This window comes from Oncorhynchus nerka, linkage group LG12 (assembly GCF_034236695.1).
Source record: "Oncorhynchus nerka isolate Pitt River linkage group LG12, Oner_Uvic_2.0, whole genome shotgun sequence".
In the NCBI taxonomy this organism is placed as follows: Eukaryota; Metazoa; Chordata; class Actinopteri; order Salmoniformes; family Salmonidae; genus Oncorhynchus; species Oncorhynchus nerka.
Genome location: NC_088407.1, coordinates 32,283,198 through 32,571,555, shown reverse-complemented (window position 1 = coordinate 32,571,555; position 288,358 = coordinate 32,283,198). Strand labels below are relative to the sequence as shown.

The 288,358-nt window shown below is 43.5% G+C and overlaps 10 protein-coding genes, 2 long non-coding RNA genes, 1 other non-coding gene and 2 pseudogenes across 16 annotated transcripts in view; 3 read left to right on the top strand and 12 right to left on the bottom strand.

Annotated features, from left to right (window-relative positions):
- The window catches only part of LOC115138902 (uncharacterized), a 21,941-nt gene extending 19,124 nt beyond the window's left edge, over nucleotides 1-2,817 (bottom strand). The window contains exon 1 of the long non-coding RNA XR_003865021.2: nucleotides 2,730-2,817. This is a non-coding gene — a long non-coding RNA (uncharacterized LOC115138902). The remainder of the gene's footprint in view (nucleotides 1-2,729) is intronic.
- Nucleotides 2,818-58,234: 55,417 nt separating this feature from the next.
- Nucleotides 58,235-86,595, bottom strand: LOC135574320 (uncharacterized). Of its 2 annotated transcripts, none has more exons than XM_065025505.1 (7): nucleotides 86,411-86,595; nucleotides 83,480-83,528; nucleotides 82,521-83,201; nucleotides 81,516-81,613; nucleotides 80,607-80,676; nucleotides 61,765-61,941; nucleotides 58,235-59,964 (listed from the first exon to the last, which is right to left on the bottom strand). In XM_065025505.1, exons 1-7 carry the CDS (start codon nucleotides 86,567-86,569, stop codon nucleotides 59,828-59,830), a joined length of 1,371 nt encoding a protein of 456 aa, XP_064881577.1. In that variant the 5' UTR covers nucleotides 86,570-86,595; the 3' UTR covers nucleotides 58,235-59,827. The 2 variants fall into 2 exon arrangements, with proteins under 2 accessions (XP_064881577.1, XP_064881578.1); XM_065025506.1 differs by having other exon boundaries at nucleotides 81,531-81,613.
- dok7b (docking protein 7b) lies at nucleotides 86,579-108,151 on the bottom strand (the record flags this gene model as incomplete). The annotated part of the gene is made up of 7 exons (XM_029674647.2): nucleotides 107,798-108,151; nucleotides 107,654-107,699; nucleotides 105,173-105,403; nucleotides 103,240-103,440; nucleotides 92,186-92,305; nucleotides 87,766-87,870; nucleotides 86,579-87,207 (listed from the first exon to the last, which is right to left on the bottom strand). Coding segments are annotated over exons 1-7 (1,386 nt in total), but the record flags the coding sequence as incomplete, so codon positions are not given.
- An 86-nt stretch (nucleotides 108,152-108,237) lies between these two features.
- Nucleotides 108,238-126,097, bottom strand: LOC115138134 (hepatocyte growth factor activator-like). The gene is given in 16 exon segments (XM_029674646.2): nucleotides 108,238-108,531; nucleotides 109,311-109,453; nucleotides 109,767-109,907; nucleotides 110,528-110,667; nucleotides 112,906-113,191; nucleotides 117,625-117,722; nucleotides 118,545-118,578; nucleotides 118,581-118,638; nucleotides 118,640-118,677; nucleotides 118,968-119,078; nucleotides 119,985-120,116; nucleotides 120,446-120,589; nucleotides 120,869-120,942; nucleotides 124,695-124,788; nucleotides 125,457-125,520; nucleotides 125,676-126,097. Coding segments are annotated over 16 exon segments (1,785 nt in total). The 5' UTR covers nucleotides 125,730-126,097; the 3' UTR covers nucleotides 108,238-108,357.
- LOC135574391 (uncharacterized protein DDB_G0271670-like) lies at nucleotides 114,684-116,109 on the bottom strand (the record flags this gene model as incomplete). The annotated part of the gene is made up of 2 exons (XM_065025984.1): nucleotides 116,102-116,109; nucleotides 114,684-115,686 (listed from the first exon to the last, which is right to left on the bottom strand). Coding segments are annotated over exons 1-2 (1,011 nt in total), but the record flags the coding sequence as incomplete, so codon positions are not given.
- A 766-nt stretch (nucleotides 126,098-126,863) lies between the features above and the next one.
- Nucleotides 126,864-196,710, bottom strand: LOC115138133 (regulator of G-protein signaling 12-like). The gene is given in 19 exon segments (XM_029674644.2): nucleotides 126,864-128,073; nucleotides 143,491-143,727; nucleotides 143,730-144,065; nucleotides 144,781-144,877; nucleotides 145,390-145,460; nucleotides 145,904-146,003; nucleotides 148,959-149,085; nucleotides 149,285-149,358; nucleotides 151,290-151,490; nucleotides 151,896-151,993; nucleotides 152,485-152,638; nucleotides 152,998-153,171; nucleotides 153,696-153,839; nucleotides 154,059-154,151; nucleotides 154,566-154,738; nucleotides 158,281-158,302; nucleotides 191,626-191,742; nucleotides 194,133-196,081; nucleotides 196,516-196,710. Coding segments are annotated over 18 exon segments (4,398 nt in total). The 5' UTR covers nucleotides 195,990-196,081; nucleotides 196,516-196,710; the 3' UTR covers nucleotides 126,864-127,750.
- Nucleotides 196,711-198,638: 1,928 nt separating this feature from the next.
- LOC115138901 (myb/SANT-like DNA-binding domain-containing protein 1) lies at nucleotides 198,639-201,339 on the bottom strand. 2 transcript variants are annotated; one of them, XM_029676088.2, is made up of 3 exons: nucleotides 200,694-201,339; nucleotides 199,961-200,248; nucleotides 198,639-199,550 (listed from the first exon to the last, which is right to left on the bottom strand). In XM_029676088.2, exons 1-3 carry the CDS (start codon nucleotides 200,951-200,953, stop codon nucleotides 199,250-199,252), a joined length of 849 nt encoding a protein of 282 aa, XP_029531948.1. In that variant the 5' UTR covers nucleotides 200,954-201,339; the 3' UTR covers nucleotides 198,639-199,249. The 2 variants fall into 2 exon arrangements, with proteins under 2 accessions (XP_029531948.1, XP_029531949.1); XM_029676089.2 differs by having other exon boundaries at nucleotides 200,700-201,339.
- A 3,423-nt stretch (nucleotides 201,340-204,762) lies between these two features.
- Nucleotides 204,763-220,234, bottom strand: LOC115138131 (E3 ubiquitin-protein ligase DTX1-like; annotated as a pseudogene).
- Nucleotides 220,235-220,943: 709 nt separating this feature from the next.
- trnaa-cgc (transfer RNA alanine (anticodon CGC)) lies at nucleotides 220,944-221,015 on the bottom strand. The gene has a single exon. It is a non-coding gene; the product is annotated as a tRNA-Ala (tRNA).
- Nucleotides 221,016-221,169: 154 nt separating this feature from the next.
- si:ch211-119e14.1 (uncharacterized) lies at nucleotides 221,170-225,249 on the bottom strand. 2 transcript variants are annotated; one of them, XM_029674638.2, is made up of 3 exons: nucleotides 225,071-225,244; nucleotides 222,817-222,952; nucleotides 221,170-222,444 (listed from the first exon to the last, which is right to left on the bottom strand). In XM_029674638.2, the coding sequence occupies exon 3, from the start codon at nucleotides 222,440-222,442 to the stop codon at nucleotides 221,798-221,800; it is 645 nt and encodes a 214-aa protein (XP_029530498.1). In that variant the 5' UTR covers nucleotides 222,443-222,444; nucleotides 222,817-222,952; nucleotides 225,071-225,244; the 3' UTR covers nucleotides 221,170-221,797. The 2 variants fall into 2 exon arrangements, with proteins under 2 accessions (XP_029530498.1, XP_029530499.1); XM_029674639.2 differs by lacking the exon at nucleotides 222,817-222,952 and having other exon boundaries at nucleotides 225,071-225,249.
- Nucleotides 225,250-226,929: 1,680 nt separating this feature from the next.
- Nucleotides 226,930-240,722, bottom strand: LOC115138130 (coronin-1B-like). The gene is made up of 11 exons (XM_029674634.2): nucleotides 240,259-240,722; nucleotides 238,300-238,505; nucleotides 236,572-236,694; nucleotides 235,802-235,931; nucleotides 234,585-234,766; nucleotides 232,613-232,732; nucleotides 232,267-232,371; nucleotides 232,005-232,150; nucleotides 231,724-231,781; nucleotides 231,180-231,506; nucleotides 226,930-229,354 (listed from the first exon to the last, which is right to left on the bottom strand). The coding sequence occupies exons 2-11, from the start codon at nucleotides 238,501-238,503 to the stop codon at nucleotides 229,232-229,234; spliced, it is 1,518 nt and encodes a 505-aa protein (XP_029530494.1). The 5' UTR covers nucleotides 238,504-238,505; nucleotides 240,259-240,722; the 3' UTR covers nucleotides 226,930-229,231.
- A 12,331-nt stretch (nucleotides 240,723-253,053) lies between these two features.
- On the top strand, nucleotides 253,054-261,569 carry LOC115138129 (uncharacterized). Its single transcript, XR_010465330.1, has 5 exons — nucleotides 253,054-253,425; nucleotides 253,866-253,917; nucleotides 254,056-254,600; nucleotides 260,914-261,050; nucleotides 261,198-261,569. It is a non-coding gene; the product is annotated as an uncharacterized LOC115138129 (long non-coding RNA).
- Nucleotides 261,570-274,623: 13,054 nt separating this feature from the next.
- On the top strand, nucleotides 274,624-280,999 carry LOC115139079 (la-related protein 7-like; annotated as a pseudogene).
- Nucleotides 281,000-281,209: 210 nt separating this feature from the next.
- LOC115138128 (stabilizer of axonemal microtubules 2-like) lies at nucleotides 281,210-284,720 on the bottom strand. The gene is made up of 4 exons (XM_029674630.2): nucleotides 283,798-284,720; nucleotides 282,958-283,140; nucleotides 282,623-282,822; nucleotides 281,210-282,396 (listed from the first exon to the last, which is right to left on the bottom strand). The coding sequence occupies exons 1-4, from the start codon at nucleotides 283,845-283,847 to the stop codon at nucleotides 281,357-281,359; spliced, it is 1,473 nt and encodes a 490-aa protein (XP_029530490.1). The 5' UTR covers nucleotides 283,848-284,720; the 3' UTR covers nucleotides 281,210-281,356.
- Nucleotides 284,721-286,350: 1,630 nt separating this feature from the next.
- Nucleotides 286,351-288,358, top strand: part of LOC115138127 (perilipin-2-like) — a 7,814-nt gene continuing 5,806 nt past the window's right edge. Inside the window, exon 1 of the mRNA XM_029674629.2 lies at nucleotides 286,351-286,795. The gene's annotated coding sequence lies outside the window, so the exon portion shown is untranslated. The remainder of the gene's footprint in view (nucleotides 286,796-288,358) is intronic.

Genomic DNA, 288,358 nt, shown 5'->3' with positions numbered 1-288,358 from the left:
AGGGCTCAGAACGCACCCTTGTGGGGCCCCGTGTTGAGGATCAGCGGGAGGATATGTTGTTGCCTACCCTCACCACCTGGGGGCGGCCCGTCAGGAAGTCCAGTACCCAGTTGCACAGGGCGGGGTCGAGACCCAGGGTCTCGAGCTTGATGACGAGCTTGGAGGGTACTATGGTGTTGAATGCCGAGCTGTAGTCGATGAACAGCATTCTCACATAGGTATTCCTCTTGTCCAGGTGGGTTAGGGCAGTGTGCAGTGTGGTTGAGATTGCATCGTCTGTGGACCTATTTGGGCGGTAAGCAAATTGGAGTGGGTCTAGGGTGTCAGGTAGGGTGGAGGTGATATGGTCCTTGACTAGTCTCTCAAAGCACTTCATGATGACGGAAGTGAGTGCTACGGGCGGTAGTCGTTTAGCTCAGTTACCTTAGCTTTCTTGGGAACAGGAACAATGGTGGCCCTCTTGAAGCATGTGGAAACAGCAGACTGGTATAGGGATTGATTGAATATGTCCGTAAACACACCGGCCAGCTGGTCTGCGCATGCTCTGAGGGCGCGGCTGGGGATGCCGTCTGGGCCTGCAGCCTTGCGAGGGTTAACACGTTTAAATGTCTTACTCACCTCGGCTGCAGTGAAGGAGAGACCGCATGTTTTCGTTGCAGGCCGTGTCAGTGGCACTGTATTGTCCTCAAAGCGGGCAAAAAGTTATTTAGTCTGCCTGGGAGCAAGACATCCTGGTCCGTGACTGGGCTGGGTTTCTTCTTGTAGTCCGTGATTGACTGTAGACCCTGCCACATGCCTCTTGTGTCTGAGCCGTTGAATTGAGATTCTACTTTGTCTCTGTACTGACGCTTAGCTTGTTTAATAGCCTTGCGGAGGGAATAGCTGCACTGTTTGTATTCGGTCATGTTGCCAGACACCTTGCCCTGATTAAAAGCAGTGGTTCGCGCTTTCAGTTTCACGCGAATGCTGCCATCAATCCACGGTTTCTGGTTAGGGAATGTTTTTATCGTTGCTATGGGAACGACATCTTCAACACACGTTCTAATGAACTCGCACACCGAATCAGCGTATTCGTCAATATTTTTATCTGACGCAATACGAAACATGTCCCAGTCCACGTGATGGAAGCAGTCTTGGAGTGTGGAGTCAGCTTGGTCTGACCAGCGTTGGACAGACCTCAGCGTGGGAGCCTCTTGTTTAAGTTTCTGCCTGTAGGCAGGGATCAACAAAATGGAGTCGTGGTCAGCTTTTCCGAAAGGGGCGGGGCAGGGCCTTATATGCGTCGCGGAAGTTAGAGTAACAATGATCCAAGGTTTTACCACCCCTGGTTGCGCAATCGATATGCTGATAAAATTTAGGGAGTCTTGTTTTCAGATTAGCTTTGTTAAAATCCCCAGCTACAATGAATGCAGCCTCCGGATAAATGGTTTCCAGTTTGCAAAGAGTTAAATAAAGTTCGTTCAGAGCCATCGATGTGTCTGCTTGGGGGGGGATATATACGGCTGTGATTATAATCGAAGAGAATTCTCTTGGAAGATAATGCGGTCTACATTTGATTGTGAGGAATTCTAAATCAGGTGAACAGAAGGATTTGAGTTCCTGTATGTTTCCTTCATCACACCATGTCTCGTTAGTCATGAGGCATACGCCCCCGCCGCTCTTCTTACCAGAAAGATGTTTGTTTCTGTCGGCGCGATGCGTGGAGAAACCCGTTGGCTGCACCGCATCGGATAGCGTCTTCCCAGTAAGCCATGTTTCCGTGAAGCAGAGAACATTGCAGTCTCTGATGTCCCTCTGGAATGCTACCCTTGCTCGGATTTCATCAGGTCTCTTGCCTGCTGTTCTATGCGAGCTAACGGAAGAGCCGTAATTACGCTGTACCAGATATCTTCACTCTGAATAAACTGTCGCTTGTCATACAATTTACCACTTTGTCTGAATCGATCCTTGACCGGCTCACCCTTCTACATATCTAATTATTAACACAGTCCATTTAAAAATCATTCCTTCCTTCCATCTTCGCCCTGCAAGTGTATACTCGTCAGATGTTATACATCATCGGAAGTGTCCACTTCATTTGAGGGCTGAGGAGTATACACTTGCAGGGCAAGTGGCGAGGAAGGAAGGAGTTTTAAATGGACCGCCCTTGCCTGGAAATTCATGTTTGGAATGCAGTCCAGTACTGACAGTTCTGCTCTTAGAGCAGCAAAATCTGGGGCTAGTTGAGCGGCAGTGCTGATAGTTTACTTGAGCTGCTTCTAGAGAAGCAACATCAAGATAACACAGTACAGTTCTGCTCTTAGAGCAGCAGAAGATCCAGTTGACTAAAACTACTCTTAGAGCAGCAATACCTACTGTGATTGACACAGTTATGCTCCAAGAGCAGCAGAACTCTCTGTGCATTCATGCTGTTACTACTAGAACAGCAAAATATTTAGCTGGCTAGTTAGCCTGCAGGTTTAAATAGTTTACTATCAAGCTAGCTTGATAGTAAGACTAAAACTGTTGAGCTAGCAAGCTATATTTAGCTTGCTAGTTAGCTAAATTCAATTGTTTTCTAAATTGGTATCTAAGGCTAAACTGTTGGCTAGCTAACATTAGCTAGAAAAACATTTTAGCAAACTAACTTTAGCTTGCATCACATTTAGTATTTAATCAATTATTTAGACTAGCTGGAAACAGGACATTAATGTGCAAAATGAATAACTTTCTAGTTATATTCAACTTACCTTGGTTTGCTTTCTTGCTACTTGCTCCTGCATAATTTATTTTCTTAATCTTTACTTTTCACCCTCAAATGCTTTCGAAACCCATCAAGTGACACATCTCCTCCTCCTCCACCTACTCTTAGTTTGGTATTCTTCTTCTTCCTCTATGATATAATAGTGGTCCGCAAATCAACGTTAAAGGTGCATGCCGCCACCTACCTTGCTGGAGTGTGTTGCCAATCATGGCTTACAACATTTCTAAACCCTCCTACCTAACTCAGTACTTCTGAGAAAATAAAAAAAGAGCACTACTAACTTCTAATTAACCTTAGACCTTCCACCATTCCCAAAATTTCTTCCAACCCCATCCAACATCAATGACCCTACACTTCAATCTGTCCCTCACTTCAACATACTTACAACAACAATATAACAACACATGCTCCATCATTTCATCTACCATACACTCCAGACACAAACCATTCACATGCTTGCCAACCAGATATAATGACGAGTTCAATGTACAGTGTTCTAAGCGCAATCGAGCCAACACCACCTCTTCCTTCCTAATCTCACCTTTGAATCTTGGTCATCAACCTTTCTTTGGAGGGCATATAAATGCCGGCCCTTGTGCTCAGTGTCCCATCTCTTTTGCCACACATCTATAAACATGGCTCTGATCTCTACCCAATGGAACATTAATATAAATTGTATCTCCAATCATAATCCTTTTGTTTAAGTAAGTAACATGTTTAAGTAAGTAAAACTCCCATGAGCAATATTGAAGCGGCTTACTCTCATGCTTACCCCGTAAAACCACACTAAATCACAGATTTGGCAAATCACCGTGCATGTTAGGCTACACATCTTGAAATATATTGAGACAAATTACAGACCTTCAAGTAGCAAAATAGAACTCAATTTATTGAACTATAACGACACAAGGCGAGACCCAGATGCAGACACGGGAGGCAGATAGTTTGAGCTCTGATATTTATTATAGTCCAAGGGGTAGGTAAAAGGCAGGTCAGGGACAAGCAAATGTCAGAACCAGGAGGTCGAGAAAAACAAGAGACTGGGGTAAAACAGGAACTAGGAGAAAAACGCTGGTTGACTTGGCAAACAAGACGAACTGGCACAGACAGACAGAAAACACAGATATAAATACACAGGGGATAATGAGGAAGATGGGTGACACCTTGATGGAGGTGGAGACAAGCAAAAGGACAGGTGAAACAGATCAGGGTGTGACAGTACCCCCCTTCTATGGGCGCCACCTGGCGTTCTACCTGGACGCATACTTGGTTGACCAGGGTGCCGGCGGTGGAAGTCAGCAATGAGGGCTGGGTCCAGGATGTCTCTAGCGGGGAGCCAGCACCTCTCCTCCTGGCCATAACCCTCCCAGTCATCCAGGTACTGGAAACTCCTGCCCCGTGGTCGAACACCGTGTACGCCGGATGGACATCGATGACATAGTCCGGTGGTGGTCCGCTTGTCGACGATACCTGGAATTGGTCATGAGAAGCGCCGCCCAAGCTCTCCTCCAGGTACGCTGACAGCGGCGGATGAACATCTGGGTCGAGGGTATGTTGACTTCTTGCTCTTGTTCTGGGAACAACCCCATGGAGCACTCGAAAGGGGAGAGTCCCATGGCCGGACAGGGAAGAGTATTCTGGGCATACTCCACCCAGACCAGTTGTCGGCTCTAGGTAGTGGGGTTGGTCGAGACAAGGCATCTTCTTGATGCACCCATCCCGTTAGCGGGATAATTTTCGTCAACCACCGCTGAATTGCAGAGCGCCAAATTCAAATTAAATCACTAAAAATATTTAATTTTCATGAAATCACAAGTGCAATATAGAAAATCACAGTTTACCTTGTTGTTAATCCACCTGGCGTGTCAGATTTCAATAAAGCTTTTCGGCGAAAGCATAACAAGTGTTTATGTAGGTACATCTCTCTCAGTAGGAAAAATATTACAAACAGCTAGCAGCCAAGTAGATTGGTCACGAAAATCAGAAAATCAGAAAAGCAATAAATTAAATCGCTTACCTTTGATGATCTTCGGATGTTTGCACTCACGAGACTCCCAGTTACACAATAAATGTTCCTTTTGTTCCATAAAGATTATTTTTATATCCAAAATACCTCCATTTGGTTAGTGAGTTATGTTCAGAAATCCACAGGCTCAAGCGTTCACGACATCGCAGACGAAAATTCCAAATAGTATCCACAATGTTTGTAGAAACATGTCAAACGTTTTTTATAATCAATCCTCAGGTTGTTTTTACAATATATAATCAATAATATATCAACCGGGAATGTAGCTTCTTCAGAGAGGGAGAGAGAGAGAAAATGGATGCTCCAAGCTTTTGCGCATACAAAACGCTGCGGTCACCCAGCCATACAATGACGCGATGTGATCTTTCTCGCTCATTTAAAAAAAATAAAAGCCTGAAACTATGTCTAAAGACTGTTCACACCTTGAGGAAGCCATAGGAAAAGGAATCTGGTTGATATCCCTTTAAATGGAGGCAAGGCATCCAATGGAACAGAGAGCTTTCAGGAAAAACAGCACTTTCTTGTTGGATTTTCCTCAGGTTTTCGCCTGCAATATCAGTTCTGTTATACTCACAGACAATATTTTGGCAGTTTTGGAAACTTTAGAGTGGTTTCTATCCTAATCTATTCTAATTTCTGGACCTGAGAAATAGGCCGTTTCAATTGGGTACGTTTTTCAGCCAAACACGAAAATACTGCCCCATACACTCAAGAGGTTTTAAGTTTGTTTCCAGGTCTTGGTTCGCTCGCTCCGACTGGCCGTTGGATTGGGGGGGATCCGGAGGACAGGCTGGCCGACGACACAATAATGGTGCAGAACGCCAGAACCAAGACAAGAACTGAGGACCCCGGTCAGAGACCATGTCCATCGGGAGTCCATGGATCCGGAAGACATGAAGGAGCTGGGTCGTCTCTTTGGCAGAGGGTAGTTTGGGGAGAGCAATGAAATGGACGGCCTTTGAAAACCGATCCACTACCGTCAGAATGATGCTGTTGCCACTGGAGGGAGCCCAGTGACAAAGTCCAGGGAAACATCGGACCAAGGACGATGAGGGACAGGTAGTGGCTGAAGGACTCCAGACGGAGCTTGCCGCAGAGTTTTATTGTGAGCACAAACAGTGCATGCGGCAACAAAGACAGAGGCATCAGGAACCATTGTAGGCCATCAGAAACGTTGTCGGAGGAAGGCCAGGGTTCGACAGGAACCCGGGTGGCAGGTAAGCCTGGAGGAATGAGCCCATTCCAGGACCCGGAACTGGACTGAATTAGGGACGAACAACCTGTTAGCCGGGCCCCCTCCAGGGGCAGGCTGGGAACTTGCGGACCAGGGTGTCAATAACCCAGCCCACTGAATCCACAAGGCATGAGGTAGGGAGGATGGTCTCGGGGTCAGAGGGAGTGGCAGCGGAACTGTATAGGCGAGAGAGGGCACCATGTTTCACATTCTTGGACCCTGGGCGGTAGGAAATGATGAAGTTGAATCTGGCGAATAACAGAGCCCACCGGGCCTGCCTGGAGTTAAGTTGCTTGGCTGTGCGGAGATATTACAAATTCTTATGGGGTGTCCGAACCAAAAATGGATGTTCTGCTCCTTCAAGCCAGTGCCTCCACTCCTCCAGTGCCATCTTGACCGCCAGAAATTCTTGGTTACCTACATTGTAGTTTCTTGCTGCAGAATAGAGATGATGGGACAAGAAGGCACAGGGATGGAGCTTTTGGTCCTGGGCAGACCGCTGGGACAGGATAGCCCCCACTCTAACGTCAGAAACGTCAACCTCAACCACAAACTGACGGGACGGTCCGGATGGACGAGGATGGGGGCTTCAGGTCCACAAAGGCTCTGTCAACAGCTGGGGACCATGTGAACGGTACCTTGGGAGAGGTGAGTGCAGAGAGGGGGGCTTCCAGGGTGCTGTAGCCTCAAATGGAACGGCGGTAGAAATGGGCAAATCCAAACATTGTAGCTGCACCCTGGACGTAGGTTGCGACCAATCCTCTACTGCTTACAACTTTTCAGGGCCCATCTGGACATTTCCCTCAGCATTGACATATCCCAGAAAGGAGATTGTAGAACATTGGAACTCGCACTCCTCCTCTTTCATAAATAGCTGGTTCTCCAGGAGGCGCTGAAGGAATTGTCGAACATGGAGGATGTGTTCTTGGGCAAACTGGATATCGTCGAGGTAGACGAACACAAAACGATTTACCATGTCCGGGAGCACATCGTTTACCAGGGCCTCGAAGACAACGGGGGCGTTGGCGAGACCAAACGGCATGACTAGGTACTCATAATGTCCACTGGCAGTGTTGAAGGCTGTCTGTCTTCCACTCATCTTCTTTGCGTATCCGAACCAGGTGTTAGGCATTCCGAAGGTCCAGCTTGGAAGAAATGGTAGCCCACTGGTGAGGTTTGAAAGCCGATGAGAGGAGTGGTAGAGTGTAACGATTCTTCATCTTTATGTCATTAAGACCCCAGTAGTCAATGCACGGATGCAGGGTCTTGTCCTTCTTTTCCACAAAGAAAAACCCTGCGCCGGCAGGGGATGCAGAAGAACGGATGCTTCCAGCAGCCAGAGAGTCCTCAATATACTCCCCCATGGCCTCCATGGCCGGATAAAAAATATAGCCAACCACAAGGTGGTGTGGTGCCTGGGAGAAGGTCAATGGCACAATCGTAGGGACGATGCAGGGGAAGAGAAGTAGCCGTGCCTTGCTGAAGACCTCCAGGAGGTCATGGCACTCTGCTGTGTTTTCTTGGAGACAAGAAAATCCCAAAACAACAGGAACATGGGGGGAATCAATGAGGAGAAGCTGTATTGACTCACTGTGATTGAAATAGGCCTATAGGCTACTGTTTATATTTTAATGCAGTCATCTCGGTTTTCATTTGAATCGTCTTTTTACATGTCACTTGTTGGTTTCAATTGCAAAGACATTGACAACTTTGTAGTTGTAGTCAACTGTGTTCTGCAGTTATCGGTGATCACAGAGAGATGGACAAACTATCTGATTCCATGTTTAGTGGAGATCTTCTGTGTATAAACAGACGTGGGAGGGCAAAAAAAAGCATCTAATGACGCACTTAGCTGTTCTATGAGTGGTGTGAGGCAGGCGTTACATGACAAGCATTGTCAAGTGCAACATTAATAACAATGGTGTTGTTAAACAGCTCTGAGATTTAACGATCCTCCTACGAAGGTTCTGACAATGAACTTAGCCAGATACTTTTGGGAAACCGGGCCCTGGATGTTTCAAGTCTTGGTGTCAACCTGTGTGTTCCACAGTTCAGCTGAGTTTGGACATAATGTTGTCCACATTCAGCTTCAATGTACTGCTCTGTCAGGGCCATATCAACACGGGTCAGCACATCAGCTTGTATCCTGGATGCTGATTGGACAAGCAGCGTTCCGAGCCAGGCTGTATTGGTTGTCACAGGCACACTATGCCTGTTAACAGTTCCATCTGAAAATAATAACTGTGCCTCCATAAGAATATCATGTTCATGTTGCCGTCCGAATCATCTCTTGTATTTATCTCAACTCGCACATTATTTCACCTTGCTTCCAGCCAAGCATTTTGTTTGGTACAGCGCTTAATATAAGCCTTGCTGTCTGCCTGTTCAACCTAGGAAACAGTTTCACTTTTGCTAGCTAGCCCAGACAACTTTTTCCAGGAGAAATCAGGCGAAATCAGGCATCAACGTCATTATCATGGATATATCCAAGTAAATGCCAATAGAAAAAAAAGCTACAATAAATTAAAATGCAGCTAGTGTACTGTCATTCCAGGTGCAATGTTTGATGTGTCTGAGTTAGCTAAGGTGACAAGAACATTACCCAGCCTGCATAGCAACCATTTTGGTTTGAACAGAAGATTTGCCTACGGAGCTGTGAGGGGAACGGCACCTCAGTACCTCCAGGCTCTGATCAGGCCCTACACCCAAACAAGGGCACTGCGTTCATCCACCTCTGGCCTGCTCGCCTCCCTACCACTGAGGAAGTACAGTTCCCGCGCAGCCCAGTCAAAACTGTTCGCTGCTCTGGCCCCCCAATGGTGGAACAAACTCCCTCACGACGCCAGGTCAGCGGAGTCAATCACCACCTTCCGGAGACACCTGAAACCCCACCTCTTTCAGGAATACCTAGGATAGGATAAAGTAATCCTTCTCACCCCCCTTAAAAGATTTAGATGCACTATTGTAAAGTGGCTGTTCCACTGGATGTCTTAAGGTGAACGCACCAATTTGTAAGTCGCTCTGGATAAGAGCGTCTGCTAAATTACTTAAATGTAATGTAAATGTGATGCGAGTGTGTGTTCTGTCATCAGTCTGTTATATATATCCTAGCCTATTCATTGATGATAGGCCCTGCTAGAGGGAAAACACCCTATTCATTAGCAATGTTGGGGAAGCTACTCTGAAAATATAGTTTACGAAGCTACTAATTACTTCAAACTGGAAGAAGTTAAGCTACACCCCCCTTAAAAGATTTAGATGCACTATTGTAAAGTGGCTGCTCCACTGGATGTCATAAGGTGAATGCACCAATTTGTAAGTCGCTCTGGATAAGAGCGTCTGCTAAATGACTTAAATGTAATGTAAATGTAAGATTATTTTTATTTAGCAAAAAATAGTTAATGACTGGGTCAGTCTGTAGCAACACGACCAAAATAACAAACAACCAGATTTTTGTCTGGACTATATCTTCTGGTGGTGAAAGAATGACATTTTATAAATGTACTTATCAAAATAATGTTTTAATGAAAATGTGTAATTCATTGTCATTTTAATATGTTAGTAACCGTTTTATAAAAGCAATAAGGCATGCAAGGCAATATCGCATCGGCCCGAAAAGCGGCGTTTTCCTGTGACTGTATTCATGATACAGCACTGCCTCTTGTGCCTTATTGCCTAGATACAGCTTATACCAAGTGATTTTTTTCTCTCTTGAGCTTTGGTATGTCTCTCTGATGCATTTCAGAGACTTCAAAACATACTTCCTTTTGTTTTGTTTTTGGCCTATATTATTTGCCATGTATGATCTGCAACCCTGATCTCCTCCGGCAGACAATTCCAAAGTCTAGGAGCCCTAATGTCAAATCCACAAGGATTTCCTGAGTGGTGATGTGGTGAACGCTGTTGGAGTTCAGGACCATGTGGAGATGTAATGGAGAGATGAAATGCCCTATGGTGACGAGTTCTTTGAGTTAACATGGAACAGACACACGCAGTGCTCTACCCCAGGGTGTGTGTGCGTGCGTGCGTGCGTGCGCATGTGTGTGTATTCATGTGTGCATATGTGTAGAGAGGGGATTACTTTGGGTTGGAGGTTAAGGACATTTTGTCAGCATGAGTGCTTTGTGCCATGTGAAAGCTCTGGGGCTATTGTTCATTTTTTAACCAATGGGGTTCACCCCTTAAAATAGACAGGGTATTTGCTGAGTGACTGTACGAATGTGCCAGCCTCATCTCTGGGAGCCATTCTTTTAATTTTTGTTTGGTTTTGTGACAAATTAACTGACCTCAGGTCATAATATTCAGTAGTCAGTGGACTCCACTGTGACTGCTGCTACTAGGTTTTACTACTGCCTATTTCGACCAAATCCAGGAGTATGGCACACTAATACCATTACAGTCCATTACAATGCAGGAATGACCAAACTAAATGCTGGCTCCACTGTTCCTCCAATTTATGTCAACCTAACCAGGAAGATCTGATAGGAAATGGCTAATTGTGAGCTAAAAAAAAGTAACAGACTAAAATCCAGACTAAGACGTCACTTTTTAAAAGTCTGTGGATATACAGTATTTACTACAGAGGTCGTTTTTTCTTTGGAGCGCTCCACTAAGGTGGGCTTGTCAAGATGTCAACACATGCTATGAATAATGCAATAGATGACTTGTGTTAATGTTTCTTTCTTAATTATTAATTGGACCTTCTTCTGAATACATCAATATTCTTTCTCTTTATGATATGCCTATCTTGAAAGAAAGTAACACTAAAGTAACACTATATTGTGAAGCCACCTGGCGTTTTTAAGACCTCAGTGACCTATACTGTCAAGGACATTTACATGTACTGTAGGATAAAGTATTCACTCTACAGGGGTCAAAACACACACGGTTGCATCAAACAGTAAAAGCACGTCTTGTATCGTTCCTATTTTACATGCATACAGCTGGGTAGTGGCTAATTCTATTCAGACTGGCTTAGAAACAACAAACTCTATGCTATTGGAATGATTGGTTATCCATAATAACTAAACACCCTGATACCTGTCATAGCTAGGGGTTTGCAATAGTTACCCTTTTATATGGAACATGTACTAGAAGCTAGGGAGTTAATATATGATGAGTTGTTCTTGACTGTTACGGTGTATGACAGTGATGCACATTATGCATTACAATGCTGTCTCTGGTAACTCACTGTAGAAAGTGTCACGGCCGTTGAATGAAGAGGACCAAAGCACAGCGTGGTGAGCGTACATATTCCCTTTATTTAGAAATGACGCCGACAAAAACAAAAAACAACTGTGAAGCTTAAGGGCTATGTGCCACACACAAAGTTAACTTCCCACAGAGAAAGGAGGGAAAGGGGCTACCTAAGTATGGTTCCCAATCAGAGACAACGATAGACAGCTGTCCCTGATTGAGAACCATACCCGGCCAAAACATAGAAATACAAAATCATAGAAAAACAAAACATAGAATGCCCACCCCACATCACACCCTGACCTAACCAAATAGAGAAATAAAACGTCTCTCTAAGGTCAGGGTGTGACAGAAAGAAATTACCCAACTGTTAAATATGAAAGTAAAGTCTTGATGAAAGTTTTATTTGACACAAATAGGTATCATTTAATGTTGTTGATAACACAGGCTGCCATGTACGACAATATGAATGCCTTGTCTTTGAACGGTATTTTGAGTTCGTTTTGGATGTTCTTGGCAGCAATAATTTCATTCTGAGATTCAAAAGTCATTGTTTTATATCAATCACCTAGTCTCCGACAGGTCTTCAAGTTAGCAAAGGTCTTATTTTCAATTTCCTCAAGAATCTCCTAGTGGGGTACATGTGGATATCAATGTGTGTGTAAAAAATATTGTGATTAAAGTACTTTAGTCCATGCCTAAATAAGCTCACTTCACTCTTAGAAAAATGGGTTCCATAACAGTTATTGTGTAGAACCCTGTATGTAACCAAAAGGGTTCTACCTGCAACCAAAAAGGGTTCTTCATAGGGTTCTCCTATGGGGACAGCCAAGAAAACAGTTTAGGTTCTAGATAGCACCTTTTATTCTAAGTGTATAAAAACAAGGAATCCAGGGAGACAAATGAAGTTAGCAATTTACCTGGAACATTTCATCATTCATTTTGACACTTTGAGCCCGACAGTGGCCTGTTTAAGCTTGATTAAGTAGCCAGTGTCTTCTCCCTCTCCATCTGATTATGTATCATGTTCACCTTCACACATTCTGAAAAGAGAGAGACAGATCGTGTTCTGCCGTTATTAGCATGCAGGGCATATGGCAACTCACATGCTGGGTGTGAGAATGGACTTTTCCCGGCAGGCCCAAAGCAGGGGGGAAAGAGATTTGACTTCAAACGCAGAAGCAGTTGCTTCCTGTGCCGAGACCAAATGTGTGAGCGGGCTGCAACAGTAGCGTCATTACAACAGGGTAGGATTCGCCAGACATAAACCCTTCTCTAGCAGCCAGTCAAGGGAACCGAAAGAACAAATGGTCTCCCAAGGCTACCATGTGAGAAGCATACTGTTAAATGTGTGTAGAAATCCAATTGTGAGGCATGAGGACGAATACAAAACAACCAAATGGGACTTACAGGGATTGCTTTGTCTGCTGATTGTTATGCATGGGGCTTATTTATAATCAGCATGGAAAATCTAATTAAGCTGTTTTCAAGTAATTAACTGATTAAGGGGCTTATGAATGATTATTACCTTGTCATTTCATGGTTATTATATCAATGTAATAACAAGGAAATTGATGACAAGACATTCACAAGTTAAAGGAGAGACATGACACGCTCTACGTCTTTGTTATGAATCTCAGATGGACTTGTCATTGAGTAAGCCACTTTAGAATGGTCAATGGGCCTGGCCGGTGCAGAATTCATGGAGAGCACTGATCCACACATTAGTCTACCAGTCACAGTCAGCTACAGCATCTCAATCGAGGTGAACCATCGTCGAGGTGATGAAATGTGTTTGGAATGACGAAACACCCTGAGAGTGTTGGTGGTTTTGCCGGCGTGAGCGTCGTTAACAGGCGATAACATTTCATTCGAGCTGAGCGGGCCAGTCATTGGATCTAGACTTCTAACTCGCTCTCCTAAGATGGCCCCTTTTAATGGCGTCGTTCGTCAGAGGTTCCCCCTTAGTCATGCAAACAATGGCAACCTGTCTGGATAATGATCATTATGTAGGTAATGCTTTTTCACTGATGAGACACACATACTTACAGTATATGGATGTATATTTCATGTCATTAGCATCCCCACAGCTGTCCGTGGGAACCGGAAGTCCCTGGTGTTGTGTCTGTGGTTGCTGTCAGCACATTGCAATTCTCACTGACAATAGACACACCTGGAAACATTTTGTGCCAAGTCAAATAAATCTAAGTATTATTGGGAAGTTGGTAGGATGGCTTTCATCACTTCCACCCATTCGGAACGGACATCTTCATACACCTGACGCTGAGTACCATATGGGAGGCATTTAATCAAGGCAGTCATTGTCAACCTAACTGAACCTGTGGCACCCCCATTGCTCGAGAACCTGTGGCACCCCAAAACCCATTGCATGCAAGCCCATAGGAACAGCCAAAGAGAGAGAGTGACATTTTATTTAAAGTGTGTTGGTCTGATAGTTGCTGGAATATTTATGCATACAGATTTGGAGTAAGTGTAATTATTGTAAAATGTTGACGGTTTGTGTTAGAAAGCATATCTAAACCGATTGTTTTCCGAAGCCAACCATTTTAGTCATATTTTTTTAATGAAGTGTTTATCTACATTGAGTGAGTGATGCAGGGAAGGGTTTTGTTTTGTCTTTCCTACTTGCCCACTTTAGTGGCAATTACAGACTAATTAAGAGGAAGACACCAGGAGGTATAGACATCAAAAACGCCTGGGTGCTGATTGGTTGATAGCAGGGAGTTATTCACAATAATCCCTGGGTAATCCCCAGATAATGCCTGCATTTATCAATGCGCATCCACTGTCCAACAGCCCAGCCAGGCAATTCATAAACTTAATCTCCCCTGGAAAATGGATCTATACATTTCTTACACATGCTTATAGCCAAGCATTTGGTTTGCAAATGTTGGGGTTTGTCTTAACCTTGCTGCCATAGAGAAGGAACGTGTGTGGACGAGACTGACAGCTTCTCTGAGCCACCCAAATAAATGACAATAGAAACAAAGGTAAAAACAAATGAAATGTACATAGTTTGCTGTCATTTCAACTGCTTGATGATTGTGTGTTTGCTTTGGTTGTCTAGCTAGCAAAGGAGAAGTAGCTAACCTCCATAGCAAACTTTTTTGCTTAGAATGGAAGAATGGACCACCAGCCTGTTTGGCTAGCAAAGTCAGAATATCAGAACTAGCGACTAGCTTTTGCCCAGACTATATTATATGGTGGAAGGATGAAATAAAAATAATTTATTTGTGAAATTAACTTTTTTAATGTAAAACATTTTCACACAATCATGTTGGCAACCGTTTTATTAAAGCAATAGGGACCCTTGAACCTTGGAGTTATCATGATTAACACCCTCCTAAGGGTTTCCCCGGGCCTTCGCTTCACGTTGAGTCTAAGAACAGCCCTAGTCAGAAGTTATTCACACAATAATCCCTGGAGTTTTGCCGGCAAAGCTAAAGCCTAGCTAATTTAGCTAGCTAGCTGGTCCCTGGACCAATGTAGCTATCTACAGTAGGTGGATAATTGGTTCCAAAGTTGTTTCAAGCATAAGAGTACCTTTATTCCAAAGTCAACCTCATGTGACTTGAGTATTTTTCTCCCTTGAGCCAACATGGACAAGGGTGACATTAAAGGGTGACATTAAATGCCCACAAGAGAGGAAATTCCCTTTTTAAGCTGAAATACAATTCCCATGATGTTGCACAACGATTGCACAACTATTTAAGTCAATAAGACACCGTTTTAGTTCAAGTATGATATATTTATTTGAATGTTACCACCCACCAGCATGTGTATTAATCAGAAGCACCTGTAAAGTTCTTCCTCTTCGCGAGTCGAACCTGAGCTGAGCCAAACAACTTTTCGCCATAGCTTACACTTGGCTGCCATGTAGACAAATAAAATAGGAAATCCAAACTTGTGTTTTTACTTTTTTACTAACAAATTATCATAATCAATTGGACATTTGTCAAATTTCACTTATGTTTTAGCTAGTCTGTATAAAAAAATGTATATGAACATTTCATAAATGGTAAAATTGCGTGTGATATGATTGCATTTTGGAACCCCGCTCCCCTTTTGATTGGTGCAGCTAGATACCACAAGTGTCTCTATCCTATTCTCGTGGTGGCTGCCTATTATAGGATCTGGAGGTGTAGCATGTTGGAGGCATGGCCTTGGGCTAGCTCTGTTGGACAAACTGTGGGTGAAAGTGTCATGCCAGTCCATGTATTATGTTATACTTTAATGAAAAGACGCCTACGAAACAAATTCCACAAACTTGTTTGTCTATTATGTTGTGCTGTTACATTTGTATTGGTGTTTTATTTCGTGTCCGATGCGCTTAGGGTGTTGTTACATATCATTAGCGGCGTACATACTGAGCAAAGTCATTGTAGCCTATCATTTCACTTCTCCTATCTGTACGATCCATGGCATGACCACGGGCTGACTTGGCATTGCTGTAGCGCAGCCGAATAGCCTGCCAGCAGCTTATCAAATGTCGCACCGTGTCCATTACAAAGTAGAAAAACGTGTGTCTAGACCAACCGTTCAATTGCCAGGCTATCCATATTACCGGAGCTTTATCTTATTCTTTATATTTCTATGGCGATTCAGGGCCGCAATTTATGGAAGATGCCAAAACTTTGGAGATAACAAGAGATGGCAAAGTCAAAGATATTGATTTCCCCTATCCAGTTTTTTTCCAGCTCCAGAACCAGCCATAGCATTGCCAACCAGGTAATATTTTGAATTATTTATTTAACCTTTATTGAACTAGGCAAGTCAGTTAAGAACAAATTATTTACAATGATTGCCTACCAAAAGGCAAAAGGCCTCCTGTGGGGATGTGGGCCTGGGATTAGTTTTATTTATTTTTATAAATACAATATAAAAAACACACATCACAACAAGAGAGACACAACACTACTACGACCTAAAACAACAACATAACAAGACAGCAAAACATGACAACACAGCATGGTAGCAACACAACATGACAACAACATGGTAGCAAAACAACATGGTAGCAGCACAAAAACATGGTACAAACATTATTGGGCAAAGTCAACAGCACAAAGGACAAGAAGGTAGAGACAACAATACATCATACAAAGCAGCCACAACTGTCAGTAAGAGTGTCCATGATTGAGTCTTTAAATGAAGAGATTGAGATACAATTGTCCAGTTTGCGTGTTTGTTGCAGCTCGTTCCAGTCGCCAGCTGCAGCGAACTGAAAAGAGGAGCGACCCAGGGATGTGTGTGCTTTGGGGACCTTTAACAGAATGTGACTGGCATAGCGGGTGTTGTATGTGGAGAGTGAGGGCTGCATTAGATATCTCAGATAGGGGGGAGTGAGGCCTGAGAGGGTTTTATAAATAAGCATCAACCAGTAGGTCTTGCGACGGGTATACAGAGATGACCAGTTTACAGAGGATTATAGAGTGCAGTGATGTGTCCTATAAGTAGCATTGGTGGCAAATCTGATGGCCAAATGGTAAAGAACATCTAGCCGCTCGAGAACACCCAATCTATAAATTATGGCTCCGTGATCTAGCATGGGTAGGATGGTCATCTGAATCATGGTTAGTTTGGCAGCTGGGGTGAAAGAGGAGCGATTACGATTGAGGAAACCAAGTCTAGATTTAACTTTAGCCTGCAGCTTTGATATGTGCTGAGAGAAGGACAGTGCACCCAAGTACTTGTATGAGGTGACTACCTCAAGCTCTAAACCCTCAGAGGTAGTAATAACACCTGTGGGAAGCATGGTGGGGGCAGCATCACCCTGTGGGGATGGTTTTCAGTGGCAGGGAGACTAGTCAGGATCGAGGGAAAGATGAACGGAGCAATGTACAGAGAGATCCTTGATGGAAACCTGCTCCAGAGTGCTCGGGACCTCAGACTAGGGGGAAGGTTCACCTTCCAACAGGACAACAACCCTGAGCACACAGCCAAGACAATGCAGGAGTGGCTTTGAGACTTGTCCCAAAGCCTCTCCTGCATTGTCCTTGAGTGGCCCAGCCAGAGCCCGGACTTGAACCCAATCGGACATCTCTGGAGAGACCTGAAAATAGCTGTGCAGCGACGCTCCCAATCCAAAATGACAGAGCTTGAGAGGATCTGCAGAGAAGAATGGGAGAAACTCCCCAAATACAGGTGTGCCAAGCTTCTAGCATCATACCCAAGAAGACTTTAGGCTGTAATCGCTGCCAAAGGTGCTTCAATAAAGTACTGCATAAAGGGTCAGAATATTTATGTAAATGTCTTGTTTTTGGGGGTTTTGGCTAAAGTTTCTAAAAACCTGTTTTTTCCTTTGTCGTTATGGGGTATTGTGTATAGATAGATGAGCAAAAACAGATATTTAATCAATTTTAGAATAAGGCTGTAACATAACAAAATGTAGAAAAAGTCAAATTACAGATTAATGGCTCAGGCCCATCAGATGGTAAGAGTCAGGGAAAATCCAATAGCTATAGTGAGGAAAATCCAAAATAGATAGAGTACAGATGAGGTACTTACGTTACACAATTACAACAAGCAGGTATGAAAGTGGCCTCCAGAGCCTGCAGTGCTAATGGGTTCCCACTAGACAACACAGCCACAAAGTCCATGAAGAGCATGAGGTGTGGCTAACGTCAGTCAGCTTGAGCTATCTACCGAGCTAGCATGCGAGCTACCGAGCTAGCATCGGTAGCACAGAGTAGATCCTCCGTTGAGAAATAGTGCATTATGGGTAGATTAGAAGATATCCAAAATAACTTAATAAATATGTAATAACCCAACATCATAACCATGTTTGTACTTATAGGTAACCAGATAGTGACTACAACTAAGCCTTTGAACACAATGAGTTGCTACATTGGTGACTAAAAACTCATGATTTCTACCCTATAAGGTGACTTTAGCTGTTTATTTAAACTCCTGAAGTATTACGACACCTCTCCAATTCACAATTGTCTTCGGGGGAGAAGTTATAAACAAAACGCCATGATGAATAATTGATCAGACACGCTTTTTTCAGATGGACATGAACCATATGCTGCATCTGCCATGCTGTCATGAACTTCTGAAACATTCAAGTCAGTCGTCTTTAGCCAAGCTCAGCAGGGAACCGCAATGACAAAGAAGATGGCGAAGAAGTGGAAAAGAAAACGTGTTAAGAACAGACCTAACAGCTATCACTTTGAAGCAATAAGCAATTCAAATCAAAGAGAATAATGATGCATGCACTCAACCTGAGGACAAGCGAGGGAATAAGGAGGAAGGAAACAGCACAGACAGCAAAGGAGACGACAACAAACACCTTTGAAAGGTTGCTGGCTGAAGTTGAGAGGCAGGAGGTTGCTTTTAAGGGAGGCAGCATGTGGAAGGTGGTGTCAAAGCCTGGAAGTCGGTCAGCATTTGAGGAGCTTTTTGTTTTAGCTGCTCGCTCGTGGTCTGGAGAGGTTTTTGCTCATTCGAAAAAGACCCCTTTACAAGGGACAACTCTCCTCCTCTAATATCCTTCATTAAACAAGGGTCACTTCTTATCGTCTTATCACCGATCTTTCAGATAAATAGCATCAGGAGTGGTCCTAACCTCCACCCAAGCACCGGAAGTAAATAATCAAGTGAATGAATGGATAACAACATGAAAGAGACATGTCATCATAGATAACAGATCTTTAGCACGAAAGAAGGAATGCATGAATGACTGAAAAAACAAATGGCCGAAAGTAATTAAACATATGATGAACTGAATGACTGCATGTCAGATTGCTCCATGAGGCACTTCTAAGAAGGTTAATAATTAGCGTCGGCTCAGTTTTTCTAGAAAACACAGAAGGTTATGTTTCCCAGAATGCCACCTGTTTCCACCAGCAAGGACAGTGACATCCTGCAAAGTCAGGTGTGGGTCAGACGAAATCCCGGGGGTAAAAACTTGATGTCTAAAAATAAAATGCTTTGATGAATTAATCTCAAACTGTTGAGTTAAAAAAGCAAATGTGTCTATTCTGGTCTTGGCACGTACGCTCTAGCCAACAGCTCACAGATACAGTGGGTAGGCTCTGCCGGTAGGTCAGGGATGGGCAATTTTGATGGGGGTGGGGGCCACAAAAAACCTGTCTGCGTACCCACATCCATACACCCATTTTTGCAGCACCCCTCATGACAGAGAAGAGAAATGTTTCCCTGCAATTCTAAAGCAAGTTTGCTGCTATTCTACAAATTTTGCCATGGGGCAGAGAGATGAATTTGCAATTTTACAACTAAATTCATGCAATTGTACTTTTTGGGGGGAGGGTTCTAAGGTGCCAGTTGCCTATCCCTGGTCTACATGATGAGATTATTATGGATAAGAGCGAGAATATGTTTATTTGTCAAACGGCTGTTAAGCATTGATCATTAAGTCACCAGAATAAGACCCTCTACATCTATTGGAAAGGAGTATCAAAATCACTGTGCACTTTCACAACCCTGCGAAGTTCATCATAAGTTATTTAATCTGTAGTCTAATAAACTCCAAGGTTTCCGGAGTCGTTGTCACGCCCTGACCTTAGAGAGCCTTTTTATTTCTCTTTTGGTTAGGTCGGGGTGTGATTTGGGTGGGCATTCTAGTTTTTCTATTTCTTTGTTGGCCGTGTATGGCTCCCAATCAGAGGCAGCTGTCTATCGTTGTCTCTGATTGGGGATCATACTTAGGCAGCCTTTTTTCCCACCTTAGGTTGTGGGATCTTGTTTTTGTGTAGTGCCTGTGAGCACTCCAGTCGTTACGTCTCGTTTGCTGTTCATTGTTTTTGTTTGTGAATAAACATGTGGAACTCTATTCATGCTACGCCTTGGTCCGCTCATTTCAACGAACGTGACAGTCGTAGTGGGAGGACCACACTCCATGTCGTCGCGAGACTGCAAGTTTACTTCGATATGATGGTTGCTATATCAATATTTGTGCATAATTATTTTTTACTTATCTATCTAGGCAAGTCAGTTAAGAACAAATTCTTATTTACAATGACAGACTAGGAGCAGTGGGTTAACTGCCTTGTTCAGGGACAGAACAGATTTTTACCTTGTCAGTTCATGGATTCGATCTAGCAACCTTTCGGTTAATGGCCCAACGCTCTAACCAATAGGCTACCTGCCGCTCCGGTTCCACTGCCATTTCTCTGAAAATTAATTCCCAACATGTCGAACTAACAAATGATCTGTTGGCATTTATAAAATTGTACAGAAACTTCCTGTTTCCATCACAGCTGTCATGATTCTTTTTTTTAAATATGGTATGACTTTACTCTCATAACAACTGTGGATGGAAATGTGGTTACAGACTGAGAGTTAGATTCTAGAAGTCAACCCACATTGACTGTCTTGTGTTTTAGGAACATACTGTTCCAGACAGATTCCATTCCAGACATCAAGACCTAAACCGAAGACGTCTGTACCGAGAGGCTTCGGCCTAACTAACCCAGCAGAGCTGACCTATAGGACCAGCATAGGCATGGCTTCTACACCACTGCACTTATCCCCGATGTCAGTGGGCATGAAATTACTTGAATGATAATTAGAGACTGATGCGATGACTTGTGATCATCTTTGGAAATGAAGCTAAATAAAGAGAGAACATGAAGATGGTGGCATGTGTGCCATATAGTTTTTGGCCAGAAAGCTCACGATTGCCTGAGTTGATCTCATCATGGAGATCACAGTGACTTTAATATTCTAAATGTGTGGATGTTGGAGGTGGCTGGTGGAGATGATCATGATGATGACGACGATTATGACAATGATGCAATGACAATGTTAACAATTATTCCAGTTTAAGGTACAGATTGAATTTACTGGGGGGAAGGGGTGGTCCAAAATAAAGGAGGATTGTCCAACTTTTTTTTTGTTGCTTTGGGGAGGGTTGTTTTTTTTTTTTATTGAGCACGGGGGAGGAAAGTGCATTCTGCTCGTATTTTCTCTAATAAACAATGGCTTGACTTACTTTTTATATTATTACCCTGATAAAGTTTAGAAACATTTGTGAAGGTTTGGTATGGTGTGGCTATTCCTAAGCTTTAGCTACTGCAGGCCTATGATATGAAACCAGTGTGCTCATTCGCTCCAACTGACTCAGACAGTTGAACTTGAGGTGAGGAAGTCTGTTTCTGTCACCCCCTGATCTGTTTCACCTGTCTTCGTGCTTGTCTCCTCCCCTCTCCAGGTGTCGCCCATCTTCCCCATTATCCCCTGTGTATTTATACCTGTGTTCGCTGTTTGTCTGTTGACAATTTGTTTTGTTCGTAGAACCTACCAGCATTTTGTTTCCTTGCTTCCGCCTGTACCTTACTCCTGTTTTCTAGTTTCCCGGTTCTGACCCTGAGCCTGCCTGTCGTACTGTACCTTTGCCCCACTACTCTGGATTACCGACCTCTGCCTGACCTGACCCTAAACCCACCTGCTGTTCCGGTGCTTTACACCCTCTCTGGATTATTGACCCCTGCCTGCCTTGACCTGTCGTTTGCCTGCCCCTGTTTAAAGAATAAACGTTGGTTTCTTCAACACTGTCTGCACCTGGGTCATACCTTAAAACGTGATAGTTTCAGGCCTGCCAGAGTTATTCGTTATACAAAATATTTGGATTGAAAATTAAGAATTAGATTCCTTCTGCACATCTATATCTCTATAGCAGACGCAGTAGCCATCTGTCATAAATAAATGCATGTCGGTGTCGTAGCATGCCACCATCATATCTCTACCACTCTCTCTCTCTCTGGGGTTAAGCCTAAACTTCTCTTCTTGTATGTATATGTATATATATATATATATATATATGTATACAGTACCAGTCAAAAGTTTGGACACACCTATTCATTCCAGGGTTTTTCTTTATTTTTACTATTTTCTACATTGTAGAATAATAGTGAAGACATCACAACTATGAAACAACACATATATAATCATGTAGTAACCAAAAAAGTGTTAAACAAATCAAAATATATTTTATATTTGAGATTCTTCAAAGTAGCCACCATTTGCCTTGACAGTTTTGCACACTCTTGGCAAGCTTCATGAGGTAGTCACCTGCAATACATTTCAATTAACAGGTGTGCCTTGTTAAAAGTTAATTTGTGGAATTTCTTTCCTCCTTACTGCATTTGAGCCAATCAGTTGTGTTGTGACAAGGGGTGGTATACAGAAGATAGCCCATCTCCACAGAGGAACTCTGGAGCTCTGTCAGAGTGACCATCGGGTTCTTGGTCACCTCCCTGACAAAGGCCCTTCTCCCCTGATTGCTCAAGGAAGAGTCTTGGGGGCTCCAAACTTATTTCATTTAAGAGGCCACTGTTTTCCTGGGGAACTTCAATGCTGCAGACAATTTTTTGGTACCTTTCCCCAGATCTGTGCCTCAACACAATCCTGTCTCGGAGCTCTACGAACAATTCCTTCAACCTCATGGCTTGGTTTTTTCTCTGACATGCACTGTCAACCGTGGGACCTTATACAGGCAGGTGTGTGCCTTTCCAAATCATGTCCAATCAATTGAATTTACCACAGGTGAACTCCAATCGAGTTGTAGAAACATCTCAAGGATGATCAATGGAAACCGGATGCACCTGAGCTCAATTTAGATTCTAATAGCAAAGGGTCTGAATACTTATGTAAAAAGTCAAGGGTCTGAATTCTTTCAGAAGGCAATGTATTTATGTAAAAACAAAAATAGGGACGACAATTGAAATAAGTTCCCAACTTTATTGTGCAATCCCGCTCACTTTTACACTTTTAAAAATCTTTGTGTATATTTGTCTTTTTTTTACTGACAAATAAAAGCAATCAATCAATCCAAACTGTGCAGTGGCCAATTGATGAATGTAAAGAGACATCTATATTACAAAACACAAAAAAGTTTAATGACATTCGGAGATTGTCAAGCCTTCAATACTGAGTAAGCCTACGAGGTAGGGAGGGATTTGTTTTCTGTTTGTCTAGATTTACATAGTCTATTTACTGTGTTTTTTTGTGACACCTTGAGTTGGACCAGCCCCTCCCCCCTAGCAAAAGTCCTTTCATGTATTCACTCCTATTATATCTGTCTTTAAAGTGAGATTTTTCAACCTCCATGCAAAGTGAAAATTTGGCTCGAAGCTGGTTGGGAACAACATCAAGCTATGTTTAATGGCTCATCTCCAAACAGCTCCTGACCTTTAGTTTGTTTGTCAGTTTGTTAGCTGAGGCTGGGGAAACAATGCAGGTTCCCTGCTCTTACCATATTCTCCCCACGCAGCATACTGACGCTACAAACAAGTCCACTATGACTCTGAAACATTTAAGCACTATCTATGATCAACTAACATTTAGAGCTTACAATATTCTGAAATATTATATTAATATATTAACTGACCATAACGTGGTACAATCATAATCATGCTTTCCATGTTTTAACAGAATAGGTGGTTGTCACGTTCGTCGTAAGGCATGGACCAAAGTGCAGCGTGGTAAGTGTTCATGATTCTGTATTGCTCAAACCACTCAAACAAAAAAACAAAGAGAAAAACAAACAGTTCTGTAAGGCAAATCAACTATACAGAAAACAACTACCCACATAAACCAGGTTGGGAAAAGGCTGCCTAAGTATGATTCCCAATCAGAGACAACGATAGACAGCTGCTTCTGATTGGGAACCACACTCGGCCAAAAACGAAGAAATAGAAAACATAGAAATAAAGAAACTAGAATGCCCACCCTAGTCACACCCTGGCCTACCCAAAATAGAGAATAAAAGCCTCTCTATGGCCAGAGCGTGACAGTGGTAGATTTGACTGATTTGGCAGTACACAAAAATATAGGATTTAATTGGGTCTTGCTTCTCCAAAAATATTTCATCAGGAGTTGCATATAGTTTATATTCAACATACTGTACTTGATCATTGGTTTCGCAATAATAAAAATAAAATGAACATATGCTCTTACATCATACATTTACATTTGTATAATAACATTTGTTGCACGAATGAGGGATACATGTGCATTGAGAAGTAAATTAAAGGGTGAAGTATATGTCAACATAATGGTTACACGAAATGAATTACTTTGACATTAAAGCTTGCATTGTGTTACTTTCATTTCCGGTCAAAAGGGCTGCTTCTGGTTTTACACTTATTTGTGTTTGTAGTAACAGGACTTCCTTATCTAGCTCAATCAAATGACTCATTATGCAACGTTTAAAGTGTTGTTAGAAGTACAGTATGTACAGGATACACATTGTATGCACCGTCCAACTAAATGTTTCCTTGCAGGTTCCCTCTCAGTAATGCACAACAATAAGAAAGGATAAAACATACGAATAAAGTATAAATACAAGGGACCCAACAATTTATAGTACAATATTTACATGTGTGTCGGATAAGGGGGAATTATGTGTGTGAATGCATGTATGCTAAGGTATGGAGATTCAGTGCAGGTGATCAGTCCAGTGTTCAGCAGCCTGATGACTTGTGGTTAGAAACGGTCTCTGAACCTGTTGGTCTGAGACCCGATGCTCCGATACCATCTACCTGACGGTAAGGGAGTGAACAGTCTGTGGGAGGGGTGAGTCGGGTCCTTAATGTTGCTGTGGGACTTCCTCAGGCACCATTTTGAGTGGATGTCCTAAATGGGTGGGAGCATGGCCTCAGTGACGTGCTGGGCCGTCTTCACCACCTGCCTTGCGGTCGTAGGCTTCTCTGTCAGGTTCTCTGTATACGCTGAGGAACTTCCAACTGCTGACTCTCTCCACTGCAGTCGCGTCAATGTGTATCAGGCCCAGGACCCTGAGCTTGGTGACAACCTTTGGGAACAATAGTATTGAATGCCGAACTGGGAACAATTGTATTGAATACTGAACGGTAGTCCATGAACAGCATTCTCAAATAGGTGTTCCTCTTATCCAGGTGTGTTAGGGCGTGGATCTGTTGTGGGCAAATTGGAGTGGTCCATTGTGTCTGACATTCTGGCCTTGATGTGGGCCATGACCAGCCTCTCAAAACACTTCATGACAGGGGTGAGTACAACGGGGCGATAGTCATTTAGGCAGGTCACCTCTGTTTTCTTGGGCACTGTGACAATGGTGGTCTCCTTGAAACAAGTGGGGACTACAGCCTGGGACATGAAAATGTCTGAGAAGATGCCTTCCAGCTGCTCAGCGCACACTATGAAGAAGCAGCCAGAGATACCTTCTGGGCCAGTGGCTTTTTGAGTATTCACTCCCTTCAGAGTTTTCCTCACATCAGCCTCGGAGAGCGAAATCACCTGGTTATCCGGCGCAGCGAGAGCCCTCCTGGGTGGCTCGGTGTTGTCTGCCTTGAAGAGAGCATAGAATGTATTAAGCTTGTCTAGGAGAAAGGCTTCAGTGGGCATCACACCTGGATTTGCCTTTGTACTCTGTGATAGCTTGTAGTCCTTGCCACATGCGTCGCGAGTCTGAGTTACCGAACAGTGATTCAAGTTTGAGTCAATATTGTCTTTTAGCATCCCTAATTGTTTTGCGGAGCTCGTACCTGCTCGCCTTGTATGCATCGTGTGCAACCTGGTCATCAGGGTTTGTTTTACTGACCTTGAATGCTGCAGTACGGGCTCTCAGCATGGCATGTACTTCTCCGTTCATCCATTGTTTTTGTTTGGGCTATGTCTGGATTGTTATTGTGGGTATAACATCATCAACACATTTCATGATGAAGCCTGTGACTGACAATGTATATTTTTCAATGTTGATGGATGAGGCCTGGTTGGATGAGTGTTTGATCATATTCCAGTCAGTATTCTCAAAGCAGTCCTGCAGCATTGAGTCTGCATCCGTCTAGCACCTCATTATTCTCTGTGCTGGTGGCTTCCTCGAGGAGCTGCTTGTAGTCATGGAGTAGGAACAAAGAGACGTGATCTGATTGGTCAAAGTGGGGGCGGGGAATGGCTTTGTATGAGTCACAGAGGTTTGTGTACACATGGTCTAGTACATTGGTTCCTCTTGTGGGGCTGAACACATGTTGATGATATAAAATTAACATTTGTTTGGTTAAAATCTCCTTCAACAATAAAGACTGCTTCTGGATGAGAGGATTCTTGCTGGCTAATGATCTTGTACAGTTCGCCGAGTGCCGCTGTGGAGTTCGCTTGTGGCGGTATTTGTACACAGATCACAATAACAGATGCGTATTACCTCGGCAGATAGTGGGGTCTGCATTTTAGCATACACCTCCCCCTACTCTGCGGTTTGATCCATATCGGAAGACGGAGAAACCGTCTGGTTGAATAGCTGAGGTTGGTGTATTGTTCGTTAGCCATGTTTCTGTGAAGACTAAAAACACAACATTCCCTGATGTCCCTCTGCGATTGAAGCCTTGCTCTGAGTTCGTCAATTTTATTATCCAGTGATTGGCCATTAGCCATCAGAATACTAGCAAAGAGGAGGCCGTGGTGCCTGTCCTTTCAGCCTAGCTTGGTGTCCCCCTTTTCAGTCCGCCGGTCAGCAGCAACAGGTAACAGCAAATGATGGAATATATTCCAGATCTGGGAAGTTTATAGCTTCGGATCTAATGTCCAGAAGTGTTTGTCGGTCATAGGCAATTGTTACATGAATATTCTGAGCAAACAAAGTAATTATTATAAAAATTGCCATACAATCGACCAGGAACCGGCAAGACGAGCACCCTACCCAGCACCGCCATCTTACTTTTTACCATAGCCTATAAGTAAGAGGAGGAAAGAACGTTTCCATAAATCTTCAGAAGAATATAAGGGGAAGTGTATAGAGTCCCCACATAATGACATTGTGGCTTTCCCCATGACTCCAGCAAATGTAGATACAATAGACCTTTTGTATATGCCATTATCAGTTCAGTTGGCTGAACACAACCCAGATATTTAATAAATCAGAACGTCTTTCCCCTCCATCTGCACAAATTATGCATGCATTATGCCCCGTCAATATGAAACAAGGAATCATGGTGCGCTCTCAACTATATATCCATCGGGAGAAGTCAGTATTTTAATCACTTCAGCAAGCGAGAGCTGACTGTGAGTGCTGTGTGTGTGCCAGCAAGTCAGCCTGGCTAAAACAAACGTGCTCCTATCACCCCTCCTGAAAGCCAGCCTTTCTTCTCAAATGTAGTTTCCCCCACGACAATATCTCCCATAGATAGTAATAAAACACTTGGAAAGTGAAAGTTAATAGATCTTCGAGTCGGGTTGCCTAGCGCCTGCATTAGTAATGTCGCTCCTTTGTCAGCAGCAGACTTGAGCTAAATTAGAGTTTGATTGCTATGGCGTCATTGACAAATTACAAGTGAATTTGGGGTTTTGAAGGGTCTTCTAATTGGCTCCGAACGGAGCCAGCGACTTCTGCCATGAATCACATTTATTGGTGATCATATCAACAAGCATTAGAGGCTAAGGCATGAATGTGTCACATATTGGCCAGTAGAGTCAAGGATGTCTATACTTTTTAACTAGTGGTGCGGAAAACAACTGTAGGTGACTAAGGCTTCTGTGAAGCAGCATCATACAGTATACCTTGTGAGGGCCTATCTGTCTTCAAATACAGGATATCACAATATCTAATCTCTCGTGAACAGACTACGTTAACAAAAAATGGTATCGTAGATCTGTCATGACACAACGGGATGTGTGAGATAACGAGCAGCATTAGTTTCGGTGCTTGGGTTTTTCGTCACTGGTTATTTGGACAAATCACAATTTCGCTGGTGTTAGCGTCTTCCGCTGGTGTTAGCGTCTTCCGCTGGTGTTAGCGTCTTCCGCTGGTGTTAGCGTCTTCCGCTGGTGTTAGCGTCTTCCGCTGGTGTTAGCGTCTTTCGAATTTCAGAAGGGGCAGGGACATTTGACCAACAGACTTGGACGTAACTTGCAAAGAGACAGGGTTGAGCGCTTCGTTCCGTTTCCGATCCTCATTCTATCTCTTCACTTAACAAGTATGCAAGACTTTAGATCTGGGTAAACTGAGATTACACAACTTAACCATATTCAAACCAACCAATATCGTCAATGACAATGGCAAAGTCGTAGCTGTGAGGAGACGACAGCTAAGCTTGAAAGAGGTAAACATAAGTATTTCGCTCCTGACATTACATTTGACTTTATCAATAGCATCACACAACGAGTATTACTTCCATTGGTTCTAGTTGGCCTACTGTATTCCCCCTGTGTATCTGCTCAGGAAACATAATGGATATACACTGAGTGTACAAAACATTATGAACACTTACTCTTTCCATGACATAGACTGACCAGGTGAATCCAGGGGGAAAGCTATGATCCCTTAATGATGTCACTTGTTTAATCCACTTCAAATCAGTGTAGATGAAGGGAAGGAGACAGGTTAAAGAATAATAGTTAGGTCTTGAGACATTGATTTGTGTATGTGTGCCATTCAGAGGGTGAATTGGCAAGAAAAAATATTTAAGTGAACGGGGTAAGGTAGTAGGTGCCAGGCGCACCGGTGATGTCAAGAATTGCAATGCTATGTGTGTATCACACACACACACACACACAACAGTTTCCCATGTGTATCACACACACACACACACACAACAGTTTCCCATGTGTATCACACACACACACACACACACAACAGTTTCCCATGTGTATCACACACACACACACACAACAGTTTCCCATGTGTATCACACACACACACACACAACAGTTTCCCATGTGTATCACACACACACAACAGTTTCCCATGTGTATCACACACACAACAGTTTCCCATGTGTATCACACACACAACAGTTTCCCATGTGTATCACACACACACACACACACACACACACACAACAGTTTCCCATGTGTATCACACACACACACACACAACAGTTTCCCATGTGTATCACACACACACACACAACAGTTTCCCATGTGTATCACACACACACACACACAGTTTCCCATGTGTATCACACACACACACAACAGTTTCCCATGTGTATCACACACACACAACAGTTTCCCATGTGTATCACACACACACAACAGTTTCCCATGTGTATCACACACATAACAGTTTCCCATATGTATCCTGTGGTAGCGAACCATTCATGTAAACTTGCTAGAACAGGTAGCTTGCAAGGCTAGCATTTATCTTTATTGGAGTTTATTCCCTTTCAGAGCGTCCCTGACTATTGCACAGATGGGAAACATGGACAAATTGGAAATAACAGGAATTTGACCAAATTACCGTAACCGCAACCTCATTCACCTCAACCTCATTCACAAAAAAAAGTAATATGACAGTTTGACATAAGGATGTGAAAGAAGAGTTCTCTCAAGCTCCAAATTAATTGTCATGACTGTGCCATTACTTCTCCATGGCAACTGGTTCAAGCAGGCTTCAACGACGGTGCATTAAACCTTTCAAAAGATACTAATAACATGAAAGAGACTACAACAATGACAATTGGCTTAATTTCATTTCCAAGTAATTTCATACAGCATATTCTTAGACATCTATTGTAGTCTCTCTACTCTTCACAATGATTATCTATCATCTTTTGCAAATCGTATCTTTGTTGTAGGAGGTATCGCGCAAATGATTAATGATTTAGTTTAGTTGGTTGATAGTCAAGCTCAGTCATATTCAATTCAACTCAAGATGTAGCCTTAAAAGGTAAATGAATGTATCTTTCTGCAAAAACTCAAAGGCCATGAATTTCAAGTTTAGATGGCCTTTATGAAGCAGGTTAGGATCCAAGCCTTTTCTGGGTCAGTCCTCGGGACACAATTCTTAATTGAAAGAGACAGGGGAACAGGGACTAGGCACGGAGCACATGAGAGGGTAGAGTACCTCATCTCGTTCATCCATCAGAACCAGCCTATATGCCAAACCACCAAAAGGCCGGGCTCAGCACAGGAATTAAAGGGCTAGTTTGTGATTTTGGAAGTGAAGCCCTTTATCTACTTCCCCAGAGTCAGATGAGCTCATGGATAACATTTTTATGACTCTGCGTGCTGTTTGAAAGAAGCTGCTAACTAATGTTAGTGCAATTGCTAACTATTGGCTTGCGAAACTACCTCTAACTTCCTTCACACTGGACTCTGGGGAAGTAGATAATGGGCTTCATTGCCCAAATCCCGAACTATCCCTTTAAGAGAGTTGACTCCGGAAAATGTCTGCTAACATTTTTGTCTCCTGTTTGAGGTTGATTCCTAGTTAAAGCTCCCCAAATAGAAGTAGGTTACCTTTCCACCATAGCCTACAGAGCAGCATGTCAAAGTCATGATGGTAGATCAATGATAATGGATGCTGTGAGACCCTATGGAATCTCACAACCTGGGGTATGTTCAATGAGCTGAATCATTAGTTGTGAAAATTCTACACAATGCATTTATGTCTAAATGTTCTGTCATTGACGGCCTACCAAAAGGCAAAAGGACTCCTGCCTCCTATATAAATATAGGACAAAACATACATCACGACAAGAGAGACAACACTACATAAAGAGAGACCTAAGACAACAACATAGCAAGGCAGCAACACATGACAACAACATGGTAGCAACACAACACTGTTGGTAGCAGCACAAAACATGGTACACACATTATTGGGCACTAACAACAGCAAAGGGCAAGAAGGTAGAGACAACAATACATCACGCAGAGCAGCCACAACTGTCAGTAAGAGTGACCATGATTGAGTCTTTGAATGAAGTGATTGAGAATAAACTGTCCAGTTTGAGAGTTTGTGTCCTGCTCGTTCCAGTCACTAGCTGCAGTGAACTGAAAAGAGGAGCGACCCAGGGATGTGTGTGCTTTGATCTTTAACAGAATGAGACTGGCAGAACGGGTGTTGTATGTGGAGGATGAGGGCTGCAGTAGATATCTCAGATAGGGGAGTGAGGCCTAAGAGGGTTTTATAAATAAGTATCAACCAGTGGGTTTTGCGATGGGTATACAGAGATGACCAGTTTACAGAAGAGTGTAGAGTGCAGTGATGTGTCCTATAAGGAGCATTAGTGGCAAATCTGATGGCCGAATGGTAAAGCACATCCAGCCGCTCGAGAGCACCCTTACCTGTCGATCTATAAATTATGTCTCCATAATCTAGCAGGGGTAGGATGGTCATCTGAATCAGGGTTAGTTTGGCAGCTGGGCTGAAAGAGGAACGATTACTATAGAGGAAATCTGTCTAGATTTAACTTTAGCCTGCAGCTTAGATATGTGCTGAGAGAACGACAGTGTACCACCTAGCCACACTCCCAAGTAGTTGTATGAGGTGACTACCTCAAGCTCTAAACCCTCAGAGGTAGTAATCACACCTGTCGGGAGAGGGGCATTCTTCTTACCAAACAACAGGACCTTTGTTTTGGAGGTATTCAGAACAAGGTTAAGGGTAGAGAAAGCTTGTTGGACACTAAGAAAGCTTTGTTGTAGAGCATTTAACAGAAAATCAAGGGAGGGGCCATGTGAGTATCAGACTGTATCATCTGCATATAAATATTTGAGAGACCTTCTTACTGCCTGAGCTATGTTGTTGATGTCAATTGAGAAGAGCGTGGCGCCTAGGATTGAGCCTTGTGGTTCTCCCTTGGTGACAGGTAGTGGCTGAGACAGCAGATTTTCTGACTTTACACTGCCCTCCTTGAGAGAGGTAGTTAGCAAACCAGGCCAAAGACCCCTCAGAGACACCAATACTCCTTAGCCGGTCCACAAGAATGGTCTACCGTATCAAAAACTTTGGCCAAGTCAATAAAAATAGCAGCACAACATTGCTTAGAATCAAGGGCAATGGTGACATTGAGGACATTTAAGGTTGCAGTGACACATCCATAACCTGAGCAGAAACCATATTGCATACCAGAGAGAATACTATAGACATCAAGAAAGCCAGTCAATTGATTATTGACACATTTGTCCAACTTTTGATAAACAGGGCAAAAAAGGGGTTGTATATACAGTGGGACAAAAAAGTATTTAGTCAGCCACCAATTGTGCAAGCTCTCCCACTTAAAAATGAGAGAGGCCTGTAATTCCTTCAGTAAATGATTTAAAAGGACTGTTGAATAAAGACATCTCAAATCTGTGAGGAAATTTTTTAAATAATTGCCAACTGAACGCTATGCCTCAGTCTCTATATCCCTTTTCAAATCAACCTTTTTCTGCCTGCAACTGTTATTGACTTTTAAGAATAGTTTGTTGTGCATTTTCTTATTTTCAGTGCTACCTAAGTCAGGTCGAGTGCTCCTGGGTAGCTTGGATGTTAAATTGTATTGGAAAAGAGGAAAGTTCAATAATGAAAAAGTCAGGAGGAAAATCATTCACTATCACGCTTCATCAAACCCAAGCTCAAGAGTAAAACATGAGAGTTGTCAGCAATCTATCTTGCGACGCAGGAAATGGAACGGTTCATTTAGTTAAGAAGTGGAACATAAAATACATTAATTCAAACCGGAATAATTCATGTTGGAGCTGAGGTGTGGTAGGATGAAGAGGGTGCTATAGGTCATAGGAGTCACCAGCCTCGACTGACCTAGCCTGGCAGCAGACCCAGAACTTCTCTGACGTCCATGCCAACCCACTGGCGTATCACCTCACTGATACTTGCAAATGCTGCTGCTATAGCAATGTGGAAATGTCAATAGAAATACTCACAAGAAGTCAACAGAATGTTGAAAATCTGAATTACATTGAAACCTCGACAATCAGGCGCAGAGAAGTCCAGGGGAAAGATGCACTAATGCGGCACCAAAATGAAATGCCCAAACACGCAGGGCGCAAACACTGACCAACCCATAACAACGGGTAACAAGGTCCAGAGCACTAACAACACCAACGACACAACGTGAACATCAAAATAATCCCGCACAACAAAGGGGCGGGTTCCATACGCTAAATAGGGAAGCAAATCAAGCACACACAAAATAGGAACAGGTGTAACAAATGAGACAAAACTAACCCAAAAGAAAAAGGGATCGGTGGCGGCCAACTTCGGAGGGAGTCGTGACAATTAGACCGGCAGTAGACAGAGCTGTAGCTACATGTGAGGACAACTTAAGGTCCGAACCTCTGTAAAAATTATTTTTAGAATGATCATAATAATAAATATAAACACTAAGTTTTAGGACACCTACTCATTTAACGTTTTTTCTTTATTTTTACTATTTTCTACATTGTAGAATAATAGTGAAGACACCAAAACAATGAAGTAACACATATGTAATAATGTACTAACCAAAAAAGTGTAGTAACCAAAAAGGGGTTGTATACAGAAGATAGCCCTAAGACATGAAGTTCAGTCAATTCGGATCTTCCTTTGGTCTTATGAGTCCAAATGTGAGATTGTCTTTGTGTGATGATGATTGCTGAAAATAGGCCTCTGTTGTTTCCAGCTACAATAGTAATTTACAAGATTGAAACTTCTTCAGGCTAGGCTATTTTTCTCCACTTCCTGTCTGAATGACGTGCCCAAAGTTAACTGCCTGTTACTCAGACTCAGAAGCCAGGATATGCATATAATTTGTACCATTTGATGGAAAACACATCGAAGTTTGTAGATATGTTAAAATAATGTATGAGACTATAACACAATTGATATGGTAGGTGAAAATCCAAAGAAAAACCAACCAGAATTGTTTTTTTCAGAGCCCATACTCTTTCAATGGAATGCTATGCAATTCCAGCTCCCAGATTGCAATTCCTATGGCTTCCAATAGAGGTCAACAGTCTTTGTTCAAGGTTTCAGATTTGTTTCTTCTCAAACGGGGAAGAATTTTGTGTTTTGGTACTGGGAGTTAGAGTTGGAAATCAGTCTGTGCAACCACAACGAAGAGGAAGCGCACTTGCTAATCTTATTTTCTATTGAACATACTTCTTTCCGTATAAAATATTATAGTGTAATTACATTTTAGGGTACCTGAGAATTGGATAGAAACATATTTTGACTTGTTTTAATTAACAAAGTTTAGCGGTAGCTATTCCTTTCTCTGCATGTTGAACGAGTGGATTATTCAAATCGATGGCGACAACTAAACAGAGTTTTTGGGATATAAAGAAGGATTTTCTCTAACAAAACAACCATGCATGTTGTAGCTGGGATTCATGGGATGGCAAATCAGAGGAAGATTTTCAAAAAGTAAGTGAATATTTAGTCGCTATTTGTGATTTTACACAGCCTGTGCTGGTTGAAAAACATTTTGATATGGGGCGCCGTCCTCAAACATGCTTTCGCTGTAAAGCCTATTGTAAATCGGACAATGCAGTTAGATTAACAAGGATTTTAACCTGACTGACGGGCGGCTCCGGCAGCTCCTGACTGACGGGCGGCTCCGGCAGCTCCTGACTGACGGGCGGCTCCGGCAGCTCCTGACTGACGGGCGGCTCTGGCAGCGCCTTACTAACGAGGTGTACCTGTGGATGTATTTCAAGGCCTACCTGCAAACTCAGTGCCTCATTGCTTGACATCATGGGAAAATCAAAAGAAATCAACCAAGACCTCAGAAAAAAAATTGTGACTTCCACGAGTCTGGTTCATCCTTGGAAGCCATTTACAAACGCCTGAAGATATCACGTTCATCTGTACAAACAATAGTACGCAAGTATAAACACCATGGGACCATGCAGCTGTAACACCGCTCAGGAAGGAGACGCGTTCTGTCTCCTAGAGATGAACGTACTTTGGTGCGAAAAGTGCAAATCAATCCCAGAACAACAGCAAAGGACCTTGTGAAGATGCTGGAGGAAACAGGTACAAAAGCACGGAAGAAGGCACTGCTCCAAAACTGCCATAAAAAATGCCAGATTACGGTTTGCAACTGCACATGGGGACAAAGATCGTACTTTTTGGAGAAATGTCCTCTGTTCTGATCATCGACCTGGCCAAGGCTTTCGACTCTGTCAATCACCATATTCTTATCGGCAGACTCAGTAGCCTCGGTTTTTCTAATGACTGTCTTGCCTGGTTCACCAACTACTTTGCAGACAGAGTTCAGTGTGTCAAATCAGAGGGCATGTTGTCCGGGGTGCCACAGGGTTCAATCCTCGGGCCGACTCTTTTCTCTGTATATATCAATGATGTTGCTCTTGCTGCGGGCGATTCCCTGATCCACCTCTACGCAGACGACACCATTCTGTATACTTCCGGCCCGTCCTTGGACACTATGCTATCTAACCTCCAAACGAGCTTCAATGCCATACAACACTCCTTCCGTGGCCTCCAACTGCTCTTAAACGCTAGTAAAACCAAATGCATGCTTTTCAACCGTTCGCTGCCTGCACCCGCACGCCCGACTAGCATCACCACCCTGGATGGTTCCGACCTAGAATATGTGGACATCTATAAGTACCTAGGTGTCTGGCTAGACTGTAAACTCTCCTTCCAGACTCATATCAAACATCTCCAATCTAAAATCAAATCTATAGTCGGCTTTCTATTCCGCAACAAAGCCTCCTTCACTCACGCCGCCAAACTTACCCTAGTAAAACTGACTATCCTACCGATCTTCGACTTCGGCGATGTCATCTACAAAATAGCTTCCAATACTCTACTCAGCAAACTGGATGCAGTTTATCACAGTGCCATCCGTTTTGTTACTAAAGCACCTTATACCACCCACCACTGTGACCTGTATGCTCTAGTCGGCTGGTCCTCGCTACATATTCGTCGCCAGACCCACTGGCTCCAGGTCATCTACAAGTCCATGCTAGGTAAAGCTCCGCCTTATCTCAGTTCACTGGTCACGATGGCAACACCCACCCGTAGCACGCGCTCAAGCAGGTGTATCTCACTGACCATCCCTAAAGCCAACACCTCATTTGGCCGCCTTTCCTTCCAGTTCTCTGCTGCCTGTGACTGGAACGAAATGCAAAAATACTTTTATCTCCAACTCTGAGCAGCTAACCGATCGCTGCAGCTGTACAAGGTCCATCGGTAAATAGCCCACCCAATTCACCTACCTCATCCCCATACTGTTTTTATTTATTTACTTTTCTGCTCTTTTGCACACTAGTATCTCTACCTGCACATAACCATTTGATAATTTATCACTCCAGTGTTAATCTGCTAAATTGTCAATTGTAATTATTCGCCTACCTCCTCATGCCTTTTGCACACAATGTATATAGACTCTTTTTTTCTTTTTTCTACTGTGTTATTGACTTGTTTATTGTTTACTCCATGTGTAACTTTGTGTTGTTGTCTGTTCACACTGCTATGCTTTATCTTGGCCAGGTCGCAGTTGTAAATGAGAACTTGTTCTCAACTAGCCTACCTGGTTAAATAAAGGTGGGGGGGGGGATAGAACTGTTTGGCCATAATGACCATCATTATGTTTGGAGGAAAAGGGGGATGCTTGCAAGCGGGAGAACACCATCCCAACCTTGAAGCACGGGGGTGGCAGCATCATGTTGTGGGGGTGCTTTGATGCAGGAGGGACTGGTGCACTTCACAAAATAGATGGCATCATGAGGGAGGAAAATTAGATGGATATATTTGAAGCAACATCTCAAGACATCAGTCAGGAAGTTAAACATGGGACCAACACTTTACAAGTTCTGTTGAAATACCTGTATATATACATTTGGATGCCTCCCGGGTGGCACAGTGGTCTAAGGCACTGCATCACAGTGCTAGCTGTGCGCAGCGCATGCTGACCAGGTTGCTAGGTGTACGGTGTTTCCTCCAACACATTGGTGCGGCTGGCTTCCGGGTTGGATGTGCGTGGTGTCAAGAAGCTTGGTTGGGTTGTGTTTCAGAGGACGCATTTACATTTACATTACATTTAAGTCATTTAGCAGACGCTCTTATCCAGAGCGACTTACAAATTGGTGCTTTCACCTTATGACATGCAGTGGAACAGCCACTTTACAATAGTGCATCTAGGTCTTTTAAGGGGGGTGAGAAGGATTACTTTATCCTATCCTAGGTATTCCTTAAAGAGGTGGGGTTTCAGGTGTCTCCGGAAGGTGGTGATTGACTCCGCTGTCCTGGCGTCGTGAGGGAGTTTGTTCCACCATTGGGGGGCCAGAGCAGCGAACAGTTTTGACTGGGCTGAGCGGGAACTGTACTTCCTCAGTGGTAGGGAGGCGAGCAGGCCAGAGGTGGATGAACGCAGTGCCCTTGTTTGGGTGTAGGGCCTGATCAGAGCCTGGAGGTACTGAGGTGCCGTTCCCCTCACAGCTCCGTAGGCAAGCACCATGGTCTTGTAGCGGATGCGAGCTTCAACTGGAAGCCAGTGGAGAGAGCGGAGGAGCGGGGTGACGTGAGAGAACTTGGGAAGGTTGAACACCAGACGGGCTGCGGCGTTCTGGATGAGTTGTAGGGGTTTAATGGCACAGGCAGGGAGCCCAGCCAACAGCGAGTTGCAGTAATCCAGACGGGAGATGACAAGTGCCTGGATTAGGACCTGCGCCGCTTCCTGTGTGAGGCAGGGTCGTACTCTGCGGATGTTGTAGAGCATGAACCTACAGGAACGGGCCACCACCTTGATGTTATTTGAGAACGACAGGGTGTTGTCCAGGATCACGCCAAGGTTCTTAGCGCTCTGGGACGAGGACACAATGGAGTTGTCAACCGTGATGGCGAGATCATGGAACGGGCAGTCCTTCCCCGGGAGGAAGAGCAGCTCCGTCTTGCCGAGGTTCAGCTTGAGGTGATGATCCGTCATCCACACTGATATGTCTGCCAGACATGCAGAGATGCGATTCGCCACCTGGTCGTCAGAAGGGGGAAAGGAGAAGATTAATTGTGTGTCGTCTGCATAGCAATGATAGGAGAGACCATGTGAGGTTATGACAGAGCCAAGTGACTTGGTGTATAGCGAGAATAGGAGAGGGCCTAGAACAGAGCCCTGGGGGACAACAGTGGTGAGAGCACGTGGTGAGGAGACGGATTCTCGCCACGCCACCTGGTAGGAGCGACCTGTCAGGTAGGACGCAATCCAAGCGTGGGCCACGCCGGAGATGCCCAACTCGGAGAGGGTGGAGAGGAGGATCTGATGGTTCACAGTATCGAAGGCAGCCGATAGGTCTAGAAGGATGAGAGCAGAGGAGAGAGAGTTAGCTTTAGCAGTGCGGAGCGCCTCCGTGATACAGAGAAGAGCAGTCTCAGTTGAATGACTAGTCTTGAAACCTGACTGATTTGGATCAAGAAGGTCATTCTGAGAGAGATAGCAGGAGAGCTGGCCAAGGACGGCACGTTCAAGAGTTTTGGAGAGAAAAGAAAGAAGGGATACTGGTCTGTAGTTGTTGACATCGGAGGGATCGAGTGTAGTTTTTTTCAGAAGGGGTGCAACTCTCGCTCTCTTGAAGACGGGAGGGACGTAGCCAGCGGTCAGGGATGAGTTGATGAGCGAGGTGAGGTACGGGAGAAGGTCACCGGAGATGGTCTGGAGAAGAGAGGAGGGGATAGGGTCAAGCGGGCAGGTTGTTGGGCGGCCGGCCGTCACAAGACGCGAGATGTCATCTGGAGAGAGAGGGGAGAAAGAGGTCAGAGCACAGGGTAGGGCAGTGTGAGCAGAACCAGCGGTGTCGTTTGACTTAGCAAACGAGGATCGGATGTCGTCGACCTTCTTTTCAAAATGGTTGACGAAGTCATCTGCAGAGAGGGAGGAGGGGGAGGGGAGGAGGATTCAAGAGGGAGGAGAAGGTGGCAAAGAGCTTCCTAGGGTTAGAGGCAGATGCTTGGAATTTAGCGTGGTAGAAAGTGGCTTTAGCAGCAGAGACAGAGGAGGAAAATGTAGAGAGGAGGGAGTGAAAGGATGCCAGGTCCGCAGGGAGGCGAGTTTTCCTCCATTTCCGCTCGGCTGCCCGGAGCCCTGGCTCTCGACCTTCGCCTCTCCCGAGCCTGTACGGGAGTTGCAGCAATGAGACCAGACAGTAACTACTACCAATCGGGGAGAAAAAAGGGGGGGGGGGTTAAAATATATATATATATTTCAACTTACTGTTGAGAGTTGGAATAGTGGAATACCAAAGGTGCAATTTCAAAACTTAGTTGTGCATTAGCAGTTTTCCTCTTGTTATCTAGATCACCTGTACTCCACACAGAGAGACACGTACAAAGCTCTCCCTCGCCCTTCATTAGGAAAATCTGACCATAATTATAACCTCCTGATTCCTGCTTACAAGCAAAAAATTCAGCTGGAAGCACCAGTGACTCTATCAATAAAAAAGTGGTCAGATGAAGCAGATGCTAAAATACAGGACTGGTTTGCTAGCACAGACTGGACTATGTTCCGGCATTCTTCCTATGGCATTGAGGAGTACACCACATCAGTCATTGGCTTCATCAATAAGTGCATCGATGATGTCGTCCCCACAGTGACATACATACATACCCCAACCAGAAGCCATGGATTACAGGCAACATCCACACTGAGCTAAAGACTAGAGCTGCTGCTTTCAAGGAGCGGGACTCTAACCCGGAAGCTTATAAGAAAACCCGCTATGCCCTCTGACAAACCATCAAACAGGCAAAGTGTCAATACGGGACTAAGATCGAATCGTACAACATCGGCTCCGGTCAGATGTGGCAGGGCTTGCAAACCATTACAGACTACAAAGGGAAGCACAGCCGAGAGCCTACAAGACAAGCTAAACTACTTCTATGCTCGCTTCAACGCAAGCAACACTGAAACATGCATGAGAGCACCAGCTGTTCTGGACGACTGTGTGATCACGCTCTCCGCAGCCGATGTGAGTAAGACCTTTAAACAGGTCAACATTCAGAAGGCCGCAGGGCCAGATGGATTACCAGGACACTGCGAGCATGACTACCTCGTACTGCGAGCATGCTCTGACAAACTGGCAAGTGTCTTCACTGACATTTTCAACCTCTCCCTATCCGAGTCTGTAATAACAACATGTTTTACGCAGACCGCCATAGTCGCTGTGCCCAAGAAAAGTAAGGTAACCTGCCTAAATGACTATTGACCCATAGCACTCACATCTGTAGCCATGAAATGCTTTGAAAGGCTGGTCATGGCTCACATCAACACCATTATCCCAGAAACCCTAGACCCACTCCAATTTGCATACCGAACAATGACGACGATGATGTAATCTCTATTGCACTCCACACTGCCCTTTCCCACCTGGACAAAAGGAACACCTATGTGAGAATGCTATTCATTGACTACAGCTCAGCGCTCAACAACATAGTGCCTTAGCTAATCGATAAGCTAATAAGCTAATCAATAAGCTAAGGACCCTGGGACTAAGCACCTTACTCTGCAACTGGATCCTAGAATTCCTGACAGGCCAACCCAGGTGGTAAGGGTAGGTAACAACACATCCGCCACGCTGATCCTCAACACGGGGGCCCCTCAGGGGTGTGTGCTCAGTCCCCTCCTGTACTCCCTGTTCACTCATGACTGCATGGCCAGACACAACTCCAACACCATCATTCAATTTGCTGTTGACACAACAGTGGTAAGCCTGATCACCGACAACGAAGAGACAGCCTATAGGGAGGAGGTCAGATACCTGACCTTGTGGTGCAAGGACAACAACCTCTCCCTCAGCGTGATCAAGACAAAGGAGATGATTGGGGACTACAGGAAAAGGAGGACCGAGCACGCCCCCCATTCTCATCGACGGGGCTGTAGTGGAGCAGGTTGAGAGCTTCATGTTCCTTGGTGTCCATATTACCAACAAACTAACATGACTAACAAGCACACCAAGGCAGTCATGAAGAGGGCACGACAAAACCTATTCTCCCTCAGGAGACTGAAAAGATTTGGCATGGGTCCACAGATCCTCAAAAGGTTTTACAGCTGCACCATCAAGAGCAGGCCTCCTAATTGTCCCTAGAATTTCTAAGCAAACAGCTGGAGGCAGGGCTTTCTCCTATAGAGATCCATTTTTATGGAATGGTCTGCCTACCCATGTAAGAGACGCAAACTCGGTCTCAACCTTTAAGTCTTTACTGAAGACTCGTCTCTTCAGTGGGTCATATGATTGAGTGTAGTCTGGCCCAGGAGTGGGAAGGTGAACGGAAAGGCTCTGGAGCAACAAACCGCCCTTGCTGTCTCTGCCTGGTCGGTTCCCCTCTTTCCACTGGGATTCTCTGCCTCTAACCCTATTACAGGGGGCTGAGTCACTGGCTTACTGGGGCTCTTTCATACCGTCCTCGGATGGGGCCACAGTGTCTCCTGACCCCACCTGTCTCAGCCTCCAGTATTTATGCTGCAGTAGTTTATGTGTCGGGGGGCTAGGGTCAGTTTGTTATATCTGGAGTACTTCCCCTGTCCTATTCGGTGTCCTGTGTGAATTTAAGTGTGCTCTCACTAATTCTCTCTTTCTCTCTTTCTCTCTTTCTTTCTTTCTCTTGGAGGACCTGAGCCCTAGGACCATGCCTTAGGACTACCTGACATGATGACTCCTTGTTGTCCCCAGTCCACCTGGTCGTGCTGCTGCTCCAGTTTCAACGGTTCTGCCTTATTATTATTTGACCATGCTGATCATTTATGAACATTTGAACATCTTGGCCATGTTCTGTTATAATCTCCACCCGGCACAGCCAGAAGAAGACTGGCAACCCCACATAGCCTGGTTCCTCTCTAGGTTTCATCCTAGGTTTTGGCCTTTCTAGGGAGTTTTTCCTAGCCACCGTGCTTCTACACCTGCATTGCTTGCTGTTTGGGGTTTTAGACTGGGTTTCTGTACAGCACTTTGAGATATCAGCTGATGTACGAAGGGCTATATAAATCAATTTGATTTGATTTGATTTGATGGTTGCTGGTTGCATCACTGCCTGGTATGGCAACTGCTCTGCCTCCGACCGCAAGGCATTACAGAGGGTAGTGTGTACGGCCCAGTACATCACTGGGGCCACGCTTCCTGCCATCCAGGACCTCTATACCAGGCGGTGTCAGAGGAAGGCCCTAAAAATGGTCAAATACTCCAGTCACCCTAGTCATAGACTATTCTCTCTGCTACCACACGGCAAGTGGTACCGTCTAGGTCCAAGAGGCTTCTAAACAGTTTCTACCCCCAAGCCAAGTTTCTACCCCCAAGCCATAAGACTCATCTAATCAAATGGCTACCCAGACTATTTGCATATCCCCCCCTTTTATGCCGCTGCTACTCTTCTGTTATTATCTATGCTTAGTCACTTTAATAACTCTACCTACATGTACATATTACCTCAATTACCTTGACTAACCAGTGCCCCCGCACATTAACTGAACCGGTACCCCCTGTATACAGTCTCGCTATTGTTATTTTACTGCAGCTCTTTAACTACTTGTTACTTTTATTTCTTATTCTTATTAATATTTTTTCAACTGCATTGTTGGTTAGGGGCTTGTAAATAAGCATTTCACTGTAAGCTGTTGTATTCGGCACATGTGACTAATAAAATGTGATTTGATTTGAAATCAAATCACCTTGTAGAGTCCATGCCCCGACGAATTGAGGCTGTTATGAGTGTAACTCCATAATAAGAAGGTTTTTCAAATGTTTGATATACTCAATGTATGTTGGTTGTTTTTTGTCAATTTCAATTCACCGCAGAATTGTTTTTTGCTGTGTGGTTGACTGTGTAATGGTCCAATGAAGAACCACTTTGGGTATTTCAGAGTAATTCTATTCAGTTTTGAAACACTCCAAACACCAAATATCAGGTTAGGTGCATGTTTTGAGTCGTTCTATTTTTACAGTGCATGTAATCTTATTCAAATCCAAATTATGCTGCCCACTTCTCTTAACATCCATGACCCTCTCCTCCAATTGGCAGTTATTGCAGTGTAACATGTCCACGCATCTCTCATCTCTGGCTCTACTACGCATTTGTCTCCCTGCCGCTATGTGAATACTAAATTAGACCAAGTAGCCGTCTGCTGCTTACTTGGGCATCGGTCCTCTCCAAGCATATCATAATCTCCCCGGGGCAGAGTTCAAAACATTTATCTTTTCATGCCTTCTCTCTATTCCTTAGCTTTTTGTTATCGCCTGCAATTTCTGTGATCTCCTATCTTGTGTTTAGGAGTTGTTGTTATGCAAGCCCAGAGCAGTGGATTGTGGAAGTGGAGGCACCTGATCACTGTCGCTGTTACCTCCTGGGAAGATCGTTGAGGGATAGCTGGGGTCAGAGGGAGGTCATGGGTCATTCCCACGCATGGCAGGCCCATCTGTGACCATATCCCAGACTGCACTTCAAGGACCATGTGGTTGTTACCTTGAACAAGGGGGCTTCACGGTCATTACTTACTTTCATGGTTGTTACTAGGCTACCATGCCATGCTGGAGAAAAGCACAAATGAGAAGTAAATACCTTACCCGAACCTTAACCCTATGTAAAGCACATACAGTAGAGCTCATTTACTTGCTCAGCGACCCGCAGTTCTGATGTCAATTCCACTGTAGCATGGCTGGGGATTCATTACATGGCTATTGGATAGTACAGGACTTATTCCTCAAAAACCCAGTGATATTGGAAACTGACCTTCTGTGTTGGCCATTTTATTCAGCAGAAAATAATTACGTGCCAAAAGACAATATGCTTTGTGTTACAGTGGATTCTAGAGTGGCCTAACTACAGTTTCTACCATAAAAATGCTTCATACTCTGTGTATGGGTACCGGATTTCACTTATGAACTGAGTTATGTGGGCTCATCTGAAATGGATCTGTGGTCAGCTTCGGATCAAAACTAGTTCGCTGTTCTTAGAAGATATTACTTTTCCATTATAAATAGTATATTTTAATACAAAGGAAACCTTATTCAAATCGCTTCTTAAATACATTAAACGCCACAGGTAAGATGAATGACACTGTAAAACATGTTTGCCACTAAGTGAGTCAAATCTAAGCATCTTAGAATTGCACAGTGCTGTTCAGATTAGTTAAGGATGTTACATAAAGCATATTTTCCGATGTCGGCAGATTTGTTCAAACAAAAGCAATGAGAAAGTCAAATCCATTGTGAACAGAATTGAGTGATTACATTGCAAATTTGTATTCTTTATGCGCTGGGCTTTGAAGTCAAATATTTTAGTTGTCAATATAGAAATGAAAGAGGGGGAGTTTTGTAGGGAAAATGGGCAACTCTCTCAGTGTGTGTCATAGACTGTGACAGAAAGCTGGAGTCAGTGAAAAAGGAGTGAGGAGAAAGCTAAGATGACAGAGAGCGAACAATGGCGAAGATCAGTCTGAATTGAAACGTTGCAAATAATAACTTCAAATTAAGAGTCATTTAGAAACAGGAGTTTGAGATACAATGCATATACAATACATATTCTGAGAAATGGTTATATTGTGCAGTTATTTAGCATCCACAAATAGCGCATTAACTTATTATTAGCAGCAATTTGTGCAGTTAGAAAGCCTAATATTTATGTGATGGCATGGTCTTTACATTTTCCCTATAAGTTAATTGAGAATCATTAGAAGACAGGTACTGCTATTAGTGTTCCTAAAGGTCGGGACGTATTTCATATCGGAATGGTCAGTCCGGTTTTACACTGAACAAAAATCGAAACGCAACATGTAAAGTGTAAGTCCCACGTTTCATGAGCTGAAATAAAAGATCCCAGAAATGTTCCGTACACACAAAAAAGCTTATTTTTCAAAAATGTAAAAATGTAAAAATGTGTTTACATCCCTGTTAGTGATCATTTCTCATTTGCCAAGTAAATCCATAACACCTGACAGGTGTGGCATATCAAGAAGCTGATTAAACAACATGATATTTACACAGGTGCACCTTGTGCTGGTGACAATAAAAGACCACACTAAAATGTGCAGTTTTGTCACAAAACACAATGCCACAGATGTCTCCACCAGAGCTGTTGCCAGATAATTGAATGTTCATTTTTCCTACATAAGTTGGCTCCACGTCATTTTCGAGAATTTGGCAGAACGTCCAACCGGCATCACAACCGTAAATCAAGTGTATGGCGTTGTGTGGGTGAGCGGTTTGCTGATGTCAACATTGTGAACAAAGTTCTCCATGGTGACAGTGGCCTGCATACTCACCAGACATGTCACCCATTGAGCATGTTTGGGATGCTCTGGGTCGACGTGTATGACAGCGTGTTCCAGTTCCCGCCATTATCCAGCAACTTCACACAGCCACTGAAGAGGAGTGGGACAACATTCCACAGACCACAATCAACAGCCTGATCAACTCTATGCAAAGGAGATGTGTTGTGCTGCATGAGGCAAATGGTGGTCACAGCAGATACTGACTGGTTTGCCTATCTGTATTCCCAGTCATGTGAAATCCATAGTTTAGATCCTAATGAATGTATTTCAATTGACTGATTTCCTTATGTGAACTGTAACTCTGAAAAATCTTTAAATTGTTGCATGTAGCATTCATATTTTTGTTCAGTATAGCTGCAGCCACTAGACTTGATCCATCACCAGAATTCCCCTTTCTCAGAGCTTAACAGTTTGTACTACTACAGCTATAACAGTGTCAACATCGACATCTACTGTACAGCATGTCACCCCCCCCCCCAAGACTTGGTAGCCCTCCTCACCTCCTTTGTCACTTGTGCGCGTGCATGCATGCATGTTCCATCCATTATTTTACCTTGATGTAGAAATTGGACAAAGAGCACAAGGCTAGAAGCATGCATACATCACAACAAGTTTCAGTGCACACGAAGAGAAAAACACAGAGAGATAAGGAGTCATATCTGTCACATCTGTTCTTCCCCCGCCCGCCTCACACACAGACTGGTATTATGTGATCCGTTTTCAAGTCAGTGACATGTACAATTGGTTGGTTGGGCTGTTTATGCATTGAATGTCTCGCAGCGGCATGTTCATTGTTTGCCCGTCTTCATGTATGTGTGACATTTACCACAATTAAAAACACAATTAAAAGTAGCTTTTTTTATTTAAAACAATTAAAGGTTATTGTTTACATTTCAAACGTTGTATATTTAGCCTATTGTTGAAGCATGGAACATCACATAGGGACATTCAGAACAAGACATACTTTTTATATGCTCAAGCGGGAACGATTTCATGGAAGTGACCTTCGTCTTTTGGTTCTCCAGATGAGATTTGTATTTCGATATTTAATAAATTCCAGCGGCTTTCTGTTTGGTGCTTTCTGCCATTTTGAGGCGTTTTGATTAACCCCTTAGGGACGGGGTTCAGCCGCGGGCCAATTTTTGTCGGAGCGCGTGGTCGGTGGCCATAACATAATTATAATAATTTGTACACTGCAAATTGACCACAACTATAAGGCCAAAATTTTTTTTTTACAAAATCGATTTTGAAATTACAATCATTTCAAACCTTGATTACATTGAGATCATATTCGTGGGAATACTACAGATTTCCTTTTGCTGAATTCCTGGTGATTTTACAGTCTTTTTTGACCAGAAACGAAAATGTTATATAACCTCTTCACACACAATGAGGCAGAGGAGAGAGAACCTTTGCTGTTTGACAAGTTTGAGATGAGTGCTATGGTGAGTTGTCCCAGAGGACAGGGCACTTGAGAAAACTGAAATTAATTTGAAGGATGTTGTGAAACACTGTTTCTACAGAGGCAGGATTAGCAACTTTAGTATGCATTGTTAACATGACATTTAATCAGTGGTATAAAGTATTTAAGTAAAAATACTTTAAAGGACTTCTTAAGTAGTTTTTTGGGGGATATCTCTGTACTTTACTTTACTCTTTATATTTTCGACTACTTTTACTTTTACTTCACTACATTCCTAAAGAAAATAATGTACTTTTTACTCCATAAATTTTCCCTGACACCCAAAAGTAGTCGTTACATATTAAATTCTTAGCAGGACAGAAAATGGTCCAATTCACACACTTATCAAAATAACATTCCTGGTCTTCCCTAATGCCTCTGATCTGGTGGACTCATTCACCATAAATGCTTTGTTTGTAAATTATGTCTGAGTGTTGGAGAGTGCCCCTGGCTATCCATACATTAAAAAATAAAAAACATTGTGCCGTCTGGTTTTCTTAATATAAATATTTTTTAATAATTCATACTTTTACTTTTGATACTTAAGTATATTTTAACAATTACATTTACTTTTGATACCTAAGTATATTGAAAACCAAATACTTTTAGACTTTTACTCATAGTATTTTACTGGGTGACTTTCACTTTTACTCGAGTCATTTTCTAGTAAAGTATCTTTACTTTTACTCAAGTATAATATTTGGGTACTTTTTCCACCACTGCGTTTAATGTTATTCGAAACTATAAATAGTTAAGTTTCTAAGTACTTTACAGGTCAGAAATTGAGACGTACACTCAGATACAAGCAATCTCACTATATATTTTGAACATGCTATAGTGGGGAGTGGGGTAAGTTGAGTCAAAGGGGTAAGTTGAGCGACCCTTGTTTGAAGGAAACCATACACAAAATGTATAATTTTACCAAATATTTAGGAAGAGGTCATCATTTCATGATCAAGGAAGAAGCCCCATGGAAAAAAGTGATAAGCAAGTTAAGTCCACAAAACAGTCAAATTAATTTATTGTGTTAGACATTTCATGATGCTTGTATCTAAACCAAAATAGATAATTTCAAGATTGTTCTACAGTATACATTAGTTGGGGTCTCTATAAGCTTCAATATGAGGTCCTAAACCTAGCATGAAAGTTCATCCTTGTAGCTGTGTGAGATAATGTAGTAATGTAGTCAATGTAGTCAATGTTTGCCATGGGGTAAGTTGAGCCAATGGCCATGGTGTAGAGAAAATTGAAGTGTTTTCTTCGCAGACGTAATGCAAGGTATTATCACTGGGATATGAGGTAACAGCCAGGGCCTGGCCTATGTTAAAAGTATTTTAAAAAGTACAAAGTGTTTGCTAGGTGTGTTAAAAGATGCTTAAAATGACTAAAATACAAAAAGGTGATTGTTTTGAATTGTGTTTGGGAAAGAAAGATAGACATGGTTTTATATAGGTAGTGGTAATATTTTATATAGACGGCTTAACTTACCCTGGTCCGCGGCTCAATTTACCCCCAACCCGGTGTAAATTGTGCCAAGAAATGTACCCCGTAAATTGTGTTGTTGTTGTTGTTTTGGCTCTGTACCCTATCACTTTGGATTTGAAATGATACAATGACTATGGGGTTAAAGTGCAGACGGTCTAATTTAAGGGTATTTTCATCCATATCGGATGAACCGTTTAGAAATTATAGCACATTTTGTACATAGTCTCCCCATTTTAGGAAACCAAAAGTATTGGGACAAATTCACTTCTATGTGTATTTTTAAAGTTGTCGTATTTGGTCCCATATTCATAGCACGTAATCATTACATCAAGCTTGTGACTCTACAATCTTGTTGGATGCATTTGCTGTTTGTTTTGGTTCTGTTTCAGATTATTCGGTGCCAGATAGAAATTCATGGTAAATCATATATTTTGTCATTTTGGAGTCACTTTTATTGTAAATAAGAATAGAATATGTTTCTAAACACTTCTACATTCATTAGGATGCTACCGTTATTACAGCTGGTCCTGAATCAATCGTGATTAATGATGAGTGAGAAAGTTAGACGCACAAATATCATACCCTAAGGACATGCTAACCTCTCACCATTACAATAACAGGGGAGGTTAGCATTTTTGGTGGGTACGATATTTACGCCTCCGCCACTTTCTCACTCATCATTAATCATGATTCAGTCAGGACTATCCGTAAACATGGTAACATCAACAAATCAAAGAAATCAGCTGTGATCAAAGTCAAAAATAGGATATACATAGTTGATAGCACGTTATACTGTATTTCATTATTATCAAACCGGCGAATCAGGAACTTTACTTTCTGACATGATAAAAAGGATATTTAAGATATGTTTTAACCACGGATAAACAGCTGGGTTGACCCTGTATTAAACTATAAATATCTATTCACACTCCTGTTACCTGACAGTTATTTCAATGTCAAGGCACATACGGTATATTCATTTGTCCAAAGCTGTATTTTTACCCCACCAACAGAAAACTCATACTATACACTAAATGAAACGTTATAGGTTATCTAAAAACTTGCCATTGGCTTGAAATCCAGTTGTTGCTGTTCAATTGTTAAGCGGTAATTAGGTCTTGCTAGAATGCTAGAACATGAGTCATTGCGTTGTTAACTGACTTACAGACAGATTCATTTCACCAGTGCATTGGAATCTCACAGAGCTGAATGTGTTGACTATTACTGCAAGTGCAATGTGTGTGCATTACAGAGTGAAGGTAAGAGTTGTATCTGCCGCCCCAGTGGTTTACAGTACTTGGTCACTTACAGAACAAGATGACTGTGTTTCAAGATGTCAACGACCTAAGGAGGCCAGGATCTCAAGTCATGGCTTGTACAGAAAGAGGTCTGATACTCATTTTTACTATAGGTTCATGAGATGAACTAGAACAGCCCAACCACCTTTGAAACTGCTGTTCACTTATTGGTTTTGTGAAACTTCCCAGAACATTGGTTAGGTCACATCAAATGTTCTCATGACACAAAAACAGTCCGGTCGTGGTGACGATTATAGAATTGTTTGTATAAAACATTTGCCTGATGTTGCAAGAATGTTCCTAGAACACATTTCATCTGTTCTTTAATGGTTCCCAGAATGTTTCTTTCGGTTGTGGGAACAGTCTGGTAAAAACAATGTGGAGAAGTCACAAAAGATATGTTCCCAAAACACAAAAACTCTCCAGTTGTGTGGATGATTCTACAATGTTTCTATTAGGGTGCAGAAAACGTTATTTAGATGTTGCAAGAATGTGGACAGAACAACCTTTCTGAGTTCTTTAAAGGTTCCTAGAAAATGTAATTAGGTTGTTGGAGCAGTGTGGGTACATTACAAGAGACAGGTTCCCAAAACATAAAATATGCTCAGTTGTGATGACATTCATGCAATGTTTAAGTTAGGTTGCACAAGACATTCCGTTAATGTTGTAAGAATGAAATTGTCCGTTTTTACTACCACAACCTAATAGAGTGCAATGAGAAAAGTAAAGACCCTCCCCCCACCTGGACAACGCTGGGCCAATTGTGTGCCGCCCTATGGGACTTCCGATCACAACCGGTTGTGATACAGCCCATGATCAAACCCAGGTCTGTAGTGATCCTGCATACATTTTCATACTGATCCTCTGTGGGAATTGAACCCACAACCCTGGTGTTGCAAGCACCATGCTCTAACAACTGAGCCACACCAACTTAGCCACATTGGACATGACATCCCTATATACCATTCATCAGACCATCGTATAACCGAGATCAATTGAAATCAATTAAAAAAATTATGTAAAGAAATATTTTTTAAAAAAGTCTAAATCTCATCAAGGATAAGCTCTGGGCTGCATAATCAACACAGTGACGTCATTGATAAGTGGATTGTTTTTGTGATTATATCGCCTTTAGTTTTGAGGACAGGGAGGATGCTCTGCAGGCACTCCAAGGTGCTTGCGCACGACAGTCAAAGCTCCATGTACGAGCTGCGGATTTTGATGCGGCTTAAGTGCTAGTCATCACATCCTCTGGGTGGCCAGAAGTAACCTTGTCGAGTTCTGATGACAGCACCTCTCTGACGCTTACCATTTCATCCTAATTAGCCTACACGTAGCACACTATACTGCAAAAAGTTTGTGAGGAGTTGCAAAGACAAAGGTGGTTAACTGGTAATGTTGTTCTGAGCCTACCTTGAGCCATGGGTACCTCCCCGAATATTCAATTTCACCCTAGCTAGTCTACACGACTCATAGCACACTATACTGCGGCGAGTTACAAAGACAAAGGTCATTAACTTATAATGTTGTTCTGTACCTTGAGCCTTGGTTTGTGCCTCTGGAATCTTCCATGAAGACATCACAGAGCCGGTCTTGTGTCCCCCACTGGCAGTCATTCTGTCAAGGAAGGGCCTAACACAGACAATAAACAGCATTGAGTATACCCATTCACGTTATTAATTTATTTTCTTATTTGAACTTTATTCATTCCAGATTTATTTCGGGAACATCACTTCTATAGTTTTAGCAACAACAACATTCTCATCAAGGTGGGGTCAAACCATTTGAAATAGTGTAACATCAGTATAACATGTGTATCATAGAGAGACAGAGAGAGAGAGAGAGAGAGAGAGAGAGAGACCAAATCAAGAGAGCATCAACTAGTGGAGCAGCAGTAACAACAACAACAACAACAACAGAAAGAAAGAAAGAAAGAAAGAAAGAAAGAAAGAAAGAAAGAAAGAAAGAAAGAAAGAAAGAAAGAAAGAGGGTATTATACATTAAAAACAACGAGATTAGGACATCTCTCCTCCACAATGCCTCCTGGGTACTGCCTGTAAGAGCTACTTTCTGTGGGACATTAGGGGCTGTAATCGAGTTACGTTCAACGAGGCCAATGACCAGGGCCCAATGACCAGGACGGAAAGGTCAGTGGCCAAGGTTTATTGGGTTGCCAGGCGTTTGGAAATGTTACCCAGCCCTCCAGGCCTTGACCATTCACAACAAATCACGTCCGACAGCTAAACTGATAAGCTGCTATTTGTGGAGGCATAGCATTTACTTAGAATCGATGCAGGTTGAAGGTTGGAGCGCCAATGTGCGTCATAGACCATTTTAAAACACTTGGAGACCATTTCCTAAACACTTATGAGGACGAGCATGACACCTATGAGTTGACATGCTTGGCATGATTGCCATGATAGTCGTGATGCTTACTCACAGAGATGCTTTTAGTGGAGGGGGTACGTATGAGGTCTTTACCATTCTTACATAAGCATAATATGACACTCAACATTAGTACTACATGTCATTTGAATTGACACGTGCATGATTTTACGTTCACGTTGCGTGCAACACACTGAACGAGTGCAAAGTCCTTCAAATGTCAAACGAATGTGTCAAGTGTGTCACGCTTATGTTTCCCGGTGCTCAACTGAAAGCCTTTTCGAGTGTGACTCCTTCCATTCTGCCGTATACACCTAGCTGCATGAACGACTCAAGAGCAAAAAAAATGATTCATGTAGATCGAAACAACGTCGGGGGAAAAAGGCGATTAAGTAAATCGACAATGATGTTGATCGATAAAGTCAATGGCTAAAATACTTCCGCGGCTAATGTATTGTATCTATTATATCACTCAATATGTACTTTTGTAAAGTTGACCCGCACAGTGCCTTCCGGGGGGGCCTTTGAAAGGGTTTGTTGGGGAAACTGATGTAGACAGGATGGGGGAAGAGGGGACCAATCACCTGGTTCTAATCATAGAGCTGGTTGTTACGCATTTACACCTTCAGGGGGGTTTCTTTCCATCTGCCCTTCACTCCTCTAGTCAGCCAGCCCTCTTTTCTCTCTCCTGCGCGTAATTATCAAGTAAAAACAACAGATAAGGGTGAGATATTAGTGACCTTTTGGATGGAAAAAGTAACAAAACGGGATGGGGAAAAAAAGGAGAAAAGCAGAGGGGAAGAAGTGAGAAAGGTCATTGTGTGGTCATGTTGTCATGAGAGAACTGACATGGTGTTATGCTGACTCATTCCCGGCCATGTCACTATATACTCTGGAAATCTAATATCATCATATTCTCAATGTTATTAACTAAAGCTTATTAAACCATGCCCAGGCTCGGCTATTCCTGTGTTGTCCCCTCTCTGTGTTTGATGATAAGGTGCGAATAAGGCTCAGTCTCCCTCTGTTGTTGAATTTTTTATTGAATTTGGTGGTTTATTCATTTTAAGTTGTTTGAAAAACCAGGAATTTAGACTGCTATAAAGCTGAGTAAGTATTTTCCAGCAGAATTGCGCCTGAATAATTGAGAAGTGTGCAGTTATTTGAATTTGTTTTTTGACGAGACGTAAGATTGACAAATCAAACATCAGGTCTCATTTTCAGGTCTACATAACTAATTCAACAGTTGTAATTTTCTCCAAAGCTAAAAGCTAGAGGGTTTCAGAGACCAAAAAAACCTCACTGAACTCGTTAAATGCTCTCTCTCATAGGTCAGCTACATCCTTGCTTTCATAGGCACCTCACATTGTAGTAGGAATCCTGCTTGGTGAGAGGAGGCTTGAACCAAAGATGATGGATATACTGACAATATACTGTACATGTCTTTCCACCCTAACAATGGGAGTTGTTGTCCACAAAGTGGCACGGCAGGCTGTCTAGCTCCCGCCTATCCTGTCTTTGGATTGGTGGATACATCTCATTATTGTAATCCTTTTTAAAATTTCGATGAGGATTGTTGACGTCAACCGCATTGCATTCAAGGGAGAGAGATGCTATTTTACTAGCCTCATGCCATGAATATGAATAGCCATCTCAAGACAACTCCGATATAAAGTCTACTTATAGCAGTACACTCGTAACAACTTAAGCATTCCAAAACTACTATTCGATCAAATAAACCTCACGTAGCAAATAAGCCATAGATTTTTTTGTTGACCAACTTCTACACTCTCATTGACCTCCAAACAAAAGCTTCTTGCTTGGTGGGCGAAACAACAACAATAAAATGGGAGGGAGACAGATTTTCCCCAGTTGGGCCTCTCTTCGTCTCTGCTTGAACATACAGTATTATGCATGCCAATCAAAAGAGGCAGGAGCATCACTTCAAACACACTTGAGTGACAGAAAGATTTCACTACACATGATTGGTCTTACTGCGGGCAGACAGAGCAGTCGGTTGGCATGGCATCCTGAGGAAACCTCAGACCCATCTCCCTCTGGCTCGGAGCCTCGGATGAGGAGACCTCAACCTTTCCCATTTCAACAACAATCAATCAAAGTGTTAGTCAAAGTTTAAATGAAACTTCAAATACATTGAATGATGTGGTTGGCGGGTTGACTGTAAGTTAGACCATATGTGTATTATTTCACATCCGGGAACACTTTTTACTTGGCCAAGATCCCAAGCTTGTGGGTATCTAGGTCTGTCTGCCTGTCCATGGGTTACCATGGTGACCTGGTTTGCCTAAAGCCCACCAAGCCAGTGTTTACAGTAAAACCAGGCTACACAATCCTAGAAATCAACGGAGACCACGGAGTTACTTGTGGGATTTACAAACAGCAGAAACAGTGCGAGAACAAGCAGCAGTTCTGATAAAAGCTTACCAGCTGCCATGTTGGGAGACTAAAGTGGTGTTAATTACAGCTCTGCTGTAGCTGGGTGATTTGGGGATGAGGCTCAGCTGTGTGGCTTTGGACAATGTTTGCCTTGTCTGTGGTGCTGATTTTGGCCAAGTCATATTGGCGTTGTGGTTTTCTGCCTATGTAGTCGATTCATAATGTTTTTATGAATAATTCACATCATGTTTGAGTAAAACATGTGAGCATGCTGTCTACATAGACCCAGAGCTATTGAAAAGAATACGCTGCGCCTGTGTCAAGTGAAGTTTATTTGCCATATGCACAGGAGACACATGGCACACAATACAATGAAACTCTTACTTGCAGGTTCACTCTCGACAATGTGTAGTAAGAATTTAAAAAAAGGAACAATCGAATAGATTTAGCTCGATGGAATAGAAATAGAGTACATTTTTCAGAAATATAAATACAGGTAGGCATTTAAACAATTTAAAGGGGGCAAACATTTACAGTAGAATATTTACACGTGCCAGGATGGCGGAATTGAGAGCAAATTGTTGAATGTGCAATAATAGTATGTAATAGCTGGAGTCGTGGATATGTACCGTGAAAGTATGTGTGTGTGTGCGTCCGTGTGTGTATACAGTATGTGTTTACTTTGTACGTACTGTATGTGTGCTAAGGTGTGAGCTCCAGTGCAAGGAGACTGTTGGTATGCAGGTGGTCGGTCCTGATTCAGGTGTTCAGCAGTCAGATGGCTTGAGGGTAAAAACGGTCTCTGAGCCTGGAGGTCCGGATCTCGATTTACCGATAACATGATAAAGGAGTGAACAGTCAGTCCGTGGCTGGGGTTGTGTGTGCGTCCTTGATGATGTTGCAGACCTTCCTGAGGAACCGCTTGGAATAAATGTCCTGTATGGGTGGGAGCTGGGCCCCAGTGATAGACTGGGCTATCTTCAGCACCCGTTGAAGGGCCTTGCGGGTCGGGAGCGGAGCAGTTTCCGTAACAGGCCATGATGCAGCCTGTCAGGACGCTATCAATTGTGCAGTGGTAGAAGTTGCAGATTGTTCGGGGGATATGCAGAATTTCTTCAGCCACCTGTGGTAGAAGAGGCGCTGTTAAGCCTTTTTGACTAAAGTTGTCGTGTTGTGGGTCCATGTCAAGTTCTCTGTGATGTGGATGCCGATTAACTTGAAGCGCTCTCTCCACTGTGGTCCCACTGACAGGTCTCTGACCTCCTCCCTGTAGGCCATCTCATCGCTGTTGGTGATCAGGCCTACAACCTCGGCGCCATCAGCAAACTTGATAATGGAGTTGGTGTCGTGTTTCGCCACGCAGTCGTAGGTGAACAAGGAGTAGAGCAGTGGGCTAAGCACACATCCCTGAGGGTCCCCCGTGTTGAGAGCCATTGTGGAGGAGGTGTTGTTGCCAACTCTCACAGCCTGTGGTCTGCCCGTCAGGATATACAGGATCCAGTTATAGAGGGTGGCCCTGAGCTTGGTGACAAGCTTGAAGTGAACAACGGTGTTGAATGCTGAACTATAGTCAATGAACAGCATTCTCACAGATGTTCTTCTTGTCCAAGTGTGATGGAGCTGTGTGGATTGAGATGGAAATGGCATCTTGAGTGGATATGTTGGATGGGTAAGCAAATTGGAGTGGGTCCCAGCCTAGTATCAGCCTAAAAACTTCCTGTGACGATATTGCAAAAAGATAGATATGCATCATGCATTCAATGGGAAAAGATGAGTGTCACAGTAGTTGGTGCTTAGGTCAATACATTGCATTCAATGGGAAAGGGTAGGCGTCACAGTAGGGTCATTGCATTGCATTCAATAGGAAAAGCTGAGCGTCACAGTAGTTGGCGCTTAGATCAATACATTTCCTTCAATAGGAAAAGATGTGCGGTTGATGTTTAGGTCAATACATTGTATTCAATGCAATAAAAGCTGGTGATAAAGCTGCAATGGGCAAATTGGTGAGACACAGACAGACAGACAGACAGACATAATATACACTCATAGACAGACAGTTACGTTCAGGATTGAGGTTAGAATTAGAGTTGAGCCGGGATGTGAACATGAAGCTAGGGTTAGGGTTAGAGTTAGGGTAAGGGTTAGAGTTAGGGTTAGTTTTAGGGTTGAGCTGCATATGGGCATGAAGCTACAGTAGGGTTACGGTCTCAACCATAGACATAACCCTAACCCTAATCCAAATAGGAATTCAGTAATTTGCCCTTTCCCCCACTGCATGGCAGAAAGGTAGGCCTCACTTGAAGCCTGCCCTAGATTTAAGGTGCTTTTGAGTGACATCAACAGAACTGTTGAGGCTCGAAGCACAATTCACACGTGGTATCATTTAGCTGAGGTAAATTGGAGGTCATATGGGGAGTTTTCCTAACTTTTACATATTTCTGACTGGAGACGGTAGAGACCCGGCATGTGAAATTAGAAGTGAATTGGTCCAAAATTATTTTTGCCTTAATTGGACACAATGGTCTTAAAGTTTGAGAAACTAAGAGCCTTGTTAGAATGAATTCGGTCACGTTATTTTACATTGACTTGATACTGTCTGTCTGTGTGTGTACATATCTGTCTGTCTGTCTGTCTGTGAGTGTTCATGTCTTGTCTGTCTTTGAGTGTTTATGTCTGTCTGTCTGTCTGTCTGTCTTATGAGTGTATATGTCTGTCTGTCTGTCTGTCTTTGTGGTTATGTCTGTCTGTCTGCCTGAGTCGCTAAACAATATTGCAGCTTTATCACCAACTTTTTAAAATTAAATGCAATGTCTTAACCTAAGCATCAACCACTGTGACGCTCATATTTTCCTATTGAATGTAATGTATTGACCTAAGCTTCAACTGCTGTGACGCTCATGTTTTGGCCTGGTTTGAAGCGGAATCACCCCATTGGTATAAAGCTGTCTGTTTATCAGAAGTGCTGTGCTTCACTTCTGTTCTACCTCAGGTATACAGTATGTGCTGGAGGAACAACATGAAAAAAAGAGTACAGTTTACTATAGAATACTACAGTACTTACTATACTGTAGAATGCTATACTACACACTGTAGTATCCTTCTAACATATGTGGTACTACAGTATTATCGGCAAAAAACATTATAGTGTATACTACAGTAATGTCTGCAAAAACATGACAGTCTGCAAAAACACTATACTTTTTTTACTATAGTAAATACGACAGTATTTAATTTGTTCATGTCCTGCCCATTCCCCTCCCCCATATCCCAATTTGTGCCACCCATAAGTGAGAAACCTGAACTCTGTTCAGACCCCAGTCCTACCTACCTACCAGTTATGGAAAATGTACTCTTTTAGTATTTATCCAGTAGGTTTCCTCAAGGAGAACGCTTCAACTTCAATGTCAAAGATAATAAAACAAAACCACTATAGCAAACACTACAGTAAATACCATAGTATACTACAATCTGCAAAAACACTACATTAATTATATAGTATATATAGTACAATTTTCTTTTACACTATAGTTAACTGTAAATACTACAGTATAGTACAGTAAATACTACATCATGCTGACTTAAGTCCACAAAAACAGTACAGTGAATACTACAGTGAAGTCTGCAAAAACACTAGTGAATACTATAGTATTTATGCCATAGTATACTATAATATTTTTTTCATGTGGAGTGGCCTGGTATACCCCAACCTGCTATAGTTGGTTTGGCAGAGTAGGCCTGATTTTGAGGTTTTTATTTCATTCAAATCAGTGTTTGAGAATCTGCCTATTTTGTAAATATTTTTGTAGTCCTATGTAAATATCCATTGGATTGCTTACACTTTTTGCACCGAATTCTGTTGCCTCCTGTTACTTACTGCCCTTAAGACAGCTCCAACATCCGGTCCCTATGACAAACAGGACTAGACTCTTTTACTCCAACCAAAACAAACAACCATTTGGTTGTAAAGGTTGTTGTAAGTGCAGTGTAACCATTGGCTTTATGTTCAATGAGCCACATGAGGATAAAAATAGTCCAATCAGTGAACCAGTACATAAAGAAATGAACTCAACATGTCAAAGCAATGGTTGTTATTTGTTATAAATAAAATGTTCAAATAAAAGGCTTTTGAAAAAATACAGACATCGTATGTAAAACTCTTAACATTGATCTGTACATACACATTATCTTCAAATATATAATGTATGGCAGTCCAAGACATCTAGAACAGAAACAGGGAAATGTATTTACAGATACCGGAGAAATATATATTGGTTTTAATACAAGTATATTTCTCTCTAGACAAGGTTACATTTGCGTATATGAAAAAGTGATATATGTACTAATATAATGAGAACCGCACTAACATCACAAATAAAATAATGACCGTCTAAAGTATCAGCAAAACAAACGCATACGTTCAACACACAGTAGGGAATATAGACAAGAAGAAATTTCTATTCCAATAAGGTTACTTTTACATAGGAACTCTTGTCTTAAATTATCTAGCTATTTAAAAAAAAAAAAAAGATATATATGTTTGCATAATGGGGGGCCACAGGCGCTTCTGACAAACATTTCCGGGATATTGTTTTTCATTTTTCCTTTCTGCGAAGCCGAAAAAAACCCAATTAATTATTTATAGGGTGTATGTTGCTGAAGCTCTGTCTGTCTGTCCCTCAGCGAAGCCATGTGAACCGTGTAGTTGAAAAACAAATGGAGAGCGCCCAGAAACGAACGCTACGGATGTGGTCAACAGCGGGCAATTAGGCACACTCAAGCCAACCAAAGTTCATTTAGCCAACGCGGAACAATTACAAGCCTGGGCTGAGTCACCAGAACCCAATAATGAGGGCTTAATCGCGTTGGTCTCATTGGTATACAAACACAGCCGGAACGTCTATGCCCACTTTGTTGCATTAGCTTCATAAAGTTCTCAAAAAGTTTGTTGAACGTCGCTGTAGCTACGACATTCTGAATGAGTAAGACTGCATGTACTGTACAGGATAAATATAGACTGATTATCCATTATCTATCTGGCCCTGTGCTAAACTAAACTAGTCTCTTTCAAAAGGCCTCAATCAAGGCTTTCATACAAGTAAACACTATAGAATTAGTAAAACGATAATCAGAGAGGAGTTAGAGGGTGATGCTTTTTTTCAACTCCCTCCTCATCTCCCCCAAACGAGGTACTAACCGTATTGTATTAGATTAGGGGTGGCACAGACGAGGCTGTGAAAAACCCACTGCTCCTCCGGGGGTTTGTGCCTGGGTAATGACTCAGTTCCAAGACTGGCACTTTCAGCCCCCCACTCCTCCCAAGTCTGCCCAGGGCTGTGACAGTGACAGTGATGCCTTCTAATGAGATGTCTGGTTCCACAAGGGATTGAAATGTCCCCTTTACATCCCTTAAATCCATGCAGCAGCTTTTGTCTTTTTAATTACAGTTTGTTTTCATGTTGCTTTCGTGATTGCAGAATGACAGTACTGTCCGAAGACGTCAACAATTGATGTTAGAGAAATCAAATGTGGCAGATCTCGGAGGAGTTTGACATCATGGCAGCTGGAGGTGCCCAAGGAAATCCACGTTTATGGTGAATTCTAGAGATTTATACAACAGTCTGGTCTGGGCCAGAGGCCCTGTGGAGGTCAAGATTGGAGGTGTGATGTCACTGTGGTACTCCCCTCCTCCTCTGCTCCAGGGTGCGAAGACCCTCCTCTCGCCCCAGGGCATGCTGGGTACCCGTTTTGTGGGCGGCATCCGTAGCAGTGATGTCAATCTGGGCATATTTAGTGGAACTTTTCCCTGTAGAGAGAAAAAAAACAGCAGTCTATGAGATGAGTAATAATGAGTATTGTTGACCCTTCTTTCAGGGTGTCATGCATAAAAATAAAATAAACATGGTAGAGAGGTTTATTCAAAAACACAGTGACCACACTTATGTACGATTATCATTCAAATGAGAGAGAACAGAAATATCTTCCTGTCTGTGAACTACAGAGGAAGCATTAAGTACCATTGCTTCAGTTATACTTTCTCCCGGCAGTTTCATGAAGTGGAAAAATGAACAAACACACAACACAGACCCCATTAGAGCAAGTGAATTCACTGCGGTATTCTGAACGCCCTACGACCTTCCATCTCGGCTACACTGGCACACTCCTCCAAATGACAGAAACCGTCAAGATGACCTTGGAAATGAACCTTTCTCGCCGCGAGCAAGAGCGTCCCTCATATTCCCGGAGAGTAACCACGTTATTAGACCGCGCTATCGCATCCCCGCACCTGACGACAGCAGCTTGAGTGTCGCTCGGCAAGACGGGGAGCAATCAACGTGAGCGTTGAAGGGTTATTTTCTTATCTCTGACTAAGCGGGAATCGAATTGAAGGAGTATCATTTACTAAGAGTCTATTGAGTCTGATTTGAATCGATACGCTAGTGGTCGCAAGCTACCCTGTCGCTCCTCACCCTTCTGTCCCTCTAGTGCCATTCTAGTTGTGAGCAAAAACCAAGAAATCTGGAGGACCCAGTGCAGTCAAAAATGTATATATATTTCCACAGTATGAGGTTGGAATAATACTGTGAAATTGTGAAAATTATGATAATGCACTTTCAGTGTAGGAGCTGTTTGAAATGAATGTCAGCCTGTTTTGGTGGGGATGGAGTTTTAGCCTGCCTGTTGTCATCTCGGGCAGTAAATGAGTTAAAGGCCCAACGCAGCCATTTTTATATCAATATCAAATCATTTCTGGGTACAAGCGTGAATTTGACTTGGACTCTGTGGGAGTGGTCTGAGTGGGGACCCACTGGACTAAAGTGGTTGAATCAAACTTTCCACATCTTACATTTTTTTAAATCAATGCGATGACAACATGGAAAACTGATTGGATTTTTTTAAAAGTCACCAATGTAAGGGAATTCCGCTTTTCCCCCACAAAACTTTCAACTAAACTAAATCACCATGGAAATCCAAAACTCCCACCCATGCAAACCCGCTGGTTAGATGTTCTGTGTCGATTGTATTTTCAACCAGCAACTATCAGGAAATAACACTGATCAAATTCACACTTTTACAGTGTTAGTTTCATCAGCTGCTGTACAATATTAGATAAAACACAGGGAAATCTGAATTGTTGACTACACTGGGCCGTTAATTGACCAATAAGAAAGAGAGTTCCAAATCTCTCTGCCAATAACTCCCAGACAGTCCTAGCAAAATTCTTGCTTGAGAAATTGCTCTTTGCTAAGAAGCAATTTTTGTTTATTTTTTACCATTCACAATAAGGTACCTATAAATTGATATTGAGATGAAAAAGAATGGCTGCATTGGACCTTTAATTAAAAATGGTCACATTTGAGTATGTGGGGCCCTTACTCTGCTCACACAAGAAATATCATGTTTACCACTTTATATTTTCTTTGACCACAACATCACTTTTGAATATAGTGTACCTGCATGTACACTATTGCACTTCAAGAGGCACATCATGTCGATTGGCTATAGAAACATTTGTAGCAAGATCAAAGACATTGGAACCACAGAAGAGCAAACCACCAATTACCTACAAAAAAAACGGGTTGTTATTGAGAAAATGGGCCCTTACTCTGTCCTGGGAGGTGTTGGCCAGTCCCCCTGACCCCAGTTTGCTCCTGATGCTCCAGCTCCATGTAGTTCAGCTGTTTCTTGGACGTGGGGCTGATGGGAATATTGACGTAGGTCACTCCATCACCGCGGGGTCTTTCTGGAGCCGCCATTTCTGTCGGGAACACAAACATGGCCCCTGCCAATGGAGAAATACCAGGATGTTATTCAACCACAAATCAGTCTGGGTGGCCTAATGAGGCCGGTTTATCAGCAGGCACAGGTGAGGTTAGCCCAATAATGGACTAAAGGAGCCTCACGTTACTCCTTCTAGTCCAAGGACCTTACATGTTCTGTTTAGAGGAGAATTGGCTCTGGCAGGCAAAACAGACAAATAATCCATCTGAACGTGAATCGATTCTCAATTGCGGTATAATTCTAGAAACATATCACATCAAAATAACTTCACAGATGCAAAATATCTACGGTTTTAACACAGTTGCAGCCGACAACACGTTTGTTGTTTCCGTCTTCCGTTTACACACAGGTGTTCGGAGACACAGACAGCTAATTAGCACAGGTAAGCCTATGTCTTCCATCTGTTTGATAGGACCTACAAGCTACAACATGCGTTAGCAAATGTGTGCAACTGAACATACTATACATAATACGACACAGTACTAGAGTCATAGTTTATTGATGAACAGTTGAAATGCTGTGAAAAATGTTTATACAACCAATTATATCCATTTGTTTATACAGTCTATTATATCCATTTGTCAGGAAAGTATTTTCTGCCAAACACACAAATGAGAGAAATACAGTGAGTCAATATGTTCAATCAACATGCTTTGAACCAGCTCTCAGATGTGCACAGTGATAAGAGGAGGTCTCCAAAGTGCTTTGCCTGTCATAAAGATGAAAGCCATTCAGGGTAAAGAGGGCTACATTGCTGTGTTGCTGAGTGCCATTGACCTCAATGTCTTATTCATACAAGGGTATAGACCACAGCTAAAATATGTGCATTTCAGAGAAGTGGCTTTTTATCAGCTACAGTAAGTGTCAACACTTTTCTTTTTAATCCCCCAAAAAACACCCTAGTCCTTGCTGATGACAAGCATACCCATAACATGATGCAGCCACCACCATGTTTGAAAATATTAAGAGTGGTACTCAGCGATGTGTTGTGTTTTCTCCAAAGATAACGCTTTGTATACAGGACAAAAAGTGTATTTCTTCGTCACATATTTGCAGTTTTACTTTAGTGCCTTGTTGCAAACAGGATGGATGTTTTGGAATATCTGTATTATGTACTTTTTTTCAATATGTCATTTAGGTTAGTATTGTGAAGCAACTACAATGTTGTTGATCCATCCTTAGTGTTCTTATATCACAACCATTAAACTCTATGTGTTTTGAAATCCCCTTTGGCCTCATTGTGAAATCCCTGAGCAGTTTCCTTCCTCTCCGGCAACTGAGTTAGGAAGGACGCCTGTATCTTTGTAGTGACTGGGTGTATTGATACACCATCCATAGTGTAATTTATAAATTCACCATGCTCAAAGGGATATTCAGCATCTGTTTTTTAAATTATTTTACACATCTACCAATCGGTGCCCTTCTTTGTGAGACATTGAAAACCCTCCCTGGTCTTTGTGGTTGAATCTCTACTTGAAATTCAACACTCAACAAATTGAGGGAACTTACAGATAATTGTATGTGTGGGGTACAGAGATGGGATAGTCATTCAGAAATCATGTTAACCACTATTATTGAATATGGAATGAGTCCATGCAACTTAATATGCGATTTGTTAAGCACATTTTCATTCCTGACCTTATTTAGTAATTTAAAAAAAAATACAAACAAAATTCCACTTTAACATTATGGAGTATTGTGTATAGATCTGGGACACAAGGCTAAATGTAATACATTTTAAATTCAGGTTGTAACACAACAAAATGTGGGAAAAGTAAAGGGGTGTGAATACTTTCTGAAGGCACTGTAAATCATTACTGTTATCGTGACTACATCTGCTATTCTAGCCTACTTATCTACTACCACCAATGGCAAGGTGCAAAACACTTGAAGCCGCTCTTCTTTAGTAAACATGATTAAATCCACACATCAAATTCATCTTTTTAGGTCAGTGTATCTAGCTACTCTCAAAAGCCAGGGGCCATTTTATGGAAGAACAAACACTGCATTAAAGGCCCTGTATATATAAAACAGTTGTGTGAAAACAGTAGGATATGAAAACAGATATACTTGTATCTCTACACAGACAGCTCTAAACAGACCATGGGAGGTGAGACATCACTTTTTCCTAGCTAGCTTCCAACGGGATCTAAAAACACGTTTCACAGATACAACTAGGACAAAACCTTTTATTCAGACATTTGGAACAACACAAATAAATTAATCATAACATTTAAAACGATATAAATAAATATATACACAAATAAATGACAAAGACAAATAGAAACAAATTGTAGTATATAAATACAAATAAAAAAAGAGAATCAAATTATTACACTATTACCTTATTGCTAACAAAAACACAAATAAAACTCAATTGCACAAATCCTATATCACACAAATACACAACTATAATAACACACATATAAAGAAGAGAACCTGAAACACAAACTAAATTGCACAACTGCCATCTGGCAAGTCAGGAAGATCTTCAATTCCTGTGCAAGCTCTCTGCCATCCAATTCTGAGTGTTCTTTGTAGTGCAGTGTCATACTAAGGGCCTCACACTGTTCTGTCAGCTCCTCATTTGAGAGACTTTGGAAGGTTGACAGCACTCCAAACTTCTCTCCCACATTTTCCAAGGTTGCAGGTTGAGGTTGCAGCATCAACAACAAATTTGCAAAATGTCACCCCCAGATTCTTCAGGGCATCATTCAAAGGCTCATCAAATGATTCGTATGATATGTGCCTCTCTGTGGACCGCAGACTTTTTTGTTGTAGAACGGCCTCTACATTCATTCCCTCGCAAATATCCTTGGCTGACGTTTGTGCAGTCATAAAGACTGTTGACCTGTAGTTGCTGAGACCTCTCAGTTGCTGAGACCTTGACTGCAACATCCACATGCACACTGGGAGACGGCATCAGCTTGCTCACATGTTGGATCCGGCTCAAGATGTCATACCACACCACTATATAGATGCTGAAGCAGTATAATCCCACCTCCTCTGACAAGGACTGGGCCTCAATCTTTATCCCAGGATCTTTGGTTTGATCCCTCACCTCAATCAGTGCCTCTCTCACCGCTGCTGCCTGATAGCGCAGTGGCTCAACACTCTAAACTTTACTCTCCCGCCTTGTCTCAGTCCACATCTTCAAAGTGATGTCCACATGGTTTTTTTCAGGATGGCCCATCGCTGTGTGGAGGCTGAGAACAAGGTGTACAGTTTGTGTAAGATGCCAAAGTAACCTGTGGCATCGACAGAACTTTTAGCAGCATCAGCCACAACCAGGTTCAATGTGTGAGCTCCACATGGCACAAATAGAGCTCTTGGATTCATTTCCAGGAGTCTGGCTTGGGCACCTTTGTTTTTGCCTTTCACGTTGGCCCCATTATCATAAGACTGTCCTCTGCAGTCCTCAAAATGAATTTTTAGCTCATCTTTTGAGAATCAGGGATGCCAAATGTTGACCCGTGGACTCCTCTGCCTCCAAAACTCCCATAAAACGTTCCTTTATCTGGGGCTCCTCCTTCAGGGACACAATTCTAATCACAACTGACAACTGTTCAGTGTGGCTGACATCTGAGGTGCAATCTAGAATGATAGAGAAGAATTTTGCCAGCTTGATGTCACTCACCATTATTGAAATGCTGCTCAACAAATCAATGAATTCATTCTGTATTTGGTGGCCAAGGTGGTGTGACTGGAAGTCCCTTTTTGGACACGGTTAAGGTTCTCTTTCATGACTGGATCAAATTGTGCCATCAGTTCAACCTCTTTGAGGATATTTCCATTTGATGGAGAGTACAGTGTTTCTGTGTGTCCCCTTAGTGCCAGATTTCTAATTGCCAGAGACTGCACAATAGCAGTCAAATGTGTCAAGACCTCTCTCCATCTCATCCTCTCAGCCTCCATAAGTGCCATCTCGTGTTTATCAATTGTTTCCCCTTTTTTGATCCTCATTGTCAGTTCTTTCCATGTTTTGGACTGCTGTCGTGTGAAGTCAGCAAAGAACTTGCATGTTTCCAAATACATTTTCTTCCTAGAAAAGAGTTTGCAGTAGAAGCAGAAGAGGCTGTTGTTTCTTTCAGAATACACCAACCAACTTCTAGGGATTTTTTCAACACTCACCAAAGTCTTCCTGAAATACTGGTGCAACTTATTCTATCACTCTCATTCCTAGGGAAAACAAAGTTAGGTGGTACCTCACTTGGTCCTCTGCAAACTAGTTGTGTCCGAATTCTGTCAGTGAGAACTGAAGGCCAATCAGTAGGGTCTGTAGACAGTGGTTCATCCTCAGTAGCAGGGTCTGTAGACAGTGGTTCATCCTCAGTAGCAGGGTCTGTAGACAGTGGTTCATCCTCAGCAGCAGGGTCTGTAGACAGTGGTTCATCCTCAGTAGCAGGGTCTGTAGACAGTGGTTCATCCTCAGTAGCAGGGTCTGTAGACAGTGGTTCATCCTCAGCAGCAGGGTCTGTAGACAGTGGTTCATCCTCAGCAGCAGGGTCTGTAGACAGTGGTTCATCCTCAGTAGCAGGGTCTGTAGACAGTGGTTCATCCTCAGTAGCAGGGTCTGTAGACAGTGGTTCATCCTCAGCAGCAGGGTCTGTAGACAGTGGTTCATCCTCAGTAGCAGGGTCTGTAGACAGTGGTTCATCCTCAGTAGCAGGGTCTGTAGACAGTGGTTCATCCTCAGCAGCAGGGTCTGTAGACAGTGGTTCATCCTCAGCAGCAGGGTCTGTAGACAGTGGTTCATCCCTCAGTAGCAGGGTCTGTAGACAGTGGTTCATCCTCAGCAGCAGGGTCTGTAGACAGTGGTTTCATCCTCAGCAGCAGGGTCTGTAGACAGTGGTTCATCCTCAGCAGCAGGGTCTGTAGACAGTGGTTCATCCTCAGTCTGTAGACAGTGGTTCATCCTCAGTAGCAGGGTCTGTAGACAGTGGTTCATCCTCAGTAGCAGGGTCTGTAGACAGTGGTTCATCCTCAGCAGCAGGGTCTGTAGACAGTGGTTCATCCTCAGTAGCAGGGTCTGTAGACAGTGGTTCATCCTCAGTAGCAGGGTCTGTAGACAGTGGTTCATCCTCAGTAGCAGGGTCTGTAGACAGTGGTTCATCCTCAGTAGCAGGGTCTGTAGACAGTGGTTCATCCTCGGTAAGCAGGGTCTGTAGACAGTGGTTCATCCTCAGTAGCAGGGTCTGTAGACAGTGGTTCATCCTCAGCAGCAGGGCCTGTAGACAGTGGTTCATCCTCAGTCAGCAGGGTCTGTAGACAGTGGTTCATCCTCAGCAGCAGGGCCTGTAGACAGTGGTTCATCCTCAACAGCAGGGTCTGTAGACAGTGGTTCATCCTCAGTAGCAGGGTCTGTAGACAGTGGTTCATCCTCAGTAGCAGGGTCTGTAGACAGTGGTTCATCCTCAGCAGCAGGGTCTGTAGACAGTGGTTCATCCTCAGTCAGCAGGGTCTGTAGACAGTGGTTCATCCTCAGCAGCAGGGTCTGTAGACAGTGGTTCATCCTCAGCAGCAGGGCCTGTAGACAGTGGTTCATCCTCAGCAGCAGGGTCTGTAGACAGTGGTTCATCCTCAGCAGCAGGGCCTGTAGACAGTGGTTCATCCTCAGCAGCAGGGCCTGTAGACAGTGGTTCATCCTCAACAGCAGGGTCTGTAGACAGTGGTTCATCCTCAGTAGCAGGGTCTGTAGACAGTGGTTCATCCTCAGCAGCAGGGCCTGTAGACAGTGGTTCATCCTCGGTCAGCAGGGCCTGTAGACAGTGGTTCATCCTCGGTCAGCAGGGTCTGTAGACAGTGGTTCATCCTCAGCAGCAGGGTCTGTAGACAGTGGTTCATCCTCAGCAGCAGGGTCTGTAGACAGTGGTTCATCCTCAGCAGCAGGGTCTATAGACAGTGGTTCATCCTCAGCAGCAGGGTCTGTAGACAGTGGTTCATCCTCAGTAGCAGGGTCTGTAGACAGTGGTTCATCCTCAGCAGCAGGGTCTGTAGACAGTGGTTCATCCTCAGCAGCAGGGTCTGTCAGTGGTTCATCCTCAGCAGCAGGGTCTATAGGTTCATCCTCAGCAGCAGGGTCTGTAGTGGTTCATCCTCAGCAGCAGGGTCTGGACAGTGGTTCATCCTCAGTAGCAGGGTCTGTAGACAGTGGTTCATCCTCAGCAGCAGGGTCTGTAGACAGTGGTTCATCCTCAGCAGCAGGGTCTGTAGACAGTGGTTCATCCTCAGTAGCAGGGTCTGTAGACAGTGGTTCATCCTCAGTAGCAGGGTCTGTAGACAGTGGTTCATCCTCAGCAGCAGGGTCTGTAGACAGTGGTTCATCCTCAGCAGCAGGGTCTATAGACAGTGGTTCATCCTCAGCAGCAGGGTCTGTAGACAGGATTTTGTGGGGATGCTGCTACAGGCATTTCCAATGGGCATTAGTTTACACACGTTATTCACAGAATTTATAGTGGTGGAACATCCCACATACACACCCAGTAATAATAAAAGCATCATTGTTACCTACAAGATGGAAACTTAAAACTTGGCAAAGGGAAATCATTTATTTTGTTTATGTTATGCAGGGATGTACGTGTACCCACACACACACCTATAGAATCCTGCAGAATCCTGTTGGGGAGAAGTGGAAGCAAATGGGTCTTTATCCTCAGTCTCAGTCTCAGACAACATTTGTGAAGACACCTGTGTGGCTGAGGAGCTGGATGGCTCCTCATCTTGAGGCTCCGAGATCATTTCTGAAGAGGCCTGTGTGGCTGAGGAGGTAGATGCCTCCTCATCCTGGCCAGTGCCAGAGGGTGCTCCAAAATATTTCAGAAGTGCCTCTGAATTTGCATTGAAATACAGTATATGAGTCTGACACCCTAAATACATTTGTTGCACAATTAAATATACATGTCATTATGCACAATTGATCAAACTTTCAGAATAGGAACTAAATGAACCATACAACCTCCTTGGCTAATTCTAGGCATAAGACTGGAAAAAGAGGAAAGACAGTGGTAAGGCTCAATATATCACAAAAGATAGAAAATATCAGCATAATATAGACGTATTTTAAGTTAGCCTACATTGGAATTTCCCCTTACTGAGCTCAGGACCTAGTCAATACAATCACAGAAAACCTTTATGATGTCACCTCAATGAAAGTTAACCAAATCAATAATGGTCTAGTTAGGTTGTAATCGTTCTTCTGCAGGCTACACACATAATCATGATGAAACTGTGTGAAATTATATCCAATGTTATGTAAGCTAGTTGGACAGAAAACTGAATATTGTCGCCTTAGCAACATAGGCTAACAAACATAAGTGTTATACTAGCCTATTACATGCATAATATTATACTCATAAAGAGATGACATAGCTGCAAACCTTTATCTTTTGTACGTTTCTCCTCTTCTTCTTTCCTCTTTTTCCTAAACTGGGCACCTGATGGCTTAGACCTTTTCGTGTCCATTTGTGCTGATTTGGCACTCGAGCATCAATACATTACCCATCCCCCCAACACTGTCAACCAAGAGTCAAGATGAACCAATTCACCTTGGTGGTGTGCAGACTGGTTTTATATTATTCTTAATGCCAGTCCCTCCAGGATTTGGACGATTTTTTAAATATATATTTGCGGGCAAAAATGCTTGATTTTGCTGCTGCATTTCTGACATTTTGCATGGGAATATGCAATGATTTTTATCCAATGCGTTGACGAGAGAAAACGTTTGTTGACGTGTGGCTTGCTTGATTTTACCATTATGAGGTAAATGTGCAGCGATTGGTTGAAATTGCGAGCCATCTTCTTGTACTGCGGTGATGGGTCATTTTTATGCAATGACAGTGCAATGAATTGACTGTTTTATGCAGGAAAATAGTGCGGAGAAATAATACAGTAAATACAATTCTGTTAGAGTACTAGATTCCTATGCACAGGCTGTACCTGTACATCAAGCTGCCTCACGCTACAGAAACAGTAAATAGGCTCCTGCCCTGTGGGCTATTCTGGCTCAGACAAAGATACTTCTACAGTGATTCCTTTCCTTCATTCCATTTAAATCCTTCAAAATGGCAACATGGACCCCCTAATCAGCTGCACACCAACAGTTACAGGGCAATATTTCTCCACAGTCATTGTGAAGCCATTAGAGACTGCCAGAGTCTCTGCGGGTCTGTCCTTTGGCATCATCTGTGAGGTCTGATGCCTAATTGATCACATTAACCGGCCCTCACAATCACAACAGGCCATAATGGCTGCCCATTACAACAGTGGGCATGCCCACAGCTTAGTGCAGGGGCCCTTTAGACAGCGTTCACACAGAGTTAGCCCAGCATGGGGGAGGTCATTTTGGCAGATGGCTCTTTGTGAAGCAGCACCGCTCTGTGGATTCTCTTTGAAAGTGGATGTCACGGAGGTAACCCCTGGCGAAGGTTAGCGACGGGAGCTCAGCACAGTCGACTGCTCCAGCTTTTAGAACAAAGTGCCAATGGTCGGTGCCGATGCAGTAAGCAGGGGCTCTGTGCTTCTATGCTATCTTTTTGTTTGGGGACACTGGCAGTGAGGATTTGTTTCATTGAGCCCATGTGAAAGATTATGTTGTCACAGACGTTCTGTGAATTTTAAGAAGAACGGTTGTTTTTAATAAGGAGCTAAAGGTGGCCAGTTTTGAGAAGCTCAAGGAATTGTGCAGCACAGGCTGTTGGGCATAAAACCGTACAGTCGCTAGACAGCTAATGCCTTCGTAAGGTTAACAACACTGTCCCCAGTGGTCATGACCAAAGACCTGTCCTAAAGAGGGTTCTGAGTTCTAGAGGGAGTTCTTGCACTAATTAATAATGTTATGGCTTCAACAGGAGGAGGGTGGGAAGGTGGCGTGGGAACTAAAGCCAGGTGCGGCAGGCAAATGAGCGGTGGAGTGAGTGATGGATGTGGTGCCAATGTGTGACCAGCGGTAAGGATAGTTCTAGAACAGGTGTGTAAAGGACTACGGTGACGTATCAGGAAGTGACCGGTGCTCCCCTGTGTACGCATGTGTGCGTGTTCTTCTCACAGCTGTAGCACAAGAATGTGCGCTCATTATGCAACATGAGTTACTGAGTTACATAAATACAAAGCCAGAGTGAATCGCTCAGCAATTTTCAAAGGCACAGGTGAGGTGAGCCACTCAGACATGGAAGCAGACAGAGGCCTGAGAAGTGTACAGTGTGTTAACAAAACAAGTTCTGACTCACTGTACTGTACAATACTTCAACGCATAAAGCTAGCCTGACACAGGCACTACTGTGCATTCACCTATTATAGTCCATTCTGTAATGCCATTTACAGATGCTAGGTAAGGCACTCTAGGGGTCCGATTCAGATAGAGGGAATGTACTCCTTTCTTACGCATGCCTTTCCTTCTCAGCGTAGTTCTCTTTGCGTGCACTGAATACATTTAATTCAACCTCTGAAAACCCTTCCACTTGCTGGCCAACAGAGTTTTAATTCAATAGGGTTTCTGTACATTTTCTAAAGCCATCCCTTCAAATTTGGTGTACCTTTTCATTCTAAGTCTATCTGAATTTTCTCTCCAGACTAATGCACAAAATATATTGGTGAATAACTAAATAGTGGTTGGATTCATCCTGAAAGTTGTCAAATGTAATTGTTCAATCAATTAAATATTGGAAGGTGAGAAAAGTGTACAATAGGGGATGAGCAGTAGTGCTATAAACCAACCCTAATTATCCTCACTAATCATGGAACTGTGATGACAACAGTCCAGTCGTCGTGAACCATGCGCCAGGCTCCAGGTTTAAAATGGCTACAAATGGTCTACGTTCCATATTGATTCAAATTGGCTACATCCTAAATGATTTGCCAAATTGTAATACGTTAGCCTAATTTCATCCACTATTGCTAGCGGTCCTCAGGAACATCCACACGAACGTGACAGAGGAAAGAAAGGTAAACTAACTATGTAATGCAATGATGCAAAATGTATGGAAAGTACCACTAAAGTGACAGCTATAAATGTATGTGGGTGTATAACTAACATTGGCTACTGATAGTGGCTAATTTAACACAAAACACATTTTGTAAAAAAAATACAGTTAAAAGTCAGGGCATATAATTAAAATATTCTAGAAATCCTAAATCAACTCGGTAGGTTTGGCGCTCTACTGTCATTTGAGCATGGCTACAGAAGCCTATTACTTGGGTCTCCAAATGTCATTCTTGAAAGTTATATGGTCAGCATTTCATAAACTTCACTGTGGAAAAGGTGATTACAAAGGGAAACCCAGCTGCGAGCTGTCCAGTGACGCGAGCCTACCAGGCAAGCTAAAGAGAGTTTCAAGTTCCTTGGTGACCACATCACTAAGGAACTATCGTGGTCCAAACACACCAAGACAGTTGTGAAATGGGCACAACAACACCTTTTCCCCTTCAGGAGACTGAAAAGTTTTGGCATGGGTCCCCAGATCCTCAAAAAGTTCTACAGCTGCACCATCAAGAGCATCACCGCCTGGTGTGGCAACTGCTCGGTATCTGATCGCAAGGCGCTACAGAGGGTAGTGTGTATGGCCCAGTATATCCCTGGGGCCAAGCTTCCTGACATCCAGGTCCAATATACTAGGCGGTGTCAGAGGAAGGCCCAAAAAAATGGTCAAAGACTCCAGTCACCCAAGTCATAGACTGTTCTCTCTGCTACCGCACAACAACAAGGTACCGGAGCACCAAGTCTAGGACCAAAAGGCTCCTTAACAGCTTCTACCCCCAAGCCATAAGACTGCTGAACAATTAATCAAATGGCCAACCATACTATTTACATTGACACCACCTCTTTGTTTTTACACTGCTGCTATTCGTTGTTTATTATCTATGCATAGTCACTTTACAAATTACCTCGACTAACCTGTACCGCCGCACATTGGTACCGGTAACCCCTGTATATAGCCTCGTTATTGTTATGTAATTTTCTTGTGTTACTTTTTTATTTGATTTTATTATTTAACTTGAGTTAATTTAGTAAATAATAGCTATTTTTCTTGAACTGCATTGTTGGTTAAGGGCTTGTAAGTAAGCCTTTCACGGTAAGGTCTACACTATTTGTATTCGGCACATGTGATAAATAACATTTGATTTGAAAAGATTTGCCATTGCCAGATGATCCTCAGAAAGTTCTACAGCTGCACCATTGAGAGCTTCTAGACTGTGTCGTGTCTTTGGCATCATTAAACTGAAGACTTATTTTTATCAAAAAGTCTCTGTAATTATAATTAGGTGATTAAACTAACTTAATCATGCAACTGTAATTAACTAGGAAGTTGGGGCACCAAGGAAAATATTCAGATTACAAAGTTATAATTTTCCTAATATAGCTTTCAGATATTTTAAAATCGGATTAATTTGTCTTCCGATTAATCAATTATTCTTTACCTCACGTTAGTCTCATTCCAAACATCGTAAATTGTTGGTTACCTCCACGAACCCAGTTTTCACTATGAGTCATCCATACATCAATTGTCTTAAATCATTTATTTACTAACTAAATAATCACAGAAATGCACACAAACAAAGAGTAGATGTAGTTACAAGGAAATGATAGCAGAGTTTCCCTAGTGGGATAAACCGGTATCGCGGCTTGGTGAACAAAAGGGAAGTGGGGGTCGACTGAGATAAAAGTCACTACAGAGTGATAATTATAACAATTGAAATGCTAATCCTTTGCACATGAACACTCACTCATTCGGGAATAATTGCAATCAATATATATATATATTTCAGTGTGTCGCCGTGATCTCTGTTTGAACGTTTGTTTCTGTTGGAGAGTTTGTCTGCCCTCTCTCTCTCTGCCGTGGTTAGAATGGATAGTTCAGAGTAACATTCAGCAATGTTGTTATAGAATAGATGTTTCGGCGGTTGTCGGTCTTCGCGTTCAATGATGCCGAATTCCTAGCTTCAGACTATTAATTAGTATCAAAAAAGTGTTCTTATTCTGTAGGTTAGATAGTCTCAGAGTTAAACGTGGTATGGTTAAGAATTCGGACCCATGACGCCAGATCAATGTCTGCACTCATTGGGCGGGCCCATGACTTATTTAAACTCCAAAGGGAATTGGAGTTTCCTTCATTAAACAGTCTAAAATCACATTACATAATTTCACAAATAGTTTCATCTTTACTCATTCATCCCATACAACAATTAGATGCAAGCCCCACAACAGAGACTCTTGTATAAACAGGGTTATGGTAATGTGGCTGTATTGTCTCTCATGAGTTTCACAAAATTGTACCAAACGGACCAGTTCGTAGCTGGCTACTTCACCGACGTTTTATACATTCTCCAGAACATGAATATTGCTCAGTTCTCAAGTTCTGTGAGGTGGAAGAAATTCCTTTGTTCTCTCTATGAAAACTCACTCTCTCTCTATACTGTCTGGCCATGAGGAAGAATCTCCTCCAGGAATTTATGACCTGCCTAACAGCAGCCTGGGTGTAGGCGAGAGAGAGAGAGAGAGAGGGGGGGTACAGAGAGAGGGGGATGGTGCTCGCTGTACCCAAAGAGGGCAATGTCATGACAACTGGCTGCATCACTGCTTGGTATGGCAACTGCTTGGCATCCGACTGCAAGGCGCTACAGAGGTTAGTGCGTACGGCCCAGTAGATAACTGGGGCCGAGCTCGCTCCCTGCCATCCAGGACATCTATACCAGGCGGTGTCAGAGGAACGTGGCCGAGGGAAGAGGTTTAGTGGTGGGGTGCTGAGAAAATGTTTGTCGACTCCAGCCACCCAAGTCATAATGTTCTCTCTGCTACTGCACAGCAAGCGGTACCGATGCACCAAGTCTGGATCCAATAGGACCCTGAAGTGTATAAAATGTGTGGAATTCTGAGGGAATTAAGTCAGAATACAGTGTAGACACAACTCCACCACATCTCCACCCCAAACAAATAACAGGTGAATAGCATGCTATTCTCATGCTTAGATGTTCTACAGAAGTTGTGTACACCTCTTCAAATGAAGTTTTACCTGTCAGGCACTAGTCCATTAGCTTGGCTCAATTTCACAGAGCACTCCAGGTGTCGCAGACCTGTCTGTACCTCGTCACCCGCTTCTGAGACTTCACCATTGCCCTCTCTGACCCTTGCATCTGATTTCTGTATAAATCCACCAGGGTGCTGTCTGTCTGCCATTCCAGACGGTCAGGCACACAGAGTAACAGGTGATGGAGGGGATATGTTGATTCAAGATAGATGACTCATCAAAATGATCCACTTTAATGGAGAGAGAGCACAGGAAGTTGTGTCAGAAAGGGCAAGGTGAAATTCAGCTGAGACAGACAGCTGAGAACTGAGAACTGTTTTGATTGACTGCGCATTCAGACAAAAACAAAGACCACAAATAACTGTAACATCAATGACAGACTGGATTATTTTGCTCTCTCCGTGCTCATTTCTGTCTATGGTGAGACAGAACACTGGAATAGAGGGCTGCATTCGGTCAGGCGGACAATTTGAGATTAAATGTTTTATTTATTTCGTAGGTTATTTGGAAACAGACATCTACATCGTTCTGCTTTCTATGAGTTAGCCTAGGCCTACTGATTGTATTGAAAGCACCTCTGGCGCATTATTCACACGCTCTCAGCAATCCCTGCTTCAAGTTCAGTAGCCTCTCTTCTACTAGTTGGGTGTGCAAGATCAAGTGTGGTCTCAACAGAGGTGGCACCACAGGTTCAAAAGTGGTGTGTCAAAATGTATTTTATTTTCTGGGGCCTGGAGTTTTTCCAGATCTCATGACCTGGTCAGGCAAAACAGGTCCCAAATGGGTCCTATTTGTAGGCTATGACATGGTCCAACATTCAAGGGATACTTCGGGATTTTGGCAATAAGACCATTTATCTACCCTTTATCTACTTCTCTGTGTGCAGTATGAAGTTAAGTAGTTAGCACAATTACTGGGAGTCTATGGTATCTGCTAGCCGTTGGTCAAAAAGCTACTGGCCCAAACAACATTTCTACTGGCCCGGACAAGGTGTAGTTTTTAAATGCATTGGGGTCATGCAGAGCCTATAGCTTGGCATGCTTTCTCTCTATATTCAACAGTTAACAGGCTATATTTGGTTATTATGATATGTATTAAACATCAGTTTAATATAATTTAGCAATGTAAGTCATTACTCTATTTTTTAGAATTACATTTTTGTGCATATTTCTTTCTAAAAAGGAATACCTCAAAATAAGACTCTCCCCCTTAATTAAAAACAATTGCGTTCCAAAATACAGTAGATATCGACCTGGCTACAGTAGGCTAGCCAAGACAAATGCCAACGTGTATTTTTGTAGCTTTCTTTTTGCGGACTATCCACAGTAGCCAGCATATTAATAGTATGTTCACTATTGAAGCTTAACTTTTGAAAAATCCCTTTCCCTAAAATAAATAAACTCTGCAAGTAGATTGACGGGCACTTTTTTTTAGCTCAGGACAACTTGCGTGTGCTGTGTGAACGTAGCTGTCAATAACTGTACTGCTCGAGTGCTTGACGCGGGAGCATGGGTCTCAATGAAATAGAGTACGCCTAGGCTGCCAATTCAATGGGTGGAGAATCACGTGGCATTTGGGCTTTCCAAATAAATTATCTTAAATATGATTAGGCTATTGTTTACCACAGTGTCTGTGAATAAATATTGGTAATGGAAAGAAGTGAAGGGCGCTTAACCAACGTGATTTGAGCTGCAATCAAAAATGTTATCATCAATGAAAAGGCGCAATGCGCGCATAACTTAGCCCTTTCCTTTTCAATAAATATTGATAACCTATTTATTTGTCACTGCTTGCAAATAGTCCCACTGCTATAAGGTGGGCTACATCCTATATGCAATACATAGGTCAAGAGAAAGTGCAAGTGTTTGCTCTCATCATTCGTGCTGCATCAAGTTCAGTAGCTTACCTCTCCTCTCCTAGTTGGGCATGCGTGTGGGGGGGTGCGCTACGATAACATGGAATTGTTTTATGGTGGTCATACAATGGATCGTTTAGCTATTTGATTTGAAATTGTAGGACCCCTTTAGGTATATATATATATATATTTTAATTTGGCCATCACCACTATAGCCCATAGAAACGCATTGAATAACACATTCATAATGGCAAAAAAAATATCATAAATATGGAATAAAGTTTTGAAGTGTCTGTCCTATATTTAGGAGATGTAGAAAGCTCTGGAAATATTTTTGTCTTTTGGACACATAAACTGTGTTTGAAGACTCATACTAACTGCACTAACCATACTATTTGTGATGTAAATTGAGTATGTACAGTGGTAGCCAACATTTTTGAGAATGACACAAATATTAATTTCCACAAAGTTTGCTGCTTCAGTGTCTTTAGATATTTTTGTCAGATGTTACTATGGAATACTGAAGTATAATGACAAGCATTTCATAAGTGTCAAATTACATGAAGTTGATGCAAAGAGTCAATATTTGCCAGTGTTGACCCTTCTTTTTCAAGACCTCTGCAATCCGCCCTGGCATGCTGTCAATTAACTTCTGGGCCACATCCTGACTGATGGCAGCCCATTCTTGCATAATCAGTGCTTGCAGTTTGTCAGAATTTGTGGGGTTTTGTTTGTCCACCTGCCTCTTGAGGATTGACCACAAGTTCTCAATGGGATTAAGGTCGGTGGAGTTTCCTGGCCATGGACCCAAAATATGGATGTTTTGTTCCCAGAGCCACTTAGTTATCACTTTTGCCTTATAGCAAGGTGCTCCATCATGCTGGAAAAGGCATTGTTCGTCACCACAAAGTGAGTGAGCCCACTCCCTTGGCTGAGAAACAACCCCACACATGAATGGTCTCAGGATGCTTTACTGTTGGCATGACACAGGACTGATGGTAGTGCTCACCTTGTCTTCTCCGGGCAAGCTTTTTTCCGGATGCCCCAATCAATCGGAAAGGGGATTCATCAGAGAAAATGACTTCACCCCAGTCCTCAGCTGTCCAATCCCTGTACCTTTTGCAGAATATCAGTCTGTCCATTATGTTTTTCCCAGAGAGAAGTGGCTTCTTTGCTGCCCTTCTTGACACCAGGCCATCTTCCAAAAGTCTACCCCTCACTGTGCGTGCAGATGCACTCACACCTGCCTGCTGCCATTCTTGAGCAAGCTCTGTACTGGTGGTGCCCCGATCCCGCAGCTGAATCAACTTTAGGAGACGGTCCTGGCGCTTGCTGGACTTTCTTGGGCGCCTTGAAACCTTCTTCACAACAGTTGAACCGCTCTCTTTGAAGTTCTTGATGATCCGATAAATGGTTGCCTGTGAAGCCCTTTTTGTGCAAAGCAATGATGATGGCACGTGTTTCCTTGCCAGTAACCATGTTTGACAGAGGAAGAACAATGATTCCAAGCACCACCCTCATTTTGAAGCTTCCAGTCTGTTATTCGAACTCAATCAGCATGACAGAGTGATCTCCAGCCTTGTCCTCGTCAACACTCACACCTGTGTTAACGAGAGAATCACTGACATAATGTCAGCTGGTCCTTTTGTGGCAGGGCTAAAATGCAATGGAAATGTTTTTTGGGGATTCAGTTTATTTGCATAGCAAAGAGGGACTTTGCCATTAATTGCAATTCATCTGGTCACTATTCATAACATTCTGGAGTATATGCAAATTGCCATCATACAAACTGAGGCAGCAGACTTTGTGAAAATTAATATTTGTGTCATTCTCAAAACTTTTGGCCACAACTGTAGTATGATAATTAGTCATAGTATGGATATAGTTAGTATGCCAAAAGTTCCCGGATGTCGTACTAAACACGTCAAAATATGAAGTATAGAAGCAGTAGACACTATTTCCGTGCTTTTAGGGCCCATAATGCAGTTCTTCTGAAAATGGCCGTGGCTTCACAACGTTTTCAGATTTGAAGAAAGTGGCGGAAAATATGCAGACGAAGTCCGACGAGACCGGATACAAATTCATTGCAAATGTTAAGAAAATTTTGAGGAAAGTAATAAAGCAAATAAGTTACGTTGCACGTTATGTTGGCTGACAATTTGTTAGCTATGCTATCCTTATGAACCGCATAGCATTGCAGCAGTATGTACCTGTATGTTAGCTAGTTACCTCACGTTAGTTGGCTACTAATACATCGAACTTGCCAGGCAGTATATTAACTAAAATCTAACTAACTATTCAATGTTTATTGACTTGATTATTCATGTCGTTCTTACCTAAGCGGTAGAGTCGTTGTGCGCTCTCAATGGACATTGTCAATTATGTCTAGCTACTCCGATTTCAGAGCACTCTCCTCTTAGTGTGCCAGAGTGCAGAATAACTGATGAATTTATGAACGCTCAACACCCGTTGAATATATGGCCGGTGTCAGTAAACATTAGCAAAAAAAGCGTAATTAAATTGTTGCCAGCAGCACAGTTACAGTCACCAATGCTTTGGATAACATGAAGACAGCCTAACCAGCTCTGCTAGGGAAAGTAAAATGGTCAGAGTGAGGTGTTTTCTCATTTGTGTCTGGAAATAGCTCGCAAACTAGATAACGTTAGCCAGTTAGCTTGGGTGCTTGACTGCCGTTGCGAGGTCAGAACGCACAGATCAACCCTACTCTTCTGCCAGAGCGTCCAGTGACGCGCTCTGAAAGCTAAACACTCTGAATTTACGAATGTACAATCTAACAATGCTCTGGATTTAGGAACGCCCAGAGCGCACTTTGGCACTTCAAATTGAATTCAAGAACACACCATAAATCGTAAAATGTCTAGCTAGTCATTTGTTATGCTGACAAACTAGCAAGAGGTTGCATAGCAACAGCATCAACTTCCGGTAGACAGGCGAAGTGCTAGTACACTCAACTGAAATGATACCGTAGTGAAGTCATATTAGTTTGTAGCTCAAACGTTTCAGATCCTACAGACAGAAGTTGGCACATCAGCATTACCGACTTCAGATGAGTCCTGTGACACTCTGTGGGGGTCATAGAGCAGCAAAACGGAGAACGCCATCATGTTCCGTCTCCCCTTTCCATAGAGTCTAGGCCAAACCGTTTGGACGCTACAGACGTTATCGCGAGGAGACCGGTCTGACAGCTGTATCTCGGCCACCTCCCACCGCAGATGCGGAAGGACATAGGCAGATGTGGTGGATTGAGATGCAGCCCAATGCCAAAAACCTGATATCTCTATCTTAAACTGACAGATTTTGATGGGGAATATTTTATTATGTTACTTAGATTGACAGGTGCGCACAGGTGAGTCAATAGACTCTTAAATTAAATAAGAGTAGGCACTGGACAGGTATCTTTCCAAGGAAATGTACTTCCTAAATATGATTAGGCTACAGTTTACTACATTGCCAGGAAATAAATATTGATCACCCATATTTGTCTCCGTCTGAATATCGCCCCGTTCCAAAAAAGGATATATGTAAAACGCAGCTCAAGAGAAAGTGTCGGCTCTCTCTCCAACTCAGCTCTCTTCAAACTACGTCTAGCATATTAGCAGATATAGCCCAGTAATACTGATAGCCTCATATAATGGGCAACGTGAGAATCGCTGGTAATTTAATCTATTTCTTAGGATATTTTTGCAGAGTGGGCAGGTCCAGTATAACAGGAGTGGGATGAAGAAATCAGTCCTGCACAGTCCTCTACACTGGAACATAAAACACACTCACCTTCAGTCTCATGAAGGAACCGTTGTTGTCCACAACTGCCCATCAGCTCGTACTTGCTTTTCTCTTCTGGCTGAAAGACACAGTACACAGTAAATAAGATGCTGGTTTCTAAGTGGTAGCTTAGGCTACATCTAACTAAGGTCAAGCCTGAGGCTTGAATTAATTACAAAGATTTCAGTCCATGTTGAGTAAAACAAAATTATACCGCAGACAAATGCTAATCTCTATTTAACAGTTCACTGGAGGCACTCGAGTTAGATTTAGACTTGACTAATTTGAGTGTACTGAAACCTCACAGACAGTCTACTTAAGTTGAAAAAAATCATGTAGCCTGAAGTGTCTCTTGTTCTTATTGAAGCTTATTCATGCCTTTCCAACTGAGTCAAGTGTTCCGGAGGTTTTGCTAGTCTCTGGTGTGAAAACATGGTGGAAAGGTGCAGCCTCATTGCCCTCTGTCTGACTGAAAAATGGGATGTGACTGAGGTAACACTCTCACACAATGTGTTCTGTCTGTTCTGCCCTACAGTACCATAACACTGTTACACTGACTTCCACAGTCCTCACAAAAAGAACTGTAACTTACTTAAGAGCATTATTGTCTGAGCATTGCTGACATTAAATGAACATTGTTGACATTTGCCAATGTTTGTTCCACTCATGTTAAATGCCAGTCTCACAAGGAAATGGCATATACTAAATGTATGGGACAATTATAAAAGCAGTATAAACAGCCCTGTCATATCTTGCTGTTATAAAGGACTTCCATACTGCAGTGTACACCCTTTAAAGTATTCCTCTTTCTTTCACAGACATTGGCCTCACAGGTATATAATTATAAGTTTGGACCATAGTAAGAATACAATTGAAACAGGTGAGTGTGATGATCTTAAGAGGATTGAGTAATCCCACTTCCTGATGCTCCACCTCTGAACTCTTCTCCAACGCCCGGCTCTCCATGATCTCATACTCGACTTTGTGCCTCTCCTCCTTACTCTTCTGCTTCTTGTCTGGTGGAAAGAGGGAAATAAAGTGCGATTGAGATGTGCAACAATTACAACAGACTCCTATTACACTGCAGTACAGCCGGTGAGGATAAGATCCCTATGTCATGTTCTCCTTTTCGTCTACTAATGCAGTCGAAGCGGCGTCTCTCGGTCCCCAAACACACATAACCTGTTTGATCCAAGGATGGGAAACGACTTGGAAGATGATTGCAAGGGACAGATTAATCATCGTTGTACAAGACCGCAACATGTCAGAGGACAGGATATAGCATTACATTGTTGACGTTGTCTAGAGCTCCCTAGTGTGGTTGGGATAAGTGCTGTATTACTCATGGGGATGGCTTTGTTACGAGCACAGCAGCCAACACAGTGGCCCTGATGTCATTTCCAGTAGAAATGGAAACCTCCACAAAACCACATAGTCTAAATAACTGTCAGAGCGATGCTATACAATCTGGGGTCATGCTGAACAAATATGACAATTGTCATTTCAGTTTGTAATTTTCTTGTGTAGCGTCACAGTCATGTAAAATGCCATTGTATCCCGTCACATTTTGTTTCATACTGCAGCAGCTGGTTGAGCTTCTCTGCATCTATCCCAACCTTCAAAGCAGCTCAATCACAAAATGAACACAGCATGGAGAGAACATAGAGGCATCACCAGCTTGCAGAGGGAGGAGAAATAGTCCCCCCCAAAAACAGAGGAAACGAAGACGAAAGGATATTTTTAAAATTAATGTCAAAGAAAAGAACAGGGAGGAAAACATTAAAGAAACAATTTTAGGGGCGCAGATGAGAAGGAAGGAAGGAAGGAGGAAGCCAGGAAGGAAGAGGCTGACTTTGTTTGTTAGCATGAAGTTCATTCCATGAAGAGAGGAGAAGAATAAATCAGTAGTGGGCGTTCTCTTACCTTCAACCGATACTGAATGATCTTTCACCTCCACACATGGAAGGTCTCCATCTTGGAGTGTAGGGTCCAGCAGTTGCACTTCAATAGGCTGCTCTTTATTAGATGTCTTTTCACAGTCCACACTGTTCTTCAAGGGCTCAGAGGGTAGTGGCTGTCCAAAACATACACCACTGTGGTGCATTTGACCAACCTGTAGGACAAAGCTGTTCCGGGGAAATGCTGGTGTCCCCCAAGGAGGCGAGTGGCATTCCTCCCCTTTCTTGCACTTGAAGCAGTTTTCGTAAATGATAGTCCCTTTGTCCCCTTGTCTTGCTGAGTTCAGATCACACAAAAGTTCACAGTTGATAACAGGTTGTTGGGATCTAAGCTCATGTCCCAAAGCAGAAGCCATTGATTCATAAAGATTCAGGTTGTTTGTCTTTGTACCTGGCTCTCCGGATGTGCCTAATAGGTCTGTGCCTATGCCTAATAGGTCTGCTAAGAGGTCAGCTAATTTCCCCTTGCCTTTCTTCTGTAGAGGTGCTGATCCCTCATTCCTCATCTTTAGCTTCTCAGAGCTGTGATTGGTCACTGAGGCAGGTGCAGACGTGGTCTCTGTAGTTTTCCTCAGTGCGTCAACCTTGATATATTCTGAGGAGCAGCTGTTGGGTCTGCACGGGCACTTATCAATACTTTCACCTGCTGGATTTTCAAAATGGGAGGTTCTGAGGCAAAATTGCCAATCCTCAGTCCATAGGTTATGTCCTTGGAGCTTAACGCATCTCTTTTCTAGTTATACAGGTTAGGAAATCTGCACATCGGTTTAATAATTCATTGGATTCATTCATAAGAACAAACGACTTATCTAAACACGCTGCAAAGTAAACACAGGTCTAAAAAATCTATTCATGCTTGGACAGGGATATTGAAGGGAAATCATTGCATCGGGTGCGCACACACACCTAGTGGAGCTGACTTACCTGGTACGGCTGGCATTGCTGAGCCCCCAGTGTAGGAGAGTGGAGTCCCCTGTGAGAAGATGAGGAAAGAGAACATCTTCAATAACTAGATGAACCAGTGTCAGCAGGTACAGTTCCTTTCACAATATTATTTTTTGTGCCCCAGACTCTTTCAATGAATACTACTAGGGCATTGTGTATTGGTAAAAACAAGAGAGCTGCTATGGCTTGTTCACATAGAGTTACAATGAGTTATTGGAACCCATGGGCCCTTAAGGGTCTTTGTTTTCCTAGCTGATAACTGAGGTTGAGTATTACAACTGTGTTGATAGATGTCCACCCACACAATGCTTTATCCCATAGGACTGGTGCTAGGCAACTAACAGAGGAGTTGTTGCACTGTAAGGCTGGAGCTTTACATCACTCTCGGGAAATATCCTTCAAAGAGACTGAAAGCTAGACTTAAGAAAAGTCAGAGGAAACAACAGAAATTACATTTTTGTTTTCTACAAAGATCATCAGAAATTAACCTTGATAAATGTGTCTCTCCAACCAGTTTTGGATGATTAATGTCTAAATGCACCACCAGCAGATGGGGCTCTAAGTTTAAACAATCAATAGAAAGTCACTCATATACGGGGTAGTAAAAAAACATAAACATCAATTGAAGTTGTTTCATCAGAGAGTAAAAGAGACCCACTTTGACAAAAGAAAAGCACTTTGTTATTCATTGATTTGGATGTCTTTTTAATATAATCAAAAGCAATGCTTAATAAAAGAGGTATATTTTGGATGACAAAAAAAAAGATCAATGACTATAATCAGTTATTTTATTCCACAGAGAATTTTTTATGAATAAATTGGGATCTAATCACATGTCATACTCTGTATGAATATGTCCTCTTTCAAAGTATATGAGTAGGAGGCTTTATGTTGTAAATCACTTGTAAACGAGATTCATCTTCAAAGATCAAACGGAAGGGCTATCCTTTCTAGTTTCCATAACAAGCAAAGACGGGGGAAGAAAAAGTTTGCAACGAGAAGAAGTTCAAATCCATTTCTTGCACTTGGATGACCTCAAAGAGAGAGAAGAAGAGTATCCGTTGGAAAAGCCCAAGACAACCCAGACTGATATTACAATCCCAAAATGGAGGCCCAATTAGAAGAGCCGTAATTATGGTGACACAGAGGCTCTTATGAAGACACTTCTTACAGAGATGGGAGTGTTTGAGAGACTATAAGAACAACATCTACGCACAGAGAAGCATGTCCAGACCTTTTTGAGTGAAAGGACAGCTAGAACCTCAAATGGCTAGTAGAGTGCACACCTTACCAGACAGACAGGCAGCAAGAATGTTAATGTTCCAACACCAATTGCTGTGAGATTTCACAGTAAAGGCCATATTGACAGCTATAGCCGGCAACAGGTGATACCAAGATGACTAAGCCTTACTCGCAGTCATACAAGCTGTTATAAAGACTTGTTATACAAGAGGAGCAGAGTTACAGAAAAGACTGAGTTGGAGTTGGATGGACATGCTACAGTATATGAGAGTGGGAGGGAGCTATGTTTTTTAATGCAAAAATTCAGATACAAACCAAAAAAGGAAGCAATTGCCATAAATTCTTCTGTCAAAGACTGCTTTGTTTGTGAATCTGAATGATGAAGTCTAATCGAAAGCTGCTGACAGTATTTTTGTACTTTGGTAGTTGGTACTCATGAGACAAACAAAGCAATTCTGAAGAAATGTAACATTTTGGCCCAAACTGTATCAATTTGATGATGTTCATCTCATGATGTGAGATGAACCAGTGGAATACAGTAAATTGGATGAAAATAAACAAAGGGTACACTTTTCAACCATAGAGTAATAAAAGTAACCAGGGCAGCATCTCAATTGTATTTCCTTAATTCATCGTGTCTACTCTCCTCGCGCCTCCTTCACAAAACGCATTGGAGAGGATCAAAAGTTCCTCCACTCCAATAAGTTTTGAGAAGAAAGTCAGGACAGAGGACACACAACCAAGCTAGCACATTTGGTTCCTTGGAAGTTGTGGGAACGTACATTTTTGTTTTCTCGTTGGTTCTGGGAACAAAGCTGTACGATTTCTGACCAGTAAAACGGAAAGTTATTTTATTGTCCTGAGAACAGAAGTAAAACTGTCGCCTTTTCTGGGACCGTTAATTTTGTGGTTGCAGGGAGATTCTGAGAAGGTTTTACTATGATTCCCTGAAAGTTTTCCTGAGAGGTTTTATTAAGATTCTGGGAATATAAATTATAAGTTATTTGAATGTAATTAAATGACATTATGAGAAAATATTTTAATAAGACTGCTAGCTTAACTGTTTTGAACTGCATGCACAGAACATATGGAAATAAATGTGTTTATTCATTCAAACACATTTATTTTTATTGTGGCATGGGGGTCAGTGAGACTCTAACCTATGATCTTCTGTTCTCTATCTATGGCAATAATCCACTGCCCCACCAGGATGGAGCTAGCATGCCATGTTTATTACTCATACAAAGCTGTTCATTTTAGTCTATTCAAACTGACCACATTTCAAAGAAAACAAGCACTCATTATGATCAGGTGTGGCCAATTAGTGGGTGCAGCCAACACAGCTGAACACACTTAACGAGACAGAGGATAGAGAGAGTTTTGTTGACGCTGAGAACGGAATGTATATGTTTTTATAATAATAATAATTTTTGAATGTTACAAATGTTCTATTGGTATGTTTTCTTAATGTTCTGGGAACATTAATTTAAATAGAACCATAAGGAATCCTGAAGAAAACGTTATGCTAAAGTACTGTACAAGTTTGTATGCAAAATAACAATAGGACAACCAACCTCTCACCAAGCTCTAAGAAACATATGGTTCTCAGAATGTTATGTGCTAGCTTGGAAGGAATTAAGGAAATACAATAACCCCAGCTGTCTGTACCTTGAATCCTCCACAGGTGGCGCAGATGGTTAGGAGGGTTTTGGAGGCAGTGGCTTGGGAACTGCTGCATATCTGATAGGAGTCTGGATGTTGACTGTCACTAGAGGGCGCCACCCCGCTCTTACTCTCCTCTGAGTGGCCCTGTAAGAGATCAGCCATCGAGCGCCTGGCAACAGTGTCCGAGCGACCCCGAGAGGATGTGATTACATGGGGTGAACTACCCGCCTGGTCCTTAGATGTTATGGAGGTCTGATGCCCCCTGGCCCCTCCTGTTCCCCCCTGCAGTAGATTCCGGGGGGTGTCGTAGAGGTATCTCAGTGACGTGGGTACCTGGTACTCCTGTCCTGGGGCTGGGGGGCAGGTACAGGGGGCCAGGTCCAGGTGAGGGGGCAGGCTGAGCAGGGAGCCAAAGTCATCCCCCCCAGAACCAATGTCCAGGCTACCTGCATAGGAGGAGAAACTCCCAGAGTAGGAGGAGTGGCTTCCTGTGGCGATGCCGCTGTCGGATGAGCTCTGTCGACCAATCTCCTGCAGTTGCCGGGACCGAGGGGGCTTGGCTACTGCACGAGCTCCACCCACCTGGATGACGGACAGTTTATCATCGGCCTGTAAGGCCACCTTGGGCCCAGACTGGCCAATGATGGTCTCTGTGGGGGCGGAGCTTGTTGTGACGGGCTCAGTCCAAATGGCCAGCCGGCTGCCGATGCTGGAGTCTGATTGGCTGGTGTCGGAGGTGTCAGAGGAGCCTGATATGCTGCGGTCGTCGCCCGCCACAGACAGACCATACGTGGAGGAGGCTTCCAAAACCACATAAGAAAACAGATTATTTATTCTACAAAAACAAAACTATTACTTATACACCTTATCTACACAAGCACATCAATAAAGCATAACATCAGATTATCCAAAATAGGTCTCCTCACTTGTCTGACTGGTAGACACAGTCACAATACTCACAATAAATCAACAACATAAGACACATTTATACATGACGCTATAGAAACTTGCTTTTAGAAAGTTACGATAACGCAACAAGCACCATTACTGGGCAATGTATCATATCCCATGGATTAGTCATGGAGAATACTAACTCTAATACATGTTCCATAAATTGTTGAAGGAAGATGAATGGTGAGCAGTGGATGCTGGTGTCCCTTTTTTTCACTCATAAACTATATTGTAGTAGTATGTTCATTAGCCCATTGTTAATACAATCCCTCCAAAAAGGGTGCATGTCAGCAGTCAAGTTTTCAAGATAGAGTACTTTCAGGACAGCGCAATGACTGTGATGGTTTTGCATTGAAGGACAGGTTCATTCTAATGGCTGGAATAGACTGAACGGTGAGGTAACGCACCTGTGCTGCTCTGGTGAGACAGCATGCTAAGGCGTTTCTCCAGCTCCTGGGCCTCATGGTTTACCCTCTCCTCAGAGTAGGCCTGGTTGGCGGCGGCGTTGGGGTCTGTCGGCGTGAAACACAACGGTATTCATATTACTTTACCTTTATTTGAATAGCAGTCAACAGTCAACAACAATACATAGTATCAATAACACACCATAGCAATGATAAAGTCATTCCAATAAACAATATTCTACTGCTCTTTGGTCATTTACTACAGTATTCTAAAAGAATATATCCATTTATGCAGGCCCTTGTGAGACAATTCAGTGGAAAGGACAAAATTCTGTTTTATGTCTGTTGATTAATAGTCGTAAATCTCGATAGGAGGCCTACTGATAATAGTATACATCATTATCTGTGAGGAGAGGTTAACCTTGGGTGCCTTTCTGATGTCACAGTGACATGGGATCAAAAGAGTGACGCAGAGTGTCTCGTATTGAGGCTCGGATGCATCCGGTTTTCAGGGGAAATGGAAAGAGAGCCTGTGACGTGACTTCCCCTTTTGGACGTTAAACAAGGCAACACTCTATCTTAACTCCTCCTCCACATTTACTGGATTGGTTCAACAGTGCAGAAGAGAACATCCCCTGACAGGACTAGAAAGAAAGAAGCGCTGCTCAGGCGTTCATTTTCTGCCTGCTGCATTAGGTGCATGAGGTGACACTGGGAAAGATGTGCACATAAATCAACAGTGTGCCAATGAATCATTGAGGGGCCGCTGTGATTAGGGTGATTACATGTCCCGGAATGTGTGGTAGAGTCCCGCATTTTAACGCTTCGTCCCGTGTCCCACAACCAAACAATCATGTATCGCATTTTATCATAACAGTTCTAACACCTTTCAATTTTTTTTTTTATTTGTTCCATATTTCAGTCAGGCATTCTAACATCTCTTTTGCAAAAGAGAGGAAGAGGCAAAGAGAGAGGTTTCACTCCCCCAAATCTGTCCAAAATAAGCACAATCCTCCCAGACCTCGACTAAAGCATCCGCCAACTCCTGGACAGTCTGTGGTGCAATGTGGCGTTGGTGGATGGAGCGAGACATGATGTCCCAGATGTGCTCAATTGGATTCAGGTCTGGGGAACGGGCGGGCCAGTCCATTGCATCAATGCCTTCCTCTTGCAGGAACTGCTGACACACTCCAGCCACATGAGGTCTAGCATTGTCTTGCATTGGGAGGAACCCAGGGCCAACCGCACCAGCATATGATCTCACAAGGGGTCTGAGGATCTCATCTCGGTACCTAATGGCAGTCAGGCTACCTCTGGCGAGCACATGGAGGGCTGTGTGGCCCCCCAAAGAAATGCCACCCCACACCATAACTGACCCACCGCAAAACCGGTCACGCTGGAGGATGTTGCAGGCAGCAGAACGTTCTCCACGGCGTCTCCAGACTCTGTCACGTCTGTCACATGTGCTCAGTGTAAACCTGCTTTCATCTGTGAAGAGCACAGGGCGCCAGTGGCGAATTTGCCAATCTTGGTGTTCTCTGGCAAATGCCAAACGTCCTGCACGGTGTTGGGCTATAAGCACAACCCCCACCTGTGGACGTCAGGGCCTCATACCACCCTCATGGAGTCTGTTTCTGACCGTTTGAGCAGACACATGCACATTTGTGGCCTGCTGGAGGTCATTTTGCAGGGCTCTGGCAGTGCTCCTCCTGCTCCTGCTTGCACAAAGAAGAAGGTAGCGGTCCTGCTGCTGGGTTGTTGCCCTCCTACGGCCTCCTCCACGTCTCCTGATGTACTGGCCTGTCTCCTGGTATCGTCTCCATGCTCTGGACACTACGCTGACAGACACAGCAAACCTTCTTGCCACAGCTCGCATTGATGTGCCCTTCTGGATGAGCTGCACTACCTGAGCCACTTGTGTGGGTTGTAGACTCCGTCTCATGCTACCACTAGAGTGAAAGCACCGCCAGCATTCAAAAGTGACCAAAACATCAGCCAGGAATCATAGGAACTGAGAAGTGGCCTGTGGTCACCACCTGCAGAACTACTCCTTTATTGGGGGTGTCTTGCTAATTGCCTAGAATTTCCACCTGTTGTCGATTCCATTTGCACAACAGCATGTGAAATTTATTGTCAATCGGTGTTGCTTCCTAAGTGGACAGTTTGATTTCACAGAAGTGTGATTGACTTGGAGTTACATTGTGTTGTTTAAGTGTTCCCTTTATTTTTTTGAGCAGTGTATATCATAAGGATGTGGTACCGGAGATGTTAAACACTTCTCCAATCGTTGTTGAGATCTGATATTCTGCGCAGCTTAAGGTGAGATGTAGGCCAATGTCATCGTCAACCAATCAAATCCTTTCGGTCGAGAGGACAGTTAAAACAGCATGCTTCTGAGGAAGAGTTACGGAAGTAAGTAAACATCCGTATTAGACTGAAAATATATATAAGGTGATTAAACTGAAAACATGTAAAGTGATTCTTTTCAAACTTGAGGTTCTCCATGCTCATTAGTTACTCATTTAACATATTTGCTGCTACTTCACTCTGCTTCTACTTCACTCAATCCAGTTTTCAGTCTCCCCTCCTAACTGTTTTAAATTCACTGAGACTGACCAGAATATTCCCAGATATTACTTCAATTAGCTTGTTTGGGCTTTTTGTGTGTGTGTGGGGGGGGGGGGGGGTAGGAAGAAAACGGACCTTAAACGAAGTCAAACCGAAAGGTAATACCTGAACGTATCCAATAAGAATACAGATGTTTGTGTTCCTATGCAAATCCTTTTGCTACGGTGTGCCTTACTGAACATGACCCAGTACTGAGTGCTATCGTGCTATCGTTATCCTGTCACGACGCCCTCTATCTGTGAGGGTGAAAACGCCAGGCCTTTAGTGAGGTAATACAGAACAGGGTCACACAGGGGTACACCTTGCTGTTTGTGCAACACTGCATGTGTTTATTAATAGCACTGCTTGCCACGTGGCCCCTGTGGCACGCGTAATGGAGATGGTGTGGCTATGGATCATTAGTACCGCGCTGAGGATCTAATGTAAGTTACCTTAGTCCCAACCCAAGGTCAGCTGTTATTGCTAAGTTACATTGATTTCCTGGTCAACCAATATGTTGCCAAGGGTCATTGTCATTTTGATTGTGCAAGTAGAGTGCAAAATGACATACAAATGGCAAAAGACTACCTTGAGAATTTCAAAAGGATTGCCATTTATGTGATACCGGCATATCTATCAGTTCCCGAAAGGACTGCAATCAACTAGATGTAACAGCTGACATCTGCTTCAGCTTCTTGTCAACAACCCTGTTCCCTTTGCATGAGAAGGGACAGTGGTGTTTACAGGAGAGTAGGGATATTAGAAACACACACACAGGGAGAGAGAGAGAGAGAGAGAGAGAGAGAGAGAGAGAGAGAGAGAGAGAGAAAGAAATGGGAGGGGGACAAAGCAAGGGGAAAATGTGAAAGAGACAAAGAGAGAGGCACAGAGTGTGTGCTTTTGGTGGTGGGGTTGGGGGCGCAGTGACACAGGAATCCTGGGGATGAGGTTACACACATGCCCAGAGTGATTAGAAGGGTTTGGTGTGCTCTGCTTGTGTGAACTGTGACTTTGACCTCCCGCTCTCCCTCTGACATCGTCCCCTGCTATTTATTCTACTACAGACAACAATAATAGGAGATGAGCTCAATGCCTGATTGGGCGAGAGGATGTGTGAAACCAGGAACACCCAGTGGGACAAGCCACAGCTGCAGTGCCCACCCTAACCCCTACTGTACCTCTCTCACGGCGCGACAGACTATACAGAGGTGACTGGATTGAATTTGCTGCTATAATTACAGTTATTACAGTGGTTATCCTATTACATATGTATAAGGTGGCCCCGTTGTATACGCTGCTTGCGGTACAGTTAGTCCAGTGGTTATCAGATTATATTCACTAATATTATAGTCTATACCCAGCTAATCCAATTATGTATATAACAGCTGTCAGTCATAATGCTGTTGGATCAAAGTACATTGGATGGAATCCATAGGTCTCAGAGTAACAACCTCTGGAAGTGGCTGCATTCCAGAAAGCACATGGTGGGCCACTATTATAGTGAGGATAAATCCCACACAAAGTATCTCTTGAAGAACGCTTGTTTGAATTAAGACAGCAAGTGTTCGATTAAAGCGTTTGCCAAGTCCGAAGGCGAAAGGGCAATGGATAATATCCCCTACATAACTTACCTCAGAATGACCACAAGGATACATTAAGGCTACATTTCATCCATATTCTCCATTTAAAATGCCCAGAAATTTGATAAAAATACTCCTAACTCCCATATGTCATGTACTATAAATTCACCACCCTGGTCTGTATGTACTTGTTTGGGCAAGCCGTATAGCCAGCAGTAAACACCTTTGGTACTGACCAGGCAGGATTGGCCTCAGTCCAAAAGGGCCTCTGGTGGGGGAGATGCCCCTGACGATGCAGTCGAACAGAAAGCTGATCTGCTCTCCCTCCATGGACGATAGGAAGAAGACGCCAGCCCCTGTAGGAAACACACATAGTCCGCCGGCTTAATGTCACATTTCGCTCTTTAGATAGAATGTTTTACCACACCCCTCTGGGTCAATTATAACTGGATGGAAGTAGTGTACAGAGATACATCTTTGTACTGGCCAGTTGGCACACAAGCGCACTAATAGCTAGCACCCACTCATTTTGTTTGCAGACTGAATGGACATCACCTTGGATTGTCATCCATCTGGTAATTGACATCCATTTCAACTTAGCCTGATACTGAAATAAGAGCAGCATTGAACTTCTTTAGATATAAAAAAAAAATGCTGAGGTTAATTAAATGATGTTAACCCACTACATTCCAGAATACAGATACGTATATGATCTTAATTTGAGCCAGTTTGCTGCAGCAGGAAAATATTCATGCAACAATTCCAAAGATTTTACTGAGTTACAGTTCATACAGGGAAATCAGTCAATTGAAATAAATTCATTAGGCCCTAATCTATGGATTTCACATGACTGGGAATAGAGATGAGCATCTGTTGGTCACAGATACTTAAAAAAACAAGGTAAGGCCAGTGATCAGAAAACCAGTCAGTATCTGGTAACCACCATCTGCCTCATGCAGCGTGACACATCTCTTTTGCATAGAGTTGATCAGGCTGTTGATTGTGACCTGTTGTCACACTACTCTTCAAAGGCTATGCGAAGTTGCTGGATTTTGGCAGGAACTGGAACATGCTGTCGTCATCGTCGATCCAGAGCATCCTAAACATGCTCAATGGGTGGCATGTCTGGGAAGTATGCAGGCCATGGAAGAAATGGGACATTTTCAGCTTCCAGCAATTGTGTACAGATCCTTGCGACATGGGGCCGTGCATTATTATGCTGAAATATGAGGTCATGGCACTGGATGAATGGCAAGACAATGGGCTTCAGGATCTCGTCATAGGATCTCTATGCATTCAAAATGACATTGCTTAAATTAAATTGTGTTCATGTTCAGACACTACTACTAGTTCGTGTATTCACTTTGTTTGTTCGTATTAAACTCACCGACTGCACCTGCTTCATGACTCCCTGCGTCTTTGTCACACAATGTGTTGTGTGACAAAACTGCACATTTTAGAGTAACCTTTTATTGTACCCGGCACAAGGTACACTTGTGTGATGACCATGCTATTTAATCAGATTCTTGATATGGCTTACCTGTCAGGTGGATGGATTATCTTGGCAAAGGAGAAATGCTCACTAACAGGGATTTTGTCGACAACATTTGAGAGAAATAAGCTTTTTGTGTGAATGGAACATTTCTGGGATCTTTCATTTTAGGTCATGAACAATGTAACCAACTCTTTACATGTTGTGTTTATATTTTTGTTCAGTGTAGTATGTGGATTATAATTAATAGCCATTTTTTGTAGGTAAATCAAAGTCTTTAGAAGCCTTTTCAAACCTTAAATACATGACAAATGTGCATTTCCTGCTGTGATCAAATTCAGATCCTACATCTGTATGCTAAATAACCTAGGCTAAATAAAGCCTCACACAACACGAATGAACGGTCAAAATTCTAAATCTCTGATATACAGCTCCGGTTACTCAAAATGTCAAATGAAAAGTATAAAGGTGGTAAAGGGTACAAGGGTACAAGGGTGTGAGGGTTAATGGGTCAGGAACTCTCCTGCCCTCTTGCCATTCCCAAGCCCAAGACACACCAGGGGGTGTCACCAAGAGGGTCTTTCTGTCACCTGGTCGTCGTGAGACCACCCACCACAGAACTACCCCCTGTCGCATGTTTTAGATGCCACCGACCCTAAGAAGGGGTCAGAGGTTAGCAGCTAAAACCACTCAGATGTTTACACTGAGGGGGACTCAAGACATATGTTACAACTAATGGCGGTCGGTGCCGTTTAAGATGAGGGAGGATGATACTTTTTTAATGAGCATCGCCTTATTTCTATTACAGCATATTGGATGACTGTCATTCATATTCCATTCACCCAGCTCAATGTAACATCGATAGGTTTAGACTACTACATGATCCTCAAATTGTCCCTATACCCATCATGAAGTTGCTACAACCTATCCTATGAATGAAAGTTTACAACATACTGTAGGTGCACAGATCGAGAGAAATTTGAAGGTGACAGACACTTACACATTCAATACCGCCTTGCACAATCTTGCCTGCGTTTAGCTGATCTAGGGTGTAATCAGTCCAGCAGTTGCAAACGAGAGTTTCTATTGAACAAATTCAGTTATGTTTATCTCCGTTTTGTTCCATTTGCTTACGTTTAACGGATGTTTTTCAACAGAATTAGAGGAATAAATACGTCCCTGATCACACACAAACACATTTCACTTTCATAGCAGCCAGTCAGATCGTTGTATAATTCCTTCTTGCATCTACGCCACAGTGTATAAATGATTTTGGAGACAGGCGTAGGAATACACAATAGGGGTTTTTCATACACCCATAACAAACACATATACAAAAACACCGGGCTGTACCCAAACAAAAGAGTGAGGGTAAACCTCGTTAAACACCACGGGACAATACCCGTAATACACAATATATATATAGCATGCAGCATAACAGCTGCACCAACGCATAGGCACGCACAGCACCAACGGACATAGGAACAATAACCGACAAAGAGTGGTTGGGTGGTGGGTTGGGGTTGGAGCTAGCCGGTCGCATCCTCGCTTCGGTCTGCAGGTTGTATAACTTTTTCATTACATTTCATTATAGTACAACGGTCTGATTTGTCTAATCTTAGCAATTTCTTCTTAGCTAGCTACATAGTCGTCGTTGTATCAAAGATAATTGCGTAATTATCGTATTTCGTCGTCTCCTATCTGCCCAACACGTTCACCGTCTACCGTAGCACTGTAGTAACTATCACACTCAACTGAACGACTTGATTAGTGTAGTGTTAGCTAGCTACATAGTTGTCTTTGCTGTCTTCGTATCCAAGATAATTGTGTAGTTTAGAGTGTGGAGTCTTAGAGTGATAATTGCGTTATTATCGTATTTCGTCGTCCTCCTATCTGCCTAGCAGCTAGCCAGCTAGCATACGTTCACCGGCTACCGTAGCACTGTAGTAACTATCACACTCAACTGAACGACTTGATTAGTGTAGTATTAGCTAGCTACATAGTTGTCTTTGCTGTCTTCGTATCCAAGATAATTGTGTAGTTAGAGTGTGTAGTCTTAGAGTGATTATCTTAATTTACCGAGGTTAGCTAGCCAGCTATTTTGTCGTCCTTAACGTAGGAGACACTCCTAGCTAGCCAATAGCCAGCCAACGTCTACTGAATAGAACTTTCGCATTCCGGTCGCATTCCGCTCGCTCCACAGGTAGTATCATATTTTCATTTCATTTCATTACAGTCCCAACGGTGTGATTTGTTTGATCGTAGCTAGCTACATAGCTAGCTACATAGCCGTCTTTGTTTCAAAGATAATTGTGTAGTCTAGAGCGATTTTCTAGGTTAGCTAGCCAGCTATTGTCGTTCTCCTAACGCAACGTAACGTAACCAACACTGCTAGCTAGCCAGCTAGCCCCGAAAAGCAGCATTGTAGAAACTTCACACTCAACGGAACGACTTGATTAGGGTAGTGTCAACAACGCAGCTAGCCTACCTCAGCAGTACTGTATCATTTTAATCATTTTAGTCAATTAGATTCTTGCTACGTAAGCTTAACTTTCTGAACATTCGAGACGTGTAGTCCACTTGTCATTCCAATCTCCTCTGCATTAGCGTAGCCTCTTCTCTAGCCTGTCAACTATGTGTCTGTCTATCCCTGTTCTCTCCTCTCTGCACAGACCATACAAACGCTCCACACCGCATGGCCGCAGCCACCCTAATCTGGTGGTCCCAGCGCGCACAACCCACGTGGAGTTTCAGGTCTCCGGTAGCCTCTGGAACTGCCGATCTGCGGCCAACAAGGCAGAGTTTATCTCAGCCTATGCCTCCCTCCAGTCCCTCGACTTCTTGGCTCTGACGGAAACATGGATCACCACAGACAACACCGCTACTCCTACTGCTCTCTCTTCGTCCGCCCACGTGCTCTCGCACACCCCGAGAGCTTCTGGTCAGCGGGGTGGTGGCACCGGGATCCTCATCTCTCCCAAGTGGTCATTCTCTCTTTCTCCCCTTACCCATCTGTCTATCGCCTCCTTTGAATTCCATGCTGTCACAGTTACCAGCCCTTTCAAGCTTAACATCCTTATCATTTATCGCCCTCCAGGTTCCCTCGGAGAGTTCATCAATGAGCTTTATGCCTTGATAAGCTCCTTTCCTGAGGACGGCTCACCTCTCACAGTTCTGGGCGACTTTAACCTCCCCACGTCTACCTTTGACTCATTCCTCTCTGCCTCCTTCTTTCCACTCCTCTCCCTCTTTTGACCTCACCCTCTCACCTTCCCCCCTACTCACAAGGCAGGCAATACGCTCGACCTCATCTTTACTAGATGCTGTTCCTCCACTAACCTCATTGCAACTCCCCTCCAAGTCTCCGACCACTACCTTGTATCCTTTTCCCTCTCGCTCTCATCCAACACTTCCCACACTGCCCCTACTCGGATGGTATCGCGCCGTCCCAACCTTCGCTCTCTCTCCCCCGCTACTCTCTCCTCTTCCATCCTATCATCTCTTCCCTCTGCTCAAACCTTCTCCAACCTATCTCCTGATTCTGCCTCCTCAACCCTCCTCTCCTCCCTTTCTGCATCCTTTGACTCTCTATGTCCCCTATCCTCCAGGCCGGCTCGGTCCTCCCCTCCCGCTCCGTGGCTCGACGACTCATTGCGAGCTCACAGAACAGGGCTCCGGGCAGCCGAGCGGAAATGGAGGAAAACTCCGCCTCCCTGCGGACCTGGCATCCTTTCACTCCCTCCTCTCTACATTTTCCTCCTCTGTCTGTCTCTGCTGCTAAAGCCACTTTCTACCACTCTAAATTCCAAGCATCTGCCTCTAACCCTAGGAAGCTCTTTGCCACCTTCTCCTCCCTCTTGAATCCTCCTCCCCCTCCCCCCCTCCTCCTCTCTGCAGATGACTTCGTCAACCATTTTGAAAAGAAGGTCGACGACATCCGATCCTCGTTTGCTAAGTCAAACGACACCGCTGGTTCTGCTCACACTGCCCTACCCTGTGCTCTGACCTCTTTCTCCCCTCTCTCTCAGATGAAATCTCGCGTCTTGTGACGGCCGGCCGCCCAACAACCTGCCCGCTTGACCCTATCCCCTCCTCTCTTCTCCAGACCATTTCCGGTGACCTTCTCCCTTACCTCACCTCGCTCATCAACTCATCCCTGACCGCTGGCTACGTCCCTTCCGTCTTCAAGAGAGCGAGAGTTGCACCCCTTCTGAAAAAACCTACACTCGATCCCTCCGATGTCAACAACTACAGACCAGTATCCCTTCTTTCTTTTCTCTCCAAAACTCTTGAACGTGCCGTCCTTGGCCAGCTCTCCCGCTATCTCTCTCAGAATGACCTTCTTGATCCAAATCAGTCAGGTTTCAAGACTAGTCATTCAACTGAGACTGCTCTTCTCTGTATCACGGAGGCGCTCCGCACTGCTAAAGCTAACTCTCTCTCCTCTGCTCTCATCCTTCTAGACCTATCGGCTGCCTTCGATACTGTGAACCATCAGATCCTCCTCTCCACCCTCTCCGAGTTGGGCATCTCCGGCGCGCCCACGCTTGGATTGCGTCCTACCTGACAGGTCGCTCCTACCAGGTGGCGTGGCGAGAATCCGTCTCCTCACCACGTGCTCTCACCACTGGTGTCCCCCAGGGCTCTGTTCTAGGCCCTCTCCTATTCTCGCTATACACCAAGTCACTTGGCTCTGTCATAACCTCACATGGTCTCTCCTATCATTGCTATGCAGACGACACACAATTAATCTTCTCCTTTCCCCCTTCTGACGACCAGGTGGCGAATCGCATCTCTGCATGTCTGGCAGACATATCAGTGTGGATGACGGATCATCACCTCAAGCTGAACCTCGGCAAGACGGAGCTGCTCTTCCTCCCGGGGAAGGACTGCCCGTTCCATGATCTCGCCATCACGGTTGACAACTCCATTGTGTCCTCGTCCCAGAGCGCTAAGAACCTTGGCGTGATCCTGGACAACACCCTGTCGTTCTCAAATAACATCAAGGCGGTGGCCCGTTCCTGTAGGTTCATGCTCTACAACATCCGCAGAGTACGACCCTGCCTCACACAGGAAGCGGCGCAGGTCCTAATCCAGGCACTTGTCATCTCCCGTCTGGATTACTGCAACTCGCTGTTGGCTGGGCTCCCTGCCTGTGCCATTAAACCCCTACAACTCATCCAGAACGCCGCAGCCCGTCTGGTGTTCAACCTTCCCAAGTTCTCTCACGTCACCCCGCTCCTCCGCTCTCTCCACTGGCTTCCAGTTGAAGCTCGCATCCGCTACAAGACCATGGTGCTTGCCTACGGAGCTGTGAGGGGAACGGCACCTCAGTACCTCCAGGCTCTGATCAGGCCCTACACCCAAACAAGGGCACTGCGTTCATCCACCTCTGGCCTGCTCGCCTCCCTACCACTGAGGAAGTACAGTTCCCGCTCAGCCCAGTCAAAACTGTTCGCTGCTCTGGCCCCCCAATGGTGGAACAAACTCCCTCACGACGCCAGGACAGCGGAGTCAATCACCACCTTCCGGAGACACCTGAAACCCCACCTCTTTAAGGAATACCTAGGATAGGATAAAGTAATCCTTCTCACCCCCTCCCCCTCCCCCCTTAAAAGACCTAGATGCACTATTGTAAAGTGGCTGTTCCACTGGATGTCATAAGGTGAAAGCACCAATTTGTAAGTCGCTCTGGATAAGAGCGTCTGCTAAATGACTTAAATGTAAATGTAAGACAGAGGGAACAGAGGGCACATATATAACATACTAATCAGGGGAAATGGGAACCAGGTGTGTATAATCAGACAAGACAGTCCGGTGTTGATGATAATGAATCCCATTCAGTGAAGCCTAGAATGCCTGTGACGTAGACCTCCGGAACTGGTGAGCAGCAGTACCGGGGGATACGTGACTCAGGAGGCTGGTGAGGGGAAGACGCTTCATAATAATGTCTGGAACAGAGCGAATGAAATTGCATCAAACACATAGAAACAATGTGTTTGATTTATTTCATAACATTCCACTGATAACGCTCCAGCCATTACTACGAGACAGTCCTCCCCAATTAAGATGCCACCAACCTCCTGTGATCGACAAGCTCTCCTCCTCACACCTTTTCCCTTTGCTTGTGGACACACAGCTTAGATAGTTGTCACCATATTAGCTAACGTCAAGTCAATAACATAGCTACTATAACTAATGCCTTAGTAAATTCGCTACAATCATGCAGTACAGCGTACAGTTAGCAAGCAGTTTAGCAGTGACACCGGCGAGCCCCGGTGGCAATAAATTAATAAAGCCAAAAGCTTACCTTGACTTGGAAGAGTTCTAGAGTTGGATAACCATTGTCAGCTAGGTAACATACCATCCCTCTCTGTTTGAGCTGGGTGTTTGAGTAGGCTCAACTAGCTAGCTGGAAGGGGGTGGGAGCCTCCTAGGTTTTGTATTGAAGTCAATGTACCCAGAAGAGGATGGAAACTAGCTGTCCTCCGGCTAAACCACGGTGCTACCCTACAGAGTGCTGTTGAGCCTACTGAAGACCTCCATTGAAAACAGTGTGTTAAATTCAGTTATTTGGTGACGTGAATATATTTAGTATAGTTTTATCTAAAAAGGATAACTTTTGAAATGTTTCACTATTTAAATGTTTATGAAATTCACTGAGGGGGATGGTCCTCCCTTTCCTCCAATGAAGAGCCTCCACTGTTTACAACATCTCCTGTCTGCAGTAATCTGTTGTCAAATATCATCTGGTTCTGAATAAAATGGCCAATTCAAAATACTAGTTGACTTGAGTATCATTTACAGTATAAATGGGTTCAACAGATGCAATGTCTACTACTGCATCGATTTATTTCCGTACTTGAGTGAAAAGTCATCTGTCATTGAGTGGTGCTTTGAATTAATGAGTGGAATGAGTGGTGCTTTGAGGACAACTCAAGGCTCTGGCTGCAACAACAAGCAACAGGTGAGATAACTAACTTCCTTAATAATGACATCATGAAAAGGTTTCAACAAAGCTAAGCAGCACACATCACACCATCCCCACCCCCACCCTAATGTGATGGACCTCTCCACTTCTACCTAATAAAGTCTGAACCATAGTACCAAACCAGGGAGCCGCCATTTGCTGCGGGGACAGGGTTTTAGACTGGCGTGTAAATAAGTTCAGCAGCGAAGGAATTGTCTGTAGAGCTCCGAGACAAGATTGTTTCGAGGCACAGATCTGGGGAAGGGTACAAAATAAATTCTGCAGCATTGAAGGTCCCCAAGAACACAGTCTCCATCATTCTTAAATGGAAGAAGTTTGGAACCACCAAGACTTCCTAGAGCTGGCCGCCCGGCCAAACTGAGAAATCGGAAGAGAAGGGCCTTGGTCAGGGAGGTGACCAAGAAACCGTTGGTCACTCTGACAGAGCTCCAGAGTTCCTCTGTGGAGATGGGAGAACCTTCTAGAAGGACAACCATCTCTGCAGCACTCCACCAATCAGGCCTTCATGGTAGAGAGGCCAGACGTAAGCAAATCCTCAGTAAAAAGGCACATGACAGCCAGTTTAGAGTTTGCCAAAAGGCACCTAAAAGACTCTCACATGAGAAACATGATTCTTTGGCCTGAATACCAAGCATCACGTCTGGAGGAAATCTGGCACCATCCCTACGTGAAGCATGGTGGTGGCAGCATCATGCTGTGGTGATGCTTTTCAGCGGTAGGAACTGGGAGACTAGTCAGGAACGAGGGAAAGATGAACGGAGCAAAGTACAGAGAGATCCTTGATGAAAACCTGCTCCAGAGCGTTCAAGACCTCAGACTGAGGCGAAGATTCACTTTCCAACAGGACAACGACCCTAAGCACACAGCCAAGTCAACGCAGGACTGGCTTCGGGACAAGTCTCTGAATGTCCTTGAGTGGCCCAGCCAGAGCCCAGACTTGAACCTGATCGAACATCTCTGGAGAGACCTGAAAATAGCTGTGCAGCGACGTTCCCCATCCAACCTGACAGAGCCTGAGAGGATCTGCAGAGAAGAATGGGAAAACTCCCCAAATACAGGTGTGCCAAGCTTGTAGCGTCATACCCAAGGAGACTCGAGGCTGTAATCGCTGTCAAAGGTGCTTCAACAAAGTACTGAGTGAAGGGTCTGAATAATTATGTAAATGTCATATTTCCGGGATTGTTTTTGTTTGTAAAAATGTCTAAAAACCTGGTGTTGCTTTTGTCATTATGGAGTATTGTGTATAGATTGATGAGGGTATAAAACAACAACATATATTTTAGAATAAGGCTGTAATGCAACAAAATGTGGAAAAAGTGATAGGGTCTGAATACTTTCTGAATGCACTGTAGATCCCATGTGCACACAAACACACGCACATTTTTCCCATCTTATTCTTACGACGCATGGATTGGAAAACTCTCCCCGATGTGACCTTCACGATATTAAGTTGTGCCTCTAGTGGAAGACTGAATGGAGCTAAATAAATCACGGTTCACATACTGGAGTCTCGTGTTTCCAGTGGATGGTGTGTATTAATATTGATGTCTTCAGCTATGTGGCGTACTTTGCGTGCCTGTCGGTGTCCACTCCAGGTGTTGACACGCGTCCATTCCCCCTCTAACGGTTTTGTGTTTATTCCAGGAAGTAAACTGCAAAATACCATACCGCAAATCACATACCCATGTTTCAGATATGGAAATCAACTTAATGCGCTCTCTGATTTCTCAAGTATGACTTCTCATTGACTTTTTTATATTTACAGATTAAGTCTTGCTGGACCAAGGCTAACTGAGATTGGATTTCTATTCAAAGCCTGCAAGCTTAGTGAAACAAAATCGCCTATGACACCAAGTCCTTTATCTCATGTTGTTACCAAAGCAGATGCAATACACAATACTTCATATACACAAAGATACATTTGTGTGTTTCTGTCTCGCCAAACACCATTGAGCACATTTAATGTGAGTTGGCCCCAAGGAGAGCTACACTGGAGTCTGAAAAATGAAGAAACACCCAGCAACTCTGTTCATCCCTCTAGTCACTAGTCGTAGTTCCGACACTAATGTTCTCTGTCTGATTGATGCCAGCTCTTCCAACAGGGTAGAGGAATCTAAGAGTAAAAACCCATGGAAGTGTAATGATTTAATCCTCCGAAATGCCTAAACGTGTCTTTCATGCTCTCAATGAAAAAGTCCCAAAGAGCAGATCAATCATAGAAACATGTCAGTTAGACCAACTTGTGGTGTGATACAACAGGCTGAAAGAACAAGTCAACATACTCTGCATGTGAATGAGGTGTGAAACAAGGCAAACGTGTAGTTTGAATGCACTTCTGTAACTGTCCACTTTCCAGTCATTAAAATCCTCTCATCATCTTAGCCTTTTGTCCTTTCAAAGTAGGTCATCGGAAATAATAACAGTGTAACCTACAGAAAATGCCAGAGTGCCATTTGACTCCATCAACATTTTACTGTGGGGGGTGGGATCATTCTCTCTTGCCACATACTGTTATGTACTGTGTTGGATTAGTATTCTTATGACTTCGCTCAAGCAGATGCATCCTCTTTCCTACTTCCATGGTACTTAATCAGATCACATAGACATAGATGTTTGTGCCAGTTCTTAGAAAACAGTCCAGGTCTAAACTTATTGGGTTTAGGTTCAAAGGATCCACATGCCCGAAGCCAAATGTCGAACTGGAAAGCACCAGTAACGATGCAATTCTTCTTTTTTCGTTAGGCAACAGAACAGCACAATGGTTAATAGACGTAGCGCGACCACAACAGCAACATCAGTCAACTCACAGTAGCCGCAGCGCGTTCCCCCCTCAAAGACGAAGCCGTTTGGTACAGGTCCATATCTGCGTAGGTCCGGGAGGTTCCACTGGCCGATGATAACAGGGGGGATGTCCCTGGCCAGAACCAGTAGGTTGTTACACAAGTGAAGGATTGCAGGCCCACTCTCCAACTTGGTGCCTGGTAAGATGCCAACGCTAAACCTATGGACTGGACAGAGAAGAGTTGAAGTTGAAAACCACTTAAACAAAAGACAATAAAAACAAATGAGGTCATTGACTTTATAAAAACGCATCCCATCATAGACTATGCCTCCCTCGGCTTTAATGGTAGGCAATAACTGTAGAGGGACAGAGAAAACTATTTCATTCCAAACATTATTGCTCCAGTATGGCTTTGATTTAATTGCACAATAAAAAGAAGGGGAAACAGTTGAGCGCATTGAGAGTGAGATCAGTAAGCTGAATTAAGAACAGAGTAGAGCTCAGATCCGAAACCCAAACGTAATCAATCAGAGCCTGTCACTAACAACAATGTAATGGACTCAATATTTCCGTTAATGAGCAACATAAGAGGAAAGACAGGCCTGGCCAGAGTAGGAACATGTGTTGTGTGTCTGTTTATCTATTTGTTTTAAGTGGTGTGTGTGTGCGTGCGCGTGCATGTGAATTGTAAGTGTTTGAGAAACAGGGATTGAGTATGTGTATAGGTTGGAGTTCCTCGATGCTAAACAGTAACTACATTAAAACACATGACTGATACCAGTGAGTAAACTCTGTTAGGTGAGAGATTGATGGCTTCGATGATGAAAAAATGTCGGCCAGTCCCGTCACATCAACGCTCAGTTTAAGAGATTCATGGGGTGACACAACTCACAACAAAAGCGCTGGCACACAGCAGACCTCAGCCATGGGCTGGCAGGTGACATTTCTACGTGCCTGGACACACTTCAGACCAGAGCACGACAATCAGTACACACACACACACACACACACAGTGGAACACATACACAGTGGAGTGGAACAGACACACATTGGCATACACATTGTACACACACACACAAATTGGCATAAACTTTGGACACACAGACACACACAGCACAGGGCAGCTGTGATATGTTCGCCTGACCATTCCAATTATACTCCACACAATATATTAATTACCTCTGTGATTTGTGACCTCTTTTACACTCATTTGTTCCACAACAAAAATCAGTTGGACTCTGTGGAGTAATTGAGATTCCTACAAAAATCTGAATTGCATTAATAAACATTTAAAACAACACCAGAACATCGAAAAGTCGAAGCAGATGTAAATGAATAGGTATTTCCAGGTGCTGACAGGGATATCATCAGACACAACCCGTTATAACCTTCGTTTCCACACTAAATCAGTTATGAAACTGACATCTAAAACACCTCACTATAACATTATTTGGTTTGATGCCCATGTTACATGAATCCATATTACACAACACATGGGTCACCCAGAAGAGCATGTAATTGGAGAACACTGTCAACAAGGACCTACGCATCAGACTACCTGTTGCCTATGCTGTAGCAGATACCGATGTGCCAGGTCAAGTTATACCAAGCTGATTGGACGCAGCGCCTCACAGAGTAATACATATTATCTACTACCTACCTGGTGGCATAACACTTTCTTAGCCCCAGGCTTTGTTTTGGCCCCATGTTGATTCAACCACAGAAACACAAAAGCCTAAGACTTTGGGCCAAAACCTTTTGGAAGTTAAAACTTCAAAGTGGAAAAGACCTATGGTTTTGCACACCTATTCATTTATTCATAGGTTCTAAAAAAAAAAAAAGAAGAAAAAAAGAAAAAAAAGAAGGTGAATCTAGTACAAAAACAAAACCCCAAATGAATTAACGCTCCCAAAGGGGATGTTTGGTCGTTAACAACTTCAGAAAAGAAAGTGTCCTACCTTCACCAAGACTGTAGCGGATGCGGATATCCCAGGCCAGCAGAGCCTCCTTGCCGTCGAAGCCCAGCACAGCAACCTGGCCCAGGCAGAGGATAGCCAGCGTGTAGTTTACCCCCTCATAGGAGAGACCTGTCTCCAGTCCACAGATATCCTCCAAGGTGATGCTGCCCTTCTCCCGGTGGCCCTGGGCTTTATCCGACTTGTCTTTGTAGACGAGAAGTACCAAACAGTCTAGGAAAATGGGGAGAAAAAAAGAGAACATAACAAAAACCTTACAATTGACAAAATACTGATGGTCTGTAACATACAGGTTCTGTTTTCTGGACACAGACGACAACTTAAAAGCATTGTTCAAAGGAAACCTCCAATGAAAGTGCTTTTTAGTCCAGGACTAGTCTTAATCTGTGTCCAGGAACCTAGCTCACAGTCCTAGTTGTTGGTGAATGTTGAGGCTAGGTATGACAGGAACTTAAATACAACTAGAAAAGTGTGTTATACATTGAGTTACCATAGTACTGAGAAACTTTCCAGGGAATAGGGTGAAGTGAGAATCAATTTGAGCTTTTAAAAAAACAGGTACTCCTTGAACAGTTAGGCAGAAAAGTTAAACGTGTATTGTATTGTATCGTATCACATCGTCCTGTACTGTATTATATTGCACTGTACTAAATTGAAGTGTAGTGTACTGTACTGACTGTTCGGATGTGAGAGGACGAGATGGGGAGGGGAAAAAAAGAGAGAGTAAAGTAACATTAGAATATGTCAGTTCTTATACTCGACTTCAGTGGATCCCTGCTGTCTAGGGAAGAAATTTGGCTGAAATAAATGGTCCAAAAGATCAAAAGGACTCTGACTTCACTATAAAATCCTGGAATGCTATACTCAACACAATAACTCCATAAGCAACTTTTGCACTTTCAGCCAGCCTGTTGACAGCACCTGGCTCCTGTAAGACATGGCTAAATCCCATAATAGGCCTATGCCATTTAAAACATGCTGATTGTTCTCTAGTCCAGTCTCATCAGCACTCAAGGTGATAAAACGATAACAGGCCTACTGTAAGTACCAGTACCCTTTGACACGGCATGAAAGTCAGAGGGTAGCCTACAGATATCTTGAATGCTTGGCATTTACTGTGGCTGTACAAGCACGGTGAAGATAGACAGTAGTCGGTGACGGAGGCCTCCTCGCACCTCTCTTTGGCACTTTCGAAGTACAATCACAGTGTCAACTGACAAAACAAGACCTTTTATTATCTCTGTCACATACACACTGGCGCCAAGCGCGCGCACACACACACACACACACATACACACACACACACTTACACACACACACACACACACACACACACACACACACACACACACACACACAGCTCACGCATGACTGTGGACAGCTGAGATAACAGGGACTTCAAAGGGACGAGGAATGGTTGCATCCAACCTCGGCCTAGTCCATTAAACACCTAGGGACGGTCAGAGCCCAGATAGGCAAAGAGAAGGAGGCTATAGTGTAACACAATATGGCTGCTCCATCTATTTCCACTGCGGTTGCATAATCAAAGTGCGGAAGAGCATGAAAGCCCATGTCTTTTTGAGTTTACCCCACTTTAAAGCATGAAATGTCAGTCAATGGTGCAAAACAGTTGGCGCCCGCTGCCCTGCAAGTCTTCAATGCGTGCAAATGATTTCCATTGGAGAATAGTAGGCTATTCATGTGGTATCCCACAATCACAATAAGATGCACTGAAGAAAAGTCAACACTTCCCTAGAGTGCATTATCTGAACATATAATAAATAAACACAATAATTATAACATAGTAAGGGTAATCACTTCCAATCAGAAGACTATAGTTTAAATTATTTATAATTACAGACATTTTACTATAGGCCTACATTTTCTACATTGTATTTACAGCTTAATTGACTGATGTTCATGGTTATAAACCAGTTATACCCTGAAGAAGGCACAGTGATTCCCGAAACGTTGGCGTTTTAACCAATCAATTACTTGGGAGTTTATACATATGGATGTGCGACTCTTGTTTTTATACACCAGTTATGAACACACGCTGCAGAAGCCTCTGTAAATGTAGCCTAGTAGCCTACCAGAACACATGAACTTTAATACAGGGGCCACCGGGATAGCCAAAGTTCTGAATGAGCAACCTGAAATTCAAACCTATCTGATATCAGCACAGTGGCCTATGCATGAGAACATATTTCATTCCATGGCATGCAGTAATGAAACTTCGTTTCCAGTTGCTTTTCATTTGGGATGTTTAGTAAATGACAAACATAAATTATTTATCAATTTACTAGGGTAGTAATAGACCACGGCAGTAAACTTCCGAATGAAATGGTTTTAAATTACCACATACATTTAACAAAGACAAACGGTGTAAAGCTGTGCGCTGTTATTCCAACAACGTGTATGGTATTACGCGCGTTGAAATGTCGAACAGAATGAGCGACGTACCTGCTACAGGCGATGGCTTGCGGAGTACGACCCACCTAGTCTTCCACTGAAAGAGATAAGCGTACAAAACAGACGCTAGCGTTAATATGCCGAATAACTTTGAAGCACATGCTAATTCAATTAATTATTTAGTTTTGTAAACACCTTTTTTCCATCTCTGAATTTGACATATCCTTCCACGACAACCGAATCCGTCATCTTCAGTCATGGTTCCAAACAGCTGCAGTGTCGCTGTCCCGTGCCCGAATGAGGGGTCACTTTCAAAATAGCTTTAGACTACTGGTGAGGGGCGCACACTCGTTTCGTGCACCCCCCTCTGGCACCAACACACAGAACCGCACACACCCAATTAAGACATTTTCCTGGATATTTTTTCAGCAGGTGATTTTTCAAGAGGTGATATTTAACCGAAATATAAGTATAATAAAATCTGCTTGCAATTGACTCTAAGATTAATTCCAATTAATAAAATATGAAATTGTTATTATCTGGGAGTGGTTCACTAAGACAGAAATGATGTACAGTTACAGGGACCCCTTCATCAAATTACGATTTTTCAAGACAGGTGGACATACAAGTTTAACAACATTTAAAATGTTTATTCGGTCACAAAATAATATTTATTTCACAGTTGTGTAAATATCACTATTCTTCCACAGTATGTACACATAGTACATATAAAAAATACCAGCGGTAATGTCCATTTATTTAGACTTGGGCTTGCGCTTGATAATTGTGTTGATCCAGTTCACATAGTTAACGACTTTGGTGTAGACGCCAGGCTTCCCAGTCTTTCCACAGCCATCGCCCCAGCTGATAACTCCATACAGGAAGCTGACATCATCCTTCACACAAGCCAGGGGGCCTCCTGAGTCACCCTGGGGGAACACACATACGCAGAGCGGCACACACGCAGACACACACACACATACACGCACACACACACACAAACAACAAACAATGAGTCATCCCCTTGAAACTTTATATTACACACACCAATATAAACCAATTCCATTCCTACCTAAACAAAATATTTGTCATTACAACCCATAAACAAGGTGGGACGTTAACCATAACTTTATATTAAAGAGAAAGCAACTGAAGGCCATGCAATTCTTACAGCAGCCTCCATGTGCATGTTCTGTGAACCAAAAGCGCCACTAGCATTTTGGGGGCTGTAAGCTAGATTTGGTTGGGGCCCCCTCACCCCCACCCCCATCTTGAGGGCAAAACATTTTAGTGGCCTCCATTTTGACGGCGGAGAGAACAATTTCAGCATTAAAGTTCATGTGCTGCAATTCTACAAATGTTTCCATAGAACATAGGGAAAAATGCGTATAGGCAGAGCTGCTTGTTCTGTAAACTTTGCCCAGTGGTTCCTCCATATTATAAAGTATATATATATTTTTTATTTTATTTAACTAGGCAAGTCAGTTAAGAACAAATTCTTATTTACAATGACGGCCAAACCTGGACGACGCTGGGCCAATTGTGCGCAGCCCTATGGGACTCCCAATCACGGCCGGATGTGATTCAGCCTGATTCACACAATACACATCGTTATCTCATGGCTGGCTGTACCATCTACAAGAAAACATGATCTAAATCATTCTATTCCAATTTGGGTCCAGAGAGCCCTAGATCTATGCACCATTACCTGGCAGGCATCCACACATCGGTTGGTCCCGGCACAGACCATGTTGGAGGTCACATGGTTGCCGTAGACTTCAGGCAGGTTACACCTCTCAAACGGGACAATCCTCACCCCGGCCTCCTGCAGGTTGGTGTATTTATTTGCCTCTTTGGAAAAATAAGACAAACAAATCAGTAATGAAAGGGATATAGTCATATACTATAAGCATTTGGTCATATGGAAGCAGTGTCATCCATGAGACATTCATGTAAAGACATGAATAGGAAGGAGGGGCCTATATGGGAGCGCACATGATTGGATATGATGCATATATGCCTATTTGAGATGTTACCGTGTAGTTTTCAAGGTGATATGAAAACATTCAAGACCATAATGACATATCTGACCACCACACTCGAGTGAAAGACACACAATGAAACAGAAGCAATGAAGCAAGGAAGTTTTTGACACAACACTTACTCTCATGCATGTGGCCCCAGCCAGTAATCTGACAGCAGTATTGGTCCGGGAAGGTCATGTCTTTATCGGGCAGGCAGATTGGCCGTATAAACGGGCTCTTTTTTACACAGCGGCCATCTTGTTTTTTCAGTTTCACAAGAACTGTTGGAATAGAAACATTCTCATCATAACACAGGAAAATGTGACAAGGAGTCAATAGCAGGTGTTATTTTTCTGAACCTGTATTTAACCTTCAAGTAGGTCAAATCGAGAACCGCTGATCATTTTCCAATGATTACGCCCTTGATCGGGTGAAACATCCAAAATAAGTTACAGCACGCTGTATGATGTACTGTCATCGTTACTCAAATGTTGAATCATGAAATCACAGAACGATTGCTGCACTATTGAATAATGTCTGTTTTGCTTTCAGAAAAGAGAAGAAAAAGAGAGAAGTGTAAGTCCCCTCGGAATGGATGCAGATGCCCGGAGACTGTCACACTCAAATGTGTGTGTCAGTGTGTGTGTGTGTTCACATTGGAGCCAGCTGTTCCAAGATGCACAGCTGTGAGTGCAGACAGAGTGTGTGCTGCAGACAGGCAGACTGGCATGTGTGAGTGTTTTTGTTAGTCTGTGTGTGGGCGAGTGTGGTAGTTTTTGGATGATGTGTGTGAGTCAGTGTACGAGCGTGTGCTATAATGTCAACTTTGCGTGAGTGTTTGAGCGTGTGTGTTTGCTAATAGTCAGTGTGAGTGAATAGGAACGTGAAATAATAGATTTACCAATGTCATGGAGAGTTGGATTGAAAACAGAGAAACGCTCTGGAAAGATGTACTTCTCCACTCCAAAGGTTTTGGTGTCAGGAGTCGTAACGTTGAACTTATGCTGACCCAGAATCACACGAATCTTTGACACAAGGGGACTGAGGACAGACACATCATTCTTTGTCATTAGTAGCACATTGTAGGATAATTATGTCACATGAATTCAACTGAATGCAATGACACTTATTCTGTATGATATTAATACCCTGGGGCTTTATGTATCAAGTATCTCAGAGTAAGAGTACTGATCTAGGGCCAGGTTCCCCCCGTCCATGTAATTTCTGTCATTGTAATCTAAAAGGTGAAACTGATCCTAAGCACTCCTACAGAGATGCTTGATACATACAGTGCCTGAACTGAAAAGTTTAAACCTAAAGACCCAAGACCATAGTAACCATGAAAACCCTCCCCTATTGACCTACAAAGGGCATTTGAAAAGCTTTCCTCAAACTGAATATTTGCGTCTAAATATAGTGTGTTCATAAAACGGGAAATGTTGAGGTCAAAGTCCAGAATGTCAATCATCTCTCTACTGACCACTAGTGTCTGTGATGTGCTGTGCCAAAATGTGAGGTTAAAGGTTGAATGTGAAAGTAATCACACAAAATACTCTACTCTCCACTGCCTTTACGTACCTGTGCAACATGCTAACTCCTAAGATATTAATTATTCTTTATTTAACAAGGCCTATATGTGGGGCCTCCCGAATGACGCAGCAGTCTGAGGCACTGCATCGCATGACTCTCGACCTTCGCCTCTCCCGACTCGGGATGGGAGTGGCCAAGTTGCAGCGATGGGACAAGACTGTAACTACCAATTGGAAATCACGAAAAAGGTGTAAAAAGTACCCAGAAATATCATAAACCATTTATTATTATTGTTTCATTAGAAGGCTTAAATATGTGCATGGTCCCTCAAGGAATATAAGGACTAACTCATAGATCCATACCACACAAACAGGTGACAAAATAAACGCAAATGCCAATGTAGTGTCCAACTGTCTACTCTATATGCTCTATTTCTACGGTCTAATAGGCTCAATGTTGCATAACACAAACAGGTGAAAAAATGTATAAACACAAGTGGATGCTCCAAATAGTGCTGTACAGGTGTAGGATATTCATTTGAGTCAGTATGTGAATTATTATGTGGATTACAGTTAATGGACATTTTTGTAGGGATTGATACACTAAATGACCAAAAGTATGTGGACACCTGCTCATTCCAAGATCATGGGCATTAATATAGAGTTTGTCCCCCATTTGCTGCTTTAACAGCCTCCACTCTTCTGGGAAGGCTTTCCACTAGATGTTGGAACATTGCTGTGGTGACTTCCATTTTGTCACAAGAGCATTAGTGAGGTCTGGCACTGTTGTTGAAAGACTAGGCATGGCTCGCAGTCTGCGTTCCAATTCCAATTCATCCCAAAGGTGATCGATGGGGTTGAGATCAAGGCTCTGTGCAGGCCAGTCAAGTTCTTCCACACCGATCCCGACAAACCATTTCTGTATGGACCTCGTTTTGTGCACACGGGCCATTGTCATGCTGAAACAGGAAAGAGCTTTCCCCAAACTGTATCCACAAAGTTGAAGTCATAGTATTGTATAGAATGTAGTTGTATGCTGTAGTGTTAAGATTTCCCTTCATTGGAACTAAGGGGCCTAGCCCAAACCATGAAAAACAGACCCACACTATTATTCCTCCTCCACCAAACTTTACAGTTGGCACTATGCATTTGGGCAGGTAGCGTTCTCCTGGCATCCGCCAAACCCAGATTCATCCGTCGGACTGCCAGATGGTGAAGCATGATTCATCATTCCAGAGAATGCGTTTACACTGCTCCACAGTCTAATGGCGGCGAGCTTTACACGACTCCAGCCGACGCTTGGCATTGCACATTGGTGATCTTAAGCTTGTGTGCGGCTATGTTGCTTCCAGAGGCTATTTGGAACTCGGTAGTGAGTGTTGCAGCTCTAACAGGGCAGAAATTTGACAAACTGACAAGTTGGAAAGTCCCAGAGCTCTTCAGAAAGTCCATTCTACTGCCAATGTTTGTCTATGGAGATGGCATGGCTGTCTGCTCAATTTTATACACCTGTCAGCAACGGGTGTGGCGGAAATAGCAGAATAGACTCATATGAAGGGGTGTCCACATACTATTGTATATATAGTGCACATTTTTCGTATGTGGAAATTACAAACTTCAGAAGCCTTTTCAAACCTCAAATAAACTACAAGTTTTAAATGACCTGCATTGCAGAAAAGTTATCCTGCAACAAAGTGATACAATTAAGATCATACATCTGTAGTGTCTATATGCTGTATTTCTACTGTACCTGCGGAAGAAGCAGTGGGCAGCAGAGACCACCCAGCAGGACGAGACCAGGGTACCCGCACAGAAGATGTCATCTCCTATGTAGAGGGCTGCCATCCAGGGATGGGTACCGGGCAGGGCAGAGCTGCCACCCAGGATACGACCCCTGGCCACCGATATCCTCTTATTGTTCTTCTTTCCGCACACAGGCTTCTTGTCTGGCTTGGTGTGGTTGGTTTGGTTGGTGTCAGGAAGGACATTAGCTGGCGATGGCAGCTGTGGCAATGGAACCACTCTCCGCAAAGAAGCTGTGTAAATGAATATGGAAGCAGACTTAAGTTTACAAGGGCTTCCTTTTTAATCAGTGCAAAATCAATTCACGTTTACTGAAGAGCATTGACTTCAGTGTCAACATGTGATAGGGTAATACTAGTCATAAACTGGTACTACTAAACTACTACTGCTGGTAGTCTTCTACTACTACTGCTACTACTACTACTGCTACTGCTACTACTACTACTACTACTACTACTGCTACTACTACTACTACTACTACTGCTACTACTAGTGCTACTACTAGTGCTACTACTACTAGTGCTACTACTACTACTACTACTAGTAGTGCAACTACTACTACTGCTACTACTACTACTACTACTACTGCTACTGCTACTACTACTACTACTGCTACTGCTACTACTACTACTGCTACTACTACTGCTACTACTACTACTGCTACTACTACTACTAGTGATACTACTACTACTACTAGTGCTACTACTACTACTACTACTACTACTAGTGCTACTACTACTACTACTAGTGCTACTACTTATACTACTAGTGCTACTACTACTACTAGTGCTACTACTACTACTACTACTACTAGTGCTACTACTTCTACTACTAGTGCTACTACTACTGCTTGCTGCTACTACTACTGCTACTAGTGCTACTACTTCTGCTACCACTGCTACTACTACTGCTGCTACTACTAGTGCTACTACTAGTGCTACTACTACTGCTACTGGGTGCTACTACTATTACTGCTGCTGCTACTAGTAGTGCTACTACTACTGTGACTGCTACTACTACTACTACTACTACTGCTGCTACTACTACACTGCTACTACTGCTACCACTGCTGCTACTACTGCCACTGCTACTGCTGGTGCTGCTCCTACTACCACTGCTACTACTACCACCACTGCTACTACTGCCACTACTACCACCACTACTAGTGCTACTACTACTACTACTAGTGCTACTGCTGCTGCTGCTAGTGCTGTGCTACTACTACTACTACTGCTGCTGCTACTACTACTACTAGTGCTACTATGACTACTACTACTGCTGCTGCTACTACTACTACTACTACTACTACTAGTGCTACTACTGCTGCTACTACTAGTGCTGCTACTGCTACTACTAGTGCTAATTTACTGCTGCTGCTGCTGCTGCTACTGCTACTACTACTGCACTGCTGCTACCACCACCAGTGCTGCTGCTGCTGCTGCTGCTGCTGCTGCTGCTGCTGCTACTGCTGCTACTACTGCTGCTGCCACTGCTACTGCTACTACTACTACTGCTACTACTACTACTAGTGCTACTACTACTACTACTACTACTAGTGCTACTACTACTACTACTACTAGTGCTACTACTACTAATAAGAATAAGAATAATCCTACTGACACTTCTACTAGTAGTGCTACTACTGCTACTACTACAGCTACTACTACTACTAGTGCTACTACTACTACTACTAGTGCTACTACTACTACTACTAGTGCTACTACTACTACTACTAGTGATACTACTACTACTACTAGTGCTACTCCTACTACTACTGGTGCTACTACTAATACTACTAGCGCTACTACTACTACTACTAGTGCTACTACTTCTACTACTAGTGCTACTACTACTACTACTAGTGCTACTACTACTACTAGTGCTACTACTACTACTACTACTAATAAGAATAAGAATAATCCTACTGACACTTCTACTAATAGTGTTACTACTGCTACTACTACAGCTACTACTACTACTAGTGCTACTACTACTACTACTAGTGCTACTAGTGCTACTACTTCTACTACTACTTCTACTACTACTACTGCTACTACTAGTGCTACTACTACAGCTACTACTACTACTAGTGCTACTGCTACTACTACTACTACTACTACTAGTGCTACTACTTCTACTACTACTTCTACTACTACTAGTGCTACTACTAGTGCTACTACTACTACTACTATTAGTGCTACTACTACTACTACTAATACTACTAGTAGTGCTACTACTACTACTACTGCTACTACTACTACTGCTGCTACTACTACTACTACTACTAATATTGCAACTACTACTACTGCTACTACTAGTGCTACTACTACTACTACTGCTACTACTACTACTACTACTGCTACTGCTACTGCTACTGCTACTACTACCACTACTACTGCTACTACTACTACTACTACTAGTGCTACTACTACTACTACTACTACTACTGCTGCTGCTACTACTACTACTAGTGCTACTACGACTACTACTACTGCTGCTGCTACTACTACTACTACTACTACTACTACTAGTGCTACTACTACTACTACTAGTGCTACTACTACTACTACTAGTGCTACTACTACTACTACTACTAGTGTTACTACTACTACTACTACTACTACTACTGCTACTACTGCTACTACTACTACTACTACTACTACTAGTGCTACTACTACTACTACTACTAGTGCTACTACTACTACTACTAGTGCTACTACTACTACTACTACTAATAAGAATAAGAATAATCCTACTGACACTTCTACTAGTAGTGCTACTACTGCTACTACTACAGCTACTACTAGTAGTAGTGCTACTACTACTACTACTAGTGCTACTACTACTACAACTGCTACTACTACTACAACTACTACTACTACTAGTGCTACTGCTACTACTACTACTACTACTAGTGCTACTACTACTACTACAACTACTACTACTACTACTACTGCTACTACTACTACCTACTACCCAGAAGTTCAGAATTGCATACAATTTGCCACCCAACAATTAACATTAACAAAAGTGGTGAAATAGTGGTTGGCCAAAGAATGTGCTTTCTATGCATACTCATGGCATCATGACATCGATATAACAGAGCCAAGTTGTCCCAGTCACTACAGAAGCATTTGGCAAACCTTGACATGTTGATTCTGAGTGACTCATACTTCCTCTCATCTAACCTATTCTCTTCAAACAGCAGGCTACATGTGTCAAGATACTATCCTGACTTTCTACTGAAACAGTACTTATGTAAAGTTAACATTCTCTTCTGGCACAGGGAAGGTAAGTGCAGTACATTTCCAAGAAGCTTATTTTTAATCCCTAACGCAGACATTTTTTTAATTAAAAAAGTGATGCCTTTTAATTAAGTTTGCAGAGTGCTTTTGAATGTTACGGAGGCGTCGTGTCATGGGGTTGTCATAGTTCTGTGAAAGCGGAGCACAACATTTTTGGAGGGAATATAAAGAGAGAGGATGTTCTATTCTACTTAAATGAGAAGCAGCTGCTGGTGGGATTCAAAATGCTGTCAAACTCTTCATAGCTCATAACAATACAGTAAACGTTTTAAGGGAGAAGAAATTGAAGACTGCCAAATGCATATTTCACCGTTGATTAAAGACAAAGCCCCTCACGGATCAGAGAGACTCGCCGAGCTCTATAATTTGAAGCAGGTTCATTGGAGACATGTAACTCAACACTGTTTTTTTTTTTAAGTAAGCTTTATCCACAAAGGTATAATCAATCAATCCGTTAAATTAAGTCCTATAACAAGGTTATTCCTTGTGATATGACAAGACCAGAGTTCTTTTTTCAAGAATTTGGACACGCGGCTCACACCTGAAAATATTTGATCAAGTGGCTTGCGGCTCTTTTCGCACTGGGAAGAACTAAGCTTCCAGCGTAGCAACTAAAAAACCTGCTGCTTTTGCGATGCCCCATTATAGCACTTTCAGGCCCGTAGCTACATATGAGGACACCATTTTTTCAAGGAACTCAGTCGGGGCCTCAATTTACTGTGGAGAATTAGAGCAGTAGAATACAAAAGGTGCCATTTCCAAACTTGGTAGTGCATCAGCAGTTTTCCTCTTCTTATGTCACTCACTGAGTCACTCAATTTCGCCCATAGACAGTAAAACATTTTTAGATTGGTAAATTAGTCCAGCCAGCTATCTAAACTTGTAGTAATCATGTCCGAATTACCGACCGAGCACGCGGTCACATGCACACGTGGGGCCCTGCATTGATTTTGTTCGTCACTCTCCTTCAAATATCATATTAACATGACATAAGTCTTGGCACAATGTGTAGAATTGCAGAAATATTGCTATAACACTGCAATAAAAAAAAAGTTCTGTAAAGCAAACTTATTTGTTAAACCTTTGCTAATAAAAATGTTTTTTCTGCTAACAGATCCATCTGTACGTATTAAATTATCGTTTTTAATCTCAGTGCTGAGTTAATGTGAGTTAATGTGTAGCGGCTAACTGTATAGCTAATAGGCTATGTGTTTGTAGATCGACTGAGATTAACGAAGCTACAGCAGCCAATGTGATAATGGCTGGGGACATTTTGTTTTTGTTTTTGCCGTTGTCCAAATAACATGGACGTCACTAAAATTCAGACCATGGCTACAGCCCTGAGCACTTATGCTACTCACATGAACTTATGACACAAGGCGGAATATCATACTTCTCCCAGGAGATGGCTCCATCACTGAGAGTGTAGCACCACGGCATCTTGTCCCTATCTGGGTTTCTGGACACAGTGGAAATGTTACACTGCTGTTATGACACTTAACAGTACCCTGGCCTGGACTCCCAAAGAGTAAGCAGAAGCACAGTGCCAAAAAAAAATCCCAAGAAGGAAGAAACCTTCAAATTAATCAGAGTCAGAGGGGAAGCCCATCCTTTTCTGTCTGTACCAGGTAGAATTACCATATCAGCATCAAGGCCTGACAGACAGGGGAAGGTGAATGACCATATTACCATCAAGGCCAGACAAAGGGGAAGGTGAATGACCATATTACCATCAAGGCCAGACAAAGGGGAAAGTGAATGACCATATCAACAAGGCCAGACAAAGAGGAAGGTGAATGACCATATCAACAAGGCCAGACAAAGGGGAAGGTGAATGGCCATATCACCAAGGCCAGACAAAGGGGAAGGTAAATGACCATATCAACAAGGCCAGACAAAGGGGAAGGTGAATGACCATATCAACAAGGCCAGACAAATGGGAAAGGTGAATGACCATATCAACAAGGCCAGACAAAGGGGAAGGTGAATGGCCATATCATCATCAAGGCCAGACAAAGGGGAATGTGAATGGCCATATCAACAAGGCCAGACAAAGGGGAATGTGAATGACCATATCAACAAGGCCAGACAAAGGGGAAGGTGAATGACCATATTACCATCAAGGCCAGACAGATTGAGGGAGGTGGATGATAGTGGTGAGATAGTGCTGACATGACAGGCATGAAGCATAGACTTCAGCTTCTGTTTTGGGTGGCCAGATTGGTTGTCAATAAAGACATAGAAATAAAGAAAGGAAGACAACCTAATGCTGGACACACGCCTGCAGTAGGAGATTTCCCCCAAGCCCCTGAGGGGGACGCTCTCCACGGCAGAAAGCGGGCACCAGAGACAGTGGTGCCCACCACGCCACGGTAAGTCTGTGCCCTTGTTGTCATAGCACTCCACCTCCGGAGCTGAACAACAAGAGATGTGGGGGATGAGACAGTATACCATGTATATCACAGTTTCCTGTGTTTAAGTGTTATGAGAGTGTGTGCGTGTCTATCTGTTTACCTTATTTGTATTGGACTATCTAAATGTTTGTAGTCACAGAGCAGAATAAACATCATAAAATGTCTTCTCTATCCCAGTGTATGACCTCTGGCTAAGACCAGTAATGCTAAACTACAGCTATGCTAAGCTAGGCTAACCTAGCAATGTAAATCGAACAGTGACTGTGTTAGCATGTAGCAGTTGGACTCACCAATGCTACAGTAGGGTCCACTGTAGCCAGGCCTGCAGGCACACACCTCCTCCCTGGTGGCTGTGATGAGTCGGCACGTACCATCGTTCTCACAGGGGTTCTCACTGCAGACTGAGGACAGTTACACACATCAGGTATAATACATTATGAAAAACCACAGCACTGGGATCAGTTCCAACCACCTTTATCCTGCCTCCCGCTGCTGCATGATAAACACAGGAGCTGTTCTTGCATCAGTGCTTAAAGCGTGTTTACTTTGATCAAAACACACAAGCATTAGATTACCCACGTAGTCGAGCACTTACGGTTCAGGGTTGCAAAAGTAGAATGGGAGAAATGCTTTCACAAACACAAACACCGGTGTACAGTAGTTGACTGATTTTGTTCTTGGAGTGGCCATGTGGGGGCAGTATGAGTGGGAATAGCATATATAACAGGCTGGGAAGGTGGGGTGCAGGAAATGATAGCACTAAATCAAATCTGTTTGCAGAACCTTGTAAAAATCCTAATACCATGACAAAACAAAACAGGTTTGGTTCAAGGGGCTCTCCAAAGTGTCTTTTCAACACCCATCAAACGTCCACCGTAGAGACGAAAGCACCTTTATCTTTTGGCTGAGAGGTTTCTCTCACGCGTTCTGAGGGGCCTCAAAAGGAGAGAGGGAGTTCAGAGGGTTTCTCAAGGCCTGGTAGGCTCGCCCGAACCACTCCCAACCATTAAGGCATTGAGAATACAGTGAGATGCCTGGCAACACAGTCGAGGCTAGAGATCTGATCATCCAAAAGGTGTGGGAGATTGAGGAATGTCGGGATGGGAAGATTTTCAACTAGAGAAGCCCTCATACTCCAAAGGTTTAAGGGGGCCCTCAACTCAGGGGCCCATCCAGGGACCAATTTCTAAGCCAAGAGACAGCACCTCATCAACTCTAAGGTTCCACTCTCATTTTCAACAACAACAAAAAAGCACAGAGTGGCTGAAGCTAAAGTAACAAAGGATCTGAGTAAGAATGTCTTTTACCAGTATAGCGGACTCTCTCACAGGAGATCTCCCCGTCCACACATGTGCACCGTTCCACGTTACGAAGGTAGATCCTTCCCCATGATTTTCCAATGTCGTAATATCTCAGGTGTATGGTTTCATAGCACTTCCCTGACAAAGGGGAGAATAGAGAGATCAAAGGTAGTTGGGTAAAACAAGAGAAGAGGAGGAAGTGAACAGGTCAATGAGGAGTTAGGGGGGCGTGTTTTGTGGTAAGTGTTTGGCATTGTGAAGAGCAAGATAAGGGTTAATGCACTAAAGGTACTTCTCAAAAGGGAAGACAGTTTCTCTACCACCCCCACACTTTGTCATACTGCAATGAGAAATAAAACCCCATTGACAATTGACTCTAACCTAAAAATGTATAATTGGTTTAGTTGAATTGAAACTGCTTTGAAACACAAGTCCATATAGAAAGTATGATACTGGAAGTTACTCACTCTGATCACAGTGCCTCCCAGTGAAGCTCTCTGGACAGGAGCACTCGAAGGAGCGTCTGCGGGGGACCAGAGTGCAGATGCCGCCATTTTGACATGGATTCACCTGACAAGGGTCTGTGAATCTGCGTGATGAGTGGACGAACACTAAAACACAACAACTGAGAACATTAGTGAAAACATTAGAAAGAAACAGCATGCTAACATAAGAATAAAGAATTGACCAACTTTGGTGTGTTTAATTTGAACACTGTTTGACAATTGGATGGAAACCTAGCTAGTGATGAAAAAATATTATGTTTATGCATGCCACTACCGTAAATAGCAGGAAATGTATCTTTAAGATCCTATAAATACACAGAGACAACATAAGACTTTGTAGATCATGAGGTCTTGTCCACAGAATCTACAAGAATGACCTCTCACCAATGGGTTGAGTGTTCGCAGGTGCACAGTATCCCCAGAGAAAGTCCCGATCAAAGTTGTGCGTCAGAGAACACCTATGATGCGGAAATAAAAACATTCCTGTAGCTCACATGCAACAGTTTCAACCTGGCCATTGAGATCAAGGAGTCAGATAGCAAATCAACAGCACATTGAACACGATCAGTCACCTGACTAAGAACCATAAGGATACTCCGCAGAAACCTGCATATCTCCAGCAAGTACAAGAAGTGGGTTTGAAACGGATACCATACTTATTAACTGTCTTTCATAATAGTTGAGGAGCACTGCACTTTAATCCTTTTGGGACCAAAGCTATATTACCAAAATGGATTAGACGTTTTATTGATTCCCCCACCCATCAATCCACACCCGCTAACTACAGTAACTACACCCAATACACCAAACCAAAAGACTTGGCTTTCAAAATCCATTGAGAAACTAATGGAGAAACATTGAGATCAAAGTGACTCTCAAGCTGGGATCCCAGTGGCTGAGTTCATAAGCGGACACACACACACACACACCTACACAACCATGCATACATACACACACACACACACACACACACACACATATACACACACACACACAACCATGCATACACACACACACACACACACACACACACACACACACACACACACACACACACACACACACACACACACACACATATACACACACCTACACAACCATGCACATATATACACACACACACACACCTACACATTCATGCATACATATATATACACACACACACACACACACACACACACACACACACATATACACACACTATATACACACACACACACACACTCACACACACATATACACACACCTACACAACCATGCATACATATACACACACACACACACCCTCGAAAACCCTCAGAGTTTAAGATGAGCCAGCACTGAGCACTTGCTGTTACTTGAGGACTGAGTGGGAGAGGGCAAGAGCATGATTCATATTGAATTACATTCTAGTTGTTCATACTTGCAGACGCCAACCAGCCCTGTCATAGCCTGAGTGGATTTACTCTGCAGCTGCAGCACAGTCACACAGATGACTTTATCATAGCACTCCCTATCCAACAGCTCTGTGGTTATGAGACACAGATCTGTGGTCTAGTTGTTTTCACAAGAAGGCAGTGAGGCATCTTGCTGTGTCACAATTTGTGGAAAGTAAATAGTTAGTTCTGAGACATGAGACAGTCATTACTATAAACCATGAACTCAAACCTAGGCTATAAAACCTGCGCAACCGTGTCATAAACATGTTATGACATGACATTAGCATTTATGACAGTTTTTGGCGAATAAATTAGCAGTGCTGACTAGCGTTGGCATATGAAGCCATTTAGGATAGCCCAATTAGGTCATGGAAGTTTGCATACAGTCACCTCATTACTTTTTAGGGCAATACCACATGGATTAACGAGGACTATAATTAAGTTTAAGTCTTTATATTTACTGTATTAATATAGGGTCTTGAGACAGTCACAGTGCAAATGCATGTCTCAATGAATGTCTGTTAGTGGTTAGAATGTCTGTCAGTGGTTACGTTTTCAAATCATGTTGTGTTCCTCACATGCTTCGTAAACAACAGGTGTGGACCTACAGTGAAATGCTTACTTACGGGCCCTTCCCAACAATGAGGAGAGAAAGAACATACCGAAATAATACAAAAGTAATAACACGTAATAATAAAGGTAATAATAGATACACATTTAGAAACGATAACTTGGCTATATACAAGGGGCACCAGTACTGAGTCGATGTGCAGGGGTACGAGGTATTTGAGGTAGACATGTACATATAACTAAGAATAAAATGACTAGGCAACAGGATAGATAATAAACAGTAACAGTCACGTATGTGATTAGTCAAAGAAGTTAGTGCAAAAAGGGTCAATGCAGATAGTCCGGGTAGCTATTTGGTTAACTGTTTAACTAACTATATAGCAGTCTTATGACTTGGAGGCAGTAGCTGTTCAGGGTCCTGTTGGTTCCAGACTTGGTGCATAGGTATCGTTTACAGTGCGGTAGCAGAGAGAACAGTCTATAACTTGGGTGTCTGGAGTCTTTGACCATTTTTAGGGCCTTCCTCTGGAAACCGCCTGGTACAGAGGTCCTGGATGGCAGGGAGCTCGGCCCCAGTGATATACTGGGCCGTACGCACTACCCGCTGTAGCGGCTTGCGGGTCGTATGCCATACCAAGCGGTGATGCAGCCAGTCAAGATGCTCTCAATGGTGCAGCTGTAGAACCTTTTGAGGATCTGCGGGCACATGGCAAATCTTTTCAGCCTCCTGAGGGGGAAGAGGCGTTGTCGTGGTCTCTTCATGCATGTGCTGGTGTGTTTAGACCATGACAGATGCTTAGTGATGTGGACACGGCATGGCTTTCACATGGCTCTCGTGTGCGTGTGTGCGTGGGTGTCTCACCTCACCAATCTATGACTGGGAAACCCCTACCTCACAAGAGTGAGGTACACTACATGGCCAAAACTATGTGGACACCTGCTCATCGAACATCTCATTCTAAAATCATGGGCATTAATATGGAGTTGGTCCCCCCTTCGCTGCAATAACAGTCTCCACTCTTCTGGGAAGGCTTTCCATTAGACGTTGGAACATTGCTGCAGGGACTTGCTTCCATTCAGCCACAAAAGCATTAGTGAGGTCGGGCACTGATTTTTGGAGATTAGGCCTGGCTCGCAAAGGTGTTTGATGGAGTTGAGGTCAGGACTCAGTGCAGGCCAGTCAAGTTCTTCTACACCGATCTCGACAAAACATTTCTGTATGCAACTTGCTTTGTGCACAGCGGCATTGTCATGCTGAGACAGGAAAGGGCCTTCCCCAAACTGTTCCCACAAAGTTGGAAGCACAGAATCGTCTAGAATGTTATTGTGTGCTGTAGCATTAATATTTCCCTTCACTGGAACTAAGGGGCTTAGCCCAAACCATAAAAAACAGCCCCAGACCATTATTTCTCCTCCACCAAACTTTGAGGTTGGCACTATACATTCGGCAAGTAGCGTTCTCCTGGCATCTGCCACACCCAGATTCGGCCGTTGGACTTCCAGATGGTGAAGCGTGACTCATCACTCCAGAGAATGAAATTCCACTCTTCCAGAGTCCAACGGCGGCAAGCTTTACACTACTTGGCATTGTGCATGGTGATATTAGGCTTGTGTGCAGCTGCTCGGCCATTGAAACCCATTTCATGTATCTCCCGACGAACAGTTCTTGAGCTGATGTTGCTTCCAGAGGCAGTTTGGAACTCCGTAGTGAGTGTTGCAACAAAGGACAGAGGATTTTTACACGCTACGCGCTTCAGCATTCGGTGGTCCCATTCTGTGAGCTTGTGTGCTCTACCACCTTGCGGCGGAGCCGTTGTTGCTCCAAGACGTTTTCACTTCACAATAACAGCCCTTACAATTGACCGGGGCAGGTCTAGCAGGGCAGAAATTTGACGAAGTGACTTGTTGGAAAGGTGGCATCCTATGACGGTGCCACGTTGAAAGTCACTGAGCTCTTCAGTTAAGGCCATTCCACTGGCAATGTTTGTCTATGGAGATTGCATGGCGGTGTGCTCAATTTATAACACCTGAAATAGCCAAAATCCACACATTTGAAGGGGTGTCCACATACTTTTGTATATATAGTGTATCTCTTTGAGTAATGGAAATGTGTGGCAATGTTATGCTGAATGTGTGTGTGGTTGAAGTGCTTGTTTGTGTCTCTAAAACATTGGATACTAGAGTGACCAAGAGACACTTGAAATGGATGACACTGGACTCACCAAGAGCTGGAGAAGCTGATGGTGATACAGTGATGGTGAATGCTTCCTCCATGACGGAATGGGAATTGACATTCTTTCCCCTCTACTGTAAGGACTGGATCCACAGAAACAGGAGTAGATACATATGGTTTTCAGTGAACATATTGTGAACATATTGTATTTTACACATATTCTAGTCATAAATTCCTCATTCTCCACAAGAACATTTAAAAAAATCTGTATTTCATTAAGTTTACTGCACAAGATCAGTTCAACATCAATATTGAAAGTAGAAACAATACCAACCCTAAAACACTTTGCGGCAAAATAGAGGCCACTTGAATATGAGAAAGCAGGTGTTCTCCCATGGCTTGGGATCACAGCATATGATAGACAATTCATCTTTTGAGGTTGACAGTGGCTCCTGCCAGGACCCAATCAAATTATATTACTAGGGAAGCACAGTAGAAGGGATGCATAGATCTCAGCACTATATCATTCCCCTAGACAGCCTAATCGTTGTTCTGTTATGAAAAGAGATTGTGTGCCCTTGCCAACACAAGATGAATAATTCTGCATTCCAACTCCATCGACTAAAGAGGTCATTATCATTGAGTTCTTGACTGGTAAATTGGTTGATGGGCTGTATGGCACAGTTGTGTAAACATATTATACAAACAACATTTTATAAACAACATTGAAACAGGATAGTGAAGACTACGCACAAAACTGTAGTCAATTAAACAGGTAATGTATGTTGTTAATGTTAATAGTAATGATTACCTTTATGACTATCTCTGTTCACATTTCTTGCACTAAACGTTTCATATCTTGGGAGTACCATTCGCTGGAACCAAAGTGAAAACAGTATTAACGTAATGCACGGTTAGTTTACTTTTTTGGGCAAATTATGCACGCCAAAATATGCCTATCCAGACGCAAACCGTGCACTTGTTGCGCTCTAGAAGAACTGCTATAATTGTAAGAAATGGCTTCACTTACCGTTCGTACACTGAGGACATACGGCAGGAAAAGTAACACAAAGTATAGCATCATAATATTTTGGGTTATGTAGTCTCTGTTATCGTGCGCAAAAGTATTTGAAGTTAATTTCTTGAATCAGGTCCGTTAGATAAATGTCACGTTTTATCTGTCAATTCGAGAGAATTCAGCCTGCTTTTGGTCATGGAGAACGTGGGATATGCTGCAAGAGCGAGCCTGTTCCCTGCAAACTCTATTGAGTAAATCAAATGCGTCATTAGACCTACTTTTTGATTATGGCCATCACTCTACGCAAAACATCGAATTGCAACTAATTTCCCTTACGAGACGCCCACGATTAAACATGCAAGATCTTGAAAGTGCTGATCTTTGATGTAATGGAAAGTAACTTTTTGGAGGAGGTGGCGGGTGATGGTTTCGGATCCCTCCTCTCATAGTTTGGTAACCATGCATAAACATTCCAAGTGCTGCGTGCTGTGGCAAGAACACCCCCTGTCCCATAACCAAGCCTCTAATTTTCAAAGATTGCAGTAATTGAAATGCCTGCTATGGTAAACTACACTCGGAGATATATTATTCTTACTGACAAGACACGACTTCCTGACAAGACTGGTCTAAAATGGGTTTATAATGTGTGACTCGAAGAAATTGTTCACTTATAATTACTAATACTCTTAATGACTGACCACCGTTCTGACCAACTGGACAAACAGATTTAAGAAGACAAAACACACTTGGGAGAATTCTGCAATGTGAATATCTTAAAGACCAATGATAATGGCTTTGACAGGTCTATGTTTGGAGCTGGTTGGGTATCAAGGATTTGCATTCTTACAAATCATTTTTATTTCAAACTAAGTTAATCATTAAAGGGGCCATCTTGGATTGGTACATCCATTTTTGGACGTTTAAATGAATGATATATAGCCCCAATGATTCTTGAAGAACATAAGTTATAAATGCCTCACGAGCTTTCGACTGGGCAGACACTGGTTGAATCAACGTTGTTTCCACATCATTTCAATGGAATGACCATGAACCAACATGGAATAGACGTTGAATTGACGTCTGTGCCCAGTGAGTTAGTTCTACTGTCATACCCCCATCAGTTGCGGTTGTTTAAATACCAGATTGACCCTTTAATAAAATCCTTCAACGTGACTAACGACAGAGGCTTCCATTCTGGCATTACAAAGGCGGGAATGTTTATTGAGTGGAATTTGAACAACCAAACATCAAGCCAGACCATAATAGATCAAATGTACAGACATGAAGAGGCATCATATTTTGTTCACCACGAAACAGTGTACACTGAGTGTGCAAAATATTAAGAACACCTGCAGTTCTTGACACAAACCTGGCACCTGGCACCTACTACCATACCCTGTTCAAAGGCACTTAAATATTTTGTCTTACCCATCCACCCTCTGAATGGCACGCATACACAATCCATGTCTCAATTGTCTCAAGGCTTAAAAAACATTCTTTAACCTGCATCATCCACTTCATCTACACTGATTGAAATGTATTGAACAAGTGACGTCAATAAGAGATCATAGCTTTCACCTGGATTCATCTGGTCAGTCTATTATTATGGAAAGAGCAGATGTTTTTTACACTCAGTGTGTGACCAGAATAATACAGTAACGTGCACTAGAGTTGCAAGGAGTTTCTCATGTTCCTACAATGTGTGAATCCTATAACCTACCTGAAAGAGGCTTAATTCTATAGCCCCTGTTTTACAGTACCTGTATTATCAGCATCCATCTAAAACAAGGTATCTCCTAATACATTTCCAAACAATAGTTTATTACCAAATTGTTCATACATTTTAACTGGCAATTATTTTCCTTTTCATCACTTCTTGAAAATGTATACCCGCTAAACAGTACGGCATAGATGATCAATAATACAATATCTATCACCATACAATTATTATACATATACATCAGTTCTGGCATGAAAAACGACAGATTTTTACAGTAAAAGTCCCTTGTTCATCAAGTAAGTTTCTGTTTGAACAGACCGTGAATCAAGCTTGGAAAGTGCTGGTGATTGTTGGTCAGCCTCAGAGCTCACACAATGGTGGCCTTGTATATGTCAGTCTTGGAGTCTTTGTTCCCTTCTGATTGATCGTGGGTGTTGAGGGGCACCTGGGAGGTCTTCATTCGACTCTGGCACTGCCGGAGCTCAGCCGCGTACCCTTGGAAACTGACGCTGAGCTCCGAGTCCTCTCCATGGGTGATGGTGACCTCCCTCACCTTCTCCTCCTCCTCTTCCTCCAGGCACACTCCCTCCACGTCCATCACCTCCTGCAGTGCTGGCTGAGAGCGGAGTGCTCCAAGACACGGCGACCTCTTGTGGGAGTGGTCAAGAGCACATGCTCTTTGTCTTCTCTCTGGGTAGAGGGGAGTGATGGGAGAATCAGACACGTTTTAACCACAGTGGTCAAACAAATCAAAAGCCCAGCTACAGTGTATGGAGGAGAGTTACCAATCTAGCATAGCCTTGAGGCCTCAAACACAGCATGCATTGGTTAACATGTCAATGATTTACTGATGGGTTACTACAAAACACACGTTATGACTTGTCTACCACCTCCCTGGAAATGTACAAAGCCTTCCAGAGGATTTTATCATCTGTGTTATAATCAGTCTAAAGCAGTGACATAGGCCAGTGAAGGCCACCAGTTCTTTGTGTCTTGACCTACGCACATTTTGGTGGTAGAGGACAAAAACAGTGAACAGGGGAGGAGTAGCGGAAGGGTTAAGAAACCCTCTGGAATAGCTTTTTCCATCTCCATTATGATAGAGCTCTGACCCTTGAAATGCAGCACGTCCATTGAACTGATCTCAGAGCAGTGACCTGTGGGTGACAAAGCATCAGGCTCAGAGTATTTGGCTTGATGGCTTCTGGCCCCGGATCAGTTCAGAACATTGTGCCCTACGAACAAAATGAAACCATCTCAAACATCAAAAGCTCTATGCATGCCATTGGTTCGCAGGGCGATCCACTTGGCTTCAAAAGAACAAACTGTAACAGTTTAACTGATTGGTTATTCGTTAGATCAACTGTGTACTGTACTGTACTACTGTCTACACCAGGGCTCTCCAACCCTGTTCCTGAAGAGCTACCGTCCTGTAGGTTTTCGCTCGAACCCTAATCTAGCGCACCTGATTCTGATAATTAGCTGGTTGATAAACTGAAACAGTTCAGTTAAAATTGAGGTTGGAGGGAAAACCTGCAGGAGGGTAGCTCTCCAGGAACATTGTTGGAGAGACCTGGTCTACACTCTTAGAAAAATCTAGAACCTAAAGTGGTACTTTGGCTGTCCCCATAGGAGAATTCTTTGAAGAACCCTTTTGGTCCCAGGTAGAACACTTTGGAGGTCCGTGTAGAACCCTTTCCACAGAGGGTTCTACATGGAACCAAAAGGGGTTTTACATGGGACCAAAAACTGTTCTCCTATGGGGACTGCCGAAGAACCCTTTAGGAACCCTTTTTTCTAAGAGTGTAGACTTGATGTCAACAAAACGTGGTGATTGCCCACAAACTGAGCAGTGTTGCATTGATATGATACACTATTTAACAGGATTACATAATACAGAACTTTCTCAAAGGTGCATTTCTGGATCCAGATTAAAGTCTGTAGTCACAATGGAGCTGGATCACTATGACCGTTTCACATTTCTGTGCAGTTTTTAGCTGTATTCTTATCTTGACAAGTTTTTGACAAAATTGAATATCGCAATGGAGAAAGAATATCTGACCTGAAGCCGGTGTACATAATGAGACATCACATGAGTAGAGGAAAGGGTTGTTAGAGTGCGTTGACTCATACAGTTCCTCCGCGACACTTCTCTATTAGATTGAGGATGCGTGAGTCGAGAGGCCAAAGCTAACCCGGAGTGATAATTCTCCTCGTCCCTCCTGCACTCAGTGACCCTCAGCTTTTCAACAAGAGTTCTAAGTGATTCATACACAGCACTCCAACGCACACACCTTCTGACCTCCTACGTCTCTGATTCACAGTCAAAGCAGTTTTATTAACACAGCCTCCACAACATTCCCTTGTCACAGCTGAACACAAAATGAACCTCTTTGCCAAAGGTAGGCCTACTTAACAAGTTGATGTGCTCAATATTTTTTCATGATGCTACAGTAACGATTTACACAGACTACATATCCATAACGCATTTATTACACATCTATAAGAATTTCATGAACATGTTATGACAGGTCCAAACAGCATTATTAAAGGTTCATGAAATATATCCTTACCATATCTATAGCGCATTCATGTCATGCTATGCAGAGCTCATAATTAGGTCTCTTAAGATACATCATTACAATGACAGAGTAGGAGTGTCATCATTATGGCTGTTATCTAAAATGTGCTTCTGCCATATCAGTGTTAGTGAATATTCCAAAAGGCCATGCTGATATGAAGCCTGTACTTGAGATTTTGTGTGACTGACCTACACACAATACCCCATAACTGTCACACAGCCAGGAGTGGTGGGTACGGAGTCAATCACAGAGAGCAGAGGATAATGGGGGAAACCAAACTTTATTACGGTATCCAAAAGTAACGCCAAAAACAACAGGCGAAAACAAATATGTCCAACCCAAAACTGGGCACCAAACAGACAGTGAACATAACATGCAACCAACCAAGACTAACAGAGAAGAGAAAAGGAAAAGGGGATCGGTGGCAGCTAGTAGCGACGACGACCGCCGCCCGGACAAGCAGGGGAGCCACCTTCGGTGGAAGTCGTGACAGTACCCCACACCTGACGCGCGGCTCCTGCAGCGCGCCGCCGCTGGGCTCGAGGGCGACCCGGAGGGCAAGGCGCAGGGCGATCCGGATGGAGGCGGTGGAACTCCCTCAGTAGTGATGGATCCAAGATGTCCTCCACCGGTACCCAGCACCTCTCCTCCGGACCGTACCCCTCCAAGTCCACAAGGTACTGTAGGCCCCTCACCCGGGGACCCCTCGATGTCCAGAGGGGGCGGAGGGACCTCCGGCACCTCACCTTCCTGCAGGGGACCAGCTACCACCGGCCTGAGGAGAGACACATGAAACGAGGGGTTAATACGATAGTAAGAAGGAAGCTGTAACCTATAACACACCTCGTTTATCCTCCTCAGGACTTTAAATGGCCCCACACACTGCGGCCCCAGCTTCCGGCAGGGCAGACAGAGGGGCAGGTTTCGGGTCGAGAGCCAGATCCGGTCCCCCGGTGCAAACACCCCCAGATGCTCCAAAACGCCCTCCAAACTCTGGACGTGAACTGGGGACCCCGAAACGATGTCCTCGGGCACCCCGTAGTGCCAGAAGACGTGGGTAAACAGGGCATCCTCAGTCTGTAGGGCCGTAGGGAGACCGGGCAACGATGAGATGGCAGGACTTAGAAAACCAATCCACAACAACCAGGATCGTGGTGTTCCCCTGAGACGGGGGAAGGTCGGTTAGAAAATCCACCGACAAATGCGACCACGGCCGTTGTGGAACGGGGAGGGGCTGTAACTTCCCTCTAGGCAGGTGTCTAGGAGCCTTGCTCTGAGCGCACACCGAGCAGGAGGAGACATAAAACCTCACGTCCTTGGCTAAAGTGGGCCACCAGTACCTTCCCCTAAGACCCCGCACTGTCCTCTCAATACCAGGATGATCCGAAGAGGGTAGCATATGGGCCCATCGAATTAAACGATCACGAACACCAAGCGGCAAATGCCAAAGAGTGGTCCGGATGAGCCAGCATGGGAGCGTCGGTGAACAGCTCCTTCAGACCTGACCAAAACCCAGGATAAACCTACGGTAGTAATTGGCAAACCCTAAAAACCACTGCACCTCCTTTACCGTGGTCGGAGTCGGCCAATTACGCACGGCTGTAACGCGGTCACACTCCACCACCACCCCAGAGGTGGAAATGCGATAACCCAGGAAGGAAACGGCTTGTTTGGAGAACACACATTTCTCAGCCTTGACGTACAGGTTATGCTCCAGCAGTCGCCCAAGTACTTTACGCACAAGAGACACATGCGCGACGCGTGTTGCAGAATAGATCAGTACATCATCGATATACACCACCACACCCTGCCCGTGCAGGTCTCAGAGTATCTCGTCTACGAAAGATTGAAAGACGGCTGGAGCATTCTTCAACCCATACGGCATGACGAGGTACTCATAATGGCCAGATGTGGTACGAAACGCGGTCTTCCACTCATCTCTCTCCCGGATACGCACCAAATTATACGCACTCCTAAAGTCCAGTTTTGTGAAAAAACGCGCTCCGTGAAATGATTCCACCGCTGTGGCGATGAGAGGTAGCGGGTAACTAAACTCCACTGTGATGGAATTTAGACCTCTATAATCAATGCACGGACACAGACCTCCCTCCTTCTTCTTCACAAAAAAGAAACTCGAAGAGACGGGTGACGTGGAGGGCCGAATGAACCCCTGTCCCAGAGATTCAGTGACATATGTCTCCATAGCCACTGTCTCCTCCTGGGACAACGGGTACACGTGACTCCTGGGAAGTGCAGTGTTTTCCAGGAGGTTTATCGTGCAATCCCCTCGTCGATGAGGTGGTAATTGGGTCCCCTTCATTTTACAGAAAGCGATAGCCTAATCGGCATATTCAGAGGGAAATATGCGCACAGTGGAAACCTGGTCTGGACTCTCCACCGTCGTTGCAACGATGGAAACTCCTCTGCACCTACCTGAACACTCCTCTGACCACCCTTGGAGAGCCCCCTGTTTCCATGAAATCTCAGGATTGTGATTAGCCAGCCAGGGAATACCCAGCACCACTGGAAACGCAGGTGAATCAATAAGGAAGAGACTAATCCACTACTTATGATCCCTCTGCGTTACCATGTCCAGTGGAACCGTGGCCTCCCTGACCAGCCCTGACCCTAATGGTCGGCTATCTAAGGAGTGCACGGGGTGGGTTGATCTAGCGGCACCAGTGGAATCCCTAGCCTCAACGCGAGTCCACGATCCATAAAGTTCCCAGCTGCGCCTGAATCGACTAGCGCCTTATGCTGTAGAGAGGGAGAAAACTCAGAGAAAGAAATTAGTAAAAACATGTGACCAACAGGGAGCTCTGGGTGAGTCTGGTGCTGACTCACCTGGGGTGACCGAGAAGTGCTCTGCCTACCATCCCGACTCCCAGACGAGCTCCTCCAGCACCGATCGGCAGTGTGTCCTCTCCGACCACAACTGGTGCAGGAGGAGCCTCCTTCTCCGGTCACCCTCGATGCGCCCCCCGCTAACTCCATAGGGATTGGAGCAGGAGGGCCAGGAGGTGGAACTAACAGGGCCCGTTCTGGACGCCTGTGGGCAGTCAGCAGGTTGCCCAGTCAGATCAACATGTCAATGAGTTCATCGAGGGACAGGGTGGTGTCCCGACAAGCTAGCTCCCTGCGGACATCCGCCCGGAGGCTACATCGATCGTGGTCCATCAAGGCCCTGTCGTTCCACCCCGCTCCAGCGGCCAAGGTCCGAAACTCCAGCGCAAAGTCCTGCGCACTCCTCGTCTAAGGTGAAACAGCCGTTCACCCGCTTCTCGGCCCTCTGGTGGGTGGTCGAACACGGCCCAGAACCGGTGGGTGAACTCTTGGTAGTGGTCCCTCGCAGAGTCTGGGCCATGGCCCACCCCAGGGCTCAACCCGTCAGACAGGAGACGAGGACGCTCACGCTCTCCTCACCAGAGGGAGTCGTACGAACGGTAACCAGGTACAGCTCAAGCTTTAGCAAGAACCCCTGGCACCCAGCCGCCGTTCCATCATACTCCCTTGGGAGCGCCAGACGAAGAGCACTGGTTTCGGATGCTGCCGGAGGAGTAGGTTGAGCAGGTGGAGGAGGAGCTGGGGGTGAGGTAGGGAGACCACTCCTCGCATCACTCTCTCCATCATTTGATCCATTGCTGACCCAATTCGGTGGAGAATGGTCGTATGATGGAGGACACGCATCCTTCATGGATGGGAGAGGGGGTGCAGCTGCTCCTGCTGACTCCATGGATATGGTGCGGGCTTCTGTCACACAGCCAGGAGTGGTGGATGCGGAGTCAATCGCAGAGAGCAGAGGATAATGTGGAAACCGGAACGCAACCATCCTAGACTAACAGAGAACAGAAAAGGAAAAGGGGATCGGTGGCAGCTAGTAGACCTGTGACGATGACCGCAGAGCGCTGCCCGAACAGGCAGGGGAGCCACCTTCGGTGGAAGTCGTGACAATAAAGTCAAAGTGGAATTATATCTTTAGACATTTTTACAAATTAATTAAAAATGAAAAGCTGAAATGTCTTCAGTCAATAAGTATTGAACCCCTTTGTTATGGCAAGCCTAAATAAGTTCAGGAGTAACAATTTACTTAATAACAAGTCACAAATTGCATCGACACACTCTGTGTGCAATAATATTGTTTAACATGATTTTTGAATGACCACCTCATCTCTGTACCCCACACATTCAGAAAATCCTAAGGTCCCTCAGTTGCGCAGTGAATTTCAAACACAGATTCAACCATAACGATCAAGGAGGTTTTCCAATGCCTCACAAAGAAGGGCACCTATTGGTAGATGGGTAAAAATAAAAAAGCAGACATTTACTATCCCTTTGAGCATGGTGAAGTTATTAATTACACTTTGGATGGTGTATCAATACACCCACTCACGACAAAGATACAGGTGTCCTTCTTACTCAGTTAGAAGAGAAAGGAAAGCACTCAGGGATTTCACCATGAAGCCAATAGTGACTTTTAAACAGTTACAGAGTTTAATGGCTGTGATAGAAAACTGAGGATGGATCAACAGCATTGCAGTTACACCACAATACTAACCTAATTGACAGAGTGAAAAAAGGAAGCCTGTACAGAATACAAATATTCCAAAGGATGCATCCTGTTTGCAATAAGCCACTAAAGTAAAACTGCAAAAAAAATGTGGGAAAGAAATTAACTTGAAGTCCTGAATACAAAGCACAAAGCAATATAACACTTCACAGAGTACCACTCTTCATAATTTCAAGCATGGTAGTGGCTGCATCATGTTATGGGTATGCTTGTCATTTTTTAGGATAAAAATAAACAGAATAGAGCTAAGCAGAGGCAAAATCCTAGAGAAAAACCTGGTTCAGTCTGCTTTCCGACACTGGGAGACAAATTCACCTTTCAGCACAAGGCCAAATATACACGGGAGTTGCTAAGCAAGACGACATTGAATGTTCCTGATTGTCCTAGTTACAGTTTTGACTTAAATCGACTTGAAAATCTATGGTAAGACTTGAAAATGTCAGTCTAGCAATGATCAACAACCAACTTCAGAGCTTGAAAGATTTTGAAGGATTGGACCCCTTTTTTCAATTTTCGCCTAAAATGACACACCCAAATCTAACTGCCTGTAGCTCAGGCCCTGAAGCATCTTCTTGGTACCATTTGAAAGGAAACACTTTGAAGTTTGTGGAAATGTTAAAGGAATGTAGGAGAATATAACACATTAGATCTGGTAAAATCTAATACAAAGAAAGAAAAAAAAATGTTTTGCAAGAGCAAGGGCCATAATGTATTATTCCTCCACAATACTTATATCCACAATACTTATTCCTCCACAATTCTTATAGATCCAAGATGGCGTAGCAGTAAGACTTGTTTGTTTTTGCCCCTTGTAAATATTTTCTTGTTTTTTTGTAGACATTTCAATATATTTCAATCTCTTTTTCCATTAAATGTACCTTCCTGCAACCCGCCTCACCCAATGTGATACGGATTTGCTATTTTTTCGACCTTAGAACTGGAACCTCCATCAGAAGCTAGCCATCAGAAGTTAGCCAGCTAATTAGCTACTAGCTATTTAGTCACTGTTAGCGGTCTTTACCTTTAGCTCAGACACCAGCCGCTTTAGCCCGGATAGCCCGGATAATACCTGCCAGTCTGCACAGCCCTGAGCATATCTGACTGCTTTTTTCAACTACATCACCAGATTCCTGCCGCAAGCGCTGTACCATTACACCGGATCATCACAGCTAGCTAGCTGCTACCGAGTGGCTATTGTGGCTAACGCCCTTATCCAGAAGCAAGCACCAGTTAGCGTCGAGCTAGCCTCGAGCTAGGCCCATCTCCCGGCTAGCAAACGAAGTACACCAACTACAATACCTCTCTTGCCAATTGGCCTGGACCTTTTATCGACACGGAGCCCCGCCAACCCATCACGACTGGTCTGCTGGTCTGCTGACGTAATTCGGCCGATGTGCTCTCAATCGGCCTCTGCGTCGTGGATGTCGGTGAAGACCCATCTGCTATCGCCGACCCGCTAGCTTTTCTGAATGCCGTGTCTCCCGCTCGCTTAGCATAGTAACGACTACCGAACGGATGCTCATTGAACCCTATGATCACACGGCTACACAGCTGATGCCTGCTGGACTGTTCATTAACACAGTACTTCATTTTGTTTCTTGCGGCCCCAGCCTCGAACTCAGGCCCTGTGTTCTGACCCTATCTGCCCATTCGTCGCCATTTACCCGTTGCTGTTGTATTAGCTGTTTACCCGTTGTTGCCTTACCCGTTGTTGTCTTAGTTCTCCCAATCAACACCTGTGATGGCTTTATGCCTCTCTCTAATGTCAATATGCCTTGTATACTGTTGTTTAGGGTAGCTCTCATTGTTTTATTTTACTGCGGAGCCCCTAGTCCTGCTCAACATGCCTCAGATAGCGCCTTTGTCCCACCCCCCACACATGCGGAGACCGCACCTAGCTTAACTGGTGCCTCCAGAGATGCAACCTCTCTCATCATCACTCAATGCCTAGGTTTACCTCCACTGTACTCGCACCCTATCATACCCTTGTCTGTACATTATGCCCTGAATCTATCCTACCACGCCCAGAAATTTGCTCCTTTTATTCTCTGTTCCCAACGCACTAGATGACCAGTTCTTATAGCCTTTAGCCGTACCCTCGTCCTACTCCTCCTCTGTTCCTCTGGAGATGTAGAGGTTAACCCAGACCCTGTGTGTCCCCAGGCTCTCTCATTTGTTGACTTCACTGTAACCGTAAAAGCCTTGGGTTCATGCATGTTAACATTAGAAGCCTCCTCTCTAAGTTTGCTATATTCACTGCTTTAGCACACTCCGCCAACCCTGATGTCCTAGCCGTGTCTGAATCCTGGCATAGGAAGGCCACCATAAATTCTGAAATTTCTATCCCCAATTACAACATTTTCCGTCAAGATAAAACTGCTAAAGGGGGCGGAGTTTCAATCTACTGTAGAGATAGCCTGCAGAGTTCTGTCATACTATCCAGGTCTATGCCCAAACAGTTCGAGCTTCTACTTCTAAGTCCTCACTGTTGCTGCTTGTTATAGACCCCCCCTCAGCTCCCAGCTGTGCCCTGGACACCATATGTGAATTGATTGCCTCCTATCTATCGTCAGAGTTCGTACTGTTAGGTGACCTAAACTGGGATATGCTTAACACCCTGGCCATCCTACAATCTAAGCTAGATGCCTTCAATCTCACACAAATTATCAAGGAACCTACCAGGTACAACCCCAAATCCGTAAACATGGGCACCCTCATAGATATCATCCTGACCAACTTGCCCTCTAAATACACTTCTGCTGTTTTCAACCAGGATCTCAGCAATCACTGCCTCATTGCCTGCATCTGTTATGGGTAGGCCTTTCTAAATCGACCTGGCCCTGGTATCCTGAAAGGATATTGACCTCATCCCGTTAGTAGAAGATGCCTGGTTGTTCTTTAAAAGGGCTTTTCTCACCGTCTTAAATAAGCATGCCCCTTTCAAAAAATGTTGAACTAAGAACAGATGTAGCGCTTGGTTCACTCCAGCCTTGACTGCCCTTGACCAGCACAAAAACATCCTGTGGCGTCCTGCACTAGCATCGAATAGTCCCCGCGATATGAAACTTTTCAGTGAAGTCAGGAACCAATATACACAGTCAGTTAGGAAAGGTAAGGCTAGCTTTTTCAAACAGAAAGTTGCATCCTGCAGCACTAATTCCAAAACGTTTTGGGACACTGTAAAGTCCATGAAGAATAAGAGCACCTCCTCCCAGCTGCCCACTGCACTGAGGCTAGGAAACACTGTCACCAACGATAATCAAGAATTTCAATAAGCATTCCTCTACGGCTGGCCATGCTTTCCACCTGGCTACCAACTACGGCCAACAGCTCTGCACCCCCACAGCAACTGGCCCAAGCCCCCCCCCCCCCCCCCTTCACCCTAATCCAGACAGCTGATGTTCTGAAAGAGCTGCAAAATCTGATCCCTACAAATCAGCTGGGCTAGACAATCTGGACCCTCTCTTCCTAAAATTATCTGCTGCCATTGTTGCAACCCCTATTACTAGTCTGTTCAACCTCTCTTTCATATTGTCTGAGATTCCTAAAGATTGGAAAGCAGATGCGGTCATCCCCCTCTTCAAAGGGGGAGACACTCTAGACCCAAACTGTTACAGACCTATATCCATTCTGCCCTGCCTTTCTAAAGTCTTCGAAAGCCAAGTGAACAAACTGATCACCGACCATTTTGAATCCCACCGTACCTTCTTCGCTATGCAATCCGGTTTCCGAGCTGGTCACGGGTACACCTCAGCCACGCTCAAGGTATCTATCATAACCGCCATCGATAAAAGACAGTACTGTGCAGCCATCTTCATCAACCTGGCCAAGGCTTTCGACTCTGTCAATCACAGTATTCTTATCGGCAGACTCAACAGCCTTGGTTCCTCTAATGACTGCCTCGCCTGGTTCACTAACAGAATAATGTGCAAATATCGTGTAACGGGATTCTTCCTGGGAAGGAGAGGAGGACCAAAATGCAGCGTGGTTATGGTTGAACATCCTTAATAAAGATGATAACGTGAACAATATACATAAACAAAACAAGAAAACGTGGAAAAACCGAAACAGTCCTAACTGGTTCAAAACACAGAGACAGGAAACAACCACCCACAAAATACCCCAAAGAATATGGCTGCCTAAATATGGTTCCCAATCAGAGACAACGATAAACACCTGCCTCTGATTGAGAACCACTCCAGGCAACCATAAGACTTTCCTAGACAACTCTACTAAACACAACCCCATAAATCTAATAAACCCCTAGACAAGACAAGACACATAAATCACCCATGTCACACCCTGGCCTAACCAAAATAATAAAGAAAACACAGAATACTAAGGCCAGGGCGTGACATATATCGTAAAATTAAATCAAATCAAATTGTATTTGTCACATGTGCCGAATACAACAGGTCTAGCTAGACCTTACAGTAAAATGCTTACTTACAAGCCCTAACCAACAATGCAGTTTAAAAAAATTACGAATAAGAAATAAAAGTAACAAATAATGAAAGAGAAGCAGTAAAATAACAATAGCGAGGCTATATACAGAGTCAATGTGCGGGGGCACCGGTTAGTTGAGGTAATTGAGGTAATATGTACATGTAGGTAGACTATGCATAGATAATAACAGGAGTAGCAGGAGTGTAAAAGGGGGGGCAATCCAAATAGTCTGAGTAGCATTTGATTAGATGTTCAGGAGTCTTATGGCTTAGTGGAAGAAGCTGTTTAGAAGCCTCTTGGACCGAGACTATTTTGTGTAGATTGTTGACAAAAATTACAATTAAATGCATTTTAATCCCACTTTGTAACACAACAAAGAGTGGAAAAAGTCAAGTGGTGTGAATACATTCCTAAGACACGATCGAAGTGGTCTGGAATAAACATTCTCTCATTACAGTAGGCCTATTTGAGTTGAGGTATAATTTCTGTCTTGGCACTGTTCGTAACATGAGCCTGTGCTGGCTGGCTGTCGGGTTCTTGTCCGTCAATGGGCCATGGCACCAGACTCTCCTAGACAGACCATTTCTCCCCAGGGCCAGTTTGAAACAGAACCAGCTGCACAGTTCACTAAGGCTAGCTGAGATCAGCCACAAGGCCCCCTAGTTTCTGCCAGATGGATGATAAGACTGATTCAGGGTCAGCTATAGCCAGCTTTCAGGTGTGTCATTCAGACAGATGGAGAAGACAGTGAGATATAACGTGAGGCTAAAGGATCACTAGGTCCATCAGGCAAGAATTCTGAATCAGTGTAAGCTAATTGTGTTTAAGAAGTAGCTGCATTGGGGTGGATACTAAGCCTAACTTGTGCCTATGTGGTCGATTGCACTTTAAAGCATAAAAGCTTTTCTAAATTCCAGATATGGGCGATGACATCACAAAGCCTAATACTATAAACCTGCACTTGATATGATAAATACAGTGAAAACAGGATATCCCAAACATGGGCAACGAGAAATGGGAGGAAGTCTAATTTTATGTATTTATGTATTGGTTCTTTGCTATGACTAGAAAGTGGAACAGGCTTGGGCTTATCCTCAACTGCCCTAGTATGGCAGATGACGTTGATGCAATGCATGGTAGTGGAACAACAGTTTAACTATATACTCTCGCCCTCTGGTGGACTAAAGCATTAATTAGAAAGCAATTAGCAATACATGATTATCTGACCAGGCGCACAACCATCATTTGATTTTACACGGAAAGCAAAAACAATCATTAAAATAGATAACAGCTGATATCTTTTAGATATTAAAATGGTAAATTAATCTCAACATATCACACTCATAAGGGCATATTGGTTGTTATTTCACATCAGGTGGAGTGACCCTAGCAGACCAGTGTTTTGTTTTCAACATGAGTTTACATTAACATTGTAGTCAGGGATTGAATTGGGATATCCTATAGGAGCTGACCCCAGAACCACTAAGTCTGAGTGCCAGTCTGTTGATGCCATCAGGCCAACTCCCTGTCACACTCATTGTCATGCATACATGTTAGGCTTGACTGACAGCAATGGAGTAGGCACAAACAGATCTGGGACCAGGCTAAGAATCCCTAGCTTTTTCATCCTTAACTTAATTAGTTCATTAACCACTAACTCAAGGTGGAGGGGAACTCCGTTCCACTCCTCTAAGTAAACCCAAGGGAACATAGACCATAGGCTGCTGTGTCAGTTTGTCCTCTTTAAGGGTTCAAGGTTTTTAATTACACGACCATGATAACGTGACAGAAATGTTTTTCCTTTCAGATGTAGAGAGAGAGCGAGCAATAGTTTCTCTCTGCAGCAAAACAGTCAACTCATGCAAGTTGGACACGTTACCATGGTTCCCAAGGTGGAAGGGACAGGCTGATGCGCTTAGCAACCAGAACAGAAGAGCAGAGAGAAACTCACTGCGAGGCTTATACTAACCTCTCATATCGACTTGTCTACACATATCACAGTACATTTATCTATTGACAGAGCTATTGAGAAAAAGTCAGGGCTAGACGCGTTGTGTCCACCTGAGTGATGGCCTCTGTATACTTTGAAGTAATCCATCCTCGAAGCTGCAGGACTGGGTTCAAATAGAATTTGTTTTCTTTCAAATACTGTCAGCGATTGATTGAGCCTGCCTGGAGTGCTAAATGGACAGGGTTTGCACTTTGGGGACTATTCCATTGGTTCCATTGCACCAGACAAGCTCAATCAAGCGCAAGTAAAACAAAACAAAACAAATGCTGTTGGAGACTGTACTTAAAATAGTCCATGTTAAAAAAAACTAGAATTCTAGCCATCTCTTAATTCCTTTGTTAGTTGTACAGATCTTCAAACAGCACAGCTGGATAAGGCTTCCTTTTAAATTGGGACATCAAAGTGTGTTGTTATTACTCTAATATGGCTTTTGAGCACAGGTGAGAAAAGACTGCAATGAAATCACACAGCTAAACTGGTTGTCTTGTGACAACAATAAATAACTGTGGCGGATAATGTTGGTGATTATGATGGATGCCCTGCCCACCACAATCAACTGTTCATTCTGTTTTGACAGACTTACCCTCCCCAATAGAGATAGTGAATGACATACAGTTGACTCCAGATAAATGCAACAGCTTGGGACTGTTGTGGTAGAGTGTACACAATCAAATTTGTAATTTAATTGAAAATTGTAAAACTGAACTTATCGGAAGTTAGTTGACTGCATTAACAAACTTATCAGGCTCACCGTGACTATCAACCCGACTTACTACGTAGTGGAGAACTAGAAACTGACCAGTTGGTAAGGGGGTATGGACAAGGAAATCCATGTTCAGGACTGATACAGCTCTTCACTGCTCATAGAGAAAGCATTATGCATTAGCTGAGGTACATTAGTGAAAGCAATAAAAAGTCTAGTGTTGCAAAATTCCAGTAACATTCCCAAAATTCTCAGCTTTTCCAGAAATTCTGGTTGGAAGATTCCTGGAATCAGGAAGGAAGAAGCCGGAAAGCTGGGAGTCTTACAACTGGGAGTTCTGGAAAACCTAGGAATTATGGGAAAGTTACAGACATGATGCAATCCCTTAGAAAGACAGACTAAGACAAGAAAGACAAAACGGGCAGAATTACACACAAACAACACAAACGCTACCGAATGACCTCTCACACAGACACAACTATCAGAACTACACAAAAAAGTCAGAATTACTCTGACACAGATGCCACAAGCTTCCCAGAAGCGCAGAGACAAAGCAGCTACCATGCAAGCACAGGTCGGGCAGGAGGTGGAAGACAAACTAAATGAAAGAGATGTATGTAGTGTTAGGGGAAGTTGGAGAAGAAGAGGCATGGAGTAGTAACTGAATTTGAGATCACAAACGTGTAAAAAGACAGATGATGTGATTCCAGGTCTAACATTTATTAGATCTAATCAAGCACAGATACAGAATTAATCGTCATGATCATCTACAACAAGCATCTACAGAGAGAGAGGATATTTCCAGACAGTGTGACACGCAATTCAACAATGATACCGTTCATTTCAAAAGGACCTCTATCATTACTGTTTTTTTTCATCGAGGACTCTATAATTATCAACATCTTGTGAAGAAACTGGTTCAGTTTTCCTTCTATGTATTACCAGGAAAAAATCTGAGCAAAATTGTTGAATTGCATTAGAGGATGGGATGAAAGTAAATACAGCTTTTCAGTTTAAAAATAGTACAGGCAGGTAAGAACAATCATGATCATCTTTTTAAAAATCAATAACACTTTGGTTACGTTCTATCTTGTCTGTAGCTATGTACTGGGTTTAGGACCGTACTCCAATTATACATTCATAATGCCGGCATTGAGCATTTTATTGACATGAAAGGCTGTGACTCATTGAAATCTATTCCAGGTTCTCTATTTGAATCAATCAATCAAACAATTCACACTTGCATGGTAATTCTAGCTCACTACAATTGGTTGCTGTCAAATTATAGTATGTCTATTTTTCATGTATTGTAATGACAACTGTCATGTTGAGTATTACAGCATTACAATATGTAGGCATTATGAAACACGTTTTTATCCACCTGCATCCTCATATAACCTCTGTGGTACAACATTCTAAGATTTACTTTCACCTCAAGTCTCAGTTAAGTTATAAAACCCATCAGTTCAGTGGTGTGTGAATATAAATGTCATTCATTTCAAATATATACATCACTATTTACAATTGAGCGGAACTTACTATTGAAAGTGACCACATAAACAACGCTATCTATGTTCATTAGAAAATATTCAAAGGGGTAAAAATGACTGGGGTACTACTGAGAGAGAATACATTTTCAGTTGTAAATAAAGTGCATTGAAGTCAGTATAAAAGGAGTTGTCGTTGGAGGTCAGGTCACCCTCAGACACACACACAATCACAAACTCTCACACACACACAAACACATACACGCACACACACACCAACACACTTATGCATAGTCACACTGGGGAAATACCTGAGCTTGACTGGCCATTCCCACCACCATCATGGAAGGAGTTGGCGCATGGCGAAGGAGGGAGGAAGTTGCCCTCGTGGGACAGCAGCGCAGGGGCCAACAAGGTGCTGTTGGGGCTGGTGATGTCTCCCTCGCCCACCAGGGTCAGGTCAGCGTGGGTGTCTTCCTCCAGTGTCCTGAGGGCCGGGCCTCTAGACTCCGAGGGGCGGGGGATGGGTGAGAGGGCGGCGCTGAAGGGGGGACGGGGAGGCGGGGTGGGGGTAGAAGCGCCCGGCGCCCCGCAGCTGGGTGAGGGTGTCCGTTGGTGCTGCTGAGGGAGGAGTCCAGGCTCTCAGAGCGCAGGCTGGCATTGAGGGGGCCACGGGCGGGGGCACCGCCAACCCCGTTCTCCCTGCCAGCCCCCTGGCGCTGTTTGATGGAGGTGGGTGTGGAGCAGGCCATGTCTAAGGAGGCAGTGGAGGGGGGGCCGGAGGTTAACCGCAGGAAGTCAGGTAACTCCAGGTCCTCTTTGTTCAGGAGGCCTCTCTGGTCATTTCTCCGGTTGCTCTGCGCCCGGCTCAGGAGCTCAAAGAATTCTAAAGAGAGAAAGCAGTAGAGTTACTTCATATTCCTTTAACTAGGGTTGTAGGCCGTGACGGGGAGAACCATGGGGCGGAGCACAATTGGCCCAGCGTCGTCCAGGTTAGGGGAGGGTTTGCCCGCCCGGGATGTCCTTGTACCATTGCGCACTAGCGACTCCTGTGGCGGGCCGGGCGCAGTGCACGCTGACACGGTAGCCAGGTGTACGGGTTTTCTCCAACACATTGGTGCGGCTGGCTTCCGGGTTAAGTGGGCATTGTGTCAAGAAGTAGTGCGGCTTGGTTGGGTTGTGTTTCGGAGGAAGCACGGCTCTCGACCTTCGCCTCTCCCAAGGGAGTTGCAGTGATAAGACACGACTGTAACTACCAATTGGATACCACGAAATTGGGGAGAAAAAAAGGGGTATAAAAAAAGAGGGGGAAAAATATATATATAATAATATGGTTGCAAAATTCAAGTAACTTTCCCCCAAAAAATTCCAGAAAGGAAAGTTACCATCATTTTGCAACCCTATCTAAAACCCTCACAAAGAACAAGAAAATAGGTCAAATAAAAAGGGGATTAGATCATTTAACGTGCACAGTACACAGTCCCAAGCTGCACTGACAGATAACCATGAAGGTTGAAGGATTCTTTTACAGCTGGTGTTAGTGACGCGGCGAAGCAAAGCTCAGAGAAGCAACAGAACGTTAGAAAAAGAGGGGGATTTACCTTCAGCTTCATCTATATTAATCTTTTTCGGCTTTCCCTTTTCCGCAGGGAGCGACGGATCTGGTCCGCTTGCCTTTCCTGACGACCTGTCATCTCCCTGCAGACGCAACAATAACAACGCACTCCATTAAGGGGGTGAGGGAGGAGGTTGTGCATGCCCTGTACTAACACCACTACAACACATCCTGGGTAGATTGACTTAAGTGTTCGCACCTGTGCCCTGTTATTAACTATAGGAAACACAAAAAACAACCATAAAACACGAGCGTGTGGTCTCTTTGATGCTTGTTGTTTCTTTTTACGCTTCTTTTATGCTTAGTAAATCCCTATGAGACAAGGTCGGATCGCAACTACAAAGGTGACCTGGAGGCTGAACTATAAAGTGGGAGGTCAGCCAGGGTTCAAGTCAGCTACAGCCAGCATTTAAGGAAGAAACAACATGACAAAGAGCCAGGAACAAAGTAGAGTAGAGCACTTGAGCAATTATTATGTGACATTAAATTGTTAAGAAGCAGCTTAGCAGGGGAGTTACAGCACATTTAGAAATTCAAGGATACTTGAGAAAGTGAAAACAGGAATAAAGGAGGAGGATGATGGTGGTCTCCTTACTGTTGCAGAAAGACTCTTGGTGGTCAATGATGGCGGATGTGCTTTCAAGGAACCTGACTTGGACTTAGAGTCTATAGAGAGAAAAAAACAACAGTGAGGTAAATAGGAGCCAATGAATCATCCCACATGTCCTCCATCACTCTGATATCTTTGTTTATCACTGGAAGTCAGTGGGAACAAAACAGGACATTGATTACAAGAGCTGTTTGAATTCCTGGAAACAGACAGGCTGAAGCACCAGTCCAACATTGGAGGAATTGGATTGGATTTCTCAAGCCACTATCTTGGTGGCTGTTTGGGGGGTTTGAGTGTTTGTGCTGTATAGCCAACTAATGTTTGTTCGTTTGTCATGCCAAATCAATGACCATAGGACTTGGCAAGACAAACAGATCTGGGATCAGGCTAGGTCACTGTAGGCGTTATCTCTGAGATGGAATGTTGGCTTACTTCATTATCTGTCTATCATCTGCGTTTTAGTGCATGTTTTGGTGTTCGGTGTGATGGGCTGTCTTACCTTTCCCTGAGGCAACAGGGTCTGCTCTCTCCAATACCACACGCAGGCCATCCAGACTGGATATGGGCGCCCCCAGGTCTAGGGGCTCCGTTTCTCCACTCTGTCAAAACACAACACAAAGTTTTAGCAGTCGTCATGCTCATAGGGGGCACATGGCCCCTCAGATTTGTCCTGTTTATATACACGATATATACACAAAAGTATGTGGACACCTGTTCAAATGAGTAGATTCGGCTATTTCAGCCACACCCATTGCTGACAGGTGTATAAAATCGAGTACACCGACATGCAATGTCCATAGACAAACATAGTCAGTAGAATGGCCTTACTGAAGAGCTCAGTGACTTTCAACTTGGCATCGTCATAGGGCACCACCTTTCCAACAAGTCAGTTCGTCAAATGTATGCCCTGCTAGAGCTGTCCTGGTCAACTGTACGGGCTGTTATTGGGAAAGAGCGACAACGGCTCAGTTGCGAAGTGGTGGCCACAAAACTTCACAGAACTGGACAGTCGAGTGCTGAAGCGCGTAGCGCGTAAAAATAGTCTGTCCTCTATTGCAACACTCACTACCGAGTTCCAAACTGCCTCTGGAAGCAACGTCAGCACAATAACTGATCGTCAGGAGCTTCATGAAATGGGTTTCCGACCAGCAGCAAACAAGCCTAAAATCACCATGCGCAATGCCAAGCGTCAGCTGAAGTGGTGTACAGCTTGGACTCTGGAGCAGTGGAAACGCGTTCTCTGAAGTGATGAATCATGCTTCACAATCTGGCATTCCAACAGACTAATCTGGGTTTGGTGGATGCCAGGAGAATGCTACTTGCCCCAATGCATAGTGCCAACTTTAAAGTTGGAATAATGGTCTGGGGATGTTTTTCATGGTTTGGGCTAGGTCCCTTTGTTCCAGTGAAGGGAAATCTTAATGCTACAGCATACAATGAAGAATGACATTCTAGACGATTCTATGCTTTCAACTTTGTGGCAACAGTTTGTGGAATGCCCTTTCCTGTTTCAGCATGACAATGCCCCCATAACACAAAGCGAGGTCCATACAGAAATGGTTTGTCGAAATTGGTGTGGAAGAACGTGACTGGCCTGCACAGAGCCCTGACCTCAACCCCATCGGACACCTTTGGGATAAATTGGAATGGCCACTGCGAGCCAGGCCTAATCCCCCAACATCAGTGCCCAACCTCACTAATGCTATTGTGGCTAAATAGAAGCAAGTCCCAGCAACAGTGTTCCAACATCTAGTGGAATGTCTTCCCAGAAGAGTGGAGGCTGCAAGAGGGGGACCAATTCCATATTAATGGTAATGAAATGAAATGTCTACATACATTTAGTCATGTAGTGTATCTTTTTTTTTCTCTGTAATACTACTAGCCACTTGGCAAATTTATGGAGTTGACTTTAGCTAGCCCAAATATGTTTGCAATCTCCCAACATCATAACTACCTACCAAGAAGCCATTTCAGGCTATCAATCAAGTTAGAGTATCTAGCTTGTCTATCTTAGCTGGCATGCCTGCTGGTAAGGTTGGTAGACTTTAGAAAAGCAAACAATATCTAAATGTACTCACACTCCTTTCTATCTTTTACCCAGATTTGAGCAGAGAAGCATATTTTGTTTCTTTAAAAAAATAACCAACAGTCAGGATGATAGAGACAGCTGAAGAGGTATGCTTAGCTATGCAGAAAAATATACATATTTTTGACACAGAATTAAGCATAATGATTATGGCTCTAGATTGCAGGAAAAATCTGACCATATCCGGACTACCCCCAGCCATCCTCACATACTAGGTGCACGATGTTCCTGTGTCACGTGACCATGATGCCTTATTGACATGTCAGACAAGCAAGTTGCCACTTTAGCGTATCGTCACAACTTCTGTGTACTATCATTAACTGTGTAAGATATGGACGCCTTCGCTCCATTTAGAATGTGGCTTTCAGCTTACTATGTAATCAGTAACATGGGCAGCCGCCCAGGGCGGCACGGGGCGCCCACACAATTTCTTGGGGAATGATGACATTTGCGGTTTTCTATCGCTCATTTACACATCACGTCAATGATATCATGTCACCGTGTGGGACTGTGGGTCAATTAACCTTGTCGGAGTGGGCGCCCTGATTCTAGTTTGTGAGCTAGGCAGGCTACTGCCTGGGAAGGTCTCCCACTCAGAAGTACGAGATGGGGAGGGGGCAGGTTGACCTCAGGTCTCCCCACTGGAAGCCCGAGGTAGGGGGAGCGGGGAAATATATCAAATTGCGCACCTCTAACGTTGTACAGTACTAATGCAATTAGTAAAATCAGTCACACTACGAAAAGCTACCAAATAAACCACAATTCCTTCATAATACTGTGAATATATAGTTTCACAGACATATTGTTGCATTTTTTCTGGTTTGTGCAAAATCATTAAGAATAATATAAAACCAATCTGCACACCACCAAGGTGAATTGGTTTAGTCTTGACTCTTGGTTGACAGTGTTGGGGGATGGGTAATGTATTGATGCTCGAGTGTCAAATCAACACAAATTTGTTTGTGTCTTTGTTACTTCTTTTTGATATTTATGAGTCTTATTTTTTTATATATATTTGTATATATTTTTATATTTATATAGTTTGAAATGTTATGATTATTTGTGTGTGTGTGTGGGGGGGAGGCAAAGGGAGCCAAACAAGCTAGAACCGCCACTGTGTGTAATAGTAGGGTAATGCTTGGAAAACCACCTCAGGACAAAATAAACCAACTAACTGGCAAGGATTTGGAAGAGAAGGGAGTCCTTCTACTCCCCTTCACCCTGCATGTTTTAGGAGTGTCGTCATTCATAATTATAGCCCTCTCTCTTTGTATCTTCAGAGGCCGTTTGAGTCAGAATGAGCCAACTACCCAGCAACATTTGAAGAGGATGCGGTTCCTTCCCTCTTCCAAGCCAATGAGACTCCACCCAGTGACATTGTCATCTTTTACATGCTCTACAGAAGATTGGTTGGACACACAGCTGCAAACAGAAAATATTGAGGCGACCCAGCCAGTCACCGACATACTATTTTGGCCACCAGATCCTTGAGGTGGAGGCCGTATTTCGCCACGACGGGACGCAGGACTTCGGTGACGGGTTTGGTGGGTTTGGCCTTCAAACCTACGGAGCGATTAATGGGTACCAGGTCCAATCTAAAAATAGAGGGAAAATAAATATGCAGATACTTTCTGTAACATCATCATATGATTTTCTTCAGATTCTACTGGGAGGAATGCAGGTGCAAAGAGTTATTTTAAAGTTCACATTGTTGAATAAAAAGGGGGAATGAGAGAGAGAAAGAGAGAGAGATGTGGAGACAAAGATGTAGGGAGGTAGAGATGAATATTTTACCTGAATAGAGTGCGTTTTTCCATTCTGAGGTTCCGTGCACTGAGGGTCATGCAGTCTTGGTCCAGCACCAAAGGCTAAAAAGAATAAAAACAACATGAAAACCTACTTACAAAGACATGAAGCGATGCCTTACTAAAACAATAATGTATGGCATTAAACAGACGCTTTTATCCAAAGTGACTTACAATCATGTAAGTAACATGATGTATTAAGTGGAACTAACCACTTAATACATCAATGGATCTGCATTATTTCACTCTAAATCGGCTTTTCTTAAAGTGGGTTGCGGTGTGTCAGAGAAAATGTATAATTATTTCATTAATTACTGGAATTGATTTGGCCAAGTGCATCTGCGCTCTCTGCTCAGTTTGGCAGCTTACCGGTTTACCAGATCTTTTTCTGCAGTTTCTTGAAGATCACTCAGTGACCCACAAGCTGCAGCGCTGTTGTTCAAGCCACTGACTTGATATTCCCACTCTCCATCATTCACCCCTGTCATGAAATGGACTCATGCTAGCCACAAGTTCTGACTGAGCTCAATCGTCATGAAACGCATATACAGCTATGAGTTTCTCTGTCTTTCATACAAACTTATAACAAGGAGTCCCCACAATGTGTTTTGTGTGTGGAAGTACGTAGTAATGAGTCTCTCATAACGAACAAATTAATAAAACGACACATCCTGACCAAACATCCATAGCAGGATGGTAAACCCAGGGAGTTCTTTCAGACCAGGGCTTAATGCTTCAGGAAACAGTGCTTCAATATGGAAAAGTAAGTCAACGAGCAAGGCATTGTTGTCATTTTATAACCGGTGATGATAAGCAGAAATAAGGGAGTACTCTCTCTCATGGTAGTAGATGTGAGTTTCTCTTTCAAACAATCCCCTGGCCTTGTAACGTTACACAGCTAATAGCTAACGTTAGCCAAAGCAAGCTAGCTACTGATAGTGCAACCCTAGTAACAATACAGATGAAGATGAAACATTATCAGGCCTACTGTACATTTTACTGTAGAAATGATTGTTGAAAACAAGTCTAGGCTGAAACTGTTGCTGTTAAAATACAATTAATCATTTTTTATTCTGAACTGGAATAAACTGATTGAAGCAATATGCCTTTTGAGGCAAACACTCACACATTTCTGGGTTGCTCATCAACAGCAGGAAGTGGTCAACTGCCTGACTGAGAAAGCAGTAGATGTTCTGGTCCAGTTTGGCACCACATACCTATGCGAGTCAGGTTTCTCAACTCTGACATACTTAAAAAACAAGTACAGAAAGAGTTTCAAGGCTGAGCATGACCTCAGTGTTGTACTGTCAAAAACAGAGCCCAGAATAGACATGCTTGTTGAAAACTTCAACCAGCCACACACCTCTCATTAGGACTGTGTGTATGTGTGTGTTTTCTGGTCTACATCTGTGTGATGTGATCAATCAGTTTATTCCAGTTCAGATTAAAAAATATGTATTGTATTTTAACAGCAACAGTTCCAGCCTAGACATTCTTTCAACAATAATTTCAACAGTAAGATGTACAGTAGGCCTGATCATTTTTCTTCGGTACTGTTACTTACGGCTGCACTATCAAAAAGCCTGTGTGTGTGTTCTGTTATTCATCTGTGTGATGTGATCAGTCAGTTTATTCCCGTTCAGAATTAAAATGATTTATTATATTTTAACAGCAACAGTTTCAACCTAGAAAGATACGTAAGAGAGTTTTTAATGGGGGAAAATAAACATGAATATATTTTTAGATGGATATTTAATTTCATTGTTATTTGTTTTTGTCTATATTGCATTTGTTTTAGGCATAAGGGCAATGAAATGTACTGATATTTATATATGGTTGCATATTTTCCTAAGCTTGGGTCCCAGGAAAAACACAGAATTTCTAACTTGGGTCCCAGGCTGAAAAAGTTTCAGAACCCCTGCTCTACATCCACATTGAGATGCACAGTAAGGGAAACAGTAACTGTGCTGGGAACCATCGTGAGTTTGACTCACCTTCTCTCCTCCCACCAGGAAGAGGTCTACGGCAGCCATGTTGATGCGGAGGCTCTGACAGAGGTCCCGGAGAACCTCCCTGATTGTGGCCCCCGGCCGCAGGGTCACAGAGGAACACGAGCCGTCCGGCAGGGTCATGCTGCAGATCTTGGAGCACTCCCTTACCCTCTCCCACACCGGCACAGAGTGACGATTGTCCCCCTGCATGGGAATACCATGACAAACCATAGTCAGAGATGATAGAACTCAACGGAAGCAAGAGAAAATACCAAGAGCTAAAACTGCAACCACAACAGTGTCTTTATGTTTTGTATGTAGTGTTTGATGTTCGACCTGCCTGCAAACCAAATTTCCCTGTGGGATAATAAAAACAAAATTGAACGTCTGAACCTTGAAATGAAACCCCTTCAACTCATGTAACATACAGTATAACAACTGTAACCATCCAGACAAAGGTATACCCAAATCCCTTGTCAAGCAGAATTTCTGCAAACATGCCACAAAACTAACAGAGTCAGGATCTGTGTAACTGATGCTCCTACTACAGAACTATCTTGGTTCCGTGTTGCCATGGTGACTTGGCCTGGCCTTGCAGCAGGATCTTACCTCGGTTTTGCCCGTTGAACAGGAAGTGGCCAGCTCCAGACTAGCACCCGAGGACAAGGAACCCTGTGATTCCCTCCGACCGTTGCTGCCCCAGGAATCTACCCAACAGAAGAAGGACAGTGAGGCCACAGTTAGGATACAACTCATTCCACAATTAATATCCATGCATCATCACACCACAACTACACATAAAACTCACTGACTTCTAAACTTGAAATATTGTTAATCATCAGGTATCTGATGGAAGGGCCACAGGAGGAATGTATATGGTTGCGGTCACTGACAAGGGTGGAGAGCTTTAGATTAGTGAGGAATGGGGGCTGAGGTCGGGTCAGGTCACATTAAGGGAGAAGGAACAGTTTATTACCAACATCACTTAACTTTCTGCCTATCAATAACAAATGTAAAGCACACAATGCAGTGCTGTGTATTGCCCGACCAAAGACCTACCACCATAATGCATGACAGAAAGCTTTATGCCAATATTGAAATCCAACACAAGAAGTTTCCTCACGGGGGGGAAAGGTATTTGAATTGAATACATAGGATTAACTCCTTATGACTTATTCTATGACTGAGAGTTGCTCACCAATGTTGATTTCTCCAATGTCCTTTTTCTTGGGTCCCTTCCCAAAGCTCCGGTTCCGGGACCAAGAGAAGAAGATGCCCCGTTTCTTATGCTCATCGTGCTCGTCTCCGGGTTCCTCAGTCAGTGACCTCCCTGACTTCTGGTTCCTGGCCTCCTATTGTACAACAAAACAACCAGTTCAAACAACCTGTATAACACCTGGGTTGATACATGAGTGCATACCATAGAAAGCCATTTGCCATGGAAAATATCTAGCAGCAGAAAATGTTTTCCAATGGAAATAGAGTTTCTTATTGGACAAGTTCATGTAGTGCCTCCTTGTTTTGGTCTGTTTTCTCCCTTTTGGTACCTTGTGAATACGACCCTGATGTTTTGAAGACTAACAAACTCATATACTGGCTACAACACAAAATGTGATCTCACAGGCGAGTTACACAATCACCTAAAGTGGTTACTAAGACAATACCAGATGCCCTTTTGGCTGTTATGGGTACTATGGTACAAGGCGGGTACCTTATTCGGTGTGGAGTGGCCGGAGCTGGCACTGTGCTTGGAGGGAGCGGGGCTACAGGGGATCTGGTAAGGGTCGGGTAATGGTCGTCCCTCCACCTCGGCCAGCATGCACTCCTGGTACAGGCCAGACTTGAGGAACCTGGAGTAGCTGTCAAACTTCATCAGGTTGAAGATCTACAGAAAACAATAGGGAGAGAAAATGATCTTGTCTTGTGAAGGGTCACAAATGTTTATGACAGGTGTTATGGCATATGTCATAACAGCTATGATTCGGTCACGTTTGTAACATTGTACAGACCTAAAACAACATTGTAACGGCCTGGGAGTGTGTGTGGGGGGTGTATGCTAGTTTGTGTTTGGTCCTGAAGCACAATAGCCCTTTTGGAAACAGGCAGATGGTTGAAAAAAACGACACTGGGCATAAAACATTTTGTACTGGAGTAAAGCAGTAAAAGAACATTCACACATAGCACTGAATCATAACAATGCTCAAGCAGCGCAGCCCTGCAGTTGACACTGTGCTGCTCCTAGCTGTGTGTGTGTTCTTGGTTTTACTATCTTTGTGGGGACCGTAAAACAAGGAAAATTCAGACAAGTGGGAACATTTTGCTGGCCCACTCAAGGTAATGGGCTATTTTAGGCTTGGGTTAGGGGTTAATGTTAGGGTATAACATATAGTAGGCAGTTGGTCCTCTCACCTGTAACTGCTGAGCCTTGAACATGTTTGGACATGGGGAGGTGAGGACGTCATCAGCCAGTTGGGCCTGACTGTCGATGTTGACCGGCGTGGTAGCCTTACTGGACAGGAAGCTGTTGTAAATCTCCCCCGCCCTCTGGGATAACTGGGGAGGAGAGGAAGAGGTTTTATAAACACACACAACCATGACATAACCCAGTGATATAAAGGGGAATGGTTTTTAACTTTAAGCCATGATCAACCCTCACAACGGAGGGATTTTTCTATCCAGTCCATGACATCTAAAACCTATATGGACTTCTGAACTGGACTAGATAGGAAAGTATAGTTTGGTCTTGGTGTTGAGTAAGGGGAATAAGCTTACCTGCTTTTTGTCTGTTGCAGGTACCTGACTGAAGTATTCACAGGCCTGCCAGAACAAGATATTCTCCTCACTGAATTCCTTTTTGAGGAATTCCTGCGGAGACACAAGCCACAGCTTTATCACACTTGCAATAAGCCTGGAAAATGTTATGGTTGTGTTGATTGGCTATATAGTTAACAATTGCTTCTATTCCACAGAAGATAATGTTTTCATGTCTAATTAGCTTCGTATTGATTTAATCCAACAGAATGGACAATCAGAGAGTTAACTGTAACATTTCATAACATGCAAACTAAAACTCAATTTCCCAGTTGTTGATTAACTGTAAAGCGTTCTGCTAATTCTATCCCACAGAACACGTTTGGATGCCTGAGGTAGACGAGTATTGATTTCAGCTAACAAATTGAGAATGAGAGAGATAATTAACTGTTCATTTCGTTGAATTTCAGATCACATAACTAAACTAAAACTCCCAGTGAACTAAAATGTGTTCTTTACTGTACGTACTGAGAAGTAGCAGACGCCAATGGGGTCCTGGAGCAGGCGCTCGAAGCAGGCAGCCCAGCTGGCCACCCGGCGCTCTGACAGCCTCTTGTGGCTGCCGGCGCCGGGCAGACTGCTGTTGCTGTTCAGACTGCTCTGGCTGCAGCAGCCCTGGAGCTGCACACCACCACCATAGTCTGGAGAGAGAAAAGGGGTAGAAAAAATGGTTAGGATGTGTACCTAACTCACTAAAAGAGGCAATAATAAATCCTCTCCTGAAAAAGCCAAACCCGGAACATTTAAAAACTTAAATCGGCCTATATCAAATTTCCCATTCCTCTCGTAAAAATAAAAAGCTGTTGCTCAGCAACTCACTGCCTTTCTGAAGACGAATTCCTCAAGGTTCTGTTTTAGGACCACTATTGTTTTCACCATATACGCTACCTCTTGGTCATTCGGAAACACAATGTCAACTTCTATGCAGATGGCACACAGCCAGCTGTACATTTTAATGAAACACGGTGAAGCCCCGAAATTGCCTATCCTGGAAGCCTGTATCAGACATAAGGAAGTGGATAGCGGCAAATGTTTTGCTTTTAAACACGGACAAAACAGAGATGCTAGTTCTAGGTCCCAAGAAACAAAGAGACCTGCTGCTTTTGTCACTTCAAGATTAGACTACTGCAATGCTCTACTATCCGGCTTTCGGGATATAGCACTAGTTCAGCTAGTGCTAAATACGGCTGCTAGAATCTTGTCTAGAAGCAGAAAATTCAATCATATTACTACAGTGCTAGCCTCTGGCTTCCTGATTTCAAGGTTTTACTGCTAAGCTACAAAGCATTACATGGACTTGCTACTGCCTATGTCTCTGATTTGGTCCTGCCGTACATATGCTACGGTCACAAGACATAGGCCTCCTTATTGTTCCTAGAATAGCTAAGCAAACAGCTGGAGGAAGGGCCTTCTCCTATAGAGCTCCATTTTTATGGAATGGTCTGTCAATCCATTTGAGTGATGCAATCTTTAGGTCTTTACTGCTAAGGTGAACGGCAAGGCACTGGAGTGACGAAACACACTTGCTGTCTCTGCCTGGCCCGACTCCTCTCTCTCTCTCTCCACCGGGATTCTCTGCCTCTGATTGTATTACATTGGCTTGCTAGTGCTCTCCCATGCCGTCCCTAGGAGGGGTGGCTCTCTCCGGGGATTTCGTCGGACGGGGCCACAGTACCCCCCCCCAGCCACAGTATCTATGCTGCAATAGTCTATGTGCGGGAGGGCTAGGGTCAGTTTGTCCTATCTGGTATAATTCTCCTGTCTTATCTGGTGTCCTGTGTGATCTTTAGTATGCTCCCTGTAATTCTCCTATCTCTCTCTTTCCCTTCCCGGAGGACCTGAGACCTGCCTGACGACTCTTGGCTGTCCCCATCCCCAGTCCACCTGGTTGTGCTGCTGATCCAGTTTCTGCTGTTCAGCCTGCGACTATGGAACCCTGACCTGTTCAACGGACGTGCTACTTTCTCCCGGACCTGCTGTTTCGACCTTCTCCCTCCCTCTCACACCTGATGTCTCAACCTATGAATGCTCGGCTATGAAAAGCCAACTGACATTGACTCCTGAGGTGCTGACCTGTTGCACCCTCTATAACCACTGTGATAATTATTTGACCCTGCTGGTCATCTATGAACGTTTGAACAACTTGAAGAACAATCTGGACTTAATTGCTATGAACTCTTATAATCTCCACCGGGCACAGCCAGAAGAGGACTGGCCACCCCTCTGAACCTGGCTCCTCTTTAGGTTTCCTCCTAGGTTCCTGCCTTTCTATGGAGTTATTCCTAGCCACCACGCTTCCACATCTGCATTGCTTGCTGTTTGGGGTTTTAGGCTGGGTTTCTGTATAAGCACCTTGTGACATCTGCTGATGTAAAAGAGCTTCATAATTACATTTGATTGATTGATTGATTGGTTAGGGGAAAAGGGGTTAGTGACAGTGACTGCTCTGACAACAACAGCCCTTATAGTGCTGCAACCCACCACCATTATATTGCACCCTGCCACCATCGTCTACAGCAGAGGTAATTCAGGGACACACACGGGGGGACATGATCACTATACTCTAAAAGACGGGAGACGAGGCTATTACTCTAGATCTTTACAAACACCCAAAAGAAGGGAATAGCTTCGGAGCTGTGGAATCTAGACAACTAGGCTGAGTACTTCTAAGGACTCACAGTTAGTACTTGCTATCATGGCACCAGATGGCAATTTCATGGCTGTAAGTCCCACCAATCAGAGAAAGCACAATAGCAAAAACACAAAAGGAAGACTACAGGGTATGTTACCAAAATGCCTCTGAATGGTCAATGTCAGACAAGACAAGTGTTCACGATCTGCCACGGCTAACAACATTGAGGAATTTGAATAGCCTCTGTTGGGAGTTCTCTGAAAACACTACACTGAGAATAATCGAAGATGAATCCATAGCCTCCAGCACCAAGGTATCTAAGCATGCAGAAGCACAGGAGGAATTACAAATAGATGTAGTTTCAATTGAGGTTTATCAAGCAACGTTTCTTAATGCTATTGCAAATATTACATTACGTTGGACACCAAATCATGACTGTTCGTAACTGACTACTTTACAATGCTGTGAGTAATTTCACGGCATGCAGTCTAACTATAGCATCTCATGCCTTTGTTAGCCAATTCACCCAGCTGAATCAGTACATGTGCCAACAGAGGCATAAAACAAGCTGATTTTGCAGATCATTACATCTAAAGACGCAAGAGTCGTATTCCATTTTCTATCGCGGCAATCAATTTGTCCCAGACACTTGTTTATATTTTTATTTCAACTCTGCCAATTGACCTCGGTGACATTATATTTGGTTTGGAGTTGACAAGATATTTGGTTTGGAGTTAGCTGTATTAGATTCGGGTGTTGGGAAAATTGTGTTTGCCAGCAGAGAGAAAATATGGGGCCTGTGTTGCTTTGTTAATGAGATGGTTTTCAGGGTAAATAGCATAGGGTGTCTGACCCAAAACCTCAGAAAATACGGTAAGCAGCGGCAACGCCGAAACTCCATTGACCGTGGCGTTCAGCAAAAATTATTAAACGTCTGTGAAATGGGGAACAGACAGCAAACACCAAAGCCCAAACCCTAAAACCCCTGCACAAGCGCCTTTCGTTAGTTGTAAATAAATAGGTTGACATCATATTCTGTGTGCCTGTTTTATTCAATAACTTGAACTTGTAATAAAAAAGAAACCGGAAACCGAGAAAGTCGCATTCTAAACAAATGCACACAAAAGTGACCATTATTGTTCTACAAAAGGGTCTACACTCTTAGAAAAAAGGTGCTATCTAGAACCAAAATGGGTTCTTTGGCTGTCCTCAAAGGATAACCACTCTTAGTTCCAGGTAGAACCCTTTTGGTCACAGGTAGAACCCTTTCCACATGGAACCCAAAATAGTTCTACCTGGAACTAAGAGCCGCAGAACCCTTCTTGAAACCCTTTTTTTGTAAGAGTGTATGGCGGGACAAAATGTCCCATTTGTTCTGGGGCTTGTTTAGGAACTCTTAGTTGAACTTAATTTAAAACTAATTTGGTCAGTTAGTTACAGCTATTACATACAGCTGCAAGCAACAAATCTATTTGCTGTGTTTTGATATCACAGATAAAGTAGCTAAATGTCAGAATGGGTGTAATGAAAAGAAAAGATAAATGTACTCACCAGCATCTGAGGAAGCAGTCGACTGAAAGAGAACAGAGAGAGACATGAGTGAGAAGCTGCCCTCATGTCCTCCTCCTGCTCTGAGGCAAGGAACAACTGGAGCCTGAGAAACAGTGTCTCTCCAGACATCCCACCAGTGTGCGTGTGTGTGTGTGTGTGTGTGTGTGTTACTGCAAGGGGAGGGGCCCTGTTCTCTAATCAGGGGCCATTAATGTAGGGATGTGGGTGGACCAAGGGCCTCTGCACACACAGCTGTTCACACCCCAAGATCGTGGCCCGCCCCTCACCACACACATTCACCACCTACGACTCACAAGTCTTGAACACACTAGAACATACTCAGAGAAAGAACGAGAGACACACACAGACAAACACACACACACTCTATTTCACACACACAGACACAAAGACCAAGAAGTAGCACAATCCCTCTTGCTGGTGTCATGATCAGATCAGAAGTCATTATGAGGAGCCACAGAGGCCGTTGCTTACAGTAATGGGCCACTTTTCTCATGCTAATTCAGGGGCTGAGTGGGCTATAAAGGTCTATACAAGGCTATAGGTCACAGAGTGAAGAGTCATTCCAACAAGCGTCTTCGGGAAAGACTCAACAATTGCATTTCACCAAAGTGTTGGTATTTGGCTGGCATATTTATTAGCGTGATGCTCTCACACAACCAATGCCTGACTTGATTTTATATATTCACATGGCAAACAGAATTAGAAGACATTGCTGGAAGGAGAATGTTAGAAAGCCAGCTATAGCTGTTAACATCAGTTTAGATAGAAAATAAAGATTTAGAGCAAAAGAATTACAATATTTTCACAAGGAAATGAGTGGAGCATCATTCTTTCCAAGAACACTCTTTAAATCAGTGTGTTGGAGGATTCATTAAGAAAGAGAGACTGATGCCCGATGAGCATTCGAGAAGCCACTTCAAATTGTGAATGTGCTGGGATATATGTCTAGACAGGGCACTTCCAGCAAGGCAAATGCTTGAGATAATTCAAGCAACTGATTTTGGATTTCAATGGATTTCAACAATATTGTGGAATATAAATCAGATCGAGAGACTTGAAAGTTGAAATTGAAGAGATTTGAAAGTTGTCATCAACATAACATAAGCATTTCGATACACTCGCAATAACATCTGCACACCATGTGTATGTGACCAATGACATTTGATTTGAAATGAATTAAAAATATTTCTATGCATAGGCCTAATTAGCAATGTTTTAAGTTAAAGGAGTGCATAATAAGATATCCTTTCTTTGTGGATCTACTATTGGCCACAGCTGGGAGTCATTTATGCATCTAAAATAACATTAATCAATGACTTGAGGGATATGACCAGACATATTTTGTACCTGCCCATTCCCAATCAGTCAGTGGCTGGCTAATGTTGTTTGACCATGTTGGGGTAAGGATCACCGTCATGTGCACCCATTGTGGTCCATTCCATTATGGGAGTGATGGTGACCACATGTAAATGTCGCATCAGTGTTTTCCCCCTCTCACAGAGGTGAAGAGAGTGTAGTCCCAAGAACCACAACATCTAGTCTTCACTCAACAACCACAAGGCTGCCGAACCAACCCCATACTGTCACATGGAATGACACTGGAGAGACGAAGCAGGTACGGCGAGTCAAACATTTAATATAGAACGGACATGGAACAGGAACGGCGTCAGCAAACGAGTAATACAGACAAAGAACAATCCATGCAGCAGCAGGGAACAGAGCAAGGGAACTGACAAATATAGGGGAGGAAATAAACAGGTGATGAATGAGTGCAATATTACGGATGCGCTTGATGAGGGAAGGCAGGTGTGTGTAGTAGATGGCAGGAGTGCGTGATGCAGGGCAGCTTGGCGCCCTCAAACGCCGGGTGGGAGGGGCGGGAGCAGGAGCAGACGTGACACATACAGCCTGAGCCTCTTCTGTGGTGGCTAGACCACATATAGTCAGGAGTCAAAGAGAGAGAAGATGAAGAGGTCAATAGAAAATGGAGGAAGAAAATGTAGAGGGCACCTGCTCAAAACGACTGTTGCTTCAGTAGTAGCAGCAGCTCTTGCACCTAAACCCTCACCCTAAATACACAGTAGTCTCCAGAAATCATGTTTCATTCTAAACTAGACCACCATCATCTATGACATATGTCTTGGCATGTTTGAACTCGTAAAAAGTCCCTACTGAAACCATGAAATTATACAGGGGAGTCACTAGAGTCGTAGCCTGTACAGACCTAGTAGTAGTTTGAGATTGGTGTTCAAAGAGTTGAGATGTCAGCCATATCCTGTTCTCGAGGATAATGAACTCCCTTCCCAAACAATCTTTCACTCATGACGACTCATAGGAGAGCATGTCACAGTAAATCTCATCATGACACACTGCGGATGTTAGCCAACCTAATACATGCCCTTCTAAATGACTATGTGTCATATGAGAACTATTTCTGATGAATGAAAACATCAGGTCACGTGACAAGTCACGTCAGGTTGCCTTTAACATCATGAAGGCTAAAGTTTTCGCCACACCTATTAAAGTTGTTACAGCTCTGTTGATTAATGAAACGGAGTGTGTGTGTGTGTGTGTGTGTGTCTGTGTGTGAGTGTTTAGCAGCCTACAGGGGTTAATGAGACCGCACATACACCTCAGTGTTTTCCAGCTCGCTATTGCTTCCACAGCAATACAGCCCTGTGAAGAGATCAAGTGAAGGCTGGCCACTTCTGTTGTCTCAACTGCTCTGCTCTCTTCCTCTGTTCACACCTCCAGTGACGCCCCGCAGACAAGCTCTATCCATGGGTGGCACTAGGCAGGACAAGCCTTGAGCATAATATCATTAGGAGCCAACAAAGGTCTTACAAAATAGACAAAGCTATGTTTCTAGCTACAATCCAGGCTTTAGTGATCCAACCCCAGCGGGTCCTAATCCACTATTTGGAAAAGACATGTTATGAGGTTTTCATATAGCCTAGGTGCTGGTAGAGAGCTCCAGGGGGCACAGATTATACAGGGATTTCTCAAAAGTAATGTAGGCAATATCGGATAGTGCAATCCATTGAAGCATGACAAAGAAGATATAAAGACAAAGTGAAGAGCAAGACAGCCATGGGGGATGTAAAGAACATATCAGGTGCGACAACGTACAAGCCCAATCAGGTTAAGAGAAAGAAAAAAACTACTTTTCCAATGTAAGTATTAACATACAGTATGGTGGGCACAAGCTATGCATACATTTCCAACACTGATGAGGCTTTGTCCTAAACACCACACATTCAAATCACATCACACTTCTTGACTTGTTTAGGCATGCTCGTGTCCCTAGAACCGTGTTAAGAGAGATGAACTCTGTCGATCACACCAGTAGAGCCAGAGAGAGAAATGCCTTCACAGCCTTCACAGTTCCTCTCCCAAATCATAACTGTGGAAAGTAATGACTAAAGCAGCTGAGTCCTTCACCACCACCAGACAAAAGAGTGAAACTGTCCTATAAAGTTGTCAGAAGTTTACTTACAGTGTTGAAATACCAGGTTTTCTTGAAGGAGAGTCTCTTTTTGAGACTCATTATTCTCAGAGTCTGGTGTATGCTAACAGGCAGACAGATGTGTGTCTGAGCGCATACCTGAACACTCCCCACCCAAACGCTGCCACCATGTCTGTACAAGTCAGAGCGAGCCGGGGAAATGTGACGAGGTACCAGACAGGGGAAGCTCTGTTCCCCTATACTCCTGTGCTTTTTGTTACCGTGGCAATCCACACGAGCAATACAGTACAGCCTCTGCCACCATAGGGCGTTAGGGATTCAGATGAAATAACCCCCCTCCTTTGTTTCCAGACACAGTATTCTATATTCATTGCTTCGTGAAGGCTGGAGTCACTGCTGAATTGAAACCAGATGAATGTTCAATCAGATTTAGTATTTATTAAAATCCTTACATTTCTGCTCCAGTTTATTTATCCTCATCAGGTTGCACCAGTCAGCTATAATTTGTCCCACCATAGCTATCAACTACAACTTCAAAATCAATGGACAATTGCTATAACCAAGAAAACAATGTATGATTTCATGAAAATAATCATGTCAACTATTTGACTGGTTCTACTAGAAGGAAAATACGTTTGCTAACCTTTGTCATTGGAGTTGGACTGAGTCGCATTTCTGCTGCTTTTTGGCAATCTCTGGGATCTGTCTGCAGATTGCTTTGGACCCACTCTATTTTCCTTAACATGGGTGGCCCATTCTGAGGGTTTCCCATAGCTAATGGACAAGCCTGATTGCATTTAATTCCTCTCTAAACACCCGTTGCCTCATGACCTGAAAGTGCAGTGTAATCGTGCTTTCACATGCAGTACTTCTTAACATGCAAGATTTTAGGGTGGATTTTATCCTGTCCTAGTGCTTTCAAACATGATCTATTATGGTCTACGCATTTTACTATTGTATTAGGATCCCCATTAGCTGCTGCTGATGCAGCTACTCTTCCTGCGAGTCTATTCATGTTTATCTGTTTCAAAAGAGTGAGAGCGAGAGAAGAGGGAAGAGAGAGATGGTGTGTATAATAATAAATAACATCTAACAAGCTGTAATTAGAATCTGGTGAAAATAGACAAAATTAGTCAGACCCTGATGAATAATCAGAATTAAAACAGCCCTCCTGACCTCTTGACTCTTTCACATCTTGGGGTAGACAGTTCAGGGTTGGTGAGTTCATCTCAATTTAGCTCTGAGAATGTGTACAACTTCACACAACACAAACAAGCAGTAACCAATCAATATGTTTTGGTTTCACGTAAAGCATCTCCTTAGATCTGCTCCTCATCCAACTGTCATGCTTACCAGTCTACCTTGCTGAATTAACTGGCTGTAAGAAGAAAGCCTTGCAGAAAATTGCCACACTTGATTACAGACATTTCCCAAAATGCCTTAGTCTGTCCCAACCATTGTCTTTTGGGTCCCAGGGCTTCTAATCATTAAACTGAAGGCATTTTATGATGAGACTCCAAAAGTGGACTTAATGACACTGAGCCAACATTCCCCACAACCAGAGCCAAATCAATTACTCAAATATTTCCTTTCCTCCCTATATCCTCCCTGTATTCCTATGCAAAAAACGAACACTCCAATGTCAACGAGACCCAGGCAGCACTGGTCGAGTTCTAAACAAAGCAATCTCAAATTGAAGAAGACAACTAATCTCTGCCTGCTATCTCATTGGCAGACAACAAACTATGCCGCCAGAAAATAATTACAAGAGAAAGCCTTGGAAGCCACTTCCTTTTGAGGGAGGGCAAGGACGCAGCGACTGATAAGATGGAAGAGACATTTCTTCCCCAACCGAGTGAGGAGAAGAGAGACTCCTCTGGCGATATGCAACCAACTGAAGAAACCCCCAGACAGAAAGATAGCCTGTTGTGTTCTTTAGAGATTATGAGATTATGACTTGTGTCCAAAAATGATATTGGCGCGACAAAGCCACTGTAGGTCTGATACACACTGTGTATCATCAGCTCAGATGTGATGATGAGCTCATGAACGATAGTTAGATGACTGGCACCACAATGGTGGAACCAGCTTTCCCGATGCTAGGACAGCAGAGTCCCTGCCCATCTTCCGAAAAACTTCTAAAACAACAACTCTTCAAAGAGTATCTTAAATAAGTCTGTCTTTAAAAAAAATACATTAAAAAAAAAATTGCAATTGTCCTTTCCTACTAGCACCGACTTTTTACGATTGTGATACGTGGTTGTCTCACCTAGCTATCTTAAGATGAATGCATGAAGGGCCTTTTACTGTCATTTAAGATCTTTCTAAATTTGCATGTAAACGGCAACCATTGTCCCCCTGAGCTGGTGTGTGTGGATGACGTGTGTGTGTGTACACAGTAGAGGGCGACCGATTAATTGGAATGGCCGATTAATTAGGGCCGATTTTAAGTTTTCATAACAATCGGAAGTCAGTATTTTTGGACACCGATTTGGCCGTTTTTTTTTTTTTTACACCTTTATCTAACTAGGCAAGTCAGTTAAGAACACATTCACATTTTCAATGATGGCCTAGGAACGGTGGGTTAACTGCCTTGTTCAGGTGCAGAACAACAGATTTTTACCTTGTCAGCTCGAGGATTCAATCTTGAAACCTTTACTAGTCCAATGCTCTAACCACCTGCTTTACATCGCACTCCACGAGGAGCCTGCCTGTTACACGAATGCAGTAAGAAGCCAAGGTAAGTTGCTAGCTAGCATTAAATGTATCTTATAAAAAACAATCAATCAATCAATCATAATTACTAGTTAACTACACATGGTTGATGATATTACTAGTTTATCTAGCGTGTCCTGCGTTGCATATAATGCGGTGCGCATTCGCAAAAAAGGACTGTCGTTGCTCCAACGTGTACCTAACCATAAACGTCAATGCCTTTCTTAAAATCAATACACAAGTATATATTTTTAAACATGCATATTTAGTTAATATTGCCTGCTAACATGAATTTATTTTAACTAGGGAAAATGTGTCACTTCTCTTGCAACAGAGTCAGGGTATATGCAGCAGTTTGGGCTGCCTGGCTCGTTGCGAAATGTGTGAATACTATTTCTTCCTAACAAAGACAGCCAACTTCGCCAAACGGGGGATGATTTAACAAAAGCGCATTTGCGAAAAAAGCACAATCGTTACACGACTGTACCTAACCATAAACATCAATGCCTTTCTTAAAATCAATACACAGAAGTATATATTTTTAAACCTGCATATTTAGCTAAAAGAAATCCAGGTTAGCAGGCAATATTAACCAGGTGAAATTGTGTCAATTCTCTTGCGTTCATTGCACGCAGAGTCAGGGTATATGCAACAGTTTGGGCCGCCTGGCTCGTTGCGAACTAATTTGCCAGAATTTTACGTAATTATGACATAACATTGAAGGTTGTGCAATGTAAAAGAAATATTTAGACTTATGGATGTCACCCGTTAGATGAAATACGTAAAAAATGAAATACGTATTTCACTGAAAGAATAAATGTTTTGTTTTTGAGATGATAGTTTCCAGATTCGACAATGATAGAGATTTGATTAATGACCTAAATGCTCGTATTTCTGTGTGTTATTATGTTATAATTAAGTCTATGATTTGATAGAGCAGTCTGACTGAGCGATGGTAGGAACCAGCAGGCTCGTAAGCATTCATTCAAACAGCACTTTCGTGCGTTTTGCCAGCAGCTCTTCGCAATGCTTCAAGCATTGCGCTGTTTATGACTTCAAGCCTATCAACTCCCGAGATTAGGCTGGTGTAACCGATGTGAAATGACTAGCTAGTTAGCGGGGTGCGCACTAATAGCGTTTCAAATGTCACTCGCTCTGAGGCTTGGAGTAGTTGCTCCCCTTGCTCTGCAAGGGCCGTGGCTTTTGTGGAGCGATGGGTAACGCTGCTTCGAGGGTGGCTGTTGTCGATGTGTTCCTGGTTCAAGCCCAGGTACTTTAACTTTCCTCTCCAAAACGTTTAAACCAAATTGAATATGTTTCATTATTTATTTAAGGCTAAATTGATTTTATTGATGTGTTATATTAAGTTAAAATAAGTGTTCATTCAGTATTGTTGTAATTGTAATTATTACAAATACATTTTTTTTTTAAAATCGGCATCGGATTTTTTTGGTCCTCCAATAATCAGTATCGGTTTCGCCGTTGAAAAATCATAATCGGTCGACCTCTAATATACAGTGCCTTCGGAAAGTATTCAGATCCCTTGACTTTTTTCATATTTTGTTATGTTACAGCCTTATTCTAAAAAATGTTTTTTTTAATTCTCTCATCAATCTACACACAATACCACAATGACTAAGCAAAAACTGAAATATCACATTTACATTTATTATCATACAGCCTTGAGTCTTCTTGTGTATGAGGCTACAAGCTTGGCACACCTGTATTTTGGGAGTTTCTCCCATTCTTCTCTGCAGATCCTCTCAAGCTCTGTCAGGTTGGATGGGGAGCGTTGCTGCACAGCTATTTTCAGATCTCTCCAAAGATGTTCGATCGGGTTCAAGTCCGAGCTCTGGAGCAGGTTTCAATCAAGGATCTCTCTGTACTTTTCTCCGTTCATCTTTCCCTCGATCCTGACAAGTCTCTCAGTCCCTGCCGCTAAAAAACATCCTCACAGCATGGATCTGCCACCACCATACTTCACCATAGGGATGGTGCCAGGTTTCTTCCAGGCATGACGCTTGGTATTCAGGCCAAAGAGCTCAATCTTGGTTTCATCAGACCAGAGATTTTTTTTTCTCATGGTCGGAGAGTCCTTTACGTGCCTTTTGGCAAACTCCAAGCACACTGTCATCTGCCTTTTACTGAGGAGTGGCGCCCGCCTGGCCACTCTACCATAGAGGCCTGATTGGTGGAGTACTGCTGAGGTGGTTGTCCTTCTGGAAGATTCTCTCATCTCCACAGAGGAACTCTGGAGCGCCGTCTGAGTGACCATCCGGTTCTTGGTCAACCCCCTGACCAAGGCCCTTCTCCCCCGATTGCTCAGGTTGGCCAGGCGGCCAGCTCTAGGAAGAGTCTTGGTGGTTCCATTTAAGGATGCCACTGTGTTCTTGGGGACCTTAAATGCTGCAGAATTGTTTTGGTATTTTGGTACCCTTCCCCAGATCTGTGCCTCGACACAATCCTGTCTCGGAGCTCTACGGAAAATTCCTTCAAAGTCATGGCTTGGTTTTTTCTTTGACATGCGCTGACAACTGTGGGACCTTATATAGACAGGTGTGTGCCTTTCCAAATCAGGTCCAATCAATTGAATTTACCACAGGTGGACTCCAAGTTGTAGAAACATCTCAAGGATGATCAATGAAAACAGGATGCACCTGAGCTCAATTTCGAGTCTCATAGCAAATGGTCTGAATACTTTTGTAAATAAGGTATTTTTTTATTTGGAATAAATATGCAAACATTTCTAAAAACGTGTTTTCGCTTTGTCATAATGGGGTATTGTGTGTAGACTGATGAGGAAAACTATATAAGGCTGTAACGTAACAAAATGTGGAAAAAGTCAAGGGGTATGAATACTTTCCGTATGCGCTGAAAAACTCCAAGCCCACAAATCACAAGGCTCGCTACAACAAAACCACCCAAATAAGATGACCCCAGATTTTCAAAACACTGCATGCAACCCTTCAAGATGTATCTCTCTGTAGTGGGACTATTTTGGTGGAGACTAAGGGGGAAGAATCTGGGATAATTACAAGTTTCAGGTTGGGAAACCCATTCATTTTGTAATTGTGTGGGAGTGAAAGGGGGGAGAAAGCTGGACGAGGGTGTGGTAGCATCTTATGTGGCAAACTCTAACTCTGCACGCCCTCGAGGCTCATGGGAGGGGAGCCTCTCCTCCATCATAGTCAACTAGGATGCAAGGTCACCTGTGTCCTGTGTCTGAATATGTGTCTTGCATGGACCAGTTCAGTCTTCCTCAATGTTCCTCAACTGATTTACCCCAATGATTATGTTTGCAGCTTAACTTTGAACATCACACACTGTACAGTAGGCCTGTTATGAAAGTCTGAGATTCCAGCTGTTATCCAATCTATTCTAAATTAAGTTACCCATTTTTGATGGTTCCACGACACCGACGTATCTGCATTCAGAGTGACACTAGTAATTACTTAATGGAGCGAATGTTATGCCTCAGAAAAAAATAATGTGTCTGTATATTTACGAAGGGTCAGGAAGGGTTCAATTGATATGGTCTCTAGAACAAGGAGGAAACACTCAGTTCTGACTGTTATGTAGCCTGGGCTTGGTGTGTCTGACCCTGAGAGAAGTGGGGCATCGGGAATGAGTAAGGTAAACATCTCCAGCCAGAGGAATGTGAACACAGTAACTCCTTGCTAACATGGCATCACCATCACTGCTGCCCGAGTATGGCCTGGCTAACACTGATTATATATATATATTTCACACAGTACCAGTCAAAAGTTTGGACACACCTACTCATTCCAGGGTTTTTCTTTATTTGTACTAATTTCTACAATTTAGAATAATAATGAAACATCAAAACTATGAAATAACACAAATGGAATCATATAGTAACCACAAAAGTGATAAACATTTTTTATATTTGAGATTCTTCAAAGTAGCCACCCTTTGCTTTGATGACAGCTTTGCACACTCTTGGTATTTTCTCAACCAGCTTCACCTGGAATGCTTTTCCAACAATCTTGAAGGAGTTCCCACATATGCTGAGAACTTGTTGGCTGCATTTCCTTCACTCTGCGGTCCAACTCATCCCAAACCATCTCAATTGGGTTGAGGTCTGGTGATTGTGGAGGCCAGGTCATCTGCTGCAGCACTATATCACTCTTCTTCTTGGTCAAATAGCCCTTACACAGCCTGGAGGTGTGTCGGGTCATTGTCCTGTTGAAAAACAAATTACACTTAAGCGCAAACCAGATGGGATGGCATATAGATGCAGAATGCTGTGGTAACCATGCTGCTTAAGTGTTCCTTGAATTCGAAATAAATCATGACAGTGTCACCAGCAAAGCACCCCCACACCATCACACCTCCTCCTCAATGCTTCACGGTGGGAACTACACATGCAGAGATCCTCCGTTCACCTACTCTGCATCTCACAAAGACACAGCGGTTGGAACCAAAAACCTCATATTTGGACTCATCAGATCAAATGACAGATTTCCACAGGTCTAATGTCCATTGTTTCTTAGCCCAAGCAATTCTCTTCTCCTTATTGGTGTCCATTAGTAGTGGTTTCTTTGCAGAAATTCGACCATGAAGACCTGATTTACGCAGTCTCGTCTGAACAGTTGATGTCGAGATGTGTCTGTTACTTAAACTCTGTGAAGCATTTATTTGCCCTGCAATTTCTGAGGCTGGTAACTCTTTTTTATATTACTATTATTACATTTTCTTACCCATTTTTCTATTTTGTGGTATCCAATTGATTGTTACAGTCCTGTCCCATCACTGCAACTCCTGTACGGACTCGGGAGAGGCAAAGGTCGAGAGCCGTGCGTCCTCAGAAACACAACCCAGTCAAGCCGCACTGCTTCTTGACACAACGCCCGCTTAACCCGGAAGCCAGCGGTACCAATGTGTCAGAGGAGGCACCATACACCTGGCGACCGTGTCCGTGTGCATTGCACCCGGCCCAATCCCTGCGTGATGGGACAGGAACAACCCTGCCGGCCAAACCCTCCCCTAACCCTGACGACGCTGGGTCAATTGTATGCCACCCCATGGGTCTCCCGATCGTGGGCAGCTGTGACAGAGCCTGGACTTGAACCAGGATTTCTAGTGGCACATAGCCACTGCGCAACTCGCGAGGCCTTGATGCTGGTAACTCTATTGTATTCATCCTCTGCAGCAGAGGTAACTCTGGGTCTTCCTTTCCTGTGGTGGTCCTCATGAGAGCCAGTTTCATTATATCGCTTGATGGTTTTTGCGACTGCACTTGAAGAAACTTTTAACAAAGCAACCTGTTAATTGAAATGCATTCCAGGTGACTACCTCATGAAGCTGGTTGAGAGAATGTCAAGTGTGCAAAGCTGTCATCAAGGCAAAGGGTGACTACTTTGAAGAATCTCAAATATAAAATATATTTTGATTTGTTTAGCACTTTTTTGGATACTACATCATTCCATATGTGTTATTTCATAGTTTTGATCTCTTCACTATTATTCTACAATGTAAACTTTTGACTGGTACTGTATCCTTCGGAAAGTATTCAGTTCCACATTTTGTTATGTTACAGCCTTAATCTAAAATGTATTAAATAAATAAAAAATACTCAGCAATCTACACACAATAAACCATAATGACAAAGCGAAAACAGTTTTGTTAGAAATGTTTACAAATGTATTTCAAATTAAAAACAGAAATACCTTATTTACACAAGTATTCATAACCTTTGCTATGAGACTCAAAGTTGAGCTCAGGTGCATCTTGTTTCCATTGATCATCCCTGCGATGTTTCTACAACTTGATTGCAGTCCACCTGTGGTAAATTCAATTGATTGGACATGATTTGGAAAGGTACACACATGTCTATATAAGGTCCCACAGTTGAGAGCACATGTCGGCAGCGTAGCCTAGTGGTTAGAGTGTTGGACTAGCAACCGGAAGGTTACGAGTTCAAACCCCCGAGCTGACAAGGTACAAATCTGTCGTTCTGCCCCTGAACAGGCATTTAACCCACTGTTCCCAGGCTGTCATTGAAAATAAGAATGTGTTCTTAACTGACTTGCCTGGTTAAATAAAGCTAAAAACAAAAAATAAAAAAATGTCAGAGCAAAAACCAAACCATGAGGTCGAAGGAATTGTCTGTAGAGTTCCGAGACAAGTTTGTGTCGAGGCACAGATCTGGGGAAGGGTACCAAAAATGTCTGCAGCATTGAAGGTCTCCAAGAACAAAGTGGCCTCCATCATTCTTAAATGGAAGAAGTTTGGAACTACCAAGACTCTTCATAGAGCTGGCCGCCCAGCCAAACTGAGCAATCGGGGGAGTAGGGCCTTGGTCAGGGAGGTGATCAAGAACCCCATGGTCACTCTGACAGAGCTCCTCTGTGGGGATGGGAGAACCTTCCAGAAGTACAACCATCTCTGCAGCACTCCACCAATCAGGCCTTTATGGTAGACTGGACAGATGAAACCCACTCCTCAGTAAAAGGCACATAACAGTGCTCTTGGAGTTTGCCAAAAGGCACCTAAAGACTCACAGACCATAAGAAACAAGGTTCTCTGGTGTGATGAAACCAAGATTGAACTCTTTGACATGAATGCCAACTGTCACGCCTGGAAGAAACCTGGCACCATCCCTATGGTAAAGCATGACTGTGGCAGCATCATGCTGTGGGGATGTTTTTCAGCTAAATGGACTGAGAGACTAGTAAGGATCGAGGCAAATAAGAATGGATTAAAGTACAGAGATCCTTGATGAAAACCTGCTCCAGAGCGCTCAGGATCTCATACTGGGGCAAAGGTTCACCTTCCAACAAGACAACGACCCTAAGCACACAGCCAATACAACGCAGGAGCAGCTTCAAAACAAGCCTCTGAATGTCATTGAGTGGCCCAGACAGAGCCCGGACTAGATCCATATCGAAAATCTCTGGAGAGACCTGAAAATAGCTGTGCAGTGACGCTCCCCATCCATACTGACAGAGCTTGAGAGGATCTGCAGAGAGGAATGGGAGAAACTCACAAAATACAGGTGTGCCAAGCTTGTCGCGTCATACCCAAGAAGACCATATTTAATCCATTTTAGAATGAGGCTGTACTGTAACAAAATGTGGAAAATGCACTGTAACAGGAATGGAGAAGCACTGGGCCTTGACATTGAGGTAGTCCCATTCCCTGACTTCCTGAGTGTAATATTCCATTTTCAATTCTGTGACCTTGTGATCTAGTGCACGGTTGGTTCTACTGGTCATACTGGGAACCTGAGCTGACTGGGGGACATTGGGAGAAGACAAGGGGGACCGGAGTTCCGGTTAAGTCGGTCCCCTCAGGGGAAAGGCGAAGGGATGCAGTCTTCTAGTTTATCCTCATCGGTATTTGGCACGGGGACAAGTTCGGGGCAGCTCTCAGAGGGGCAAAAATAGACATTTCTGAAGGGAAACGGAGACCGAGTGGATTAGAGGAGAGAGAGTTATGTGGATTGATGTATAAAAATACACTGAAATATTACAATAAACTGGTGCCATCTAATCTAACTTAGATTCAGTAGTGTAAAGTACTACTTAAGTATTTTTTGTGGATATCTGTACTTCACTATTTATTTTTTTGACAACTTTTACTGTCACGTGTGCACCCTATATATGTCACTCCCTTTGGTTCCTTCCCCAGATGTCATTGTTTCTGTTTTATGTATGTATGTATGTATGTATGTATGTATGTATGTATGTATGGTCGAGGTTCTTGTTTTGTATTATGGTCTGTTTATTTTATTAAAACACTCACTCCCTGAACTTGCTTCCCGACTCTCAGCGCACATCGTTACATTTACTTCACTACATTCCTAAAGAAAATAATGTACTTTTTACTCCATACATTTTCCCTGCCACCCAAATGTACTTGTTATGTTTTGAATTATTAGCAGGACTGGAAAAAGGTCCAATTTATACACGTATCAAGAGAACATCCATGGTCATCCTACTGCCTCTGATCTGGCGGACTCACTAAACACAAATAGTTTGTTTGTAAATTATGGCTGAGTGTTGGAGTGTGCCCCTGGCTATCCATCATTTTTTTTAAACATGAAAATTGTGCTGTCTGGTTTGCTTAAAATTAACAATTTGAAATTATTTATATTTTTACTTGTGATACTTAAGTACATTTTTGCAATAACATTTACTTGTGATACTTAAGTATATTTAAAACCAAATACTTTTAGACTATTACTCAAGTAATTTTTGGATTGCGTCCTACCTGACAGGTCGCTCCTACCAGGTGGCGTGGCGAGAATCTGTCTCCTCACCACGCGCTCTCACCACTGGCGTCCCCCAGGGCTCTGTTCTAGGCCCTCTCCTATTCTCGCTATACACCAAGTCACTTGGCTCTGTCATAACCTCACATGGTCTCTCCTATCATTGCTATGCAGACGACACACAATTAATCTTCTCCTTTCCCCCTTCTGATGACCAGGTGGCGAATCGCATCTCTGCATGTCTGGCAGACATATCAGTGTGGATGACGGATCACCACCTCAAGCTGAACCTCGGCAAGACGGAGCTGCTCTTCCTCCCGGGGAAGGACTGCCCATTCCATGATCTCGCCATCACGGTTGACAACTCCATTGTGTCCTCCTCCCAGAGCGCTAAGAACCTTGGCGTGATCCTGGACAACACCCTGTCGTTCTCAACTAACATCAAGGCGGTGGCCCGTTCTTGTAGGTTCATGCTCTACAACATCCGCAGAGTACGACCCTGCCTCACACAGGAAGCAGCGCAGGTCCTAATCCAGGCACTTGTCATCTCCCGTCTGGATTACTGCAACTCGCTGTTGGCTGGGCTCCCTGCCTGTGCCATTAAACCCCTACAACTCATCCAGAACGCCGCAGCCCGTCTGGTGTTCAACCTTCCCAAGTTCTCTCACGTCACCCCGCTCCTCCGCTCTCTCCACTGGCTTCCAGTTGAAGCTCGCATCCGCTACAAGACCATGGTGCTTGCCTACGGAGCTGTGAGGGGAACGGCACCTCAGTACCTCCAGGCTCTGATCAGGCCCTACACCCAAACAAGGGCACTGCGTTCATCCACCTCTGGCCTGCTCGCCTCCCTACCACTGAGGAAGTACAGTTCCCGCGCAGCCCAGTCAAAACTGTTCGCTGCTCTGGCCCCCAATGGTGGAACAAACTCCCTCACGACGCCAGGACAGCGGAGTCAATCACCACCTTCCGGAGACACCTGAAACCCCACCTCTTTCAGGAATACCTAGGATAGGATAAAGTAATCCTTCTCACCCCCTTAAAAGATTTAGATGCACTATTGTAAAGTGGCTGTTCCACTGGATGTCTTAAGGTGAACGCACCAATTTGTAAGTCGCTCTGGATAAGAGCGTCTGCTAAATGACTTAAATGTATGTAAATGTAAATGTAAGTAGTATTTTACTGAGGTGACTCACTTTTACTTGAGTCATTTTCTACTAAAGTATCTTTACTTTTACTCGTATGAACATTGGGTACTTTTTCCACCACTTCTTTTCCATCCACATGCAGAGCTATCCATCCTTTGAACCACCCACACATCTTCCTTCTAGAGAGTTGTGGCCCACTGTAAAAAAAAAAAAAAAAAATGCAAAGAAATAAATCTAACATACTGGTGCTAAGTAATCCAAGCATTCATATTTATATACATCCTTTATCCACCCACCTATCCTTGCAATGTGTTCTGCTGTTGCCAGGTATAGAATGTTAGATCAGTGATGATCTCAGGCAGTTTTCGCTTAACCTCCTATGGGGAATAGGGAGAGTAAGCTGATCCCATTTTAGAGGCAAAATTCACCTCCAGCACCTCTGGAAATACCATGACCACATTCCATGTGCTGCACATTACAGCACAAACCACAGGTGTTGCTGCTTTGATCAACAGCAAGCGTGTAGCATGTTAAATTCACCTGTCCTCGGTTGCAACACTCACTACCGAGTTCCAAACTGCCTCTGGAAACAACGTCAGCACAATAACTGTTTGTCAGGAGCTTCATGAAAACACAAGCCTAAGATCACCAAGCGCAATTCCAAGCGTCGGCTGCAGTGGTCGCCATTGGATGCTAGAGCAGTGGAAACATGTTCTCTGGAGTGAAGAATCCCACTTCACCATCTGGCAACCCGACTGAAGAATCTGGGTTTGGCGGAGGCCAGGAGAACGCTACCTGTTCGAATGTATAATGCAAACTGTAAAGTTTGGTGGAGGAGGAATAATAGTGTGGGTCTGTTTTTTATGGTTCGGGCTAGGCCCCTTAGTTCCAGTGAAGGGAAAACTTAACACTACAGCATACAATTACATTCTATACAATACTATGACTTCAACTTTGTGGATACAGTTTGGGGAAGGCCCTTTCCTGTTTTAGCATTACAATGCCCCTGTGCACAAAGCGAGGTCCATACAGAAATGGTTTGTCGGGATCGGTGTGGAAGAACTAGCACTGCACAGAGCCCTGACCTCAACCACATCGAACACCTTTGGAATTAATTGGAACACCGACTGCGAGTCAGGCCTAATCGCCCAACATCAGTGCCCGACCTCACTAATGCTCTTGTGGCTGAATGGAAGCAAGTCCCCGCAGCAATGTTCCAGCATCTAGTGGAAAGCTTTCCTAGAAGAGTGGGCTGTGAGGGGACAAACTCCATTTTAATGCCCATGATTTTGTGGCACAGTTGGTAGAGCACGGTGCTTGTAACAACAGGATTGTCGGTTTGAAAAAGTATGTATGCAGTACTGTAAGTCGCTTCGGCTAAAAGCATCTGCTAAAAGGCAAACATTATATACCCTACATACTAGATTTCAGTCCATTGATGTGGGTTGAAAAGTTTTTGAAATATCGCCCGAGAAGGAATGTTAGTGTTCAGTTTGCCAAAGCAAATCTCTCACAATAGCATCGGAGAGAAACTGGTCTAACAACAATCTGTGTTAATTACATCCATGGTGTTAAGGAGACAGGACCTTGGCACCGTTTCTCAACGTTCTCTGCCAACACAAGGCCAAAGATACCAACAAACGCAGTAATTCCCTGCATTGTTGAACAACCACATTCTCTTTTCCCACACTACTTGAAACATGACACCACCTCTTACCCAATGTCTTGGATGTGCGGAAACATGCCCGTGCAATACAGTCACAGGTGTGAGGTTCATTTTGTATTTTATAAGAATAAAAGTGTACCAGTTTCTCTCTCGGACATGTCTAAACTGTTTCCTTTGATGATAAACAGAGTTCTAGTTCCATGGTTTCCCTTCATTAAGTAACTTCCATATGCTTGGCAAGGGATGTACTGCAAACAAATCAGTATGAAGGAAAGTGTTAATAGTAAAAGGAAGCAAGGAAGGTAAATAGCGTAGATTGCCTTAGAGCTGAATCACACTGCTTCACTCCCAGAGCCTTCCTGAATCCCTGATAGGAGGTTGTCCAACACAGACAGATAGATGGGACAACAGTGAGCTGACTGTCGCAAAGTAATTCAATAAATCTCAACAACAAACCTTGGTACTTGACAGCTAAGGGTTTCATCCCCTCTTCTATCACTCTTCTCGGTTTCCGGGTGAGGTTTTGGGTTGGGCAACAAGGACAAGGGTGGGGTGCATTGTAGTTCACAGAAATAAAGATATATAGGATAGGATACAAACTCAATTTAGAGGAAATGTTTAAGGGAAGGGTTGGGGATGAGGATGGGATACAGACCCGGTTTAGGGGAAGGCTTTTGGGTTGGGGGAGGGGATAAACAACTTTATTAAAATAGAAAGAAAAGGTATGGATCTGCTCTTCCAGATGCCGAGGGAGGGATTGCTTCAATACCTACTGAGACACTAGACACTGGGCCTGATTGGACAGAGCATCTGCTCTTTTTTGTCCATATTAACACATGGATGGGTGGGAGAAGCAAGGCAGACCAGGAGCAAGGAAGGAGGGTGTGGTCAAAGCAAGGCATCCACCCAGCCTAAATGGATTTAAAGGTGCTGTTGAGAAAACAATTGACTATATGTTCAACTATTGTTCTTTCCCAACATGATTTTATTTAAAACAAACTATATTAGGATAAAAGATAAAAGCACGTAACTACGAGGAGGGGGGGGGGGTGTAGGATACGAACCCTTGTTAGGGTAAGGGATGGGGTTTGGGTGGGGGATGGTAAAGGATATGAACCCAGATAAGGGTAAGGGTAGATGGTAGGGGGAAGGGTCAATAAATTGGATAGATTTTTTTTTAAAAAAGGTAATAAATATTATTCATATTGTTCTTATTTTTTATAAAATAAAATATGGCAATGTATGATTGGAGTCAGTTGTGCATGGCTGTGTCAGAGATAGAGGGATATGTTGGGTCAGTTTTCAGCCAGGCAGCATGTTGGACATGGGTGTGTCTGTGGTCCAGTCGGCCTCTTCCACAGCTTCCTTCAATGATGGGTTATTGATGGCTTTGTTAATTAGCTTCTGACCAATGACCAAATTATTGTCTTTGATTGTGTGTCCAGATATGCTGTGGGTGAAATTATTACTGGTTGGTAGTCCGTAGGCCATTTTTATAGCTATTTTTTTGGATTGTCTGTAGCCAATTAATCTGCTGTGGTGAGGCTGTTATCCAGACTGGTAGGGCATATACAAAGAGAGATCGGATATAGCTGATATAAACTTTCAACATTGTCTGTGATGGGGCTCCATATTTTCTTCTGCACAGGGTTTTTAAGTGGTTGAGTCTTTTTCATCCCTCTCTCTCTATGTTCGCTCTATGTGTTGTCCAGTGCATGTTCTTCTGAAAAGTGATGCCATGGAATTTAGCCTCTTTTTCAACTTGTATTATTTCGCCATAGAGCTTGAGGTCTAAGAGGACACATTGGGTATTTTGTGGGTTCAACTTTACGCGTCACATGTTAAACCATGTCTCGATCTCTTGAATAGACTGCTGGAGCTGGACCAGTAGCAGAGGTCGTCGGCAAACTGTGAGACTTGACCTATGGTGGGTGGGGGGTTAATAGATGTCTGACATGTATAAGAGGAAGAGTAGTGGGCTTAAGACTGCCCCCTGTGGGGCCAATTGCTTCATGGGTAAATGGTGGGTTATTGCTGTGGAGACCTTTAATTGTGTGGTTGTGGAGGAAGCTGGTGATTATGTTTCTGATGGAGGGTCATAGTTTAAGACTGGAGTCTGCAAGTTGATATCACAGCCCATTATGCCACATAATGTCTTATGAAAGTCTTAGAATGTCATCTGTGGTTGATCTTGTTTTTCTGAAGCCAGCCTGATGGAATCCATGAAGGCCCATTTCCTCAGTGTGGCTGCTCAGTCTTTGGGTGAGTAATCTCTCAAACAGCTTTCCAACATGGCTGCTGGGGCTGATTTGTCTGTAGCTTGTGACGTTGTATGGGTCTTTACCAGGTTTGCGAATCATTATAACAACTGCAGATTTCCAAGGAAGGAGGAAATGGCCTTGGGTGAGACATGAGGGGAAGAGGTTGGAAAGGAGGGGCAGGTATTCATCGGGTGCTTGTTTGATGAGTGTGCTGTCAACGTTGTCTTCCCCAGATGCTTTGTTTTTCATTTTCTTCAGATTGATTTTAGTTTCTTCAATAGTGAGGGATCGAGCCTCCCGGGTGGCGCAGTGGTCTAAGGCACTGCATCACACTGCTAGCTGTGCCACCAGAGACTCTGGGTTCGAGCCCAGGCTCTGTTGCAGCCGGCCGCGACCGGGAGGTCCATGGGGCGACGCACAATTGGCCTAGTTGTCCAGGTTAGGGAGGGTTTGGCAGGTAGGGATATCCTTGTCTCATCATGCACTAGCGACTCCTGTGGCAGGCCAGGCGCAGTGCACGCTGACCAGGTCGCCAGGTGCACGGTGTTTCCTCCGACACATTGGTGCGGCTGGATTCCGGGTTGGATGCGCGCTGTGTTAAGAAGCAGTGTGGCTTGGTTGGGTTGTGTTTCGGAGGACGCATGGCTTTCGACCTTCGTCTCTCCCGAGCCTGTACGGGAGTTGTAGCGATGAGACAAGATAGTAACTACTAACAATTGGATACCACGAAATTGGGGAGAAAAAGGGGGTTAAATTTTAAAATAAAAATTGTGAGGGATCGGGTGAGAGGAGGGTCTACTGGTGTCGGGAGAGAGGTTTGCTTTTCCATTCTTGGTCAAAGAGAGGGTCATTGGGGTAAGAGTGGACATTTTGTAGGTGGTTTCTGAATAGTATTGCTTTGTTAACGTCTATGAGTTGGTCTTGGGACTTCAACACAGGAATGTTGGTTTTGTTTCCGTTAATGCCTTAGATTTTTTTTACCAGAAGGTCTGGGGTTTGGTGTCTGAATCTAGCTGGTGGTAAAAGGCAGTCCACTGTTTCTGTTTATGAAGGGTGAGTTGATGTACAATATGATTCTGTAGCCAGTTAACTTCTGTTTTCAAGTTTGGTGCTCTTGTTCTGATAAAATCACTCCAGACCTTTCTCTTCTGCTTGATAAGGCTGAGGATGTGTGGTGGGAGTTGTTGACTTGGTGGTAAGAGAAATAGTCTCTTTCGGGCCTGGATAAGGAATTTTTCCCAGTTTGCATTCTTGTAGTTGTATCTTTGTTTTGCAGGTGCTTGTTGAAGTTGGAGGGAAAAGGAGGCAAGGACAGAAAGGGGGTCACTTCCCACGTCATGACTGACGGAGAAGCTGAGGAGTTTAGCAACCAGGTCAGGGGAGCAGAGGACAAGGTCAAGGATGTCTGCAGTGGAGGTGGAAGAGGAGTGGATGTGTGCGGGCTCATCAATGTTGAGCATGCTCAGGTTTGTGTTGTTGAGGATGTCCCTTAGTACGCTCCCGAGTGGTTTGTTGTGTTACAGTTATATTTGGTATGGCAGTTGTTGGCTGTGAAAGCAGTGACCAGATTTTGAGAGGGTGTTCTTGAGGTTGGACATTATATAGTGGCTATCAGGGGAGCTGTGTGTGCATTTAAAAATTACTTTTGCTGCAGTGTACACATTGTTGTTAAGTTCCTCTTTTGTGAGGTTAAAAACAGCTTCAATGCCTTCCTTTAAGAGTCATGGAGAGCATAAAAAAACACAGCGACAGTCTTAACTCTTAACTCTTAAACACCTTTTATAGCCTAACTGCATTTCAAACCAGATAGCTACTCCAACAAATGTTTTACGTGTTAACATCAGAAGCATAAGGAGAAACAAACAGGAGCTAATACAACTTCTTTCAGAAAAGCAAACCAGCATCGCCTCATCAACAAAACGTTTTGAAGTACTAATACAAGATTCCTCATTCTTGGCTTTAACATTTTAATAAAGGATCAACCAGAGGGATGCAGAGGGGGTGTGGCACTGCTCTTAAGGATTACCTCCTTTTTTCCCCATTTTCCCCTAAAATGACATACCCAAATCTAACTGCATGTAGCTCAGGCCCTGAAGCAAGTATATGCATATTATTGGTACCATTTGAAAGGAAACACTTTGAAGTTTATGTAAATGTGAAAGGAATGTAGTAGAATATAACACAATAGATCAGTAAAAGATTATACAAGGGAAAAAACAACTGTTCTTTTGTAAAAAAAAATTGTACCGGCATCTTTGAAATGCAAGAGAAAGGCCATAATGTATTATTCCAGCCCAGGTGCAATTTAGATTTTGGCCACTAGATGGCATCAGTGTATGTGCAAAGTTTTAGACTGATCCACTGAACCATTGCATTTCTGTTCAAAATGTTGTATCAAGACTGCCCAAATGTGCCTAATTTGTTTATTAATAACTTTTCATGTTCAAAATGTTGAACTCTCGTCAAACAATAGCATGGTATTCTTTTGCTGTAATAGCTACTGTAAATTGGACTGTGCAGTTAGATTAACAAGAATATCAGATATGTCTATGTCCCGGGAAATGTTCTTGTTATTTACAACCTCATGCTAATCACATTAGCCTACGTTAGCTCAACCGTCCTGTGGAAGGGACACCGATCCCAAAGAAGTTTTAAACCATTTCTTCGTCTCCGGAAAAAATTGCAGGTCCTCATGCAGGTGAGTAGTGTTATTAAGAAGCTGGGAGCCAAAGAGGCTTGGTGTCGTGGGATGGCTGGTAGTGGCGGTGCTGGTGGGGTTGATGGTGTTAGCAGTAGCAGTAGTGGGCTTGGTCGTGGTGAGGGCTAGATAGGTATACATCTTTCCCACCAGGCAGTTAGCTAGATGTTGTTGACAAATTATATAATGGTTTTGGTATGACGGTGATGACATCATTAAGCTGTGAGCTGGATGTATAATAACAACCCAAACAATTGGTAAGTGTGGGAGTACACAGTACTGTATTTCTGCCTTCGGTTGGTCAGATGTTACTTTCCTTCTATGGTCACGAGGTGGTCGAACAGCGAAGCCAGCAACCACTTTCACATCTGGTTGTTTGGTCACTGAGTTTCCATCTTCTGAGTTCTGCAGCTATATTAATCCGGAGTTGTTGGCCATGTTAACGTAACAGTCCAAGGCAGCTAGCCATTTTTCAGGTCCGTGGGCAGAGAGGCGGCATATTTAATGCAATGAAACCTCTGCAGGAGGAGAAAAAAGTACACCACTGTGGAGAGATTTAGAAAATGTCAGGCCGCTTGCTCTTTACATCCCATAATACTGTGTGCCCGAGGACACATTTCGTTCCACCCACACTCCGACGCTGGTGCCCTGTGATGTCAGCGAGATAAAAGCGTGTCGTGCTCTTCCTTCGACTGCTAATCCCCCCCAAGAACACACTATTTCTGCACCGCCTTTCAAGTCTCAACATCAGCATCATACACTGAAGAAAAATGGAACGAAACAAATTCAAAGATTTTACTGAGCTACAATTCATATAGGAAAATCAGTCAATTGAAAAAAAATGTTTTAGACCATAATCTATGGATTTCACATGACTGGGATTACAGAATACAGTATCTCTGTGCAATCAAATTTCCATGGATAAAATGCAATGGTGTTCATTGTCCATAGCTTATGCCTGCCCCTACCATAACCCTACCACCACCATGGGGCACTCTGTTCACATCAGAAAACCGCTCGCCCACACAATGCCATCTGCCCAATACAGGTGAAATAGGGATTAATCCATGAAGATGAATCAGCGTGCCAGCGGCCATCGAAGGTGAGCATGTGCCCACTGAAAAAGTTGGTTACGACGCCAAACTGCAGTCAGGTCAAGACCCTGATGAGGACGACGAGCACGCAGATGAGCTTCCCTGAGATGGTTTCTGACAGTTGGTGTAGAAATTATTGGGTTGTGCTAACCGTTTCATCAGCTGTCCATGTGGCTGGTCTCCGACTATCCCGCAGATGAAGAGGTCAGATGTGGAGGTCCTGGGCTGGCATGGTTACACATGGTCTCCGGTTGTGAGGCCGGTTGGACGTACTGACAAATTTTCTAAAATGACGTTGAAGGCGGCTTATGGTAGAGAAATTCACATTTCATTCTCTGGCAAGAGCTCTGGTGGACATCCCTACATGCCAGTTGCACTAGCCCTCAAAACTTGCGACATCTGTGGCATTGTGTTGTGTAACAAAACTACACATTTTATTGGCCTTTTATTGTCCCCCGCACAAGATGCACCTGAGTAATGATCATACTGTTCAATCAGCTTCTTGATATGTCACACCTGTCAGGTGGATGGATTATTTTGGCAAAGGAGAAATGCTCACCAACAGGGATGTAAACAAGCTAATAAGCTTTTTGTGCGTATGGAACATTTCTGGGATCACTTTAAATGTTGTGTTTATATTTTTGTTCAGTATGCCAAACCCAATCCAGTTGTATACTATACATACTAGGCATTTTCTATATATGGCTCGTATCTGATACATTTAGATTCGAATAGAACATCTAGCCCAACAACATAGCCTACATGTTCATAAAGGTTGCTTTAAAACAAAAATAGATCGAAGAGAACACATGTGCCACCACTGCCAGTAGTACTAGTAACGTTAACAAAGGTTCCTTTAAGACAAAACGGACAGACTGTCTCAGAGCAGGGGGTGAATCACAGTAAAAATGTTATAGGAAACTGAGAGGGGCAGGGCAAAACCACATACAACCACATCAAGTTCAAACTCAACTCAAGTGGCTATAGGCAACCCTAAAAATTGTAATGTTCTCCACGTAGGTTGGGTCTGATTTCAGGTTGACAACGTCTCCAAATCTAATTCCTCCACACCAAAACTCTGCTTCACTCCTCTAAACGACACTAATTCATTTGAAATGGATCACTAGCCAAGGGACCCCAAACACAGCGCCGCTCAGTCAACAGTTCATAATGAACGCTTCATGAGAATCACCGACGAGAAAAATCGCTCATCACTTCACAAAACCCTTTTAGTATGATGCCTGATTTAAATTCAGTTTGTGTCCCCGGTCCCAGGATTCAGGAAGCGGGACAGTATCTCTGTATACAACGACACAGTGTGTCACATAGCCACACATGCGAGCTCCGTTGGAGGCTGGAGCTGATCAAAACATTCCTCTGAAGGAGCACACAAGCTAACCACTGTGAGCCACTTAAACACTCAAATATGAGAGAAAGAGCCCAAAGAAGGCATGAAAGCTGTCAGGGAGACACTGGAAGACACCATAGCACAGCACAGGCAGCATTCCTGATCAATAAGCATTCCTGTTCAATAAGCATGAGCTACTGTATGAAAGCAAAAGGATGAGAGAGGGATGGATAGAGAAGAGAGAGCGAACAATATATACACATGCTCAATGAGATAGAAGACTTACAGAGTTGAGAGTTAAAGTTTTCTCCATGTATGGGGCTGTGTGCAGCGTGTGTGTTTGGCTTGTCTTCAGCGCTGCTGCAGCTCCACACGCCCGGTGTGTGTAAACAAGTCCATCCGCAGGCGCGCTCTACGGTGTGTGTGTGTGTGTGTTTGCAGCCAGGGAGAGCTCAACTCAGGGGCAGTGCAGGAACGCCCAAGATCCTGACAGCTACTGAGAGTTCAAACGATCTGTCTCTCTGCTGCTGCTGTGGCTTGCTTCCTCTTTCCCTCCTTCCCTCTCTCTACCTCTCTATTCCTCTGTTACTCCCTCCTCTGTCTTCATTCCTCCTCACCGTTCCTGCTACGCCCACAAAGTAGATGTCAGAACTACGCTATCCAGCCTATGATATGAGGGGGAAACACAAAACCTTAGACTAACATATGGGAGCACCTTCAACTTTTTGCACACACATGTCATCGGTACACAAAATAGCATATACTCACAAGCATTCCTTCACACCATTTGCAATGCATTCATACACAGACCACAGAAACGCACAGACACTACAAACAGAAACGCTCCATGTCATCTCAGAAGTTTGTGAACTGTGTTGTGCTTGCCTTCCATCGTCTACTTAGTGTGCAAAGTGTCTGATTTGAGTCAGAAATTAAAGCCTGCGATGAGGAAGGAATCGGCTCGGGTGCAAGGGGGGGGTGCCGGCAGGTCTTTGACAAGTGTGCGGAAAAACAAATAGAAGAGATACAAAGCGCCACATTCTTTAACATGCCCAAACAAAAAGGGGGTTGGCAAAGCTCCAGTGTGCAGCGAGCCGCTCCTATCGCTCTAACCCCACACACACAAAATACAGTGCCTTCAGAAAGTATTCACACCCCTAGACTTTTTCCACATTTTGTTGCATTACAGCCTTAATTTAAAATAGATTAAATGTAGTTGTTTTTGTCACTGGCCTACACACAATACAGCCCAAATTGTCAAAGTGGAATTATGTTTGTAGAAATGTTTACAAATGAATTTAAAATGAAAAGCTGAAATGTCTTGAGTCAATAAGTATTCAACTCGTTTGTTGTGGCAAGTATAAATACATTCAGGAGTAATTTGATTAACAAGTAACATAATAAGTTGCATGGACTCACTCTTTGTGGAATAATGGTGTTTAACATGATTTTTGAATGACTACCTCATCTCTGTACCCCATACATACAATTATGTGTAAAGTCCCTCAGTCATGAATTTATAACACAGATTCAACCACAAAGACCAGAGGTTTTCCAATGCCTCACAAAGAAGAGCACCTACTGGTAGATGGGTAAAAATAAAATAAAAAGCAGACATTGAATATCCCTTTGAGCATATTAATTACACTTTTTATTTGGTTCATCGCTTTCTAGCAACCCCTTGTGGCGGGCCAGCCGTATGCAGTTTGACTCAGTTGAATGGTGTTTCCTCCGACACATTTGTGCGGCTCGCTTCTCGGTTAAGCAGGCAGGTGTTAAGAAGTGCGGTTTGGTGGGTCATGTTCGGAGGACGCATGACACGACCTTCGCTTCTCCCGAGCCCGTTAGGGAGTTGAAGCGATGAGACAAGATCGTAATTGGATATCACGAAATTGGGGAGAGAAAGGGGGCAAAAAAAAGAAATAAAATAAACATAAATAAACATTTAAAATTAAATAAATTGTCTTGAAAATCATTGTACCATCTAAACCGCTGTGAAATATATTTTCCACAACCAAAACTATTGCTGTTTCTGCTGGTTTACAAAACCGAAAATAAACTTCTTAGTTTCTTAGACTTGCTTTCAAGTAGAATGATAGATCGATAACTCACATTTCTATGTGATTTTGGTCAGGTCGCACAAAAAGTTCCATATTGCCCCTAAGAGAGCTTGAAGAATATTGTACAATTCAGGTGTGCAAAGCTCTTAAACCATGTTCACATTGGCAGTTTGAAGTGACTCAAATCCTATTTATTTGCATATCCGATTGAAAAATCTGTTATTTTTCCTGCAGTCTGAACAGCCAAAAAGCACATGGAATCGGATATTTCAAGCTACATTTCAAACCACTGTTGTAGGTGGTTTGAAGTCAGATACAAATCTGATTCCTGTGAATGAACGGTCAAATCTAATTTATTTGCCCTCAAGTGGTTTTTAGACCGTTATTCGGCATATCTTGTTCTTGCTAGCTACTCTGTTGACAGTTTGACAAGAGCATGTGGTAGCTAACTAGCTTGATACTGTTTACAAACAAATTTGTGAATTTGCTAGAAAGCTAAACAGCTACCTAGCTAGCTAGTGTCGTTGTTTTTGTCGCACTGCTTTGCTTTATCTTGGCCAGGTTGCAGTTGTAAATGAGAACTTGTTCTCAACTGGCCTACCTGGTTAAATAAAGGTCAAATTAAATAATAAATCAGACTACACCACCGCCCACACACCCGTCATTACTTTGACAACTAGTGTAGCCATGTCAGCAAATGACTGCTGTCTGAACACGCACGAATCCGTTTTGGTCACTTGTAACTTGCTGTTTGGATTAGTCAGTAGTCCAAAATGTATTTCAAAAACTAAACTGACTTGAGCATTAAGGCTTGCAGCGTGAACAAGGCTTTAGAGACTTACCCAGAAAGACTCACAGCTGTTATCACTGCCTAAGGTGATTCTAACATGTATTGACTCAGGGATGTGAATACCTACAGTGGGGCAAAAAAGTATTTAGTCAGTCACCAATTGTGCAATTTCTCCCACTTAAAAATATGAGAGAGGCCTGTAATTTTCATCACAGGTACACTTCAACTATGACAGACAAAATGTGAAAAAAAATCCAGAAAATCACATTGTAGGATTTTTAATGAATTTATTTGCAAATTATGGTGGAAAATAAGTATTTGGTCACCTACAAACAAGCAAGAATTCTGGCTCTCACAGACCTGTAACTTCTTCTTTAAGAGGCTCCTCTGTCCTCCACTTGTTATCTGTATTAATGGCACCTGTCCACAACCTCAAACAGTCACACTCCAAACTCGACTATGGCCAAGACCAAAGAGCTGTCAAGGACACCAGAAACAAAATTGTAGACCTGCACCAGGCTGGGAAGACTGAATCTGCAATAGGTAAGCAGCTTGGTTTGAAGAAATCAACTGTGGGAGCAATTATTAGGAAATGGAAGACATACAAGACCACTGATAATCTCCCTCGATCTGGGGCTCCACACAAGATCTTACCCTGTGGGGTCAAAATGATCACAAGAACGGTGAGCAAAAATCCCAAAACCACACGGGGGGACCTAGTGAATGACCTGCAGAGAGCTGGGACCAAAGTAACATAGCCTACCATTAGTAACACACTACGCCGCCAAGGACTCAAATCCTGCAGTGCCAGACGTGTCCCCCTGCTTAAGCCAGTACATGTTCAGGCCCGTCTGAAGTTTGCTAGAGAGCATTTGGATGATCCAGAAGAAGACTGGGAGAATGTCATATGGTCAGATGAAATCAAAATATAACTTTTTGGTAAAAACTTAACTCGTTGTGTTTGGAGGACAAAGAATGCTGAGTTGCATCCAAAGAACACCATACCTACTGTGAAGCATGGGGGTGGAAACATCATACTTTGGGGCTGTTTTTCTGCAAAGGGACCAGGACGACTGATCCGTGTAAAGGAAAGAATGAATGGGACCATGTATCGTGAGATTTTGAGTGAAAACCTCCTTCCATCAGCAAGGGCATTGAAGATGAAACGTGGCTGGGTCTTTCAGCATGATAATGATCCCAAACACACCACCCGGGCAACGAAGGAGTGGCTTTGTAAGAAGCATTTCAAGGTCCTGGAGTGGCCTAGCCAGTCTCCAGATCTCAACCACATAGAAAATCTTTGGAGGGAGTTGAAAGTCCGTGTTGCCCAGCAACAGTCCCAAAACATCACTGCTCTAGAGGAGATCTGCATGGAGGAATGGGTCAAAATACCAGCAACAGTGTGTGAAAACCTTGTGAAGACTTACAGAAAATATTTGACCTCTGTCATTGCCAAGAAAGGGTATATAACAAAGTATTGAGATAAACTTTTGTTATTGACCAAATACTTATTTTCCACCATAATTTGCAAATACATTCATTAAAAATCCCTACAATGTGATTTTCTGGATTTTTTCCCTAATTTTGTCTGTCATAGTTGAAGTGTACCTATGATGAAAATTACAGGCCTCTCTCAACTTTTTAAGTGGGAGAACTTGCACAATTGGTGGCAGACTAAATACTTTTTTGCCCCACTGTATGTAAATGAGATATTTCTGGATTTCTGTCATTTTGAATTCAGGCTGTAACACAACAAAATATGGAATACATCAAGGGTTATGAATACTTCAGAAAGGCTCTGTACATCAACCACTGATCATCACAGTCCTCTGCTGAGACCAAACGGCAACCAGGAAAAACACCAGATTAGGCTAGCCGACAGGACAATCTGGGGTAGCTACGTGTCAGAGGCTCTGTGACGTGCGGAAAATATAACAGCGTTTACCGATTCCTGACTCCTATTGCCACTGCTCTGACGCACACTACTGACCACGGAAAAAGAAACAGGGCCCCGGCTTCCTGAGCATCAAACGGAGAGAGGTTATCCACAGGCAGGGGTCTCGCCACAATGCCGCTGGAAGGGTCTACCAGGGTCCCATGGTGTCCGCTCATGTCCAGATGTGTGCAGTGACCAATGGCGGCTTATCACATTTTGGATTCGCACAGCGTGAGAAAAGGGCTCAACAACATCCTAAGGAGCTGAGGAAGGAACTTTAGGAGTCAGGAGGGTAGTCGTAGGAAAAGCTCCCCTCAAAAAACATCTTCCAATCCCTGTGTAATGGGATATTCCAATATGATGCAAACTACTTAATAAACATGTGTGTTCACCTTTGCTTCTGGAGAGGCTTAGATACGATGACACTTGCAATTTATACGGTGAGGACCAACTAACAACATAAGAAATCTTACAGTTTGGGTGCTTTGATGTAGCTTGTACTTCATGCCCCAGTTTGTCATTCCATATTTTTTCTTTACGGAATGCCTTTCCTTATCATAAAAGAGCAGATTACTTATCTATTGCTGTCATTTTTCATCTTCTCTTGCATTGAATACAGTAGCTGATCATGTTACGAGACAGGATAATAGACATGGAGGTTCCATTACAGGGTGTGGTATTAGGGGGCTTATGACACTGAATCAATGGTTCACGGAATCCGACACAGTGTAAATACAGAGTAAAATAACTGTCTAACCTCTGCAAATAGATTACCTATTATCTCAGCATAGTTTATAATCATATCCCTTATGGCTGAGATCTGCTAGTGCAGAGCCTTTAGGAGTGACTCATTGATCTTTGACTGATAATCCTGTGAAGCTGCTATAGGCTGGTTAAACCAGACTGAATGAAACTATGGTGTCTGCAGCATTCAGTCTAGTTTAGCCAGGCTGGTGACGCTGAGCCCTCGAGGAAATGAGCTCTTGACGTGGAAACCAGGGGTGGGTGATAGCCATAGATGAGGATCTAATCGTCTTTGGCCGCCATTAGAACAAAACCTCAAAAAGTAATTACCTGAAACTGACTTGCCTAGTTAAATAAAGGTTAAATAAAATAGATATTTTTTAAATTTATACCATCAGCATTGGTCAATTTCACTCATTGCACTTATTTCATCATGGTTCCAGGGTGGCTGAAACAGTGACTACACAAGGAAAATCCCCGAGGACCAGCAACTCCTAAGAAACCCTTAAGTTTGAACTCCACAGTTTCATAACATGGAAATGTACATCTTGGGGAAAACGCTATACTGTAAAGGCGAGGCTCTCTTGGCCGAACTGTGTTCAAATTCACTTAGCCCCACTTAGGTAAGTGGGCAGCCGGCCGCTGACCAAAATGCAATTTAGCTCATTGAATACACACAAGTCTTAGTGTTCCAGGAAACACTTTAGGGAATTGTACTACTCTTACTTACTGTTCCCCATTTGAACTGGGGATTCCCATTCAGTCTGTGGCCACCCAAATAGAGCCTTTTTTGCTTCACAAGTAGCTAGGCCAAAGCTATTTCTGATGTATGTACATTTTTTTTTTTTACAGTTTGCGTCATATAGAGGATCAAATAGCAGGATTAGCCACTACCCTGAAAGTGTCACGTCCTGACCGTAGTTCCTTGTTTAGGTCTCTGTTTTAGTTTGGTCCGGGCGTGAGTTGGGGTGGGCATTCTATGTTTTGTGTTCTATGTTTTATATCTCTATGTGTTTGGCCTGTATGGTTACCAATCAGCGGCAGCTGGCAATCGTTGTCTCTGATTGAGAACCGTACTTAGGTAGCCTATTTTCCTATTTTGAGTTGTGGGTGATTGTTTTCTGTTGTGTGTCTGCACCAGACAGAACTGTTTCGGTTTCGTTCGTTCACGTTGTTATTTCTGTGTTCATTAAATAAATATGGACACATACCACGCTGCACCTTGGTCCTCTCCTTCCAACAGTCGTTACAGAAAGCCCAATTAAAAAAGGGATGTCAAAATGAGCCAGGCCTAGTTATTATTTAATTCAATACATGCTTACGTTGGAAAACCTAGTCCTATATGTCAAATGAAATGCTCTTGATGACAAAGTATTCCTAGTATTGCAATATTTTATTTATATCTATAAATGTCATTTGTGTGAAGCCCAAGGCAAATGTCCTCGTAGTGCAGACAACACCATGTTGTATCCATTTTATTCTATTGTATTAGAGCTATAAGTGTAGGTAGCAGACTTTTAATGTAGGCCTATAACAGATCCTTTTCTATGGGTTCCTATTATAGTTGTATAATTAAGCAATAAGGCACGAGGGGGTGTGGTATACTGCCAATATACCACAGCCAATTACTGTTCATATGCACGACACAATGCCTGGATACAGCCCTTAGCTGTGGTACATTGGCCATATACCACAAACCTCAGAAGTGCCTTATTGCCATTATAAACTTGTTACCAATGTCATTAGTGTAGTAAAAATGTTGTCATATCCGTGGTATACGGTCTGATATACCACGGCTGTCAGCCAATTAGCATTTAGGGATCGAATCACCCAGTTTAGAATTATGTGTATCATACAGTTGCTTACATGCCAGCATGTACAGTTAGCATGTGAGGGTGGGCTCTGTAGACAGAGATCATAGCTAATGCTAACATATGAAAGTCTGTGTTCTCTTTATTGATGTCACGGACAGTTTCAACACTTAAAACACCCTGTCTTTCTCCCTAGCCGTCACAGTAGCTGTTGACCCTGAAGTGGCTGCAAGGTCCGAGTGTACTTTGCTCCTCGCAACCGGAAGAATTCCAGATTGTCTACACCAATGACATCATCGCTGTAGCATAAGCAAATAGTGAACTGGAGCAAATCTTTATATAGTTCCCAGTCCAGGGTTCACACACTGACTGACAATACCATTATCTTCTCTTCACTCCTCTGCAGCGCCAGTGACTCAGAAATCCCTCAGACAGAATGAGCAGAAACCGTTAGTCATGACATCTTAATGCTGTGTAGTAAAAAATGTGCAGCCGAGTTGAGATAAGAAAGTGAATCATGCGTTGTGCTGACAGACGGCTTTGAAGTTGAGTCGTTCGACGACAAAAAAGTAAGCAAAACTAAAAATGTCAAAACCTGTTAGGTTAGACATAAGAAATGTGCTTTACATTGTGTGAGGCTGTTCGGTACAGGTTTATCTTCCAGAGAGGCTTGTTGAAAACCCTATGGAACTTAAACAGAGAACAAGAGGCTGCAAGTTTCTGACACTACTGTTTAGTGTGGGGGTGAGTGACAGGGTGTGTGTTTATGCAGTGTGTGTGCACGTGTATGCAGTAGGGTATGTGTGAAAGCAGGAGCTAGTAGAATCCCAAAGCAGCGCTAATAGGGGAGAAATGTGGGCACGTCATTCAGTCATTCAGCAGCGCTGCTCATTAACAAGGCCAAACCAACAGGGCCCATTCCTCGGGCCCACACAAAGGCCACTTTGTGAGCCACCCTCACCACAAGTGTGGCACCAAACACGAGAATGAAACAGAAATGAAAGGTTAAGAAAGAGCTGAAACTGGAGCAGAACGGAAGGGGGAGGGACGTTCGGCTGAATGTCCAAATTAGACTGCATAGAGGTGAACGGCATGATGGAAAAATACCGTTCCCATAAAAGATGGGTACACAGCGTAACAGGGCCATTGTTCAATGCTGTAATATAAAGGCATTGGTACGATAAGCCGGAACAGAGTTGTATTGAATTAAGTCCATTGAATTGCACCAGATATTACTCTCATTCAAGTAATTATAATTCCAAAAACTCCAATGGGTTAATACCAGAGTAGGAGGAGCTAGGTTTAAATGTATATGACTGCAGTTATAAATACTGTACTGGAACTGTATTGGGTCTACCTCCAGGTCATCCAGTGATCGTGCCAGGCTGAGCTTCTTGGGGTGTCCAAATGAGCGACGGCCCGAGAAGCGACGGCCAGAGGAGCGTCCCGCACCAATGCCCCAGAACTTGGAGCCCTGTCAAGGGCAGAAGAGAAATCATAAGAATGAATGGCTGTCTGCCAAAACATCACACTATTACATGGACACAATTGATCTTATCGTGGTTTTTGTCATACTTAGTTATGGGTTATGAGCCTACATAACACCATCATAAACATGACAAAAACATCACATAACACCTTATTAGGTAAGCATTAGGGATTAGTACATTTATCAATGATCAGTTTAACATGATCATTCTTCTGTCTGGAATACACTTCCGTACATAATAGACAAGGCTTAAACAAGCTTGCAGTGTTGGGGGAAAATTGGAGAGGGTGATAATGAACTATCCACCTGGGCAATTTAGATGATGTAAACCGAGATGATGTAAAGCAACCAAGATTACAAATGTTCTTCCTGCCTTGACCTTAAGGCCATATGCTGTGTCCTTATCTAACATGGGTCATGACACACAACTTTAGGGGCGGCAGGTAGCCTAGTGGTTAGAGTGTTGGGCCAGTAACTGAAAGACTGCTAGATTGAATCCCCGAACTGACAAGGTAAACATCTGTTGTTCTGCCCCTGAACAAGGAAGTTAACCCACTGTTCCTAGGCTGTCATTGTAAATAAGAATTTGTTCTTAACTGACTTGCCTGGTTAAATAACATTTTAAAAAACTCCCTTCTGCCAGACAACATAACTCATCATGGCAAATGTGATTGGCTCACAGATTGTATAAAAATAACAGACTGGCCACCCAAGACTTACAGCGAGCCCCATGTGAAACATGGTCAAGCCCATTAGTCTCAGTTTGGCACAATGCTGACGATTTCACAGACACCAGTTGGGCTGAGGAAGTGAAGAAATTGATTTTCAATGTATTTCAAAAGCCTCCATCAAATTCAACTCCTCCACTACTCATCTGTACCTTAATCTCACAGTTTAACTGCTATATGCTAAATGAGCATGAGAAATGCATTTTGCCAGCAGCCCTGCTATTATAATGATGGGTGAAAGCCCAGCCTGTTTGAGCTGGAATAAAGAACTGCCGGTAATTACCATGGTATCACATGGGCTCTACCCTGTAATTTTCTTTTGCTTCCTGTGCAAAATTGTCTTCTTTTTCAGAACAGAGACAGACACGCGATTCATCCCGGAGTATGCACACAGAACAATAACTTTCACTTGGATAAACAGCGAGAGACAAACACAATGATAAACAGTGCACACATTTTCCACTATCATCAAACTCTGGGAATCTGCTCTCAGCAATGGAAAGAAGAAGAGCAGAAACAAAAACACATTAGAGGGTGGAGGAGGATTCTCTCCATTTCTTACCAGCTTCTGCTTAAATATGCCACTCTGTCAAAGCAAAGTTTCTGTTTTGACAAATGCCTGCATTTCCATGGAACACATCCATCTTTATCTACACTCATACCATCCAATAGTGCAGCCACAGGAGAAGAATATTATAAAAGGTCAACTTTCTGTATTGGCTATTACATTTTTTTGTGGAGGGGGGGATCCAGAATATCACAAGTTTGGAATGCACATTTCCTTGTGTCAACAAAAAACATAAATAAGTAGCAAAGTACTTCTTCCATGGGGAAAAGCACTCCCACCCCAGCTAGATAGTGAAACAGGGACATCTTGTGGATAATGAGGAAAACAACAAAAAAGCCTGTTTGGAACTAAATCCTGGATGTGGATTTATGACAATGACATCATTGTGGTATAAATCAACAGGTGGCATTTTTTTGCTCAATTCCCAGCCAAATGAGCGGTGAAATGGTGTATTATATTAGGTGTGAAAGTGAATGGACTGTCCACCCTATCAGTGCCTGGCAACTCGACTCCTGCAAACCATTTATTACTTCCTGTGGAATAAAGCTGAACAAAAAGCTAATAGAAACACAAAACCAGATGTATGTTCACACTACACACACATGATTGCTGAATACTGCACAATTCCCCACAATATTGGACTATAAATTGTGACTTCCTCTATTATACTTACACTAAAATGTTTATTCTACTGAACCATTTACTTTATGTTCATATTCTCATCTACTGTTGTTGCATTGTCGAGAAGGAACCTGCAAGAAAGAATTTTGCTGGACGGTGTATACCATGTGTATCCCATACATACAACTAGTAAAACTTGAAACTCCCTGTAGAATAAAGTTGAACATAAAGCAAAAACAAACACAAAACTGGATGTTAAACAGAAGGGACATGCAAAGGTATTTTTGTTCAACCTTTGCACAATCTCCTTTATTAACTTTGGGTTAGGGAAAACACAAACTCTGGCCTATACATTAAGTTAACACACACACGCACGCACACACATAGACACACCACAGAATCATCAACACAACAACAAATCTCTATCAACACAACAACATTCTCTCTTCTAATCTCACCTTGGTATTAGCATCTCTCCTGGGCTTTCCATTTAGCAGCTCTCCAGATTCTGCTCTCCAGAGTCGTTTTGCCCACTCCTCCCTGGCCTCTGCTGCCTGGTACCTGTCTGGTGGGATCTGGCTCCTGGGAGGTGGCAGGGCATTGGTGCAACCCACCGTGGCTGGTCCTGACCAGCTGTTAGTGGCCGTTGTTGCCTGGGGATCAGGCTCTCCACTGTGACCCCTAGGCCACCTCTGCTTGACGCTCATAGAGAACCAGCGTTGACTGCTTCTGAAGGGGCCTCCTCCTTCTGTTAGGTTCTGGATCTTACCCACAGGGTAAGGCGGTGGGGGCTTGAACTGAAACTCCAACTTGGGAGGAGGGCCTCCGGATGGGCCGTTTAACGACGCTGGGCCCGGTAGAGATTCAGAAAGGGAATGGGTGCTTCCCGGATTAGGATGACCGTTTAAATTTAGGCGGCCATTTTGGTGAGCTACTATTTGGGTGAGGTTTGCTTCAGCCTGGGGGTAATCCTCCCATGGACAGCTGGGGAGGTTGCTCCCGGTTCCGTGGGCAACTGGGAAATCCCTGTCCGGTCTCTCCTCAGGGGGGGAAGCGTTTCCGATCCCGCTGTCTCTGTTGCTGCTGCCACTGCCGTTCTTGCAGGCTCTGCTGCTGTTCTGTCGAGTGTGGAGGTGGTGGGCCGACTCTCTGTCCAGCCTGGTTCTAAGCCTCTCCACCGCCTCCCCCATGTCACAGTATAAGACAGACACAAACTGGAGGACGGAGGGTGGTGTGAGGGGGAACTCCTGGCAGCCCTGGGTGTCTGGGGTGCAGTCAAAGCCAAAGCGCCCGGCGATGCCCAGGTGGTCACTGTGGTGGCACAGCTCGGGGTCGATGAAAAAGACATGGCAGGAGGATCTCAGGGGACCGTTCTTCCCCACATGGCCACCAGAGACGTGTGCAGTGGTGACCAGGCAAAAGAAGCGCCTGTCCTCGGAACACACAACTCCCACAACAAGGTTCTCAGAAGGGAAGGCTGCCAGGACAGCTCCAGCGTCATCACAGAGGCGGACACAGTCGAACATGACCTTTATCATCACCAGCGTGTGGGTCTCCTGCTCAATGCCCATACGTCTAATACACCTGCGGATCACCTGTAGGCAGTCATCCTCTGAGCTGGGGCTGGACAAGGCCAAGATCAGTTCAGTAGAGCCCAGGTAGCCCACCACCATGGCTGTGTTCAGCAAACTCCAGTCTGGATTCACATCGTTCTCCTGGTCATTGAAAACAGAGTCGATGTCTGCCACTTTGGCGGTTTCTTCCTCAGACAGGAAGCCAGGTTGGAATTTGGAGTTCCACAGTTGGGTCCAGTGGGACATGTCCGGTTCTGACAAAGGTCTCGGCTTAAATGGAGTGGCGTTTACTGAGTTACATGACGAGTTGCCAGAGTGGTCCAAAACTGTTCGAAAAACTCGCCCCTTTTGAAAAAGCCCCATTCCCTCTGTTCTAGAAAGCCCTAACTCCTCTTTGCTGGAGGAAGGGTCCACCGTGGGCCCGGTCCCAACAAGCACCACCAACCGCAAGGGTCCTTTACAGGTGCCAATCAACTGCACCACAGCCTCGTGGGAAGCATTTGCGACATCGATTCCGTTTACACTCACTATACAATCCCCCTGCTTTAGTCCCAGCAGGTCTGCAGGGCTCCCCTCCAATATACCACTCAAGAGGCACGGGCCTTGTCCTGATAAGGTGAACCCGTATCCTACACGTCCTCGAACAACCTCGACCCCTCTGGCTTCCTGAGGGGCGGTCAAATTCAGACGCCTTCGTGCCCTGTCGTTCTGTCCCGGCATCCTCATCCTGAATGTGGACATTTTTCAAATGGAGAGCGTGGGACCTTTGAGTCACAATGGAATGTTATCTTTTAGTGCCAACACTGAAGTGTTTTAGTCATCCTGCATAAACACTAAAAGTAGACCAGAGAGAGACAAAGAGAGAGACAGAGAGAGGACAAAGATAAGTGAGATACAGTGTATCAAATATTGATTAAGCATAGGCCTCCAGAATCAATATTCTTAACAAACAGCAACTGTAACACTTATCCTGTGATAATATTATGTTACAAAGTATTTGTTACACATTGTTACAAAAGAATAATGTTTGCATCAAATGCTTTCCCCCTTCAATTAAAAAATATGTTATTCCACTTCAATAGGCTAATGCTGCATACAATAACAATCTCCATATTTTGGGACAAAAATATATTGAGTTATTATAGTTTAACCAGACAAGTGTGGGCGGTGAGCGTGAAAATAAACCGTCTGCTAGAGCAAACAGCGCCAGCTGGCCCCCTTCTCAAGAACAGTTCAATCAAAGCAAGAGCTTTCAAACCAGACAAACCTGTTCGAGAGCCTTGAATTGGTTTCGTTGGACATCACATCATTTTCTATTCTACCTCCCTTGGTTATTACATTTTTGCCTTGTCTGTCCAAACACAGCAACACCCAAAATATTTTCGAAAAAATTTGCTAGAGTTTTAAATTTAAAGTAGCCCGGCCTATGCCGATGAAGTTTAGGCGCAGATACAATGTTGCCAGTGCCACTGAAATTAACGTTACCGTTTCAAAACTTTATGAAGTCAGTTCAAATATTGCATAATCCCAAACGTCCAAAAAAAGTGTTAGAAATCTACACGTGCGTAGTTTCCGAAACGTAATAATTTGTGTTTTCAAAAATTCCCTCGTATTCCGTATTCCATATGGCGGTGACAAACACTCATGTTGGGGACAAAGCGTCTTTCATAGTAACCATGACACTCTAACGTTTTCAGAGCACGTGATGTATTTAATTCGCCAATGAGGTGATTCGATTCATCTCGCCCGTGTAGGCGTGTTTTGCATCGGCTGAAAATTGACTCTCGGGCTCGAGCCAGGTGCCCTCTTCAAAGCCCACTGCGAAGTCGGCTCCAAACAAAAGTGACGCAAGTAAGCACTTGCATAAGGATTCTGTTATCCCATGTAAAAGTGATTGCATTTGATAAAAACGCTTTATCTGCCTTACCAATGATTTGTTTTTGAAAATTCAAACATGTATTTTATGTAAAGGAGATTTCTGGACGATGCACCATGTTGCCTTGTCAAAATGACCGAGCGGCACATATTTCTGTTCGATATGAGAATGACGCTCCTCCCTCCCCGTTTTTGTCCGCTGACGTGGTAGCCTTTGTCGGTGGCCCAACATAATCGAATCCGCCCAATCTCTCGTGTTGAATATTCAAATATTTGCGGTATGATCCTATTGTTTCTGATCATCAAAATTGATAAGCTAAATATAAACATTGTTTCCGATATTTAAGCTACAATTCACACATAGCATTACCTAAATGCAATTTTAAGCATTTCACACAACTATGCACGTTTACATCAAAGCTATAAGATGATAATGTGATGCAACATCCACTGCACAATTAATAATGTATTTATTACAAGATAATTAACATAACATCGTAATTACCTTACATTAAATCTTAACTGGATGTATTAACCACACAGCTCGAGAAGTGATACTTTGTTGCATCCTGCCACTCGCTACTTGTAAACAAACTGCATTGTGGTCAAAGTTCTGCAACGGTTGCAAGGGCGAGTCACGTGGTCCTATTACACATGTACTGTACACACCACAGTCTCTAGACAAATATACACTCAGCAGTGAGTCAATCAATGTAAACATAGAGCAAGCCCAAAAGCAGATGTTTACTCTTGTTTAGGCCTACTAAAACCCTGGATATTGTTTTAGGCCTAGTAGGCTAGTGAAGTGAAAGACAGTCATTTAATGAGAATAAGCAGACTATTATTATCTTTTTGCAGTAGGACCCACTTTCAGTATATTGATTAATTGAATTTTAAAAAGTGCATATAAAATGCTAAACCTACACCTGGCAAAGCTACATTCAACTCCCTTCTATTTAATCCCAAGGTTTCCCCTAATCCTCTCAGACAACAGTTAATTATTCAAGACAATGCTGTTTAAAGTGAGTTACTGTAACTGTCCTCTCACATTACCCACAACACTGAGAGTAAACCCCTTCCTGGATTTGTCTGTCTAGCACTTTCAATCGTTTAATGTGTTGATATCCTTTCTCTCTAAACAAGTCCAACCACTACCATGCAAGAGAAGCAGATACTGTGTTATTGTTACACATTATATCATTGCTGTCATATAATATTATGTGTTTTATTGTATAAAGATACTATTACATTACATACACACTAAGTGTGAATGCTAACATTATGTATGCGTTTACACAGGCATCCAATTCTGATAATTTTTCCACCTTTTCACATCAGATCTTTTTCAGAGCTATTCTGATTTGTAAAAAAAAATTGAATTAGTTAAAAAAAGATCAGAATTGTGCTATCTGTGTAAACACAGCATATGTAGGCTACATTGTAGCAATATCTAGAATGAAAGGGAGATGCGATGGTACCAGGAATAGTTGAAAGACAAACCAAAAATGATAACAGAACATATGTTTTTATTTCAGTCATACATTTCAAACAAGTAGGCTATGCTAGTTGGGATATGCAAAAACCATAGCAGGACAGACATTAAAACATAATTGATACAACATCAAATGCCCATGCCTTTTGTCATCAAGATATAGAATTTGTGGACATACATTGTCTTTTGTCGATCTGAAAACGTATTTTCCTAGCTTGTAGATATCTTTCAAATCTGAATGGTGGAACATGTCTAAGAACTAGCCTCAGCCGTACACCTCGGAACCCTCACCCCTGACCTCTCACTCTCTCACAGAAACTACAAGATGGTCATTCTAGAAAGGATGAAACCATCTATATTCTCTCAGTACTGTTGAGCAAGTTGATAAGCTTTTCCCTCTCTCTGGGGGTTAAGTGTCCAGGTTAGGGATAAGGGTGAGATTGAGATTGACAATTACAGTCAGTATTCACTATCAATCAGTTGTTAAAAAGTGCCATATAGCAGGTCCTTTCTAGCATAGCCATTGCGATCACCAAGCATAGCCTTATAGCATTTTGTCATATATAGAATTTATTTTCTAGAATAGCCATATATTGACCACCCCCACCCCCCTTGATCCCTCACCCTTGACCCTTCACCCCTGCCCTGGCTCTTTGACCCCTGGCTGGGCAGCAGAACCCCAGGTGGGTATGGGGGCAGCGGGTGGCTGAATCATCTTCTCCAGCAGGTTCATCATGCGCTCCTGGAGCTGTAGGCTCTGCACCTGGAGGAAGTTTTGCTGGTGCATGACGCGGCGCACCTCGCGGCACGTCTCCTCCACCGCCCGGCTCACCTTCCGCTGCTCCTGCAGCATTGCCTCCATCACCTTCAGCTTCCACCGCTTCAGGGAGAGGTGCTGGTGTACTTTTTTCCTCTTGGCCGGTGCCGGGTGGGAACTGGACAGAAACTTTGTTAGTCAAAGTAATGGTAATGACACAGTATATAGAGAGTTTAATGCAAGTACTCAAGAGATTTCATGGATATGTTTTTCATTCCATATGTAGGAACCTTTTTCAATCAAACGGTTTCTGGGATAAGCCAGGAACTAAAGAAGAGGTTGAAATTAAAGTAAACTCAATGTATGCTAAGTACTCTTATGCAAACTAACTATCATCACAATTCATTGTTCATCTTTATCACTTAGAGAGCCTTGTGGAGACTCTTTATCACACCCTACCAATGACAATGGAGGACCCCTCTTGGCAAGGGTGGGCAGTTTAGCTCAATAACTCAGCTTGATACCACTCTCTTTCTCTCTCGCTCTCTGTTCCCTCATTTGAAGACCAATATGTAAACATGGCCTTACTCAGTACAGGGAAGCCCGGAATGCAGACTGCCAGAGCTCTCCGATCCACCCAGGTCCTCCCTAATTTCCATCTCATCAGAGGAGCCTGTGTACTCCGGAAGGACACCCATGGGGAGGCCCTCCGCATGGGAGATCGAGGCCTCCGTGGAGGTGGAGGGGCCTGAAGACTGGAGCTCAAATGGGTTCATAGTCCCATTATCGGCAGTCTTGGTGAGGATCTTCTCTATGGCGTGGTAGTACGGCCAGTCCGGGGTACCTCCACTCCCATTGGTCGTGCACTTCATTTTCCTGTCAAAGAAGGACAGAAGTTAAGGATATTGGTTTGGGTCCAGTAGTGGGCATCAGACATCTGGGTTTATAGGTATCATAGCTACCTGTATTGAGTTCTAGGTATGCAGGTTGCTCTTTTTTATTTTACTAGGCAAGTCAGTTAAGAACAAATTCTTATTTTCAATGACAGCCTAGGAACAGTGGGTTAACTGCCTGTTCAGGGGCAGAACGACAGATTTGTACCTTGTCAGCTCGGGGGTTTGAACTTGCAACCTTCCGGTTACTAGTCCAACGCTCTAACCACTAGGCTACCCTGCCGCCCGTGGGGTTAAATTCCCAAGAAATAGCCCACGTTTGTCTACTCTCTCTGCGGATATTTAAGTAAGTTCATACAATATAATATTTTAATGGATTTATGTTGCCACCTCTTTCCATCCAAACAAATTAATTATGTATTTCTTACACTTGCCTGTACTGGAAAGACATATTGGTGATTTTCATCTTGATCTCCTCCCGGTGGCGCTGTTCTCCCGTGAGCTCGAAGAACCTCTGGGCCATTTTCTCATAGATCTTGGTATTCCTCTTGCATTTCTTCAGCTCGGCGACGTTCTGTTCCCAGACGTACAGGAGCCCCTTCATCTCCGCATCAGTCCAGTTTCGGGCCCTTCTGTGCTTCTCGCTGTGGCCCAAGAAGAGGTAACTGAAACTGTCCTCGGTGGCCATTTTGAAAGCCCACTCGAAAGTGCTCTATTCCTGTTTTGGTTTGGTAAACAAAATAGGCCCCCAAAACGGCTTAGTTTGAAAGCCCTTTTCTGCTCTAAGGTGTTTTTAGCAGTCTAGCAGTTGTCAGTGGAATGTGGTTGCAAACAGCCACACACCCCTCTGCTTTGCCTGTGCTTTTCCCCCCGAGTTTAGCTGAAAGAGGACTCAAAATGGGGCCTAGGGCAGGAGAGGGATCCGGTTAAAAGCTTTTAAATGGAGGAAATCGTCACTGTGATGTCAAGTTGCCCTGGCAACTAGGAGGACCCTCTTTCTTCCTCCCCCAGCTCTCTTAACCATTCCCTGTCTCTCATGTCCTCTCTGGCTCCAATGCCACAACAAAAAGCTTTTAGCTGAAACGCAACGAGTTAGGCCAGAGATTACAGGGAAAACAGATTTGAAATGTGAGCCTCGAGGGAGGGAGTAGAATGAGAGAGCGGGTTTCATTTGTTTCCTTGGCAACAAGGCTGCCAAGACGTTGCTGCATTTAAAAGCTTTTAATAACATACAGTTGGGAGTGCAGGGACTGCAGGGACTGTGTGGATACTATTCTCAATGCAAGATGAAATTATATGCAAAGGGGAAAAGACATTGGGGGGGGGGGGGGGTCAGTGTATATTAAACCAAGACAATGGGAGTCCTGTCAGTAGGTCAGCTTACGTGTGGACACTTGAACCCCTCCCCCACTCCTTACCACGATATGGCCCTTGGCGTGCAAGGGTGGGCTTAGCATGTTATCTCTCTCTCTCTCTTGCTCTCCACTAGCAACAGGTACAGGTTCACACAAGACAGAGTGCAATGATGGATACGAGCCATTATAGTCCATGTTAGATTTCAATACTAGAGGACATAAAGCACTCAGGAGACAACGTGAACATAACACTGTCTGTGTAAACTCCCCCAGCCAATCCCCAGATTTCCAAGAAGGGGCCACGTTGAAGTCGGAAGAAATTATAATGCCAGTGCCACTAATAGCCGGACCCATCTGTGATTTACCATCACTTTGTCTTTATTAGTGACCCTTTGCTGTCACAGTCTTAACACAGTTTTGTCCTTATTAAATCTCGAGGTCCATCTGCTCCATAGAAACTGACAGACGTTCCACCATGCCATAACACTGGCTTTTTCTTTGCAACTCTGCCTAGAAGGCCAGCATCCCGGAGTCACCTCTTCACTGCTGACGTTAAGACTGGTGTTTTGCGGGTACTATTTAACGAAGCTGCCAGTTGAGGACTTGTGAGGCGTCTGTTTCGCAAACTAGACACTAATGTACTTGTCCTCTTGCTCAGTTGTGCACCGGTGCCTCCCACTCTTTCTATTCTGGTGAGAGCCAGTTTGCTCTGTTCTGTGAAGGGAGTAGTACACAGCGTTGTATGAGATCTTCAGTTTCTTGGCAATTTCTCGCATGGAATAGCCTTCATTGATGAGTTTCAGAAGAAAGTTATGTTTCTGGCCATTTTGAGTCTGTAATCGAACCCACAAATGCTGATGCTCCAGATACTCAACTAGTCTAAAGAAGGCCAGTTTTATTGCTTCTTTAATCAGTACAACAGTTTTCAGCTGTGCTAACATACTTACAAAAGGGTTTTCTAATGATCAATTAGCCTTTTACAATGATAAACATGGATTAGCTAACACAACGTGCTGTTGGAACACAGGAGTGAGTGTTGCTGATAATGGGCCTCTGCGCGCCTATGTAGATATTCCATAAAAAATCTGCCGTTTCCAGCTACAATAGTCATTTACAACATTAACAATGTGTACACTGTATTTCTGATCAATTTGATATTATTTTAATGGGCAAAAAAATGAAGGACATTTTTAAGTGACCCCAAACTTTTGAATGTTAGTGTACCTCCTCCATTGAAGTGGACAGAGGTCTATAGGTTTATGTTAAGCCACAAATTGTTTTGGTTAAAGTTTCTAGTAAATTGAGTGCATACTTTTTTTGTAAGTGATCCCTGCAGGAATTGAACCCATGACCACAAAACACCACATATTGCTTTTAAATATCTGTCCTGAAGTGGCAGAAGATAGTGAACTGGCACTTTGAGGCACAAAAGCCCTCTCATAACCACACACAGTGATATAGAAACTGGCTGGTAGTCTAGAGACTGCCCGATGCCAGTTAGTGTGTTGGCTACTGTGCTACACATTAGCCTAGTAACTAGAAGAAGAGCAGCAATTAAAGTCATTGTTTAATCTTATAGGCCATTCTTAAATAGTTATCTTACTACCTTTTCTCATTTGTTAAAGTGGACATAATCCAGACTACTAATCCAGAGCTCAGACTAATCTAGAGATAAACTGTCCTTGGTAGTTTCGCATGGTTAGACTGACCCTGTCATGTCCATAGAGTGAATGATCTGGGGACAAACCTTAAGAATTACTGTATTTCCGAAAGGCACTTGCCAGTCAGGCAAATCAAGTGTACATTTATGGTCTCTTGCCCATATATATTTACATGCAGAAATGCCATAAATTGGCCGTATTTCACTTAAACGATGGGGAGGAACCAGAAAGTTTAGGGTTAGGCTACTGGAATTCTTGCAGTTTGGTTTTTTGAGTAAGGAAAACTGCCCACCTTGCCCAACTGTTCAGTTGCCCCCGGCCAATAGGGTAACCCTTCATGTCAATCCCTGCATAATAGGTATATACATAAATACATAAACCCACATGAAAAGACACCAACACCGTAATCATCATACTGCTATTTTAATTGTCCCACTGTTACTTTAAATGCAAGTCTTTTGTAGTTTTATACGTTACTACTTTCTCTGCCATCATAGTTCTCAACGTCATTCGTTCTCTCCATTACAGCTTTTACAAAGGTTTTATTAAACAGTTGTTTTTTTTACAAAGTGGTCATGAGCCTTCAACCGTTGTTTTATTCCCATTGACGGACATGTAGTCAAACTGTGCCTGGGAAAGAAAATGACATGTGCCAAACTGAGCAGTGCAAGAACTGAATAGACATAAAACATGACTACATCAAGTCCTGCATAAGACATCCAAACCAGCTGCTGGTATCATTGGGGAGAGGGGGGATACAGGGTCACATAACATGTGCCAAATGCAGTACCCTTTCCCAGAAAGTACAATACAGCAGTCATGTGATGGATATGTAGACATCATGTAGTCACACAGCTGTAAAATGTGGCTAAACAATACAAAGTAAAACATAAATAAAAATGTACAAAAAAAACTATTTGATCAAAATTATAAAAAATAGAGCACAATAAATAAAATTCATTAAGTATAGAGTTGCGTTATAACCGTACCTTTACAAAATGTTTAATGTAAAGTTGTAATACATAAACACACACATACATACAGAAAAAATATAAACTATAAATGTTGGCCTAACATTTGCATGTTAACACATACTCAAACATATTGTCAATAGTACCGCTTTATAAGCAGGTCCGTCATGGACCTAACACAAACCGACTGGACCGTTTGACCACAGGTTAGATCGACGACAGAGCAAATCTTTGTCCCTCCTTACACCAAAAACAGCAGAAGGTTCGCTTTTCTCAGAGACGAATGAAGCTGGTGTCTAAAAGAAAGAAAATGAAACCCAAAGTAGTTTTAACGGTTAGATATAACTTCTTAAGGTCATGCCTAACTTTACATGTTTCCTTTTGACTAAAGGAATAAAGAAAGACGATGCTCTGTGCAGTGCAAATCTGACCTCACGTGGCAGGTCCAATCATAGCTTTATATCTGATTGAATTCCTTCTGGGGTGCATCTCAATAGTCTAGTGCCCTTCCCCCCCCATCCCTGTTCAATCATCTGCAATGACGTGAAAGAATTGGAGAGGAAGCTATGTAAGACTATTGAGATGCACACATGGTTTGAAAAGGACTCTCATTTTGTGCTTTTAGGCTCACCCACCCCGCCGAGAGGGTTCCCAAAACACTAACACTGAAAGGGCCTGGCAACGGACGAGTCTTAAAGTCCGAGGTAAAAACTCAGATATTAACACACAGACACCCACAGAGGCTTGTAATATTTAGGAGCCCTCTCGAGGAAGAGTCAAGCCTGACTCATTTCCTTACAATGTCACATATAGAAAACAATGCTGTAGCAATCAAACAGACAACATACAGCGGTTAACCAGGTGAAAAGAAAATGGAATGTAAAAATTATATGAAACTCAAACCGAGCCAATATATAACAACTATTTAAAATGTACAACAACGCATTTTCAAAAATGATACAGCAATTAATAAAACGCAGAAGAAAACCTATAGAGGCCAAGGGAATGTATTTTTCGACAAGTACCACTAGAGGGCATTACACATTCATGCTCACACATCCAGTCATAACATTAAATATTTTGAACGTTCTCGTTAACGTTTTCTGTAAATGAGAGACTTGTTACTCTGCTGCCGGCGCTCTAATACTTTTTTGCCCTCTACCATTCATTAGCCCATCTATCATAACCCCACTAATACCCATTTGTAGTGTTCATCCTACCACTTACAGCAGCTCTGGTGACTTGGTTCACCATTGAATTCAATTGGACCAATACAGATTCCGTACATTCTTGTCAAACTCTCACAGTGTAAACAACAGCTTCTGTCCAACACTGAATTGTATGTGCACTGTTGCCTCAAACGTCTCACTGAATGACATTTTGTGACGCCACCATTAATGTAGCAGAAATAAACGAAAACATTCCATCATACACCCGACCTATGCAGCTAAGCCACAGCCCACCTGTTCAGAGGGTGTATGATGTTGTACCTCAGTCAGTGTCGCTAGAAACTACAGTCAGACAGTCGATTTGTCTGTTTCTCTATTTGTTTAATGTGCCGTTGGTTCTTTTTCTTGGCTCATCTATTCACCCGTTCAGTCATTTCTTCTCGTATGCAGTCTTTCAGGCATTCGGTTTCTGTTGCTGTCACATTTGCGCTGTCTGTGTTAATTTCTGTATTTCTCTTTAAAAAAATTTTTACATATTCATTTGTCTATTTCTTCTCATCTCTGTTCCGTTGTGTCGCTCTGAGTCTGTATGTTCATTGTTTAAGCTCTGTCTCAAGTCTCCAGAGTCAGAACAAGTCTCTGTGTTGCTGTTTCCCCATTGGCCCGTCTTTAGCTCAGTCTCTGGGTAGGCACTCCTCCTCTGTGATCCCCTGGGCCTTAAGCTCCTCCAGAACGTTGTCCAGGTGGCCTGGGTCGGGGTAGCCATGGCCTGTTAGGTTGGAGCCAAACTCAGTCTTGTGGTGCACTTCGTTCCAGATGACCGTGTCCGACTCGCCCGTGGTGCTGGACGTGCCCACCGAGAAGATGAGCCGGCGGTCCCACGCCACCAGCAGCAGCTTCAGTACCTAGGGAAAAAAAGAGTGAAAGTTAGCTACACAACCCAGTCATTTCATCTACAGCAAACCAGTACAAACTAGTAAACAGGAAGTTAGCTGGTGTTGACCTTGCGTCCCTTCTCGCTATCAGGGAGGTAGCAGTGTCGGGGGAATCCCCGGGCGGTGAATGGCTTGCCCGGGTTCGGGTGCTCAGGCCCCTGGGAAAAGGTGAAAGGGATTAGAATATAAATAATCATGCACAGTCAATGGGTGAATTCACGAGAACGCCCATCATCTTGTATTTACAGTACATCAGATGCGTGTAGTATGTGGATGGGTAGTAAGGCTGTTACCTGGATGCCGGGGGGGATGTTGTAGATGATGCGGATGGTCTTGCAGTCAGGGTGGCCGGGCAGCGAGTGGGGGATGACGTGGTACTCCATCTTGCCGGGTGGCTGGTTCCCCGTCTTCACGCCGTAGATGGTCTTGCAGGTAGGGCACTGTAGGCTGCCGTCCTTGTTGCCGTTGTTGTACATGGCCACCAAGCACTGCAGGTGGTACTGGTGCCCACACTGAGCCAGGCGACCAACCGACTCTGCCCGCTGGATTCCCCCAACTCCGGGGCCCTTGTATCCCGAGGGCCCAGCCAGGGCCTCCATGCAGATAGTGCAGTCCTCCTCTGGGGGGTTGCGGACCTTCTGAAGGTACCTCTTCACTACTTCCTCAGGGGTCTTGCCTAAGAGAATGGGATGAAAGAGACATTGTTAGTGAATTAATCACTGTGACCCACATTTCCTATGTTGGGTGTGTGTGTGTGTGTGTTTGTGAGCGCTACACCCACCTTTGCGAGCCTGCTTCTTGGTGGTCTTGCGGCAGCAGTGGCCGAGGCCGGGGACGGGCTTTATGTCACTCTTGCTAACGGGCGGGGGGTGGAGCACCAGCTTGGGAGGTCGGGTCAGACAGACAGGAAGTCCTGCGGCGCTCATCAGGAACCCTGTAATACCTAGAGACAACCAGCAGTGGGAGCAATGAGACTCCTCCACCACTGTCTATTGAGCTTAACCCAGGTAGACACTGGTCCATCATAAGCTACACTCATTCTCTATTTATGGGTCACATTAACAAATTAAGCCGGATTCTCTGTAACACTGTCTATCATTATTAGGGAAAGTGACGTTGACCGCTAAATGACCAAAATAGGCAGAGGAAATGAAGACTGAAAATGGCTTTAGACACGGGTACAAAGTTCCCCAATAGCTTGACTAGGAAACATAGCTTCCCAGGCAGCTTCAAGCTTCCCAGGCAGCTTCAAGCTTCCTGTTTTGATATTAAGACTTAATGGTTGTTCTTACCTGCCAATGCAGGGTGGACAGGGCTAGATCCATTGAGGTTCTTCACAGGAACCGTTGGGACACTGAAACATAAAACACACTTCAGAACACACACACCTAGCAGACACAAAGCATTTCCCTGTTGTATTCGGCGCATGTGACAAATCAAATTTGATTTGATTTTGAAACAATCACATCAGATGTGTGTCATAGGTAAACTTCAGGTGACCAATGACCACAGTTTCTGGTGTTTTCTGTGTCAAGGGTCATACCATGTCAGCAGGTCAAAGAGCTTTTCCTGAGCCACGTTGTTGACACGTTGACACGTCGCTACGCCATCCAGGACTCCCCTAGTTGTCTGCTCCATCACTGAAAACAACAACCCTCACCTGAGCCAACACTGAAAACAACAACCCTCACCTGAGCCAACACTGAAAACAACAACCCTCACCTGAGCCAACACCGAAAACAACAACCCTCACCAGAGCCAACACTGAAAACAACAACCCTCACCAGAGCCAACACTGAAAACAACTACCCTCACCTGAGCCAACACTGAAAACAAACAACCCTCACCTGAGCCAACACTGAAAACAATAACCCTCACCTGAGCCAACACTGAAAACAACAACCCTCACCTGAGCCAACACTGAAAACAACAGCCCTCACCTGAGCCAACACTGAAAACAACAACCCTCACCTGAGCCAACACTGAAAACAACAGCCCTCACCTGAGCCAACACTGAAAACAACAACCCTCACCTGAGCCAACACTGAAAACAACAACCCTCACCTGAGCCAACACTGAAAACAACAACCCTCACCTGAGCCAACACTGAAAACAACAACCCTCACCTGAGCCAACACTGAAAACAACAACCCTCACCTGAGCCAACACTGAAAACAACAGCCCTCACCTGAGCCAACACTGAAAACAACAACCCTCACCTGAGCCAACACTGAAAACAACAACCCTCACCTGAGCCAACACTGAAAACAATAACCCTCACCTGAGCCAACACTGAAAACAACAACCCTCACCTGAGCCAACAATGAAAACAACAGCCCTCACCTGAGCCAACACTGAAAACAATAACCCTCACCTGAGCCAACACTGAAAACAACAGCCCTCACCTGAGCCAACACTGCTTTGAGAAAACCATGAGTGCATAGATTGTTAAACTTCAGAATGTTTGTTGGCCAGTCGGTCAATTTCATCTTAATTCCGATCAACTCAGGAATGGAATACCACTCCTATAGAAAAAGTCCATGCCCAATATAACTGACAGGAGTTGAAACAGAATCCAACAGCCAGGATTGAAATAACCCATCATTCCCTACAGCCTTCTCAATACTAGTTATTCACATCCAACATAGTCCCACTGTCAGACAACTGAAAGATTGCTGTATCATTGTAAGCATTTGTCATGAGCCTCCACATTCTTCACAATATGATCCATACAGAAACCGTACTGACTAGTTGTTCAATTTGATTATTGTCATCTTGACTTTGATTGTGGGGTTTACTTCCCAGCTGAAATCTGCAAACCCCTCAGGTACCAATTAAAATCGTATCCCAAAGACGATTTACACTATCGCTTCTCCAAACTTGAATCTTTCTCAATCCTCTCTTCTGTCTCCTTTCCAAATCTCAATAATAAATCCTCCCCGGGTATGTATATCCTCAGATACGCTGCGTCTCCCTGCTCCAGTCTCCCTCTCCTCTCTCAGTAGGTGTATGAATGTCTCATATTCCTCTGGCTTTTACAGTGTAGGGATTTTCCATCTGTTGACGTCACCACACTGAGATTACCTGCCAATTAGCATGTCACAGTGCACGGCTGCCAAACGGCAGACAGACACCAGCGCATACTGGAGTAACGGCATTAGCTGAGGTCACCTCCTCTAGCCTTACACGCTGTGAGGGAATGCTGTGCGTTTTCACTGAGGGATAGTCCTTGACGTGGATTGGTAATGAGTGATTAACTGAAAGTACTTTAGAGAATATTACTTGTGACGTTTACCCCCCCCCGCACACATAAAACCTAAACGTGGGAATGTTATAAAGGCTACATTTAGTCCAATGATTCAGCCACATTGTTTGAAATAGGTACTGAAAAATACTGTTCGCCCATCACCAACTTGTGATGTTTCTACTGTTGAAGACAACACAGCACTGAACAACTGTGGCTCATTCGTTGTATGATCTCCAAGGTCTATTCCCCAACAGAGGTATTCCTCATCTGCACATTTCAAACCAGGTTACACCCTCACCAGTCCCTCTTTGAACATTTTGGTAACACTTTATTTGGAAAGCCCCTCACCCCGACAGATGATCTAGCGTAGATGTTCAGCAAGCACAATTGGTTTCGTTTATCGAGTGCGTCCGCTGCAACATATTACAACAAATTTGAACGCCTGAGTGGCTGAGGATAGTAAACCAACGATTACGTGTCAACAGTAGTAGTTCAATTCGAATTCATCCAATGGCAATAGTTGTTTGATCATCTGAGCACCTGTCTGGCCACTATCCAAATAAAGCGGGACCGACGTGGTCTTTCAACCGGACACTTTCCAGACCCTCAGTTCAACTGTAGGCCATGTCCCAAGTTCCGCCGCACGGCGTGGCTGGTGGCATCCCCAACTTGGCTTACAGTTCGAGAAACACAGCGCAGTTCATTGGGTCACCGGCCTTTTGTGTGGTAAACGAGTGACTGTCGGGGTGCTCTTGCCCAGTGTTCTCTCACAGATACGAAGATGCGGGCGAATGAAAAGCACCTTGTGAACTGGAGCAGACGGCATAAACGCATTGGAGAACACGCTCGTGCCAGGGAGCGGACGTGCCAGGGAGAGGACGTGCCAGGGAGCGGACGTGCCAGGGAGCGGACGTGCCAGGGAGCGGACGTGCCAGGGAGAGGACGTGCCAGGGAGCGGACGTGCCAGGGAGCGGACATGCTAGGGAGCGGACGTGCCAGGGAGCGGACGTGCCAGGGAGCGGACGTGCTAGGGAGCGGACGTGCCAGGGAGCGGACGTGCCAGGGAGCGGACGTGCCAGGGAGCGGACGTGCCAGGGAGCGGACGTGCCAGGGAGTGGACGTGCTAGGGTGCGGACGTGCCAGGGAGCGGACGTGCCAGGGAGCGGACGTGCAAGGTGTGAGATACGGAAGGAGGGAGGGTGGAGGAGAGGGGAAAGAGGGAGGAAAATAGTGAAGGAGAGAGGGAGAGCAAAAGGGAGAGCACAAATGTGGAGAGGACTTGGGAGTTAAAACTATGTGGTTTAGTTTGATCCCTAGCTAATCTAAAACGTTAGTGCACTTTCTGGCTGATCCATTCAAGAGAACTGCTATGGTGTACAGGACACGAATAGTCACACACGGCCATAGGAAACATACAAAACCTACAAGCTCCAAAATCACATGTCGTGGGGCAGAACCTAAAACAACTGTCTGGTTCACAGATTCCTGGCAATACAAAGGTACCAGGACCACCGTGCCTGGACCACTGGCGAGCACGTGACAGGGGAGAAGGGGGTTGACCCTGTAACGTCATCGGTTAATCTCTTGACGTGGTTGACCATGCCCAGGAAAATAAAATGAACTTGTTAACCATCGGTCATCGTCCCACCTACTCACTTTCAGGTCTTCCGAGGACAACTTTCCAAACAAACACGAACAGAGTTTACAACTATGTTACGATGTGCTGAGTGAGGCTGACATAATTCAATCAATTCAACGTATTGGGCCGGTTGTCCTGGACAGAGAGGTTTCTTAACTCTATTTTTGAGGAAAGCGACAGCTGGTTTTACAAGTGAATCTTTTGGTCCGTGGGGTGTTCAACGTTTTACAGGTGTTTACACAGGTGTTTGTTTTTCCCCTTCACACGCCTGTTCTACCTCCCTTTTATCCCCCTCCGTGTGTCAGTGAACCTGGCATGGTAACTGTTACAGTGTGTGTGGGTCAGTGTACCAGTCTAACGTTGTTTGTCTGCTGTGCATTACTAGAAATGATTGGGTTTTGTTACTCTGGGTACGTTCGTCTGCAAAATGATTTATAATATGAATAAATTAAATTAAATGTGTATAAAATGTCAAATAACTCTAAACAATAACATGAATACTCAAATAATGTGGAAGAGAACGCCCCCGTGTTTTGAGGAGTATACACTGGCAATATACTCATTTAAACGCAACTGATGAGGCTTTTAGTTCTCCTCTGGGAAGCTAATACTAGGCAACTAAATACCAAATATGCACTTTAAAACGATCTCGTTTGGTTAACAACGGTTTAGGTAAGTGCAATATTTAATCAATTCAGATTTTTGGTGAACCATCCCCTTTATCTCCCAACAGTGGAGGTATAGTGTTTCACATTGACCTCTTATTCAACTGACAGGGAAGTTGATTCAATTTTCCTCCTCTCCAAAAGTTCTGGCCCTGGGAGTACATCTACAAGGTGTCTACCTACCTGTTTTCCTTTCCACCGTCACCACGTCTTGCAATTTTATGGGTTAAGACTTTTTTGTTGAGCATTTTTGCCCAAATCCTAATGTAAGATCCCATGTAGTCTAGTTTTCATGTAAATCTTCCATTGAGGTTTCATGTATATCTTCTATTGACATCAATGCATGACTGGGTTAGAGCTTAGCACATGTAACTCAAGTTAGGATTCGGCCCTAAGTAATGAATGCGGGCTACTAGAAAAAAAAACATCTCAGCCTCCCGAGTGGTGCAGTGGTCTAAGGCACTGCATCTCAGTGCTAGCTGTGCCACTAGAGATTCTGGGTTCGCGACCGGAAGACCCATGGAGCGGCGCACAATTGGCCCAGCGTCTTCCGGGTTAGAGGAGGGTTTGGCCCGGCAGGGATGTCCTTGTCCCATTGACCACTAGCGACTCCTGTGGCGGACACGGTCACCAGGTGTACGGTGTTGTTTCCTCTGACACATTGGTGAGGCTGGCTTCCGTGTTAAGTGGGCATTGTGTCAAGAAGCAGTGCGGCTTGGTTGGGTTGTGTTTCGGGGGACGCACGGCTCTCGACCTTCGCCTCTCCCAAGTCCGTACGGGAGTTGCAGCGATGAGACAAGACAGTAACTGCCAATCGGATACCACGAAATTGGGAAGAAAAGTTTTTTTTTTTTTTTAAATACAAAAAAAAAAAAAAAAACATCTTATTAAAACTTGATTTAACTTCTGAGACAAACGACACCGAGAAACAATTGAAGATAATTTCATCAAGTGAATTCTTCTGGAAGCCACAAAAAAAACTAAAAGCTGCCCTGTCATAAAACTGTATCAATTGACAAAAATGATAATTGAAAAGTAATAAATAATTTATAAGCAAGTTATCAACAATTCCTGACAAACTTTCAAAACGCTGCTTTACCCACTTGTGTCCTGACTCTGGCCCAACCCATCGGTTTCTGGGACCAATCAGACGGTCTAGAATGTATTTCCATTCTAGAAATCACCGGGGAGGTACTCTGATTCATTGCAGAGAGGAAACTAACGTCCGTGGGCGTGGCTCTTGGCCGGAGCAAGGCGTTTGGGTAGCCAGGCAACAAGTTCTCAGCTTTTCACAGTGAGTTGGTCACGCGGCGAACAATGCCCTCTAGTGTTAAGAGGAGATCATTGCTTGACTCCCTCACTACACTCACAATAACACATTATTCACACAGAGCCAGTAACTGTGTCAATATTGATACTCGCCCTGCAAGCATATGCTCAGGTGGCAACTCATCTATATGCATGTGTGGATTACCGAAGTAACTGCTACCCCGCTTTAAAAAAAAAAACTCTATCTACCTCTGTTGTCCTTTGCCAGGACCCCATTCCACACAGTCTCTTGCTCCCAATCCCCCTATGCACAGATTTGAAAACCTTAGACAGGAGATATGGTGCTATTATCACATTGCTTAAACCTCTCTCTCCTATCCTTTTCCGATCTACACAAGTGCTCGCTTGGGTAGTGGCTCAGTATGGCATCACCCCAAGACCCTAACCCTAGACCCTTTTCATTGGCCCCTCTGAAAATATAGGGTTGGTGAAAGCAATATGGTAGTTGTCGAAACCGAGTCCCCCAGGCACTGGGCACACAAACTGAGACACTGCCTTGTGTCTACAAGACTGGAGCAGTCTGCCTCCAACAACCCCCCCCCCTTCCCAATCCCTCCTCAACCAAACTTCCCCTGTTAACAGGTCTCACATGTCTCCAAATCACCCCCCACTCCCACCCCTATATATCAACGTCACATTCATTCTCAGGGCCAACTCCCCAACAAATAGTCCCATAGGACATAGTGAAGCAGCTTTGCCTTCTCAGGGTAGCAATTGGGACAGCAGTCACTACAGATTTGAGTTCCCCTCGTACCCCCAGCCCTGAGAGTCCCCTGCCTCTGTCCGTGCCCCAGCATTGTTTTGGAAATGGGAACCAGGCCTCGGCTGTGCCCACAATGGTTGCCACGGAGACCGCACACATACACACCAGGGGGGGGCAGAGGGGCCTGTAGGAATGAGAATAGGCCTGGGAACTGGGTGTGTAGGGATGATGTCAGTATTACAACAGTAGCACTAAGCATGTCATGAGAGGACTGGGGAGGTTGTGTGTGGGTGTGTGTATGGGGGGAGGTCAATCTATGCATGTTATCAGAAAACTATGCTTACTCCAAGCCCCCCCCCCTCAAATTCTAACTGGGTGAATCAAATCTGAGTGACACAACGCGGCGTATTTGATATGAATGCGTTATTGAATTTCACATAGAAATGAACCAGCTAACAGAATGTGTCATAGGGATTAAAGGTTTATTAATGCTAGTGGGGTGTTAATGTCAGACATGGGCAGTGGATGTGGAGGCATGTCTACGCCAGTGGAAACGCCTTGGATCAAAATGTTGAAATTCCTCGTCTATCCTTGTTTTTCATCCCTTGTGTTGTGTTTATCTGCGAGAGACAAGTCTACGTCGGGCGTAGTCCACCGTGTTTTCGGATTGGGGTTAACAATTGTATCGGCTAGATAACATCACTAAGTCTCTTTCTCAACACTGAAATTCCCTTGTCTTCAGAAAGAATACTTTCTTTATGCTGTTTGGGCCGATATCCAGTACACAGATTGAGCCCAGTTCTGATATCGGTTCAAATGGAGACATAACTATGTATTAACAACAGGTTCTTGTCCATCTTGCAGGTTGTGTAGATCAATGTTTGGGTCACAACTGACTTGTTTCGGGTTATGGCAAGAGACTGGACTGTCAAAGTAGACAGACAATTGTAGTCACTCGCAGCACAAAATGTTTCAAAACCACTAGACGTGCGTGATATTGAGTGTGCGTGATATTGAGTGTGCTTGCTTGTGGCATTAGATAGCACATCATATCAGAAAGACAAGTGTAGAGAACTACGTCATAAAGGAGGTACACGGGAGGAGTATTTTTGTGAACTGTAGTGACATAACAGCTGGAGCAGTGACTCACCCGGAGGCGATGAGGGCTCTGGACTGGGCCATGGCGATGCGCTGCAGGGCGGGTCGGCTGAGCCCGGCAAGGCTGGCACGAGGTGGCAGGGGGGCTGCACAGGCCGCCGCTGCTGAAGACACGGGCCCCAGGACACGGGCGGAGGGTGAGGGGGTGCAGGAGGAGGTTGCCGTGGAGATGAGAAGAGGAGCCGGCGCGGGCATTGACGGAGGGCCGGAGGACGCCATGGAGAAGGAAGAGGAGGGAGGAAGAATGACACTGGACGCGATGGAGGAGGGTGGAGGCGGTGGAGGAGGCGGAAGGGGGGGTAGCGGCGGGGGAGGGGGCCGGGTAGAGGTGAGGGAGAGTGCGGCGGTGGCCGAACCCAGGAGGGAGAGCGAGTGGGCGAAGCCGCCGCCGACCCCTACACCACCGCTAGCCCCGCCTGCGGACGTCCTGTGTGGGGACAAGGACCTGGCCATGGAGGAGGGGGGGCGGGGGAGAGTCAGCGAGTAAGACCCCCCCATGGCCGAGTAACCACCACCTAGTTTGGGGCTGGGCGGCTTGTTCTGAGGTGGCCTCCTGCCCAGGGTGTGAGCCGTCGCCATGGCGCCTGCCTTGACGCTCAATACCAGCATGCATTGCTGACAGGCGCAGGGCTGGCCCAGCGATGTGATGGCAGAGGCCGGCAGGGCGCCGCTTGGGTAGGCGCTACCGTTCCCGTTCCCCATGCCCACTCCGGAAACCCCCACCCCGGCAGTCCTGCAGGGCTGGGTCCCCAGGCGTGATGTGTCTTGGGAAGGGGCCCCGACACCAGAGGGTAGGCCAAGTCGGAGCGGCGTTGGATGCGGCGGCAGCGCTGCGTCTGCCCATTGATCTGGGTCATGCTCTGAAAGTCGATGAGGTAGCAGAAGCCCAGTGGCGCCAGGTCCAGCCAGGGCTGCTGACGGTCGCGTGCTGCCTGGATGGCGATGCCCACCTCTGTGTCGTAGGCTGTCCACGAGCCTGTGTCGTTCTCCCACTCCCACAACCAGCCCTTGCCCGGCGCCGAAGTGGGGTCGTAGAAGCTGCGACGCACCGGTCGGAGGGTACCTGGGGTAACGGTAGAGAGACGAGGGTCACGCCACAGAACTACAGAGAGGGGAACACAAGAAGGACCTGTTCCAGAAGACCTTTCAACTAACCACATTCAGTCATAACACAACACCGATGACATTTGTAGCACAGTGCAGTAATAGACATACATTGACACAAAAGACTATTGATATGACCTGTTCAAGTGAAAGAAAAGCATGAATAAAAAGTTGTTTTTTTATTTATTTTTAATTAGGCTTGGTTGACTGCACCTTTTTTGTTGGTCTATCTAGACCCAAAAAGGGTTATTTTTTTACCTGGAACCAAAAAGGGTTCTGTTATGGAGCCAGCCGCAGAACCCTTTTGGAACCCTTTTTTCTAAGAGTGCAGATGAGCTAAATGTTATGTAGGCCTTGCTGTAATAATTGTTGTAGACAAGCAAATTACACTACCACCAAATTTGATCAATCGGTGTGTGCTCCCTAAGAATTTGGGCAAACAGGCTAACAGGTTGCCCCTGGTAACAGCACACCATGTTCTGGATTGTGATTGGTTGCTGGCCTTGGTTGGGCTCAGAGTTGCTCAGAGCTGGTCATGTTTTGCTTTCCCAGTCCAGAGACTTAACTCCACGAATGTTGAAAAAACGTTCAGTCCATACCAACTGTCGTCCTATTACCTGGGATTCAAAGAACTTCTAATCCTGGGTTTAACTCATTTATACTCCCAAAGAGTCTTATTAAAGTGAGCATGACTGGCAGACAATGAATGACGGTTGCTTTTTTTTAACGAAGAACACGTTTTGAGAGAATAAATCCAGAGTGCTTGAGATGCCAAGCAACAATAGAAAACTACATCTTCAAATAACAAGACATAAACCAATATAAATGTATCCATAAACCGTTTGCCGTTCAAAACAATAGGGTTTGAATGTAACGTATACATGAACATGCTTATTGAATTATGTAATAGACATATAACAATGCCTGGAATGCAACAGAGTACATTTTTCATCGTATCTGAACTCAACCCAACTACCCCCTTTTCTCTCAATGACCTCAGACTTCTGCAATTCATCTCACCTCCCTCCTCCTTTCCCTCCCTCTGGTTTTGGGACTGGTGCACCCTACCCCCTCTCTCCCCACAGCTATCCCCGCCTGGGAAGCAGGAAAACCGCACAAAAGTGTTTGTCAGCCCCAGGTCGCTAGGTGCACGGCGTTTCCTCCGACACGTTGGTGCGGTTGGATTCCGGGTTGGATGCGCGCTGTGTTAAGAAGCAGTGCGGCTTGGTTGGGTTGTGGTTCGGAGGACACATGGATCTCGACCTTCGTCTCTCCCGAGCCCGTACGGGAGTTGTAGCGATGAGACAAGACAGTAACTACTAACGCGAAATTGGGGAGAAAAAGGGGTGTTTGTGTCAGCCAAAGTTAGACGTCTGACAATTCTTCCCTTTTGTGTTGTCGCCCACTTTCCTCACTTCATTGTGTGAAGACGTCTCTCTGTCTGGAGGGCTGGATTACAATCAGCAATAGCATTAACAGCCTTAATAAGAGGCACATAGGGGAGAGTTTTGGGGTGAAGTTCAGATAGCCAGTCATAGGCGAGAGTAAATACAGTAGTTTTACTTTGGATATTTGCCGCTCACGAGAAAGCATGCGAGACTTGCAGTTGCACTGTGAATGTGAACCCAATCCAGGATTGGAGGCATTTGTACACATGGTTTGGGAATGTGTCATGAAAGAGTGTGAGGAAAGTAGTGTGTAGGATACACACTTTTGATTTCAAGAACAATGTTCTTGAGATCAAAAGGTGGAACAAGCTAAAAATGTATGCCAATTTTCCCTCCACATTCTCATCTTTATTCACGATCACGTTTTGAATAATAACTCATAATGAGAACAGCTCATCCATAACTGTGCCCTACATATACTGTAGATGTCCACTCACGCACAACAACCACCCAGCCAGCACATTTGGTTCCTTGGGAGTTGGGAGCACATATATTTTTGGTTTCACATTGGTTGTGGGAACAAAGCCAGACGTTTCATGACCGGAAAATGTAGAACCCTCTGTGGAAAGGGTTTCACATGGAACCAAAAAGGGTTCTACCTGGAACCAAAAAAGGTTCTCCTATGGGGACAGCCGAAGAACTCTTTTGGAACACTTTTTTCTAAGATTGTGCCATGACATCATGCACTACATTGGAGCATGCTGTTATCTAAAAATAAATAGATGGAAATATGTGTAAAGCAACTAGATTGTGCCTGGAAAACTGCACTTAAGTGTGCTCAAACAGTTGTCACTTATCAGGGGCCATATGTATCAAGCGTCTCAGAGTATGAGTGCTGATCTAGGATCAGGTCCCCTTTGTCCAATCTTTTTTTATTGTGATCTAAAAGAACCGATCTTAAATCAGCACTCTTATACTGATACACTTGATACATGCTGCCTCTGTAGTCTACCGTACGTACAGTAAGACTGGAAGGTGGTTCGTCTTCTGCGCTCACTACCTCAAGGGCTGTGAGCGTACAGTGTGTCACTGCCCAGCTAGCACATAATGTTCTGAGAACCATATGTTTCTTAGTGTTTGGTGAGAGAGTGGTTGTCCTATGGTTATTTTGCATACAACTTTCCCGGAATGGTGGAGGATAGTTGCTTGGCCTTGGAACATTCTAAGCTCATTTAAGGAACTTGACAAAAAATATATTTTTCTTGGTACTTTTAGGTTCTAGATAGACAGACTCTGAGAAAAAAAGGTGCCATCTATCTATCTATCTATCTATCTATCTATCTATCTATCTATCTAGGCTACTCTTCTGCCCCTACCCATGCTATGCAGATCCAAAATCGAAAAATGACAACAATGATGATGCTGAAAGACTCTTGTGAAATAATGTTTAGTGAAATGCAAAACACATGATCATGAGAAAAACATAACATAACCTCTGTGTTTGGCATAATGGAGGCAGTTAACAAACAAGGCCTTGAAAAATACATGTGAACTATACACACAACTATACATGCACACATAGGCTAGTCTGCATAAGATGCGGTTGCCTATCAAACAAGAACAGGCTGTTATTAAACCATATTATTTTGTTTCTACGGGCTAACTGGATAGTGTAGGCTATTGCACTGATATGTTGTAGGCCTATGCTACATTATCGGTTTCACTGCGGTAATAACACTGTAATAGCATAGCGCCTATATTCACATTCCCTCAATACACAATTGTGTCAATGGTCGTCAGTCACATTAGTCTTACCTGTATCTTGTCGGAACTGGTGCATGGAATGCAAGTCGATGATGTAGGGCGAGAGGCGAGAGTCCACCTGGCCTAAGACAACACTACCACCCCGTGGGTCGTTGCGGATGACTGCCTCGATGTGGTGAGAGACGGCCGGTGAGTAAGGCCGCCAGCGCCCGTGCTCGTTCAGCCATTCCCATACCACCACGGCCGACGCTAGTAACATCCTACGCCTGCGAAATAGAATAGCACAAAGGCATTTTTAGGTGGTTTTCTTTTGAATATGTCCCATTTTAGGTACATATCCGTGCGCAGCTGCATCCATCTTGAGCCATTTGCAAGCTAGGATAGGCTATCGAGATATATTTAGCCTATAATAACAGCGTAACTATAGCTCTGTCAACCTGTAAGTGGCGCCTACCTTCCATGTTGATATTCTGTACAGGTGCAACAATATTTCGTGTCTTTGTTCAAGCGAATCAATAAATCATTAAAATCGTTGTTCATAGGCAGGGGGGTGGGGACAAGCAGGTTCCTTGCATTTTAGCCTGTATTCAGAAAAATGGCGTGTAAATCATTTCTGTGGCATAATCAGTTTTGGTGTGTGAAGATGCTGTGGTGGTGTGCTGAAGTGATGGGATGGATAGGCTACATCATACATCGACAAAAAGTGATTTACTGTAACAAGTGGTTTCATTTTGCGACAATGTAGCCTATATGATTTTCTCATGGTATTATTGTAATACAATGTAACAGATACGCAGTGAGCTTCCACTGGTCACTGTAAAGACCAAAAATCCATGAACTATCGAGAGTTCCACGGCTTTATTCCACTGTATATCCTTCACATTTGAGGAATATTTGTTTATTTGTAGGTAGGATATAGTCTTAAGTAAATCAATATAGACATATTTACCAATGCCGGATACTTTTAGTTCGCCTTCCGTAGGCTAACGTTACCTCCAATCAAAGCCAATCCAGTGTAGGCTATGGTATTCTTGGTTTAGCTACTATCCATCTCGTTATGTTAGAAAGTATTGCCTATAGTAGTGCAAATCCAAGGCTGTTGTTGCGAGAAAATGTGTTTAGGCTATTTGTTTGGATCTCCACGAAAGCCTGCATAGCCATGTCGTGCAATTGGTCCATGATGTGTCTTGGTTTTATGAGTGGGTTGCATTTAAACGCGAGGAACAACTAGAAATAATTCCGTGGGCCATCCCCGGTCAAAAATATATTTTTACAAAATGTTGCCATGAGTGCGTGGACAAGCATTTCACCCAGTGATTTCAACCAGTCCTATCTATCAGCAAGAGGTAATGTAGCCAATCAAATTCCAGAAACAAGGCCCAATACTCCGCCCATGACTGAGCGGACAAGGAGGCACATTTTGCAAGCAGCAGCAGATCTAATTTAAACGTCATAAATAAATTACATTATTAAATGTTTTTATGTGGTAGAATGAGTTTAGCTCCGAGTTATCACTTGGTGTTGTAATCAATAATTCATTGCGCAGACAATAGGCGTAGGGTTACATTTTCAGTAAAAAAAAGAAAACAGTGGAGATGCCGGGGATTGAACCCGGGGCCTCATACATGCGAAGCATGCGCTCTACCACTGAGCTACATCCCCATTTCCTGTAAAAACGATATTCAAAATGGAATATAAATATTGCAATAGGTAAATCATAGGTGGATTAGGTTGTTTGAAATTGTATTTATGATTTAAAATGTGAAAGTCTTATACACGAATTATTGTATGTGATTAAAAAAAACTCAAGTAATAATTCGAATTAGGCCCTTTATTTCAATACAAACAGCTATTCCTAAAATATACAAAACACACATTTAATTTTTCGAAATTTTATTTAACCTTTAACCTAGGCAAATCTGTTAAGAACAAAATTCTTATTTACAATGAGGGCCTACACCGGATGGCGTTAGGCCAAATGTGCGCCACCATATAGCACTTCTAATCACAGCTGGTTGTGTTACAGCCTAGAATCGAACCAGACAGTCTGTAATAAGGCCTCTATTGCGGATATGCAGTGCTTTAGACCACTGCGCCACAAATATTACAACAGTAATAAGACTAATGCAGAAAACAGTGCCACTCAAAACCTGAGCTTCATCGTATGAAACCTTTAAAAAAGCTTTTAATATCTCAAAAATATTGTTTAATGTATTCATTCTGCAATTGTTGCTCTTGTCAGTCCCTTTATTCACTTTGATTTATTATTTCACACACTTTTGTCTCTGTTGCTCTTTGCTCTGATTGTTGTAATCTGGTTGTAACACTGGTTTGTCAGGTTTACAATTTACAATTATGATGATAATGACGACAAAACCTACAGTCAAGTGCTATTGCTGTACAAAGATGAAATATGGAACTATTTTCCCTCGCTGATCCTTCCCTCACAATGCAGTCACATCATCCTTGTCTCTGCCCCCCTCACTCCTATCTTCAGACCAGATGGCACTACCAGAGAACTGATGCAGGTCTATCAGCAAACCTCCTCCTCCACTTTTTTCTCCTCCCACTGCTCCCTCATCACTCTCTCCATCCTCTTTGCTTTCCCACTTTTCCTCCATTTTCTCCTCTCTCTCCTCCTCACGCTCTCTTATCTCTTCCTTCTCGCCCGTGAGCTTTGCTCTCTCCCTCAGGTCACAGCCCTCCATGCTGGAGTAGTCATCCGACGAGTCATCCCCTCTGTCTTCCCTCTCCTCGCCCTCCTCCTCCCCCTCATTTTCCCTTCCCTCGCTCCCTCTCTCCACATCCCTCTCTTCATTTTTGTGTTCCTCCTCTCTTATGGCCTCCTCATCCGCGCCAAGGGGCCACAGCCGGCGCCCAAGCCGCACTTCCAGGACTCTGACCCCAGCCATGATCCGATCCCTGGCCCCATCCTGCCCATAGACCAGTTGGCGGACTGTGTACTGGCCATTAGTCTTGCGGTTCAGCCACATGTACAGGAAGACCAGGAGGCAAACAAGGAAGACCAGGAGGAAGAAGGCGATCAATACTTTTCTGGTGGATGTCGTTTCGTCAAAAACGTTGTTCATGCCTAAAAAGTGAAGAGTAAAAATTGGAATGACTGTTTAGACTGACATTTGAAAGGGACATTTGGTTGGGATCTGAACGCCAAGTGAATCTGGATCTTAGGGGTTTTACACTGTCTGTATGATTCAGATCCTGAAGTGTTTGTTTGGCCTGATCTGCACTGTAAACAATTATATTTCAATTGTCAAACCGAATTTAAATGGAATTGACCCCACCTTGATGGTCACAAAATACAAGTCTCTTAATCTAAAGCTGTTCAAGTCCAGTCATGCTTGGCCTTTTATTAGAACAAAATAAATCCTCTCAGAATATCAAAACCATAAACCCACCCTTATTGGGGTGAATGGGTTCAGATTGATTTGATTTCGCAATGTACCTCTTCAAATAGTTCTCCGAAAAGTTGAAGAAATCCAAGGCCAAACTCTGCCGTGAAGGAGATCTAGTTTACTGGAAATTGAGGGTGCTCTTTTCTTTCAACTGCAGCTGATCCATACATAGATGTATTACTGGATCTGTAAATAAAGTATATGGACCATTAGTTACCTACTGCCCAAAACATGTCAATATCCATGCAGCAAAATCTTTAATACAGATAATTACACCTTAAAGAAATATATGTGTCAGAAATGTAGATTTTCCCACACTTTTTTCTAAAGGATAAAGTGAGGCTTGTTCTGAATGCAGCCTGAAACCTGCCTATGAATAATAATACAATAAATGTGTCACGACACCACCGAGGTGTATAGGCAGGTGTCACGGTGACTGATTATGAATGGTTCTGACAGGTGTCATTTCATGGTAGTTGACATGCCGTGTCATTGTTGTATTGTTCTGTACAGTGTACTGTCACTATATACGCAGCATCCCACCCATTTAGACACAGGAAGTGTCTGTGAAGCCATGATTCTGCCTGAGTGACTCACTAACAGGAAGCCAACGTACTCTCTCTCTCTCTCTCTCTCTCTCTCTCTCTCTCTCTCTCCCCTCTCTCTCGCTCTGTCTTGCTCACTTTTTTCTACAGAGAATCTACATTTCCGCCCCACATATTTCCATCTACCATAGCATCCTACGCTTTATTGCAGGTGACAGTTTTAATATGCATCACTGTATCGTGTATCAAAAGGTTGGCTGGTCCTCATTAAAGTCCCGTAGTTCATTTAATTCCTCCCTTTTAATTTAAGAAGCTCTACTACCCAAGCTTCTAACCTACCTCACTTCACTGTTAAAATGTAAAAATATGAGACACCAAACCCATTCACAGGGATGGTTACCTCTCGAGGTTCCACTAGTACATACCGATCTAGGTAAATCCGCCTTCAGTTTTAGTGCCTCCCATTTTTGGAATAGCCTGCAGAACTCCCAACATCTAGACTCTGGTAACTCTATGGCAGTTTAGGACTTGAATGTTGAATTAATTTAATGTGAATTGCAACTGTTTGGATTCAATGTAAATAATTGTATTTGTGATGTTTTGAAGTTGTAGTGTTGATTCTGCAATTTGTAGTTTATTTTATTTTTATTTATCATTTTGAATTTGTTGTATTGTAAATGAGACCCTGGTCTCAATAAATAAAAGTTTCATTTTTTTTGTTGTTGTTTCAACTATTATATACATAGATATAGATATGGATGTCGACAAGTTATTTAAAAACGTACGTTTTGCAATAAGTGTACCTGTTCTCCGTCCCTGGCCTGTGTGGATAGCTGACACATTGAACACTAATTGAATATAATAAAGAAGACTCATAAATATTTCTAGTTCATACATGAATGCGATAGGATTCATGTATGTGGACTTGTTGTTTCATATGATGTACAAATGTGACATTCTGCTCATCAGATGAAAGTTATTAACGAAGCACAGCTAATCTCAACTAGATTACCAATTAGACTATGCAAAAAAAATATATATTTTTTTTATTTAACCTTTATTTAACTGGACAAGTCAGTTAAGAACTCATTCTTATTTATAATGATGGCCTACCGGGGAACAGTGGGTTAACTGCCTTGTTCAGGGGCAGAACAACAGATTATTACCTTGTCAGCTCGGGGATTCGATCCACCGAACCTTTCGGCTGGCTGCCTGCCGCCCCAAAATATGATAGTCAATCTTTTCTCTCTCTTTCTACAATGCCTTTACATTTCTGCATATGACCTTACATGTTTTCACATGAAGTAGGCAGCCATGGTAAAGTATTGGTGCGGAGCATAGATTAATAAAGATCCCACGGTGCAATGTGCTGTTAACATACTCCATCTGTTTATATGTCTATTACATATGCACCATCATTTAGTACAGATCATGTAAATGTTTCAATCAAAAGCCCACTTGATATGGAAGTATTAACTACACTCTTTAGACCCGAATACAGATTCTTTACATTTCTGAAAGTAAATAAAACAGGGACACAGACAAAGAGTTGGTGTGACAGAGAAAACCAAGACAACGTGGAAGGAGAGAAACAGTGGTGGTAGGGAAGTGAGGAGGAGATGTGGAAAGAGATTGGGAGGAGAGTGTGAAGCTGAAGGATGGACATGGAGAGAGTGGAAAGACGATACAATAAATGTCAGATAGAAAACGAGAAATTTGAATTATGGTCAGTAGATTAAAAAAAATCTATAAAACTCACCAATGTCTTGCTCTAAATGAACATGCTTTAGGATGGTTTTGAAAATGATTAACAGACACCCAGAGAGGAAGCAAGAACTAACAGGCGTGTCAGTGGTGGAACTTTTTTTGACTAGATAAGGGGATGCATAAATTTAAAGAAGGGCATGTAAGAATTAGAGCAGGAGGGGGATATAATGTGGGTGGAGAGAGAGACAGAGAGAGAGAGAGAGACAGAGACAGAGAAAGAGAGCGACAGAGAGAGAGAGAGAGACAGAGAGAGAGAGAGAGACAGAGAGTACAGCGCAGAGATTAGCAAATCCACACCCAAATATAGAAAGAGGAAGGTGTAGTGTGCTTTCATGTATGACAGAAGGTGTGACAGTTGGTGTACAGAGTAAGGTTGTGGTTTGGTTCCTTTCAAGTAAATCTGATCTAATATGTCTCCAATATGCTATGGAATTTATTTGTACAGCCATAGGAAGTTAACAGCTGCAAAGGAACCCACCTACAGTATGAACATACTGCACCCGCAAAGTCCAAATATGCATAAAGAGGATTAACATAACTGGACCTACTGATTCTGCTAATAAACACCAACTCTCATCAATGCAGCCTAAGCAAGTGAGATGTATTTGAGTTGCACCAGGTCCCATTTTGTTCTATCCAGACTTGCACATATAATATTTATACATATTTTTTTATTTGTTTTAAACAGTCAATGCATGGTTAGAGTTGAGTTTGTTCGCTGAAGTGCAGAACCACTCAGCTGACACTGCAGAACCCAGAAACAGGAAGTGAATGATGGAGCACGGGCAGGTTCAAAAGAAATGCACAGAGCTGATGTGCTTTCAGCCTTGAACCACATCCTGTTATGTGCTCCACTGGCTAGTACAAACAGAACACCAGAAACTACTGGGGAACCATAAAGATTCCGTATGTGTAAAGCCTACTAACAAATGCACTGTATGATCTCTTAATGGAGTTTTATTCAATTTCAGCAATAACGTTGTGGGAGGACTACACTTGATGGCCCATTTGTAATGCAGAATTTCATTGAGTTCTTTCCAAAGACTCTAATTTTCTTATTTCCAAAGAAGCCCCCTTCTCTGAGGAACCAATCAGAACAGCCTTAGTAACATGCTTGCTTTACCCTGTATGATAACACAAGATAACCACTGTGTTACACAGTGTATCATAAACATTCATGATCGGTGTTTAATATGAAACTAAATAATTGTACTACTGGTTGTAAACACTGAGTGTACAAAACATTAGGGACACCTTCCTAATATTGAGTTGCACCCCTTTTGCCCTCAGAACAACCTCAATTCACTGGGGCATGGACTCTACAATGTGTCAAAAGCGTTCCACAGGGATGCTGGCCCATGTTTACTCCAGTGCTTCCCACAGTTGTGTCAAGTTGGCTGGATGTCCTTTGGGTGATGGACCATTCTTGACACACGGGAAACTGTTGATAGTGAAAAACCCAGCAGCGTTGCAGTTCTTGACACAGTCGAACCGGTGAGCCTGGCACTTACTACCATACCCCATTCACAGGGACTTATATCTTTTGTCTTCCCCATTCACCTTCTGAATTTCACACGCTCACAATCCATGTCTCAGGTCTTAAAAATCCTTCTTTAATCGGTCTCCTCCCCTTCATCTAAACTGATTGACGTGACAAGGAATCATAGTGTTCTCCTGGATTCACCTAATCAGTCTATGTAACGGAAAGAGCAGGTGTTCCTAATGTTTTGTGTACTCACTTTTCTATTTTTGGCGGGTCAATACACTGCCTTATGAAGTAATTTCAATGAGAGCTAAGACTTCCTGTCATGTGACCTGAGAGGGTTAATAAGTGGCCATTCTACAACCGCAAAAGAGGAAGGACTGTTTATTGGAAGAGTCGCACAGTGGAGTGTCATTTTCATCCCCTATTGGTTCACAACCATACAAAACATGTGTAGTATGACAGTGAATGAATAAATATTAATCTAGTAAATAAATTAATCATGTGATGAGCTTGTTGTGAGCTAGCCTGGTCCCAGACCCATTTGTACCGTCTCGCCAACTCCTGTGGTCGTTGTCGATAATACAGCCAAAAGCAGATCTGGGATAAGGCTAGATATGAACTGTACCCGAGGGCTGCAAAACAGTGAAGTATAAACTGCTTACAAATGCAAAAAAATCTAAATGTAACACAGTGAATATTCTTTTTCAGTTCCATCTAACAGTTGAGCATTGTATGCCCTTTCTTTCCTATCTTCAAATACAAACCACAGCTGCTGCTATATTAGTCTAAGACAGTGGTATTCAAAATCAGTGTCAAATCAGTGTTCATTATTTACCACATTTTTGGGGGTAAGAATATAGATTATTGTATGGGACAATATACAAACCTTTTTGAGAAAGATCATTTGAAAAATACAATTTTATTGGTTAAATGTATTGTGGATGGTTGTGCACGTAAACATCATAATGTACAGATTTTAATGTTGTTATTCGTTTTCGGGGGAGGGTCGTGAGAAATACCTGCGGAAAAAATGGAGTCCCAGCTAAAAAAGTTTGAATACCACTGGTCTAAAATGATTATATTTAGTTCTACTGACTTGGAAAACATCATTCACACAGTAAAAAAAACTCCTCCTCAAATTGAATTGCAACTTTCTTTAGTTCTGTGCCTCATGACAGTCATAGAACTGCTATGATTTAAATTGTATGATATTAAGTTTGTTCTACTGAGAACACATTTTCTGAGGTAACACTTTACTTGAACTCTCTGTCATAAACTGTCATTGGCGTTTACAACACCGTGTGACAAATTATACTGCATGTTGCTAGTCAGTCTGCTTTTGGCTTCACCAAAGGGGGATCATTCACCTAAGACAACTTAAGTTGGAGAGCACAAATTTAGTGTTACCTTCTCTTCGAAGGCAAAAAAATTGAAATACAAATCACACAAGAGATTAACAACATACATGATAGCAATCATTTAAGGTACCTCCAACTCAAGTCCTTCACATCATTTGTAAGAAAAATCCCCATATCAAAATCAACATTATTTGGAAATTGACCAATGTTTTTTCTTTGTATGTTGACATAGGCACCATACAACATAGTTTAATACAATTTACCCAATCGCAATTAACCTGTGCAGTTTTGTAAACAGTATATATCCATTTTAGCATATAGATTTATATTGTTAATACCAATGGTCGGACTTCATCTCTTCAGCTAATCTAGGGTAAAAGATTCCTATGATGGAATGGAAAAAGAATGTATAGATGCATACTTGTACAAACGTATAAGTAGGAATAATAAACTGGAGTATGACGTTTGATATGCATCACGGTTAGCAGCTCTAACTACCCGATTAAACAATCCCTAACGGATTCACAATGTGAGTGCTTCAATGAGAGCAGCAACTGGAAATTACCTGCCTATCTACTTGACAACACTTGTTGAGGGTGTATTCATATTATACAAAATAATGTAGACAGATGTGCCATTTTGTAAATGTGCCAAATTAACATAGACCTTTGTGCCAGTTGTCATACTGTATGGCATAAGGATTCGTGAGTAGGCTACAATTGAATCCTCATGTCTTCAGTTTTGTAGTGATACGCAATATTGGATACTTAAATGTATACACCTTCAAATAGTGTCACCATTAACGCTCCTTAATAAAAAACGGTAACATTTCTTACTGCAGTATGGAAGTCCTATGCAGATTATCCCCCTTCATCCTATATCACCCACTATCCATCTGAATCAGCATCTAAAGAGTTGTAGGGTGCATCTAAATGGTGTTTCCTTCTTTCCTCGTGTCCTCCTCTCTACTCGCCTCCTCCTCAAAATGCATTGGAGAAGGTCCGAGGGTAGGAACCTCTGACCTTTTCCTCCAACGCGTTTTGAGGAGGCGAGGAGAGAGGAGGACACGAGGAAATACAATTGAGATTCACCCGCAGAATCCAATTGGTCTCTGTACACCTTCACTATAATAGTTCACCTTATTCTCGACCCCTCTGTGATTCCCATAGTTTAGTAACTCAGCTACACTTCACTACATCCTCCCACTCGCACAGAGCTTAAGGTACTGTTGTTGATTCTAGTAAGGCTATGGTCTATGGAGTTTTAGTAAGAACACCCTTTGGGTGTTGTGGTGACGCCCCTCTGCCAATCAGACGTCCCCGTCCTCGATGCGGGCCAGCTGCCTCTCCAGCAGCTCGATCCTTTGGCCCTGGGCCAAGACCACCGAACGTATGGCCTTCACCTCCGCTAGCACCTCGCTCAGCACTTCCTCCTGGAGTGGGGAAGAGGGGTGGATGGATAGGGCGAGATGGAGGTTAAGAGGGAGAATGTAGTCACATACAGTAGCAGTCAAAAGTTTGGACAGACATACTCATTCTAGGGTTTTTCATTATTTGTACTATTTTCTACATTGTAGAATAATAGTAAAGACATCAAACTATGAAATCATGTAGTAATCAAAAAAAGTGTTAAACAAATCCATTAAAATATATATATTATTCTAAGTAGCCACCATTTGCACACTCTTGCCATTCTCTAAATCAGCTTCATGAGGTAGTCACCTGGAAATCATTTCAATTAACACGTGTGCCTAGTTAAAAGTTAATGCGTTTGAGACAATCAGTTGTGTTGTGACCAGGTAGGTGTGGTATACAGAAGATAGCCCTATTTGGTAAAAGTCCATATTATGGCAAGAACAGCTCAAATAAGAAAAGAGAAACAACAGTCCATCATTACTTTAAGACATGAAGGTCAGTCAATCTGGAGAACTTTGAAAGTTTCTTCAAGTGCAGTCGCAAAAACCATGAAACACTATGATGAAACTCGCTCTCATGAGGACCGCCACAGGAAAGTAAAACCCAGAGTTACCTCTGCTGCAGAGGATAAATTCATTTGAGTTAACTGCACCTCGATTGCAGCCCAAATAAATGCTTCACAGAGTTCAAGTAACACACATCAACATTAACTGTTCAGAGGAGACTGTGTGAATCAGGCCTTCATGGTCGAATTGTTGCAAAGAAAACACTACTAAAGGACACCAATAAGAAGAAGAGACTTGCTTGGGCCAAGAAACACAGGCAATGGACATCAGACCGGTGGAAATCTGTCCTTTGGTCTGATGAGTCCTAATTTGAGATTTTTGGTTCCAACCGCCGTGTCTTTGTGAGATGCAGAGTAGGTGAACGGATGATCTCCGCATGTGTGGTTCCCACCGTGAAGCATGGAGGAGGAGGTGTGATGGTGCTTTGCTGGTGACACTGTCAGTGATTTATTTAGAATTCAAGGCACACTTAAGCAGCATGGCTACTACAGCATTCTGCAGCGATACCCCATCCCATCTGGTTTGGGCTTAGTGGGACTATCATTTGTTTTTCAACAGGACAATGACCCAACACACGTACAAGCGGTGTAAGGGATATTTGACCAAGAAGGAGAGTGATGGAGTGCTGCAACAGATGACCTGGCCTCCACAATCACCTGACCTCAATCCAATTGAGATGGTTTGGGATGAGTTGGACCACAGAGTGAAGGAAAAGCAGCCAACAAGTGCTAAGCATATGTGGGAACTCCTTTAAGAATGTTGGAAAAGCACTCCTCATAAAGTTGGTTGAGAGAATGCCAAGAGTGTGCAAAGCTGTCATCAAGGCAAAGGGTGGCTACTTTGAAGAATATATAATATATTTGTATTTGTTTAACACTTTTTTGGTTCCTACATGAGTCCATATGTGTTATTTCATAGTTTTGATATCTTCACTATTATTCTACAATGTAGAAAATGTTGAATGAGTAGGTGTGTCCAAACCTTTGACTGGTATTGTACATGATAACATCCTAAATCCACAAGGCACTACACAAGTCTACTCAACACTTTTCTGGCACTTCTATGTCGTACTCATACCTACATCTCTAACCTACATCTCTAACCTCTTCTTCCAAATCGGAAGAAAACAGACCAAAACAGGGAGGGACTGCCTGAACTTGACCAAGAAACTCTCGCTTTTGTTGCAAAACGTTGTCGGTTACAAAACGCTTTGCTACAGTTTGCACTAGTGAATACACCCCTGCTATACCCACCTACACCCAAACTCCATTCTCACCTCTCTTTTCACCCTATCGGATGCGCCTTCTCCTTGATTGACCCTCTGCTGCACCACCCCCACCCCCTCGCACTCCGGCTCCCTGCTTGTTGCGGTGGGCATGGCGGCCTGCTGGGGGACTGGGGGAGAGTCTGTCCCGGAGCCCTGTGACGACAGCTTGGGCTTGTTGCGGAGGGTGTCCCTGTTCTTGGAGGGGGCGCCCACGTAGCCACCGCTCAGAGAGACCAGTAGGGGCGGCGCATCCTGCCCGGCAATCCAGTCCTCGGCCAGAAGGGAGGGCTCCACGCTGGCCGTGTCCGGGTATAGGTCCCCCTGGAACAGGTCTGACTGAGGGGGCAAGAGAGGGAGGGGGTCAGAGGGAGAGCGTTTAAGGTCATTTTCAGTCTAGCTTGACTGGTTCCAATATTCACATTAGCATGCTACTTAGTGTAAAGCAATGTTTTGGGCATGCTAGTAATTGGGGTTCTAGTATGGCTATTTGAACATAGCCTTAGTCATAAATGAAGAAGGCCTTCTGTTTCAAATTGTGTGCATGGCAGCTTACCTTCCGTGGTACCGTCATAGAAATGGGCTCTACTTTCCTTTCGTGCAGTTTGTAGAACCTGCAATGAGAGAGAGAGAGAGAGAGAAATGAAAGAATGAAAGAAAGAGAGTGAATGAATGAATGAATAAAATGAATTATTTACAGTGGGAGGGCATGAAACTAATACAGTGGTACAGTGGGAGGAACATATGAGGTGGAAATGAGGTGTGAAAAAGAGCGCAAAATACACTGAGAAACAATTCAAGTAAAAACCATAAAGACATGCTGAAAAACCTGTTCACCTGGCAATCTCACACTTGTTGACATCCACGCCCCTCTTGCTGAGAAAGCCTGCTCCTCGCTGGGGCTCTTTACTGCTGTACAGGCTGAGGAAGTGGACATAGGGCGATTCGTCCGTCACCTCAAAGTACCGGATGGTGCAGTCCCCCTGAGAGTGATCAACAGATAAACGGAGCTAAACCAAATATCCGGTGGGGAGATCTGATCATATGACACCAGCTGAATTTGTTATTGAAAATGTGGTCGGAAACAGGTGTACTGTACCTTTCCACACAGGTAGACCATGTTGGTGTCAGGGTCATAGTAGGGGAGGAGAACGCCATTACTGGTGTCCATCTCCTGAACTGCCATTGGCTCAGACATATCGCTCTGCAACACACAGATACAATCATTAGAAGATCTGGTGTGTAGCGAACCCCTTAGTGCTGTGTGAGTTGAGTCAACTGAAAATAAACAGGGTTGACCTGACCTGTACTGGCATGATACCTTAGCTCAACCCTCTCCTCTACCATACAGTCAGAGCATCGTTTCTGAGGCGTCAACGTCCCATACACTCCCATAGGACTCTGCAAAGACCTGTTTACAACATGTGTCCATCTAGCCGCCGTACCGTATCCCACAAGGCTAGCTGCCTCTCGCTCATACGGCTGAATCCGGTGGTCAGGATCTTCCCGTCGGAGAGGAACACGGCCCTCATGGGCCTGGTGCCGTCATGGACCTTCTCTTTCACCTGAGACACAGACAACATCACAGGTGTTATAAGGGAGGGTAGAGTCAATGTCAACAAGTCATTCTATGTACAGCCAGTAGACTGTAGTTAATGTAGACTATAGAGTGCATTCGGAAAGTATTCAGACCCCTTGACTTTTTCCACATTGTTACATTACAGCCTTATTCTAAAATGGATTCCATTTTTTTAAAATCCTCAGCAATCTAAACACAATACCCAATAACGACATAGTGAAAACATGTCATAATTTTTTTGCTAATGAATAAAAAATTAAAAACAAATACCTTATTTACATAAGTATTTAGACCCTTTGTTATGAGACTCCAAATTGAGCTCAGGTGCATCCTGATTCCATTGATCAGATGTTTCTACAACTTGTTTGGAGTCCACCTGTGGTAAAATCAATTGATTGGATATGATTTGGAAAGGCACACACCTGTCTATATAAGGTCCCACAGTTGACAGTGCATGTCAGAGCAAAAACCAAGCCATGAGGTCGAAGGAAATGTCCGTAGAGCTCCGAGACAGGATTGTGTCGAGGCACAGATCTGGGAAAGGGTACCAAAAAATGCCTGCAGCATTGAAGGTCCCCAAGAACACAGTGGCCTCCATCATTCTTAAATGGAAAAAGTTTGAAACCACCAAGACTCTTCCTAGAGCTGGCCGCCAGGCCAAACTGAGCAATCGAGGGAGAAGGGCCTTGGTCAGGGAGGTGACCAAGAACCGGATGGTAACTCTGACAGAGCTCTAGAATTCCTCTGTGGTGATGGGAGAACCTTCCATAAGGACAACCATCTCTGCAGTACTCCACCAATCAGGCCTTTATGGTAGAGTGGCCAGACGGAAGCCACTCCTCAGTAAAAGGCACATGACAGCCTGCTTGGAGTTTCCCAAAAGGCACCTAAAGACTCTAAGACCATGAGAAACAAGATTCTCTGGTCTGATGAAAGCAAGATTTAGTTCTTTGGCCTGAATGCCAAGCATTATGTCTGGAGGAAACCTGGCACCATCCCTATGGTGAAGCATGGTTGTGGCAGCATCATGCTGTGGGGGTGTTTTTCAGCGGCAGGGACAGGGAGACTAGTCAGGATTGAGGGAAAGATGAATGGAGCAAAGTACAGAGAGATACTTGATGAAAACCTGCTCCAGAGCGCTCAGGACCTCAGACTGGGACGAAGGTTCACCTTCCAACAGGACAACGACCCTAAGCTTTGGGACAAGTCTCTGAATGTCCTTGAGTGGCCCAGCCAGAGCCAGAGTCAGAGCCCAAACCCAATTAATATCTCTGGAGAGCCTTGAAAATATCTGTGCAGCAACGCTCTCCATCCAACCTGACAGTGTTTGAGAGGATCTGCAGAGAAGAATGGGAGAAACTCCCCAAATATAGGTGTGCAAAGCTTGAAGCGTCATACCCAAGAAGACTCAAGCCTGTAATTGCTGCCAAAAGTACTTCAACAAAGTACTGCGTAAAGGGTCTGAATACCTATGTAAATGTGATATTTCTGTTTTTGCTTTGTCATCATGGGGTATTGTGTTTAGATTGATGAGAAGAAAAAAAACATTTGAATCCATTTTAGAATAAGGCTGTAATACTTTCTGAAGGCACTGTATCAAGTATGCTGTATTTACAAGTGCTGATTAGTTGCAGCCAATTTAGCATGGCAAAGGTCACTTTCTTTCAAAGGAAGGACATTATGTGAATAAGGTGGTGCTTATTTGCCTTGGTCTCCTGTGTGTCATTGAATTTCTCCTTGAAGGATAATAAGGGAAGTTGTATGGTATTTGGTGCTATTAATTTGACTTATTTCAATTCATTTGCATGCGTGTCATTCGTGGGCTAGACAGGAAGCACCTTGAGGACGGTCCCCCGTCGCGGGTCGATGACACGCAGCGCCTTGTCCTTGCACACGGTGCAGATGGCACTGCCCTCCCGGTTCCAGCTCACACTGTAGATCAGGTCTGGGTGGGCATCGGCTATCTGGTACACCAGCTCCCCCGTGCCCACGTCCCACACGCACACCAGGTTGTCACAGCCTGAGAATGAGTGAGTTGCATCAGTCAAAAACAGTTGTGAACACAGAATCTGGGACAGCACAGACAAAACTACGTTCACAGAAGAGGGTTAAAACGAACACTACCAAGCTTATTTTAACAAAACGTCGATCTCAATAAAAGTGGTAAAATCGTTTGTTTTTTAAGAGTTCTCACAATAAATATGTACATGCAAAACATTCAAATATTCAAAAGGATACACAGAGATGTAACATCTAAAAATACAGAGATAAACATACGATTACTGGCACAGACTAAACGTATAGACATACTGTTCTAAGTAACACAGACACGTACATAGACATATCAATTGCTTTTAACTTTTGAAACCTTCCGATGCCCTCTTGAAGGATACTCAGTTTCCCATTGACCTCAACAGCATTCTCCTTTAAACGTGCAGCACATGCTGTTAATTGCAAGGCAGGGATACTCAATTCCTGGCTTGCATAATGCATTGGGAATTGAACGGTCTGTCATGGAACACCTCTCCAGTACGTTTAAAGCTGTCCTTCAACTCTCACTGTTTACCCTGACTGACTACTACATCTTCCCTTTCTCTGGGGGTCCAATGTTTAACACATGGGCGACAAGTACCACACGCTACCATGATTCGTAGCCAAGCTATGTTCCCACATTATCAGCATGTCTATTTGCAGTTGTGACTACATTCAAAACAAAAAATAATTTCCTCTATCTCAGACTAACGGACCTATTATCCATAAAAATCAAAGTCCTAGCATTAGCGGTCTCACATTATCTTGACTGGTGGTGACCGGCGTGTGTCACAATACTATCAATATGTCTAGTCAACCTTTCCTTGCAGCTTAAAGCACACACATTCACTGACATGGGAGGCGTTGCTTGTGAATAGTGACCTGGATAGTCCAAACTGGCAGGCAGACATACACTGCTTGAGGTGAAGACATTGTCCTCTGCCATGTGTTGCCACGAACCAACAGTGCAGACGAAGTCGCTCTATCTGACGTATGACAATGAGGTGCAGATAGATTAAGTTACCTGCAGTTAGGAGGATATTGAAAGCTGTCGGGTGCCAGGCTAGGATTCCCACTCGTTTACTGTGGCCCTCCAGTGTCACCACGGGCTCTGTCATTGGTCCAGTTAGCCCTCCGTCAGGGATTTGCCACACCTTTAATAGACAACGCAACCAATAACAAGGCTTTGTTACAGGAGCATACAGATGACCCTCCCTCCCATTGGCACACATCTGCTGATCTGCAGCATTTTCAACACAGATATGCCCTCTTTTGGAAATTTGGAAATTAACTGATAATCTATGGTAACTTTAGTAATTTATGTCCATGGGTTTCTAGTGGATAGACCATATGCTTCAAGAGAAAATAGCCTAATTAATGAAAAAAGTACCTAATTAACAATGGCACTATTTTCAATGAACTCTGCAACTCTTCCAACTAATGTATATATATATATATATATATATATTTACAACTGCCACCAGTTTGGCACCAAAACATTTACAACAAAGACATAGTCAAATAAATAAAAGTATGTAATATAATATATTTATATAAAGGACGTGAAACACTCATATTTTTCGTGATAATTAAAGACACCAGAGAATCTGAAGTATCAAAAAAGGCCACTAGATATCACCTGATACAATTCCCCAAAACAATTTAAAGTTAACAAACATTCTGGTAGTTTACTAGTAAACTTTAAATGTTTCCAGTAATATACCTTCCCTTTGCAACCCTAGAACTGTTTATGTTTCCTTTTTAGAGGGCAGCTACCTTCATATCACCACCTACCTTTACAGTGCAGTCCTCCGAGGCACTGGCGATGACGTTGTCGTCATGGGGACACCACTGGACATCCAGCACTGGAGCTGCGTGTCCACACACTGTGGGTGTGGCCTGGTCAATTCTGCCACTCTGTGGAAAAGAAGCAGGTGGGCATGGTCATCATCATCTGATTAGCACAAAACCCCAGGTCAGTGGTTTTCAACTGGTGGTCTGTTATTTGAAACAAATATCAGTTGGGAGTATCAATGGTGATATAAGGAATTTTATGTTACTTTTCACAATGCAAATTGTTCATTATAATAATGGGCCTTTCATCTGTTACATTTGTCATAAAATTGCCAGGAATAGGTGGGCACTTTTAGGGTATTAATCCTTATCTTCCATTTGAGAGATTTGATGCCATGGTGTACTGGAGGGTATCTGCAGGCATATGCCAATTATATTTATTTAACTAGGCAAGTCAGTTAAGAACAAATTCTTATTTACAATGGCGGTCTACCCCGGCCAAACCCGGACGATGCAGGGCCAATTGTGCGTCGGCCTATGGGACTCCCAAACACGGCCAGATGCAATTCAGCCTGGATTCGAACCAGGGTCTGTAGTGTCGCCTCTTGCACTGAGATGCAGTGCCTTAGACCGCTGCGCCACTCGGGAGCCCATATACCCACTTATTTTCAGTGGGCATTGCATATACTCACTTCTTAATCCCCACAATGCGTATCAAAGTAGTGTAGTAGAGGTATACGCTGTATCAATTAAAAAGGCTGATGGAACAAATCAGAATGTTTTGCTTAAAATGTTTATAAACAATCATTTCTTCGCATTTTAGGAGCAACAATGTGCACAGGGCTATAGGCCTACACGCGAATGTTCCAAAATGTAATGTGCGGGATAACACAGTTCATGTTTCGCAGATGCGAGCGATTTCATGGACAGAGATGGAAACATCCGTTAGAAATGAAAGTGGGGAGACCTAAAGATGCAATAACTATCATGGGTTGCCTATATGACCAGGATGCCGCCTTTGTCTGCTACACAATGAAAGAAAGTTTAAAGAAAACCAACAGAACATGAGAACGCATATGAGGAAGTGCCTCCATGTTTCTATGATGGGATTTTGGCTATAGGCTCCTTTGAAGCAAAGTAATACATGGCTCATAGCCTATGTCTACCTGGCAGAATGATATGATTTTTTGCATCAATCAAGTGACCATTTGTTTTGAAAACTCCATCTCATGTGCTACAGAAATACTGCAAAACAAGCAACAGTGCTAGGTCCCTGTGCACTTGAATTAAAGGGTAACTACAATCAAAAATCAAAATGTTGTAGATTTTTCCCAGACATCGAAAGTGGTCTCCTGATGTGGTTAAAGCATTTTTATAGACTTCGGACCACCAATTTTGCTGTTTTTCTATTACAACAGTGTGAGAGCAAAACATCTAATCTGAAACCTGACTTCGTTGATTAATCTAAACATAATTTATTGGTTTCAATAGTAGGCCTACTATTAGCCTACTCCCACAGTACAGCATAGGTTGGCCTGACTGAAAGACCAACATGGGATTTATCATTTTAGGTAATTCAGAGTACATGAAACTGTATCTCAAATTATTTCTCATGCAGGGCACCTTTCCTTTGGCTGGGCGGACTGTTTGAAAAATTTGGGGCAAAATTTGAGTGTACCCACTTCTCCAGGAACCCCTGGGTGGATGCTTAAGTGGGCTAGCACAAACCTTGTTGAGTGGCAGAACTAGGAAGGCCCCTCCTCCACCTGATTCGATGACGACTGCGGTGAATTTGGGGTTCACAGCGCAGAGGGGCCCGTCCCATGTGACACGGGACACTCGGACGTCATCGATGCAGTGCTCTGCCTTCCAAGCCTGGGCGAAGACGTGCCTGAACTTGCTCTGTCTGACCACACCTCTTCGGAACGACATGACTGTGGAGAGAGAGATATTGGGAGCGTTCGAGCGGATCACTTTTGTCAATTTGGTGACCATTGTTGGTCACTGCCTTTCAAAGTGTCTTGCATTATGGGGATAAAAATTGTCTGACTTGAACATATATTATCGACTGTATGAACTTTACAAAATGAATGCAATCAAAGGTCATGAACGTGACCAAAGACTGACTGGAACAAACTTTGCCCACAATTCATGCATATGTATAAATGAACGTGATACTGTCTCCCTCTCTCTTACCAATTGATTGTACAATGTAAACATATTTTCAGTTTGGAGGGGTTGGAGACATGTTTATTTCTATATTTTAAAATATTAGTTACCCATAACGCACCGTAAGCAATAACATGACAAATATTTTATCCTCTAACTATGCAGCCCCACTTCACTGGAGATATCTACCACATGAAATGAACACTGACTATAGAAAACATTAGGAAGACCTGGACTTTCCATGACAGATTGACCAGAAGAATGCTATGATCGCTTATTGATGTCACTTGTTAAATCCACTACAATCAGTGTAGATGAAGGGGAGACAGGTTAAAGAAGGATTTTTAAGCCTTGAGATATGGATTGTATGTATGTCATTCAAAGGGAGAATGAAAAAGACAAAAGATGTGCTTTTGAACAGTGTATGGTAGTAGGTGCCAAGCACACCGGTTTGATTGTGTCAAGAACTGCAAAACTGCCTGGTTTTGCACACTCAACAGTTTCCCATGTGTATCAAGAATGGTCCACCACCCAGAGGACATCCAGCCAACTTGATAAGTGTGGGAAGCATTTGAGTCAACATGGACTAGGATCCCTGTGGAATGCTTGACACCTTGTAGAGTCCATGCCCTGACAAATTGAGGCTGTTCTGAGAGCAAGGGGGATGCAACTCAATATTAGGAAGGTGTTCATAATGTTTGGTATACTCCTTGTATATTGAAATAGTCACACACAAGTGGTGGTTAAAAAGTATTTGAATTCTGGTGGGCCTAGTGGGGCTAGTTCTGCAAGTCAGTACTAGGCCAATGAGTTCCTAAAGTGAACCATGGTCTTTCTTTCTTTTAAACCCTATCAGGTCAAAGTACAGGATATGGAACTGACCAACACAAACTTGTTTATTCAGTTAATCAGTAACATTTAATGAATGTTAATACTGGGGAGAAGGAAGCAAGTAAACAGCCAAATTCCCCCATACAATGAGTCAGTCAGTTCTAAAAAGAACAGTCAAGGCTGACTGGACAAGAGGGCATGATCCGCCTGCAGTCAAAACACAAGGGGGGACGGGGTAATTCTATAGGCCTATGCAGGGTGATACCCAATTCTTTACAGTTGACGCTACAGTATAATCTAATAAAGGGTGTTTACATGTTTACATTCCAAAGTAACACATTGATTGTAAATTATAATAACATGACGAAACGTTGGCTTGCATCCAAATCATTTGAATGTAGGAATGCCTGTGGGAGTGGCAGGTGTAGTTTCCAAATAGATTATCTGCACAAGGCACATTATAATCAGCATCAACAAGAATTTAAAAGATGGGACGGAAAATATCCATATAAGGACACAAAATACAACTAAAGGGAGTGAATGTCACAGACGACAAATAACCTAACGTTAAGTAGCCTACATGATCGAGAAGAGGGTCGACAATATGTGGTTCTAAGAGATTATGCAAGGTAAATACATTAGCAAGCTGTTTTACAAAGAGAAGGACATTTTTTTCAATTACTATACCTCGATTTCAGACAACCTCTTAATTGGAAAAGATAAAAAGGCTGAAGCTACACCGTGACAAGAGGAAGCCAATAAAATAATCCGCCACCAGCAGTAACTTAATCCTTTGCTATGTTGGAGAGGCGGCTACACAGCCGACCTACTGCGATGGCAGGAAATAATTGTTGTAGATTAATAAACACAGCCAGGTGATTGATGATTAGAGCTCAAGAAAAATAAACACGCGTAGCGCACAATCCTGATGCAAAATTATTGCCCACCCAGTTGGTTAAAAATTGCGTATCTGTGATGGAATATTTAACCTGAGCAAGCATGTCAAAAGATTCGTAAATGTAGACGAAGACAAGGGAATGGTAACCGCGAATGATGAGCGTGCGACCGAAAAGATGCTGACACTACGCACTCAGTTTTGGAATGATTACTGTTTGGAACAGAAATCCAGACTTCCGCCCTTGGCAGGATATAGTGGAGTTGGCCAGCGAGGAAGAGGCGAAGCGAGAGGGTTTGCTCCGCTCAAAAGCTGTCCATGAAAATAAGACCATGTAGAGAGGATTTTTTTCAATGGAGGTTAATGAGAGAATGTCGAATTTGGTCAACAAAAACATGTATTGCTAATTTCCTACGTGAGGTTTATTTAATGGAATACAAGTTTCGTAATGTTCAGGTTGTTACGAAAGCACTGATAGGATTGGACGCACGTGACATTTCGGCAACAAAAGTACAATAAAATAAACTGTATATCAGTGGTTTCAGCGTATCTGCCATCTCATTGGCTAGAAGGTTCCCACCTGATCCCGTCTCCTCCCGCATGCGTTCCATCTTTGAGGTTATGCATTTCCATTGTTAGAGCGGTCACTCGAGTATCTTGTCAATATAATATAAACTCTTTGATGTATCGTTGAATCCAAAGCATTACCCAACGATTGGACTGCTTGCACTTACACAAAGGCCTACTGTACTAACTCAAATGCATATCAAATGGTGGACATAACGGGTTTGTAAGTGACGTATTCTGTCAACATTTGCATGGCATTACATTATGTCAGCAAAAAAAGCTGTTAAACCGTATGAAGCATACCAGGCCATATATGCACAGTTCTGCTTGTCCCTTGTTGTTTTTCCGGTACGACCCACCCACCACCAGAAGGTGTCTGAAATGCATGACAAGTTAAATTATTATGGGTGTGTGACACATTCTGTCTATATTTGCACATATTTGACAACAGCAAAAAAAAGCTGTGTAATTGACCACGTCAAAGCTGGACATGTATGGGTATACATGCAGGGTTGGGTAGGTTACTTTCTAAATGTAATCCGTTACAGTTACTAGTTACCTATCAACAATTGTAATCAGTAACGTAACTTTTGGATTACCCAAACTCAGTAGTAGTCTGATTACATTTGGTTACTTTTAGATTACTTTCCCCTTAAGAGGCATTAGAAGACAAAAATGTACGTTACCAATTGGACAACATATATTGTAGGATAAATCCATGTTAAAGTTTACATAGCTGGTCATATATGGATGTTAAATGTTACTTTATGGGTTGGTTATGTAGGCTTCTTCTAACCCATCACTTTCTACTACATATAATAATAATATTACATTAAACCAAAGTCTATCAGAATTCCAGTCATTCCAATAAATGTTATACCCCTTGATCTTGAAGAATAGGACCTGTAAATATGGAAGTATATATTAGCCAAATTGTTTTACCTGAGCATGACCCCAAAACTAAGGACTTATTAGCCAGCCCTACTCAGAGTTGAATGATTTTGTTGATATAAAAATTATTAAAAGTATTGTTTTAACCATGTTCTGAGGCTATACAGTGTTTGTTTACATTTACAATGTTTACAAACATTGGAGTAAAACAGGTTAATATTTTGGGTTCTCATGGAGTGTGACAGAACTAAGCTCATGAGGCATTTATATTCTTCAAGAATCAATGGTTATATATAATTTATAAATTCAAAAATGGATGGAGCAACTACAGATTGCCCCTTTAAGTCAATCAAAAGAGTGTACATTTGAGCATGTGTCCATTAGGCCTATGGATTTTTTTTTTTATCATCATGAATTAGATTGAGCAATAAAAGTCCCACTTTTATTCCACATGCTTGGATCCGCACTATGCAGCTGTTGCAAGAGCGCATTTTTCACTGTCTGTCCACTGGTTTCAAAAACAATGATTGATAGGCAGCCTAAAATTCTGGAATTCAACCATTATTGGGTTCAAATACACATTTAGATTTGTGAACAGACATCAACAACAACCACAATCCGTAAGGCGCAAATGGCTACATGTGAGAGCAGCAGTGTGATTCACATCAATGCGCTATGTAGATATCAATAATAAGTGATATCCGTATCGCTGTAGATTACACCACTGCTGTCATCCATGGCGTTTATTCAAATGGGATAATCTTTGGATGCCGACAACAGTCGCACCATTGGAAGACATAGCTTGGACTGTAGCCTACAAAAGCATATTCCTGCTCCTTTCCCGCGATCCATCAAACACATTTGGTGTGTCATCATAGTGGTCTCTGACTTGTGGTCAGACTCGCTCAGGTGGAAGAAACGTAAACTTTTTTATCTTGTGAAATACAATTTTCACATTTTAATATCGCTAAATGATTATGTATTTATTTGTGTGATTATTTGGGCCAAGAAATTATCTTATCCCTTCCAATATCATATCATATGATAATCTTTATGTATTTATCACCCCTAGAAATATGATTGTAATTCCATGCTCATACTAACCACGAGATGGCGATCATGTCCCACAAAGAGAAATAAACTGCTTAAAATAACTTTGGGGAAAAGGGAGTGAGTGGGACAATAGTACAGCTAAAACGATGAGACAGATATTTCACCGGATGTATAAATGTGAAGCATCCGTTTGGCTTTTCCACTCACTACAAAATGGAATATAGAAGCCCACAGTGGCCGGCAGTAGAAGATGGAACGAGATGGATTTTGACCAACATTCTGCACATTTTTTTTTATCGATGAAACTATTCATCTGTATACAGTTTTCGGTTCCCAAAACTGAAATCTGTTATCTAAAGAGTGGACAAAGTTTTGTAGACTTTACCCTTTGCCAACGTTTTAAACATTGCATTGTTTAGGAGTGCCAACAATAATTTAGTTATTGCATACGCGCACTTCACATGGTAGGCGTTCCCTAACGGAAATGTGCAAATATTTTCTAGAACGCGCCAATTGGATCATACCACCCTCATGGAGTCTGTTTCTCACCGTTTGAGCAGACACATGCACATTTGTGGCCTGCTGGAGGTCATTTTGCAGGGCTCTGGCAGTGCTCCTCCTGCTCCTCCTTGCACAAAGGCGGAGGTAGCGGTCCTGCTGCTGGGTTGTTGCCCTCCTACGGCCTCCTCCACGTATCCTGATGTACTGGCCTGTCCCCTGGTAGCGCCTCCATGCTCTGGACACTACGCTGACAGACACAGCAAACCTTCTTGCCACAGCTCGCATTGATGTGCCCTCCTGGATGAGCTGCACTACCTGAGCCACTTGTGTGGGTTGTAGACTCCGTCTCATGCTACCACTAGAGTGAAAGCACCGCCAGCATTCAAAAGTGACCAAAACATCAGCCAGGAAGCATAGGAACTGAGAAGTGGTCTGTGGTCACCACCTGCAGAACCACTCCTTTATTGGGGGTGTCTTGCTAATTGCCTATAATTTCCACCTGTTGTCTATTCCATTTGCACAACAGCATGTGAAATTTATTGTCGATCAGTGTTGCTTCCTAAGTGGACAGTTTGATTTCATAGAAGTGTGATTGACTTGGAGTTACATTGTGTTCCCTTTATTTTTTTGAGCAGTGTGTATATATATATATATATATGTAATGATGACAATTACAACAATACTGAATGAACACTTATTTTAACTTCACATAATACATCAATAAAATCTATTTAGTCTCAAATAAATAATGAAACATGTTCAATTTGGTTTAAATAATACAAAAAACAACGTGTTGGAGAAGAAAGTAAAAGTGCAATATGTGCCATGTAAAAAAGCTAACCTTTAAGTTCCTTGCTCAGAACATATGAAAGCTGGAGGTTCCTTTTAACATGAGTCTTCAATATTCCCAGGTAAGACTTTAAGGTTGTAGTTATTATAGGACTATTTCTCTCTATACCATTTGTATTTCATATAACTTTGACTATTGGATGTTCTAATAGGTACTTTAGTATTGCCAGCCTAATCTCGGGAGTTGATAGGCTTGAAGTAATAAACAGTGCAATGCTTGAAGCACAGTGAAGAGCTGCTGGCAAATGCAGGAAAGTGCAGTTTGAATGAATGCTCACAAGCCTGCTGCTTCCTACCACCGCTCAGTCACTGCTCTATCAAATCATAGACTTAATTATAATAACACACAGAAATACTGTAGGTGATTAATATGGTCAAATCCGGAAACTATCATTTCGAAAACAAAACGTTTATTCTTTCAGTGAAATACGGAACCGTTACATATTTTATCTAATGGGTGGCATCCCTTAGTCTAAATATTGCTGTTACATTGCACAACCTTCAATGTTATGTAATAATTATGTACAATTCTGGCAAATTAATTACGGTCTTTGTTAGGAAGAAATGGTCTTCACACAGTTCGCAACGAGCCAGGCGTCCCAAACTGCTGCATATACCCTGACTCTGCTTACACAGAACGCAAGAGAAGTGACACAATTTCGCTAGTTAAAATAAATTCTTGTTAGCAGGCAATATAAACTAAATATGCAGGTTTAAAAATATATACTTGTGTATTGATTTTAAGAAAGGCATTGATGTTTATGGTTAGGTACACATTGGTTCAACGACGGTGCTTTTTTCGCGAATGCGCTTGTTAAATCACCCGTTTGGCGAAGTAGGCTGTGATTCAATGATAAATTAACAGGCACTGCATCGATTATATGCAACGCAAGACAAGCTAGGTAAACTAGTAATATCATCAACGATGTGTAGTTAACTAGTGATTATGTTAAGATTGATTGTTTTTTATAAGATAAGTTTAATGCTAGCTAGCACCTTACCTTGGCTCCTTGCTGCACTCGCAATCTCCTCGTGTACTGCAATGTAATCGGCCATAATCGGTGTCCAAAAATGCAGATTGTTATGAAAACTTGAAATCGGCCCTAATTAATCGGACATTCCGATTAATCGGTCAACCTCTAATCTGGATAGCGTTGAACCCAGATTTGAACAGAGGGAAGCTCCAGAGGAAACGGCTCTTTCTCGAGGAGCTGGGCTAGTGTTAGTGGAATTCTAAATTCCTATATGTTTTGTAGCCAAAACCAAACCAAATTTGTAGCACTCTTTCTAATTCATTAATGAGTTGTAAGTTAATTAATTATGCATGAAGTAGATCGAGACCAGTCTTAAAAGCCAGGTAACAGCGTTTAATTCAAGAGAGTACTACCACATACACATATTTCCACAGGTTATAAACTGAAAATGACGTCAGCGTTTTCTAAACGTTCTATCTCTTAGAGGCCCTATAGTTTCTCGAGTTTTCGCTCCACGCCTGAAGTCAAGGTCAGTCAGTATAAATCAGCATTCTAGACAGTCTGGAGATAGTCCGTTCCTGCCACCTGGAGATTGTACAAATGAATGAACTAAGGAACAGACCTTCATTGTTACTAAACTCCTGACTACATTATATACAATTGGGAAAGGGAGCAAGAGAGAAAATTCATATGTACAGTACATTATAGCATTTGGACTAGTCAGTTCTGATTGGAATGTATACATAATTAGTCATTTCAACCATAATTTCCTCCAACAGCTAGGCATTGGTAAGACCTCAAATCCATAGGAGGCAACATATCCCAAGGACCCTAGCTTCTGCAGCCATCGTGAGGAGGATGCTGGTTCCTCATCCGCCTGACCCACAGAACCAACAACTCCAATACCGGAAGTAAGTGTGCGTGATGACGTGTGTCTGACTCTCCTACCTCGGCCTGCTGTGTGTGGTGAGTGAGATGTTAGTAAAATTCCTGTACTATGTATTTTCATCATTCTATATTGCAGCCGGTAGCAACAAGAAGAAGCGCTGCGATGTGTTTGGACCCAAGAAGGACAGGAAGACAGTACACATGCGTCAAGTGCAGGAAATACATTTGCAACACACACAAAGTAAAACTCTGTCCCTCATTGTGATGTGTAGACTGGCGTTAATTTGTGTCCAATGGGGCTCATTTATCATTTCCATAAAATACTGTATGTAAATTGTCCTTCCAATTTGTTCAAGTTCAAAGCAATTTCTCTGTAGGTGATGGCTTTGTTATGGAAGGTTTGGGAATCACTTCCATTTTTAGGTGGTTGTAGAATTTAACAGCTCTTTTCTGGATTTTTATAATTAGCGGATATCGGCCTAATTCTGCTCTGCATGTATTATTTGGTGTTGTAAAGTACACAGAGAATATTTTTGCAGAATTCTGCATGCGGAGTCTCAATTTGGTGTTTGTCCCATTTAGTGAATTCTTGGTTGTTGACCGGATCCCAGACCTCACAGCCATGAAGGGCAATGGGTTCTATAACTGACTCAAGTATTTTTTTTAGCCAGATCCTAATTGGTATGTTGAATTTTGTTCCTTTTTCCTTGCCTTGTCTCTCAGATCGTTCACAGCTTTATGGAAGTTACCTCTAGCGCTGATGTTTGGACCAAGGTACAGTGCCTTGCGAAAGTATTCGGCCCCCTTGAACTTTGCGACCTTTTGCCACATTTCAGGCTTCAAACATAAAGATATAAAACTGTATTTTTTTGTGAAGAATCAACAACAAGTGGGACACAATCATGAAGTGGAACGACATTTATTGGATATTTCAAACTTTTTTAACAAATCAAAAACTGAAAAATTGGGCGTGCAAAATTATTCAGCCCCCTTAAATTAATACTTTGTAGCGCCACCTTTTGCTGCGAACACAGCTGTAAGTTGCTTGGGGTATGTCTCTATCAGTTTTGCACATCGAGAGACTGACATTTTTTCCCATTCCTCCTTGCAAAACAGCTCGAGCTCAGTGAGGTTGGATGGAGAGCATTTGTGAACAGCAGTTTTCAGTTCTTTCCACAGATTCTCGATTGGATTCAGGTCTGGACTTTGACTTGGCCATTCTAACACCTGGATATGTTTATTTTTGAACCATTCCATTGTAGATTTTGCTTTATGTTTTGGATCATTGTCTTGTTGGAAGACAAATCTCCGTCCCAGTCTCAGGTCTTTTGCAGACTCCATCAGGTTTTCTTCCAGAATGGTCCTGTATTTGGCTCCATCCATCTTCCCATCAATTTTAACCATCTTCCCTGTCCCTGCTGAAGAAAAGCAGGCCCAAACCATGATGCTGCCACCACCATGTTTGACAGTGGGGATGGTGTGTTCAGGGTGATGAGCTGTGTTGCTTTTACACCAAACATAACGTTTTGCATTGTTGCCAAAAAGTTCTATTTTGGATTCATCTGACCAGAGCACCTTCTTCCACATGTTTGGTGTGTCTCCCAGGTGGCTTGTGGCAAACTTTAAACAACACTTTTTATGGATATCTTTAAGAAATGGCTTTCTTGTTGCCACTCTTCCATAAAGGCCAGATTTGTGTAATATACGACTGATTGTTGTCCTATGGACAGAGTCTCCCACCTCAGCTGTAGATCTCTGCAGTTCATCCAGAGTGATCATGGGCCTCTTGGCTGCATCTCTGATCAGTCTTCTCCTTGTATGAGCTGAAAGTTTAGAGGGACGGCCAGGTCTTGGTAGATTTGCAGTGGTCTGATACTCCTTCCATTTCAATGTTATCGCTTGCACAGTGCTCCTTGGGATGTTTAAAGCTTGGGAAATATTTTTGTATCCAAATCCGGCTTTAAACTTCTTCACAACAGTATCTCAGACCTGCCTGGTGTGTTCCTTGTTCTTCATGATGCTCTCTGCGCTTTTAACGGACCTCTGAGACTATCACAGTGCAGGTGCATTTATACGGAGACTTGATTACACACAGGTGGATTGTATTTATCATCATTAGTCATTTAGGTCAACATTGGATCATTCAGAGATCCTCACTGAACTTCTGGAGAGAGTTTGCTGCACTGAAAGTAAAGGGGCTGAATAATTTTGGATGCCCAATTTTTTACTTTTTGATTTGTTAAAAAAGTTTGAAATATCCAATAAATGTTGTTCCACTTGTTGTTGATTCTTCACAAAAAAATACAGTTTTATATCTTTATGTTTGAAGCCTGAAACGTGGCAAAAGGTCGCAAAGTTCAAGGGGGCCGAATACTTTCGCAAGGCACTGTATGTATAGTTTTTTGTGTGCTCTAGGGCAACAGTGTCTAGATGGAATTTGTATTCGTGGTCCAGGCAACTGGACATGTTTTGGAACACCATTATTTTTGTCTTACTGAGATTTACTGTCAGGGCACAAGTCTGACAAACTGTGTAGAAGATCTAGGTGCTGCTGTAGACCCTCCTTTGGTTGGAGACAGAAGCACCAGATCATCAGCAAACAGTAGACATTTGACTTCAGATTCTAGTAGGGTGAGACCGGGTGCTGCCGACTGTTCTAGTGCCCTCACCAATTTGTTGATTACATGTTGAAGAGGGTGGGGCTTAAGCTGCATCCCTATCTCACCCCCTGGCCCAGTGGAAATAAATGTTTTTTGCCAATTTTAACCGCATACTTGTTTGGGTACATGGATTTTATCAAATGTTATAATGTTTATGTCAGTCGGTTTTGTTCTGTGTGTTGTATTTCTATGTGTTTGGCCTGGTATGGTTCCCAATCAGAGGCAGCTGTCAATCGTTGTCTCTGATTGAGAACCATACTTAGGTAGCCTGTTCCCACCTGTGTTTGTGGGTAGTTGTTTTCTGTTTTGTGTATTGCACCTTGCAGAACTATTTGTTGGTTTTGTTCAAGTGTTTGCATTTATTAAACGTATTATGAATACTTACCACGCTGCCCCTTGGTCTTCTCCTTCTTCCGACAACAGACGTTACAATAGTGAAGGCGTAGGCTTCAGGTTTTCTGGGTTTTTGGTTGGATAGGTTTCTCAATTTCTTATATTTTTTTGCATTCTTCATCAAACCATTTGTCGTTGATTTCCTTAGGTTGTCTGCTTGAAATGTTTCAATTTGAGGGAAGCTGAGAGGTCAAATATACTGTTTAGGTCTTCTACTGCCAAGTTTACACCTTCACTATTACAGTGAAACCTTTTTGTCCAGGAAATTGTCTAGAAGGGATTTAATTTGTTGTTGCCTAATTGTTTTTTGGTAGATTTTCACACTATTTTCCTTCCATCTATAGCATTTCTTAATATTATTCAGTTCCTTTGGATTTGATGCCTTATGATTGATTATACAGTTGAAGTCGGAAGTTTACATACACTTAGGTTGGAGTCATTAAAACTCATTTTTGAACCACTCCACAAATTTCTTGTTAGCAAACTATAGTTTTGGCAAGTAGGTTAGGACATCTACTTTTTGCATGACACAAGGAATTTTTCCAACAATTGTTTACAGAAATTATTTCATAATTCACTATCACAATTCCAGTGGGTCCGAAGTTTACATACACTAAGTTGACTGTGCCTTTAAACCGCTTAGAAAATTACAGAAAATGATGTCATGGCTTTAGAAGCTTTGATAGGCTAATTGACATAATTTGAGTCAATTGGAGGTGTACCTGTGGATGTATGTCAAGGCCTATTTTCAAACTCAGTGCCTCTTTGCTTGACATCATGGGAAAATCAAAAGAAATCAGCCAAGACCTCAGAAACAAATTGTAGACCTCCACAAGCCTGGTTCATCCTTGGGGGCAATTTCCAAACGCCTGAAGGTAGCACGTTCATCTGTACAAACAATAGTACGCAAGTATAAACACCGTGGGACCATGCAGCCGTCATACCGCTTAGGAAGGAGACGCATTCTGTCTCCTAGAGATGAACGTACTTTGGTGTGAAAAGTGCAAATCAATCCCAGAACAACAGCAAAGCACATTGTGAAGATGCTGGAGGAAACAGGTACAGAATTATCTATATCCACAGTAAAACTAGTCCTATATCGACATAACCTGAAAGGCCGCTCAGCAAGGAAGAAGTCACTGGTCCAACACCGCCATAAAAAAGCCAGACTACGGTTTGCAACTGCTCATGGGGACAAAGATCGTACTTTTTGGAGAAATGTCCTCTCGTCTGATGAAACAAAAATAGATCTGTTTGGCCATAACGACCATTGTCATGTTTGGAGGAACAAGGGGGATGCTTGCAAGCCGAAGAACACCATCCCAACCGTGAAGCACGAGGGTGGCAGCATCATGTTGTGGGGGTGCTTTGCTGCAGGAGGGACTGGTGCACTTCACAAAATAGATGGCACCATGAGGAAGGATAATTGTGGATATATTGAAGCAACATCAAGACATCAGTCAGGAAGTTAAAGTTTGGTCGCAAAAGGGTCTTCCAAATGGACAATGACCCCAAGCATACTTCCAAAGTTGTGGCAAAATGGCTTAAGGACAACAAAGTCAAGGTATTGGAGTGGCCATCACAAAGCCCTGACCTCAATCCCATAGAAAATTTGTGGGCAGAACTGAAAAAGCGTGTGCGAGCATGGATGCCTACAAACCTGACTCAGTTACACCAGCTCTGTCAGGAGGAATGGGAATGTGATGAAAAAAATAAAAGTTGAAATGAATCACTCTACTATTATTCTGACATTTCACATTCTTAAAATAAAGTGGTGATCCTAACTGACCTAGGACAGGGATTTTACACCAGGATTAAATGTCAGGAATTGTGAAAATCTGAATTTAAATGTAGTTGGCTAAGGTGTATGTAAACTTCCAACTTCAACTGTAGCTCTGTTCAAGTAGTGTGATTTTGCTGTGATCTGATAAGGCTGTCAGTGGACTGACTGAACGCTCTAAGAGACTTTGGGTTGCGGTCAGTGATAAAGTAGTCTACAGTACTACTGCCAAAAGATGAGCTATAGGTGTACCTACCATAGGAGTCCCCTCGAAGCCCCTCTCTCTCCCCAGCCCGTGTAGCAGAGGCAGGACAGAGGCGTGTGTTAGACGATACAAAGCGGCAGTTGGATTCTTTAGAGAAAGACAACTTCCAGGAAGACCCTCTCTCCTCCCTGCCTCCCACCGGTCCTACCTGCCTTCGGCGAAGGCGACGAACCTGGTGTGTGTTTGTGTGTGAGAAACACCTTTTAGACCTGTCCAGGGCTACTGTGAGGAGTTGTTTGGTGGAGAGCTTTACATACACTTTCCCCCTCTTCTCTCCTTTTTAAAAATGTATTTCTCTCTCGCTCTATTTTCTCCTGCCTCTCTTCCTCCTCCTTCCCGTCTCTAGGTAAGAAGAAGAGGAAAACTAGATGCGATCACTTCAAACAGAGAACTCAAAAACATCCAGACTCTACTAGAAGAGGAGGTAGATAATAGAACTAGGACACCTGTCACGATCGTTATAATGATTGGACCAAGGCGCAGCATGCGTAGCATTCCACATAAATTAATTCATAGAAACTCACCAAACAAGCACAAACGACCCGTGCCACTACTGGTGTGCACACAGGGAACTAACTAGACAAGATCCCAAAGCACAATGAGGAAATGGCTGCCTAAATATGATCCCCAGTTAGAGACAACGATAAACAGCTGTCTGATTGGGAACCATACCAGGCCAACATAAACCATTAATCACCTAGATGACCCACCCTAGTCACTATCCCAACCAACAGAGAATAAACAGCTCTCTATGGTCAGGGCGTGACAACACCTCAAAAGTATCCTTGCAGTGGCAAGCGCATTTTCATCCACGTTCCCTCTCGAGGCATCTCCTCAGTTACCTTGGACCTTTTTCAAAAGGAGGCGAGAGACTACGCAGGAGTTGTGCAAAACCAAATGAGATTCTCCCCGTCTTTGAGGTGTCTAACCCTATAACCTGTCCTTGCTGTGTTGTGATTAGCAGAACGTGTCTGAGAGGGAGGAGCCTAACTACCTGTCTGCAGCTGCTAATCTGACCATATTTGGTTATGGTCACAGAATGTTGATGGTAAACACCTCCACCTGTAGCTTTCTAGAATGTTACAACAATACAGGATCGGCACTACGGAGAACTACTAGTGTACCCGAACGTTGCTACAATGTCTCCCCAAGGATGATATGGATCGAAGGCTACCAGAGAACGATGGGGAAAGCTACTAGAATGTTAGAGCATGCACACAGTGGCACAGCACTCTGCAGTGTGATGTTAGTGTTGTGGAGTAGGATCTGAAGGGGGGCAGGAAGGAGAGGGGTGGGTTTGTGTCATATGGGGAGTAGTAAGGAGGGCACTTGGTCCCATGCATATGTCTAGCTTTGTCTGTCTGTCCTGCTGTGATGATTAATTCAACATGTTTTGATATGACTCTGTGTCTGCTGTCCTTTATGCTTTAGCTTAGTCTCCTGTATTTTATATTTTGTGTCTGCGCAGCTGTGTGTCTTCACTGAGCCTCTGCGTGTGACTGGTGGGTGAACCCTGGTCCAGGTTTGTATACAGATGTTTGTTTATGAACTGTGACCTGTTAGAAGGAATGTTCCTAGAGGGAACAACAGGTTGTATGCTTATTAACTTCCAGGGGTATTTTCTGAAACCATTGCGCACACACAACTGACTAAAGTCTAGCAGTGGTTGAGTATATGAATATATGTTAATTTATTGCATGTACTGAATAGGTTATATAACTTATATGGTGAAGGGGGGGTCAAGTGGTAACCAAGGGCAACAACCCCTGAACCTCGAGCTGAAAAGGACGTAAATTATTAATGTGCGCGGATGGAGGAGAGCATGAAGTGTAGCCCTGAATTTGGCACAGACCGGACTTCGGAGTGCCAGAGTGTGTGTTTAGTGCTTTGGTGTGTTTGTATCCTATTGACAGCACTTGGGAGTGTCAACGAGTGAAAGCTGCGCGAGCATCGTGTGTTGTGTGAATGGCGGATGACTAGGCTCCGTACAAAAATCGGTCACCTGTTCGCACCGCAGACTTTGCCCAGTGAGGGAGTGTGTACGGAAATTCTGTAACAGGCAGCTGGCAAGCGAAACTAGCAGCGGAACCGGGGCGCCTCGAGCTGTCAAGCGCGAGCCGATCGCCGAAGCGCGCCAGGTGAGTAGGATGTAATGAATGGATGTAGCCTATTGGTCGTCCTTTTAACACACATCTAGGATCAGATCACTATACCCAAACCACTATGGGGGGATGGCAGAGACCGCGGGCAGATTCATCATTCTGATCCTAGGATCAACGGCTCGTTGATCAATACGCACAATAAACTATAGGCTACCGCAGGCTTTTATTTCAGCCAGGTATAGCCACATAATGCATTTTTCACCGAGCTCAGAGATAAGAAGAATGATTTGCTTGTTTTTTCGATTTTTGTTTATTTATTTGACGCTGAAAATCCCCTTCAACGGTGGCAATAGACACTGCTGTGATTGGCCAAGCTCTGTGTTCCCCGAGGAGCACAGGGCTCGTATTGGGTAAGAGGTGTGTGCACACTGCACATATTGTGAATATGTTTTGTGTGTGTGTGTTTCTCTGTGTAGGGTTATAGGCTAGATTCCCACTGATACCGCTGCTGCCATGAAGAGGAGGGAGGTAAGATATCGGAATATTTGATTGTGATGCACAATGAAACAGCATCCATTGCAGAACATCTGCTCTTACCCCAACCTGCCTCTCTCTCCTTCTCATCTATCTATCCCTCTCTCTCTCTCTCTCTTTCTTGTTCTTCAGTATCCAGTCGGCGAAGTCCTCATCATTCCAATGACATCGACTTCACCTTCACCCCAGGACTCAGCTCGACCCCAAGCCCTTCCCCTCCAGCCCTCTTCCCCTCCTCTCCCTGTCTCCTCCCCTCCTCCCCCCCTTTCTCTGTCCAATCCACAGCTCCAGGCTGAGTTTCTGAGGAGAGCTCCCAGAGCTGCCTCCCCTGACAACGACTCGGCTAGATCCCAAATCCTTCCCCTCCAGCCCTCTCCCCCATCTCCACCTCTGTGGCTCCCCGCTCCTCCCTTCCTCCCCCTCTTTCCTCCCCTCCTCCACCCCTCTGTCTGTCCAGTCCCCAGCTCCAGGCGGAGTTTCTGAGGAGAGCTAGCCGTGGTCTCAGAACTGTCTCCTGCGACACCGACGATGTCCTCACCTCCCCCAGCTCCCCCCTGGTTTCACCCTTTACCTCCACCACCACTTCCCCCTTACCTCCCCACCTCAGCCTCTCTCCCCCACCTCTCCCTTTAGCTCTCCACCACAGCCCCTCTCCCCCTCCACACCCACTACAGAGGGTGAGTGTACAGTGTAATACTGATAGTATAGTCTGAGTAATGTGTTGCTAGTCTGTCTCCAGTTCTCAGCTACTGAGTATAGCTAATGTGGTAGTAGCATTGTTGTAGTTGCAGTAGTAAGTGGTGGTGGCGGTGTTGTTATAGTAGCAGTAGCAGCGGCAGCGTTGTTGTAGCAGCAACAGCGGCATTGTTGTAGTAGTAGCAGCAGCGACGTTGTTGTAGTAGTAGTAGTAGCAGCAGCGACGTAGTAGTAGTAGTAGTAGCAGCAGCGACGTAGTAGTAGTAGTAGTAGCAGCAGCAGCGGCGTTGTTGTAGTGGTATTAGTAGCAGCAGCGGTGTTGTTGTAGTAGTAGTAGCAGCAGCGCCGTTGTAGCAGCAGCTGCGTTGTTGTTGTAGTAGCAGCAGCAGCGCCGTTGTAGTACTAATGGTATAGTATTAGTAGTAGCAGCAGCGGTGTGGTGGTGGTGGTAGTAGTAGCAGCAGCAGCGGCGTTGTTGTTGTAGTAGCAGCAGCGGCGTTGTTGTTGTAGTAGCAGCAGCGGCATTGTAGTAGCAGCGGCGTTGTTGTAGTAGTAGCAGCGGCGGCGGCGTTGTTGTAGTAGTGGTGGTAGTAGTAGCAGCAGCGGCGTTGTTGTTATAGTGGCAGCAGCGGCATTGTTGTTGTTGTAGTAGCAGCAGCAGCGGCATTGTTGTAGTGGTAGTAGTAGTAGCAGCAGCAGCATTGTTGTTATAGTAGCAGCAGCGGCGTTGTTGTTGTTGTAGCAGCAGTGGCGTTGTTGTTGTAGTAGTAGTAGCAGCAGTGGCGTTGTTGTTGTAGTAGTAGTAGCAGCAGTGGCGTTGTTGTTGTAGTAGTAGTAGCAGCAGCGGCGTTGTAGTAGTAGTAGCAGCAGCGTTGTTGTTGTAGTAGTAGTGGTAGTAGCAGCAGCGGTGTTGTTGTTGTTGTAGCAGCAGCAGTGGCGTTGTTGTTGTTGTAGCAGCAGCGGCGTTGTTGTAGTAGCAGTAGTAGCAGCAGCAGTGGCGTTGTTGTAGTAGCAGCAGCGGCATTGTTGTAGTAATAGCAGTAGTAGTAGTAGTAGTAGTAGTAGCAGCAGCAGCGTAGTAGTAGTTGTAGAAGCAGCAGCATAGTAGTAGTAGTAGTAGTAGCAGCATAGTAGTAGTAGTTGTAGAAGCAGCAGCATAGTAGTAGTAGTTGTAGAAGCAGCAGCATAGTAGTAGTAGTAGTAGCAGCAGCATAGTAGTAGTAGTAGTAGTAGCAGCGTAGTAGCAGCAGCATAGCAGTAGTAGTAGCAGTAGTAGCAGCAGCAGCATAGCAGTAGTAGTAGTAGTAGTAGCAGCAGCAGCGTAGCAGTAGTTGTAGGAGCAGCAGCGTAGCAGTAGCAGTAGATGTAGCAGTGGCATTGTAGTAGTAGCAGCAGCAGCAGAGCAGTAGTAGTAGCAGAAGCGTAGCAGCAGTATTAGTAGTAGCAGCAGCGTAGCAGTAATATTTGTAGCAGCAGTAGATGTAGTAGCAGGAGCGTAGCAGTAGATGTAGCAGCAGCGTAGCAGTAGTTGTAGCAGCAGTGTAGTAGTAGTAGTAGTAGCAGCAGCATAGCAGTAGATGTAGCAGCGGCATTGTAGCAGTAGTTGTAGCAGCAGCGGCATTGTAGCAGTAGTTGTAGCAGTAGTTGTAGCAGCAGCAGCGGCATTGTAGCAATAGTTGTGGCATTGTAGCAGTAGTTGTAGCAGCAGCGGCATAGTAGTTGTAGCAGTAGTTGTAGCAGCAGCAGCGGCATTGTAGTTGTATTAGCAGCGGCATTGTAGCAATAGTTGTGGCATTGTTGCAGTAGTTGTAGCAGCGGCATTGTAGTTGTATTAGCAGCGGCATTGTAGCCGTAGTTGTAGCAGCAGCGGCATTGCAGTAGCAGTAGTAGTAGCAGTGTAGCAGTAGTTGTAGCAGCAGCATTGTAGCAGTAGTTGTAGCAGCAGCGGCATTGCAGTAGTAGTAGCAGTGTAACAGTAGTTGTAGCAGCAGCATTGTAGCAGCAGCATTGTAGCAGCGGCATTGTAGCAGTAGTTGTAGCAGCGGCATTGTAGTAGTAGTTGTAGCAGCGGCATTATAGCAGTAGTTGTTGTAGCAGCAGCATTATAGCAGTAGTTGTAGCAGCGGCATTGTAGCAGTAGTTGTATCAGCGGCATTGTTGCAGTAGTTGTAGCAGTGGCATTGTAGTTGTATTAGCAGCGGCATTGTAGCCGTAGTTGTAGCAGCAGCGGCATTGCAGTAGCAGTAGTAGTAGCAGGTAGCAGTAGTTGTAGCAGCAGCATTGTAGTAGCAGCATTGTAGCAGTAGTTGTAGCAGCAGCGGCATTGCAGTAGTAGTAGCAGTGTAACAGTAGTTGTAGCAGCAGCATTGTAGCAGCAGCATTGTAGCAGCGGCATTGTAGCAGTAGTTGTAGCAGCGGCATTGTTGCAGTAGTTGTAGCAGCGGCATTGTAGTTGTATCGGGTATCGGTAGTAGTAGCAGTGTAGCAGTAGTTGTAGCAGCAGCGGCATTGTTGTAGTAGCAGCAGCGGCATTGTTGTAGTAGCAGCAGCGGCATTGTAGTAGTAGTAGTAGTAGTAGCAGCAGCGGCATTGTAGTAGTAGTAGTTGTTGTAGCAGCGGCATGCACTATTGTAAAGTGGCTGTTCCACTGGATGTCATAAGGTGAACGCACCAATTTGTAAGTCGCTCTGGATAAGAGCGTCTGCTAAATGACTTAAATGTAAAATGTAAATGTAGCAGTAGTTGTAGCAGCAGCATTGTAGTAGTAGTTGTAGCAGCAGCATTGTAGCAGTAGTTGTAGCAGCGGCATTGTTGCAGTAGTTGTAGCAGCGGCATTGTAGTTGTATTAGCAGCGGCATTGTAGCCGTAGTTGTAGCAGCAGCGGAATTGCAGTAGCAGTAGTAGTGGCAGTGTAGCAGTAGTTGTAGCAGCAGCATTGTAGCAGTAGTTGTAGCAGCAGCGGCATTGCAGTAGTAGTAGCAGTGTAACAGTAGTTGTAGCAGCAGCATTGTAGCAGCAATATTGTAGCAGCGGCATTGTAGCAGTAGTTGTAGCAGCGGCATTGTAGTTGTAGCGGCATTGTAGTTGTAGCGGCATTGCAGTAGTAGTAGCAGTAGTTGTAGCAGCGGCATTGTAGCAGTTGTTGTAGCAGCAGCGGCGTTGTTTTAGCAGCAGTGGCGTTGTAGTAGCAGCAGCGGCGTTGTAGTAGCAGCAGTGGCGTTGTAGTAGCAGCAGTGGCGTTGTAGTAGCAGCAGTGGCGTTGTAGTAGCAGCAGTGGCGTTGTAGTAGCAGCAGCGGCGTTGTAGTAGCAGCAGTGGCGTTGTAGTAGCAGCAGCGGCGTCGTAGTAGCAGCAGCGGCGTTGTAGTAGCAGCAGCGGCGTTGTAGTAGCAGCAGCGGCGTTGTAGTAGCAGCAGTGGCGTTGTAGTAGCAGCAGCGGCGTTGTAGTAGCAGCAGCGGCGTTGTAGTAGCAGCAGCGGCGTTGTAGTAGCAGCAGTGGCGTTGTAGTAGCAGCAGCGGAATTGTCGTAGTAGCAGCAGCGGCATTGCAGTAGTAGTAGCAGTAGTTGTAGCAGCGGCATTGTAGCAGTTGTTGTAGCAGCAGCGGCGTTGTTGTAGCAGCAGTGGCGTTGTAGTAGCAGCAGCGGCGTTGTAGTAGCAGCAGCGGAATTGTCGTAGTAGCAGCAGCGGCATTGTAGTAGTAGTAGCAGCAGCGGCATTGTAGTAGTAGTTGTAGCAGCAGCATTGTAGTTGTAGCAATAGGGGCATTGTAGCAGTAGTTGTAACAGCAACGGCATTGTAGCAGTAGTTGTAGCAGCAACGGCATTGTTGTAGCAGCAGCGGTGTTGTAGTAGTAGCAGCGGCATTCTATTACTATACAACAGCATTATTGTAGTAGTAGTTGTAGCAACGAAATTGTTGTTGTAGTAGCAGCAGCAGTGATGTTGTTGTAGTAGTAGCAGCGGCATTGTATTACTATACAACAGCATTATTGTAGTAGTAGTAGTTGTAGCAACGAAATTGTTGTTGTAGTAGCAGCAGAAGTGACGTTGTTGTACTAGCAGCAGCGGCATTGTAACAGTAGTTGTAGTAGTAGTAGTAGTAGCAGCAGCATTGTAGCAGTAGTTGTAGTAGTAGTAGTAGTAGCAGCAGCAGCGGCATTGTTGTAGTAGCAGCAGCAGCGGCATTGTTGTAGTAGCAGCAGCAGCATTGTTGTAGTAGCAGCAGCGGCATTGTTGTTGTTGTAGTAGTAGTAGCAGCGTAGTCGTAGTAGTAGTAGTAGTAGCAGCAGCGGCGGCATTGTTGTAGTAGCAGCAGCAGCGACATTGTTGTAGCAGCAGCATTCTTGTAGTAGCAGCAGCGGCATTGTAGTAGTAGTAGTAGTAGCAGCATTGTTGTAGTAGCAGCAGCAGCGGTGTTGTTGGTGTAGTAGTAGTTGCTGCAGCAGCATTGTAGTAGTAGTAGTAGTAGTAGTAGTAGTAGCAGCGTAGCAGTAGTAGTAGCAGCAGCAGCATTGTTGTAGTAGTAGTAGTAGTAGTAGTAGTAGTAGTAGTAGCAGCAGCGGCAATGTTGTAGTAGCAGCAGCATTGTTGTAGTAGCAGCAGCAGCGGTGTTGTTGGTGTAGTAGTAGTTGCTGCAGCAGCATTGTAGTAGTAGTAGTAGTAGTAGCAGCGTAGCAGTAGTAGTAGCAGCAGCAGCGTAGTAGAAGTAGTAGTAGTAGTAGCAGCAGCGGCAATGTTGTAGTAGCAGCAGCATTGTTGTAGTAGCAGCAGCAGCGGTGTTGTTGGTGTAGTAGTAGTTGCTGCAGCAGCATTGTTGTAGTAGCAGCAGCAGCGGTGTTGTTGGTGTAGTAGTAGTTGCTGCAGCAGCATTGTAGTAGTAGTAGTAGTAGTAGTAGTAGCAGTAGTAGTAGCAGCAGCAGCGTAGTAGTAGTAGTAGTAGTAGCAGCAGCGTAGTAGTAGTAGTAGCAGCAGCAGCGGTGTTGTTGGTGTACTAGTAGTTGCTGCAACAGCATTGCAGTAGTAGTAGTAGCAGCGGTGTTGTTGGTGTAGTAGTAGTTGCTGCAGCAGCATTGTTGTAGTAGCAGCAGCAGCGGTGTTGTTGGTGTAGTAGTAGTTGCTGCAGCAGCATTGTAGTAGTAGTAGTAGCAGCGTAGCAGTAGTAGTAGCAGCAGCAGCGTAGTAGAAGTAGTAGTAGTAGCAGCAGCGTAGTAGTAGTAGTAGTAGTAGCAGCAGCAGCGGTGTTGTTGGTGTAGTAGTAGTTGCTGCAACAGCATTGCAGTAGTAGTAGTAGCAGCGTAGTAGTAGTAGCAGCAGCGTAGTAGTAGTAGCAGCAGCAGCGTAGTAATAGGAGTAGCAGCAGCGTAGTAGTAGCAGTAGTAGTAGTAGCAGCAGCGTAGTAGCAGCAGAGTAGCAGTGGCATTGTAGCAATAGATGTAGCAGTGGCATTGTAGCAATAGTTGTAGCAGCGGCATTGTAGCAGTAGTAGCAGCAGCAGCGTAGTAGCAGTAGTAGTAGTAGTAGCAGCAGCATAGCAGTAGTAGTAGCAGCAGTAGTAGTAGCAGTAGAAGTAGCAGCAGTGTAGCAATCGATGTAGCAGCAGCGTAGCAGTAGTTGTAGCTGCGGCATTGTAGCAGTAGTTGTAGCAAACTATCACTCGTATCACTCGTATTGTTTTTGTGCAGCTTTGACAGTGCTACTGTATCTTTTTTGACCGGCAAAGACCCAAACGGCGTAACATAGTATGTATATCGTGAAGCTAATAGCAGTGACGTTATTATTGTGTAACTTCGGACTTGACCAGTCGGCAAAAGCCAACATCACCCCCAACAGATAACGGTTGATTATCAAGGGCAATGAATTCCATTATCTTGGCTTTAATGGATTTTGTCTTTGAGTTGCTAAAACGTTCTTACTCTTTCAAATAACTGCTCGACTTCTTGACTGCTCGATCCACACAGCAGACATTGTGGGCTAGGTTAGGAATGCTGTGTTGCGCTCGTAACGCAAAATTTTACGTGACGTCTTTACGTCATGTACCTACATTATATAGGTATGCACTGTAGCTTTGACGTCGGTTTTTAACGTCGTTGTTAAACTAGACATCGGGCTGATAGATACCGATGTTGGCATTTTTAGCTAATATCGTCCGATTACGATATGTTCACGGATATATCGTGCATACCTAGTAGTAGTAGTAGTAGTAGTATATTAATACAGTACTAATGTGTGTGTCTCTCTCCAGTCAAGAGCTGCTGTGTGTAGTGGTGTACAATAATATTTGTGTGTGTGTGTGCAGGCTGCGCTACTCGCCTGTCTCTTTCCAGTCCTGAGCTGCTGACAGAGCTGCGTCGGTCTCAGTCCCGTCCTATGAAGCACGTCTCCATCTCTAAAGGACTCACCACTGTCTTCTGTGGACGGGGCAGGGGCGTAACGGTAAGGTGTGTGTGTGTGTGTGTCTCACCAGGCAGGGGTGAGGACAGAAAGTATTGGGGGATGATGTGAGAACTTATCTACTGTGGTAAATATAAACTCCTCCTGACCCCCCCCCCCCCTCGTTCTCTCTCCCTCTCTGTGCACCAGACTCCTAGCTCTGCTCCTGCCTCAGGAGCAACCAACCAGACACTCCGCTCAGACTCCACGGCCAATGGAAGAAGACAGACGGGTCCCAAGCTGTCCAATGGGACATAGCGTTAGACTAAGTTAAAGTGCCTCTGAGGAAACCAGCTGCTGTATAGTGTCAATGTTATTGATATTAATGAAAACCAGTAGTACGGTGGCCTGAATATGATACATGATCAGACACTATCTATACTGCCATGTGCCAACAATAAACACAATGCAAAATAACCGACAGACGGACACACTGTAGCTCTTCATGTAAGACATGGAGAGCAATGTGTTGAGCTGAGGCATGCCTCTCTCTTGAAAAATAAATTATAAAATGTATCATAACACACTTGTTTGTCTCAGTATTGTGGGTGTGTGTGGGTGTCACACCCCTGATAAGATCCAACCCATAGCCAGAGTCCAGAGACATCATGAGATACGGGGACATCATAACTTACCTGCTCGTGTGTGTTAGCTGACAGGGGTGATATAACAGTGGTTGAGATAAAAGCCAAAGGTTACAGGTCAAGTACAGAGTGTCCCAGGGGGTGTGGCTTAAATAGGAAGTGTATGTTTACTGTGTTACATTTAGAAAGGGAGGGAAAGGAAAACAGTACTAAGAAAGAATGTAAGAGGCAGAGAGAGTACGGGAAGAATGAGAAATTACAGAGAGACAGCAGAGGGAGAAAGAGAGGGGGAGAAATGAGCTATAGGTAGAAAAATAGAGTAGGTGATAGCAGTAGTATGTCCCATTACTACAGGTTAGATTTGCTCACCAGCCGGATCTGTCCTGGTAGCAATTAACCTGGGGGTGAGGTTAACTACCGGTAGGTTATGTGAAGGATGGTCTACTGACATAGCGTGTGTGTGTGTAAACAAGATGGGGCTCTATGGGCAACTGCAACGCTACCTGCTGCAGGCCTCCATGGCTCTGCTGCTCTTCCTCAGCTCCTTCTGGCTCCCTAAGTTTCCACTTTAATCATAGTGTTTCGCTGAAACTGTGCTCCGTGTGGCTCTGTTTGTATAATGTGACATACACGTGTCCCTCGCACTGCAATTGATATTCTAGTGTAAAACAAAGTGAAAGATTTGAATATACAACTGTGAAGATATCTGGAAAAATGATGTGATACTTCTCTTTTTTTGTGTGCATTCCTCTCTCTGCCTCTGCCTCTCGCCTCTTCTAGCGGGAGACCCCTGTTATTCCAGATGCAGGAGAAGTGCAGAGTGGGGGACAGCTGGGTGACAAGGGTGTAATGTTGCATTCCGTGCCCCCTTTCCAGGTGTGTCCAGGTCAACAGTTCCAGGTGTGGCGTCTCATGCCCCACCTGACCTCTTCCATGGCTGCACACACTGACGATGTTCTGCTGGAGCACTACCTCTACAGCTGGGATGAACTTATCAAGTGCGACTAGTGTGTGTGTTTGTGTGTGTGAGAGATAGAGAGAAAGAACAAAAGTGTTTATGAGGGGAACATCTTTTAAACTTGCCATGAATGATATAGTGAGGAGTTGTTAGGTAAAGGCCAGACAGAACGCACACAGATACACACGTGGGCACACACACACACTCTCTAAAGGTCGGTTCACAATCTCACTGAATTATCCCACACTACCCATACACCGGTGGCCATGCCAGCCTCCCAGCAGCGTGGGCACAGATGCCTGCTCTCTCACTCATAGGCACACTTGCGCACGCACACACACACACACACACACACACACACACCACTAACCCTAACCTTGCCCATGTTCCCTAAAGAAGCGTACACTGTGGCCCTGGCCCACCGTTGATCCGCAGGGCGGCTGAGCTGGTGTTTGTAGTGCTGCCAGACAGAAGACTGTTCCTGGACATAGTGTGTGCTCAACATTGTTATAAATGTGATGAGGGAAGTACACACACGCACACAGTGCATACTGGAACAACACAACATAATGGAGCTGCCCTCGACAGATGGACATGGACAGACAGAGACACAAGACATAGCCTTCACAGACTATACTGAGTCTACAAAACATTAGGAATGAGCTGTTTCCATGACATAGACTGACCAGGTGAATCCAGGTGAAAGCTATGATCCCTTATTGACTTGTTAAATCAACTTCACTCAGTGTAGATGAAGGGGAGGAGACAGGTTAAAGAAGGATTTTTTTGTTTGTTGAGACATGGATTGTGTATGTGTGCCATTCAGAGGGTGAATGGACAAGACAAAAGGTTTAAGTGCCTTTAAACGGAGTATGGTAGTAGGTGCCAGGCACACCAGTTTGTGTCAAGAACTGCAACGATGCTGGGTTTTTCACACTGAATATTTTCTCGTGTGTATCGAGAATGGTCCACCACCCAAAGGACATCCAGCCAACTTGATACAAATGTGGGAAGCATTGGAGTCAACATGGGCTAGCATCCCTGTGGAACGCTTTTGACACCTTGTAGAGTCTATGTCTCGACGAATTGAGGCTGTTCTGAGGGCAAAATGGGGTACAACTCAATATTTGGAAGGTGTCCTTAATGTTTGGCATACTCAGTGTTTACTGTAGAGACATACAGCAACTCCGTTAGTTAAGCCTACCATATAAGCATGTTTACAACTGTATATGTAGAAAAGCCCTTCTATATTATTCTAACCCTATAACTCCTGCTTTATGTCTCTGAAGTGAAAGGACATGTTATTTATTCAAAATTGTCTGTACAGATGTAGGAGCTTAATTTGAGCCAGTTTTCTACAGCAGGAAACTAATCCTGCAGCAAGAGTAAATGTGAATTATTATGTGGATTATAATGAATGAACATTTTTGTAAGGGTGTCACGACCTCCGCTGAAGTCGGTCCCTTTCCTTGTTCTGGCGGTGGACCGCCGACCTTCTTTCCATCACTGATCCATTTTTCATTTTCCATTGGTTTTGGCTTGTCTTCCTTCACACCTGGTTCCAATCCCATCAATTACATGTTGCGTAGTTAACCCTCTGTTTCCCCTCATGTCCTTGTCGTATTGTATGTTTGTCGGAGATTGTTTTATTGTATGTTTAGTGTATGTGTTGGTGCACGACGGGTTTTGTACCCTCTTATTATTTTGTATGTTCTGGGGTTTTGTGAAGCACTTATTAATAAAAGACTCAGTTTATACCAAGTTCGATTCTTCTGCGCCTGACTTCCCTGCCACCCATTACAAGGGGTTGATACATTTTTCGGCAAATCAAGTCTGCAAATTCAACAACAAAAGTGTGATCAAAATAAGATCTGTATTTTGCTGTAAAAAGTGACTGTTTCCTATATATATATATAATATATATGTTATATCCTAGATATCTCAAATGCATGATGTTACAGGTTCCTTGCATGCCCTTTTCATTTCAATAATTTTCCCAACGAAACGTACAGCCTTGTAGGGATCAACAGCAATAATACAAGGACAAGATCCCACAACATAGGTGGGGAAAAAGGCTACCTAAGTATGATTCCCAATCAGAGACAACGATAGATAGCTGCCTCTGATTGGGAACCACACTCGGCCAAACACAAAGAAATACAACACATAGAATGCCCACCCAAATCACACCCTGACCAAACCAAATAGAGACATAAAAAAGCTCTCTAAGGTTAGGGCGTGACAGTAGCAAGTTTTCAGGGCCCCCATTTACAATGTTCACGGAATATTGATAATGCTGAACAAAATGAAAACTAACTTCTTTAAAAGTCTGAGACATTTAATGCTCTAGAGACAATTAGTGGTTGGTGTAATATCCCATCCAGGGTTCCATCTCAAGCAGTATGCATACTCTGTTTTCAAAATATGTTTTCAAAATATATTTACCAAGTGAGTTACATTTCATTTTACAGTGACTTTTTGCTAAATAAATTAGACATGAAAAGATTACAATGGAGATTAACTGAATGCATTAAGTCTTTGCTTAATTAGGTGTCGTTACTTGTTGTAATGAAGGTTTGAAGGTGTTGCGAAGACATTTGTTGATGGCCAAGAACATCCTGACAAAGACGAAGGGTTTGTGTTTCTTCTCCTCGGGTTTGGAAGTTGCAGGAAGACTCTTCTCTAGTGGAGCCGTGACAGCCATCGGCACTATGCGGGGTGCTCGAGACAGCAGAGAAAGTTGGCATGAACTTCAGTCTACAATCATACATACATTTTATGTTTTAAACAGATTTGGTGCTATTCAAAAAATGCAATGTTGCTAATGTTGTGGGACTGGAAATGCAATGTATGTGATGAAATAATGATGTAATATTTACGTATGCAATGCTCCTCCTCATGGGGAAACTTCATCTGGTCCTATGCTTCCTCTGAGAGCTGGACCTTTTTGTTGATCAGTTTGAAGGGCTAATTGTTTCAAAATAAAAATGGTCTTAATGAATATAATTCTTAAATCGCCATAATTTAGACAATAGCAATTCACAGGGTTACTAATTGAAAACAAGACAAGTATAAAGTAATACCATTGATAGGTTTTCATATTGTGTAGGTTTTCATATTGTGTAGTAAAATAGCCAAAGTAAGTAATAAACACCAAATAATTACAACAATACTCAATGATATCAATGAACTACTACCATCAAGTTCTGTCAATCGAGAAGTAGCGGAACTTGAGCTACGGTGACTAGACAGACGCTCTTGATGGAACATTGTGAAATGAGGCTTCCTGACCCACCCCCATTATGAAGGAGGGAAGATCAAATGAAGCAGCAATCACAAATCTTCTCCTTTGAGATTTAAAAAAAAATGTCCAGAAGTGACCTGCTGCAGCACTTCAGGATCAAGATTTTCAATGACGAGGCTCACCCCATTATTTCTTGGGCCAGTCAATGAGGCCTCCGACACAGTATCATTCTTCATATCAATGCATGTGCTTCTAACGATAGGGAACTATTGTCCAGCAACTCAGTTGACATTGGAGTTCCTGGGAGTATTGCCAAATTTCGAGACCTTGAGACTTTTCCCACAGTAGATAAAGAAGATGAAGGCCTTTGAGTCTCTCGCCACGCTCTTTATCCCCCCTTACTGCAAACTGTCTCCACACGCTCCAGTATTGTTCCCACTATGTCATGGAGTTGCACCAGCTCCCCTGAGGTCATCAATTCCTCTGAACTGATCATGTCCCCTTGGATGGCAACCAAGATTTGCCTGATGCTTTTCTGTGGTGTTCACATCTGGTTGATGATACTGAGTGAAAAACTCTCAAATCGTCTGTGCTGTAGTCCACATTTTCTTATTCAGAAATGGCAACACCACTTTGCCAGATCTTTGTTGAAGTCGCAGAAGAACTTGAGGTACCCTGTAGAAGGACAAAATCAGTTGGCTGTAAATCCATGCTCATAGAAGAAGTTAGAGAGAAATCCTGTCGAATATCAAAATCTGGTTGACTGACCTGACAAGTGCGGGACTTTGATCGTCTGGAACTTCCCTAATTTCACTTGTTTAGCTGCCTGTGCCTGAAATGTTTCACCTGAGCTTTCGCAAATTACTGCTTTGGGAGAAAGGCACAAACTTTCTGAACTTGCGTCAGAGTTGTCCTCTAACCAAGCCATGGCATTGTCCACAAACGAGGTAGCCAAAAGAGACGTATCCGAGGATGTCTCTTCAGCTGAACATGTCAATTCCTCCTCAGGAACCTCTGTCTTGTAAAATGTCACAATGGTGCTCATAATCTCCTTGGTGATACAGTCAAGGTGAAGCTGAGTGATCTGAGGGCTAAGAGCCATCATAGATCTGGAGCTTATGCCCTGACCTCCACGAAGAGCCACTTCTTCTGATGACATGACCCCTGGAAGCAAAGCCCCACTCTTACTTGATCTAATATATTTTTCGATGAAAGTAGGAGTGACATGTTTTTAGTTTGCTCTGGATTCTCCTCTTTGTCTCGATCTGAACTTTTAAGGGCCAAAAGTCGAGAGCAGAATCCCCTCAGCATGTTCTGCAACCTTTTAGTAAGTCTATTAACCACAGATAGATCTTTCACTTTTGTCAAATCTGATTGTGCGACACACTTCATATCACTCACAAAGGAATCCATTATTTCAGAGGCCTTGGAGCCTAACGGTTGTAGATAAATGTTATTCTGGCATAGCTGGCAGATTTGTTTGACTGGCCAGATTACTTGAAGGCTCAGGTCTGCCAGCAGACATTTGTGCAGATAGACTTCTGCTAGACCTAATGAGCCTCCCTAATAGCTTCAGTGACTTCTGACTTCAGCTCAACACTGGATATTTTCTCAATGGTTGACATTACAGGAGAGTCAAGCATTTTGCCTGGAGGTGAAAGTATGAGCATGTTTTGACTCACCAAGCTGCCATAGGATAGTCTTTTCAGACATTTTTTTCTCCACTAGGGAATCTTCCAGAAGACCACCAACACAATCCTTTGAAGCAAAAATGTTTACTTTGTGTGCGATTTCTCGAAGTGCATCCATTGTTCCTTGCTCTTCTTTCCTGTCATTCTCCGGAGTTGACAATGACAGCCTTGACCGCTCCTGTCAATGGTGCAAGGGAGGCCTTAATGTCTATATTCTCCATAGATGGATTGGGCTTGGCTTGAGGCACAGCCTTTTCAGTGACTCCAAACCACCGCAGCTTGGCAGAGATAACAGACACCAGGACGGCCTGGATTCCATTTCGCCTGCTAGTTCACATAACACTGGGCTTGATTTACCTGAGCTGGAACAGGAGATGATCAGTGAGATCTAAGAGTTAACCTGAATCACGACATCTCTTACCACAGATCTGGTCAATCCAAGTGAGCAAAAAGAGCAGGATTGATCTCCCAGAACCTGAAGAATTGTGTCCTCTGTGATCCCAAAGAGGACATTAAAAGGATCTGTCAGTTGAGCCTCTCCTCCATGTGCATTCTGCAACAAGATCTACATTTAAATAAAAAAATGTTTTTATCAATCTTGTCTTATGTTTACATATTGATGATCTTTACAAATGGTTGCTTTGAATGAACCAATAGTTCATTATCTAACCAATATGTAAAATGTAGTTCTATGAAGTGTTTATATGTGGTGTCTGCTTTGTTATTTTACAATACATATTGTAGTTTCTTAGCTTTGTATTCTAACAGTCAAATGCTGTGTAATATGAAAAAGTTAACCTGAATTTGAGTATGTACCGTATACAGTGATAAGATCAGTTGGGTCAGGCCCACAGTTGAGGTTGGTGAACATGTGGTTGATGAAGATACCTTCCAGAAGAAGAACGTGGAGTGGGTGTGCGGGAGTTGTAATAATGTATACCACTTCCGCTCTTCCTCAATTCTCTGTTGTAACTTTTCACGCATCAACTCCAGCCTCTGTTCAAATTCAGTGGATGAGGGTAGGGTGTCTCGACCACCCAGAAACTATCCACTGCTAGGCCTTGTGGGTAAATCTGTCATTTAAACGTCACCATGCGTGACTGCTTAAAGTCAATGGCAGAGGGGTATGGAGCCTTGACCCGTTGGCTGAACAGACTTTCCACTGCCAGGGATCTTGGGTAGACCTTCATTAAACCTTAGCACACATTCCTGGATGCTTGCAATGTTGAAGCACTCCAGTCAGCGAGGAGGAGGAGCTAGCTTCCCTGGCAGCATTAAGCTATAATATGTGTGCAAGGGCTGGCATGAGGATCTCTACCACTACGGGGAAACCGTTTTCGCTATCTTCCAGCACATTTGGGCAAGGTGTACTTTGGGCACCTGTTTCAATACAAATAGAGCATGAGATGTTTTTTGAGATGATGTGGTGTCAAGTGCTTAATTAGTCAATATGACATACTTTATGTTCAAATTTCTCTCATATAATCTATCAAATGTTGACAGATAAACTTACAGGATTTCTCATGCAATCTTGAATCACTTTCCACTGCCTGATAAAGACACAAGTAAAAATGTTCAGTTGTTTTGTACTGGTTCAGACAGGTTTGTTGTATACAGAATGTGTGCTATTGAAACACTGCATTCGGAAAGTATTCAGACCCCTTGGCTTTTTCAAAATGTTATGTTACAGCCTTATTCTAAAATATATATTTTTTCTCATCAATCTACACACAATACCCCATAACGACAAAGCAAAAACAGTTTTTTTTAAACATTTTTGCAAATGTATAAAAAAACAAAACTGAAATATCACATTTACATAAGTATTCAGACCGTTTACTCAGCAGACATTTTTTGATATTATCCTTCTCCAGATCTGTGCCTCGACAGAATCCTAACTCGGAGCTCTACGGACAATTCCTTCGACCTCATGGCTTGGTTTTTGCTCTGACATGTACTGTCACTGGACCTTATATAGACAGGTGTGTGCCTTTACAAATCATATCCAATCAATTGAATTGACCTCAGGTGGACTCCAATCAAGTTGTAGAAACATCTCAAGGATGATCAACGGAAACAGGATGCACCTGAGCTCAATTTCGAGTTTCATAGCAAAGGGCCTGAATACTTGTGTAAATAAGATAGGTGTGTGGGGAGGTTCTGTTTTTTTTTTACACATTTAAAAAAAAAAAAGTTTTCTCTTTGTCATTATGGGGTATTGTGTGTAGATTGAGGGGGAAAAAATATTTCATCCATTTAGAATAAGGCTGTAACTGATCAAAATGTGGAATAAGTGAAGGGGTCTGAATACTTTCCGAATGCACTGGACCTATCAGTGAGATTACTCCTGAAATTGGTGAGGATAAAGAATCAGACGTCCTCTGCCATTCCTGAGGGGTGAAGTAGACTATTGAGGAGTTCCACCTGCAAGAGTTGAATTACTGCTGCCCTGTTTTGGTATTTATCCAAAGAGAATACCACAGAGGGACCAAAAGGACAACAATTATTATGAGTTTTCCCCTTTTTTATATAATGAATCTGCACAACAAAGGGCACACTAACCCTAAAGTGCATGTACTGAGAAAAGTAATGTTTTAATATCGAAAAATCTCTAACCTGCTTCAGTGTCACATTCGGCTGAGGTCTTCTTGGCACTTGATTTCCATTTGGCCTTCAAGAAAACAGATTTCAAATCCCACGTTATTATGCTTAATGTGAAACATCAAGTCAAAGCAGCCCATTTTTTAGCCAATACATAGACAGATAGATAAAAACTAGCCAAGAGCCCAAACGACCAGAGGACCAATCTTACCGTTCTCTCTTCCTTCAGCTGAGCAACTGGCTCTTCTTCCTTCCTTCTCCTCCATCCCTTTCTTCTGATGACTATCTTCCAAGTCCTGTTCATCAAAATGAAAGTAATGAGTTTTTTAATCTGTAGAGATTCTATAAACGTTTTGATGAAACGACTGTAAAAAAAAAAGTGGCCAAAATAGACATACCTCCTTTTGTCTGACATTGAATCAAGTTTGTACCAGATAGATTAAACATATCAAATAACCCAAATGACCAGAGGACCAATGTTACCTTGTCAGACTTGTCCTTCATCTATTCCTTTAGCTGAGCAACTGGCTCTTCTTCCTTTGCCGCCTCCTCCATCCATTTTTCACTATCTTCCAAGTCCTGTTATATACAAGTGTTGTTAATGTTATTATTATCATAGCACATACAGTGTTAATCAAATTAAGCTTGTTAACCTATCTGTAGACATTGTATAAATGGTTTGTTGAACAGAGTCCAACACAAATGTCGTTTGATATTGAATCAAATTTGTAAAACAAAAAACAAAAAGTGCAAAAATCTGTTCAAGTTCTAGTAGACCTGTGTGGTGACTTTGTCACAGCTGTCGGTCAAAAACACGATGGTGCTAAAGTAGTCCTACCTGAACAACAAGAAAACAGACGCTATAGGCTATTCAACACAATTTTTTAACATATAGCGACTGAAGCGGAATCCCGCGATCTGATGTTCAGCACCGCCGTGCGGTGGACAGCGGCCGTCTCTTGTGCAACCCCATCTCTCATTATGATGGACGGTAGATAACCAAACTCGTCCTTATTACGGTAATACGTAATGCATGTTGTACATGTCATGGATGGAGATTAGAATGAGTATTCTAATTCCTAATTCTATTGAGGTGAGTGTGTGTGTGTGTGTGAGAGAGAGAGAGAGAGAGAGAGAGAGAGAGAGAGAGAGAGAGAGAGAGAGAGAGAGAGAGTGGTATCAATATTTTCATAGGGCAGAAGAAAGGCTTAGATTTATAATAAAAACAGTTTGCCCTAGGCAATCACAATGTAGGCCAAACGGATTCTTATTCCATAAAATGAGGCGACTCTAGCGTTTTCTTGCACAACTAGAATATATATAATTATATCCGTAAGGAAAATAAACCAAATTTGCCTTTCTAGCGAAAATATAGAGTACATTTCCTGAACAGGCTACACAGCATTTGGTATTTACCATAGAGATAGATAGAGGACTGATATTTATATGTTTGAAATCAAATCAAAATCACATTTTATTTGTCACATACACATGGTTAGCAGATGTTAATGCGAGTGTAGCGAAATGCTTGTGCTTCTAGTTCCGACAATGCAGTAATAACCAACAAGTAATCTAACTAACAATTCCAAAACTACTGTCTTATACACAGTGTAAGGGGATAAAGAATATGTACATAAGGATATATGAATGAGTGATGGTACAGAGCAGCATAGGCAAGATACAGTAGATGGTATCGAGTACAGTATATACATATGAGATGAGTATGTAACAAAGTGGCATAGTTAAAGTGGCTAGTGATACATGTATTACATAAGGATGCTGTCGATGATATAGAGTACAGTCTATACGTATGCATATGAGATGAATAATGTAGGGTAAGTAACATTATATAAGGTAGCATTGTTTAAAGTGGCTAGTGATATATTTACATCATTTCCCATCAATTCCCATTATTAAAGTGGCTGGAGTTGTGTCAGTGTCAGTGTGTTGGCAGCAGCCACTCAATGTTAGTGGTGGCTGTTTAACAGTCTGATGGCCTTGAGATAGAAGCTGTTTTTCAGTCTCTCGGTCCCAGCTTTGATGCACCTGTACTGACCTCGCCTTCTGGATGATAGCGGGGTGAACAGGCAGTGGCTCGGGTGGTTGATGTCCTTGATGATCTTTATGGCCTTCCTGTAGCATCGGGTGGTGTAGGTGTCCTGGAGGGCAGGTAGTTTGCCCCCGGTGATGCGTTGTGCCGACCTCACTACCCTCTGGAGAGCCTTACGGTTGAGGGCGGAGCAGTTGCCGTACCAGGCGGTGATACAGCCCGCCAGGATGCTCTCGATTGTGCATCTGTAGAAGTTTGTGAGTGCTTTTGGTGACAAGCCGAATTTCTTCAGCCTCCTGAGGTTGAAGAGGCGCTGCTGCGCCTTCTTCACGATGCTGTCTGTGTGAGTGGACCAATTCAGTTTGTCTGTGATGTGTATGCCGAGGAACTTAAAACTTGCTACCCTCTCCACTACTGTTCCATCGATGTGGATAGGGGGGTGTTCCCTCTGCTGTTTCCTGAAGTCCACAATCATCTCCTTAGTTTTGTTGACGTTGAGTGTGAGGTTATTTTCCTGACACCACACTCCGAGGGCCCTCACCTCCTCCCTGTAGGCCGTCTCGTCGTTGTTGGTAATCAAGCCTACCACTGTTGTGTCGTCCGCAAACTTGATGATTGAGTTGGAGGCGTGCGTGGCCACGCAGTCGTGGGTGAACAGGGAGTAGAGGAGAGGGCTCAGAACGCACCCTTGTGGGGCCCCAGTGTTGAGGATCAGCGGGGAGGAGATGTTGTTGCCTACCCTCACCACCTGGGGGCGGCCCGCCAGGAAGTCCAGTACCCAGGGTCTCGAGCTTGATGACGAGCTTGGAGGGTACTATGGTGTTGAATGCCGAGCTGTAGTCGATGAACAGCATTCTCACATAGGTATTCCTCTTGTCCAGATGGGTTAGGGCAGTGTGCAGTGTGGTTGAGATTGCATCGCCTGTGGACCTATTTGGGCGGTAAGCAAATTGGAGTGGGTCTAGGGTGTCAGGTAGGGTGGAGGTGATATGGTCCGTGACTAGTCTCTCAAAGCACTTCATGATGACGGAAGTGAGTGCTACGGGGCGGTAGTCGTTTAGCTCAGTTACCTTAGCTTTCTTGGGAACAGGAACAATGGTGGCCCTCTTGAAGCATGTGGGAACAACAGACTGGTATAGGGATTGATTGAATATGTCCGTAAACACTGGGCCTGCAGCCTTGCGAGGGTTAACACGTTTAAATGTTTTACTCACCTCGGCTGCAGTGAAGGAGAGACCACATGTTTTCGTTGCAGGCCGTGTCAGTGGCACTGTATTGTCCTCAAAGCGGGCAAAAAAGTTATTTAGTCTGCCTGGGAGCAAGACATCCTGGTCCGTGACTGGGCTGGACAGCATGTGACAGCATGGGGAGCGCCATTGAGGCTACAACCCATATGGATCCCCACTCAGTTGACTACTTTGAATACTTTAAAATGGCGGAAGCATGGAGGAAGCCCTCAATGCCGCTGGCCTTGCTAAAATAGCCTTTTGGTCACTAGAGGCCTCTATCATTGTCTATGGTATTTCCCTCCTTTTTTGAATTCCCACAGATGACACGTCATCAACAAGAGACAAAATAGGTTTGCAGAAAGCTTGGTTAGAAAAATACAATCTTATTTAGGTTTTGGTACGAGAGCCTGTGTTTAACGTGGTTCCTCTAACATGTATAATGACGTGGAATTTGGGTGTACACATTTTCTAATTTAGAGTGTGTTTACCAACTAATCATTCATCAAGAAAGGTTGTCATACACTGTTTCTTAGTGTATGAGGACCTCACAGTTGGCGAAAACAAACCAAACGCTAGTAGCTCTAGTCTTAAGTCTGAAAGATACGTTAGCTAGCTAAATTATACATTTTTGCCGCAGATAATAAGGTCATGTCTTCTGTTCAATTTGCTATCTGCTTCCTTCTGAAATATATTTGAGGTGAGGGGTCTCCTTGCTATGGCTATCAGTGCCGACTGCCTTTCTAGCTAGCTAACTAAATGCACGTTAGCCACATAAAATTAACATTTGACTCCGTGTTCTCAATTAGCAGAATTCAAAAAAACTAGTTAGCTTATGATGAATTAATGCCAATAGCTACCTTCAGTGTAATTTTACACTTATATATATTTAACTTTTATTTAACTAGGCAAGTCAGCTAAGAACACATTCTTATTTACAATGACGGCCTAACAAAAGGCCTCTTGCGAGGACGGGGGCTGGGATTAAAAATACAACTATTTAAATATAGGACAAAACACATCATGACAAGAGAGACCTAAAGGTAACAACATAGCAAGGCAGCAACACATGACAACACTACATGGTAGCAGCACAGAACATGGCACAAACATTATTGGGCACTGACAACAGCAAGAAGGTAGAGACAACAATACATCACGCATGACATGTGTAGCTATATGATCATGCTTTATGTACCACTCACTCAAGTGTTATCAGATCATGGTTGACACTGAGAAAAGAGCAGTGGGCTGTGGTGCCACATCCACCATAGACCTCAGTGGAAAGAACAAAGAGAATGAGAAGAAGAAGCAGTCCTGTGTGAAACTAGTGATGGCAGATGTGAAGAAACAGGTAGTTCGGGGATCTCAACCTTCACAAGGACAGGCTTCTGAGACGACTCATTGAGGAGTCACAAGATGGATGTAAGTCATAGCAATGAGCAGCACTGGTGTAGTAGCCGTCTAGTTTACTTTCCCTATAAGTTACTTTCATTTGAAGCGAGTTGAGCAGCTACTCAAATCAAATGTATTTATATAGCCCTTCATACATCAGTTGATATCTCAAAGTGCTGTACAGAAACCCAGCCTAAAACCCCAAACAGCAAGCAATGCAGGTGTAGAAGCACGGTGGCTAGGAAAAACTCCATAGAAAGGCCAAAACCTAGGAAGAAACCTAGAGAGGAACCAGGCTAAGTGGGGTGGCCAGTCCTCTTCTGGCTGTGCCGGGTAGAGATTATAACAGAACATGGCCAAGATGTTCAAATGTTCATAAATGACCAGCATGGTCGAATAATAATAAGGCAGAACAGTTGAAACTGGAGCAGCAGCACAGTCAGGTGGACTGGGGACAGCAAGGAGTCATGTCAGGTAGTCCTGGGGCACGGTCCTAGGGCTCAGGTCCTCCGGGAGAGAGAAAGAAAGAGAGAATTAGAGAGAGCATATGTGGGGTGGCCAGTCCTCTTCTGGCTGTGCCGGGTGGAGATTATAACAGAACATGGCCAGATGTTCAAATGTTCATAAATGACCAGCATGGGCGAATAATAGTAAGGCAGAACAGTTGAAACTGGAGCAGCAGCATGGACTGGGGACAGCAAGGAGTCATCATGTCAGGTAGTCCTGGGGCATGGTCCTAGGGCTCAGGTCAGTTGAAACTGGAGCAGCAGCATGGCCAGGTGGACTGGGGACAGCAAGGAGTCATCATGTCAGGTAGTCCTGGGGCATGGTCCTAGGGCTCAGGTCCTCCGAGCGAGAGAAAGAAAGAGAGAAGGAGAGAATTAGAGAACGCACACTTAGATTCACACAGGACACCGAATAGGACAGGAGAAGTACTCCAGATATAACAAACTGACCCTAGCCTCCCGACACATAAACTACACTACTGCAGCATAAATACTGGAGGCTGAGACTATCAGGGGTTTTATTTTCTACAGATGTTGACTAATCAGTGTTGACATCCTTCAACTGAATGAAAAATCAGACAACTGATTGCAAGGGCGCTGAAAAATGAATCTGTTGAGGTAAAGTACTACTGTACATATTCAGTTGTTCAGTTGCATGCTGGTTGGAGTTTTGTATTGAATCCATAGACTTACGATGTTGACTGTGATCTGTTTTGGTCCTTTAGATCAACCTAGAGGGAACTCAAGTTTGACAGAAACGTCCAATAGGAAAGGATGCAAAAGATGTAGACAACCGAACAATCTGTGGTAAATACCAGTTACATTAATGTTTGCCAATTCATGACGTGGTCCTTTGGCTATTATAAAATACAGCTTCCCCCCAGGAACTTCTGCCCAAGAAAGTAACCCACGACTGGCTAGAGCGAGTGTTCACCAAATGTGAAAATGTGGTTTACGTCAGCGTGCCGAGATACAAAACCACGGGCCACTCCAAAGGGTTCGCCTTCATTGCGTTTGAGACGGAAGAGGAAGCACAGAAAGCCGTAGAGGTGAGATATCATAAATATTCCTCTGTATTTCATTGATGTGTCCTATGTAGTAACAAACCTGTAGATAACTTAACCATGTTCTCCTTGTCCAGATGCTAAACAACCCTCCAGAGGACGTCCCCAGGAAGCCTGGCATCTTTCCCAAGACCAAGAACAGGAAGCCTATCCCTGATCCACCCTCCCTGAACACCACACAAGGTGGGTATTGGGAAGAATGTAGCATCACTGGTTAACTCCAGAGTGACTACACACAATAAGAACAAATGCGTATATTGGCCACTTTTGATTTAAGTGCCAACGCTCAAAGTGTCAAGTTAACACCCTTTACCATCTGTTAATCTACTGTGTGTGTCTGTCTTTGCAGATGACAAAGAGGAGGAGAATAAATCCAGGGAGAGAGCCAAAAAGGATGCCTCAGCGGTCCCAGACAGGGGAGAGCTCAGAGAATGACGCACAGGGAGACATGCCATCCAAGCTGAGGAAGACGAGTAATGATGACAAGGTGGAGAGCGATGGGAAAGGTACTTCATTATATTGAACTCGCATCACATTGCTTGTAGGGCCGGGAATTACTTACCTCACGACACGATATCATGATACTTTGGTGCCGATACGATATGTATTGCAATATTGCACGATTCTATATGTATTGTGATTCGATACTGTGATTTTATTGCGATGCTCCAAACGTATTTCTCACCATATGTCTGCTGCAGAGAGACAAGAGAGCCATGAGAATGAGTTTTGATCAGTCGTGGAAATAAAAGTGGTAAAAACAAAATTGGCTCCCTATTTAAAAAGATGGAGAACCAGCTATGAAGGAAAAATTGAGTTTTGCTGCAACTGTACAAAAAATAATATTGCGATATTGTCAAAATGACACAATATATCGTCAAATGATATCCCTATATGTAACTATCACCTCCCCACCATCACTAATTGCTTGTGAACAGATAAAATCACACAAAATGGTTTGGCATACAAGAAAATCTGGGTACACGCCTCTCATTAACAGGTAGATGGATCCTGGTTCAGAATAACACGTGGGCAGGTTTGACTAAATCCTGCACTAAGGATGGTCTCCTGGTCCGACACTATGGTGAGTTGGTCAGCAGTGACGAATAAAGCCTAATAATAATCTTGTGTTCTTCAGACCTGCAAGTCAAGGGTGAGGAGGAGAAGATGTAAGACTTCCTACTGAAAGCCAAGAGGACAAGGAAGAAGAAGCACAAGGAGAGGGTGAAGATCAGGGAAGAGGTTATTCCTCTCCAAGTAAGAACCATCATGCATCTTTATGACTACTAGTTTACTCTTAGCCAATCAGACCAACAGCATTGATGTAATCTAAATAAATCCCTAAAACATAGCGTCTTTATTGAACAATCCAATACCCTAGTGACAAGATATTATTTAGAATCAAGCTCTTTCTTTTGTTCTCTCTCTCTCCTGTATCTATCTCTCCTTCTGGCTCTGGATGGAAGGAAAGACTGGCTGAAGCAGGAGTATATGACCCTGCAGAAGAGGAGCATGGGAGCTCTGAAGACTTGCTTGACCAAGTTCCACCACAAGGGGGCAGGAGGGAAGATGGAAACCAGTCTGCAACAGACATGTAAGTGCCTTTACTGAACAAGAATAGAAACGCAACATGTAAAGTGTTGGTCCCAACATACATGACGTTTCATGAGCGGAAATAAAAGATCCTGAAATGTTCCATACGCAAAACCGTATTTCTCTCATATTGTGCACAAATTGGTTTACAGGGATGTTACAGGGATGTAAAACCAATTTGTGCACAATTTGAGAGAAATTAGATTTGAGTGCGTTAGTGAGCATTTCTCCCAGACTTTTTCCATATGCACAGCTTATTTCTCAAACATTGTGCACAAATGTGTTGACATCCCTGTTAGTGAGCATTTCTCCTTTGCCAAGCGGTTGGCTGACGTCAATGTTGTGAACAGAGTGCCCCATGATGGCGGTGGGGTTATGGTATGGGCAGGCATAAACTACGGACAATGAACACAATTGCATTTTATCAATGGCAATTTGAATGCACAGAGATACCGTGCCGAGATCCTGAGGCCCATTGTCGTGCCATTCATCCCCCTCCATCACCTCATGTTTCAGCATGATAATGCACGGCCCCATGTCGCAAGGACCTGTACACAATTCCTGAAAGCTGAAAATGTCCCAGTTCTTCCATGGCCTGCATACTCACCAGACATGTCACCCATTGAGCATGTTTGGGAGGTTCAGGATCGACTTGTACGACAGCATGCTCCAGTGTCCGCCAATATCCAGCAACTTCACACATCCATTGAAGAGGAGTGGGACAACAGGCCACAATCAACAACCTGATCAACTCTATGTGAAGGAGATGGCACGCTAGATGCGACAAATGGTGGTCACACCAGATACTGACAGGTTTTCTGATCCACGCCCCAGCTTTTTTTGTTTCGGTGTCTGTGACCAACAGATGCATATCTGTATTCCCAGTCATGTGAAATCCATAGATTAGGGCCTGATGAATTTATTTCAATTGACTGATTTCCTCATATGAAATGTAACTCAGTAAAATCTTTGGAATTGTTGCATGCTGCGTTATTGCCTAATATTTACCCACTACTTAGCTATCTGTCAGTAGTACAACTTCTGCATAATTAAACCTCTTAGTACTGTCATATGAACTCCCCAAATATTGAACATATCGAGTCAAATGTTAGTTTGCTGTCCACATATTACATTACAATAAATGCTGTAAAACATTTGAAACCGGTTCCCTTACAATTGAGCATTTCCGAACACAATATTATGTCTTCACCATCTATTTTAGTCTTGTTTCTTTTTTTCCTAAGCTGAGGAGAGTAAGGCAGGTGAAAAGGAGACTTCCCTCGGGGCTGCATCATCTAGATCACACTCACCAAACCCTTTCCTGGCAGAAAAGTCATCAAGGTAGAGATGTGCTTTTAACTCTCTTCTTTTACCATGTGAAAATTATTAGAGCCATGTATTCTTCTAGCCAACAGTTTGTGTTTGCCCGTGTGTCTAGGATGCTCTCGCAGAGGTTTCCCCAGTGGTGTATGTGGACGCCATAGAGGGTGACGCTGAGGGTTACGTCCGCTTCAAGAGTCCAGTCGAGGCCAAGGCCATCATTGATGCTCGCACCGGGCTGCAGAACAAACACAGCTGTCAGCTAGAGTTCCTCTCTGGTATGCTGACTCTCCCATTACTTCTCTGTAGGTCATCAAAGGCCCTGATCTTTAATCCATCTTTAACCCATCTTTAATTGCGTCCTTCCTTCCTCCCTATCTTGAGGTAATCACTGAGCTGACATGGCTAGTGACAGCAACACAGAGATCAGTGATTTCTGCAAGGATGGGAGGAAGGAGGGATGTATTTGGGAGAATTCAAACAGGGCCATAAACTATTTACTACATCTGAACAGAAGCAATGGAGATGTAAGATAATGGTCAATTAACAGTTGGGGGTCCTCTGTAGCTCAATTGGTAGAGTATGGCGCTTGCAACGGCAGGATAATAGGTTCGATTCCAGGGACCACCCACATGACTAAGTTGGTTTGGATAAAAGCGTCCGCTAAACGGCATATAATATTATATATTAACAGTTGTTTTTCCGATTCCTCTTACAGCGTCATCATTAGAGGACCAAGAAAGCATATTCATGAATGGATGTCTTTTACCGAAAGATGTTTGATTCATTTGGCTTCATTTGCTCATTAGGTGAAAAATGTGGCTGAATTATGTCACATCGAAATGAACAATTGCTCAATTGTTCATACATTTGTACTTTTAGGCGACCATGAACAAAGGTACTGGCAGAAGATCCTGGTGGACCGCCAAGCTAAGCTGAACCGACCCAGAGACAAGAAAAGAGGCACAGAGAAAATAAGATTCCCCTCCATTTGAATTTATATGGATTATGTACAAGGATCTCTAGCAGCACCCAACCATTTTAATTTGAGGAGAAACATTTTGTTAATGCGCATGTTCACTCATTATTATATGCCTTAATTGAGTTTAACAGAGCAATGTCTCCGTTGTATCTTTTTCTGCCCCAGCTCATTTCCAAAGCTGAGAAAATCATCATAGCTAGGGCCAGGAGGCCACTAAACACATCCGCATCATGGAGGACTGATCAAGACTGTCAAGTTCTACTGTGCGTCCTTTCTTTTCTGAATCATTTTCTTCCTTAAGAGTTTGACTGTCGTCCATTTTGTCATTTCTACATAGGATGATGTTTTTGTGAAGCTTTGTTTTTCTTTTCATGAGAATGGTACAAGCAGAGAGAAGCCATGGTTTTAAAGGGGATGTTGTAGTTTTAAAAGGGATACACGATAACCTTTCACTGACTGGAAGGTTTTCATGTATGGCGACTGTTTTACAAGCTGAAAGCTGCTACGTTATTTAAATTGGGAATAGGTTCGCTCACTAGTTTTTTGTGTTGCAGAGAGAGGTGCCAAAATTTCAGTTATGAAATGTGAATGTATATACTGTAAATATGATTTCAAAACGTGCCCAGAAAACCTTTGTTCAAGAACAATGTTTCGGTAACATGGCAACGATAACCTTTTCTTTTTGAAGAAATTTGTACTATTTTCTAAATAATAAATATACATTTTGGTGCATAGTAATGGACTTGTGGCTAATTTTTATTCAGACCATGAACAAACGCCTCATGGATTATATTGCTCACCCGCATTAGGTGCATTACCATGCTAAATGGTGTCTGATCTTCGTGTCCACATTGTTAACATTACATAGAAAACAGCTTAACAATTACATAATATTCAAAGTAAGAATTGTTATGAATTCTTTGTATATAAAAAAAAACACATGCACAATCAGGATTATGCTTTTTTTAATGTGAGTGACCATACAAAATACCTGAGGTGCTCGTGATGAATTCATCTAAAATGTCTATTAATATATTTGAATAGAAATATAAGAATCCCCTCTAGCTATCTGTGTGCAGGTTTGTGATCGGGACTCTATGGCGCCCTCTTGGCTCGGCTGGGGACCCTGCAGCTCTTTCTGCTGTGGGAGTAAGAGGGCTTATCGGACGTTGCAGCGGCCAGCTGACTCAGCCCCGTTTCCTGTACCGAGATGGTTCGGTACAGCCTGTGTCCTCCAGCCCCCATGGAGCTGTACTCAAAGCCAGGAGGACAGCCATCCCGGGCTGGGCAAGGTGGGATCTCCTTGGGTGTGTAGGTGGAGCGATAGATGGAGTCTTCACCCATGGTCTGGGGGCTCAGCAGCTTCTGGGTGGGTTTAAAGCTGGTGGCGCGCTGGGCCGTCTTGGGCGTGTATGCTGAGCGGAAGGTGGTGGTGTTGGCGAAAGCCCCCTTGGGTTTCTCTAGCTCATCTGCGTAGACCATGGGGGGACGACGGACCACGTCCCAGGTCCGGTAGTCCTCCTTCATGGTGGACCTGGTCTGGAGGGGCTGTCTGGCCTCCTTTGTCCAGGCCTCGACCGGGGGACGGGCGGACTGGGGCCGCTGCTGGCTCTCGTGGTCGACATAGTCAGCATGAGCTGTGGACAGACCGACCATAGTGCCCTCGGGTGGGCAGTACTCCTCAGCCTGGTGCCGGTGCTTGGGCTGCAGGGGCCAGGCCTTGTACTGGTCGCGGAACTCACTGGTCCCCTGGAATACAGCCGGGCTGCTCTCCCAGGCCACCTTGGCCCTAAAGGGCTTGGCGGGCTCAGCTGGCAGGCCCCGGTAATCCTGCCTCTGGGTGGAGACCCCATTGAGGGGGGCGCTGGTGGGCCTGTAGACGGCCCTCTCTTTGGGCTGCCTGGGCTGGACCGGGTGGGGGACATACTGCGTCTGGTAGTTGGTGGCGCCGTCAAAGGGCAGGGTCTCCCGGGCGTCGGCAGCCGGTTTGAAGCTCTCCCTGGCCTCGGCTGGGCCCTTGTGGCAGTAGTCGTCTTGGAAGGTGGTGGTCACCTCGAACTTGCTGTCGTTCAGCTTCAGGTTGTCACAGGTCCTGTAGGGTTGGACTTTCTGGTTGTGCCATGCTCGGAATTCCCCTGGAAACAATCGAGTGAGAGGACTACATTTTATGTCAATCCATTGTTGTCTCTGATCATTAGAAACATTTACAAATTCTACGAGCGACCCAATGTTAACTCCAAGATGTATTCATTTGATTTGAACAATTATTGTTGATTTGATTACAACTGATTTATTAATCTTCCGTATACTGAGTAGCCTGAATCTTAAACTATTCTCCTATTAAAGACACAGTTTCTGTACCTTTGTATAAGGACTGAGCGACCATCTTTGCTGTGGGCGGATGATACTCTTCTGGCTTGGTCACGATGTGCTTCTGAACAGGGTGTGTTGGGTAGTCCCTGGCGTAGGTGCTGCTGTGTCTCATTCTCCCGTCAGGTGGCACATACACCTTGGTGACCTTTGGGGGCCTCTGGGTCACTTCATGGGCCACGTAGTCTGACCTGGAAGATATGACCCTCATGACTTGCAACGTGCAGACTGAATAAACTACGCAAACAATTAAACTGTGAATGTTGTCATTCACTCTTTTTCTACCAGAATATCATATCTTCTTTGATGAATTATGTGTGTCTCACTTGAAAGTAGTCATGTTGGATATCCTTCCCTCCAGACGCTGATACTCATTATTCTGCTTCTTGGCTGCCCGGACAACAGTGGTGCAGTAGGCAGGGTACTTTTCCTGGTATTCCGAGACCATGCAGCCTGGGATCAGGACACACGGTTCCTCTGGAAGGGATCCTCGTGAGCAGTGGTGATGCCTGCCAGAGGAAAGGGATAACGTGTTGGGATTGGTTGGAATGGCGCAACAGAGTGTGTTGTTGAGAATCTGCTGTTGGTCAAAGTGGTCTTCTGAACCACAGGAGGGAGGTTGGTGGCACCTTAATTAGGGAGAACGGGCTCGTGGTAATGGCTGGAACAGAACGGTATCAAACACATGGTTTCCATGTGTTCGATGCCCTTCCATTCGCTCAGTTCCAGCCATTATAATGAGCTGTCCTTGCCTCAGCAAATGTAGTTCTTATCAGAATAATATTACAATTATATTGGGCTCCGATTAGGTTTGTCTCTCTTCTCTCAGATAAACTACATTAAAAAACATAATTTGGTGTCACACAGCATGCAAAATAATTATAGGCAGTTAAACTTGTAAATGTAATTAGAAGATGAACGATAACACTAGCATGATGTATAATGATCATGTGCTTTCATTGGGTCACAGTCAATATATTTGCATTATGTTGGTACGCACGTACCCTACCCTACCTTCAGGTAAAACTGTATTGCAACCCACTCCCCTTTCACTCCCCTTTCTCCCATCAAGGATTTTACAGCCATATCCTCTCTCCATCATCAGAATCTAACTCACACTCCGAGGTATTTAAAGACCGCAAAGTTAAAAACATTAATGATTTTACCTCATTGGCAAAGGTGGGCATCTCCAAATTCCGGATATAGCTTGAAACATCACACTACGTTATAGGCCTGCGCGTCTTTACGCTGTGCGCTCGGGTGTTGTGTTCCAATCCAATGTACCAAACCCGTTTCAATTATTGACCAGAAGAACATGGGCTGTGTTGTAGTAGGCTACATGAAGTGCGTAGCGACCGAGAGAGCTTCTAAAAATAAATGCCCGTGGATTATTCACTCTCTCTACTCTCACTCTCTCAAGCCCTGTTTATACATGATGCTTATATGGGTCCTTTATCCTGATCTTGTCTACATTCTGATTGTGCCTACATTTCCATAAATGTGTCTACACACAATGAGTCTGTTATCCGTTCACTGTGTCTGCATTGTGACCAGATTTCCTGGTCCCTTCCTTTATGCAAATGATTTCACAGCTATTTCTTTAGAATTATATTTATTGTAAGACACATATTGATGTAATCAGTCAATGGTGCCACCTGTCAAAAATTTTAGAGGGCGGAATAATATTATTTATATGGTTTCTCTGCCCAGATCGGTTTACACATGTAAGATATCCAGACACAATGCTTGTCTGACTATCTCTGGGGGTGAGCGGGATGATCTGATGACAATCAGATCACAATGTGTCTTTTGATTGTCACACCTGTCTAAAAATGTGGGCACAATCAGAATGTGGGCACGAACAGGACAAAGGACGCAAATTAGCACTAGGTATAAACGGGGTTTTAGACTCTCCCAGCTCTGGCTCGCTCGAAGGATGAGAACGCGGCTATGCTTTTGCTCTGTGTAGACAGTTATATACAGGGCATTCGTTGGGGAAATGTATTACATAAATTCCAGCTACTTTAAGTAAACAAAATACTAACAATTAAATGAATGCTGAGCATACATATTGGTCATCCCATGTCCACTCCAGTTACAAAATTGGAGTGGAAATTGGTGATAGACGCCAAAGAGAATAGGCCATGAGACATGTTGCAGCAGATTTTGAGTCAGTGTGCACTCGTAGGCTGTGTCGTAGTTGCAGCTCTCTCCATCTGTTACCTTTTCTTTGCCAAAAAAAGCACTAGATTATACACTACAGCTGAAATCGATGTGTGAGTGCACTGTCGGTTGAGATGTTGGTACTTACCCGCAGGTGCATATCTGGCACAAACATTGGATTGTCATGGTGTCTGTCTGTTGACTATACACTCCACTCCTGCTGTCAGATTAAATTTTGAACATCATTTTGTGGTTGAGAGAATAATCATTCCAAAATTGGAATGTAATATTCTAGAATGTGTTTTTTTGTGTCATAATGGCTTTGTTCCACAGGTGTGATCATTCTTTGAACGTGGCAAACTTTATGACATATACATTTGGGGTGTTCTTATTCTTTTTGTATGGATTTGTCATACTGAACTCAACCTGTTATGCCATTAGTACCGTCATTGTAAATAATAATTTGTTCTTAACTGACTTGCCTAGTTAAATAATGGTTAAATAAAATAAAATAAAAATACACGGTTGGGCATATGGGCCCCAATCTTAAAAAGGATATCCAATCTTAACTTGCAATGTATCAAAGAGTCCACACAGGGGCAGCAATACCCTGTATTTTACAGTATCACCACAGAATCAAAATCATACTACCTGCTTTGTGTCGAATTATTTAATCACGTTGATAGAGGGAGAAAGAGAGAAAGACCCAGTGGCAGGTATTCCTAGTAGTGTTACTGGACCGATATAGAGGTCTTTTGCATGGGCAAAAACACATTTTCAGTATTTCCACTTTGGCAAAAAAGGTAGTTGTACACCTTTGGCAGCAATTACAGCCTTGATTCTTCTTGGATATGACACGACAAGCTTGGCACACCTGAATTTGGGAGTTTCTCCTATTATTTTCTGCAGATCCTCCCACGCTCTGTCACGTTGAATTGGGAGGTTCGCTGCACAGCTATTTTCAGGTCTCTCCAGAGATGTTCGATCATGTTCAAGTCCGGACACTGGCTGGGCCACTCAAGGACATTCAGAGACTTGTCCCGATGCCTTTCCTGCGTTGTCTTGGCTGTGTGCTTAGGTTCATTGTCCTGTTGGAAGATGAACCTTCACCCCAGTCTGAGGTCCTGAGTGCCCTGGAGCAAGTTTTCATCAAGGACCTCTCTGTACTTTGCTCCATTCATCTTTCCCTCGATCCTGACTAGTCTCTCAGTCCCTGCCACTGAAAAACATTCCCACAGCATGATGATGCCACCATGCTTCACGGTAGGGATGGTGCCAGGTTTCCTCCAGACGTGACGCTTGGTATTCAGGCAAAAGAGTTCAATCTTAGTTTCATCAGACCAGAGAATCTTGTTTATCATAGTCTGAGAGTCCTTTAGGTGCCAATTGGCAAACTCCAAGCGCACTGTCATGTGCCTTTTACTGAGGAGTGGCTTTCGTCTGGTCACTCTACCATAAAGGCCTGATTGGTGGAGTGCTGCAGAGATGGTTGTCCTTATGGAAGGTTCTCCCATCTCCACAGAGGAACTCTGGAGCTCTATCAGAGTGACCATTGGGTTTTTGGTCACCTCCCTGACCAAGGCCCTTCTCCCCCGATTGCTCAGTTTGGCCAGGCCACCGCTCTAGGAAGAGTCTTGGTGGTTCCAAACTTCTTCCATTTAAGAATGATGGAGCCCACTGTGTTCTTGGGGACCTCAATGCTGCAGAAATGTTTTGGTACCCTTTCCCTGATCTGTGCCTCGACAGAATCCTGTCTCGGAGCTCTACAAGCAATTCTTTAGACCTCATGGCTTGGATTTTGCTCTGACATGCACGGTCAACTGTGGGACCTTATATTGACAGGTGTGTGCCTTTACAAATCATATCCAATCAATTGAATTTACCCCAGATGGACTCCAATCAAGTTGTAGAAACATCTCAAGGATGATCAATCAAAACAGGATGCACCTGAGCTCAATTTCAAGTCTCATAGCAAAGGGTCTGAATACTTATGTAAATAAGGTATTTCTGTTTTACATTTTTATATAGATTTGTAGATTTGTAGAATTTATAGATTTGCTAAAATTTCTAAAAACCTGTTTTTGCTTTGTCATTATGGGGTATTGTGTGTGGATTGATGAGGAATATTTTTTATTTAATCAATTTTAGAATAAGGCTGTGATATTACATAATGTGAAAAAAGTCAAGGGGTCTGAATACTTTCCAAATGCACTGTCTATATCACAGTCACAAGGCATATGAGCTAACAGATTATAGAGCAAACTCAATTCTCACAACGCATACTGTAGGTTGTAAAATGCACATTTTTTCTGGCTTCTCCAGTGATTTTACCCACGCACCACTACTAGCGAGACCTATAAAATATAAAGCTGTGGCATGACTCAGATGCGGTCAGAGAAGTCAAATAAGGACAATGAACTTTGATCACACTCAACAGGCCATTGAAGATGCTTTCACTACTAGCAACACTGGGTAAACATTTATATAAAGTTGGATTACAAAACCTACCACATCCTGAACAAATACGTAATCTTGTCAGTTTCTCATGTCACATGAGACATAGCCTAAACCAAACGGCAAAAACCAACGTGACAAAAACACAAAGCTACACATGTATTATGTGCTTCTAGACAACTGCAACTTGTCAAATATCCCTTATTGCCTACTGATTCTGTACAGTTGACGGTGACATCACAAAGTGCATCAATAAAGTGACGACATTCATTGTTCTTGGTCCACAGGTTGTACTTTGCTTGACATCACATCAGGCCAGGCAAATAAAATTATATGATGGAACCTTCTGGATTGTAATACACTATGTGATTGGATTATAGTCCAGATCAAAACAGCAAAGTAATCACAAACGTCACTTAGTCATTGGAAGCGTCAAATCTAGCCTATTACAACTTAGAACTATTGATGTAGTGGAGGGTAAACTTTGCTTCTACCCACCTTTTTATTACTCTAGATCATTTTCCCCCCCTTTTCATTACCACTTGCCCACCTATTTACCCACGGTGCTCAGGGTTTAACCTACTTTACCACTACTTCCATACTTATAAATATAAAAGGCTAAGGAAAGGGGGTTCAGTTATGTAGAAACGTCTATTTTAGTCCAATATCTCTTTCATCCAGACTTTTGAGCAAGGTCAAAAATGACAGCCAACTGGGGAATAGTTCATTGAGTAATACTGCATTCCAAAATCACATGGCATGATGATTCATAGTCTAAGTATGAATTACACTGTATTACAGTCATTGTAATTATAGTGTAACACACAGAGTCAGGTCATACAGCCTAAATGGTTTGATAAAAGTATCCGTTCTTCTGACACCCCTCACTGTAAAGACTCTAGTACCGTAAAACCCAGGTTCAATAGCTCAGTCTATGAAATTCAATGACTTTTTGGCTAGGGATGTATTCCCGAAATGGCCACAGCCTACTTTAAGGGTTATTAAAAGGGAATCTCTGAATGAATGTGGAATAGAATCCAAACAGCAGTACATTACGTATTCATATACATGTTATCCCAGTAATCCTACAAAAATAAATATAACATCTAT

Excerpts from the sequence above, each read along its gene's own strand:
- LOC115138901 (XM_029676088.2), bottom strand. The coding sequence starts at position 200,953 with ATGGCCACCGAGGACAGTTTCAGTTACCTCTTCTTGGGCCACAGCGAG. Across the intron at positions 200,249-200,693 it reads TCTTTCCAGTACAGGCAAGT|GAAAATGAAGTGCACGACCA; the intron begins GTAAGAAATACA and ends CTTCTTTGACAG. Across the intron at positions 199,551-199,960 it reads TCCGGGCTTCCCTGTACTGA|TTCCCACCCGGCACCGGCCA; the intron begins GTAAGGCCATGT and ends GTTTCTGTCCAG.
- LOC115138128 (XM_029674630.2), bottom strand. The coding sequence starts at position 283,847 with ATGTTTCAAGCTATATCCGGAATTTGGAGATGCCCACCTTTGCCAATG. Across the intron at positions 283,141-283,797 it reads TGCCCACCTTTGCCAATGAG|GCATCACCACTGCTCACGAG; the intron begins GTAAAATCATTA and ends TTCCTCTGGCAG. Across the intron at positions 282,397-282,622 it reads CGCTCAGTCCTTATACAAAG|GGGAATTCCGAGCATGGCAC; the intron begins GTACAGAAACTG and ends GATTGTTTCCAG.
- LOC115138130 (XM_029674634.2), bottom strand. The coding sequence starts at position 238,503 with ATGTCGTTCCGAAGAGGTGTGGTCAGACAGAGCAAGTTCAGGCACGTC. Across the intron at positions 234,767-235,801 it reads CAATATCCTCCTAACTGCAG|GCTGTGACAACCTGGTGTGC; the intron begins GTAACTTAATCT and ends ACTCATTCTCAG. Across the intron at positions 229,355-231,179 it reads CCGATAGGGTGAAAAGAGAG|GAGGAAGTGCTGAGCGAGGT; the intron begins GTGAGAATGGAG and ends TCCCCACTCCAG.
- LOC135574320 (XM_065025505.1), bottom strand. The coding sequence starts at position 86,569 with ATGGCTGATCTCTTACAGGGCCACTCAGAGGAGAGTAAGAGCGGGGTG. Across the intron at positions 81,614-82,520 it reads TCATTCAGTATCGGTTGAAG|ACAAGAAGCAGAAGAGTAAG; the intron begins GTAAGAGAACGC and ends TCTTTCCACCAG. Across the intron at positions 80,677-81,515 it reads CAGAGGTGGAGCATCAGGAA|CCAGAAGAGAAAAGCAAGTA; the intron begins GTGGGATTACTC and ends TGTGTCTTTCAG.
- si:ch211-119e14.1 (XM_029674639.2), bottom strand. The coding sequence starts at position 222,442 with ATGAACAACGTTTTTGACGAAACGACATCCACCAGAAAAGTATTGATC.